The 276,913-nt window shown below is 39.2% G+C and overlaps 1 protein-coding gene across 5 annotated transcripts; it reads right to left on the reverse strand.

The window, feature by feature from the left end:
• Window positions 1-19,996: 19,996 nt before the first annotated feature.
• GRIN2A (glutamate ionotropic receptor NMDA type subunit 2A) lies at window positions 19,997-239,648 on the reverse strand. Of its 5 annotated transcripts, none has more exons than XM_080386783.1 (14): window positions 235,045-239,648; window positions 232,000-232,422; window positions 130,053-130,645; window positions 117,542-117,656; window positions 104,598-104,803; window positions 102,990-103,158; window positions 102,712-102,865; window positions 97,964-98,089; window positions 95,624-95,853; window positions 88,996-89,156; window positions 71,606-71,793; window positions 57,015-57,253; window positions 53,756-55,416; window positions 19,997-50,503 (listed from the first exon to the last, which is right to left on the reverse strand). In XM_080386783.1, exons 1-14 carry the CDS (start codon window positions 235,060-235,062, stop codon window positions 50,488-50,490), a joined length of 4,299 nt encoding a protein of 1,432 aa, XP_080242909.1. In that variant the 5' UTR covers window positions 235,063-239,648; the 3' UTR covers window positions 19,997-50,487. The 5 variants fall into 5 exon arrangements, with proteins under 5 accessions (XP_080242909.1, XP_080242907.1, XP_080242906.1 ...); XM_080386781.1 differs by lacking the exon at window positions 19,997-50,503 and adding an exon at window positions 234,005-234,230 and having other exon boundaries at window positions 53,089-55,416; XM_080386780.1 differs by lacking the exon at window positions 19,997-50,503 and having other exon boundaries at window positions 53,089-55,416.
• Window positions 239,649-276,913: the final 37,265 nt, after the last annotated feature.

Genomic DNA, 276,913 nt, shown 5'->3' on the forward strand with positions numbered 1-276,913 from the left:
CAGCAAACCTAACCAATAACCACATGTAACTTTGAACTGAAGAATAAAACAAACAAAAAACCACACAAAAAAACCCAAACCACACCTCTACTGGTGTGTGACCACAGCTTCCATAAATAAAACGCCAAAACCAGGCAAGGTAATAAAACTATCATAGCTGGCATTGGGGATTACTAATAAGAAAAAAAAAAAAGACTCAAATGTTAATCTGTTACAGTACTTTGTTAATTATATCTTCAACTTGTAGAGCACAATTTGCAAGAAATACTGTGCAGTTATGTACAGTAATTTACACAAAGACTGCCTGTCATTATCCATTTGTTTGGCTCATAATTTTCTTCTCTGCTTTGTCTTATTCACCCATTAACTGTTATAATAATTTCCAGGCATGCATTTACTCTAGCTTTCAAACAGTATTTGCACACCTTGAGGTACACAGACATAGTACTGCAAACTGTACTGACTTTACCATATGCCAATGCAAGGGAATAAAGCCTAATCCCAGGCATCCTGAAGCCTGCCATTGAGAACCTTTCCCCAAAAAATAAACAAACAAAACCCAGCAGGCCAGCCATTAAAAGGCAATAAGAAAATTCACATCATCAACTGTCAATAGCATTTATTGTAATCTCCTTTATATAGCTAACTTTGCCAGTGCTCCTTTGCATTTTTAATCCCCATAAAGGCAAGAAACATGCTAGACTCATCCACCAAATCAGCATACTTGTGCCTCTGAAACGCTATGAACTCCACTCCTGATCATGCTCATGTATCTGCAAGCCTAGTAGAACCATCAGTCAAACATGCATTATGCACACTTCCATGCTCCAGCGCTTGTGCCACCTAAAGAGAATGGTGACCAACAACCACACCTAGGGCCCGTGGGTATTTAGCTCGAGCTGTAAATACATACAGCTTCCTTCTCTGGCAAGTGCCATGGCATAGCAATACAATGGCTCTTGTGTTAGGATGTTTCTGGCTATATGCAAAGCTGTAGAGATTCTTTGGCAGAATTAGGAACTCACTTCAGACACTTGTGAATAAAAATTTCAATGAATATGTAGTTTTCAGACATTTTTTGACTCAGGTGTAATAGTAAAATCTGAACCACATTTTAAAGTGTAAGTGAGCCTATTGATAACTGCCTGCACTTCACTGGAAGAATATACTTGTTTGCACAATTCTTTGCTCTACTGCCTCCTTTTGCCGAGTTACTTACCTGTAGATGGGAACAGAGTTCTGGTTTGCGTTTGGATTTGCCTAATTCTGAATCTTCTAGAGAAGTGAAAAGAATGGTATGTTCCAAATGTTGTTTTCTAAAGCACGGGTCCAGACTACGTAATCAAAGCATTCCTTAACACATTTATACAAAACATACCGCAGCTTACAAACAGTCATACAAAGTGAGGATTCTGCATTGCATGCAGCCGTTTCCCTATACCAAGCTGATTTCTCAGTCAATGTGGAGATTTCAGTATTGCAGAAATACCTGTTGCTCCTGTAGCTGTGTGAATTTTCTGTCTCCCCAGTCCAAACAAACCTGTAGCAAGCCTGCAGCTGCCTGGCCTTTCTACCAATGATCCAGTTAACCATCCCCCTGGCCCACCACTCTGCCATTTGGGAACTGACCATCTTGCTAGCCACAAGCATCAGTATATGAATTTGTGTGACAACTGCTCTGACATGGTAATTTGCTTCCTAGCAAAACTACTCCAGACCTTCCCCCCAGATAGTTTCAAACAAGACCTTTCCATCCTCCCCCAGACAGTGGTGGAGCAGCATTTGTTTCCAAGGTGCCACTTCTAGGGCTCTCTGGAGGAGCTATCCTCTGTCAAGCCACAGGTCAGTAGTCTTAAAAAAATTATGGTCTTCCACAGTCATGGACTGGGACACACCACTTGCCATTCTGGGTAAAAAAAACTCAAAGAGGATGATAAGTGCAAAACTGCAGAATTTAATTTCAGAAAAGTGTGATTTCATGAGACTAGATGAAATGAGGGTTTGTTTTTTGATGTATTATGGTGTGGGATGGAGAGGAGAAAAGAGTGGTTTCCTAAAACAAACTATTTGTTCAGCTTTGGATAATCTATCCTCAGATAGCATGTTCCAAGTCTTGAGCAAGTAAAGGCACTTTCAACTTTACTACACTCAGGGTAATTGCTTGACCATAGCTAACAGTTGCCAACAGAGGAATAAGGAATAGAAAACTTTTAGAAAGTTATCAATAAGATGAGTAAAAGAAAGCATCCTTTATTGATCAAGTTCAACTGACTTTTCCAGATTTAAACAGGAATAATTCAAGTTGCAGAAATTTAGTATGCCTTTAGATAGGGATCATTTGCAAGGAGATACTTTCCTTCCTTGCTTATGCATGCCACTTTTCCAACTCATAATGTTATCATCCACGTAATGTCACTGACACCTATAATTCCAATTTTAATCACACAGGACCCCAAAATGTATTGCATGTGGCACTAGAGAGAGTTGAGTGTGTTCCCAATTAAACCCGAAGACTGACAAAGATGTATGTACTGCTTATTACAAAAATACATTACTCATCTAAATCTGTTGTGGAATGATTCATGAGCAATTCGTTTGTAAGCTATGCAAAACCTGTCCCTGTTCAGAGTTCCCTTCTAAATTTAGATTCCACAGCAGTTCACTTTAAAAGAAATATTAAATCAGTGATGAGATGTGGAATATTAAAGAAAAATAAGAGGTTGTATGGGGATTCTAATTAGTTGAATAAGCTATGAATGACTATAACCAACCTTAAATACTACAAATAACTTTACATCCCTGTTCCACTAATTAAGAAATGCCTGTAGTTGTAGCTGAACAGTCCTAGTAACTGTAACTAGCAAGCCTAGGCTAGTTTTGGTGACAACAGACTAGATAAACACAGAACTTTTTTTCTGCCTTGGAAACAGTAAAGATTTAGCTTCACAGCCTTGCCTCCAGCAATGCTTTACATAACTACATTTTATAAAAAATCTTCAGCTCTTTCAGTGCCTGAGGACCTATGGTGAGGGAATGCCATAATTCTATACATGTCACACATATTCTCACTACTTACCAAAATAATAGGAGCATCATTAACTTGATTGATTGCATATGTATCAAGACGGGTTAAACTGTTCTTTCCAAAACTTGATCCCAACACAAAGGTTTAGAGAACAACTTTAATTAGATTCAAATTTCCATATGGACCTCAGGTTTGCCTTTGGATGTATGTTGCAGATTTTGCATAAACTTGCATTTACAATTGAATGTCAAATAATTTTATTGTTCTTTAAAATTAGTGTATGGGCAAACATTTTCTTTCCTTCTGCATACATGGACCCCAATTAAATATTCCAATTCAACAAGGAAATTGGTTAAATTCAGCTCACTTTGTTGGCAAAAGAAGTCTTCAGTTACACTTTACTTGCTAGGTACTGGTACACTCCTAAGTGATAAGATTCCTAAGGACGACCCTGACACCACCGGGGTTTATGGAACAGATGATCAGAAATTTGATGATGACACTAGATCTCACCAAGCAGTCCTACCATAAGACTGCAGACATTCAGCATAAAACTGTTTCTGTCCTAAGCTTCTAGGTTTCCAGTTGTAGAACAAGAGCCTTGGCAGTCTTGGAAGACACAGCTCAAAATAGAGCTCTCAGTACTTTTCCCTTTTTTATTTTTAAGTTTAGTTTGGATGCCCTTGCTGAGTACAGGATATAGCAGATTCCAAAACATCTGATTTAGTCCCTTTAAAATAGATAGTTTTCTGCTGGGAGAGGCATTACTTAACATTTTTGGAAGCTAGTTTTATTATAACATTCTTAAGTACTTTGCATGAATTTAAACATAAGTGCAAACTGAAGCAAAGTTTTCAGTAAAAATTGGTATTTTGTGAAAATTATGTAATGGTTAACTATTAGTTGTTGTACTCTGATAATACTGTTAAGAAGGCCATGTAGGTAAACAGAGATATTATGATTCCATAATGCCAACAGAGTGCAGAGGAAAAAAGAGAAAACAGGGAAATTAGATCTGAGAAAGGGGCCAGAAAAGCATATTTATGTGGCCTTTCATCTCTGGCAGAAAACACGGTGATGTGGGAATTCACCTTAGCAATCTTATCATTAGCTCACAGTCTGCCTAAAATACACAGCAGACAGTGGAAAAAGAATGCATACAGCTTGCAGAGAAAAACAACATCTTGTTTCACTAAGATCTATGTATTGCCAAAGGACAGTGACATTAAAAAACAGGAAGATGGCCAACCGCAGCCCCTATAGCAAGTTTATAGTAAGAGCTTGAAGGTGTATGAGCAGTAGAGAAATTCAGCAAGTAGCATCTGTTTCTTTGATTTTGTATTACGCATTTTCTAGTAACAACCCAAATTAATCTGAAAGCCAATGCAAATCATATCAACTCCATGTTTTTTCTCATGGAAAAAAGAAAGTTGTACCAGGTCAGATCTCAACCAAATGAGAATGAAATTGAGAACTATGCCAGGGAATTAAAAAAAAACCAAACAAACAAAAAACCAAACCCAAATAACTCTGATCATGAATAATCCTCTTCAAATGCAGTTCATAAAGCACATCTGCAGTCTTCTATCCAGACTGCTTCCCAAGGCAAGGTGCCTCATGAGTCCAAGATAAATGAGCACAAAGAGCTGTTTATTCTCTAATTATTTTTTTTTCTTGCTTTTGTCATGTAATAGAAAGGATCACACTGGTACACCAGGAGACCCAGAATGTTGCTTTCTTTAAACTTTTTTATCTGTGAAGCTATATATCCACTTATGAGTCAAAAGTAGCAGTTATTGCCTTTCACCTCACAGAGGGCAGGTGAAATCCTCTCCTGTCTCACAGCTCAAACTCATTCAAAAATTGTGCCTGAAAAAACTCCAATTTCTTTCACACTCAGCATTACCCCTAGAGCACACAAGACCCAAGATACTGGAAAAAAACCCCAACATATTAGTGATACAGGCATCAAATATTATAAGCATTTCTTAAGGCCAGAAGGAGGAACACCTGGTGAGTGAGCATGCTGCTATTGTGCATTTCCCAAGGGCTGAAAGACTGATCACAGAGAACACTTAGTGAGACTTGGTGGTGGAACCTGCATGAGCAAAGAAATCTGCACAAAGGCCAAATGGCCTTCAGCTACTCAGCTCAGCCAGCCACTCCTGCCAATATCATTTGGTTTCAAAACTCTATAAAAAAAATATACACTCAAAAAAACTTTTAAAAAAGGGAGCAGGGAGGGGAGGGAATAAACAGTCCAAGCTTATAATATACATAAATTGCCAGAGTCTAATGTCTTTAAGACGCAACAAAAATGAAAAAAGCTTAAACTAAGAGAACCCAAATGAACTAAAATTAGAACATGCCAGAGGAGAATATGTCCATTGCCAAAGGCAAAGAAAGAGTTGATGAATAATGCAACTGCAGCAGCCAAAATATAAAAACCTATTCCCCATTTGAAATGTTTAACAGATAAATTAGTCATGTCATCAAAAGCAGAGATACCTGTGCTTCCATACTGGCTGATCCACAGGGATGAGAGCAAGTGATGTTAGACAGGACTGAGCAGGATTCAAAATATCAGGTTGTGTAGAGTCATCAGGAAACAGATGTGTTACTGCTCGTTCTGCTTTTGGTACTACGAAATCCTCAGGATTTACCATTGCCTACTGACCCTTGCAATGGGTCCTGAGCAACTTTTGTCCCTAAATTATGCCTCCATTTCTCTTTTATTCTTTTCATTCTCTCTTTTGCTAGCTTGAGTATCACAAGACGAGAACAAAACTTTTTCATATTTATCTTTTCTAAACCCTATGAACCAAATGCAGGCACTAAACAATTGTTACATGAAACAATAGGCTGCCACTTTCAGTTTCAGCCTTTCCTGCAAACAACATACTCCCCAATAGAAGTTAACCTGCCCTTAAAGAGTAGCCTTTTTCATGTAAAAGAGGCAGGTGTAAATTTATATAGCACTGGATTTCAGTTCTTGATGCCAGCGGGTCTGAACCAACCTTGCTAGAAATGACAGCCTGAAGGCTTGATCTCAAATTAACTGAAAATTGGTAGCAAAACTTCCATTACTTTAAGGAACACAGCCCTCTGACTTGCTCAGTCCATCTATCCATACCCACGTCACTCCCTTCTTTCTTTGTTTTAGGAGGAACTTTTTAGATAGGCTACTCTGTTCCTTTCAATATAATAGTGAAACGTGTAGTATAGCCTGTCTTATCCAACTGAAAGATTTGCTTAACCTGAAATTTATTTCTCAAGACAACATTATCCAAAGGAGAGCTTATTATTTTAATTGAGAAAGATAAAAGAGAACATAGGTGTGTTTCTAATGTCTCCTATATGCCCCAAAAGACAAAATGTTACATCTAGATTAAGTGGGTTATAGCTTCCAGGCTTCATTTATCTAATGTGCTATTGAAGATAATTCCCCATTCTCTGAATTGTTGTGCAGGAGTATAAAATTGGTTTTCATAAAAATTCACTGATTGCTAAAGCCATTCAAATAGTCTATGATATCAATGCTACTAATCACATTTCCCCTCATGTCCCTCCCTCTCTTTTTCCCTCTAAAATCCAAAAAGATGCTTCTATATCAACATTAAATGAATTTGTTTGCTGCCCAGAAGCCAAATTAAATGTGTTCTTTTATACTCAGCACCCACAGAATAAGGAGAAATAAGAATAAATGAAAGCCATTAATTAAATCTCACAGGGAACCACATTGATGCAAATGGAAAAGAAAACCTATTTTTCCCTTAACTACTATTTTATGCTAAATGCATCATAATTGCTATTCAAGACCTGATTAAGAGTTTGTTTTTCCAGCAGGCACTTTCTTTTTATTTGTGATCAGACTGCAGACTGTGCCTGACTCTTTGCATTCAAACTTCAACATGAGTTTTCTGAGTTGTGGGTATGTCTGTCGTGCAAGTGTAAGCGCAGAGACCCAAGCAATGAGGCTAAGCAGTGTGGTGCCAAATGAACCTCCCAGCACAGGTTATCATATAGGATACTGTTGATGATGTCATTCTGTGCTCCTAATAAGCCTTTCTGCATGCTTTGCCCCGTGATCCCCTACCCAAGTTAAGGAGGGTACAGTCTCTATGGGTCTATAACCTGCAACTGGAGTACAGTTGAATCCTGTGCTTTGTATGCCTTTTGGCACAGGGCTTCATAAAGAGAGTCTAAACCAAGAGGTCTGCAAGCCTTGAAGTCTTTTCTAGGTCTGGCCTTAGAAAGACCCTTTCCTTGCCAAAAGTTCTTCAAGTTTAAATACGTTTTTAATTTACCTAATTGCAAGGCTTCCCATTTCTAAGAAGTTATGTTGCAGCACAAACAAACCAGCAGGCTGCAACAAGGCTTTACCATAGGTCAGATCCTACTGTCCCTGCTGTTTCTCCTTCCTCCACAGGTCAGACCACACCACTCCTCATCCACCCTCCCACCCCCCCACACACGTCAGTCAACTCACTGCCCTCGTGGCAAGGCCACAGCTGCATGTTATTAATGCTGATCAATCCTCTGCCTTCATTCCTGTACAAAGTTACAGAGGCAAACTTTGTTGAAATACCAAAAATGTCAGGTTTGTTCATTTAGTTATCTGTCCCAGTGCACTTTCCCAACCTCTGAACTGATCAGAGAGATCATCCCAAATATCATACCTTGTATGAAAGAGTTTGTCTGGGTTTTTATTTAAATTAAGAGATAAATCCATAATGTTCCAAGCTCATCTTCCTGCATTTTATTACATTACACATATGTGAAAGCCTTTCTAAGCTTGAAACACTTTTATGATATAAATTACAGCAGGCCATATAAAACCAAACATAAGATACCCTGGAAAGCACCAGGAATCATGGATTCTGAAACCACAGCCTATGCTTAGAGCTAAACAGACATTTCTCAGCTCTGCTTTTGGGCAGTGGAACCACTCCTGCTCCCTGTGCTGGTTAATATTTTATAATCAAACCGCCATCAAACTGACATCACTGTGACCCCTCCATTCATCAAACAGAAACTATAGCTCTCTGCAACCTGGAACATCCTTGCCTGCATCACACAGGGATTACTAAGAGACAGCAGTTGAAGACAGTATTTTCCCCCCGGGCGTGCTCAGCCCTTTTAATACTCCTAATCCCCGAGAGGCTCAAGTCAAGTTCAAATCAAGTAAAAAAGGATCTTTATCAAAGGGAGGAGCCAAGATCTCCATTCTCAAATTTGACTACAGGAAGCCAGCAGAGGGAATACAATCCTTATGTTTGTAATCACAGAGAAGACCTGACAGTGCCTGTGAAGGTCCCAACAATGGCACAGATGCTATTTCTAAATTGTACTTCCCATCTGAGCAAGCAGTTAAACAGTATGATCCTGTCCTCCAAAGTAAGTATGTTTCAAAGCCAAGTTCCAACAGATTACAGCCTAAACGAGATGAAAGAAAACCTTCCACTGAATAAGCAGCAGAAAGAAACCTTGTAGTTTTACAGTGTCGATAACTGACAGGTACAAAACAGTCTATAGCCTCTGGAAAATAATACCCAGTAATGTGTGATAGCAAAGCAAAGATACTAGATATGTGTGTATGCCCCCAGCAATACCCATCTACAGAGAGAACTCTCTTTCTGTACACAGGCACATGAAAAATAGAAAATCCTATCATGTAGTCTAACATTGTGCATATATGTGCATACTCATGTATGAATGCTATACCAAATATAAAATTGTTTTCACCACAACTAAAATTATTTCTCTGTCCTCACAAACTCACAGTACAAACTTCCCTGTTTTCTATTGCCTTAGGGGCTTCTACCCAGAGCTTGCTTCTAAACCTTATTCAACAGCCCCCAATGTTCTTACCCCCCATTAATTTCTCTATTCCACTGTATGTCCATATATATTTGACTTCACAGCTCTTTACATGTGGTTCTGTAATTTACACTTTGCTTTACATGAAGAAATACTTTCTCTGATTTAAACCTTGTGCTGTCTTGTTCTCCAGTTAGTCACCATTCTTGGTTTTAGAGGCAACTATAATTTACACAGTCCTTTCAAAGCTCAGTTATTCTATTCAGTATAACTTTATTTTACCCACATAAGGAAGCCACTCCACATCTCTCATCCCGGATGTCCCTCCCCTTTTTTCTACTGTTTTGTGCAGTGATGAGAATAAGAATAATGTGCTATATTCTGTGTCTGAAGCTACATGTCTCTGCACTCTCCAAACTATCAAGCTGCAATGAGGTCTTTTACCAGCACATTCTTCATGCCAGTCCCTCTGCTGCCTTCTCCTCATCTTGCCTCATCCAAGGCATGTCTCGTCTCCCTTCTCTCTGCTTCTTCCTCCTCTACTTCTTACTCAGCTGCTCTCTCTTCATTGGCTCTCAACCACTTAACCAGCCACAGCTGCACCTCATTTAAATCAGCCAACCCCCTGCCCCTGAAGCCAGCCCACAGCTGTATGTTATCAATGCTAATTAACCCAGCTTCATTCCACTACAGGTACATGTGTGTGAACGTGAATGATTCCTAAAGAAACAGAATGTGACTTTTTGTGTTGTTCAACTCTTCACATAATAATTTCTAGGACTATATTTAGATTTTAACTACCAAGAAGCTCAGTACTGATGTTTTCAGAGAATTTCCAATAATTCAAGATCTTTCTCCCTGTGTGCGTACCTCATCATTTTGTGGGCATTGATGCATTGTTATTTTTTTACCCTGCATTAAGTCTGCATTTAGCCCAAGGTTTTATAAACCAGTAACTCAGTATTGTGAGATTTACATTATAATTAGAAAATTTGTAATACAATTAGTGACAAAGGGCCATTGATTATCTTAAATAACCGTTCTCTTCTTACAATTACTCTGGAATAAGGAAAGAGCTGACCATGACACAGAAGAACAAACAACCTTCCACAGCCATCTTCCCTACAGGTCCTTAAAGTAACCTTTAAAGTCTGGCGAAGTAGCAGTTTACATGACAACATCAATTCTGTCAATACTTAACTGGCCAAAAAGAAAATCACTGCAGTCAATCACAGCTTGAAAAAATACAATACTATATTCCCTGAGCTTTCTTTTAACCAAATTATACCAATATTTAATTAATATTCTCCAGCCTTTAAGTGCTGTACAATTTAACAAAATACTGGAACTTCTCAATAGGTTGATATAATTGTGTTCAATAATACAGAAAAAGAGGGAATATACTCAACCAAAGAATTACATAGGATAGTTCTGTGGGATTTTTTTCTTTTGGTTTGGTTTTTTCCATGTTCAGAAAGAACATTCTCTGTCAAATGAAAATCAAAGTCACTCCTAACCAACTTACTGACCTCAGGGTAATTCCACTGAACACTGTGTGTTTGTTACCTGTAAGGTGATTCCAAGGGACTGGGGTTTTTTTTACACCAACTCTTCTCATAAGTAACAAAGCACAAAAAATTGGATTTATCAGACAGTAATCCACACATTCTCAAACATCACCAAAAGATCATAGAAAATGATATTGTAATGCGTTCACATCTCCTCAGGGAAATTACCTTTTAAGCAGTAGTTTTATTTTTGGTTTTCTTATAAAGCAGGATTGATAGCACATTGCAGTGCAGCTCTTGCGTCAGTAGCTATGCCCTGGATCATGCATACTGCACTAACCTAACCCTAAAGCAGTTTTACTATTGGTTTGTGTTGAAGTAGCATTTTACTACCAGTTTGAATGGGAGTTGCATTAGGTCAAGGGTACGTCAGGTAAAATTAAGAAATACAAGCTAGCTGCATCTGAGCACAGGAGTGCTGAAAACAGTATGAATGCAGAGCCATAAGGTCTAATTAAAGTTTTAAGTACTTAAAGTCTGATTTACTTTACTAGAATTATTTCATTCTCTATAAATTCTCTGCATTTCTTTTATTCTTATTGCATTTAATTATAGCTTAAATATTTTTCCAAGCCAAGAAAACTGCCACTTGCATGTTGAAAATGTTGAAATGAGATGCTCTCAGCAGTTGAAATCTGTTTCTTAAAGCTTTTTCCACAGAAAAAATGGATCAAATCAGCCCTTTCCCACACAATTCCGGTTTTGACAAATTGGCATTTCTAGATGAAGTATGTTCTTCTAAAACATCCTGTTCAGTTCTATTTAAATACATAAAAAATGTGAGCAGTGAAACTATGTGATGAAGTACATTTTATCTGGGGCTCAAATCATGAAATATTGAACATGGCTACAGGAACCCTTTCAATAACAGCTCCAATGAAACAAACCAGACCGAATTGGTTTTTAGAGTTGTGAGGAAAGATTACTCAGAGAAAATACCTGTGTTGCAAACAAAATCATTTTCATGTTGTTACTTCTCTTGCAGAGGTGTTCAGAATATCCAACTGCTATTTCAAGTGAAAGGGGATTAAAATATTGTGCTTTTAAACCGGATAGTGTGAAGCTCACTGTCACCCAAATACAGCCCATTTAGGATGGTGTTACTTACAGCTGAGACAATATGAATAATAATATTCACTTTTTATAGCTAATTCAGATCTTATTACACGTTGCACAAAAAAACATTTACAACTAGCATGAGACTAGTTATTGTATCTTAATTGTTTGGATGTGAATTCTTTCTCCAACATCCTGTACTGAAGACTGCCATAAGCTAATCACATCCATGAGGATTCACTAGACTAATCAGTGAACACTGAATAAGCTGGAACTTTAATTCTCAAACATTTTTTCCCAGAAATGCACAATAGAGAGCATAATTAAGTTTTGTAGATCTTCATAATTTTCTACCATTCACTTAATTTAATAATGATGTTATGAATTTGTTTTACAGATTTACTTAATTTTATGCTTATTGCCAAATGATATGATTAAAAAATTGTACCAGATCTCTGTACATTGATGAAAAGATGTAAAAATAAATAAAGCAAGGAGACAACAAGGAAGACAGAGCTTAAAATGTACAATTAAAACATTAATTTAAAGTCTTAATAATGTAGGTGACCTATTACGTGACTAAAACAATGGGAAATAGATAAAAATATTCACTAAAAAGTTTAAATCCAGTAACTAAGATTCTCAACCAAATCTCAGGTACTAGACAATAAGCAGCCTTCAACACAATCACTACAGAAATCAATTTTAAAGAAAGTTCTGGTAAAAATTTGAGCTTAAGACAAGTTTGCAACAATTTGAAACTGATAATTTTTTTCTTAAGATTTTGGAAGATTAAAAGAAAAAACAGCAATCAACAGAAAAAACTCAAGCCCAACACTGTAGCCACGGTAGTATTATAACAGGCTAAAATCAAGGAATAAATATCCAAGAACAAATTCACAACCCTCTTAAATTAACATTGAATAACAGGCTTCAGCACACCTGTTCATCTTCTCTGTATTCAAATTGCTAAACTTCGGTCCAGCTGTTATATACCAAATCAATGCACATTCAAAACCAATCCGTATCCAACCCAGAAAATGCATCTCCTGTCCCTAGAAGACTGCCCAGAATGAAGGAGAACTAGGGAGAATCAACAGTGTAAAGACAATAGATAGGAACTCTGGGCACAGAAATAGTTGGGGAGGGAAAAACCATAGAGCATTATCACAACAAAACTAAATTAAATACTTCTTGGTTGCTTCTCCCTGGTTGCTGAGCACCACCCACAACTGATCTGCCCTGATGTCTCTCAGACTACTTTTCCTCCATTTTTCTCAGAGTTTAGACAAATAGGAATAAATCCTGCACATATGGGGAAGAACTTCCACATGTCTGAAAAGTGCTATTGATTTGCAATTGCAAGCAATTGATTGACGATTTGCTGCAAAGGTCACAGCAATAAAATGAGATAAGGAGTACTGATATGTTGTATTAGCCCCCTATCGCAAGGATGAACTCGGGAAGGGGTTAGGTACAAGCAGATAATTAGCGTTAAGAGAATTCAGGTAATCCAGCCTGCTTGTGACAATGACAAAAGGACAAAAATGTTACTGTGCTCCCCTGCCCAAAAATCACAAGATGTTTTTGCCTCTGTTTTGGAAACTATAACATCCCTGCTCTGATTGACAAATGGGCTTCCTTCATGCATTTGCAAATATCCCGTATAAGTGCATGTATTCCCTATATACCTGTGTATAATTGTATTTTTCTAGCACATGCAAAGCAGGGTCTGACAGCATAATGTAGCCAGAACAGACCGTGTCTCTACTAAACAGAGCATCAGGAGGCAGTCTGCATTGCCTTCTAACCTGATATAAAAATCAGGACGCTCATTTTCATATTTGCTGTTCATTATAGTGCAAATGATTCAATTCTCCATTTTAATTCCTCAAGCAGTGTTGCCTGTGTGATTGGTCAGAGAAGTTGCATGGTATAATTTCAATCCACTTATTGCAGCAGTTAACTACCACACACACACACCCCGCCCTCCCCTCCACACACACACAATGTGTGATAAGGATTTCAGGCTGTGGTAGTAAAATTATTAATATTATGATTGTGAGTTCTGGCTAAGAAATTATCTTTACTAAGGGAAGATTCCCTTCACCTAAAAGTTAATGGTCTGTGATTGTTTCCAGCTCCCCACTTCTAAACTAAAGTAATGCTGGGTGTGCTGCTCTAGGCTCCACCAACAGTCATCTCTTCATATCACGTTATTTACTGTTTGATTCCTCAGAGTGGTGGCACTTAAAGGTACTCAGAGTCCAGTCCCCTCGGGGACGGATACCTGGCTTTGTTAACATTGAAATTACTGGGTTTTCTCACCTCTTTCTTCTTTCTCTGATGCAGTATATAAGGTGGGTCTGCAATCACTTGGCAGAGAACATGGCAGCAGGGGGAGATGCTGTCCGACTGTTCTCTCACAATGATTGTACTTAATAAAGCTGCCGTTGGACCTGTCCTAAATTGTGCTTGTTTTATTACACAGCTGGAGTCCCCAGATTCTCTGACAAGATGTAATCACTGTTTAGGAATGGTAATGCATGCAATGTTGAAATTCATATATAAATTATTTATACCACAACTGATTGGGAAATTCACTAGATAAACTACTCATGATTATTATTCTGTTGGCTCTGATTTTTTTGTGAATTATGTACCTCTGAGAACAAATTGCTTGTACTTGGGAAAAAGATCACTGAACCAGTATAATCTTTACTTGACATGTCAAGAAATCGCAAGAAGTTTATTCCAATTATTCTATGATATAGGAGCGTATATCAGAGGACCTGTGTTTAATATTGCCATTAATAAATATTCTGTAAAGTGCTTACAGGCCAAGATGAATGAATGCACATTGCAGTCTATGAGAAATCCAGAAGTGGAAAACAGGTTATAAAACATAACAGTGAAAACAATGATGTTCATGAGTGGAAATATCTGTCTGCATATGCAATTTCCTGATTTTATTAGTTTCCATATACTTGTAAAATAAGTTTGACCTTGTTCTAGCCCTCACGTTATAGTAGCTTGTGTTTGATCAATCATCCTTTTTATATGAACAATTTAGTTCGAGTAATAGCATATTACTCTGAAAAATATAACTGCAGAGATGTCTCTCTGTACTTAAGTACCACAATAACTAATGTTACAAAACAAGCTTACTTTCATCTGTTAATGTTTTCAGAATTAGCAAAAGATAGCAATATATCTAAATTCAGATTTTTTTTCCAAAATATTTTCATATTAAGGGCAAAAATATCTAAGCTTCAAGGAATTTTTTTAAAAAGACTTACATAGGTAAATATTCCATCGCAGAGGTGAAAATCTGGGTGAATCAGCAATATTCTAGTTTGCTGGACAGACAGAAAACAATAAAACAGAAAAAAAAAATGTGTTGGATCAACTCAATTCAAACAGCACTTGAGCCAGAGTAAAACAGTAAGTTGCATCCCATCAGTTTCCTTCAACATTTAATTAAGAAAGGAAACCAAAATACATAAAAACTAAGAATCAAAATACTTTGGAGACTTTTGTCATTAAAAGGAAAAATCAATATGGCAAGGAATATCATCTTTCTCTTAAGATTCTCTAAAAAACAGAACACTTCTGTTTGCTTATGCTTCCTCACACTGTTCCATCAATACTGCCAGAGACCAAAAAAACAGTGTGATGTTTCAGTGGCCTTTGCATGAATTTATTCCTCATCCACCCACCTGGTCTTCATTTCTAAGGGACCACCTCATCCATTGCTTCGGAACCCTTGTCCTGTCACTCAGCAAACTACTCGAGCCTAACCTCAGCCACTCTGTGCTAACATGTTCAAGTGTGCCTGAAAGATGTAGCTGTGGCTCAGCACAAACCAAGCATTCTGCCCTTTACAGCTTTGGTCTAATAGAATCCCAGACTATTTAGCACTGCACTGAAAAGGAACAGAGATATCTATCTATCACACATCCATTTATACCCAGCCACAGGAACGTCACCGTGGTTTAAAGTCAGCTCAGGATCCTTAGTACCTTTAAAGCAGAGGTTAGTCATCTGCAGAGCTCAGACTGTGACAGCAGAGAGTGAGGTGGAGAATGAATATGAATAAATGCTTCAGATTAAAAAAAAAAAAAAGAAAAAGAAAAGGAATGAAACAAGTAGTGTAATGGTAAATACACAAAGAACCTGCAGTGCTTCATCTAGCCTCTGCAAAGGACAACAGATTCTTTAAATGAATTGTTGTATCTAATTGGCACAGCCTGCAGACACTGCGGGAAAAACACTTCTAAATATATTCACCATTGATCATACTGGGAAAAAATAAGAGATCCAGTAAAGCAAAACATTTATTCATGAGTTTGGTTTTCCAGAAAAAAAAGCCAGGGTTTTTAATGTGCTTCTAACACTGCATTACCAATAACCTCGCACAACCCCGCAGAAGTATTCCTTTTACCTGTGACTGGAAACACGACTACCAAATTGTTTGGGGACTGGAAGAACAAACCTCAGGCCAGCCAGGCTCTCCTCGCCCCTGCCCCGCAGGCTGGCCACCAGGCTGGCACCGCCTGGGCCCGGTGTGCATGGGTGCTGCTCCCCCGTACCTCCCCCTGCCCGCTGCTCCCGCCACCTGGCCACAGCAACACACGGTCACACAAGCTGACTTGCCAGCTCTTAGTTACTCCAGTGATGCTTTGTGCATTTGTGCATGTACACTTGATACGGCCTCTTTCTGCCCTGTTTTATCATTCCAGAGGTTTTCCCTGCTCCTATCATCCTGCACCACTCGCTTCAGTCCTGTCCACCGCTCCCTCACTTCACCGTGGCCTGTAACCTCCCTCCCAGTGCTCCTAGTTCCAAGCTCTCCTCAGCAGGCTGGCAGCCAGCTAGCAAAGCTGCCCTTTCCCCCTTTCCAGGCGGATCCCACCAGAAGGAGAGCCCACCTTGTCCTCTTCCCAGGCCCCCCTAGGCCTGCCATTGACACTCATGGGGACAAACAGCAGGGGTAACAGCCCCCGAGCTGGACAGACCCTGGCAGCCTCGTCACAGCATCCGGGTCAGGGCCCCTGCGCTCCTGCCCCTCACTGAGGCAGCTGGCTCCCAGCCCTGCGGGACAGACTGCACCCTCAGCGGCTGCCAGGGCACCCGGCCTCTGCCACTGCCCTGCCAGAGAAGGAGCAGCCTTTCCCCCCAGCCAAGCCTCCTCCATTTCGGCACACTCCATACCAAGCATGGCCGCACGCCTTCCTGCGTGGGGGCAGGGGTTCAGGCACTCCCTCCCCAGGGTTTTCATGAAGACCCTGCCAGTCCTCACCCTCCCCGCTGCCGCTCAGCTGCTCCCCCGGCCGATGGCTCTCAGGTGGCACTGGCGGTGCAGGCAAGGTGGTACCAGGGCCCACCTCAGCCCCTCTGCACACACCGGCCAAAGCTCTGCACGTGCCCGGGTGCTGCTGGACCGCTCCCAGGGAAGCGTGAGGAAAGGCCCCTTCTTGTGCCCACCAACTTCAGCGATGCCACACTAGACTTGGAGGAGCCATGGATTCAGGCAGGAGCTGGGGTATCAAACACCTTGCAAGATCAGCCTCTTTCACTGTAGAACTGTTTGGAAGAGTTCCTGACATTCTCCAACTTCTAATTTGCTGAAATAGTTTCAGCGAGTTGGCGCGCATCGCATGACTGCAGTTACGAGCCATCCTCAACTCAGGACTACCCAGACAGATCTTTATCACCAGCTGCACAAGCCAACAATATATTGGTCCAGAGATTTTTATTGATACAAATCGTCCTCCGAGGTAATTTGTCTGGATCAAACTTTGCCATGTCAATTTGTAAACTTAATTAACTGTGGTCTCAATAAAAGCCAAGATTAGGAACATAATGATTAATTAGATCCTTTTAGGTAATGCAATGGTTGAATTAGCTAAATAAAAATAGTGGAGAAGCTGGCAAGAGAACGCTCCGCTGATGGATGTAGGTTTGTCTCACAAAAGCAAATGCAAGAAGCATTACGCATTAGCACAATAGAAATAACTACAACTTAATCATTGAAAGTTATACACCATTACTTTTTTTGTAAAAGCATAGCTATCGTAATGATATCTTACCCCAGAAAAAAGGGAAGCTTCAGCCTCTCCATATGACATCAGAATTTAAGAATTACCTTTAACCTCAGATAAGGAAGCAGGGACCGGTCCTACTAACCTATATTTTTGAGATGAGATAATACAGAGACAAAGATAATTCACAATTTCTTTTCCCCCCCTTACTTATGTGGGAGTAGTAGGCCTTTAATTAACCAGCATTGCCCATCAACACCAATTATTATTACAGCATTTTAAAGCTGTTCTGAGTTCTTTTTTCTGAATCCTGGATTACCCTTTATTTATTTATTTTTATAACATGTTCATATATGAATATGCACAAGATAGCAATTCCAAACATTCTGGTCACTGGTGAGAGCTCTGGGAATAGCACAAATGCTAACTGTTACAGCAGAAACCCTAGCAGGTCCTTCCTTTCAGGAGTTTAGAATAGTACCAGTGTAGATTTCTGTGATCTGAGACACTTTTCTCCCATGTTCCTTTTTAAGTTCAAGCTCTTTCCTCTATCTTTTGCAAACTTTACTTTAAAAAAAATTGATTCTATCCTCTGCATGGAAAGCATTTTAAAAGCACAGGATGTGTTATGTAGTTAACAGAAGGGTTGCTACGCAATGGCCAGAATATCACATGTGCATTAGGACTCCGGTTTACAGAGGTCAGGAAGAAACTTGTAAAGCTTAAATACTTTTGGAGAATTTAATAAAGCCATTGTATATTTTAGCATTTATAAACCAGGCTACCTTGGCAAATTGGATGCAGAACATATCTTTAGGTCTGCAAATAAATGGTAGCAACCAAATGGATTTAGCAATGGTCCCAATAGTCTGTTCTAGTCCTGCAAAGAACTTGCAGGCATTATTATTCGTTTGTCTTTTCCTTTCCACCTTTTCTTTTCTCAACATAGATTGTTAGCTTGGACTAAAAGCCTTTTTGGTATGGGTACAATTAAACTAAGTGTTTGACTCCTGGCAAAATAAGACTTCAGCCTAATTTAAGTTTTCTTAATAGTAAGTATAATACAAACCAGAAGATAAAAATGACTGATTACTTTCTACGTGCAGGTAAGACAAATTTAATCCCCTGCATATTTCCTTATTTTCCATCACCATTCTTTAGACTAAAAATATTTAGAGGGCAGATATTTCTCATGAGATTGATCTACAGTGGTATCTACTTTGTTGAAGGAAGTTCTAGTACTTAGTTTTGTTCTAACTCAACAATAACATCATGTGAGCTACAGTGGGATTAAGCTGGTTCCAGATGCTGGGGCTACTCATTGTCACAGGCACTGTTCTTTTTACTAGCCAGCACTGAAAACTACTGGCATTACTATTGTAGCATACCTATGCCAATAAGTTCAGTTGTGCTTATTGTTTCCCATATGCATTTAAGTCTGGAATAGCTGTGGTAACAGCTAATAAATTGTGAGGCTGAATTTCGTAGGTAAATTCTAAAATTATTGCAGTCAAAGGCACGTGAAATGGATTAACAAAAAACCACCCCACAAATATTTAAATATTCAAAATTGCAGAGATTTTTAGGAAAAAAAAAAAAGTAAACTATGTGCTACATGTTTTCCTTTATTCTCTCTACAAAAAGAGAACTGCAGCTGAGTAGCTAACTCAATCATTTGCAATGAGTCACAATTAAACAGAGGCTGCCAGACTCAATTAACGTATCAGTTTAGTACAGATATCATTCTGTCAAACCGAAGGAAGAACTGTTTTTTTCAGGTCCCAGTAGTTTATTGCTTCTTGCTTGTGAAAAAAACCCATACTTAATTCTAAAATTTCTAACCACTGCCTAACAGAACAGAAATAAAAGCCTAAGAACTGCAGCCTGTTCCTGGCTTGTATCTGTAACACTGCGGCCAGCAGGACCAGGGGAGCAATCGTCCTCCTGTACTCTTACAGGGGAGCATCTGGGTGGATTTTATGTCTAGCAAGCATTGAACTAAGAGTCAAATGCACTCTGCAGGCAACCATAGGGTTTTCATCCTCCACCCAGACACATTTCAACAAAACTTAACATCCTCTACTAACTGTGGTTCAAAGTGGCCGGTAGTTTGAACTTGCAGTGAGACAAAGGGCCACTGGGCAGGCAGAACAGAAGCCCTTAATCCTCCTTCCATTAAAGCACCACGCTATAGCATAACAGGGAAGGGGATCAAAAAGCAGGTGAGGCAACAGGAGTCAGAAGATACCACAGCAATAGTTATGACACTTTCTTTCATTCAAAGGCACAAGACTGTTTTTCAAGTTTCCAGACCAGTCCATCCAGGCAGCGGCCCCGCTCTTTTCAAAACAGCGTTGAAACCTATCTGTTGTCTGCAGCTACAAAATGCCCTACTTCCATTTTCATACATCACTTTAAAATCTCCGTGTTTGAGAATACTTGTTCTTCTGAACTGTCGGGGGGGGGGGGGGGGGGGGGGGTTGGAAATCCCTCACTTTCCTAGCCTCTTTTTTATTAAAGATGTTTTACAGAAGCTCAAGAATACCACATAGAGAGGATCTGCCAAGCAATCAAGTCCTAGCATACTGAGAAGACAAACTTACACTCATAACTCACCCCATCAAGCACTTGGTTCCACGTTCAGCCAATTTTGTGTCAAAGATAAGAGAAAAATAAAGAAGAGAGCATTATCTTCTGTCCCAGGAAGGGGTGTAGCAGAACTCTAAGGGAGCAGCAAACCCAGCTGCTGCCAATAAAAAAAACAGCTGAACTCCCTTTAAGACAGCCACACACCTGTAATAAGGAAAGTTGATAATTTAGCCACTTAGTACCACAATTTCAGTAAACCTGACACAATCCCTACTCCTGAAGTGCAATGACTACTGCTAGAAACTTCAGAAGAAAGCTTCCTCAACAAATGATTATAGATTTTTTGGGTTTTTTTTTTACATTTATTTAATTGTTTTTGGGTTTATTTACTTTTAACTGGAAAAGGGATGACTGCTGTAGTGGATGGCATTATTCTGTTTACCCCCTTTGGCAAAGAAGACACTAGCATTTCAGTGCCACTTACTCTGTCGCTTTTCATTCTTGTTCCTCCCAGCCATACAGACTCCCACTGCTTTCTGCTTGCCTTGTAAATAAGTATTGTGACTCTCTCTAAATAAGTATTGTGTCTCCCAGCTAATGGTCAGGCTCCAAAGTTGACAGCCAATTAACCATCTTTTGGCGGCTCTTGAAGCGTGTGCCTTCTGCCAACATTTGAACCCAATCCATTAAAATCAGCTTTTGCTAAGCACAGATGTTTTCCTGATTGCTTTGTGCAGACACAAGAGGACAATGAACCTAGCTGCCTGCATGTGAGTACGTTTCCCAAATGTGCACTGGCCTTTCTATGTGAACATGCATTTCATATGGGAACAGACATGATTCCAAAGGTGCAGTGTACTTGTATTCATTATACAAAGAAAATCAGAACACCCCCCCCAAAAAAAAACACATTTAAAAACCTCTTTAAAATCATCCTACATTGCTAGTTTTTAATTTATTAAAAACAAGAAAAACTTTCAGCACATGGACCACAAACACATTAGCCCTAGGCAATCTCTTAATATCTATAATTACTTATTTCTCATTAAGAAACAGATAAACAATTCAGAACATTTTGTTATTACCCTGTCACAGCTAGGAAAAGGTTTTTACATTAACTATTTAAATTTTATGGTACTGTATGCAATACTTTCTTCTTTGTTACAGCAACAGAAGTAAAGGACAAAGGAAAAATTATTCTTTCCAGCAGAACTGAATTCTAGACCACACTTTAAGTCTCAAATGTTATGCACTCATGAAAGGATAATAAAAATCTTTAATAACTCCATGGAAGTATGCCCCAAAGGAATGAAACTTAGAAGACATGAATAGGTCATCTAAGGGAATTTCTTCATGTTTGAGACTAGAGAAATGTTGACAGCTACAAAGCAGTAGTGACTATGCACATTATCCAATGATGTATTCACACAGAATACTTGGACAGCCCTGGGAACCAGGGCAGAAGCTGGGAATAAGCAGCCTCAAGATGCACCTTCTCATTTTCTAACACTCTTCCTTTACCAAGTTAACCTACCATTCTCAGCTGTGTGGCCTCAAATGTACCCTCATCTTACTGGCCTTGCACCTAGGGTTAGCAAACTCCTTTAGACGTTTTCTAAGTCCTACCTAAGCTGCATGATGTTTGCAAAACAACTAAGTGCTAAGTTGCATGTTGCTCAGATAATATGGGAACACTGATATACATTCACATTTTTTTTAATGTTATTTTCTTTTGTCTCCCCTGGGAGCACAGCTTCATTGTGTTTTCCCTTTTATTTTGAAAACATACTTAGAAAATGGGAAAGAAAAACCTTTTTCTCTGTAAAATAATGTCATAACACTAGCTACTGGTAAAGGATTGAGCTAAGACCCTGCATACAACATACAAGCACACAAGTGGGCACACACAGAAGCACTGTAGGAATGACTGGGAAGGTGAGCAGCACATTTTTTTTTTCTCCTGCTGTGTTTACTCACGTACAGTGATTCACTGCCATGTTTTTACATAATGACTATAACCAGAATCAATTAGTTTTCCACTTTTTCCTCGGATCTCCTATAACTCCTATAAGTGGTTATATTCATATAACCACTAGGCAACACCATCAGGAACCAAACACACTGCATGTGCTCCACACACACTAAAGCTTTTTTCAGGTTTACAGAAATCTAGTAAAGATGCCCACCTGAGAAGACCACCTAACTGAAGGACACCAAGTCTTTTAAGCAAGCCACACAGTCAAAACTAAGAGACACGTGAGGATATTGCACTAGTTCAGATGAAGGCCCCACTGAGGTCAGTCTCCTGTCCTCAGCAGTGGTCACAAACAGACCTCAATGCACTTGCTGCTTCAAGTGCTTCATTCACTTTAATAAAGCCGTGACACATTAGACAGTTTATAAGAATTCAGTCTATTTTCTGGGCCTGACCACAATTTGGGGGATGCTTTATAAGACAGAAATGTGCAGCAGTTGGCAGGGCATACATCAGCTTCAGTCATACTCAATCTCTCTAAGGCCTTGGCGAGGGTACAAGAGCCCCAGCACAAGTATCTTACGTGCAACTCAGTTGTGGTGTAGGACACTTCTGCTCTTACTGCAGGCCTCAACAGTCACAAGTACTGGTGCCAAGGAAACCCACTCCATTTAATTTAATTTGCCAGAAAAAATGGCTATTTATGAGAAGTTTCTCTTACTACAATAAAGGAAATTTATTATAGGAATGAAGGCCAAATCCAATAAGACCTTGATATTCAGATCTTCTATCATGGTTCAATGTACCATGGAATAATTGGTAGCATTTCCATTTTGCAGGATTGTATACATGAATTAATAAAAAGTTCTACTTCTTGTCAGAGAGCAAACAAACAAGATATCAGTCTAGAAAATGATTCAAAGGAAGTTTAAACTTTAAACAATACCTGTTTTATTGCTGAATCTTTTGGTGGGAAGCCCTAAGAGATATGAGTAATTCTTGGTGTATAGTGAATTCCATATCAAGTTTATAGTTTGAAATTATTTTTCCTGGCACCTATTTGTAATAGAGATTCCAACAGCTTCCTAGTTAAAAAGTAATTTAAGTATTACTCATATTTAAACACTAGCACTACTAATTTTGGATGCACATATTGATAACTATCTGTAAATGAATGACTACTGCAGAGGAGCTGATAGTGCAGCATTAAGAACAGGTGTGCTCGTTCAAAAGAGTTCTCAGTGTAAAAACCAAAAGTTTCAACCAAAAAGAAAAGGCATGTTTTTGAAGTGCAGAACACTACTACATGTGAGGTTCATAAGGGAGTCTAATGAACAGATACAGCTTATTGAATCAATAGAGTCTACAGTGAATTTGCCAGAGTATATTCCCACATATCATTAAAAGGCATTTGTAAATGTATCCAACAAAGCAAAAAGTTACTTGCTTTTTCACTAATTTTTCAGATTTGTCCTGCCAGATTTGGCAAATAATAAAATTCAAACAAAGGCCTGTGTTCACATACCATATTCATTTACATTCACATTTGGCCAGGGTGCCATAAAAATCGGGTTATGATGTTAATCAGATAGGTACCTGAGCATTTAGAACAATTAGAATTTTATCATCATAGACTTCACTTTTAACTTGAAATCAGTTCCATTTTTCAGTGGCAAACTGGGAATTTTGTGTTCAAATGGAAGCACTTCAAACTAATCTCTTTTAAAGTGTATAAACATGGCATACAACCAAACATACATTATTCAATTTACAACAGGCTTGGTGCCAAGCCTTACTGACGGGTATATGGACAGTTGTCTCTTTTCGGCCAGAAGGTTATTAGAAGTTAGAAACAAAGAGAAAACTGGAATTAGTAGCAGGGAGAAAAAGCAGACTAGAACTGTGGTGTACTTGGAAAACTGCATGCATACAGGGAAGCCAGAGGCTGTGAGAGGATGCAGAATGTTCTGGAAAGAAAAATGCACAGACCTATGCAGGCAAAGGCTCCCTGGAGGTGTCAGACATGTAGAAGTCAATAGAGACTCTTACAGGGGTAAAGCCCAAATGAACCGTAATGTAGAGCTTTCCTTCATTTCACCCGGTGACTTTTAAAATCTTTAACATTTCTGGAGAAGGAAATTCAAATCTGAGTGCAACATCAGATTTCCCTTGAAGACAACTCTCTTTCTCCTCCTTCTAACATCTCTATAGCCAAATATAACAGGAAAAAAAGACACTGAAAAGCCTGGTAAAGTGATTAAGCACAGTCAATCTGTATTACTACCAATGGGTAGAATTTATTATCAGAAATAGTCACTTTCCTTCTAATCTTCACTTATTCCTAAGGCTTTTCTACGTGGTCACATCAAACAGTATCAACACTTAAAGACATTTGTATGATAATATTAATTCACACACAATTCGCACCATCTTTTGATCGGGATTACTTTGATTATTATAGACAAAATGGTTTATATTAGATTTTTCATACCCTCAACACCACACTGTGGAATTGTTTGCTCACCTAATTGCCGTGAAAAATCACATCAGCTGGAAATAGTACTGGTAAAAAGATCTTAAATCTGATTTAAAAAAAAAAATAATAATCACTCTTCCTACAAAGAAGGACTGAAAATAGATAGGGCAAGATAAAACAAGAACATTCTTAAACAATTCCAGTGACGACACCAATGACATAAAATGCTGTGGGCTTCTCCTAGAATGTGCCAAGCTGTTAGGTTACAGTGAACGGTCTAGAGACACTACAACCTCCTAAAACGCTATTCTTACAAGCTAGACCTTCACCATATTTTTAGGATATTAGTCAGCATATCTTTAAGATATGCTTCATTGTATGTTTTGTGTGCAGGTGAAGCACTGCAGCCTAGTGACCACAACATAGGACCAGGACTTAAATTCTGCTCTTTGATGCATTTGATATGTGACCTTATGAAAAGTCTTTACAATCAGTTTGCAACATGAGGACAGCTATGCTACCTCTGTTATAAATGACTTTGAGATCGACTGACTGAGAAGTGCTCAAAAATTACCATTGTGAGAGAAATGTGGCATCAGCCATGGGCACACTTTGTAGTGCCAGGACGGCATGCTGTCAAGGTACAGCATGACAGTGTGACCTTCTGGCTAGAGGAAGACTGGGAATGGAGAGTCTCTTGTCCTGTCTCTTTCACAAGATGCTGTAACTTTGCTTGTAGGATCTCCACAGAAAATCTAAGCAAGAATAAAGCACTCTTCCAATTTATAAATGTACCTTTTTTCCTACTTTGCACACACAGGTTCTCATATTCTGGAGGCGTAGGGAAAACAGCCTGAAGAAAAAGCTTTTGGCTTCTGGGTGTTCACTTTCCTGCATGCTGACCTCTGAGATTCATGGACTTGGAAGGCTCAGGCTCCGGCCACTTGCTCTGCAGACCTGGCTCTCAGCCAGCGCTGGCTGCAGACGCCACTGGCCCCAGCCAGGCCTGTAAAAGATTGCCTGTCCACAGGCTAGCTCCCATTCATCTTGGGAGATGGGCAACACCTCTCCTACGATGCCACAGCCAGCTGGCATCTGAGGGCACCCTCCAAAGCCACCATCTTCTGTGAGAAGCAAAGCCAGAGTTACTACGGTGTACTCATGCCAGTGCAAAATCCTTTTGAACTGAACCTGTGCAATACAACTCAACCTCACAGATTTCAAGTCTTACCTCAATAGAAAGCATAAGGGCAGATGCAATCTCAGATCCACTTTCACATGCCCACATTAAAAGCACCAGTAACACCCAGCAGCTTCACCAGTTACAGCGCATTAAACAAAGGATTGCAAACAGGGTTTTTTTGTTCCTTTTCAAAGGAAAAGCAAACAGCTGGCAGATGGTCCACCTTGAGGCCTTGCTCCGAATCAGAGACAGTGCATCATCAGGACATAGCTTCATTTGCTGTGGCAAGCACTCAGCACCTCTGAAAACAACATAAGCAATTTTATAAAGAGAGCCAACGAGAGATTGTATCAGAACAGATCACACAATGCTCATGAGCACTTCTCAAAGAGCTGGAGCACATAGCATCCCACAGCAAAGGGGACACCCATCCTGTCACCTCCCAGCACCACGTGCCAACAGCTACCTGTCTCTGCAGCCTGATGCAATCTGTGGAAGTTCTCCAGAGGCAGAATGGACTCATTGTTGTTATTAAACAAATTAGGGAAAAGATATATTTTAGACTTTTCTTTAATTTTTCGTCTGAAAATCCGTAATAATACGGATAATATAATAAAAGGATTAAGATTTGGTGATTAGCACCTGAATAATAAAAAGTAATTATTTTTGAGCCAAACAAGGGAAGAGTATCCTGGGCAATTTATACTGGGTAATTAAGGTAATGAATACTTGAAAGTCTACCAAATAAATAGTCCCTAAAAGTGTCGTTTCAACAAGGACATGATTGGAGGCAGCACTAAAGAGGACTGAAACAGATACAACATACCTGTTTCAGACATATTTAAAAAAGGCATAAATCTCAACATGTAGCTGTCATCTAAATTCGTCATTGAATAGGGACTGTTCTAAGTTTGTTTACAGGGGCAAATCTACCATCAAATTAACTGGCATAATTGTACCAATATCACCAGTATCACACTTACTTTAGATGCTTTTTTGTTTGGCCTGTCTTGCACCAGTGGTATCATTGGACGAAAAATGGACTCCTACAGTGTTTCCACCCATGGACAGGCAAGCAGATGGAGGGATCCCAGCATAAGAGTTCATCTAATATGCTCTCCCCATTGGGACGCAAAGGCAATATTCCACCTTTCAGTACAGCAACAGGAAAAGAGTGCAAAGCATGGACTAATGTTTCCAATACCACGGCTCAGCAGGAAAATAGAACAGGTAAAGGCTATTTAAAAAGTGTGTCCTGCCACAGAGCTGTTGTGTACTGAATCTAGTACTAAATCAACCCAGTTGTATTTCCTATGTCCTCCAGATCAGCAGGAGTTGCTTAAGCAGCACTCTTTAATGCTCTAACACCCAGCGTGGGCAGTGACTCATCCTTCTGAATCCATTCGGGTGCCTTGGCCAGAGAAATGAAATTGCAGTTGCAAGCTTCAGCAAGCCCAAACATCGTTATATTTTATAGCTCCCCTCAGTCAAATTACGACCATTTCTTAGCACAACTTGAAAAGGGAGTGACTCTTCCTCAACACAGAATGAAGGGAAAATACAGCTACAGAGGAATAAGGAGTCAACTTGCATGGCCAGGATCCATCCTTGCACCTGGCTCAAAGACAGGAACATCCCCACATCACTATAGCCTGGGAACAGCGTAGGTCACATAACCTCGCTCAGTGAAATAAAAACAGTGATGTGGGCTTAGCAAAGATGCAATATGTCTCCCTGTGAAAGGACTGTATTTGTAAGTTTGAAGTTGATAATATTTGGAGGTGGAAAGTTGTTGGATTTCATATATTCCTCCTTCTAAAACATAAAGTTGAAAGGACAGACTGCATTGAAATTTCCTTAATTAAAAGCTAACTGCTTATAATGTAACCTGCTTTACCAGGAGAGTCTTATCTCCTGATTAATGAGAAAGCATTCATCTCATTGGTTTTCACAGCTAAGATGAATCTTTATTATATAATGAGATGTCTAACAAACATTAGAAGAAAATTCTAAGAAGCAACAGAATATTCACTTGCACATTTGAATGCTTGTATCTACTGGCCAGCTAACCAGTTTGGGTAGGTTGCCCCATGCTAAGAACAGCCTTACAAGATGGGGGAGAAGAGGCTTGAATTGCTTAGAAGCCAGTTTTTGGATTAGCTGCAGTTTTGTTTCAGTTCTTCATTCATCTTCGAGCCTCAGTTTTATATGACTTCTTGGTATGGTGTCCAGTTTGGAGTCTGGTCATGACTGATGGTTTGGAATGTTTCATACATGGACTTCCATCTTTGCTTTAATAAAATGCTGAATTTGATGGAAAATAATTCACTAAGCCTCTTCCACCTTTCCTCATCCTTCCTTTATTCCATTTTGTTGATTGATCAGAAAATTGATGCTCCTCACAAAACTTGTCCCTACATTTGCACACTCCTGTGATTGTAAGGATCTGGTTAAAAATTCTGCATGCCTGTTTGAAAGCATAATGAAGTCTATGATTATGTATTTTTGTCCCAGCAGTTCACAAGTGTTGATGAATCGTCATTAATACTTTCCGTAGAAATACAGGAGAAAATAATCCTGCTATTTCAGAAAATACCTTGGGTTTTTTTTCTCACATAAGCACAGGCTATAATACTTCAAGTAATTTATTTCTGTGAAAAAAAATCATATGCTAGGAAAATAATTTAATAAGCTAAACAATTAATCACTACCTAAATTCTTTTCTAACTGGCAGTTAATATATTGCTGAACATTTTTCAATTTGTTTCTGGAAACAGTCCTGCAGGCTCCACTATTTGCAGGCAGTAACAGCACTCACCTTCAAGTATTCATCTTGACACAACCAGTGGAAATGTGCTTTCTGGTCTCTTCACCTCCTTGCTGTGCACTACACTCTGCAGCACTCACCATTCCATTCGCTGTGAGTTGATTCCCAGCAGTTTCTCATCAGGTACTAAATCAAAGATAAAACTGGCAAACATAAGCCATCTTAAGAAAAAAATGATGGTATTTTATCTTCCTCTTAAAGGCAAGTATAAAGTACCCTACAGTAGGAAATAGTCCTATAATCTGATGTTATGCTTTACATAAAGTAACTGTAATTTTGGCACAAAAATAAGATAAAATGAACCGTACATAGAAGTTCCACTTAGGTTAAATGGCTGTGATCCAATAGGAGCAAGAAGAAACCGGCAGATTGCATTTGGGAAAGAAAGCATGAGGATTTATCTGACAGTGATATTTCAACAACTTCATCATGAACTGTCCCAGTGTTAAATGTTAGCTGTTTTTGCAACAAAGTGGGGAAAGTGTTCCTTAGTTAAACAGCAGATTTTTTTTCTTTCTTCATTTAATAACAAATAAATTAGGAGGAAGCTTTTGTTTTTCATCAACTTGACAATTATATCATTGTTTTTCTGGAAATAAGAGCAGGTGGCATTTTCTTCGTGCCAGCATATGCATGTGTGAGTTGAATTGTCTCTGAACTACAAGCAATAACAAGTTACTCCTTGTGCCAGAAAGCAATTAATTACTGCACTGCAGCCAGGTTAACCTCGTGGGTGGAAGCCCCTATCACACAACACATGGCAGCCGCAGCTTCTGCACTGAAGAAAGTCATCTCTGGGGTAACTGCTTAGACACTTCAAGGAGTAGACCTGACCTCTTAGAAATAAACCACCTAATTTTGTTAAAAAGAACTGTCTTTCTAACCATCTGGAAAAAAAAACCCATAGAAATATAGGGTGCAATCAGAACACTGTAAATGGATTATTTGATTTTAGTAACGTTCAAGAGGATTTAAGAGCTAAGGCAACTTACCACTCTCATACAAATGACTTTTTGGCAGCAGCTTCTCTCTATTAGAAACTCCAAAATCTGCTTTGAATTGGAATTTACAAGATCGGCACAAAACTAACTTTTCCTAGAAGAGCAAAACCTACTGAGGGACCAGAGAAAACCATTGCAAACACTCTCAGTGGTGAGGTAGGAAACTCCAAGTCCCGTAGGAAACATCGCTCCCTCAAAGCAGCAAGCATAGTGAGGGGGGCAGTGGAAGCCTTAAAAAAACACTTCTGTTTTCACTAACAGAGTACCAAATGTTGATAAACTGTCCAATTAACTACAAGGATGAAAGCGTTTTTTGGGGTTTTTTTAAGCCTGCTAGCCAGAAGTCCTCCATAACTGCACCCAAATGTACAACTATCATCTTCTCCTACCTCTTTAGCAATGTCATTCTGGTTACATAAACATGCTGTGCACACTGAATTTCACATCACTGATGTTGTTTGAAGCATGCCATAACATTTTCCAGCCAAATATAAATACCACTTCAACTAATATGCATATACATATATCTTCAGTATGCAGTTAAAGAGATGCAATTATTCACAGCTGATAAGACTCTTGTTCTAAAACCCTCTACATGAAAGCAAGAACAATTTGCGTTGCAGGGAGACTTCTCCCTTTCATCAGTACTGTCAATTATAATTCCAACATTATGTAAGAAACAGGAGAAATTGGCTCTGATCTGGCTAAAGGTTAATAAATGCAGTGGTTCAGGGAACTAGAGCAGAAGAATACTAATGGATCCTGCACCTGGAACGCAGCTTCCCTCTTCATTCTAATTAGCTTCTCCCACGTCAGTGCATTTACAGTGCATTTGTGTCCAATGCATTTATGAAATAATGCAGGTCTTTGGCTTCAATAAGTCAAGATCAAGTCAACCAGAACAGAGTGTTAACAAAAGACTGACCCTGTTATCACTACTTAGATCACATAAAATAATATTGACAGCTCTTCTGCTCCTCCATCCCCAATGTAAAAAAAAAAAAAAAAGCAGCATTTTTCTCAGGACTACTTCACAAATACATCTTTTTTATTTTCCTATGTTAATATTTTTAGATTTCGCTGTAAATCTTCTTATCCACCAACAGGTAACAAAAAAAATCGCAGCAATGCTGCATTTCTTGTGAAACCATATTCTCAACAAAACCTGTCATAAAACTAAACTCAATCAAAATGCTATAGCAAGAGATTTCCTGGCATTGGAGTGGTCAGGAATACACACCATACATTAAATTAAATGTATGAGGGCAAAGGCAAGGGAGAGACTTGAGGAGTGATGAACTGCTCATCTCTCATAGTGCCATCAGCAAGTGCAACACATTACATGCAAGACACGCACAGGATGGAATGTGGCTCCTTCTCCCTGTCCAAGTGTCCTCCCCGGCAGGAGCCTGGGGTCACTGTCACGCAGCATCACAGAACTAGCAGTTGGCTCTTGCAACCCTTGCAGCCATGACATGAATATTCTCTCCCAGACTCTGCTCACCAAATTACACTTAATCAAGCACCTGCTTTTTGTCGTTACTACCTCATCAGAAAGTGTCAAAGTGAACTGGTCAGAGAAGTTCAGACAACATTTTTGTCATGAGGTGTGCCACATCATTTCCTAGTTCTCATTTTAGGTCTTTAGCTCTATAAATAACGACTCCCCAGAGAAGGAGTGCAAATCCAGCTCTCCTGGCTGACCACTGGTGTTTGGAGACATGGCCTCCACCACCAGGTGAACATTTTATGATTCATGGATCATGTTCAGGGGGAGAGACACCACTGGTATAACCAAAAGTGGTTAAGGTTATAGGCACATTAAATTAGGTATCAAAGGGAAAGTCAGTGGAGAGAGTCTGGGTTTGATAAACTGCTTGCCTACCAGCACTGTCAGAGTGCGTGACATGGTGCCCTTCAAATCAGGCAACCCTGGGAGGCAGCAGACCTCCCTCCCTGCTTGCTGAGGCTGCCTCACACCAGGCAGTGACCTAACAACAGTGGGGCTATGGCCAAAGCTGAGGCATCACCCTCCAGCCCTCTAAAACCCCAGAAAAATGCATGTATTAGAGGCAGGACTGTTTTCTTGATCTGCTTTCTTCTTCCAGGACAGAGAATCCATTTATTCAGTAATGGGAAGGGGATGATTTTTGCAGACAAGATGCAGAGAGCATCAACCATTGCCAAAGCGAAATTGAATGGAGAAAACCCACAGCAGCAGCAGCTAGTGCAGCTGCCAGCATCCGCTGTCTGCTCACCTCTCAGACCATAGTCTCTCTTTTCAGGATTGAGGAGCTGCCTCCTTTTGCGAGGATGGCTTCTGCCAGCATAGCAAGCCGATTCCAGATACAGAGGTACATAAAGCAGCAATTCAGTGAGTCCCAGGCATATTTGCTCTCTCGAACAGTAGGGCAGGGTGTCTGAAAATGGGATAGTAAACAGGATCACAGCTGAGGGAAATGCAGACCTTCAGCCGGTTCCCAGGCATGGGCATGAACCTACTGAGCAAATAAATACTTACTTCTACAGTAATTCCTTCCATGTGGCAGTTAGATATATAAACCAGCAGCTTTGGGTAGGGGCTGCTTCAGGAGGAACTTCTGACTGTTGTGAGCATGTAATAGGTATTCTTGCCCTCCAAATGGTTGTGTTAAACCTCTGGAAAGGTTTTTTTGGTAAAGTGTGAGATATAAAGCTTTAGCTCTATATACCTGGTGTTCCTAAGGCATTTGACCAGGTATTTTCAAAAGGGTTGCAAGCTAGTGGCCAGTGCTATGTAGAACCAAGCTTTACCAGTGTGTTAGATCACAGCCTAAACCAATGGCAAACCATCAGTAGCATGCAGAAGTATTTCAAACATGCATTAAAAATGTTTTGCTTTACCTCTTGACAAATAAAAAAAAAACCAAACAAAAAACAAAAACAAGACATCTCCTGCCCATATTTACCTGATGATGTCAGCTTGTGACCTGCCCCATCCAGCAGCTGGTTTCTGTCATCTCTGTACTTGGGGTCCTCAGTTGTTCCTCTGTACCTTCTTCCAGGCATGTGGTGAGATACAATCACACACAAAAGTTCACTCTTTGCTATGAAATTAGTCACTGCTGCCATTGACACAGATACTTCCTTGCATCATAATGTTTAATACTAAGGAAAGATTAATTAAATTTTGTGGAACTCTGGCTCAGGTGGCTCATTAGAGACTTGTTTGCTTCTTTTTATTTAAATTGTCATTAGTTTGCATTGTTACATTACAAGTTGTAGCCACTTTCCCCTTCTTGCACTCAGCAGATCAACTTAGATGCTTCCAGTGTTGTAAACAATGCAAGTTAATTAGCCCAAGTAACACTTGCTCCCTCCAGAAGTGACTTTTTCTGTGGTGTACTTCCTGCCAAAGGAAACCAAAAGCCTCATAAGCTTCGAGGAGGAGGGATGGGCTGTGAAATTCCACTTGGAGGCACATATTCACTCTACAGAGTCAGTACAACATGCATCCCTCTGAGTGAGAAATCCCACTTCTCCCATTGTGGGAGGTGGTGAAAATTTCACATAACACAACTTACATGTTTTAGAAGCCACAAACTCTGGAGACACTTTCACGCAGCTGGATGCAGTCACCAGTGCTGAGAAAAAGTGAGGACCCTGTGCTTATGGCTATGCCTCCCCCACGGCCACTTGCTGGGGACACCCATCACTGTGGCCAGAATCGCCCTTGTCCGACCCACTGCTTGGGCTGCTCTGGCACGCACATGTGTGCTGCTGAGCAGTGACCTGAGCAAACATAACTGACTGGGCTGCGAAACAGCTGAGGAAAAAGGTAGTGTCAAGAAATATTTCCTTTTTAATCTGAGTACAGCCCATCTGGTTCATGCCAGAGTGCTTCTGCACATGGGCAGGTCAAACAGAAAATTTCCTCAGTCAAAACATGGCAAAAATACAGTTGTTCAGTCATGAGTGTGACAGACCCGCTATGTCGCTCTTACAAACTCGATCAAATGTCTCACAGTCCTTTGGGCTTATCCCACAACTCGAGGCCTGGATGGCAGACGCATTTTCCATACGATGGCCCAGATGACGGGCCACAGCCCCAGAGATGGCCCATTGCACAGACAGCTCTCCACTTCACAGGGGACGGCGAGCCAGGGCAGGGAAGCCCACGTTGCTGCTCCCCAGCCTAGCCACACATCAGCTTTCCTAGCTTCTCTGAACGCTATCCTGCCAGTTTCTCCCGTATCTTCTGGTTTGGATGTGATGAGCTACTACAGGGGTATAGGACCCCTTCCCTCTTCAGATACTTCATCTGTCTCTTCCCATGTGCTCAGGCCAGCCTCCCCAAGATGCTCCTATCAGTTCTTGTCACAGCCCACTGGACAACTTCAAAGATGCCCTTTGAGTCGCAGCACTGTCTGCAAGGTTTCAGCTGAGCAGGCCTGGCCGCAGGGCGAGTGTTGGAAGGAAGGGTCAAAGTAAGGGCTTCAGTTAAGCAGGAATTTCTATCAGCTTGCATTTTGGTGGATGGGTTTATGTTACCTAAAATAACTGAGCAGACAGGTTTTGATATGAGAAATCCATCAAAATTGCCCTGATGATATGCATGGAGGACAGATGAATGAGAGCAGGAAACGTTATTTAGAAAAGCAAGACATGAGTCCATAATGGCAGAGAACAAAGGAGGAATGCATTTCCAGGATGGGGTGTTACTGGAGAGTTGCTATGAAATATGATTAAAAGCTGGTAGAAAATACAGGCTGTGCAAAACTGATGTTATCAGGTTCAATTTCATTTCAGTCATTCAAGGTACTGAATTTGAGTTTTTATAACAACCAGTCAGTGGTCTCAACAGTTTTCCCTAGCTGAACGTTTATTATCAGGTTTTTCAGATTAAGGCAAGAATAGTGAGCAGCTCATGTTAAAATACAAAGTTATGAGCACATTTTTCATAAGTTATAAAAACTGTATTTTCCAAGCTTCAAGTTGTCACATTGCAAGGAAAGGAAATTAGAGTGTAAATCCATTTGCAGCTGCACTTTATTCCAAAAGTAATCATGTGGGAAAACACAAGGAGTTTAAAACATCTACTACATAGTACACTCAACAGGTAAGACATCCATGCCAGAGAAAACATTTTCAAAGTTTTCCAGCCTGACACAGAAGTCAGTGGAGTCAATGACATCCTGGGTACCTGCCCGTGCGATACACACACTTTAGCTTTTCTCCTACACTGCAGACACCATCCGACATAAAATCTGACAAGGCCTTTCATACCCACTGCTTACAACCTGCCCTGGCACTGTCTGAACTGAAAGGTTTTTCCCTGCGCAACCTGTCCTATTTTTTTTTTTTTCAGGATCTGAATTTAGCGTTAGAAGAAAGAAAGTAGTTCATTGTTCGCAGCCTAACTGATGTATTTCTGCACCAGCACCTGCGTAGACAGCTTCTCTCATAGGTATGAAAGGACATTACATCAAGGATGGCTGAACAGAAACCAGTCCCTCTGATGCTCCACCACAACTAGGACAAACCTGATGCCAACAGGACACCCGCAGGTAAAAGCATGTGTTCCCTTGCATGAGGCTGAAAATTAGTGGCACATCACCTGTGGACAAACCCCAAGGCAGTCCTGCCACTCCCACCCGGTGGTTTTCACTAGGTCCTCAATTTGTTGGTTGTTGTTGTTGATGTAAAACAGAAGAAATATGTATTTGCAAATGGGTGCCAACGTTCCCAAATCATTTAAAGGGCCATGATGTATCTGAAGACACCATTGCCAGAGTCCACTGTGTATGTGCGGTTCCTAAAAACTTATGATGCTGCCTCTGTCTGTCAGGAGACACCACAGTGCATATTCCCAGGAGGAAGTAAGGCATCACAGGAGAAGGAGTACTGGGGAAAATAAAAACAAAAAAGAACTGGAAGAAAAATTACGTATTGTTTATTCTAAAAACTTGGTTCTTTGAAAGAAAACCATTTAATTTTATTGAGACCTAAATGTCTTGCCAGCTAAGAAATTTTGCACGAGTCTTTTTTTTCCCCTCTTTACATCTGATTACAGCAGGGTGCCACATGTTGAACCAACCTGCTCAGGCTTCATCATATTTTACTTGAAATTATCTTCCACAGAGCTGGAAAGTTGAAGCGAATTTCCAAATGAGTTAGGCTGCAGTGAATCAGCTTCATTAATGTAATAAAGCTTCAAAGTAGAGAATTTATTCCAGCTGTAGCAATCAAAATGTAAATAAGTACAAAAACTCAAATAAATCATCCAAATATTTGGGGGCATTATATCACTTTTGGGAGGTGTAACACTTACACCAGCACATCAGGGAATGGAAAACTGGCTCACTCACACTCAGGAGATTCATCTGAATCAGATAGCAATGCTATTGAATTAGATGGTGCACAGCAGGATGGCACTAGACCTCCCAGTATCCAGACCCTAAACCAATAGTGCTGTTACATAACGTTCTGCATCATCTGTTATTCAAAATACAGTAATTTTATTCAGCAGTTGGAAGCATTTATCAGTGTAAGGAGGGCTTTCTTCTGCTAGCTGTATGGCCCGAATACTGACTATTTTCCTTATTTAACGGGGAAATTTGAGTGGAGTGCTGCTAGGTTAGACACTACACTAGTAGCAACTGCCATGTAGCTGTTCCATCCTGTCCCCAACACTGTCACACTGATAGCTCCTCTTTCTGCACCAGGAGACAAGTCTCAGTAGCAAATAGAACTTCTTACTCACAGTTTCAGTACTCATGAATCCAAATTTTTTTTTCCTTTAAAACAGCTATTTGATGCTTTATTTTCTGCCAGTGGATGGTCAGCTTGTGTGAACCTGTTGAATCACCTTCCTCCTGCTCCTCCCTCTCATCTGCCAGTTCAACAGAGGGCTCCATGAAGAGATGCATTGGGCTTTTTGGCACAGGCTGTGCAGGGAAGGCAATTAAAAGACATCACAATATTAAAATAGAAATGTCACTGTCTCACATCCACAAAGATATCTTTCGTTTGATTGGTGGACCATTAAAATACAGGCCCTTAATGGAGATATAACTGGCACAAAGATCATTTTTGGAATATGAATCCACTCTTCTGATTAAATCTCCAAAACCATTATTACAGGGCTTTTCTTTTTATAACCTATCTCATTAAAAAAATATTTGGATCCCTCTTGTTATAGTTAGTTCAAATTCTCTCATTAAGTCCTCTTTTACGATCATTTTTCTCATGCTGAAGTTCTTAAGGGGAAACAAAGCTATTTTCTCCAAGGGGCTTTTCCTTTGTGCCCCTCGTAAAGAGGACAGAGCAGTGATGTTCAGGACAGCTGCTCTGCACTGTACACAACCAAACAGCCAGAAAAAGCAGTGAAAAATGAAGCCCCCAAAGGAAACACATTCATATTGATGGGTCCCTGAGGATGCTTCAATGATTTCACAGGGGTTTAATGAATAGCAGGTGTCACAAGTGTGGTACACTGAAAATATCACGTGGAACAGTCTTTAAACAAAAGTGATCTAACAACATAGCTTATACAAGGTTAAAAGAAAATGAAGTTTCTGTGTAAGATCATGACAAACCATCCAACAAAAGTCAAAAGGACTAGCATTCTCCATGTATTGCTGCCAATTTCAGGTCCACAGTTTTCAAAGTGGTAATTCCTTCAGGTGCTCACACTTCAAATCCAGCTCCTCAGTATGAAGAACAACATGGTATCAGTCCTGTCAAGGATTTGTATTTGTCTTGTTGTGGAATGAGACCAGTTTGGAGGCTTATCTTTGTTGTTGTATTTCATCCTAAATGTTGGTGGCTCCAGAGATGTGGCCTGCTTTATTACACCTCTCTGTGCATTAAGCTTCTGATGACAAATGGTCAGATATGGTGAAGTTATGCCAATAGCCTTCAAGGTAGGAGAAAAACTGGAAATTAAGTATTTTTAACTATTTTATTGTTGCAAAGCCAATTGGCCTCTGCCAAGGCTTTAGTGTCTGTTCCATATGAGAAAATGTCAAAAGACATTAACTCCAGCAAAGACCTTACAAACCGAAGAGGAGCTGGAAGGAAACCAAAGAGGTGAAGTGATGCACAAGATTCCATGACATGGTAATGCCAGGGAAACCAGTCTTTGAGATTCCCAGTCTGGCAATCTGTTTTGCTCCCAACAAAAAATGAAGCAGGACTTTCATAAAATCCTACTGTCAGGGAGGCAAAAGATTTTTGTCTTCACCTAGAATATACTAGCAGCGTACAAATGGACCAGGTAACCCTGGTGCCTACTGCTGTCAGGGTCTGTTCAGCACACACAGGCAATTCCTCTGGCCTTACCAACCACAGAGCCATCTCTCCCCCTAAAAATCATTCACATGGTTGCTGCTAAAAACAGCAAATAAGGGTCTATATTGGAAGCATTGCATTCACCTTAGAAAGGATTTGAGAAGCTGTTTCTTTAAAATATGCGCACACACACAGAGTCACTAAAATATTGGCAGCTTTGGCTTAGTCTCAATAACAGTCACATTTCTAGACTGCTCAAGCCCTGCAGTGCCTGGTAAAAACTAAGAATCCAGGACCAAGTTTTCCCCAGGATACACCAGTATGAAGAAGCCAGTGGGAACACTTCACAATTAGGAGGATCGAAGCATTCCCGGGTTGTAATTGGTCTTTGTGCACATCAGTGCAGCTGTTCATGCACGGGCTGCCGAGCCACAGTTACTCTGCATGCTCACCGGGGTAACAGACTGCAGCTCACTGAGCTAATTTGTATTTAAGCCATCGAGGGTTGCCCTTCTGTAAATAACTAAATTTCAACTTCCTATCTAAAATCATGAGATTTTGTTGTTACAGCATTGAGGCAAATATGGTACAGCTTTTCAATCTGAAGCAGTAGCCCATAGACAGCAAGACAAGCATCACTCTGCAGATAACCTCTCATCCTACTTTCCCTCTCAGCCTCAGGAAGAAGAAATGTTTCCACGGAAGTATGCAGAGCCAGCTGGGGAATACACTGGTGTGAGCAATGAGCTGGCAGCTCTGGTTCACATACACTCCAATCTACCCACCCACAGCACTGAAATATGTAAAAATACCACGATCAAATAAGGCTACTTTTGCCATTGACTCAATTGCTTCCTGTGAGACCGGTTCTGTTACCTGCATAGAGCTTCCCAAAGAAGTACACTTGTGATTTTTTTTTAAAACTGCAGTGTAAAAGAATTGAAGACGTGTGCCATTTTCTCAAGGCATCAATATTTAATACCTTTCTTGATAACCTAAACTGCAGGTTTCTCATTCTCCAACTTCAAAGCATTTAGTGGTCTAACCTAGTACATCACATTACATAATTAAGCCTTTTTTTTTTATGCTGAACATTAACTCTGAATGTCTTCTGCACATGGAATGCAATACCACAACACGTAGGCATCCAGGCCACAGAAGTATGTAAATCTGTTCAGCATCCCTTAAAACACACAGCTCCTAGGCCTAGCCCTGCTCTGTAGATGACCTGTCATTTCTTTGCTCTTCCCAGCCAGATTGATTTGAAGATCTAAAATGACCTATCATACTCAAATATTAAGGAAAAAATACGTTAGTGTTCAGAAACGCCAGAAAATAAATACACACAAGGAGAAATAATTTAAGCTATCCAAATGTTTTGAGTGCAAAAATAACATCTGAAAAAAAAGGTTACGGATGTCGTTATGCTCTGAATACTGAAATCATCTTCTCATTGCAGAGTGGCAGTGCAGAAATAAATAAAATGTTGGTTTTTACAGGGTTTTTTTGACAGAAATAGAAAATAACATGGAGACACAATGCTTTTAACTAACACACTGAAATGTGCTGACCATGCAGGTCTGGTTCAAGGTGCAGCTCACACTTCCATGATGTTCTAGCAGGGACAGAAGTCACAAAAACTCTTAGGAGTAGATGGAGGGAATGGGAAATAAGAAAGAAGATGATAATATCAGAGCTGTTTACTTCAGAGAAGAGATACGTGAAAGCAAACAGAAGTACAAATATAGTTAAGGTCACACTGGGTGCTCTGTTTGCTAAGATGCATCTGTTAAGGTGCATCTATGGGCAGGAACAGCAGTGGATTTAAAACTGAACAAAACAGGACCCGATTATCATTGCAGCATTTCTATTTTGGGTAAAAATCTAAATGGAGTAACAGTTTGAGATTTGAATTTTCATTAAAAACCAATTATTTTCTTGGTTGGTTAAGACCTACTGTGAACTCTTCTGGCAGGTGAGAGGCATAGTCAAAGAGATAGCTACCATTTTTTGCAGGGTGCTTAGAGCTGTCTAGTCCTATTTGAAAGTTTCTCCTATAGCAAAAACCCTCAGCATCATCCCCACTCCTATTTTTAAACATAAGCTTTTCACACACATTTACATATGAAATAAAAAGGGTAACAGGAGCTAACATGCACTGCAGTTTTCAAATCCCATATTAGGAAACACTCACTGTGGCCAAATCAATGCAATAGCAGTTTTGTTCCTAGAGAAAAATCAAAGTTATTCCAGTCATCCTAATTCCTACTACTTTTATCCTCTCCAAGGTACCCAAATGGTTCTTCTTTTATAACTGCAGTAAAGGAACTTGGAGGCATGTCAGCTACCAGAAGAATAATACAATTTGCCATATTTCTCTTGCTGGGAAGGAGAGTAAAATCAGCATTGTGATATTGCGGTACCACTGCAGAAGCTTTTTCTTCATTTGGCAGACCTTCCAACTGATAAAACTATACCTGCTCAGAAACTGGGAGCAAAACCTGGCCAAGGGTTCTGTTCTCCCTTGAGCATAAATCCATGCCTGTTATGGTTCCTACTTGATTTGCTTTTCCCTGTGCAGGACAGAGGGAGAGCTGCTCATAACCAAGCCTCTGAAGTGCCAAACATCATCAGTCTCCAAAGTAATCAGTGGAACTACACACTTCAATAATGAGAGGGTCTTAAGACTTTCAAATCTGGTTAATATTATATTTTCCTTCTCTACAGTCCTGTGCTCAGGTTTTCTGCTCTTTGTATTTTTCATAGCTCTTTACCTACATTGTGCAATGTTACCAGCCTGACCGCCAGTATGCAGCATATGTGGTCTTTGAAAAGGTTCAGTGATCTCACTAGACGTGTCACGCCCAACTAGCAGGCTAAGGTCCACTCTAAAAAGAGAGAACGAAACCACCAGACCTTGTGCTTTTGCAGCACAAAGGGTTTTTTAAGGATTATTGCTGCTAAATTACACCTGGAGCTGCATGGAAGACACTGGAAAATGTCTTTGACCTTACACTAACCTTGTGTAAACAATGTTAATCATGATTATCTTCTGTGTTACAGTCCCCTATTGCCTATTGCATTGCTAAGAAACTTCAGTGCATTATAATTATTGCCATAGTTAAAGAACAATAATCACTTACATTATAAACATAGATTATTTTTAACAAGTAAGATTTAGGCATGCTGATTTAAACAGAATGCAGTCAACCTCTGTTATGATCATTCTGTGTAAGCTAACCAGTAGCAAATAATAGATAAATAAATAGTCAATAAATTATCCCCACAGAAATCCCTTGGGGGAACCTCTAGACAGAAATGGGGAAATCAATGCAGAGACCTTCAGTGTATGGAACTGCCTTTCTTCAGTGGAAAGAAGGACCGAGTTCCAGCTGTGCTGTACGTGGGGGATGCCTGCTGAAGCGACTGCCAAGTGGGAGGAGAATAGCAGTGGCAGAGGATCACACGGTAGATTAATAATGCAATTTGTGGAAGCCATGGTTTGAGCTTTGTACTGCAACAAATCTGCGAGGGGAAGCTAATGCTGCCTGTAACCTGTTGGAAGAAGTAGAGCCAAGTGGCTTCTGTGATCAACGGGAAAAGTCAGCCCAATGAGTAGGGTGGATGGTATTTCTGTGTATATAACAATGAGCAGACTTCAGCTGTTGGCCTTAAAACAGGGTGGTTTGTGTCCAGATTACAGGAAGACACTTGTGGTCACACCAGGTGAGTTGCTCCGGTCGCTATGAATGCTGCTGGCAGTGCTATGCACAATATTAAGGACTTAAAAAGCTTCCATCACCCAGTCACCACTTAAATTATTATTTATTTTTTTTTAGTAAACAAAGTCTTAGAGGGCTGATAGTTGCCATAGACACATCAGCAAAGACTCAAAAGAACGATCTGGGAGAATACGACAGTCTTTGAACCAGATCCCAAAGGGAATCATAAGCCGAAGCGGAGATGACTCATAGATGCACAGAGAGGAACCAGCTACGCGGGCAGGTGGAGCTGGGAGGACAGCCCGGGTACAAAACCAGCCCAGCTCTCCAGCCAGAAGGCAGGAGTCACAACGGTGTTTCCAGATCGAGTCGCACGGGCTGTCCCCTGCACCACCCAGTCCCTATAGACTCCTGTTTCTTTCACGTGACTGATAGACTTGAACTGGGCCTTTGATGGAACACCACTGCAGCCACCCAAAGCTGTTCAGATCGCCCTGCGTTACTGTGCAGAACAGCTTAGCCTGTCCATTGCATAAAAATGAAGATTCAAGTTCAGATCAAGATTCAGTAGCCTGGGCACACTTCCTTTTGTTTCATGAAAAGGGTCTGTTTAGACAAAAATAGGGGAGGGTCCCTTTAAAATGGCTTTCTAGCAGAGGACAATAAGCCCAGCAGTCTTTACTCATTAAAAACCTCATTAAGAAAATAATTCCAATTTTATGTCTCTCATATTATCTGTGCAGTCATGTTTATCTTGGGAACAAATAGATGGGACTGTTCTGCTGTGAGACATCTGCAGGCAACCTTTCACCTCCTTTCTGTTATTTTTATATTCAACATGAAGCACATTTATCCAAACAATGCTTTGGATTTATATATTGACTTCATCCCACTGCCTCAAAGAACATTATTCTGATTGCCAGGGGTTTGTTTATGCCCATTTTGTGTAATAAAGGAACACTTTCATTAGCTGATGAGAAATCCTGGAAAATGGGGTTCTGCAGAACCCCTTAGGAGCACCGTATGAACCTTGCTCCTTTAGCCCCCCTGGCCAGGCAAATGCTTATATCCCAGAAAATATTTTAATTGCTCCACTAAACCCTCAATTTTGTTTTAAGTCTTGGTTAACCAGAACATTAAACAAGCTTGCAGATACCAAAGTCATAGGAGATGTGAGACATTTCTGCCATTTTCTCCCCCGCTGGTTTGCTCTCCTCCATCCTTACCTGATCAACCTCCAAGAGTGCTGCCACACCAGGAGCACTCCACACCTCCAGCTTTCCCCAGGGATGGCATCGTTCTTGCAGGACTACCTCCTCCTCCTCGGGCTGGATGCCGCCTCCACAATCCCCCAAAGAGCTGCTGCATTTCTGCAGCCGGGACCACCTCCTCCTGCAGGCCCACCAAGATTCCTGCACTGGTGTCTCTCAGAAGACAGTGAAGCTGCAGGTTGGCGGGGCAGCCTCAGCTCGGCTCCCGCGGCTCCTCTGCTCAGGGAGCCTCATTCAAAGCAGACTTCTCGCACTGAAAGAATTTTTCATAATTGTCATTTCCATGAGTTAAATTAAACTGGGAACATCAAGCACATACTGTCAGCTTTAGCTTCAGGTACCTTCGCCTTTAGGTAATCCCTAACAGCAGAGGATGGCCCAAAGCAGGCGGCCGTTAACACCTTTCAAATCAAACCAACGGCGAACAAAAACCCACAGGTAAGCCTTATTCATGGATGACGCTTCATCTCACACCATTTAACAAGGAAGACACACAAGAATGATACTATTGTTCATTTTCATATCAATTGGCAGAAATTATCTTTATTAGAAAAATGAATTTTTCATCTATTTACAATTTTTACATCATTTTATACTTGGCACGTGTGTTTTCCCCAAATAGTTATATACATTTCGGTACACACAGACATTCAAGTCCCCCATTCCCTTAATGTTTTTCTACATCTTTAATAAAAATTAAGAACACAATACAATTTGTAAGACAACCATAATTGTATATTTCTCTATCATAAAAAGTTTGAAGCAAACATGTATTTTTTTTAGATATGTTTCAAAATATTTATACAGTATTAGCACTCAGTCATGCACTGGGTTAAAACACGGTGGTGGGGGTGAAGTGCTGTGAGACGGTGTGCCTGACGTGGAGGGGAGCGTGCCCCCAGCTCCTCCAGGCTGCGCAGTGTGCCGCTGGGGAGAGCCCCCCACTGGGGAGAGTCCCCCGCCGGGATCCCCACGGCGAGGCAGAGGGTGCAGGGGCAGCCCTGGCTCTGTAACACGGCACTTACAGCCACGTGTGTACAGACACTTGCGTGTTAAAATCCCTTTCAGTTTGCTAAATCTCTCCAATAAACCATGTAGTGACTGGAATGTCAAAACTAGATTTTAATGATTCTCTTTTTCCCCAAACTCTTTCTTTTGAAGAACTCATTAGACTATGAATTTTATAATGAAACTCTGGATTTTCTTAAAAATTGATTATTTGATGCTTGATTCTATTTCACTGATATTCCTTTATTTCTACTCTAACATCCTGATTTATTTCCCCAGGTGTTAAGAGGTCTTCAAACCTCTACTGTTCTTTGCTAGCAATTGGAAATTTATGACTTACCCTTTGGTTTGAAATATTTCACTCTTGAGAGTGTTACAGTAAATGGCACTAGTGAATAACAGAAGCGATACGCTTTTTAATCTACTGTGTACAAAATCAACTGGTTCCAAGATTTCTGGTAAGATGTTATTTATGGAATGCAAATTTCTTCTATTGCAATGTAGATTAGTGCTCCATGTAACTAGTACAAATTAGTACACTCGGAGTTTTTTCCTCCATCAGAACAAGGATACTTTTCCAACTGTACTAATTTTCTTTCCGAGAAAAAACTTAAATTAATATTGTGAATACTTATTTTTTCAAGATAAAATGAAAATAAACTGATCTTAGGATGATGGCTGAAGATCCAATATTAATTTTCAGCTACATCCTTTTTTTCAGAGTTGAACTGCAAAAAACTTCTAATCAAACTGATAATAGCAACGCATTACCTGAAACTGTTAATGAATGGTTGTAGAATCATTGTCACTATGCTGAATTTTTGTCTTGCCCCTCATTCTCCCCCAAAACTTTATACATATACATATATATAAAGCTTATATATAGCTTATATATATACATGTATGTATACAAACACTAATCACGACAACACACGAAATTTACATTATTCAAGTAAACAGGTAAAAATGTTTTTAAAAGGGTAATTTGAGATTTGAAAACATTTCTGGTGGTTTTTGTTTAGCAGCACAGAAATATTAGTATTTCATCTAAGCCAGCAAAAAACATTAAGCAGGATGAAAGAAAGCACAAAATGCCCTTCAGGTTTAGCGTAAATTTGAATCTGATGAACTAAAAATTGACATTATTAACTCACAGGTGAAGTGCTTCTGAGAGAACCTGAAAAGTATGGATGCAAGTTGTGCATAAAAATAGCATACTTAGTTAAGAATCAAGTAGGAGTTTGCCTAACACATTAATGAATTCTGGTGGTACCTTCTGGTTTCAACAGGGAAGACACAAGCTATACTGTGCATGTGCACGTGGGCGTGAGGTGTGAAGACAGAGAGATCAAGCTGTTCTTCATCAGTGCAAAATGGACGTGCTGAAATGAATAAGACTATTTCAAAATATTATAGCTGATATCAAGTATAAACTGTAAACAGTTCTTATTAAAAATTGCACTAGTGTCCTTCCTAGCTTCACATCATACATGACACAACTTCCATACCTTTGCAACATGAGGTTTGGTACTCTTTTTTTTAATTCTGAGCCTGATCTGCACTGAGGATCTGCTCGCCCATTGCTCGCTCACACATCCCTATTTAAGTCAAAAGGTGTTTTGCTAAGTTTTGAATCCAGACCTAGGCCAGGCAAAAAGGAGCTAACCAAAATTTTTCTTCTTGCAGATGAAGGACTTGGAACCAAGTTCTTTTCCAAGACACACTCATGATGAACTGCAGACAAAACTTGACCATACAGAATTTTTGGTTTCTCAGTCAAGGTTGAAAAATTAATAACTATCCAACACTCCCTTTGGAAAAAAGCTCAGGAATTACGTCAAACAAATGATTCCAAGGTATTTTTTTGTCATAAGGTTTAGTTAGAGCACTGTAAATTTAGAAAAGAAGCTGAATACCACAACCACCTCTTGGTTAAAATCTCCACACCGTCAGTAACAACGAGCTCAAACACCTGTGTGTTGAGAAAAGTGACCACCAAGCACCAGGGCCGGCCACCGCCGCTGTGCACCCCGGGGTTGCGAACCGCCCAGTCTGCAGGGCAGAACCTGGGGCACACACCAGCTGGTCTTCCCTGGGAACTTCCATTTTACACACCCTTCCTCAGCTACATTAAGTACCATGTTTAACGACCAGCTGTGGATCGCGTAGGCTAACACGGGATGTTAAAGTCAGTCACCGGGCCAATAGCTCCTCTCTGGCCATGAATTTTCAGGCCAGGATGAGGAGCCATCCTTTGCCTAGGGCTTTGCTATTTATAGCGAATACCGGCAGGAACTCTCCTCCGATGTGTTTGCAGATGTCCTAGCACAATGCAAGCCTGATCCCAGCAAGTTCTTTAGCCTCTTTTGTAATTGGTATCAAAAACTGCAATAAACGCTTCTAGAGGATTTGTGGATTTAGGAGGTTTGGAAAAGAAATAAGGGAATGACTTAAAGCGCTGCTGAATGTGTCCCACGGCTTTGGGAGATTACTCACACATGGCTAGGTTGGAAAGTGTATGCACGCACGCGTGCGTATACTGTATATATATTTAGGTTAACAAGTTTAAAATATTAATAAACAGCTTCTTATGGTATTTGGTAATTACAATATCAGGCTTGTATCATTCAAAATAGTGCAACCTACATAGCAATATACAGGAAAATTACACACATTGTTCCTATTACCATTAATATGCTTGTGCATATCAAGATGACAGGATACCCTTTTCCATAGGATTAACCTTTTGCATATTTAATTGTATTCTTTGGCCCATTATCCTGTGAAACCTCGTATGACAACATAAAGACTTTGGCTTTAAAAAAAAAGAAAATTCCTGTTTTTTTCAGTGACTTTCAGAAACTTAAGTAGAATTCAAATCACTTTAAAAATTATCATTTCCTCCAGAAACCACACACCCTGCAGCCCACCACAGACCACCCACTGGTGTGGATATCTGTGAACCTCCAACTATTTTTTTTTCCTCTTTTGAAGATTATTTACACTTCAAATGTTGCACAACACATTCTCCAAATTTTTTCTCGAAAAAAAAAAATTCTAATCTGGTCCCAACAGTGAAAAAGAAAGGTCTCCCTCCCCAGTAGCAGGGGAAGGCGCAGCAACCTCATGAGGGCCTTCAACTGCATACTATGAGTCCAAATGCAGGTTTGCAATGTGAAACAGAAGCCAAAGCATATTTCCAAAAGGTTTTTGCCATTAAACACCATTACTAAACGGGCTCAATAAAAATTATAAGACTAAAGAATCCTGTAGTAGTGATGTAACACAAATCTCTTCAAAACTGCTATTATGTACTGCAATGCACAAAACAAATAAAAACAGTATTCTCATAATGCATTTGCTGAGAAAAACATCATTTCTTATAATAGTACTAGAAGTGCAAAACAAGACATTCTCCATTAAAATTTCATGTCACTGTAAATATTACCATTTGTCCACATTAAAGCTTAGTACCATTTATGAGAAGTGAGGAAACCTTCATCAATTCCCAAGCAAAGTATCATCTCACTTGGAACTTTACAGTGCACTGAATAAGTATCACAATATTTATTGGTATTTATTTTCACAGTTTTCTAACGTGCACATAGAAATATAATTTGTGAAATATATTAGTGAAAACATACTAATACAAAAGGGAAAGGACAAAACATCTAGAGTATAACTGCTTATCACCACTACTTTTTAAGAGTTGGAAAGTCAAAACCATCTCGCTTTTAAATATGTAATATTATATTTAGTGTGGTTATCTACTAATAAAGGTATTGCATGACAGTGTTACAGCATGTTTATATTCTCTACTAATTTAGCATTGTTTTCAACACAGGTAAAGAATTACGCAAAAGGAGTAAAAAGTGTCATTTAAGCACAAAACAACAAAAAACCTGGTAAATGGTGAGGTAACTGAATTTTCTTATATTATTTCTGGTTCTTAAATTATAGATATGACAAAATTATCACAAAATCAACAGTGAATTCTTACAGCTGTAAGAATGGCATCCATTTAAAAAAATGTTTCAACCACAGCAGATATATTCTGCAGTATGCAACAAAAAAGCTCATGAACCTGCAAGAAAGACTAAATGCATTTTCACTGCATTGCAGGGCAATGCACACTTGTAATCCTGACTTCCAAACTGCAGGACATTGGAAGAGCACATGTTTCTAGAGAGCATACTCTGTACACAGGTCGAGAGAAGCAGGGAAAAAGAAAAAAAAAAAGCTTGACTGTGGTGAAATAAATGAGGAGCTTATTTACAAAGAGTGCAGCAACCCTCCCCAGCAGAGCAGAGAGGAGCAAGGCAGGATTTCTGCTCCTGTATAACAGGACAACAGACACTAGAGAGCACAAACAGCCACCTCTCCATCCCACAAACAGTGCTGCGACACTATAATGAGGGTGAACATGGGATTAAGTCCACAATGAAAGCTGAGCATCGACAAGAAGTTTACACTATGTACAATACGTGCACACCAGACAGAAAAGTCTGCATGATCAATGTAGGAGACGTGACGGGCTTGAGGCTACTCCATTTAACCACAGCTTCACAGGTGACTCCAGCCAGAGCAGGTTGAGCCTTTCTTCTACCACACCTTACCCCTGTCTGTACCTGCACTTATGTCCACAAATAAACACACAGCTGTGATTAAACTGTGCTCCCTCCTAGGGATAGTAATACCGTCCCTCCTAGGGACAATAATACATTGCTAATACATTTAAATAAGACAACACAGGCGAGTTTGGGCAGGGAAATGGCTCATATCATAAGTCATACTTGAAAAGGCCTTTAAGTTCTTTCAGAAGTTCCTTCAGCACTGTTATACTTTGAAGGCTCAGCTCTCAATGGAAGGAAGTTCAGATCAAAAAAAATATCATTACTAAAATAAACAATTTAAGTGTATCACTGGAAAACAATTTTTATGTTGCAAAACAGACTGCCCTATACAGGAAAGATACCTACTTTAAAGGGACTTTCGAGCTAAGATAGGGCTACAGCTGGGAAAGGGAAAGTTTAGCAAGAGTGTGTATGACACTCCACCTTGAAAGAAGCACGTTGTGTGATGATTAACACTTAACACAATCTAGCCAAACCACAGGATAGTTAGTGTTCTATATTAACTAAGAGAGGATTTTGCCATAAAAGATCTGCTTTCACTAAGTTTTTTATATGAAACACCTTAAATGCAATGTAAAACAACAAAAAGTTTCACCCCTTGAATTCTTCCTACATGCAAGCTGACTTTTAGACCCTCAGATTCATACCACAATTCCTGTTCTACATTGATGAACCCAGCAAGGGAAGGAGCAGTTCCAAACTCTTCCCCATCACTAAGATACATATGCTAACACTGCAGAAATATGAAAATAGCAAGTTATTCTACAAGGAATAGTTTCTGTCACTTCTATTTCATGCTCAGTAGTCACGTGGTATAAAGAAAACAATGACACCGACTAGGCTGGGAGTACTGCAAAACCCACGAACAACAGGTGCTACCTTAGTAACTAGTCGCATAAGCACAGGAACCTATATGCACCTGCGAGGTTTAACTTGGTGCTCACTTGCAGATTTAACTAGCGGATTTTTGAGGCTGGGGTTACATAGATCATCACTTTTCTAAGCCCACCTAACTGAGACACCTAAGTTAGGAGCCTATACTTTCTAAAAGGTCAAAAGAGAGAGGTAAAATCTTTCAGGACACTTCACACACACACCAGCTCCTAAGCCTTCAGTGCTCTGAACTACCTTCCCCGGGGAGCTTTCTCTCCCTCTCCTCACTGGCAACAGAAAGACCTTAGCCTTCCAGCACAGAAACCCAAAGCTACACACAGCTCTAGTTTTTGCTTCCTTTAAAAGATTTCCTCTAAAAAGATATATTTTCACCAAGAAAAAAACACCCCTGATTTTCCTTGTGAGCCTTATTTCACCTCCTAAGTATTCCTGAAAGATCAGAGAGAGACATGTATTTATGAGATGCTGCCAAAACACAGTGAGCTGGTGGTGGTTTGGTTTCTGTTTGTCCACAGCACTCTTTCTCCTAATTGAGCTTCTTAGATAGCAGAATAAGGAATTCTCAGCAAAAGCTGCAAAAACATTAAAATAAATTTTCCAGAAATACAAAACCTCTTAATTTTCCTTAATTTTATCTTATATATTAAAATATCTTATTTCCATGCGTTTAAGTTAGTGGGTGGCTACGCTGCTCTAAGAAACACAAGCAGAACACAAAATCCATTTGAAAGGAAAAAGGAAAATTTGCTGCGGTGAGAAGGGAAAGACAAAAGCATGAAGAAATTCTACAATGTCTTTAAAAGAGAAAAAAAGCAAGAGGCAGGTACGTCTATGTAGCTGGTTTTACCTCCATGTACCTACTCCATTCCTCAGCAATTCAATATCCTGCCTCCATAAAAGTTGTCGTCCAGGAGCAGTGTAACACTACAGGACATGCTACCAAGAATGGCCCATATCATTTACAGCCTGATTCAGTTCCAGCTGGAGTCACGGGAAATCTTGGTGAAAGGAATGACCAACAAACTGCTAGAGCTGTAATCAGGAAAATGTAACAAGTCACCAGCACCATCCAGAAAGGTACAGAAAGGATGGCCACTTATGCAGGAAGATTCTTTTCTCCTCTTCAAGAATAGCAGCAGCTAGAGTGAGAGAGAGGGAAATACAGAAAGTCTTGATCTCAGTTTAATTGAAAGTCAGTGCAAATATATCAACAAAGCTCAGGCAATATTCAGAATTCCACACGCTCTATGGCTGAGTCTCACAAGCTGTGGCTTGTGGCTCTACTGTTGAAGATTTTTCTTCAACTTCTTGGCTGCTTCTTCTTTACAGGTATAAATCTGCAACCATACCAGCTACTCGCCTACAGCCCTACCCTGTAGCCTTTTCTTCCCCCTTTATTCGCTCGTATTATATGCCAAGATCAAAACAACAAATGCATGCAGATTCTTATTCCCTCTACTTTCAGAATCTGGGGGTGGGGTTTTTCTCCTTTAAGGCAGCACCTTTTATTTCCATGTGAACAACTGCTGTGCAACATTATCAAGTTTTCCCTCTGTCTCTTTAATTTGCTTTGGTTTAGGGGAGGTGGTGGTATCATATATTTGCGACTAGTAACAATAAAACTCTACAGTCACCAGAAATCTGCTCAAATCAGAAAAGGCAAACACTGCAATAATGTATTTCTTTCCAGCTAATTTGCTTGTACCTTTTACAGAAGGATAAATCCACCTGGATTTAGGATGGTTACATTTGGATCTCAAGAGTTTACTTAGAAATGTTGTAAATGGGAATTTTTCTTTCCCACAATCTCACATACAGTACTTGTATATATTGAATTATGCGTGCCTAGTTTGATAGAGATGATGATACTAAAGACTTGGAGCAATCAGCAAATATTTTGAGAGCTTTAAGATGATGCGAAAAACAAGAGCCACCACTGAGTTTTAGGATTCACTTCATAAAATTCTCAGTGATCTGCACGGCAGGTTTTGGTATGATATCGACAAATACCATATCTGCTGAAACACACCAGATAAAATCTTAAGTATTTTGAGCTATTTAATATACTATGATTTGAACTGGAAATTAAAATTTGTCTGAAATATTTTTATTAAACTCATTACAACAATATTTATGTCTTCAGTGCATTTGCCTTCCTGTAGACCTAAGAACAATTGTATCCCCGTGTCTCTGGGAAAAAGTTTTGGTTCATGAAAAGTAGTGCTGATCCCATAAACACCCTCACCTGGCTTGGCTCATACAACTGTTCCTACAAAAGGTGACTCTCTCTAAAGGCAGGTAAGGATCTTCTGTTTTCAGAAACTGGATCCAGTGAGGAACCAGAAAGCATACCATGTGGATCAGGGCCAGTAATTGTGACCAAATGTCAAATAAAGAATACTCAAAACACATTTGTTCTGGAGACTGTACAGATACCCATAAATATGCTTTCTGAACATACTTATAAAAATGTATACTAAGATTTTTGGAAGCTGGAAAGGGACTAGGAAGCCCAAATCTCACCATGCTTCATTCAGGTCAGAGAAAAGTTAGGGTAATGCTCACATTTCCGCATTCACAACGGTTTCCCTGCTCGCTGCTCCTCAGTGAAATGAGGGAATAAGGTTTGAATAGTCTCAGCTGCCTCTACACAAAAAACCCTACAGCAATTCTCAGAGTAGCAGGAGAACTGGAGAGCACCACCTGTGGAATGCTGTCAGTAGTTAAATGTATCAGCAGTTACATTTACTTCAGTTTAAACATAATTACAACTGTAGACTGTTCTCATGAAAGGCTTCCTCTCCTCCCTTCCACCCTCCCTTATGGTCAAAATCTAGTGGTTTTGTGTTTCCCCAGGGGGTAAGGAGGGGTGTGTAGCAGATATTTTATTTGTGAAATAATCTGATTGATCTTTACTAGAAGTAAAAGTAATACAACATTGCATCCCTGTTATGTGAATAACTTTGCATACCAGTAAGTGATAATAAAGATACTGTTCCTTAATTATGTGTGCATATATTCAATTTATATAACAGACTTCATTGGAGAGGTTAAAAAAAATGGTCTGATGTTCAACAAATATGCACAATATTCTGGAAGGAAGAAGTCCCTCAAAAGGTGTTAATCCTTCACTGCGTATGCAAATAAATGGTATTGTGCTCCTCGCTGATTACACTGAACATATGTCTGTCGGTGTTTGATACTGCATTAACAGCTTAAATACTATTAACACACAATTAATTAGATGTCACTACTACACTATGAACAAAGAACTACAGTGGGTTGGGATTTGGTTTAGGAATTGAAGGAATAAAAGAAATACTATACAACCCTGAGTAATCACCAGTAAGGGGCAAATGCAAACTTACATACATATTAGGCCTCAAGGTTACTAATAAAATCCACAGCTCCATAGTAAGTGCCGTATAGTGATATCTAAAAATATATACTCTGGATTAGGCAGCTGTGAAATTTCTGACAAGATGACTGCAGACTTTCCAGTGAGCTTAGTTTGCAATGGCAAGTGCATGTGGAATGTAAGAAAAGCATTTGTACATTAACATTAACCAATATCCATGGGGCTTCCTGGTGGTACACAGCAGTTCACATGGCTGGGCCTACAGCCTTCCCATTTCTTTTCTGTATTCTAGAATGAACATCCTAATTTTGTGCTAACACACTGTATTTTATTAATTAAGGTCCAGGGGCGTGTTTTTTTTAAAAAAATTATTATTTGGCTTTGAAAATGATTATGAAGCTAAAATATATTTTTGAAAGTCTAGCTTTCTGTTCTTAAGGGTCTTACTTTTGAATCTGTGCAAATGCATTCCTAATTCTTTTTGTCTGTGTCATACTACATGCATACCATATTGCTTATCCAGTACTAGAAAATCATTAAACATTTCTAATGACAAAAGTACATTGAATGATACTTAGCAACATAAATTAGAATGACCAAAATAGTAAAATAATTAGATACAAAACAGCATAGTTGCCAACATATACTGGAGCTATTTCAGTACAGCTTGCCATTTATATATAAAGCATACATAAATGGCTATTTTTTATCCTTTTCAACAAGACATTTTAAAAGGATGGTTGAGAGCATACTACTAGTTTGCCTATTCAGGTACAAAAGTACATTGGGGAAGGGAGAGGTTTCTGTATCATTTACCATAGCAAGATACTGTTAAAGGATAAATTCTCCCTCTAAGATGGTGGCAACTATTTTTTCCCTATAGATAAAGTGTTCATGGAAAATTTAAACATCTGATTCAATACTAGGCATTTTCTTACACACACGTCTATTGCTACAGGAATTTAAAACCCTTGGAGTTGAGTACAAGCTATTCCTATTTGCAACGTAAGGCAAAACATGCTCTGAAATGTACATGTCATTATGGATCCGACCATCCCTGGAACAGTATGATGCTGTAGACTTTATGGATGACCTTAAATAATTATCATTTCTTCCTCTTGTTGGTAATGAATGTTTATAAAGATCAGCTGGACTTCGCCTAAGAGACAAGTGCTGCTCATCACGATACGAGTGCTGAAAGGGATTGTCATCTGAGTGAACAGGATACAGCGACTTGCTCCGCTTACTGTCCTCTAGAGCATGAGTTAAGAGTGAGGCCTTGTTGCTCAACAGTTTGCTTGAGGGAACACTAAACATGCTTGCATATGGACTACTTTGTAGAAATTTCTCTCTTTCTTTCAAGCTTATACTACGAGAAGGTCTTCCAATATCAATTTCCCTGGATTTATCAGCGATATTATCAAAAGAATGTTGCCTGCTAATCCTCAACTTATTTTTTTTATGATATTGTGGAGCATTGTTATGTGACCAACTATGCTCATAGATTTCTTCAGGAAGTGATAAGTTCGTTGTGTCCTGCAGCATCTGATCTTCTTCAATATCATAGAGGTTCCCCATCCGCAAGCATGCGTCGCATTTATAGGGGGATCTGCTCGAATAGTGTCCCGCATAAGTGGGCAAATTGGAAAGACAGCTCCTGCAGTGGGTGGAATTCTGTCTGTATCTATCGTTCATGTCAACTAGGGAAGCATTTTTATCTTTTAAAGTGTGGTGCTTTGCATAAAGTTTATACTGGTCATTATTTGGAAGACTCTCTTCATTATGCGAGGGAGTCCTGTTAGCATGTTCTGCTTTCCTGTAGTTGTCATTATGATCTTGATAAACATCAGGAAACTCTATAGTTTCTGGAAGGACAATGTTTTCGATGTACTGAGGTGTGTCCAAGCGGAATCCTGGCTCCTTGTCAGCATCAATCGTGTAGATTTTATCCCGTGGAGAGCTCTGTTTGGTTTTCAGATATGTCAGTTCCACTTCACTACAGTCTTTTGGGTATTTTGATGCTACTGTCCTTTTTTTAAAATTGTCCTTGGTTTTGTGGTGCTTGTTGTTGTTTTCAGGTTCCATATGGCAAGTAGCTCGGCTTGATGTCTCTGATACATCGGAATGGACTATCTCTTCAGGAAGGTATCTTTGGCTTTTCAGTGAAAGCTGCCTATTTTCATCTGACCCATTGTCTCTCTGGGAACCTTGGCTCTGACGTACAGATTCTTGACGTAAAGATTCAACAGATTTCCTCCAAAGTTGCCTGGGTCTGGAGTTCACTTTTGTTTCTGCTGTTACCGCAACCTCTACTGTGTTTGGATTGGATTCATTCAGTGTGAGAGGATGCTGACCTTGGAAAACATAGTTGTTAAGATTGTCCTTGTGTCGATTGCTAGGAAGTGTTTGCAGTTCACTCATGTTGTCACTAAAAAAGTTGTCCTTTGTCTGAAAGGATCTGTTATCAGAAAATATCAAGTTTCCCTTATCCATGACCATGTCCATAATCAAGGAACCTCTTTGAATAAAATCAGCTGTTCTTTTGGGGGAGTTAATTCTTGAAGGATTGATATTGGTCATATTTTTTGCTGTTCGCAGTAGTTTTAACATGTTGGTTTGGGAATTGGTCAAAGTAAAGTCAGGAGACTTCTTTTTCTCTTCAATGTGTACTCCATGAATGCAGCTGTAAATACCCTGTAATATGAGTAATATAAAACATATTAAATCACTAGGTGCAAATTTTAAATACTTCCATTCTATTTTTAATTAGCAATAAAGAAAAATTAAGCATTGCTTATCTAATGACTGGAAAGACTAAAAGCACATATCTACCCTTTCAGCATTTCCTTACAGTGATATGGAAAAATAACTTCCGCTTTATCTGATGGAACTGTAAAGGAGGAAAATTGCCAGTATTTTACAAACCAGTGGTCCATGTTGGCCTCTCCTGCTTATTCCAGAAAACAAGGTTAAAAGGGCGCCCAAAAGGTCCCCAAGTTACAGAATGTAGGTAACCTTCAGTAATGGAAACCCTTTATTTAAACCAATGATCAAGTTACCCCTCTAGATAAGCCTGCAGACAGCCTATTTTCTTGGAAGTTAAGGCACCCTTCACTTTCACTGAAATAAAAATGCTTCTAGTCATCAAATTTTAGCTTTTCTGTTTCCTGTCTTAGTATGTATGAAAAAAATCCCAGCTCTTTCTAAAGCCTGAATTTGAGTTAATTTTGAGCAAAAAGCTGAAGTCCATCTTTTAACTCCAACTTCTTCAGTCTCGCCTGTGAGCTCAATTGACATTTCTGACCCTGTGAACTTGTAATTCTCAGAAATTTGCCTTTGAAATAAGTACTTCCTTTCCTTGCATTGGTTAGGAGAATTTTACATGTAAAAGGCCAGATGTACAAAGTTCAAATGTAAAATGTGGAGGTTAAAGTGTATACACTATTCTAGACAACCCCCAACAGGGTAGGGCACAGTGTTTGTAAAGCAGTTCTAATACAATCCCATTTACTCAACAGGGTAATTTCAGCACCTTTTAAAGGAATTGAGCATTTTAGTATCATTTTCAGTTCTCCTCAGCTGTGTAAAAAATCCAGCAAAAATTGATTACCTAATGAAAGTACTATGTGTTTGAAAAAAACCAAAAACCCACAAACAAAAAGAAACCCTAAACCCAAACTAATTTGTCTAAAGTATAAGAACAAGCACATACTTCCTTTATTTTTCAAGTATCAGTTTCTTGGATACATACATCTGCTTGCGGTTTGGTAAAGTTATCATTAAAACCTGTTAGTGTCTAATCAAACATAAATGATGCTTGTGTTGACCTTTTCTTATAAGATTTATTCAAGAATACTATCAAGAAAAGCTTATAAAAATATTTCTTGTGTTTTATCACTTAAAATCTACTTGTTCAATAAATACACAAAACTTAGAGCTAATATCTGTCATCAGTTTAGTATTTATTTTGTTTGGATTTTTTTGTGGAAATTAATCTATTTCCTGCATATGAGCAGCTCTACCATTTCGTCAAAATTTTCCCTAACTGTATTTTTTTTCAGCATTTGATTACTCATTATCCTGGCATATGATAATCCGTGCCCTAGAATAATCCAACTGACAAAAGTACATGGAGTGTAAGCCCATCCTAAACCTATTGACCAATCTAGAGCATCACGTTGATGTTCTAACATGTATGTCAAGTGTCCAAGTGGGAATAAAAGGAAAGATAATATTTTAGGGAGGTAGTGTTTGTCTGTTGCCTGAAGGGGGAAAATTAATATCATACTGACCCTGCTGATTGAGAACAACAATCCCGGCCTATCTGAGCAGACTCCAGTGAAGCAGAATCTAAGTTTCCAGTAAAATAAGTGCTCCCACACAAAGGTTATTAAACTGAGCGCCATGGCTGCTGCAAGCATGTAAAACACTCCTGCCATGTTGTCAATGTCCAGCTGGCTGCTCATTACTTCATTCTTCTCATTGTGGCAAATACCAGTCAGCCACAGGGTTTCTAACTCTTCCATTTCTCCTGGGGGGAGAACACAGTCAAACCGGTTAGAATGCAATTACTGCTCACAGTATTCAAACGTCTTCGCAAGTTTAAAAATACAGCACCATTTAATGTTTCATTTGTGAAGCACTTTAGTCTTATCTACTTTGGATTTGCAAATATAGCAGATTTCAACTCACAGCACCCTTTCAGTTTCAGATGTCCTCAGATTTCATAAATTACGTGGGAAGCTGGCTGCTCTAGGATCTGCAATTTGGATAAAACTTTCTTCTGCTTGCTGTAACCAGTATCACTTGTTACAGAGAGTGGAACTGGAGGGTTCCCGTCCCAGGGGGCTCCTCTGCCCCATCCATGGGAGCTGCACGTGGTGCACACTCACAGCCAGGAAGCTCCTCCCATCCCAGTCCCAGTCCCAGTCCCAGTCCCAGTCCCAGTCCCAGTCCCAGTCCCGCGGGTCCCCCCAGCGCTGCTCCTGTCGGCAGGTCCAGCTGCAGACAGCCCACCCGTGTGCTGCAGGGGCGCTGACGCACCCAGACCCTGGCAGCCAGCGGTACACGAGCAGCACCCACACACACAGGGATGGCCTGATCCTCCTCTCCTGCCAGCTGATGAGGACTGAAGTTTGCTAGCAAGACGTGCACACGCCGTCACTCGTGTGATTCACAAACACAAGTATCTGCAGAGCCCTCACACACTGTGCACACCCGTGCCCAGACCCTGCATGCCCCTTATCTGGCTTGCACCTCGGGTCTTTCCAGAAGTCCCAAATGGAAAGCAAGACCACATCAAAGCCAGCTAGGAACTGAGTCGAGTAGCAAGATGGGACAGGCCATAGCGATCAGCCACAGGGCTCGGTCAGACACGCACCCTGACACACAACCAGACCCTTTTATGCTCCCTCCTCTCCGTTTTCCTGTATTTGTTCCTCCCTAATTCATTCTGACCCCTCCCTCTGGCCCTCCCCCTAAACGCTGCCGGTTACATTTCACATGTTCTCACAATCCTTGTAAAACATGCCATAAGAAGTTTGTTCTTTCCTGTAAGAGACACCCACAATAACCGTATTTACCCTTTTCATATAAGTTGCAATGGTGTGGCTGAACCTCTCCTGACATGTCTGGTCTCTGCTATCACCTCTGGTATCTCTTGTTCCCTAGGGTATGAGTGTCTGAGGATTTGATTTATTAGTGTTCCTGTCTCTTGTTTAATTTTTTATATTGAATGGCCACTAACCAGATAACCTTACAATCCAGCTGTCTACATATGCTTTGCATCCAAATATTCCTTCCATATTTTTCTCCAGCCTCCCAGCCCAAGAAGATTTTTTTTTTTAATGTTAAAAGACAGACCATCCAAACAATAAAGATTAAATGGTAAGTTTAAAAATTCAGCAGGAGCAACCAGGTCCAACAGCTGGCTGCACCGGGCCACCACTGCAGTCGTCGTTAGTCACATTTCCTCTCATGGCTGCATTTCAGTGGTAGGTGAACTGATTCAGGGATGCAGTTTTAAACCACCGTCTGATCTACAAGCACTTTAGAAAGAAAAGAAATTTATCAAAACCTTCTGGTTTTCTTCCCCATAATACTTTTATTTATGGCAAAGCAATGGCAGCCACCAGCACTGGATGTAAAATCACCTAAAGCATTGTGTCTGAAGGTTGTAGTGATGTTACACTGGAAATTGAAAGCTTGGCTAGCTTTACCCATGCAACACATGCAGCAAGTGAGGGAAAATGGTTGCATATGATACAGCATTAACAAAGTCTGTTGTGTTTCATACACCACCTGCTTTTCTATAGAACAGTCACTTAATGCCTGGAATTGCAAGAATACAGTCCGCCCCTTTTCCTCTTCAAGTTTCCTTTTTAAGAATTTTATTGTAACTAGCAGTACCTTTCAAATATGATTCTCCTCCCGGCTTTCTGTCTCTCTTCATTTTCCATTTCCCCCTAGAGACCTGGGCGATGCAGTAACTTCAATCCCTTCCCACGTCATGTACCCCAAGCCTTCTCCCTCGTCGTGCCCTGTGCACCTCCCTCTGCTCCCCCCTGCCCTCTGCTCCCCCCAGCCTTTCTCCTCTGGCCTGTTGCTGTGCCCTGCCTGCCTCCTGGGCAGCAGCAGGAAAATAAACATCTCGTGCTTGAAACAGAGCATTCCTAGTTTCTGGTTTGGCTATGCCACATGCTTATAGCCATTAAAACTCTTCATTTACTTAAAGCTAAGGAAGCAGATCCACACTCCCCCTCTGTTGCATATTCTAAGACTTAGAATCTGTATTTCACTGAGGAGGTTTGGCCTCAGATGAAGGACACTTAGCAGTGCTTGCCCCTGCCAGCGTGGACAGGGGTGTGCAAGAAACTCTAACTGTTCCAGCCAAGACTGGATTTTATATTGCACGGTATATTCATTTTCAGACATTTAGAGTTGTTCTTACCAAGGCATTGCATGTGCATACATACCTTTTTACTCTCTTGGGGATATAGTCAGCTGACAAATTCTATTATTATTTTTAATGACATAAACGTCACTGTTTCTAGAAAATACAGCAGACAATACAGAGGGCCAGAAAGTACAGTATTAGCTGGCTTGGTACATTTCCCAGTTTAGGATATGGCTTCATTTTCAGGGAAGAATTGCCATGCTACAGAGCCTTAATTCTTATCCAGTAACTAAGGAATACATTTTCAGTATTAGAATCCATACATCATTGGAGTAAAGATCAGGAAAAAATGGCTAGAAGCTATACTGACATTTCAGCTACCCTCAAGCTAGATGAGATCAATGACCTGCTGTGCAGGAGCATTTTGCAGGACAGAGTGTCAGGGCAGTAGGAAAGCTGCAGCCCACAGATAATTTGGATGTGTGAGCCGGAAGTGGAACACAAGACTGTGATGGAGAAATTGTTTCTCATAGAACATGAAGGAAAAATTGAAGTAGAAAGGACAAGTACTGAGGCACTTTAGCAAGGGCCTTTCACAGATTTGTGAGAAAGATTATTCGGTTCCTAGTTCTGTGCTTGAGGCATGGGTAAAACATTTACATCTGGAAAAGGCAGTGTATCTTCTCCCAAATTACAGTGTTCAATCTTCAAAATACCTAAAAGCATCCCAAAGAAGAAAGTCAATCCTATTAAATCTTTAGAAGTCTTCTAATGCAGGACAGAAGGACAATATATTAGTAATTGTAACAGTGTAGCTATTGCACACTGCCACTACATAGATAATTGGGGTTCATTATTGCATTTCCATACCCTAGAACATTTGGATTTCTTTGGTTCTGCTAAACCTCAGTGGACTGTTCCCCTTGTCTCTCTTTCAAGTCCTCCCCAAGGTCTATGAATAAAATTCACAGAGGCTATAGAGGAGAAAATAACCCAAGTCCAAAGAGAGAGCAATATTTCTGGTTTGTGCATTAGTAGCTACAGCTCTGACAATCAGCCCTCATTACTTCCCACAGGAAAATTCGTATCTCCCATGATTGTCAAACATCAATTTGATTTGACTGCTCTGCCCTTTTACGATTCATAACAAAATCCACAAAGGAATTTAAACCTTTTTTTTTTTTATTACTGTTTCCTCCGCGTTTCTTTCCCTTTGGCATGTACATCTAAAGTATCTATTGATAATCCACTAACCTTTCCAAAAACATCACTACGGAAACCAACTAAGCTTGTTTTGAGTTGAGATAAATGACAGTGCCCTGGCAAGCTATGGCGAACAAAGCATCCCAGTTTCTTGCATATCCTGCTGTTGTGATACCGCTTCCATTATATCTGATAATTACAGAAATCACTGTTAATTAACACCCAAAAGTAATCCACAATTTTATAGACTGCAAAGCACTGTGAACCATTGGATTGCCATATTTACGAAATGATATTACCTGGGAATGGACAGATTAGGCTGGTAATTCTGGTCTCTATATAGAAATTAGTTACCATTTACAGCATGTATTTATACACACGTGTTGTGTACGCACACAGAAACACAGACAAAGCAGTTACTAATTACCTTGTAATAACAATTCACCAATGCTGACCCTATAAAACTGGCAAAAATCCCCAATCTATTTATTGCTCTTCCTTCCCATTACATTTTCCCCAAGATATTTACAGAAGGCATTACATTTTTATTACAAAATCCTCAGGTATGAGGATATTTTTAACTGGGATGTTGATTCATTCCTTATAAAAATCAGCCACTTCCAAACTTTGCCTGGAGTTGGAATTCAAAACATTGAACTTCGAGGCTAGTTAAACTTCGATTCAGCAAAAAATATTTAAAAGAATCAAGTCTTTTTGGAGGAATCTTGTTGTCTTCAAAATCCTTTTGGGTGGTCTAACTCTTGAGGTCAACGTATAGGGTGAAGACCCCTATAGCAATATACTCTTTTGGCAACTGAAAGGCCAGTGATTTGTGATCACCAGGCATTGGACAGTTCGGTCATTTCCATTTATGCATAATTCTAATTAGCAAGTAAAAGCTCCAAATATTGTGTAAGGCAGACCTTGGAAATCTGTCAGTAAGCTCAATATATACAAACGCCAGGCCTCAGTGAACCAGGTGTTAATGGAGTTCAAGTCTGCAGCTAATAGAGGGGGGGTCAATTACTTATAAATATTAATCAGACTTATCTTAAGGCTTTTTGTTTTCACTTCAGGTACTTACTAGAAGGATTGTAATGCCACTATCATTTTCTACCTCCATCCATATGTGGACTAGATTAACAATTAAATGAATAGTTGCAGATTTCAGCAACCATGTATGCCATGACAATAGTACAAGATTAGAAAATTAAGAGCTCCAGTATATTTGGGGGAAAAAAAGGTGTCATTTTCTGTTTAATATGTTCACAGTATATTTAACTTGCAAAATTCACAAATAACTGCATGATGCCTACATGAAGATATTTTTAAAATTTCTATAGCACTGTATCATAAAAAGTCTGCCTCATTTATAGTGTAAGAGTCAGCATAAGCAAGCATTTTAAAGATCCATATTTCAAGCAATGTCAAGCCTCTGCACTATTGACTCAAAACACAGTATGGTCTTCTCTAATAAACTGCAAAATTCTAGCGCTCTCAGTGGTAATTCAAGACTATTTACAATGTTTTTAGGTTACAGCGCGAAGAGTACTGGGATCCATTTGTATTTCTCCTGGGTTTGCTCCTGTGGCTGCGGTGCTCTCTGCCCTGACTGCTATTTGCACACAAACGTGCCAGTTGGTCATCGACTGAACATCCCCAAAGTGCCTTTCGTCTGCATTTTAGTGCAGCTCCTTTAGTGTATTTCATACTTCATCTGGGAAGGAGTGATAAATTGTCCAGTGTGTCCCCTGAGCAATCTCTTCAAAATAAAAACTTCATTATCCAGACACAGAAAAGATCAAAGGGTAGAATCACATGCTTTTCCTCATCATAGCCCTTGGCAGTTTTTGCAGGCTGTGGTGTCATCTGAACCTGCCACCATCCTCTTGGAGCTGAAAACCACGCTGCCCTTATGCCGCCCTTTTGCAGTCTCTGTGGCTGCCTCTTGGAGACGTGTCAGCTCGCAGGGTTTCTTTTAGGGGGGGTTATGGGTATCCGCAGATTCCCTTCATTTCCTAGGCCCAGCATCTTGTAAGGCTCTGGCATCCTCCCTTGGTTGCCAGCTTTGCTCATTAAACCACCTTCCCAAAAGAGGCAGCGCCTGCCCCAGGAACGGGCCAGCCAGGCGATACTGGCGGTTAAAGCTGTCAGACTTGGGGTCATTTCACTGATCTCATTTTGTTTTCCTCTACATACATGTGTCCAGGAAGATGAGTGCATACTGAAAATCATGTTATTTATAAAAAAGAGAAGCCTCAAACCCACATGATCCATCATTCTCCACATATATATAGAGAAAAGCAGTTTGGGGTAAGGTTTTTTGGTTTTGGTTTTGATAGACAACAACAAGTATGTATGTCCCTAGCTACAAACTTGCCAGCAATAAGCAAGCACAAAGTCTTATAATTATATCCAAAAGGAGAACAAAATAGACTAGAGTAACCTTCTTTGCTGCTTATTTAGAAAGCAGATAATAAAATCAACTTGCTGCTGCATTCCAGGAAAGAAAGCAAGACCTCTGAAGCTTGAGTGGCACCTGAGCATCTTCTCCCCCGCTCCCTGAGGATACAAACGTGGGAAAAAGTGACAGAGACAGACACTCTAACCATGCATCCTCCTGATGGCAAAACTCAGAGTGCACATTGATAGCCAGTAAGTAGCAAACATCAGAAGTGCTGCATGGCTGGCAGTGCCTCCACCCACCTCTCCAAGCCCACAGTCACAGGGCTTTTACCCCTCTCTTCCCCACAGCCCCATCCAGTGCAGCTGTGGGTCCAGCTTCATCCTGGTACAAAAATACCCCCAAAATCAAGCAAAACCTGATTTGCCTCCTTTGATCCTCACTTTTGGGAAGTAAGCCAAGCCTGGGCTGGGTTTCAGTGTGACTTGGGAATACAGCTCGATTAAGCACAGCCTCACGACAGTCCAAAATAGCAGTCAGAAGCCTGAGACACCATTTGGTTTTAAAAGGTGTGCTGCGCCCCGCCAGCCCCCAGGAGAAATACCGCCAGCAGAAGTTTGGATGGAGTGCTTGATGAAGGGAAATTGAAGAAATAATAACAGAGATATGACTTTGGAATTAGCGCTACTACATGAGAAATGCTTGTCAAGAAGCTATTAAATAGAAGTTATGTGAGGGAAGAGCAAGCAGCAAAATATAAACAGTGATGACAGCCAAAGCACTGACCGAGTGGAAAAGGAAACAGAAATGGTCCTCATAAAGAATTTATTATTTACTTGTGTTTCACCTATCTACGTTCTCTGCAAGAACAGTTATCCTATCAGATGAGTAATTACATTAATTTTACAAGATTTGTAATTGGAAAAACAAGTTTTAATTTTTATTTGCTTATTATCCTCCAAATGTTCAAATTAAACTGCTAAATAATTTGGTTTAGTATTTTTATAATCACTAAAGTCTGTAATTCACTGAGTTCTTGTTTTTCTTCTTTAAAAGACAGATGGGTTTGCTCCTCTTTAACCATGTAGGTTAAAGCCACAGCTTCCTGGAGATAACCACTGATGCTTCACAGGCTGCCACAACTACTTCCTTAGGTAGTCTGGAGGTGTATTTTCATCAAGTTCTTACCTTAATTTTAACCTATTTACTTATTCTCACACATAAAAGGAGGAGAAATCTATTTTCTATGTCCCTTCTGGATCAAATAAAAAAGATTTTTAACGCTTCACATGCTGTTCACAAATGACAATTTCAGGGTGGTTCAGGGTGCCAAGCTGTACCTGTACCTCATTGCAAACCACAGCCTGGCACTGAGGTGCCAACAGAACATGAGAGAAACAGCAAACCTGAAACAAACTGAGGCAAAAATCATCTAATGGGGGTTTCTCTGAGAGTGGCATTTCTAAAATGCACTGCTGCTCTCTCCAGCATGGGTGAGAGGCTGGGTTAACGCAGTGCGATCCATGGCACAAAGGCACTTGGACCACTCCAGCTGTGGAAACCCCAGTGTGGGATACACCTGCCTCAACGCCGGGTCCAGCAGCAGGCATATAGGCAATTTCAGCTGCATGGCAAGCCACCCTCCTGAGTCCAAAACCCATCGCCTGGCATGAATGAGAGTTGTCTGGAAAAATGAATGCTCTCCTATATTGTGTTGCTTCACACACTGCACCCTACCCTCGGAAATGTAGTCTGCATTTTCCGCAGCAGCACACCTAGGGCGAGTGAGGGAAGGATGCTCTGTCCAAGTGGAGAAAGCCAAGCTGCCGCCGGACGTCTTTGTTGTTTTATTGGTTAAGTGCAACAGACCTCTCGTGTCAGCACGTCCCCCGGACCTGTGTAACGTGCAGGGCAGAAGGAGGCCACCCCAGCAGGAGATCACAGTGCAGGTGACAGAGCAGAAGGTGCAAAAAGAAACCGGCTGGTATTGACGGTACAAGGGGTGGTGGCTCTTGTGCAAAGTGATAACCTGGGGTTCAGCCTGAGAAGCCAGCATGCAAGTAAAGAAAACTGGCAGATACGAACTACAGATCTTGAATAAAAGGGTTAAATATGTACTTTCAGATTGGTCAGATGTAGGGCATCATCTTCAAGAGATTGTGGCTGAACTGGTAGAATCATCTGATTATTCAGACTGGACAAATGGTATTTTTAAAATTTAGGTTCATCCTGTTTCACATTTACTCTGGTGAGAAGTCTCACTAAGTGCTGGAGCAGAAAGGTAGCACCCCATCACTTAGAGACCCTAACACAGGAGGGTCTTTGCCATGCATAGATGAGGCAGAAGGCAAATGGGTTGATGTGCATTTGGTTCAATAAGCTCATCAATTTCAGTGTGACCTGGTTATATGATTCGTGCAGCATGTTTCATAGAAGAGATTATGTAAAAGCACAGAAACTTTTTGAATTCAGTCTAGATCCCCCAAAACAATCTCTCTTATTTTCTGAGTTACTCCCTACTGTAAAAATAGCAAGAGGAACACAGATGACTGACAGCAATAAACTTATTGTGAGCTAATGACGGCACTCTGCATGTCCCCATTATTTAAGGATGAATTAACAGAACTGCTAAGCACGACTTTCAATATTACAATCCCTCTAACTCTTGTTCAGCTACACAAACACCCTCCACTTATACACTCACACTCTCCAGTCACATTTGTTCCACCCACTGCTTAAGGAGGACACTAAATATATAAACAGAAAATCACTGGGATTGTGGGTGTATTCTGCCTGTGCAGCACGTATTGAAAATATGTCCTTATAATCACATACATATTTCCTTCTTGGTCTTTAAAAGCCAGTGTGAGTCACACTGCTACACTTCCTTAAAATCTAGACAGCAACTTGGAAGGTTTATGCTAAAAAACGAAAAAAAAAAAAAAAGAAAAAAAAAAGCAGAGAGCTTTCCTTTTCCAGATGTAAGGGGGCAAATCTCATTTCCACAGTTACCTATTATCCCTAAGGAGTGGGAAGTAATTATCCACCCAGGAAAATAATTCTTTGCGTACTAAGCTGTCCTAAAAGCACATAAAGATTAACCAGAACTGAAAATTATTAGGAAGGGGATAACTAATTCTCTGTGGATACGCAAACCAAACCCAGTTTTCTTCTTTATATCTCTGTGTCTCTAATTGCTTTAAAGGTTGCAGCTTTAAGGGTTTAACAGAGCTATATCATCTGTCCCTCTTTTCCTGGAGATCTTTTCCCAGACCGTTGTTTAAACTGACCTTGTAACCTGCAGGTAGCACAATGCATTACAAATACCTCACGTGAGCAGATGCTTAACCTGGCCATCTGGCTGATATTCTCCTACTTCTCCCCAATCTTGCCCTCTTTACCCAGCGTTTTTCTGTTCCTCCTTTCCATCCATGTGTCTTTATCCCTCTATTTCTGCTGCATACCCCATAGCTAGAGGCTTCTTGCTGTCTTTCTCTCCATCCCATGCACACTCTGAAGCCCTTTTGCTCTCTTAATCCCAAAGCAGTTTTGTAACTTGCAGTTCAATAATCTCATTTGCTCCCAAATAAATATATAAAAAACCAAAAAAGAAGAGAAAGGCAGAGAGAGAGAATGAAAAAGAAATTCTCCTCACCTACTAGGCACCAGTGATTCTGCTCCAGATCCCAAAGACATGATGCTATAGGTTTCAGAAGGAATGTCTTTCAAACTACTTGACAGGATATCCTTAGGAAGGTGCCACTCGCTCGAAATGGCAGCACGCAGCCCAAGGCAGAGCAGTGTCAGCAGCACTCGGGCCTTCAGACAGCTAGCCAGGGGTTCCTGCTGCTGAAGGCTGGAAGAAGATGGTGCCCTTCCCAAAGTGCAGTCCAGCAGCTACAGCCTTGCTCCACCACGCAGGCTGTGTGTGCCTGAGCCTTTACTGCACTTACCAAGTGACAAGCTAGAGCAAAAAAGTGGTTGACAGCTGCTAGGGTAACATGCTGGATTCTGGGTATGTCAGCTTGCCCAGCTGCTCTTTACAGAGGTGTATAAAAGAAATCAAAGCATGTATCATGCGATTCTTCAGTGCACAACATTGCTGTTCTGACAAATTCCTGCGGCTGTGGGTGGAAGATCCAAACAAAATGATGGTGTTGCTTCTTAGCAGCCATATCATTTTAGCTGCTTTTGAACTCCAGGGTGCTTCTATTTGTCAACAGAAGACTGAGAAAAAGTCTTCTGTGTCTCGGTAGAAATATTTTTATATCTCTGTTAAAAAACAATGAAAATCTTGTCTTGTGACCACAGCAAGCCAAGAAAAAGCACAACCACCACTGTGCTTTAGAGAATTACCCTGATGATCAACTGTTTTAAACAAAGCTGCAGATGCTAATTGTCAGCTGGAAGTTCTTACGGATAATGAGATGTGATGTACAGATAGTAAATTTAAGAAGGCAAAACCTCACTAGTAATATGCTTCATTCGTATCCTTTATACAAGAAAAAGCAGCTCCTAACTCTATGTTAAAAAGATTCAGTGTCCAAAGCAATTAATCTTATACTTAACAAATGCATATTCATCTCAGCTTCCTATGAACTGGGCTGTGTGCATGAACCTGCATAGACCAAGTGAAGAAACATTTTGGGGATAATTCTATTTTTGAGACAACTGAGTAGCTATTCTTTAAATTCCTCAGCAACTCCTTCCCATCCCTCCTGCCTTCTGTCTCTCTTCCTCTCTGTTAAAGCAACAAACTTGGCATCCAGTAGCCTGCTTCCTTCCACTGAGACTTCAGAGTCGCTTTCACACTGTAGTTGTTATTTGTCAGTATAATTTGTCCACCCAGTAGAACTGTCCTCAGGATTAGAGATGTAGATACATTTCTAAGCTTAAAGTAATCCCTAACACAAATCTATATCCCTCTATATTTACCTTAATTTTATTCCAGTGGCAACAAGATACGAGAGACTTCAAAGCCATTGACTTCAATGCAGAAAAGGCATCGTGCTTTGGAAAGTATGAAAAGATGCTCCTGCATGAACAAGTCATTCACATTTCAGTTGGCTGGTTTACATCAGCAAGGAAGAGGGAAAACATTCCTAACCACTATGCAAAAAATTCACTTTAATGTGTGAGTGAACTGGCTTGAGTAGGAGAAATATTCAAAAGAAGCAAGCTGAAATGAAGTGAGAAAAATCACAGGAGAAAGATGCAGGCAGAGGAAATTGAAAGCTCTGAAACACATTTCAAAAGGCTGTCTCAGTACTGTATAAATGTGAAAGGGAGATGAGATCATAGGTTTTTGCAGGTACAATCAGATATACTTTTAAACAAATTACTTGGTCTTATCCAAATATCTAATATCATCCAAAAGATTCTCTCTTCTTATTAGCATAGCATTCATATCAAGAAATTGTGTTTGTTCAACTCATTAGGATTTTTTTCTTACAGTTATGAAACTCATTAGATTTATAATCATTCATTGAAATTATTCCATACTGTGATGAATGTTCTGTTACGTACACTGAATAATAATTCAATACTACTAGGCACTCTGCTGTTTTATAGGCTTAGTCTTAAAGAATAATAAATTCTGCAGATATTATACATGTAAAAGAAGTATTTCTGCCTTCATTTGTGTTTGCTTGTTTACTTAAACAACCTCATTCAGACTCCAGTGAAGCTTTCTCAGGTGTATCATCTTAAGATGAAACTTCGCCACGAACCATGCTTTTAGTCAAAAATTGAAAAAAAAAATTCAAAGACATTTTTAGTGATACAGCAAAGTGATGTTGGTCTGAACTCTGGGTTGACCCCTTCTAATTCACCAAAACAGAGTTATGTAAGTTCGTAGCTAAAAAGATTACTCATCGAACTACTGAAGTTAGACAGATTACAAAATCAGGTCATGCTAGTTCCAAGCAAACATTCTTTACATTTAATTTCTTGGTGTTTTGTTCCAGTTTAGCCGTAACATACTTTGTAAATCAGTGAAAGAAATTGCAGCTACTTGCAGGGTGGAGGTGGGGGGAGTTGTTTGGTTTTGGGGTTTTTTTTTTAGTTTTTCCCCCCATTTGATTGTTTGTTTTTTTCCTGAAAATTATCATCTAGACCTCTGACACAATGAAGTGAGACAAGGTAGAAAACATTTCTGAGACTAAAGGAAACATACCTACAATAATTCCTACACATCACATATGTCCAGCTGCTATTCTCTTTAATTGTGGCCACACCATTTTCTGAACAAATCTAGGGATCCTTTATAAGAGAAAATGAACACTTTAGCATTCGTTGGTTGTTCAGAGCACCTTCTAAAGGTACTGAAAAATACCACTGAAAAGATGCCATAAACACATTCACAATCACCACGGTCTGTGCATGCAAAACCTTTGCTTATCTTCTGATGTAATATCTGAGCAAGATAAACATGGCAGCAGACATTCATGGCAAGGTTTCATTTATTTGGGTGCCATCTGTATCTATTGCAATTCTATAAATTATTCATATGGAAGTTTTAATGCTGAGTTTTGCAGACAATTGGTTTGTATCATTTCCAGCTACCAAAAATGGGTTAAAGATAAAAGCATTCATATACTATGTAAATCCACAGGTCAAAAAGTAAATACATAACAATATATTTTTCTTTCTTTCCTCCCATTAATTTTGTTTTCTCTCTGATATTCAAAGTGATGCATAAAAATGCAGTACCTTTTGACAAACTTTTTCAGTAATAGCTCCAAATACTTTCCCTTCCATTTCATTTACTTTCTTACCCTGTGATTTAATTTCTTTTTCTTGGATGAGAAGTATCAAAAATGATGAAAGATTATGCACGAAGAAAATGCAAGGTGAAAAGGATGAGAACCTCAGCAATGCTCTGGCAACATCTCAAGGGGTTAGCCCACAACTGAGAAAGACGACTCAGATCCTCCTTCAGGCTACAGAATCATTTCCTACTTTAGTATGGGACAAATAATTCAACTTCTTTGATTCAACTTCCCCATTGTAAAGTGGGTCAGAATTATAATACTTCTTAAAAGTATTATACAAATAGAAAAATATTCTATCCACAAAATATTCACAAATAGAAAAATAAAGCAAAGATTTTAGCCTATTAATTGCAACTGTTTGAAACAAGAACATGTAATTTCTTGAAATCTAGCTATTATGTGTCATATACTCATCCCTTAGGAGAAGCAAGCAATGTTTCTTCCACAAGCTTCTCTAAATCTAACAGATCAATAACGACAACACTAGTATCCCTATATGTACACCAGACAAAATTCATCAGTCATGATGATTACATCTCTCCCAATCATTTAGTATTATAACAGGAATAAAATCCATGTGCTGCAAGATGAACACACTCACTGTCTCCAGTATGAAAATTAACATCTTAGTTTTTATGGAACAGGAGGCTGCTACACTATGGCCCTGCACTTTGCCACTTAAACTGTCCTATTATACCAAAATTTACCATTCTTAGTCTCAATGGCATGCTTCTGTTGATATTAAGTGCATATTTTTTTTTTCAATAAAGACCTCTTTTTCACTGACAGAGAAATGCAAAGTTAACACATGTATCTATGAAAAAAACTAATAATCAAAATGCTTATCTAACGCCATATGCCAGTCTGATGGAGAATTTTAGTCAGTCATAACACAGAAAAATTTTTAACCGCCGCATTTTTGTTTGCAGTCACATGCAAAAGGCTTGAAGTTTCACTGTGGCAAAGAAACATTTATACAATCAAAATGTAGTTCAAGCCCTGTGCAGAGAACGAGTCATTACTGTCTGCAATATATCAAATCTGTGCGGTTCCTTTGCAGGGCAGAAGTGCCAAAAGGCCCTACAATTCTTCTATTTTTGTGTTAGAATGAAAAACAGCTGTTTGAAATCCAATAAAGCCAGTCACCGTACTTCAATTCCACAAATAAGCTTTTACCAGAAGTTTAAATTAATCCTTCCTAGATTAGGGATCACTCAACACCAGTTTAGAACTGAGCTAAACACTTTTAAATAGCAAAACTGTTGTGCCAAAAGATAACTCTTCTACCAAGTAAAAACTTCTCAGGAATTAGTCAAAGAAAAAAAATAACAAAATTTAAAAAAACTATCTCTAACATTGAGGCCAGCGTTACTTTATGAGAACACTTTCTGAAAAGAGATGCAGGCGTTCTTGGTGGTGAGGTGAGTTAGAACAGAGTGGAAGAGAATTCCTGTCTCAGCAAGAAATAATTTTACTCATTTCTTCTGCATTTGTTTTGGTTTTTGAAAGACTGTAAGGGAACAGTAGTAAGAGGCTCAGAGATACTAAAACTGAATTCACTGTGCATACACAGAGAGAGAAAAGAAGGGAAAACAGATTGGTCCCTACCGTCTCCGACAAACTGAAGGAGGGCCAGATCGATCTGTCTCTTCCAAGGTGATCCCTTCTGAAGCGCTATTCCATAGCCCGTAGTGGCAAAGATGTATCCACTCCCTATTGTGACAAGTTTGCAGCCTTCATCTCTTCCAGCCTTGTAATTCAGCACTGCTGCATCATAGATGAAAGCATCCAACTTCCTGAAATAAAAGAAAACATTTTACAAGCCAAATCATTAGGGACAGCTGTTGTCAGACTTCTTTTGTCCTTGATGTTAGGACCCTGTTGAATATCATATGGATTCTTTGATATCATTAATTATATATCCTGCTGTGCTGTATCTAAAATTAACAAAAGGCATCTATTTTAGTGAGGGGAAAGTAGGACACAGTTTTGCATTTCTATTTTAAGGGATGCTGTTAAAAAATACTGAGCAGGAGAAACCAAGCTATAAAATATCTTGCCCTGTTATCTTTGTATCTTTGCTCTCAAAATGGACAATAAATTGAGATGCAAAATTTCCTTCAAAAACAGCACAAATGACAATAGAGAATTTAGAACTCAAACAACAATAACCAATTAGCTTGTTTAGAACACTGGATGAGACTGAAAACCTGACTTCACTGGTTTTACACACACTTATTTTATGTCTCCGAAAATAAAAAAATGAAAGTGGAGGTTAAGTCCTTGCTAAGGCAGAGGAAGGTATTGGAGCATATTTGATATAGCTAAATCCTGTCTAAAAATTATAGAAGATATTTCTTTATGATTTGCAGTTGCAAACATATTATTTGTGTACCTGCAGCACTGCAGGAATAAAGGAACTTGCAGAAAAGTTCAAGCCTGTGAGCCCATCTACCTAAAAATGTAAGAATGGGATAATCTCATTCTCGAGGGTATACAGGGAACACAACAAAACGGAGGAAAACAAAATCAGTAAGGAAAGGAAAAGAGGCAGTGTCCTTCAGGGACAATTTTTAAGAAGCACTGTAAAGCAAGAGTTAGAAGAGACAGGTGGATGGCTATTTCACAAACAAAGCGAGTAAAATTGCGTATACAAGAAGAGGTGGCCATTTGGAAGGACAATCGCTTGCCAGCAGGAGATGTCAATCAAAGACATTCTTATACCCACAGAAATACATAAGTAATCTTTAAAAGGAAAAAGATAAAACTTAAGTTGGTTTTGTATTGCTGCCCTCATCTGCAGCAAACCCCCTCAATTTAAGATTTCCACCACTTGCACAAGAGTAGCAGAACACCAAGGCAATAGGAAAAAACCATCATCTCAGCCCACCTAAATGACCCACTCAAACCAAGTTATTACACCCCCCCAGTAACACACTCTGCCTTTTCAACATCTTTGCCCGTCCCATAGGAGTCAGAGGAACGGGGAGGACACAGCTTCACAATCGGCTTCAGGAGTTCCTGCAGGAAAGACCCGACACCATCCTCCTCGGCCACGCTGCGGCTCCCAGGCGCTGCCAGCACTGCCTGCCGTGCCTTTGAAGAGCCACAATGCATTACTGTGGAGAGCTGCTAAAGTTTCCTGGTGGGATGCAAATGACAGAGGCTGGCAAAACACCGGTTATAAACAGTTGGGACCTATCTTCATGGAAAGGGAATTATAAAAATAAATTAACTGTGGCACAAACAAGTAGAAGAGCATCAACTTCAATTGCATTACATCAGCATGTATCAGTTGTGAATTCTGTTACTGTAGAAGTTTTGGAACCACACTTGCCACTAGCTTAAAAGAGTTTCCATTGATAAAGCTTTTCATTTATATCCACAGAACAGAGCAAGACCTAGGCATATCAGATCTTGACTAGTGACAGAAAAATGAAATACTTTCACACACGAAGTAATTCAGTGTTTGTTGTTAAAAAAAAAAATAAAAAATCAATTAACAGATTCATACAGAACCCTATTTTGCAGAACTTCAGATCAGTTAGCAAAAGTATGGCACTAAAAAATACCCCTGTCCATCTCACATTAAACCAGGAGAAATACCAGGAGAGAGTGAGGATGCTGGATTTTGTCTGCTGTCGTGAAAAAGTGAAGACTGAAGTTTCAGTCACTACTTACTGTACTTTATTGCTTCCCTTCAAGGGTACTTACCCCAACAGTCACCATACAAGTCATCAAACTGGCATTTAATGAAGTAGTTAATTGAGAGAAAGTACAGGTGGCTCATGCAGTTATTACAAGCAATAGCTGGGCCACCATTTCCTTCAGTTTTCTGCTCTTCCCTAAAACTCAGTGGGTGCAATCCTCATCTTAAAAGTCAACTTAGGTCCAACAGTGCTAAAAGTCTCACTCTCTCCTTTTCCTTTAAAATGGTAATTTAACACGAGGAAAACAATTGCTAGAGATCTGTTGGGTGATACGTCACAAATTCCATCCAGAAGTAAGATACGGGTGGCTTCCCAGCACTGTGGGTAATGGAACTGGAAAGAGCCAGGAGGGTGCTGGGGTCCTGCCAGAGCCTGTAGTCTTCAGCACAAGACCAGTTTGCTAAGTGACATGTTTTGATTCAGCACTTCGGAGACAAGTTGTGGTTTGTGCAGAGGGAAAGAACAGAAATCCACGTCCTTTCGGAAGGCACACAAGGGGAAAAAAGAAAACTGCTTGCTGCACCCCCAAGACACTTGTGACATTTCTGGTCTGCAGCAGACCATTACCATAATCAATGCAATCCAGTCCCATGGTTTTCCGAGCCTGGCAGTCAGCTGTGGGGAAGGAAGGAAGGATAGATCCCCTCCCCGTGGCTGCCTTTGGCTCAGGCAGGGGACTGGGAGGTGATGCCCCTCTCTGTGGATACAGACACTGCCGCAGCCAGCTGACCTAAGGTAAAACACACTCGAGAATGTTTCATCTGTTTATTCTGGGATTTATAGTTCTGAAATGTAAGCATATAAAACACATGCTGGTAAACACAGAGAAAATACAGAGTCAGCTATTCTTCTGTCAAAACAGACTCAGAAGTACAGAGGAGAAAGATCTCTTTGCTAAAGACTCCAGGGCAAAGCCTTGTGCTACCTCAGAAACTGCACTCTTCATACACAGCTTGCTCCTTAGTTACTGAGCAGTGTAATAAAACCTTGGGACAGAAAGACAAGGCACAGTCAGTTTCACCCACTCGCTATGGACCCATCTCCTGAGCTTCCCAGAGCCTGGCATCAGCTGCAGCGGGTACACACAAGGAAAGCAGATTCTGAAGATGCAGAAGGCTTTGCTTCTGAGGGTTTTCTCTATGCTACTTCTATAAGGTCACAATAAATCTCATTACACAAATCAATTTAAAAACATGAGGTACTCTGACAGATGCTGAGTGCTGGAAGGTTCTGCTATCAGTTGCTGCCCAATGTGTGAACGGTAAATCAAAAAGTTGATTGCCCTGAAAAAGTCTTGCTATCTACAAACACAAACTCATATTCAGAATATATTATCTCCATTTCCAACATAAATCTTATAACCTCTCAAGGCTTAATTATCTCTTCATCCTGTGCTGATTGCAGAAGTACTACCCCTTGCAAAGCAAAGCTTCAGAACACGACACAGCCCTGCAGCGTGGGCAGGGCGTGACAAGCCACCACTGACTCTCTTGGGTGGTAGGGCACCAACTCCGCCATCGCCGGGAGGTGAACCCCCTGACATTCTGAATTTTTATGAACTTTCAGGCAACTTTAAGCATTCCTCAATAAGAGTTTCCAAAGACTGGGACAGCAAATCCTGGGCAAGTCTCAAAACTCGACCCCTTCCGAGTGGTTTGTGAAGGCGGCAGTGAGCAGGAGCTGTGGCAGAAGGCAGAGCGGGTATTTGCACAGGCAGCAGGCTGCTGGGCGCCCGGAGGGCCTGCCTGCCTGCCGTGGGCGCCCGGAGGGCCTGCCTGCCTGCCATGGGTGGCCGGAGGGCCTGCCTGCCGTGGGTGCCCAGAGGGCCTGCCTGCCGTGGGCGCCCGGAGGGCCTGCCTGCCTGCCGTGGGTGGCCGGAGGGCCTGCCTGCCGTGGGTGGCCAGAGGGCCTGCCTGCCGTGGGCGCCCGGAGGGCCTGCCTGCCTGCCGTGGGTGCCCGGAGGGCCTGCCTGCCGTGGGTGCCCAGAGGGCCTGCCTGCCGTGGGCGCCCGGAGGGCCTGCCTGCCTGCCGTGGGTGGCCGGAGGGCCTGCCTGCCGTGGGCGCCTGGAGGGCCTGCCTGCCGTGGGCGCCCGGAGGGCCTGCCTGCCTGCCGTGGGTGCCCGGAGGGCCTGCCTGCCTGCCGTGGGTGCCCGGAGGGCCTGCCTGCCGTGGGCAGGCAGGGGAAGCCACGGCTGCTGTTCTGCTTGGCACTGGCAGGAGAGCCAGGCTGCGAGCGCGGCAGCTGTTTTGTCAGCTTGTTTTGTCACTCTTGAGGCAGGACGGGCAAGGCTGGATCTGTACTCCAGCTCACCCTTTTCTTCTTTCTCTTCTTTTTCTACAGATGGACTGGCAAGCTCCAGGGTCTTTGTTCTTGTGGCAGCAAAATTCAGCTGCACTACACAGCTAAGCAGATTTGCATTGCTCCGAGTGCTGACCACTCTGCTCTTTAAGTTATATATTCACTGTAAAACAGCTTACCCGCACCGAGTACAGCACCCCACATCCAAAAAGTCTCAAAGCCTCTTGCAAACCTTAGTCATATAAAAATGAATCAATTAACTTGTCATTTCAGTGCAGTCACTTCAGGGGGAGAAAAAGCTTTGTCACATTGTGTAGGTTTAAATAAACTGCTAAGAGTTATTAGAAAGATGAAAGAGAACTACAGAAACTGGAATGCAGCAAGAAACAAGATTCATAAATGCCATGTGAAGTAGCCAAACACACCAGGCATCTCCAGCTAATGCAGAGGAACATGACTAGAGTGTTATGACTCATCTAAGCAACTGGCAGGTTTGTAAACTTCTGCAGAACTACCTAAATAATCCTGGGTAGGAGAGAAAATAAACATTTTGGAATATTTATATAACACTACAAAGGCAAATGTCCTTCACTGCCTAGCAAGCACAAAGAGGAAAGGGGGTGGGCAGAATTTCAGCTCACGCAGCATAGAAGACAGCAGGTGTTATACAATTATGAGCTGCATTAGTTCTACAAAAACCCAAAAGGGTATTAGTGAATGTAATAATTTGAAGCAGGAGCTCTGTGAAAAATAAACGTGGTCAGTCCTGTACCTAAACTCGAGTCACCAGGAAATGTAAGAGTTGTAAGATAAGAATAGCTATTACAAAAACCCATTCTCTAAAGTATTGCTGTACACATTCAAAAGTATCTGTGTAAAGAAAAATAGAGGAAAAGGTACAGAAAAGTAGTTGCAGCAAAGCTGAAAACACTTCCCTATAATTTTCCCCATCTTTTTTATTGGCACATACTTTTCATTAAATTCCTGCAATGAAAATTGAAAAGCAGGATTAAGAAAATGCTCCTTTATTAGTCATAGCTTATTCCTCAACAACAGAAATATAACTCACTTGGAAAATGTTACTTTGCTTCCTTAACTGCATGGCCCTTCAGCAATTTCGTTTTCTTGAGGGAACAGGAGGGAAATATCTGAAATGGGAATCTGCTCAGCAGCCCTGGAGACACAAACAGTAAGCCCAGCCCACTAGAAATCCACCCCTCAGCTGCTTTGTGTTCTGCTGCGACCTGTGGCACAGTATTCGGAAAATAAGGGGGGTGCTTCAATGCAGTCCTATTTATCCACATTCTTCTACTTTACTGTCAGACACTGGAGTCTATGGAACAAATAATACTGTGTTCGCATTGAGGATCAGAGAAACCCGAGCATGATTGAAGTCACTTTCCAGTTTTCAACTACTGCAGTAAATTCAAACATACAATATCTACAGCAGAATTTATTTCTTGCTAAAGTAGGTACTGTTCGGTGCAGTGTTCATCTGTCAGATCCAGGACATTAACTTAAACTCATTTCTTTATGTTCTCTAACACCCCAACTACGCTCTTTTCATGGGCAGACCAAAGCTGTGCATTATTACTAACACAGATTGACTTACACAAAACCAGAATGCAGGTAATCTATGAAGTATACCATCACAGCAATTTGCTTGCACTGCATTTTGCTGTGAACAGCTTTATTGCAATAACTTTCTGCATTGTTTTTATGAAGAGTACTTTTTAACTCAAACATGCACCTTCTGGGGCTTGTTCTGAAAAATTAAAGGTCGATCACATATTTAAGAATAATTATTCATTATAATTTATATACATTTTATTCTGAGGAAAGACAGTTAATGAAATCAGATCTATTTTTAAAATTTGCCTAGGTGGCTTAAAAATCCAAAATACATTATTCCTCAAATCTGGTTGTAAATAAATGCAAAAAAGACTACAAAGATTAATACATAGCAAGTGTCATACCTGTTTACTAAGGCTCCTGTAAAGGTTACTAAGCTGTGTTTCCTGAAAGCACAATATTTGAAATTTCTGTTTTATTACAAATATCAGACTGCGAGTCAGTGAATCCTCAAACTGCACTGTTAACACCACCTTTGCCCTGTCACCTCTTCCCCCCCCCCCATCACCAAGAACTTTTACTTCTTAAAGCTTTGTGCCCTAAACAAAAACACTTTTACTTATTAAAGCTTGTGTCTGGAGAGATGCAGCTCATTTTCAAAACATTCTGTAAAACCCCACTACTTTTCAGCTTTTTTTCTTTTAAAAATAAATTGCATAGTCTGCAGAATAGATGCTTTACATGACCCTTAAAGTAGCATTTATAATTTGAAATTGGGCAAAAAACTGGTATCCACTTCAGGCTGGATTAAACATAAGCATATATTTTAGAGATCATCAATACCATTGCTGGAAAGGCAGCAAGTGCAAAAGCACTAGCTTTAAAATATGATGGATTTACATTACAGATTTATAGATATACTACAAATTCAATAGTTTACATTTTATCCCTTCTTTATCTCTACACAAGCAATAGAAGAATTTATGACAAGAGTGCATAAGACAAACCACCTCATTTGCACATCTCTAAAATGGGGAATCAGGGGATCTAATGCCGAAAGGTCACTATGGAATGAGGTAGCGATCAAAGAAAAAGGCGGCTGCTGTGAAGACAAGGCTGCAATGAAAGTGCTCTAAAGTGACACTTTGTAATTGCTGGAGCAAGAGAAGCGTATATTTAACCTTTAGCATGAAGGACTGATGATTTCTTTTACCCAGTTTCAGGGTATCTGATGGCACTTCATCACCAACAGTGTGACTTTACCTTTTAGCACATATTCAGATAGCTCCACGCAGATCTTCAGTTCACATACACTAGATGGATTTCTTGACATCTTGACACTGGCAATTCATTAGAGGACAATTGAACAACCACCCCCTTGCAACAACACAGGGTAGCAAAGCTTAACCCAGTTAAATGGTGAACTCATTAGCAGGGAATGAGCTTTCAAATTTTCTCCCAGCTCAAACTGTCCTCGCTTCATTCTTCAGACAGAAAATGTACACACAAATCCAAAAGAGCAAGCTCTGACAGACATTAACATCATCGTGGGAGATTGTGGAGGCTTCACCTCACCTGTCAGGGCAATCTCAGGTTGCCAGAAAAGCTGCTGTGAACATTTCTGCACCACTTGGCTGTACTTACCTGAATGGGCATATTTACCCCTCTCACTTGCCAGAGCTCCCATTCACCACCGTTTTGTCCGCCCACCTTCCCAGTGCCTAGAACATTTCCCTTAGCAACAAAATAATGGAAAATTTAGTGCATCTTTATGATTAATTTATATGGTGGAAGTGTCCCACTTCAAGTCTCAGAAGCCAAGCAATGAAGTACTTGCAAAGCGTCAGTTTATCAAAACACAAAATTTGAAAAAGTTGAGTAGGGGAAATATATTTTTAGATTAAAGGTTTTGTCCTAGTTACAATAGCATAATGAAGGATAAATTCAGCACAGTTCACCAAGCACCTGATCTCACCCCCAAATCAAATGAACACTGAAACTTAGAATAGCTTCTTCTTGAAAGAAGAGCAGTTAGGTGGATGTAGTGACTTTCACCTGCTCATTTTATGTCCAGGTACTTTGTAATATTTAAAGACATTAGATAGGTAACTGTATTACCTAAAAAATGGTAACACAGACACAGGAGACAACCTTTTTTTCCAAAAAACAGAAGAGCACTCAGGTAGTAAAGGATTTAGAAATAAATTATTCTAAATAATTTTATTTCCTAGAGGCAAGTTGCTATGGATCAGCTGAACAGGAGACACAGGCTTTTTTCCCTTAACAAAAAAAAACCAAAAAAACCAACCTAAACAAACAAACAAAAAAAAGAAAACAAAAAAAAAGTGCGGTGCATTTATCTTATGCTTATGGCCATGAGAAATTCCTAAAAATGTGACCTAGCTTGAAAGGACATGATGATGTCTGCTTCTGTTTATAGGTAAGTTGCAATTACTGAGGTATGAGCTTCCCCAGACATTTCAACGAGTGCTGCCTTAGATCCCAATAACCCTCTAAATGCCATATTATTATTTTCCTGTTCTTCAAATCCTGTAAGAACCAGCCTCCCCCAAAAAGTCCCCTGGAACAGCACCCAGTTCATTACTTATTTAGACTTTTTAACATGTAGGGAAGCAATACAAGAATGTGAGAATAACTGCATTTTCTGAAAGGATGGCAAGTGGCAGGGAAACAGGGATCAGCCATCAGAAAAACTGGTGCCAGAAAATCCTGCCGCAAATGGAGATGCCCTAGGAAGCCTTTACCTCTGTGCCGCCAGCTCGGTGGCACTTTGCAGTCCAACCCTGCACCCTGCTCACTTCAGCAGTAATGCCAGCAGTAAAGGCAGGAACGCTAAGCTGATTCAGGTACACATCTCTTCTAAGCTATTAGACTTCAAAACTGGTATTTTAGTGAACAGATCCTCTGAAAAATACGCCTAAATGGAGCAGCGAATTTAGCTATTTTCATACCTATGCAGTCTTTTGGCACAAATAGCAGCTGCCCAGTTGCAAACCAGCTTCCCGATTCCCAGATTGGGTGACTACACTTGTAACGTCAATTGAAAATCATTCCCTTCAAAGTGCAACGCCAAAACGAATATTAGAATGAAAACGGAAACAAATATTAGATTGAAGTCCAAAAGATATTATAATAATGTAATTTGAAATTAGTTAGCCCAGCCATCTGATGCCAAACTAAATGAAGCTATTGACTGCAGAAGTTGCCTGAACCCGGTCAACCAGGAGTGAAAATACTGAATGGGCCAGACTGTTTAGGAGAGTTTTCTTTTTTACAGTGTCAGGAAGGAAATCATTACTCAGATTACTGGCCTCTTAGATGGTTTTAAGGAAGGCATATTTCTATTTGTACAATAATTTAGGAGTTACTGTCAAAATTGACAGGGATAAATAGACATTCCGGAGCATGGCAGACTTGCTCCCCTAGACAGTTTTGGGTCTCTGATCAGTGCTGTTTGACTTAGCAGTTTCCCCCAAGGTACAGGCGGGCAGGAATGCCCATACACCAGCAGCAGGTCCTCCCTGGCTTAGCCTTAGGTCCTGATAATCTATGGCACTAGCAAACAACAGATGCTTAAGGAAAAATAAAAGAAACAAGGCATGTACAGATGCTGTTGTCCCTGAACGTATCTTCTTGGCTTCAGATGAATGGATATTTCATGCGCTACAGGCTGTATTAAGCCCCATCATGCTTAACAGTGCCAAATTATTCACCTTCCACCAATTCCTTCAGTTTCTTTCTGAGCTATATTTTAAATTTGATATTTGCAACACCTGATCACCAGAATGTAACTATGCCAATTTAACTCCACAGATGCAATATTCTGCCGATCACTATGGAACTTTACAAAGGTCTAGTGCCAAACAGGGAAAAGATGGAGAGAGAGAGAGAGAGAGAGAGACTATGAGAGAATGGAGAGAGCAAAGAGGAGAAACCAGGTGATGCTCACTTTTACTTAAACAAAAAAACAGTCTGAAGCGTTCTGTGGTTGTGATTATTTTGACATGTCAGCATTAAGGAGTATTACAGAACAACAATTTCTAAAAGTATTTTACGTCTCTATTTCCACTCCAGCTACAAGGCAGAAAGTATGCAGGCATAAAATAGGATACTCCATACATGATTTATGGCAAAAGTTGCCTGAACTCATCAGTGCTTCCGATGTGGTCTGGCCTGGTTTCAGATTTCTTTTGACTAAGAACATTAAAGCTCAGTTCAGCTTTTTTCTAAGGAGTTCCCATGGTCCTGTCTCACAGCTCTATTGAATTTTTTATTTTGTATTTCAGACCAGCTGCAGAAATGGACATTTCTAAGCATCAGCCTCCAAAAATGTCTAAAAGTTATATCCAGAAAAAAGTGTTAGTGAATGTCTTTGTATGCAAGTAGAGCAATCCAGAAGCTAGTTAAAATTAGTCCTATAAGCTATTTTATATTCCTGATCATTAGTTATAAGTGCCATTGACAGTGAATTATCTGAAATATTAATTTCTCATCTTATGTCACACATTCACATTTTGGGTTTATCACTCCCTTAAAGGAATGATCACCTGGCACAATAATTTGCCCTTTCAAGGTCTGACAAAAATATTTTAAATTAATATCCTATAGATCTCATGAAAATATGGACAGTAATTTTCTTAAATATTTCTCCTTAACAAAACAACATTTAGACATGCAAATTGGATTAATCACTGAGTGCTTTCCTAAAAAAAAAACAACAACAACAACAATAAAAAAAACCCCAGGCTAATTCCTATCTTAGATTACAAGTTTTGCTGTAGTAACAGCAGATGCAGGCTAAGGAAAATATTTTTCCAATCACATGAGGATAAAAAAGTTTCAGATTCAGTAGTTTGAACCGGTGAGTTTTGAGTGTCCCAAAAGATCTCTAAGGCTTTCATACCTTGAAAGACACTTTGGAAAAGGAGAATAACACTCCCTCTTCATTAAAATCCAAACATCAGCTACAGGCTGCTGTTTCAATGACATCTTAAAATGTGACTGGAGCAAGGATGACCCATCTAAAAACCAGTGATTTCAGTTGCTGTATTTTATTTTTTCAGTCCTGTTTTTGAAGCTTGTGAAACCCACAGAACCGAAGCAGGCTCAGAACAGAGTGCTCTGACAAGTAGGCCATGAGAAATCCGGAAAATACCATGTTGTTAGAATGATAGCTGCACATTAAGGGTTTGATACATTATTTTGAAACCCAGTTGCATAAAGCAGTGCTTGTGCTAAAGCTGTCTCCAGCGGTTTATCTCTTCATGTATCATAGCAGGCACCCAGGAGGGCTGCAAGCAATAAATTAATTCAGACTACAGATATATCATGCCGCCCACTGACCTTTCCCTTTCTCTCTCACACTTCAGTCAACCATCTCTGGCAATTTCTTAGGAGTTTGGTAAAAGAATTGCTATATGTACTGAAACATTAAAAGTCTAAGAAAAGAGTGAATATTCTCAATTACAAATACTGTAAGGTGTTGTCAATCAGAAACTGTCAAAAAATATTGAGCCACTAGATGAAAAGTTTAAAAATGTATGTCTGCTGAACATTTCTTTGAGTTCCAGTTGCAAGCTGTTATTATCTGCCCACAAAGAATGATGAAGGACTTGTGCTTTTTACGGAAAATTAAAATGCATAGTTTTTCTCTCAAACAGGTGATTTTTCTCCTAGCTTCCTTCCTCTCTTTACATGAAAAGGTATGAAGCACAGAAAGAATAAAAACTAGAAAGTTTTGCCTTTGATGAAAATGTTGATGACAATTTTTCTGTAAAAATAAATTGAAAATACTGCAAAAAATACTGAAATTGTGTTTGCATCCCAGTGGAGATGTCAGCTGGCTGCCTAAAAGACAAGTTTGTTTTGTTTTTCACTTTAGGCACACCACCACTTTAATTGACAGACCTAATTAACAGAAGGACCTGCCGGGCACAATCTGCATCATGCTCCCGCTGACAGAAGAGGAGCTCCCTGCCTCCTGGCCGTGCCTGCGCCAGGCTGCACTGCTCAGCACACAGCGTCCGCAAGGCTGACGACTGCAGACCCCTTATAGGCACTGGAAGCACAACAAAAATCCAATGCAGGCCAACAAATGCAGAGACTGAGGGTTAAAAGGGCATCAGAGCCTTCTAGGGTTTTCCTTTGCACACTCTGCTTAGTACCATTGGATTGTAAAAATATTAATAATGACACTTGTTCTCACATGGGAGTGTGCTTGTGGGGAGGAACCGGCTTCTTGTGCCATTCACACTGTGAGGTTAGATAGTTTCAGGTGTTTCTTCTACCATTATCATTGGTCGTTAAAAAGCGCCAAGGAATTAAATCATCCCGTGTTCCTGCCCAGCAGCGAGCAGCCGAGGACGAGCCTGCAGGCCGGCAGCAGCCCCTCAGGGACAGCCCGATGCCACAGCCTGCTGTATCACAGGCCATGCCGGCACGGCTGCGGCGCTGCAGCGATGCTCTCACCGCAATGTTCTTCCCACGTGGCTCTGTGTCATCGCCAGTACACCACGACGAGTAGGGAATAAGGCATTCGGTTTGATGTGTATAAACTACCAAGCATAGCAAGCTTTAAAAGGAAGGCAGATGAAGTCCCAAGTAAACTTCAGCATCAAATCCCTGAATACACAGTCACAGCTGTGGCTGTAAATAAAAACAAACCCACTCACGACGGAGAGGGGTCTGCAGCTGTACAACAAGGGGCTGCTTGCCTGTGGAACATAAGGGAGTCATTACTGCAGTTTCCTTGAAAAAAGTTATATTCTCCGCTTTTTGTGATGAAACAGGAATAAAGTCCTCACATCAGTATGCGGCCGTAACACAGCATCAGTTAGACCATCTCCTTCCTTGAAACAAGATACATATTGCATGATACTCAGCTGCAGGCCTCATATCCAGAAAAATTAAGAAAGTGAAGAAAAAAATTAGATGGATTCAGTGACGGGGAATAGGGAAGTGAAAGTTACCCATTTTACCTACAGTCAGAATAGACTCTGCCAATTAAATATTCTAATTTTAGCCATTAGTAGTTAAATCCCAGACAATATTCCAGTGAAGATGTACTGGTGCAAAGGTGAGAACATGAAATGCATTTCTAATTTATCGCCATTGCATTTTCCTCTTTTGACAGTTTTACAGCATTCGCTGTATGAACATTCACTCATACACAGAGAAAGACCACGTGCAAACTCAACAGCTATGAGCTGATGCAACCCACACCAAAGAATTACAACAGGTAAGGTTGTTAGACTTGCAAAAAGATACCATTCTTTAACTGTAACCTGTTCTGGAAAAATAAAGCAAGACAAACAGAAGCAAACAAACCCAAGCAGCAACAGTAAACATAACACAATAACTAAACTACTTCCTCTTTGAAGACTTATTCTCTCTTCAAGTGGCAAAATCAATAGGATTTGTCTCTCTGGTACAGAGGTTGTAGAAATGCAGATTAATTAATGCAGCATAGACGGAAATGCTTGTGATGCATTTTTAGAATTTTATTTGATCAATAAACGTCTAAAGAACACAGAGAAGCCACCAAGGCCATAACAGAACTGGACTGCACCCACCAAGAATATATTAGCTAATGTCTTACAGACTACACTCTTCTGAATAATGCTCAGGAAGATAACTGCCATTTCTGTATTCATTAAGGAAAAGGAACAAAAAACCCTGGAGAATTCCTGAGCTGCTAGTTCCTGCCTAAAGAGCAATCTGATGCTCTGCAGGTAGCACAGCACATGTGGCTCAGCTGGTCCCTTACATGCATGAAATTTAGGGAAAAACACCGGTACATTTTTTGACAAGCTTGTAAGACCGACTACTTCCAGTACTGAATTGCATCGAAGGAGGGACAACATTTTGCCATTTTGAAAAATACTAAGCAGTACTTCAATAACAAAGTGCATGAGTTTTTCTGCCTTTTAATAGTCCTGGTTGCAAACTGATACCTTAAAGTGATAAATACAGAAAGTTCTCCTGTTGTTCAAATGGTGTTTCAGCAGCTTTCTGAGACCGTATCTGTGCATCTCAGAAATAAGAACGCTATTGACAAGAGCCAGATATTACTGAGACTATATATTTTTTTCAATATTTTCAGAAGCAAAGGTTGATTTCTTATCAAACAAAGGGGAAAAGCCCATACAGCTGATAAATTTGCCTTCACCATCGATAGCTACAAGCCTTCATGAGTAAGCTGCAATGAATCCCCCCCGGGAAGTCACCTGGAGGAGCAGGTACAACGTCAATGTCTGTCTAAAGCAAAAATCTAATTTCCCTGTTGATTTGTAGCATTTCCCTGTTGATTTCCTTCTAGAATGATCTTAAACATTTTTGATGCTATTTTAACAAGACAGGTCCAAGCCTACTGCCCATGTAGCAAAGTTGTTTGTTGTGATTGAAAAAAACCGAAACAACAAAGGCAGATGCTTTCCTTGTAAGTTAATTTCTGAAACACTCCTAGCTTCACCTCCCGAAGACGGAACCACTTATACATATTTCTATCCTTATTTCTGCTCTTGAGGTTTTTCCTGGCCACATTAGTGACTGGGGTGAAAAAGCTGATTTTTCACTTCTTGTAAAGAAGATAGAAACCCCAGTTTGCTTTCCAGTTTCTTTTCAGAATAAGGAAAGGGACATGAGCATGTCTGCAGCAAAAAAGACACCTTAAAGATATCTGTGCATCTGAATCTTTGTCTCCTTCCAGTTCAACCCAATAGCATGTATTAAACACAACAGTCTCAAAGATCAGGATATTCCCAATACATCTCAAAAGGCTAACACTAATCAAAGCTGATCAAAAGGCCTAAGAGTTTGAGATACAACAAAACCAGAATGACCTGTGACGAGACTACCTGATAGTTTGATTCGATTTAGATCAGATGCCACATGTATAGCATTAGTCAGTCATTAGATATTGCCTGATTGCTGGCATTTTTTGCACCATCTTAAAACTACAATCAGACACTATATATAAGGAATAAAACTTATGTCTTCAATTAATCAAAAGTAGTTTAAAAAGTGATATTGGAAATACATACAGTTTACACAAACATTATTCAGGAATAACACAGGTACTATTTATTTTGATTCACAGCAGCAGTTATGAACCAGACAATCCTTGCAAGTCCTTCCCAGGTCTGTAGTTTATGACTATAATTACCAGGTATCCACCATCACACAGCTGTGCAGAAGCAGCAGGCTTTACCATATGTACTAAAAATTGCTTGTTGTATGCTACCAATGATGAGCATGAAAAAAGAAAAAGAAGAAAACTACAGGAAGAGCTTTGACAAGAGAGAAAGGTGAAACAGACAAAATATCTGTAATAAGGTAATCAGAATACATACATACTGAAGAGGAAAATAGAAATCACATATATTTGCTTAAGAGCAGAAGCAGTTTGAGAAAGGAAAGACAGGTCATCCTCAAAAGAGTGACAGCAACGTAGGCTCCATGGGGTAAGATGTATTAAAAATCATGGGATTAATCACAGTAGGGAAGGTGAAAGCTTGATCAAGTCCAGATAAGGATGAAAGGGCAAACTTTATATGGAAGAGAGCAAATATCTGGTGAAATAATTCATGAGGGAGAAAGAAAGAAGATACAGCATCGGTATACATAAAATGAGAAAACAGTTATGAATACTGAGGAACAGAACAGAAAATTTGGTAGAAAAAGTGAAAAATTATGTTTTTGAAGAATACGAGTCTGAAAGCAGCTGGTGGCATGCTGTTTAATCCTTCTGTAGGTGCCGTCAGACAAAATATGAAGAGGCGCAGCTGTATGTAGCAGTTATTTATATTGATCTGAAAAACACTGCACATGGCAGCTTATTTGCACCATCTGCTACAGAAATGTCAGTCAAGGGGAGCAAGGCAGACACCTGGGGGTGTCCACACTGAGAAATCACTTAGAAGAGGAAAGAAACTCCAGCCGGGGGAAAAAAAATAATCTATAAAAAATGAGTAGCTTATGCTGTCAAAAGGACTAAAGCTTTTGAGGAAGAGCAGCAGCTGGCACAGGAGCAGCCAGCCTGAGTTTTAGTGGATGTCTTGAACTTGCCTGAAATGAGATAGCCCCTGCATTTTCATGCTTAACTGTCAGACAGGTGCCCTGATTTTAAAGCTAACTGCAGTTTTTCAGGGCTTTCAGTAGTACAAATGGCTGGTGAAAAGTACAAGGAATATACGCCACCTAAATAAACTGTCCATCCAACTGAATAAGCCCTAGCAAAGGCTGAAATTAAGGATAGCAGCTTTCAAAATTCACAGCAGGAATGGTAGCATTCAGCAGACTATCTATAATGCACAATGTAGCAGTCACCCATGAAATACAACCTGCACAGGCTTGGCTGGAGAAGGCGACCTGCGTCCACTTTGGAAGACCTTGGGCAAGGTTCATCTCACATTATGTTACATGACTATCTTAGGGTGGGACAAACCATGCCTGATAAATGCCATCTGAGAATGCCTTCAGAAAGAGCAACAGAGGGAGTCCAGGCAGCAACACAGAGACAGCAGAGAAGGAAACAGTATTAAAAGAAGGGAACCTGCATTCTAAGTAAAGATCTGGGGACTTCAGGGATTTTTCGTAAGAAATACGTTACAATCCCCTACATGTTTGGCAGATAGAAAGTAAAAATTAAAAGGACAAGCAGTTCCCAAAAAAGGAGCAAAAGTAACAGCTTAATTTAGTATAGGAACAAATGTGTCCTGTGTTCTCCATAAATAATAGCAGGTGAGATGGGCCTAATATTTGCTAGAATATTTACCAGGTTTTCCAGAAGCAGGATTAGATAGTACATTTGAGACTATCTGTTCTCAACAGGTTTCATGAAGATCGAAGTCCATACTTCAGATGTAACAGTAAATGTACAGGGCCATGCTGATTAGAGGAGGGAAGAAAATGTAAGAGTGGACCTAAAAGCACACCAAAGGGATGGGATGTTGAAGAGAAATAACAAATAGCTGCACACTGGCCAGACAAACAAGCTTTGTCAGAAATTCACCCTGCAAAAGCACATTCCTGAGAGTGAGTTCTGCAAAGATAATGAGGGATTGTACAAAACACCATGTTCTGTGTTGAGCCCCCACCCAAATCCGTGTCCATCTGTACCATCTCCCTTTAAATTTGAGAAATGCTAATTCTGCCTTTGAATCTGCTTTATATAGGACATTGAAGCTTCCATGCAATTTTAAAATAGTCATACAAATCGCAGGCAATCATTTTCCTTTCTGGTATCTGTGCAGTGCAGTTAAAAAAACACAAAAGAGCCATGTAGTACATAGCATGCCTGACACCAGTCTGTTCAGTATCACAGTAAGTACAGATCAATATTTCTCAGTTTCTGCAAAGTCTACAGTATTCTTTAAAATCCATGAAAAAAAGCTTACCCAGTTTTCAAGCTGACTAAGGCGTCTTCAACTCCTTTCTGATTATACTTTGTCATGTAAAGGTGCATATCAGGGTAGTTGTTTCTGATATTCCTCTCTGTGCTTCCATTTGGGACAGTTCCAAATCGGAAAGGAGGCGAATAATCATATGGCCTTTGGAACTAGAGAGAAAAGGGAAAAGCAAAGCATTTCAGGCATTCAAAATGTGAAGGAGGGCAATTCCAGGTTGCAGAAACCAGAAGCTGTATAAACTGCCTCAAATTTCTTCTAGGCACATGCTGTGGGTTAATTCATCTCTATTATACCAGAAATCATGACTTTGCACTGATGGAACTTAACAGAAACATCTATATCCAAAGTAAAAGCAGATTAGTTTCGCCACTCTAATGTGACTTTCTCCCATGCATTTTAATATGGGAGGACAGCAGAAACGGGAGCGGAGATGCTGGAAGGTGTTCCCCAAACTACAAGCCGACGCACTGGCAAACTGCGATCAAAAGGAAACTGTTTAGTTGATAGTCATTTAACGGTCCCACCTCGGCTGAGACGTGGCGGGTCTCCATCCCAGGAAGGGGAAAGGGCCACCTGCCCTGCTGCACAGGGAGCCCGAGGCACTGCCCAGCCCGGGGTGCCTGCAGGGAACCCGTGTGCAGGGCCAGGGCTAGGGCCAGGGCCGGCCTCCCTTCCACCGCTGTGCCTCAAGGGGAATACACCCCTTTGCATCGTCCCCCAGGGCTCCGCAGCTATGGCACTTGACATGAAGAGGGCTTCTGGAGCTCTCGCACCTGTAGTCCTAGTCCCTACTTCTTCCTATGAGTGACAACTACAGACCACTTGCTTGAGGGCCGGCAGGTTTGTTCTACAACTTCGCCCTCTCGATGGCTATTGCATCAGCACAGACAAGCCGGGGGGTATCTGCAAAGGGGTAACACCAGCTCAGGGCACACCCAGGTTTCAGTTTGGAAATCATTCAGATAATCTCAGATAAACTTTTGCTAACAGACCTGAACATTTTATATGTGCCCTTTCAATATCTCCCTGTCACCAAGTGACTAGGATTAAGTTAAAATGATTCTTTAAGAAATACATTAAAAAGGTCACTCAAATCAGAGGAACTATTGGCTAATGTGGAAATTCAATTGAGCATCGATAAAAGTAGTCACCCATGAATTCCATGGTAAAATGAACTCTGTTTTTACTGTTAAAGTTTGAAAAGAAATCTATACACCCTGTGTTGCAGGAGATGGCTAATATTCATATAGACGCTGCTTTCTTTGGGCTACCTATGTAATACTTCTCTTTTTAAACTCTAGTCTCCGTGCATCAAGAACTCCCAGGATCCAGTGCCAATTTGCCAAGAGAATACAAATAGGCTTACACAAAACCTGGGAGCATTTTCAATTCCGTCAAACCTTGACTGTGAAATTATTGCTGCAACAATATTTTCATGTTACAGAACTACAATTAAATGTTTCATTTTAATTAAGCATATTTTGACAAAGCATAAAGGAATGAACTCTATTTTTCTCTATTCGTTTAGCTAACAGATGTCTTACTTTTCTCATTTTCCCTTTTCACAGCTTTACTGTTTAAATTATTACTTTGCTACTACTTTACACATACTAATTGACCCATGCACTAAAATTACACTGTGTTCTAGTCATGGTTCTTAGTCTATATTTGCTGTCTCCTTTTTTGAGTTTATTATGCAGCAACTGAAACAAACCCTGCTCTTAAATATATGTCCAGAGATTCTACTGATATAGATGTGGCCTGCTATTAACTTTATTTTAATCTACAGGCAATGAATCCCTGAAGTTGTGAGGTGGCTCCAGTATGTCCTAATATCCCTATCAGATTTGCCAGTCAATACAACTGGAAAAAATAATTTAAAAAAACAACTTTGATTTCAAGACCTGTGGAAACTGTTGCTGCTCGTACAGCTGACATTTTTTTGAAATTCAGCTGTGGTTAACATTCCGCAAGCTCAGTTCCTAATCCTGGAGTATGGCAGGTGAATTAGGGGAACAAGGAGATTATGGTGGAGTATCCAGGTAATTTGGAAATGGAGTTTGGTTGTAAATATTCTCACTTTCCAAGACCATTCATTATACGTTTAAGATGCTGGGAGGCGTCTCCTCCCATAGGAACAGGTAATGAATTGAGGTATCTATCCCAAACTGAACATTCATGGAATACAAAGATACTTCTGCAGGTGAGCAGAGATTAATAAAAAGTACTAATTCATCCAAAGATCACAAGGATAACAAACAGATGAGTAGTTCCAAACACCATCCACAGACTGAAATTTCTTGGCACAAGACACCCAACCAACACATTTTAACAGTCACAAGGATATAATAATTTTGAAACGATTGTCTGCTACTACTGCCTGCTCACAGACTATTTGTAAAGAAGAAAGGGTTTACAATCTGTTTACTAGCACTGCACCCAAAACTAGAAGTGTATGAAGTTCTCACCAATAATTTTAAACTTATGTTGCCTGAACTGGCGTGTCCTGGAGAAGCACACAGGCTCTGGGACTGCAGCAAAGATCTATGCAGCAGGCACGAGACAAGAAAGAGAAAAGGACCAGGTCTCTACATGTACTTATTGTCCTTGAATCTCCACGATAGGAAATAAAATACATCATGTCTGTTAGGAAGTAATTTTCTTCTTAGACATTTTCTGAAATGCTGATTTTTTTGAATCATTAATAAAACCCTTAAATTGACTGCACAAGCCCCCTGCTTGAATCGCAGTTGTGGAGAGATCTGCTGTTACTCAGAAGACTCAGCACTTCATTCTTGTTTCTCCATGCTCTGCCAGCTACCAGAACTGTGGCACTGGACAACAAAGCTCCAGTCTTGTGCTTCTGCTTTACCTATATGCCTCGATAAAACTGACAATTCTGTTAAGTCAGTAACATGATCTTTCACAAACATTAAATACTGACAATCTGAAGATCTGCATGCTTGCATGAAAAGGCTGGCATTCAGGGCAGTTGTTTGTTATTGTTCTGGAGTATTTTAAGGTGCTGTGGAAAACATTACTAAAATACTAGAAAATAGTAAATATTCTCCGTGGGATAACACAGATATTAAAAGGAAATATGGCTGGTTTGAAGTGATAGAAAAACACATATATTTGAACTTTCTGCTTTCTTGTTTTGCCAGATGGAAACCACTGACAATCTGATTTCTGATCTTTGAAAAATATAGCTATTAGTAAGGCTATTATAATCATCTGTCTGCATACCGAAATGCAGTTGATAACCCTCATAAAGCACTGTAAAGGTCTAATGTTGAAGTGGAGAGATGGATTGGGATACGAGGGTCACCCTAACTATCCCATTATCCATGCTGCCTTTGGACCTCAGCCTGTTCTGCGTTCACACATACATATCTCTGAGTAACTATAGAACTTGTGACATCTTATTGAACAAAGGTACAAAGCCAAAATTACAAGAATACTGTAAATCTTGCAAAAATAAGGAACCTGTAAATGGCATAATTAAGGCTTCCTACTAAGGTTGAAGAGAACCCCTTAGACCACGCGCACCTGGGGCATTTCTTAAATGCAACTGTGTGGACGAATCACAGCAGATAAAAGCTTTGCAAGACAGTTCTGTCCACTGGCATGTACTTTCCCTTAGTAATCTTGTCTCTATTTCATTACATGAAAAAGGCGCAGTCTCAAAAGTAACAAGTGCTATGAACACCAGCTTTGCTGGATACTTTTGGACTAATTTTCTGTACCTTTTTATGAACACAAAGCTTTTGAAAGTCTTTTACATACACAGGAATGTCAAAATATAATTTTCTTCTCATTTTCTGAGTCACTGGAGTTTAACACCCACCCCTAGTAACTCCAGTACATGCTGTGCCATGTATTTCTGGGTGACACATAGATGACATGGCATTCAGAAATTCACTAGCAACATTATGAAGGTTGAGGAGACAATCAAGAGGTCTTCAACCAAAGGGTAAATAGCACATTACCATGCGTTCCACAAACCTGGTGAAACACACTAGTGTAACACATTTCCTGAATGGGAAGATACTGAATGCTGAAGGCGAGAGATGACTGCTCAGACAGAGAAAGCTCTTCTCCTGTAGTTTATCTATCTGTGCATTCTTTCCTCTGTAGTCTGTCACATACGGAGCTGGATCGAGAAACCCCAGTACCTCTTACTGGGAATACTTTGACAAAAAAGCTTGACTCTTCAGTTGTGGCGGTAGGCAAAAAGGGCAAGGGCAAGAACAGTACACTGATTTACCAACAACAGAAGTTTTTTCAGAAACTTATTAGACTTCTAGACACTACTTAAAATTAATTTTACCCATACTTCTGTCCTTTCTTACTGGCCTTTCCCTGTTACGGCTTTGCTCTTGCAGCAAGGGTCAGCATTCCCTATTGAGCAATAAAACTGTTGCAAGTTCCAGAACTATTCTCCTGCTAACAACCTCACAGCAACAAGGCAGAGAGGGATGATAAATAATTTAACATGAATCAGACCATATTCCCTTAAATTATCCTTAATTATTTGGATTTTTAACATCCAAGAAACCTCATGGTTGTGGAGGAGGCAAAACCTGTGTAGGACAAGAAGAATGTTTTTAAATAGATCACTGCTTTTATGGACCTCTAGCTTGTTTAAATTAATTGGGAAAGTCATGGTTCCCCTGATTTGTCTTTATATGCTTCAGGCAAAATCTGAAGAACTGTAAAATAAAACGAAAGGTGGCAAATCAAACAAATGATCAGCAGACCACACAAAAACAGATGGTATTTTCTGATTCAAGTATTTTTCTATTTTTATTTGATTTTTGTGGAAATAAAATCCTACTTAGAAGAGAGAATGGAAAAATGACAAAAGTAAGGAAGTTATTACCCAAAAGCTACAGAACAAACACTGACATTTTCCCAGCCCGTAGGTGAGAGTGGCGAACAGCCAGCAAGGAGAGGAAGATAAGGGTGCACTGGCAGACCCAATGCTAGTGCTGTGCCAGCTGCAGGCCAAATCCTGCCAAAGCCAAGACTTCCCAAGAAAACACTCTGTACTTTCTCACAAACAGGAGAAAGGCATTTCTCAAATGCTTTTTTTTATCCCCAAGGGAAGAACACCTTTTATCTGTCTTATACTAAGAATATTATCCTAAAACAGAGTATATTTAACAGTCTTTATACTCTTTCAAAGGTTTTGTGACAACACAACTTAATGAAAACAAAATTACTATCATTTCTTGTTTCTTTTTATCTGTCTTTCCTCTAGCCATGTTTGCAATTCATGCTTTGATACTTCAGGTGATCAATCAAAGGCTGGTCATAAAAAGTGGTTAAAACAAAAAACAGACACAAGGCTATCAGAGCTGTCACTTTTGAATAACAATTTTCTTTTTTTCTGTCCTTTGGGAAAAGTCTCTGGTGAAGTTCTCCCCTGTGCTATACTTTATTTAATTATTACTTCCCAATGACAATATTTAGTTTCATTTTAAAACAACTGAGCACAAACAGCATGCCCTTCATGTATGTTGTGCATATCCATCACAACAATAATTTTGCAAATGGACTGCAATCCCTCTATGCAATACAGCTATGAAAAAGCAGTCACACAAATGAATTTTTTTTAAAAAAAAACAAAACCAAACAAAAAAAAAACCAACAAAACAAAACAACAAACACCGAGCCTGCTAGCTTTTTGATTTATAAAGCTATTGATTAAAATTCACAAGTACAAAGATCTGGGAATTGTACTTGCAGCAGAAGAAAATTCAGTCAAGCTAGAACTTGAATATGAAAAATAAGTATATTTATTATTTGTCAGTTTCAGTGAAACTCCAGTAGGGTTTAAGCAAACTGTCAGTCTGCTGCTCAACGTGAAATTCTCACCAAAGTTCTTGAATTAGGAAAGCATCTTCCACAAACACATCAAAATATCCTCCAATATATAAAATCCTCCATAATGTACATCTCACTTCAGTGTGATAACACAACCCCCCAAATTTTATCTGTTTATTTTTCCTATTTACTGTTGTCATTTTATACAAGTAAAATAATCAAACATTCACAGACCATATGGCTCACTTTTTATCATTTCTCTTTGTTCATTTCTGCTAGTACCACTTTAAACAAACTCTTTCTATAACTTCCTTGCACACTACATAAAAAATAAAAAGACATTTATTCAGGAGCATTATCTGGCTTCCAATAATTACTGGATAGTTGCTGATTTTATGAATTTTTTGTCAATTAATATATTATGAATATTTCACACAGAGATGTTCAAATAATTTTAAATATGCCTTCCCTGCATTCTAACCAGCTTTTTCATTTTTCAGGCTTTTGTGTATTGGGGAAGTATTCCTTTTAATTAAACATAATTTTAATCACAACATAAAGGTACTTTTCAATTAATGCAGTTACTTTTGAAAAGGCAACTCAAAGACTTTGAAAACTATCTCATATTTTCATGCTTTGGGTGTTAAGTTTGCTAGTAAAGGGTTACACTCAAATGAAACTCTTCAGTTTTAGCTTATTGTCTTGCTCAGAGTATTTTTTAGCACAAAGTACAAATTTGTAGGATTGTGAAGAATGGACATTGACCTCTTTTGAGCTGAAGACCTACCTTTTTATCACTCAGTCCAGTCACTTGATCAACAAATTCCTCTTGGATCATAAATGCAGCTAAGTTGGCAGTGTAACTAGCCAGGAAAATGACAGCAAAGAAAGCCCAAACTGACACCATGATTTTACTTGTCGTCCCTTTGGGGTTTTGCACAGGCACGGAGTTGTTGAATACCAAGCCCCAGAGCAACCACACAGCCTTTCCAATGGTAAAGGATGGTCCGTGGGGATCTGTCATTGCAAAAAGCAGTTATCCGAGTTGCAGTTAAATTAAACCTTGGCAAGATACCCTACGTAACAACAACAAATTATTCACAAAGACATGGTTAAAAAATATTTCAATGCATATTTAATGTACTCTCAATGGAATCACGGGATTTACCATAGGTACTCTTTATTGTAATGACATTAATTTCCATATTTGTAAAAAATAATTCAATATTTTTCTATGCCTCATTTAGTTCAAAAGTTTTAAAATGAAAATGGAAAGCAGAGTTTTGGAGAAGCAAACTGGTACATCTCTTGCAGTAAGGTACGCCCCACAGTGCTGCTTCTTCCAGTGTTCTGTGCCAGCAGACGTGCAAAATGGAAAACTGGGTTTAAGTCTTAATGATTCAGTTCTAGTACTTTTCTCACCCAGATTATTTTTTATTATCTCCAGTCTTCCAACATCATGCTTTTTGAAGTTTATGTAAGCGTATTTAAGATCAAAATGTGTGCATGTGTCACCTACTTTTAAGCAACTTTGGACTCAGGATACATCAGTAAGTCGACACAAAGGAGCTACCTGTATAGATACGTAACTTAGAGCAAACCAGCCTCTGGCTACCTCACAAGATCAGAGCCAGTTCCATGGTTAATTCAGGCTAATCCTGTCCCTGCTAATTCATTCTGGGTTTTTGTTATTCCTGTTTTCAGTTAGCTTTTTATTCATCCCAAAGCAAGAAGCGGTCAGCACAATGCCCTCATGCCCACATAGTGGCAGAAATGTATTACAAACTCTGATTCAGTTATTAATTTAATTATAATTTATTTTAATAATAATATAATTATTATTAAAGGAATAAAACCTGAAGTGGGTATACTCAGTGCATGTTCTCATTTCAGCAGAAATCCACTCTAATACAGTGCAAATTTTTCACAATGCAATCAAGCACATCTTAGTTATCCTCTTTCCATTCTGCAGCAGTGCTAAGAAGATAGAGTGCAGTAAAACAAACACAATGGAGCTGACTTTTGGTTTATGAAAGTACCTTCTAGAGCCATTTAAGACTTAGCTGATACAGGGATAATATGCATTTTCTGAGCAACAATGATAAGGAAAATATATGCCAAGAATGCAGTCTAAAGTTCTTTTTAAGATACTGGAGATTTTATCACCATGGAGCTTCATTCTGCCAAGAATGCCTAGGGAAAGGAGCAATCTACATAAAGATTGCCATTTATTTTAAGCTTCCCATGTTTCAAATGAACAGCAGCTGGACTTGTGGCCAGTCTCTAGAGCTAAGTTAGGATGGGCTAGTGGCATCATATGCTTTTGTAGCTGTAAGTACACTAAATGATCAGTTATTACCGTTAGCTTGTAATAGTCTCCAGAACTGTGTTCCCCAAGCTGGAAGATCTCTTTTTATAAAATAAGGCAAGTAGGATTTAGAAATTAAAAACAGGCTGCACTCTCAACTGTAAGTAAAGAAAGGGAAGGATGAGGGCACCACAGTACATGGAATCCTCATTCTCAGGTCAAAGTGCTAATAATATACAACTGCAGCTTTCACTGAGAAAGGCAAGCTCTGTATTAAATTTGCTGTGCTGGTATATTTTGAAAATGAAGTTTCTATAACCATGGATGCTACACGAAAAGAAGTGATGCCCTTCTGCCACTGGCCTCATTTCAAGGCTGAGTTCACCAGACTTTTTGTAGGAACTATATAAAAGTATATCTAACGTAACTGCTATTTTCCATGTTATCCACCAAACCATACCAGTTTCATAATTTTTTCTGAACTAACTGAATTCATAAGTGTCAGCAGTCTGTAGAACATATTCTAATACTTGTTTAAGCTGACACTATAACTGATACAGTATACTAACCAAACACTGCCCGAATATGACTTTCTGATATCACTTACCCTTCTATATGTCTTTATTCCACCGAATTAGAATACAAACATGAGTGTATAAGCCCTCAAGAAATCATATTTTAAATGAAGAGAAAACATAGTTTCGTAGCTGCTTTTAGTGTTTCATTCTGACTTTATGTTTATTTTAAAAGATGGTGGGCAAGGGATGGGAAATACATTTTTTTTTATAGTTCTAGAGTTATGTAAAATGCAAAGCTTACCTCTCCCTTGTGCTAAGTTCCTGTTATATCCTACAGGACTAAAGTACTCAAATATAAAGACAGCCATGGCAGACACAATGAGAAGCATCACAAACATCATCACCCAGACAGAAGCACTAAAAGGCTCTGCAGCAAAACAGACAAAAGAAACAGAAACACAGTTCATTAAACCAGCAGCAGAAGGATTCTAATGTCTTTGGCTAGGCAAGCCCAGCAGCTTTCTTTAAATCTGCTTTTACCAACCAAAATGCTAGCAAGTAACTAAATAGCAATATATAAAGAACTGCTGTTTGTGTATACACACAAGATTCATAAAGTCAAAATCTTAAAAGTAAGTTTCAATTCAAGACCAAAGGCTGCACACTTCTCTTCGACAAAGCCTTCACGGACGCTGAGTGGCAAATGCTTGATTTGACCTGCTGTTTATTCAGTCTCCAATCAGGTAGCCCATTACTACCTGTCCTATCTTACATGCATTTATCAACAGAATGGTCCAACCATTACCACTGTGTTTCTGCAGAGCAAAAGCAATTGAGCATATGTTTAATACATTTGGTAATTCAGTGAAGTAGACTTCTCTCTCGTTTTCTATTCAACAAAAAATGTTAGGGAAAAAAGGCTAAATACTTGCTTTCAAACTATTTTTTTGTTTGTTTCAGAATTTTTTCTCTCTCTCTCTGTTCACTTTCATCTACCTGCAATGAAGATGTTTTTACCAATTTGCAAAGACATCCTTTCGAAAGTCTCATTCTCGTCTGGAAGCAAATTTCTGAAATCAAAAGGTTTTTTTATGGAAAACAATATCAGTTTGAAAGACAGACAAACCATGATTAAGTAAAAGAAATACCTTGGAACAGAAAACTGAAAGCAGTTCTAATTACCAGGCTAAGCACCAATGGATATGGTAATAGCATGCAGTAACACAAAGTTCGTAAGTATCGTCTTGCCCCATCACAAATTTCAGGAGTCCTTGTGGTAGCTGCCATGGTATAGTGATAGATGTAAAAAAAGGTTTTGCATGGCAAACTAGTATCTCTTTATTAGGTCAGCTTATTTGGGTGCATTTTATATCCTAATTTTGGTAGCTAACGCAAGTGAGAACATGCTCTGACATGTGAGGAAAAAAACCCTTAGTATACTATTTCAGATTAGGACAGAATCAAGAAGCACTCAAAATTACACAAAATTAGTGTGTTCCAATGCTTCGCCTGTTTTTGAAAGCCCAAGAGGCTCCTCCATCATAACTTCTTCATTCTTTGAATTTAAATTAAGACTTGCACCACGGAAAATTCTTCCTTCATCGCAGGAAATGATTATGAGTGAGAGCTGAGGTGTGCTAAGACCAACAGCCCCATCTGAACCTCGTCCGTTAGCACGAGTGATTCACCCAGAACAAGAACAAAGTGTAATAATTTGGGCCCAGGCATGGAAAACTCATGAGATCATTTGCCTTTGCTACAATTTCTTCAAATATTTGGAACCAAGAACAAATTCCAAATAGCCCCACTGGTGATTTTGGATGTGAACTGAAAAGGCAAAGCAGGGAAATTTTAAGCCAAACTGTTAGTTTTTTGTTTCAGAATAGAAGTTAAGGAACAGTTTTGAGGGGGTTGTTTTATTATTTTATTTTTCAGAGAGGTTATAAAGTTTTGTCAATTACTACAATTATTTGTTTGGAAGAGAGTAGTAAGTTAGCAGAGTAATAGAATTCTTAAAAGGCAGAGAAGATCCACTCATGCAGACAGGTAAAGGACACTGTTTATATACAGTTAGTAACAAATATTGTATGAATTCACATATTACCTGGATTAAATTGGAATTCACATAAAACTATCATACAATTTTGACAGAATTCTCACAGAAGAAAGTAAGGCTGATAAAAATTGATAAAAGCAACAGTGTAGAAACGGTGATGGTAATTTTTCAAAATCTAAATAAGGCAAAGGGCAAAACAAGCTGATGTGAAAAAGTGAGCTATAAACAGTTTAAGCAGAACACTAATAATTTAAGCAGTCTGGTAATAAGGTGGAGGATTAGAAGAAGCAATAGGAAAATAAAAGCTATTTAAAATAGCAAGCAGTAAGATTGAAAAAGTACAAAATCAATTGAATAACAACGTTGATCTTCCTGTCATATTAGAGATGAAATTACAAATTCAGCACTGTTTTTTGATTCTCAAAGGACAGAAAGAGAACTTCCCTCAGGCAAGCAGCAGTTTTTATAAGATTTTTCAGTAAAGGTATAATAAGGCAGAAAAATACTAATATATGACTTGCCAGTACGCTTCAAATGATTGGTGCAGGAGAATATCAAGCAACGGAAGAGATGTCTTACTCCACTAATGTCAAGTTTTACCTCTCACCCACAAAACCAATACTCAAACAATTAAAAATAGGGGCATAGGCTTCCTATTCTACCAATGCCTCCAAACAAGAAAACTGACCTCACCTATGAACTCTTCCCCTTTTAAAAACACAGCCATATGGATTTGAGCTTTCTTTTATTTTGTTTGGTTTTTTAAACAAAGTTGAATCAAGCCACCACAAAATCTTTAAAAAAATTATTTGTGCATCTAATATATATGAGTTTTAGTACAATATGAAAATGTTTCAATGTGGATAAAACTCTCATTTGATGAAGACACCCACGTCAGAATCAGAACACAGTAGCTAACGAGGAAAAGGCTGGCCCCATCAGTTGCTTAGACCTACTGGACACAATTGCTGAGCGGAATATCTAGGTCAGACAAAATCCTGTACTTCTCTGCATTTGTAGTAACAAATCAGAAGACCAGATATTTCATGAACTGTAATCAAGTGCTATTTAAAAATATATATATACTGGTTTTGGACAGATATTAAATATTTTTTTTAAACAATTATGTCAGATGATGCTATTCTTAGACATTCACTTAACTGAAACAAAATCAGTCTGTGAATAAACTCAGTTATTTGCCTGATAGTATTTTGCATGGCAAAGCATCTTACTACTATGCACACATTGAAATACATAGTCAGTTCCAGTAAAGTGGCAGGTCCATCTATGTCTAGAAAATCAGAACATGCTTCTGAGAGCACAGACTTGATTTACTAGTGCAGTATATCAGATTTCTTCAAAAGTAATGCTATTCTATAGAGATTTACAAGAAGGGGTTATTTTTACTTTTTGAATTATATGTACGTCCAGCTATACTAATAACATTAAATGCATTTCAGAAATCTAGTTACTGTTGTGCGAAATGCAAAAGCAGCCTCTCCTTTGATGGTAGCTGTAAGTGGGTTTTTTAAGAGGTAAGCAGAATCCACAGTAAAAATCAACTGCACTTGCAGTACCTGTTTCAGCACTTATATTTCAAATGATCATTTCAACATGCTGCAACTGCAATTTAAAACATCAACTTTACAAGTCAATGACTTATAGAAATGAAGAGACACTATCTGAACATTGTCATTAAAAGTACAACCTCCCATAATTTCATTACAAAGTCTTCCATTCATTAAACAAAAAATATTAACCAACCACAAAATCTCTTTATGTATCACTGCATTTGGGAAGCTATTTGATTACTCACTGTGTTATACTTATTTGCATCACCTCTGTAACGTTCCTTTATGGAACAGGTATGAAGAATAAGCTCTGTGGCTAAATGATGATTCTTCTGCAAGAAAACCCAATTATTTGCCCATGTGTAGTTGATACTACACCAATAATCTGCTCCTTGATGGCTATAAGTGATTTCAGTGAAAGTGAAGAACTTACACTTAGCAATCTATAAAGCAACCATACAATCTGTGATGTAAAAATGGCATCACTGCTGACCCAATGGACTTGAACATATTAAACTGTTCCATAAGATATCTGGAAAATAACGATTATTATTTTTTTCCCACTTGAACTATTTTAGTGTCACTAGCACTGTTTTCCTGTGCAAAATATCTTTAAAAATACTGGGACCAAACACACTATGAGGAAAATAACAGCATTCTGAGTACTTTTGATCCATCTCATGGCTCATTCTCTTTTCAGCTGCAGGTAAATTCAGGCTAACCACCAAATACAGAAGTAAACAACAAGCACTGAAAGAGAAGGAGAGGGAAATAATGAAAGGAGAAATAAACAACTGAAAAAAGAAGCAAACAAGGAAAGATGACCAAAGTCTTTATTTTTTTATATCCCACCTCCTTTCTGCCCAGCCTTTCATTTATTTGCTATATCTCCATCGTTAAACTGTTTGATCACAACTCCACTGTTCAATCACCTTGACAGAGAAAGCACCCAGCAGCTCTCCAGGGCAGCAGAGTGGTGTTCAGAAGCCAGGGGTAACCGTTACCAAATTAGCTGTCAGATCTCTCCTAACCATAAGGAATTATCTTTTTCTTAGCTCTTCTACAAGAGGTTTTGAAAATATTTTGCGAATGTGAATGTTAAAAAGATGAAACCATTTATAACAGGCTAAACAAGTATAAATTACTTTGCAAAGCAGCAGTTTTTGAGGAAGTGATTTTCCCAACTGAAGATTTTGGGGGACTCTTTCATACTGAAATCATTCTTATTGGTTTTTACTTACTGCATCTGAAACCAACAGCACTATCTTCCCTGTTAATCAGCACGTCAACACGGTACAAACTTCCCAATGTAACAACCAAAACCTCACAGAAACATGTCAATGCACTATATAACTTAATGAACACTGAAACCGACTCTATAAAAATGCAATTACAAGATCTGGATGGGTTGAAGAGTCATACCTAGAAAAGCAGATGGTGAAACTGTGCCATTGCTCCGTGACACCATGACGCTAATCCCAGTCTCAACAAATGGCACTGAAAAGTCAACCACTTCAGAGCGCTCTTCATTAATAGTGAGAGACCCCACAGCCATAACAGCACGATGATATACCACCTGATCCACAAAGAGAAGACACCACCACCATTACTCAGTAGAGAATATCTCATTTCTCCAAAAGAATTAGAAACAAACATCGCTAAGTTCTTACTTAAGAGCTCTTTTACCTAACAGAACTTACTTCACCAATCATTCCATTCCACACATTATTGACTTTTTTGCCATGTTTCCCATTAGTCACCAAATATAGGTCATATGTGAACTTGACAGTTTTAGACAACTTCTTCAAGATATCAATGCAGAACCCTTTGCAGCACTTCTTTACATTAGTTCCCTCATTCGTTGAGTTGCTGTCAACAGAGGAGAGAGAGACATAAACATTTCTACTGCCAAAACCAAAGAATCACAACAGCAAGATTCAGCATGCTGTGAAACAACATTTTGTCATACTTGTGAGTGACCATGTTTTTCTGAATCGATGGAGAAATAATCCATACGGCGCTTTATATGGTGTTTGTAGCTCTTACTAATCCTAATGCACTTGCTTGACAAGGGATGAATAGAAGATAATGTAGACCCAGCATGACATGCTTTTTACTCCAGTATCCAGCCTGGTGCACATCACTTCTCTACCAAGACATACAGTCTCATTTTGCTAATCTCTCTCTTAGGCTTAGATTAAACATTTATTATTTTTACTCTCAAGATGTAAGACCACATGTCATCTAGTAATTAGAAAACCTCCCAACATGTAAGTTATATAAAGGCACAGTGGTTCATTGTACCGAAAACAGATGCTGCACCTTTTTCTGTGCTTCGAGAAGGTGAATTTCAGGCTGCTGTTGAGTACGAAGACGAGGGCTTCCTCATATTTATTTTTTTTCTGAAATGTTTATTTCATGAGCCCTAGAACTTTTTAGTATAAGCATCTTCAGAAGCCAAGACAATGTTTTACAGCCTTTGAAAGAATTAAAAATTAAAATAAAATTAGTTTATAACTTGACTAAGTACAGTTATGTAAAAAAAAAAAAAAAAAATTGGTTCTCTGGATTTCAGGAAGCATGTGCACAACCACTTAGCAGTCTCTGGAAATCTTCAGAAAAATGCATTATACTCCCTAACATCTGCTCAGTAAAAAAATGTTGTTATATTTAGTTCATAAATAGGTAGACCGAAGCACAGAACGGGTGAAACACCACTGACAAATGCACAATGAGAAATTTTCTACCGATTTCTAATGACTGCTCCAAAGTCACAGAACAATCAAAGCAGGGGAATTTTCTGTAGATGGTATGTCACAGTGGTATTTTATGCTCCTCTACCAGATTTCAGCATAAACATACATTTGCAATAGGAGACATTCTCTAAATTGTTGAAGACTAATTAAAGCAGGCATATTTCAACATAACTGGAAACAATTCAGAGAGGACTCATTAAAACAATTCTATTTTAGAACACAATCTTCTTTCATGTGACTGAAAAGGGCTGATTCTAGTTGACTTCGAATTTACTATAAACTTACTATCTTGTTGTTAATTCAATTTGACTTACATGTATATAACTAGAACCTTTCAACTTAATAAAAAGAAAAATGTGCAAACAAGAGCATGCCATGTGGGAAAGGGAAAACAAACGAGGAAATGAAATACTGAAAGAAAAGCAAAGATAAAAAGCAAGAGGAAAAGTATCAGAAAACAATTACACAAAGAAAGAAGCAAAGGAAAGAATTAATGATAATATATTTTGCATCAGAATTAAAAAAAAAAAGGAATGCTGTGTATTTACTTACTTAATTTTGACAAATTTACGACATGGCACAGTGTTTTTCTGGCAACTTTCCATCAAAGGATCCACATCCTCAACAACAACAAAGGGAGCCTCCTCCAGGGTGACAATGCTCAAATGGTTATCATCTGGATCGCTGTCTGCAAAAGAGCTGTACCTTGGCCAGACAGAGTACTTCAGGCTCAGTGAATTGTTTTCCCATTTCCCCACCTGAAACACCAAGATACACAAGCTGCTGATACCTGCTTGCCCAGTTTTGACAAATGAGATCCAATATTAAATGTGCTGCGATACAGGTACAGAAAATTACAAAGACAGATATGTTTTTTGTTACACATTACTTTAGAACTTTTTAGTATGAAGTAAGAAAATGCATTGTGATAAGACAAATAAGGAAATGTTATTTTAAGAGATAACAGCTTTATAAAGACTGGATGACATCAGTTAACACTATCTACCACCTGGCTATAGCTGCACTGAGGTCTGACATGCATCATTCCCATTTGAGCCAGAACAGCAACCAGATACTCCATTAGTAATCAGGACTGATTTGCAGTAATAAGAAAATGGATCTCAAAAATAAGAAAAAGAAAACTAACCACACCCACCCCCCCAGTAGGATAACCAAGGTATCATAATATTATTTCTGTATCTTCATAAAAGAGAAGAATTTTCTATTCTTATAATTTGAAAAAACATTGGGAAAGCCTGTACCTAGGCTTCCATCGCACCTGAGCCACGCCAAACACATTTTTAGTAAACACAATTTAATTGTGCAAGATTTAGTTCTTATTATAAATAATGTATTTTATTCTGCTTTATTTAGTGCCAGCTGTTGAGGGAGTTTAAGAAAGTATACCCCACTTTACATTAAAATTGTCTATTTATTTACTATTATAAATTGCCCCTTCAAAACTAACACACACCTCTTGCCACTTCCAGAACACCAGAAAGAGGCGTAGGATTTAAATAAATTGAAAACTCTTAGCATTTTCTTCCTCAGATTGTGTTTAACTACTTTGTAATCATAAATCTAATTGCATGTTTTATGCAAGTAGCAATGACAGATAATATAAATAAGCTAGCAATCCACAAAATTTATAACCTAATCCATTTTAATAATTCTTCAGTTGCTTAAGCTAAACAAATAACATAATCATGAAACTGGTAAGATATTTCTTTTGCAAGGAAAATGGTGGGAATTAAGAGTACAATGACAGATTTGGGTCCTAAAAAACTGCTCAAAAAGTCACCTACCCTATGTCTTCTAAAGACTTTAAAACAAATCACAAAAATTCCTAAAGAACATGATCTATATTCATTCCTATTTAGGGAAGCATATAAGCACATGCCCTTTGCAGTTTCCTTTCCATCCTGTTTATAAGTCAAGACGTTTTGCTGAACTTTAATGTAGGAGGCAGAAATACCAAATCTCTAGACACTTAAATTGGGTGATTCAGAATATCATAAGGGAATTAGGAATTCACGGCTAAATCAATGGGAACTGGGCACAGGATTTACACATACAGGTCTTCTATGAAATTTAACCAAAACACGGTGGATGCAGTCTTTGTGAGAAAAACTAGTTCGTACACAGGGAAAAACATCTATACCTCTGTATGAGGCAGTTATATTGCAAAAACAGTTTAATCATCAAGTTAAGAGTATATAATCACATTCACAGCTGAGTGTGTGCTGGTTTGAATTAGCTTACACAGTGCCATGTATATCTATACCCCAAGTACGATATGAAGTTGGCCATCTGGGATGGGGAGATTTCCACCCAGCTCAGGACTTCAGGCAGGCAGGGAATGTGCCAAGTAACACGATGAATTTCAGAAGTGGAAAATGTGCCCGGCTGCCTATTCCAACCAGCAAGAAGAAAAAAAAAACGTGCCTGAGGCTCAGCTGCGTTTCTGTGTTAGGACTGTAGCTGTGATAGCACCTGCTTTTCCAAATCACTCCGTACAGAATTCGGGAAGCGTTGGACCGTCCTGATCCTGAGGCACTTCCCTCGGCAAGCCACCCCCTGCACCTGCATCACTGTCACATGGACCAACAGCAGTATGAATTCATTGGATCCTATAAAAAATATAACTGTTCTGATGCTTTTAAAAGAGAAATCATGAAACTCTTTCATATACAGCTGGAGTAACTGCCACGTTATTGTTCTGAGGAAGATATAATCAGTCATATTTTTAGATGAATTTAGGGAAATGCTAATTTCTTTTGGTAATTGTATCTGTATGGAAGCATAATGTGTTTTTTGAATCTCTACAGTTAGGTCCAAAATCTTTCATCTGTTGCCTTCAGTGGATTCATGTCAACATTCACTCCTTGTAGCCTTATTTAAAAAAAAAAAAAATTAAAAATCAAGCTCTTGTTTCGGGTCTTAGGGGCATCCCTACCTCTCTGTCCGAAAAGGAATACTAGTGCAGTCCCAGGGTGTCACAGGGACTTCATCTGCACTTTGTGGTGCACAAATTGCAAGTGCATTGCAGGTCACCGCTGCTACCACCAGTACAATGAGTAACGCACAGTGTCAGAAAGCACAGTGAAAAAAAGTACAAGAGGAAGGTATCAATTTCCTGAAGAATGGTAGAAAAGCAAAAGGCAGAAAAAGCTCTGAAAAATCCTCCCTGGTGGGCTAAGAAAGGTGAATGAGGAAGGGTAGTAATTAGAAAGAACCTGTAGGTCACCCCTTTTGTTTGGGAAATGTTTCTGTTGGATTTGTTAGAATTAATGAATGGTTAGCACAGTCATTGGATTTTCTCTGATGCTGGACTCAAAAGCGAACAGTTTCCATGTTTATTTGGCATTTTTATTTTATAATAGCTATACTGTCGGAGATGACATGTTATACTTCTATCATTCTGATACAGTGTTGAATGATCAAAACACTTTTTTCTTTTAAGTGGAGGGTAAGAATTTACTTGTATACAATTAAAGCATGTAGTCAAAATATGGGAGGATTTTAATATTTGTATTTAAAGCCTTTTAGCTTTGCTATTAAGAATAGGAATGGTGTTAATTATTTACACATTTTTTTTATATCTTCATATATTATCTAGTTCTTTCAACATCCTTGTGCAATTGATCGTATCCCTTGTTTACAGGGTGAAGGGCTGAAATGACTCAGAAAAGGTGCAGGTTAAGGAAAATTAAAACACGAGTAGGTTCCCATCGTAATAAAAAGAATTTATGCAATTGCATCCGTATGTAGGTGTCCTGCAGAATCAGCATTTATGTCACTTATGGAAGTCAGATCTAGTACTAGGTCCAGTCAATATCTCTTTTGAATGCCTTCAAAAGCTCCAAATGCTTAGGGGAAAAAACAACAAATTATAACAACTACAAGTACTCATTTTATTTCAGAACATTACAAAGAGGTCTGCTTATGAAGTGTAAGATTTGCGTGCAAACCCAAATGTTAAGTCCCTGTGCAACACTGTTAGAGCAGCTTACCTATGACAACAAAGCAAAATATCTGAGTTAAAAAAAGCGTGCTGAGTCCTGGTTTTGCCTGTGAAGGTCATTACACATGCTGTAGAATATGAAAAAGTTCACATGTAAAATATGAAAAGTAGAATACGAAAAGTTCAGTTGCTGCTCTTGGTAGGAGATACCAGTAACATTTGAAAAAACCATTTTACGGTGAAGTAGTTTACCAGTCTGGACAGTTTCAAAATTCAATTGCCTCCAGTGTTTTGCAGCACTCATTTTCAGTGTGCTACTTTGTGATTGCTGCAGCTACTGATGAACTGAAGTGAACATGGCATCCTCCCACCAAGCCTAAGCACCTAGATCTGAGGTAGAAGAGATTTGTGTTTACATTGCAGGCTTACCTACTAATATTGGTATCCCTGATGCAGATATTCTTAATGCAACATTTTATAATTTTAATGACAAATGATTTGAACACTAGAACACACTGATTTGCAGGTGAAACTACAAACCTGCAATACAAAACCCTAGTGAACTGTGACTCTGCATACCCATCAGAGACCAGAAACAATTTCCAAAGCCAGTCTTCCGAAAACTAACAAGTCCACAAAAATAAAATAGTGGTAAACTCCCATGTAGCATAGAAACACATTGCCTCTACTGTGGAAATGTTATCACTACAGCAAGGAATATTATTTTTTCCATCTGTGGCCTAAAACTTCCTACCTGTACTTGATCAGTCTCAAGGGAACTCATTGCCATTCAGAAGCTTTTTAGTATCTGCTCAGTCTTCAAGCCACCACTGCTTGAAAAAGGGTAGCCAGAGGACAACAGGGAGTTAACATACTGCACAGGCCTGCCAGCCAGGATGCCAAAATTACATTTTGATAGGGTGGGAGATGGGCAGAAGAGAACTTTTCTAAAGACAATTTCCATTATCCTAATTACTTGAAGGAAAACAGTTCAGAAAGTGGGCTTTTTACTGCTTAAGACATAAAAGCCCTGTTTGAAGTAGCTTGCAAACATAAATAAATTTGTTTTCATCAAGACATTTCTTGATGTGCTATCTAGAAATACATGTTAATTTAACAGAATATGTAGAGATAAATTTGAGGTGAATTTCAACTACTCCGATGTATTATTTTGTTTGGTTTAGATACTGATTCGTGGAGAAAAAGATGTTAAAATTTGAAATTCTGAAACACAATGGAAGCTTTTAAGATTTAAAAATTTTGTGTGGGTCAGGGTAACCATTCCCCCAGCTCCTGGAAGCAGGACCACTGCCCCAGAGACCTTGCTGAAAGCACAGCGCATCCACCGCAGGCAGGCAGAGGCATCCCAACTGCGTCACGAGGAGTCTCAGGTCTGAGTTGGTGTGGCAGGCCCAGTGGCCTGGTTTCACCTGGGACAGAGTTAATTTTCCTCTTAGTAGCTGGTGCAGTGCTGTGGTTTGGATTTGGTGTGAGAATAACACTGGCAACAGAAGTTTGTTTCTAAGTGAAGGACTTTCCAGTTCCTCAAGCCCTGCCAGCAAGCAGGCTGGAGGGGCACAACAAACTGGGAGGTGACACAGCCAGGATGGATGAAGGGAGCTGGCCAAAGCGCTATTCCATACCATATGACATCAGGCTCAGTATATAAACTGAGGGGAGCTGGCCAGGGCCTGCCGATCGCTGGGCATTGGTCAGCGGGTGGTGGGCAGCTGCACTGTGCATCGCTTGTTTTCTGCCACCCTTCCCTTAGGATTTTGTTCCTCTCCCCCTTCTCCCTCCTTTTCAATACAATTATCATTATTATTATTATTGGTTTCTTTTTTTTACTATTTAATTTTATATTAATGATTAAGTTGTTCTTATGTCAACCCTCGAGTTTTGTCTTGCTCACAATTCTCCTCCCCATCCTTCAGGGGGTTGGGGCGGGTGAAGTGAGCAAGCAGCTGCATGGTACTTAGTTACTAGCTGGGGCTAACCATGACACCCAGTGATGCTGAATTTAAGATAAAGCCAATATAAGATAAAACATTTATACTTGGTGTAGTCACTCCCTAATGACGGGAAATTTAGCTGTAGGTGAATCAGGGCAGTCTGCTCAGTCTTACCTGCACCCCTTTCCTGATCTATTCCTTTCCTCTTTCCTTGAAGATAAAGAATATTTAAGTTTCCCACCAATCCCCATTTTGATGTAACACAAAGTTGTCTTCACCTGCAACCATTTGCTCTTTCAAAATCTCATGTGCTGAGGAATCATTTCTTCAGTACCTCTAGGCACACATAGAACACAGGAAAAATATAGCTATTTTTGTAAAATGTGTTCTGTAAAATCTCTTTTTCATTTAGGTAACATGACTTTTTTAGAACGACAGCCATTTAATAGAGCATTAAATAAAGTAGAGGAGGAACATTTGGACTTCTGGATTACACAACTTGAAAGCTGAAACTACTGAACAGTTCAAAGACAGGTCTGAAAATTTGATTTATGCTCCAACCTTAAACCCAATTAACTACATTTAGTTACAGTCTATAGCAAGTTGAGGAATGGAGAAGAGAATAGCATGCTTAGAGTGCAAAGAGCACAAAAGTATCTCTATAAAGAGAGGTCTCCTGCTTAGACCTCCTAAGAACCCAATTAATATTACTAGGGAAATTAAAAGTGAAAATGAGCTTATTCTCAGCAGATACAATGGAATATCTGCATTGATAGATTCAAAAATGGAGGGGAAGGTAAAACTGCATCGAGAAAGATGTTAACATAATAAACACAGTACTGTGTATTTGTAAAACAAACACTTTTAAAAAAGAAAAGTTCAAGCTGAGGATAATGCTCAGAAAAAGCAGACATGCTTCATTATGGAACTGTGAAAAACTGCATGCAAATACTTCAACTGTACTGTGTGGAAATGCCACACACACACACACACACAGAAAAAGGAATTTATGATCAATTTCTGTCATTCCTAGTTAGACAGATAATGATGTGGCCTTGATCCCAGAGAAAAACAGAAGATGGCCCTCACTTGAAAAAAGGGCAATAAAATAGTTTTTGGGAAGCATCCTAGCCCAAATTATAGAAATCCTTATTTATGGCCAAAAGACCGGGACTCTCAGAAAAAAATACAGTTTCAATACTGAATCAAGCCCTTGATTCACTATTGTAGGTGCAAAACTCAACTTCAAGTATGGACTTGCAATGATACATATACCTTTGTATTTCTTTTGAACTTGTACATTCTTTCCTATTTTCTCCATCTCCATATGCACTCTGGAATATTCCCTTTGGTTTAATCTCTACAGGATACAGGAAGGAAATCAGAAAATAGCTGAGAGCACAAAGAGCTTGTTTGATGTCGGACTGCATTAGCAATCATAGGATCCTCAACTTATCCACCACTATCTAAAGCACCTTACAAACTCACTGTGTCACATCCATGGGTTGGCCAGCTCACCCATGCCTTTTTATCTTTTGAAGATTGCAGGCAAGGAGAGTGATAATGAAGTATTAGCTGTGTTTCTGTGTAACAGCCAGATAATTACAGCCAGCCTAAGAAAGACAGACGACTTTGTCTTTACACGTGGTTGTACCTCAGGGAGACCCCTCTCCCACTGCACCCTAAAGCAGGTTTTAAATAACACAACGATGATTGACACAATCCTAATCACACACCCTCACAGAGACCATCGAATCAGAGAAAAAGGGCAAGGCCAGATCCTGAGCAGAGAGAGAAAAGAGCAGAGTATGTTCTCCCTTGCATGCCAATGCTGGCACGAAAAGGAAGTCTGTCACATTGGCATATCTCACAGAAAACAAACAAATAACTTGGTCCTATCACCCTCTTCCCAGCAGATGGGAACCGTACGCAATACACAGCCATCATCTTTTTGTAAGAAAAAATGTTACATTACAACACAGCTACTAAATGCACTCCCAGGACTAGCCAATTGAACCTTTGAAAAGAGAAAAATTTTCAGGGGTATTATTTCTACATTAAACACACACACGTATTGCAAACATACTTTTTGAGCTGTCTCACTTCTGTAAAGAAAACAATGCTAAGCAAACACAAAATCTAACTCATCTTGCTTTATAGGAAAAAATATTTTTTACTTTTATTTCATCATATTATTCCACTTACAAGGAAGAGCTACTCTGGCAAGTTTTAAAGTCAATAACTGGAAAGCATAAATTGAGTTTGTCGGGTTAGCAATAAAAGGCAGCTGCAGAACAAAGCACAAGAGCAAAATCCTTCCTCCAGAAACAGTGCCTGTTGCACACGTTCTGCTGCAGACCTGCGTGTCAACTCGTGTTTCCCAAGGCCCTTATTTCACAATGGCACTCTGAATTTCAATGACAAAATATGATGTGAGCACTTTCATGTCTTATTAATAGGGAGTGGTTTACAGTCCAGCGTGGTTTGAAGACATTGATTTAAAGACTTTGAAGTTTTCAAAATTTGCTGCAAACTCTCATATGGTGTATGCGAATGTCCCGCTCTTCCCTGGTGGCAGCTCCTTACGCTGACGGGAAGGCACCAGTGCTGTGACCAGCAGGGCTCAGAGGAAAACACACTACCCGGGGATATCGTAAACAAACAGGGGAAGAAAGAAAAGCAGCCACCTCCTGTAGCCTCATTTTCCAATACAGAATTAGTAATCAGCACTCTCCAAATCCTCAGTGGCTGGTATAGTCTTGGTACTGGGAGATGTCCCAAATAACTCTATGCAGTGCAAGAGTTCAAACTTGTGCCAAAGCAGCCCTTCTACGAGTTGTGTCATTAGGAAGGAAAGGAGCTAATCAAATTGACAGCACCTTCCTCCACCTCCCAGGGAGGGAAGACTTTTTGTCACCTCTGCACTCAGTGAAGATCTCACAGCTTTCCAGAAACATCCAGATAGCCATACCTTTACCTCCAGAGAGGAAGAGCTGCTCTGAAAGTCTCCCTACTCTTTAATCTCCTCTCTAATATTAGCTGTAAAGAACAGGAGGAAAGCACACTTTACCACCGCTTGCTATGGTAGCTGCAAATCCTTTACAATAGCAGAGAGAAAGGAATCATCCTCCCCGGGAATACATGATTTAAGAAATGCTGCACAATAATTGGTGCAATTCAAACAAGTCAGTACAGTAAAGGTCAAAGGAAATGCCTTTAGGCTAACTGAAAGCTCACTGATATAGAAACAATATGCAATTTTCACTCGACAGCAAGTGTCAGGATAGGCATATTTACAGGGAGACTAAACACACTAAGCAACAAGGATGGAACAAAGGAAATGACAACCCAACAGATGTTAAAGAGCATGCTGTTTCTGCTGTGGGCACAGATAATACATCTTGTTAGGCCACAGAGCTACTGACAAAAGGGATATGAGCAAGTGGATGATTAGATCATGCAGTTTCATCTGTACTAGTTAAAATACACGCATTTCTTCACAACTTTTACGGAATGTCTATCATGACCCATCAAGGTCCTTCAGCTGTCTTGACCCCTGCTCTGAAATCAATTGAGATTTCTCAAGAAACTACGCTGTACCATCCCAGTGACTTTTTGTTATCACAGAACTCGGACAAAAAGCTCTGTCAGAAATCTGACCAAGTCTTAGCTTTTTGCCCAGTGCCGTTTCAGCTGTACCATTAGATATGCTAGCTGTCTTTTCTCAGCTACATGACGGTGGATGTTAGTAGCCAGATGGAGCTCTCTGTGAAGACCTTGGTTCATTTATTCCAGGCAGGAATCACGTACCCTCTGCCCACTCATTCCTACTTAGATACAAATGTGTACAACCTCACACAGAGCTCGTAGATCTGGCATATGCTACTTAAATCAGAGCAAAATCAAGTTCTACATTAAATCCTGAATTAATAGAAAGTTAAAAATGCTCGGTTATGTTTAGAATAAATCTGGAAGTAACAGTTCTTCCAGTGGCATTTAGCTAGCAACTGTGCCATGTAGCACCTGTTACTCTTGCTTCCTGTAAAAATTCATTGCCTACAACAATGTAGGACACATGTCTCACAAATTGACCCAGAATACTGACCACCATGGTAATTTCATCTGTATGTATCTAGAAAACTAGTAAAAACAATTTTTACCATGGAACTCATCTTTAAATGCTATACAGTCCTCCCTACCTTACTTAACATGTATGATATGCACAGATAATTAAACCACCTAATTTTGCCACTGGTAATTATATTCTAGTATATGGTTTTAATATTGGATTTATTGGTTTTATTTCCACACAGACAGACAGACAAACAGGCTGTGAAACTTGCAACTCAGTGAAGTTAATGGGCTGCGGGAGACACCCAGGTCACATCTCACTGCGATAAGATTAATGGCAGGGGGGTGGTGGGGGTGGTGGTGGGGGGGGGGTTGCAGCTGGTACTGCTGGACTCTGAGGACTTTTTAGCACAGCATGGTGTTCCTGCAGTGCTTTGGTGATATTCGGGAAACACTATTAACTCTGGCAAATTTATCAAGTTTCACTGAAACAAGCACGCTAAGCTTGTCTTCTTAAAAATCTCTTGCCTGAGAACAGCAGCCCCTTTGCCTGTCAAGATTAGCAGCAAGGATATGAATGTTGATGTCAGAAGTTTGAGTAGCTGCTTTAGAATCTGTCAAAATGTCTTGCTGGATGCCTGCTGAACATGCCCAAATGTGATTTTCAGTCTTCAAATTATTATCATCCAACCAGCTTTTTTCAGAACCTGATATGGGACAAATCCCTCAGTCAGCCCATTTACATGTGAAGTTACCACTTCAAAGTTTTGATACTGAGTCATTTGTAAATGAAAAGGAACTTCTTTTCCTAGGGGTAAGATGTATGCTCTTCAACTATGGTTGAACGGATTTTCCATAACCTCAAGCTTCAAGTCAAGTATATCAATTTTGAGACCAAGAAAAAGTTGTTTTTAAGTAAAATCATATTATTATACTAAAACCAAAGAAAGTTGAGTTTTAATATTAAATCTTGTATTTTCAGGAGAATACTGGGTAAAGAAATCTTCACATAAACCACAATTACTTTCTTACATAAAGTAGCTACTAGCAATTTCTGTGTAGTTACATTACAAGGATTAGCAGAGTGTTGCATTGTCAGTTTTTCACATGAGTAAATAATTTAATTAGAAACTAGGACTCTATGTTTTCCATATAGGATTGAGGATATTTAGTAATACTTCAATAAAACAATGCTGTGATATTCATTGCAATACTGTAATTGGAAGTAAAAGCATGCGCCTGACTGGAAGCTCAGAGCAGGAAGCGTTAGATCTCAGATGAGTAACTTTGACAGTTTTGAAATTGGGCAAAACAGACAAGGAGAAAGGAACAAGGAGGAAGAAACTGGCTAGGAGATACAAAGGAGTGAGAAATGCAACTTGGAAAGAATGTCGAGATGACACTAGAGAGATGTTTAAACAAACCAGGGGGTGGGCAAGGGCCTTCTCATGTCTCTGAGTCAGAAGAACTGTCCCATTATTTCTGAAGTGCACAGTGATGCTCTGCCGGTATAAATGTGGGGTGCTCTGAGATAGCCGAGAGCTACATCCAGCTTGCCAGGATAATTGATTAGTCAGTTTATTTGTCTTCATCCAGAGAGGCAGAGATCAGCTTGTGGTCATAAGAATAATTCTGGTGGTGACAGCCCATTCTTGGCAGCCTTTCACTTCTCCCCTCTGACATAATTAAACCTGGACCCCTTCCCATAGTCCTACGACAGAGAAGCAGAGGCGAAAGCTGCAGCTAGGGGCAGGCGGTCTCCAACGAAGGAACTTGCCTGGCCTGCCCAGAATGGCTCTAAAGCCAAAGGGCAGCTAGAAGCAGATGCATGATTTTTTTTTTCTGGGTAGGAGCCTCCTTTCAGTCACTCTTTTTTCCTCCTAGAAGCCCCTCAAATGTGACAATGAGCAGAAGAGGATCAGCCAGATGGAAAACTGTGCCCAGACAATGTAAGCACCAGCCTAAGAACTGTGTAGCCCAGTGCAGCAGGTGAAGTGGGCGCTGCCACCGTACAACAGTGTGCACAGTCAGATACAGCAAAGCACGCCCCAAATCTTCTATTCCCTGATAGAGGAGTCACTTGAAGGTTAAAACTGGCTCAAGTTATTTCTTGCAAATACTGTTGGTTTATATATCCAGCATTTCTTTGCTGCTGTTAGCTCATTTTTCAGAAACATCAAACCTATCTCCCCTTGTCCTTTGAATGGTCTCTTTAGAGAAGTTTTAAGGTAGAAAGAGTATGAATTTATTATACCATAAGAATTGTTGGCTGCCTCTCTAACCATTTTCTCCTTTTGGTGCTTCATACTAATATTACCTAAGTAGTACAATATTTTTTTCCAGAACATTATATACAATATGCAGACCGTTGAAGAATTTTAAAATAGGGTAAGAAATTTTCATAATGGTTATTGAGCGAAAGATTCCTCCAAAGATTCAGATTGACACATTTGGATAGAATTGAATTTATCCAGAGAATTAAATTTACATCAAATGAACATAAAGAAATACATAGCATAATCTAGGACTACTCTCTGTGGTTTTGCATGACTACGTATTTAGTGACATGTCCTTCAGTAATTCTTATTTTGTCATTATTATTCAACAGCATGAGGAGTCTTACAGTCTTACAAACTGGAGTTTTAAGTTGATTTTATGGGATCCTAAAACTGTAAGAAAAGGGGTTCAGAGTTTTCAGCAGGAATTTAGATAATGCAGGATCATGCTTAATGAATTTAAAATAAAATCGTGGGATGATAAAAATTTATTTTTCCCTACAGTATCATGTTGCAAACAGTTTCTAAGGCCTCCTGTTTTTAAAACACAGGACCACAGATAACATGTAAAACTCAAAGTCAAAACAATCATGAGCTGAGGTGGGAGTCTTAAAGAAAAAACACTCATGAGAAATTTTTTATTTTATTACTCGCATATATGATTCATTCTGATATTAAGACGCTTTTCCTTCTAGGCTATATAGAGGTTTATGGATCTCTTGCCTACCAGTAGAACACAAGTCTGATTTTTTTAGGCAAATTTTATAGGGATTATCCTCCAATTCAACAGGAATTGTACAGTTAAAAAAAAAAAAGGTAGTGTATTTTTACTCTAAAATATGTCAAAGAATATAAAACCAAGCAAACAAAAGACTGGAGTTGTCAAGGTATACAAATCCATCCAAACTTAGGTAGTTAACACCCAAGTTCCTGGAGATTTTTTAGTCATACATTTTATTTTGCTAAACTAGGAAGAAACGTAAGGTGTGTTTCACAGGGATCTTCTGAAACCCACATGGCTTATCTTCACTGATATGTTGCTTTCCCTGTTAAAGCTCCTTAGACATACTCAGAATAAGGTAAAATTATCTTTTCTGAACTGTTGTGACAAACCTGCTACAGCAGAACATCATCATTGACATCCATGACGTTAATCTGTCTACTTGTCATTAACAGGGTTCTACCGTGTCTCTCCTGTCTCCTCGCACGCTTTTCCCTGGAGGTAACGCTCACCTTTTCCCATTCGCGATCGTTGTTCAGTACGATCACCACCAGCCTGGGGTGTGCCTGGTAACCATCTGCTGTGAAGGACAAATCTTTACCTTCCCAAGTCACATTCATCATGAACCTAGAAGGCAAGGAAAAAATTTCATTGAAAAATTAATGAGCTGTCCAGCAGTTAATGAGCAAGCTAGTTCAGTCATCAGAACCACTGATGAAATACATGCACCGAATCCTGTTGATGCTGTGAAAAGCCTACGTTCGCAGCATGGGGATTCTAAGCATGCCAAGGCAGTGCATAATAGAAGACAAACCAAAATGCTCTTTACTATGATTTCTAATGCAGACAAAATTCTTAAAGCAGCTTCCACATTATATATGTCCTGTACGCTCCATGAATGTACTTTGCACAACCTCACCAGTTTTTGAGGACCATTTTAAACATGTCTACATCAGCTCTGCATGTAACATTATACTATTGTCTCACTAGAGTAATACCCAGAGGTGAGTGCAACTCCTCTGGCTACACCTGCTCAGATCTCCAAGAGTCCTGTCAGCCCTTCCCAACGCTGTAGCTATACACAGGGTCTTTGTGACATTTGGATAAGTTCCACTAATGCCTTCAGCCAAAACCAGACATGAAAACTTTGAAGGGCTTGGTAGTATTTCAGCTCAGTAATTTAAAAAAGAAAAAAAGACATATATTTTAAACTTTTTTTTTTTAATTTAGGTTAATTTTCAGTGGTTTTCAAAAGATGCATAAACTAATTAGCACTTTGAACAGCAAAAAAAAATAGAGGGACTCAGAATAAATTGTACAGCAAGAAGGATTTGTAAAATTTTGTTGAAAATGTCAGTTCAGTCCCAACTTTTCTACCTTTAGACATACCTGTTTGGGCACTGAATCAACAAAACTGTTCATTTACCACAGGAACTTTGTTCAGCTAGAAAGGAGAGACTTATTCAACTGAAAATGTTGTATGAATTCATGTCAACAGAAGGAAATGACTCAGTGACACACCAGGAGGTACGTCTCCTAAGGCAAGCCATAGTACTGTTGTTTGCTTTCTCGGTTCTCCTGTATTGACGTGCTAGCCTGCATGTTTTAAGGACAGAATGGTACTTATCAGCAATCCTGTCATTAGCAAAGTCTACATCATCGCTGCTGCGTCATTGCTCTGACCTGGACTGTGCCATAGAGGGACACTGATGAACTCGGGTGAATAACGCTGCAGGTGACTTCACGAACATCAGCCTTGGCCAGAGGCGCTCAGCACCAGCCCCTGCAGTGGCCCTGATCTGCCCTGCGGTAGGCGTTTCAGTACTCTGCTCATCACCTCAGAGACATCCTTCAGCTCTACAGAGTCCTATAGCTTTTCTAGCCATAGACTTGCCCCTGAAGGACTTAAATTCCTTGTTGACTTTCTACCAATTCTAATATACTCTACCTAATTTTTCCATTCCCTGATTAATACGTGTAGTTTCTAATTTCTAATTGTTGCCTTCCATTCATCATTGAACCATGTACCCTCTTTTCCAAAGCACTGTCCTTTCATTGTTTCAGAAATGCTGGCATTCTGGCTATCTAACAAACTTGACTTTCCTCAAAAATAATTTTCTGTTGAAATTTTCCACAGGTTTATAACATAAATCCACATTAATATTTGTTCCATTTCCATGTAGCTTCAGTGTTTCTCAGTGAGAACAGATTGTTTCCACTGCTCCAGGGTCAGAAAGACTGATGAGAAATTGCAGTTTTTATTTAAAGCACAAATACAGAGAACTTATTGCCAAGAGTCTGAACTACCACAGTACACAGGTCAAGTTCTCCAGACTGTGATATTGAAAAAAATCTATCATTTTATACATTACCTGAAATTCCATCACCTCAGAAAATCAGGAAAGAAAAGGAAGAGAGTTAAAGGTATTGGTGCTCTTTGGTCATGTTGAAAAAAATCAAAACTCCAGAATGTCTGTGTGAGCCTGACAGGGCTATGCTGCGGGTGAGAGGTAATACTGCAACTCAAAATCTTGGAGATCCCAGGGCACTTCCAGAAGTTAATGCTCCCTCCACCCCATATGCATGGTCTGGAGCTAAGTGCATTGAATGGCACTGAGTTATCACTGTATTTTATTGAATGAAATTCAGTCCAAGTTTTCACCCAGGTGCTCCCCTTCCGGAATTCAACTCAACACCAATATCATTCCATCTTGCAGAGAGATGTGTTTTGAAGGGTATTAAAGTTACTTTAACTACCCATATATCTCTCTGTAAAGCTTTACCTACAAGAAATTGATACTGGTTTACATGTATGTTTGTTTTTGTGGCAGTAGTAATAGCATGGTCTCCTGGTGAACCTAACACAGACAAAATTATTCACCTCCATATCCAAAGAAGGCGGCTTTGTATTGACACACCTGCCTGAAAATCCCAAGAGCAGGATCACACTAAATAAAAGTATATAGACCCAGAAGAAATAGCGGCCTTGTATCATAACAGTTAATAATTAAATGTGCGCTGCCCTAAACAGCCATATTAACATCATTCTGCACTAGTTTGACAGCAATTTGTAAATTCACCAGTTGTAATAACTCATATTTTGTGAGAGACTTTCAGCGTGAAAATTTTCCCCTTGGCAGAACTTTGCTTTTCAGTTGAACTAATTTCCCGTATATTACATTTTTCATCCAGCGCTGAAAGAGCTTGCTTGGTAATAAAAAGCTTGTTTGCCACCTTGAGAGGAAGTGGCAAACCACCAAACAGAATTTTCTTGTGCATACATGTAAGGAACCAGCACAACGTTCATTCACTGCTGCAAATCAAATGCATCGTGGCGCGAGGAACAAAATGCCCAGGAAGTCGCCACGAGGGGAAAACAAGGACACACTGTGGAAGCATGCACTGCCTGCGTTCGTCCTTCTGGACCCTCCCACACACGTCCCCTCCCGAGTCACACACATGAAACAACACCCCCCAACAATGAACACATCATTCTACAGGCCAGGCAGAAATCACCTCATCTTAGTAAAACAGGGCTAGACCACAAACATGCACACTGTACTACAACAGGTTTTTGTGTCTAGTTGAGTTTTTAATTACATAGGCATCAGTGATTGGACTTGAGTGGAACCCTTCTTTTACGTAGTTTGATGGGATCACTACCCCAGATTTCAACCACCACTCATCATATTTTGGAATTAATATGCAAATGCCCTAGCCTAAAAGCTAGTCAAGGGCCATCACAAGATGCAGTGCTGCAATGCTGTAGTTGCGGTGATGCCAAAGTGCTAAAAATAACCAAAAACCAAACAAAAAACCAACCAAACAAAAAAAAAACAACCAAGGCAAAAGATTAACCACAAATCTAAACTGAAAAACTGAAATTAGCATGTATTTTTAAACTGTGTGAGTTTACTGGCCATTTAGTAGTGAAACACACTTTTTGCAAGTTGAAAAAAAAAAAAAAAGTCCCTAATCTGGAAGCCTCTTAAAATTGTATTGTTTGAGTCATATACAAGGTATCAGTGAGTGACACAGCCTGAGCTACACCTGTTTCTCCAATTGCGGCAATAAAAAAGAACTTCAAAGAGATTCTTGTTTTCCCAAGCACACTCTTCTGTATTAAATTCATCAGCTGCCTGTGTCCTTCAGAATCCAATGACTACAATCTATATTCCCTTTGGAATTGTCATTTCTCCTCCACAAAGGACAGAAGTCCTGCTCTGTTTTTACTGGCCAAGATCCTAAGTCACTTGTCTCTGTGAAAAACAACCACGCGCTTTTCTGTTTGTGGTTAGGAAGAGTGAGGAAAAGAAAGTATTTATATTACATGTTATTTGCATGGGGTTTTAAGTTTGCCCATAATTAAACCTGTGCAGATCTCTTTGGCTTCTGATATGGTCAAAATATATTTCTGATGCAGATCTGGAATTGCATATTCCTGTTCTTAACTAAATGAGGTGCTTGATTATTTGAACTTATTGCTTTAAGGGGGCAATTTAGCATACAGCTTGGATGAGTAGTTGATCTGCTTTCATACCGTATTAATGCTATAACCTTTGCAAAGACATGATAGCAGGAGGTCTTGTGATGGTATTAGGACACTGAAGTCTTAATTAACTTCTGCAAACTGAATTATGTAAGTAAGATTCCCCAGGTGATACCTGTGTGAAAAATGGGATTTTGGGGGGCAGAAGTTAAGCTGCTCTCACACTGAACCCCAAACAGTTTTTTATCGTATGAAGAACCAAGACTGTATTATAGATTCCAAAAGACTTTTAAACATTTATACAAAATTTTTGTCACCTTTTCCAACAAAACTGAAAAGTGTTGAAGCACCATAGCAGAACACTCTTCCCATTGTATTTACAGCAAGCCTTTGAAGCACCAAGTTACAAACTGCTCACAAGGTTTCCACTCAATTTTTATACTCTGAAAGATTAAGTAATTCAGATAAAGCTTCAGATTGCCAGAACTGTGCAATATTTATCCACGTCAAAATTCTGACTCTATCCAGAAAGACAGAACACACTTGAATAACGTGGGGTTTCCTACTCTGTAAATATTTTATCACAATTTTATTGACTCCAATTTCCATTAACAAATGGAGGAAGACTGCCAAAAAGATCAGACCTCAACTTTTTAGTAGACCATTTACTAGGGTACAATATTGCTGGAACAGAAACCAGCATTTATCACTTTTTAGTTAATGGATCTTTTAAATAAATGCATATAGTGTACTTGTGATAATTATTCTACATATGAAAAAAAATGCTCTCACCAAAACTAATACAGTAAAAAAATGCCCTCTTCTCCCCTCCAAACTTTTTTGATGTTTTCTCCATTTTTCTCTATTTCATGTTTATTTTCTTTTCTTCTATCCACTGAAATATGAATGTGAAACTGTCTGTGCTAGGATCAAGTTGTGTAACTGAATGCAATCAGTAATAACAGCTGCTTTTCCTACAGAAAGGATCCTTTGGGTTCTTCCCTGCCAAGGGGCTTCTTTAAGCCTTCTTGTTCACTAACCTCATTTCGTAACACTACAGCATCTAGCAATAATTAAACTGCTAGACTGATGGCTGGGGGGTGGGGGGAAATGTTGAATTAAAGGGTTACCTTTAAAACCTTCACTCTGGCAGGTGCGAGTGCGAGTGCGATTGCGGGGGAAACTGCTCCAAGGTCCGTCCCCTCAAAGTACCCAGGGGCACCGGGAGGGGCAGTGAGGCTCAGGGCAGGAGCTGGCCAGCTGGCTGCAGGACAGAGGGGCTCCACACATCAGACAGGAATTATGTCTTTAGGAATCAAGAGGGTCATGCAAACACCCTCAGCAAACATCCCATGGTTTTAGAAGCAAGTTCAGAGATGGGAAGCACAGACTGTCTCAGATGCCCTTTCTTTTGGTTTTGCCACTTCTTCCTTTTTTGTTTTATAATGATAATTTTATACAGATTCAGACTTTTAAAAGTAGAAATTCAAGACTCATCAGGTTCAGGAGCAGAGCCAGCTCTGCGATAAGAGGCTGGTTTATAATTAGTGTGAAATCCACCTCGTATCCAGCTCCCCAAAAGATTGCTGGCTGGGAAAAATATGATGGGTAAGGCAGAGGCATTAAGGAAAACTTATTGTTCCTAAGCTACCTTCAGAGAAAGGAACTTAGTTACTGGACCTGTAAAATAAAGGACGCAGCCTGATAGCTTCAGGGAGTGGAAAGCCCATGGGACTCCTCACTGCCACAAGTTCAGACCCATCTTTGCTGCCCTCACCCTGCAACCCAGATCAGATAATAAATCTTGATAAATTCCTCAGGTGCCATCACTGGGACTATAACTTTTTATTTAGAGCCTTCTTCACCATGGGGCTCCGTTTCAAATCTGTGACAACCACAGGCTATGTAGAGAAACAGGAGAGACTTAGGGAAATCCAGGCTTCGTAGAAGAAACTCCCCCTCCTCTCCCAAAGAAGGAATTTCCAAACAGATTTAAAACAAATGAAATGCCCCACAACCAACGTGTCATCTGGTGATATTTCTCTTTCCTTTAAATAGCATGAACCAACTATTTTAATAATCTAGATAGCCAGTCTGTCTGAGCTTGGCATTCACTCAACATCATACCTAAAAAAACAGGAGTGAATCCAAATTTTGTCTTTTCTTCTTTATCTTGTTGAGGCTCTGAACTGCTGAACTTCCGTACTATGATTCTACTGTGGAATTTGAAAAAGACTCATTGATAAGAATCCCAAGATAAATTATTTACCATTAAGAAACAGATTTCCTAAAAAAATCTATAAAGTTAAATCAAGAAACTCTGAATGCAGAATATATAATGCATGGTCTGAAGTACATATAGAAGTAGGTCTGAAATAGATCACCATTAAACTAAGTATCGATGCATTTTTCAAACAGCGGATTTTTTTTAAAGAAAAAAATTGTATCTTAGGCTACGTAGGGGTTTTTTTTTTTAAAATTCAAATTCTTTGCAGTGATACAAAGAGCCTCTTCTTCCTCTTCATGTGCCCCCCTCCTCTTCCTTCACTTCCCTCAGCCCTCGGTCTCCAGAATATAACTCCTCAGTGATACCCTGCTTTGGAGCTACAGTCACTAGGCCTTGCGCCAGCATGGATGAGTAAAATTTTGGGAACAATATGCTCAGTGACTGTGAAAAAGGAATAGCATGCCAACTACTTGTACCTTCTGCCAGCTGTTCCTTAAAGCGTTAGTTACCACTAGGTCTGGAACGGTCATTTTGCCCCAATTCTGCCAGACCAGTGACAAAACGCTTGGGAAGCCTTTCCCAAAACGGCGAAAGGGGAGGGGGCGAGGTTAGAAAGGGCCCAGCTCCCTGGGATGGTGCCGCAGATCAGTGTAATGGAACACCAGAAGCTTCAGTGAGTTAATATTATTAGCAGTAACATTTCATAAAAACTAATGCGGTTATATTTTGCTGCACCACCTCAGAAGCATCCCAAGCTCTTCCCTGTGGAGCTGCTTGGCTTCCTGCAGGAAGATGGTGTCTGCAGCAGCTCCATCTCCAGGAACCTTCACTTACAGTGAATTTCAAGGCCTGTGGCCCTGAAGGCTGGTGCTGCTCACCCCCAGAACAGAGGCCATGCTTGCTCTTGTTTAAAATGTTAATGATCACAAAAGGGAGGAAAGGTTCCTAAAAGCCCCTGATCTTGTTTGAACTGTTTGGTACCTTCTGCTTCTTAAACTGACCTAACCTGGGATAAAATTCTGTTACAGATTTTCTATAATTTCTTTAATCATTTCGTCAGTAAACAAGCACCACATCAGGATCTCCTGGATGGAGTGTTTTCCTCCACAACTCCTCTTTTGTTGTCAGCAAAGTTTAATTTTACTTTCAGAGGAACATGACAACAGTTCCACCAATTCAATTCCTACTCTTTAAATGGAACTATATGGAAAATACTCTCATACTATAGAAAAGGGCAATTATAGCACATGAATTAAAAGAAGTGCAAAGATCTAGCCATTACTGTTTAAAATCTGTTCATTGGCAGTAAGTTAGTCTTTGTGTATCTCTATGTACCAACCCAATTACTACAATACTCTACTACCGAGTCTCCCGATCAGAAAGCATCCCTGCACAAATTAATGAGGCTAACTGGGATCCTGCCACCGACAATATTTTTTCTTGTCTTGAGCATCTTTTCTCATTTATTTTTTTCATGCTGACAATAATAATTTCTTGTAATCCACAACATCTGAAATTAGTTGTTAACATTAAAACTAGGACTGGCAGCTTGGTTCTTATTTGGAGATGCTTGCCTAGATATGCTGACCTGCCCTGAAATCTGCTGCTCCCCACATCCCCCTGGCCTTGCAGCTTTGTTCACGCCTTCAGCCATTTAAGTGCATCATCCTCATTCGGATTTGCTCCCGCAGAGCAGCGTTCACAGTAGCGAAGAAGAATACACAAATCTAGCAGCATGCAAAACCTGAACCTTCTTCAAGCTTTACAGTTACCAGAAACGAAGTACTAAATTGAAAATATACTCAAATTAGCTGTTTCCTTCCACAACACGTAAGCAACGTATGTGACTACTGAAACTTGGGTTAGAGCCTCCGATCATCACCCTGCATGCAATGCACTCCTGTGAGCATGCAGTGGCTCCAGGAAAACTGCAGCAGGGTCACAAAATAGGAGACAAACAAAATGTCCTGGAGAGTCTTAGGTGAAAATAAATAACATTATTTTTTTCTCTGCACAGCAAGCATGCTACTAGTGAAAAAGCATTTTGCTTCATATATATATAAAGATACATATTCAATCGTACAATAGAGCAGATGATACTTATTTTTCTCAAGCCTTTTGACAGAAGTTAAATGAACAAATCCTCTGTAAATTGGCTGTTGATCTTTACGCAGCAAAAGATTAAACAAGAGTTTCTGGATTATTCATCAAACCATTGTGTCCCATTTAATCCCTGATTTTGCTCAAAAGAGGAAAATTTATCCATCATTGCTGAAAGCTGGAATCCAAATATTAAATTTGACGAAGAAGTGTCAGGACTAGACAGCCAGCATACCCTTGCTCTCTGAAGGAGGACACTGCCTCGTAGCTGGGCCGTAAACTAGCAGCAGCACAACAGCACCGACAAGAAAATGAACCACCCATGGAAAGGCAGCAACATTGGGTAGCAGATTTCAAAATGCTGTTCCCATCGAGTCCCCAGGTTTTTAAAGCAGGGTGACTCCGGGGAGTATCAACTAATGTCTTTGTACCTGGCCCTTTGGATGTCGCATTGCTCCTGCTCCCTGGCTTAGTGAATGACAGATAAAGGAACCCCCACTTGGGAAGGCTCTGAAATGCCAGCCTGCCCAGAGCAGTCAGGACAGCTGGCTGGCTCTACACCTTCACTGTCGAAAGTAAGATGAGTCTCTAAATCCTGCATATTATTTGGTTATACTTGGAAACTGAACTAGCTAAATGTAAACACCACATGGTAAATGCCTGGCTATCTATGGACAGACACATCTTTTTGCTTTACGGGACAATGACAGCAAAGCAACAGCTTTGTCATCTCCACCCATCCCTGTATGGATCGGAGTGGCTGGAAATGTTGTGAAATGTATCTCCCAGGGTTATCACTTTTATGCACAACACTAGTACTCTTCTAGAGACAGCAGAAGCATTTCTATTCACAAAGCAGCGGCATTTTCCATGACAGCTGGCAGACTTATTTTGGTTTGCTGTTTGTCTCCTTACATGTTTTCATTTTTTGAGACACAGCAAGCATTTGTTCAACCAACATTGTATTAATGAGCTGCTAATTCTATTTATCCTGCTGTGCTAGTGACAGTATTTCACACAATAGTATTTTCCTTCCTTGGGAGAAAATGGGACTTACATAGATAGGAAAAGATGATCTGAATCAATACATATATATATATATGGGGTTTAATGCATTGAAAATTATCCCTATATTTTCTTTTAAATCCATTATTCATAGGGAAAAACTGATTTTCCCATGTGTACCAGGAATGAACATTGATCAAATAATTTCAAAAACTAAAGCAAACCTGACTTTTTTCTAGGTCTAGAAAGCAAATAAAAGCACCTTAGAATTGCAGTGACAGGGGAAGGATAAACTGTGTGCTTCAAAACATATATATCTTCAAACCAATTTAATACTCAAAGGATTTGAGAAAGAGGGAGGAGGAGCTTTCACCTCATGGCTTTCTTTACATAGAATTTCTTCATAAATGGAGATGAAAATCGTTATCTAGATGCAGGAAGTTGCACATAAACCATTAACAATTTCCATTTACAAGCAAATTAGCTATTATAGCATAGCCTTAGAATACTATACCGGGTTTAAAGCTTTATTAGACTGTCATTATAATAGAGTCTACAAATCCTGGGGGTTTGCTCCATTCCTGAGCTTGCTGCTGCTCAAGCATCACCTTACAGAGCCTCTTCCCTGCTTTCCACTGAGTTCCCTGCTCCTGAACTTGCAAGCAGTGTCCCTTCATGCAACATTACTTCCCCAGCACTGATCTCCAGCCCCAACAGGGAGGCAGGCTCCCAGGTCCAGACTTACTTTAGCCTTTGTGATGATGCTCCAAAATCCTTTGTTCAAGATAGCTCCTTAATACAACATCATATACATTTAGCTTGTAGCTTAAAATACAAAGCTGCACTGTGACCTGAAACTGTGTTACATTTCAGAACAAAACCCCTTTTTAGGGATTGATTTGTCATGTAAGGAAGAAACCTACAATTTAGTGATGAGGATGAAAAAGTACGATGAATTTATGTAATTCACCTTGGCATGGAGAGACTGGTCAGCTCCCAGAGATTACTTAGCAAGGCTAAATGCTTGTATATATATACTCACAGATTATATGTGACAAGAATAGTCTTGGGGAGTTATTACATAAGAAGGACTATTTTAAGTTTATTCATTTTAGTGTAATTCTGACATTCTTAAATTAAAAACAGTCTGCTTCTTGCTGCTTGATGATCAAAGAATCTCTGGTACGGAAAATATATTCTCACTTCATAGCTCAGTGTTTTACATTGGGAAGTGACTTTATTAACTACAGTGCATTGTATTACAACTTCTTCTATTAATAATTTCTATGTGTATCACACACTGCACATTGCCGAATCTCCTGAAGTCTAATCTCAATGCCCTAACACTTACAAGCCCTATTCCTGTAGTTGTACAGAATTAAAGAAAAAAAAGTTTGAAGAAAGACAACTTATGCTGAACACTGAATACCTAATTCAAGTCTACCCTAGCATATTAGCAAAACAAAGGGGTAGGAGTCCTTTTCAAAACAGGTTCAAGTTTTGTACCCTTTCCAACTAAACCACACTTAAACACTTTAAACACCAACACTTCTGATGACAGAACACAATTTAATTTTCACAGAAACTGGAGTTCAGATATTAATACTGGACAGCTTTGTACAGATCTCACTGTTAAGGCACAGAATCTGGTTAACGGGATGCCATTAGCTTTTGCTTTTATCTGGCATTAGCAGCACATATATTAAGAAGAACCGCATGAGGATCACATACTGGGTGCAGGTAGGACAGTCATCCTGGCTGCTCTGGCCTGACCTGAGTGACTGTCTTACAGCTTTCCCAGAGCCATGCTGGACCAGATTGCCACCCCAATGCTGCCTCGTGTCACTCCCCAAGGACAACTGGGACAGCAGGAAAAGAATCACAGATATTCTGCAATGCCTCCGGTGAATTTGTACAGTTACAGAGGCAGAGGCTTAGAAATAGGAAAGGGAAGACCAAAAAAACCTGGGAGTGTCATACTAAAGGCAAGTCCTCTCTAAGGAGAACTGTACAAGTTTTTGAACTTTGGTCACAGTTTATAAAATAAATGTAGAGAATGTTAAAATCCATTTACGTGTCAGCATTAGGCTTTTAAGAGCGCTCCTGAAGAATGCAGTGCACAAAGATACCATTTTCATGGAAAACAACTGTTCCAAGATATCAATGGCGATCAACTCCTAGTCTAAATATGCACATACATCCCAGAAGATTAAAAATGTTCTGCAACCTCCTAGATGAAATCAGCACTGCTTTTCCTTCTTGTGCCAATTCCATCCCACTTTTCTGTGGAAAGTGCTTCATTTGCAATATTTGGTCAGAACAAATTTCATAAATACTGCTTAGTAACTTCCATATGAGATATTGTAAAGAGCTATTTAAAATACACAAGATTCCCTTTACTTCCTTTCACAAAGCAGATAAAGAAATATATTACTATGTGACATATTACGGAACAATTTAGATAGAAGTAATCAGGAGTACCACATCTAAAAGGGATAATAGAAAGGAAAAATAAAAAAACAACAAAAACCAGCAAAGAATCCTGATTTAAACCTTGGCAGTTCCCATATGACAATCTGTTTTGAGAAAATATCAACTTGGATTAATACCCATTAATTTTTACAGTTATTCTTGTACAAGTGACAAAAATTAAACCCTCATGACCAGAAGTGACAAATTTCAGTTATTAGGTGATAAAAGCTGCCCAACTAATCTAACACTTATATAATTTCCAGGGTCACCTCTTTATTGCTGCATATCTCTTGTCTTCTAAAATATTTCCAGCATCCTGATGATGCAGATTATTCAGGTATAGCCTCCAGAGTATTTTAGCAATTTTACCTCATAGTTGAAGTGCATAACAGCACAATTTTATTAACTCAGCTTCATACCCATGACCAATTTCTGTCATTATCTATATCTGATCCAGAACAGTATTTATTCTCCACAGCACATAACATCATTTCCATGTGTACAGTTATCAGTGCAGCAAGTTCTCTTGCATAGAATCATTTAGGTTGGAAAAGACCTTTAAGATCATCAAGTCCAACCACTCCCTTGGAACATCTGAAAATCATTGCTTAAAAAGGGCATGATGGGATTAACAAAAAACAATACTCTCCTGCAAGAAACACTTAATGGCAACAGGATGGAAAATTACCAAGGTTATGTAGGGGAAAAAACCCAAACCAATAAGCCTTACTTGTGCAAGGTGTGAGATGGCTGGTCGCTTTTCTCCAGTTGTCCATAGCAGCTAGTTTTTGCCTCAGGAATGAAGGAGTATTTTTCCAGCATGGCTGATGCAGCAGTGGCAATAATCCCAAGGCCATCCCGTACCCGAGCTTCTAAACTGTAGTCCCATTCATCATAAGATGCTGAAATGAGTCCTGAAGGAAACTCCTTGGGAGTAATTTCTGTGTTACCACTAACCAGACTGGGAACTATCCAAAAGAAATCATAGCCAGTAAGGCCCAGGGAACGAGCCTCATCCAATATGTAGACAGCTTCATCCTTGGAACAATATAGCAGGATGACGGAGGAATGAATTTTCTTCAGCTGAATTTGGGTCTTGGCATCTCCAAAGGCAGTATCAAGTATGATGACATTCTGCATGTCCCAGCCCACAAAGCTATTTTCCACTGTGGTCTTAATGACGTTGATGAAGTCTCGATATCCAGGGAAGGTGGTGGTCACCAGAGAGAACACATGCCAGTCATAATCCTGCATGATCTTCAGCATGATGATGGCTTCTTGCTGGATGGATGCCCCAAACTGGAAGAACGTGGACATCACATCCTAGAATACCAAACACAGTGAAAAATTACAATTTTTGTACAATTGTGAAGAGACTATAACCTCTAATTCTTCTGCTTGCTTTCGTCCACCACGGCTACCAAACTTGTGTTGCATTCTAATAACTTTCTTTGTCTTATCGCGTTCATGTCATTAATAAGCAACACTGATCATAAGTAAGCACCGCAGATAATTAAAATATTTGTCAAAAAGTGACAAACATTTATGTAGGAAATTTCTGAGTGCTTGATCACTTGAAGACAACAAATCTAACACTGCTTGCTGAGGAAGCTCCCTAGGGACAGCCACCCACTAACGAATGACTCGTCTCCAGCAGGTGCTTTAGATTCATCAAACTTATTAGGAATGTGACCCAATAAATTCGTACCAGCTTTTATTACAGTGAAAATAAATTGCAATGCACATGCTGTACATATATGAAGAACCTCTGTACCTCCAGACCTAATGTCTGAGGGATACTTCATTCCCACAGGTTCATTGGACTTGGTGGAAGCTGTCAGAATCTGCAGAAGTAGATATATTATCCCAGGTACGGAGTTCACTGCCTTTCATGGGCTCACTACTGATCATGTGCTGTTTAGAGCACATCGCCTATTGATGTCTGATGTAGAATTAACAGGATGGGACTACAGGGACAACCAGCAATCTGCATCAAAGGACTTGAATAGAAGCAAATTCAAGCAACGGCCCCATAGTCCGTAACAGCTAGTTGCACTGACTGATGCAGCTGTGCTGTCAGTTTGCTAGGAGACTGATTTTGAATATTTGCCTTAGTTTTTTATAGTATTCATAACATTTTATTCAGCATAAGAACAGGTGCCTCTTATTTTAACAACATTATCAGAAACAGCCAACACAATAACATATTTTCTTAGAGCTACATTTATGAACATTTTCATTGGTCTGTTTTTACCAAGTTGCTGTAAGATCTAAATTTATTTTCAAATTTTACATTCTAGATTTATATACATCACAATTATTTCAGTTCCAGAACTGTACACAGGAAGCTGTATGATTTTTTATTTTCATTTTACTTCAGTATTTATTCCTGACCAGGAGCAGAAACTTACGTGCATCATTTTCAGATAAAGAAAGTATGAACCACTGCTGAAAGAAAAGCTTAAGATATAAAAATAAGATATTAACAATTCAAGATTTCTTATGCAGCCTTTATAGGAATGACACACATGGTGCTTTTAGTTTAAAAAGTTTTAGGAATGTGGTTATTGACTTAGATTTCATGGCAAGGTGGTGTTAAACATACAATTATTAGTGAGAAAGGTTAACTCAGATCTGCAAGTTCTGTATTGTATCTACAGAAATCTACTCTGAGCAAACTATTTTTTTTTCATAGAAGATGCGAAGTGTTATTACTTTCCAAGTGTAAAGAACCTGACAGCAGGATTTTATACAGCTTGACAGCAATAAAAGTCTTATGACTTGTATCAGACCATGAAGACTGATATTGAAGGTACAAAACACACACTGCTGGTGGTAATGAAATCATCTGCCACAGCTTCTCTGGTACCTCAGCGTCTGAATGCCAGCGCCAGATCTGAACTGGTTTGGGGTTAGTTACAGATGTTATAAAACCTATTTGGGAGAAGAATTTAATTAGAAAGATGTGATTGCTGAATGCTTACAGGAGCTATTTCCTGGTGACCTGCACTATGTACTTAAAAATAAACAAACAAGCAAACAAGCTTTTTATCTGGCAACACTTACAGCTAAAGAAACCCAGTACACAAAATCTGTTCAAAGTCAGCATTTAATGGTTTAAATATTGATTTACTATTACAAAGTAAATAAGATATCTAGAGACAATGCCATGAATCCAAATTTGCTGTAGCTTCCTAATTGAGCATAAAAAAAAAAAAATTGTAATGCAAAGCTCCAGCTTCTTCTTATCTTCTCCAGCTCTTATCTTATCCTGTTTTTTTACTTGTGATTATGCTACATAACAGTAAAAATAAGTAAAATAATTTACAGTAAATTAAATAGATTATTTCCACCCTATTCTTTCACTGTACCCCATTTCTAGATATGGTTTATAGCTATTAAGGCAGTGGAATAATTCTTTCAAACAAAATACACAACTTGGTCCTTTGTGCATCACAAGAAACTTCTCTAATACAGCAGCAAGAAGCTTTCCAGGGCAACAAACGATGCACATGGCTGTTTAGAAGTGTGACCTTTTTAACTAGTAAATACAGATTTTTAACCTAGAGCAGTCCTTGTCACCTTCCCTGGCAATGAGCAATGGTCTTGCGCACAATGGCCTGTGTCACCCATTACAGAAGCCTGACAACAAGAGAAAAGTAATATAAATAAATCCTTTCCTTCTGTAAAAATTGTGTTAGAAAAATAGTTTATGAAAGGAGTTTTGATTAAACATTTTTGCAAAGTTCACACCCATATTACATGAATCCTTTCCACATAATTGTGAAGGTGAACTTCAGTCAAAATCAGACGATACCAAATTAGTGATCAGAATGGTGAAAAAAAAAAGTAATTATATGGTGAAAACAAGACCGGGTTCAGGAAAAGTGGAGATACAAATATCGCAAGTGAGATTCTCATCTGAAGAAATTCCATGTAGCTCCACTGACTTCATGTAATGCTTTTATAGAGTTGAAGATCTGACAGTACATGTTTACAATGAATTTGAAACAGATGGAAGATTACAAGCAAATTGCAGTCTCAGAAACTTCAGCAGATATTTAAGTGCCTATAAGGAGAATATTCAAGGACATATTATGCATTATATTTAGGGAGAAAAAAAAAAGTTTAGTGAAGAAATAGCAAATAAATAAATAAAACTATAAGGGATTCAACTATTATATGCTGAAACATCTATGGAACTGTTCGTTTGGGGCTTTTTAAAGCTTCACATTCTTCCTGAAAAACATTGTTATTCCTCTGCTTCATACAGACTTAGTATTTCATTACACATCTAGAATTTAAGTTCTACTGTTCTGTATTAAAAGGCAAACCAAAGTGATGCTTGTAAAAAACCAAAATTACTCAGATATTTTCATTTAACTGTCATCTTGTCATCTACCAAGACATCCAAGTTGTTGCTGAAGTAGGAATACATGATGTAATATTGGAGGTGCTTAAATACATATCAGAAACGTTCTGTTTCTTTCCTCAATGGCCCCATCTACTGAAGCTACTGGGGGAGCATGCAAGGAAGCTGTGCCACTCACCCCATACAAGAAGCCTTTATATAAAGGAATTCCACGGATAAATCCCAAAGCATGAAGATCCCAAGATGTTACACTGATATGACCAAAAATTTACTTAAAAGTAGTTGTGGAAATGATTAAGTAATGCTTTATTATCCAGCTTCTTAGCGGGATTCTACCACAGCTATGTAAACAAGCAGCAATTAAAAAAGAAGGAAAAAAACAAATGGAAACTTTTCATTTCTTTTTGTCTTGCACATGAACATACAGTTTATAGCAAAACATCTCCCCATATGTTTCACACCAGAAGGCAGTAATCCTTCAATTGCTTCTTGCTTAACAGTTCTGAATTTTGTATACAATATAAAATTCTGTCGTTACAGGAGAAGGGCACTTCAACATTCTCATGCTTGTCCACAAAACAGAACAGCTCTCTGGTGCTGTCATTTCATAGATTAATATATTAGAGTAAGTTGCTTTTTAATTAGTGTACCGAGTCTATGAATCTGTCACTGTTGTCAGAATTGCAAATTTCACTTCCCCAATTCCAACAAATTACAGGAATATTTATCTTGAAACCTCATCCTCAGCTATTTTCATGACATCTTAGTTTCCTAGCTCCAGCTTTTCCACGAGATCAGCAGGGCATATTCACAGCTGCTCTAACAGCTGAGGTAAGCCCTGACACTAGCTTATGTCTATTAGGGGCAAAGGTGCAACAGTTTGTTAGCTAAGGAAAGAAACATTTGTTATGTAAAACAGTATACATTTTGATAAATGAAAATGAAATGCTAAACAAGACCAAGGTAGGGGTCAACATAAGACCAAACTGATTTTCCACTTGGCAGACTTGTTGAGGACAATTGTTTTGCTGTTAAAACATTAGGACAGGCAGCAAAACCCAATATGAAACATGGTTTAAAACATAATCCAGGAGATGATTTTATTCAGCTAGAAACCAGATTACTACGACAGGACTAGAAGTAGGACTTCAAAGTTATCTTGGTCACTCTGTCTCCTCCACAGAGATCCAGCAAAGATTATTTTTCTCCTACTTTACACCACTGTAACTTAGATATTGCATTTTTTATAACAGATTTAAGGCACGTGGTGCTAGGTCGACATTAAAGTGCAAGCTGTTTCCTGTTTAATGAATTATGGTACTTAATTTGGCATTTTTATGAAGACTGGGAAAACTGACAGCCAGAGATTAGCCATGAATTTAAGCTGAATAATTTAGCATCACGTGAAAAATATGCAGAAAGAAATTATTCGTACCAGTCTTAAATGTAGGTAAGTAAAGTGTGTTAACTTGGTACCATTTTTCTTGGATGACTTGAAACAATGTACTGATCCCCAGGTAAACACGATTCACTTCATGTTTCTTTGTCATGAATATCCAGGTTTCAGCCACGCAGTCTTCCTCTGGGGTACCACAGAGACCCGTGCAAAACTTTCAGTAAATTGAAACCCTGAAGTGGAGGAGCTGAAAGGAAAACCTTTCCTCCCAAGATACCCTGCACATTTCTAAACTCTTAAGTTATTAAATTCCTGCCTCTATTCATTAACGGTACAGAACATGCAATTCCCAACACAAACATCTCACTGAGGTGCCCAGGGAAAAATCTCCCCCGCTATCACCAGGGGAGAAATTTGGGGGAAATTATACAAAATTATGTACTTTCAGGCAAAGCAGAGCAACATGTAAGGCTGGAAATAATCTACTAATTATTACAAACAGCAGAAAAGATTTGATTCCCAAGGACTTGTCACGTCTCTGGCCTCACACATGGAAAAACCATGCATGACTCTCACCTGCAGGTTTCCCTGCCGATACCTGCCTCTCTTCTGGGTGCTGCTTTCCTGCCCTCCCACATGGGCTACAGAGCTGCCCGGGCCCCAGGCATCCCCCACCAGCCACCAGCACTCTGCGCGGCACCCCCAGCTGCCATCCCCCTGAGACAAGCCCAGGGGCAGCAAGGCCCATGCCCAGCCCCGGCAAAGACCAGCTCGCCTCTTGCACTCAACCTGGAGCCAACTCACCCCGATGCAGCGACACCTGGAGCCCCCGCACCAGTCCCCTGGCATGGGCTGAGCTGGCGGGGAGGGGGAGCCCCTCTGTGGGTGAGGGAATGGGCTCCTGCAACCCCCACCCTACAGGTTTTAATTTCTTCAGATCTGCATGTTTCACCCCTTGTCAAGGAGAAGACTAAGGCCTTCTAGCAGAGCTAGAAAAAGGGATGCAAATTTTATTACTTTGTAGTTTAACTGGGGCAAATGCAGAGCCACAAAATGTATAAAGATCAGCAAAAAGGGCTTACCTTTTATTTTAAAAGTTTGGTTGGGGAGAGGAACACTCAAGTTAGAAAAGGGCAGTAGCAAGCAAGGGAGTAGGTCATGGCTTTCCAACATCTGACATGTCCCCTTTTATTATTTCAAGGAATAAATATCAGAGAAACATGATTTTGAAAGGTTAGCACCAGCTTAATCAAGCATGTTTTTTCCCATTTCCAGAAGGAGCCTGCAGGGATTCATTTTGCAGAGGTGTCTGTATTTTCAGGTCATGGTTTTATTCTAAGAACTTTGCTAGATAACAGATAGGTTTTATGGTGATGGGCTTTTTTGTTGCAGTAATGTATCCATTAAATTTTAATCTATCTACTTATCTGGGCTTGATACAAGAGTTGACGTTTGTCACAATTGTTTTTCTATACCAGAACAGCAAATATACAAACACAAAGGATAAAGAACAGGTTTTCTACAGATCATTGCAGAGTCCACTAGTTTTTGATTCTTTACATTCTTTGAATAAGAGTGTCATGTCTAATGAATTAAAGCAACTCAACAATCATTACAGTGAAACAACATAACTTAATTATGGAAGGCAACCAGTTTTGCAGAGAGCTCACGAACCATTCCCTGGCTGGAGGGCACCATCTGTTTTTTAACACACTTGGGCTTTCTTTCATGGATTGTTCAAACAGTGGAAATTGTGGTGTCTCAGTCTGAGCTTCTGTTCAACCAGGACAGTGTTTTCAAAGGCTGAAATGGCATCAACAAACCTGTGACCAAGCTTGTGAAATCCTGAAAAGATTCATGCAAACCATCATGAATTTTTGTGTGGTCATTTCATGAAAGGTTTAGTCACAAGATGTCTCCTTTCTAGATAAATTTCAAATTTTGCAGTTACAGAAATGTCTTACAACATGGACATTTCAATGAGGAAGGGCAAAATGGTATTTCTACGAAAAAGCAGCATGGAGCTGAATGTACTATAGCTATTTAGATGAGTAACAGCTATTGTACAGCTTTTGAGCAAAAGAGAATCCCAACATATAAGAAGTAGAGTACTGATGCCTGCAAGAAGGGAGGGAAAAAAAAGAGTATTTTCAGACAAATCATGTTTGCTTTGTAAGTTCAAACATTTCTTGAATATAGATCAGTCATTCTTTAACGCATACAGGATCATGTGGTGCTGTACATCAGTGTAAAGTGTTAGCATTGTCCTAAAATGTTTTTTATTTATGGACAGGATGAGCTTTGTACAAAAGTTTCTAATTTCCTGTAAGTATTTTACCATGAAAATAAAAATTGAAAAATGTGTGTGACCTGATATATCAATAAGTTAGCAAGGAGGAAAGATTTTATGCCATAGAATATAGCTGAGTATTATTTATGTGCCTTGTCATAACTCAGATAAATGTTTTGCCATCTTTTAAATTTAGATGTCTGGTTTTCTCATGGTTTGTACAAGCAGCATCTTTCTGCTTTATTCATGTCATTAGGGAGCACTAAACTGATGCAAGTAAACAATCCCCTGAAGAGCTAAAAAACTCTCATTTTCCATGGGAAAAATAAATTAGCTATGCAGCACGTCTTTCAGCTCAAGGAATACCTGAATTCACATGGAGAGATCTGGAATCTGTTCTTTCAGTGAAAATTCTTCAAACAGTTGTTATGAATGATGGGAGAGCAATCAGGAAAGTTAATCACTTCTTAAAGACAGAGAAGACAATTGCTGTGAAGATACTCCAGCAATACTGGTGAAAGTAACTGCCTTTCTGCTCTATAAAAACATTAATCTGCCAACAACTCATATCTGATATATCACAACACAGTCATAATGACGTTAGAAGAAACCGGAGCACTGTTCCTGTTCTCCCCCCAGCAATGCAAGGGAGTTTAGAACAAACTGATGATGATCTGTTCTGTATAGGTTACCTAGCTGGATAAGAAAAATAAAAAATTAAATGATGCTATAAAATGTGGTAGAGAGAAACCAAAACCATGATCTTACTGCAAAACTTTCAAAATGTACTTGTTGGAAGAAGGAAAGCCTAGACTTATTCTCAGAAACGAACAAATAATTTTTCAGAACCATAGAAAGCCTTTCACTAGATAACAGAAATTAAAAGCAATAAGAAGGCATCAATAAGCTTGTGAATTAGTCTGGTGAAAGGCCAAGACTCAGGAAATCCAGCAGGAATAGAAGCAGACATCCAAGGAAAGGAAAAGCCGAATAACTTCACCCTCTCCTAGCACTGGTATTTCATTGTAACTCATATAATTTACCTCTGGAAACAAAACACCACAAAAGCATAAGATGGATGAAGGATACCAGCCAAATGAGCCTCACAGGTTCCTGGAAAATAAAGAAAAATCCTGGCATATATACTACCTGTCCCCACTATCCTGCTCTCTTATATTCGTGCTGGGGCATTACTTACCAATGTTCACGTTGTTTCGTATCAGTAGTGAGGTACTACACATTTTATACCAACCAACATGCTGGACTGTGTGAATTTCTCACCTTCCTCTATAGCCACAGGCTGAAACTTGAGAATTATCTGTCAATTCACTTAGTTCATTTCCTTTGAACCACATCTGCTCCCATAAGGCTATCAGAGATGAGCTTCCCTCGATTCATGGGCAGTTTGATGGATATAAAATCAAAGCGTTTCATTTACACTTAGTTACGTTATTTCTTAGAGCAGACAGCTAGTTGTAATCATAAATCTTAACAACGCCCCTACTGTTAATGGCCATGCTTACTGAAAACAGCCGTGTATACGAGGTTTAACTGGTTGCTTTCAAAATGAGTCCCTGACAGCCAGGGTTTGGTGTCAGCAGATGGATCTCTAACACAAAGGAATAATCGAAATCTTTCAAGGAACTCCAGAAAGAGAAACAAATGAAAAACCAGTGTTTTATATTCCTCTTCAATAAAAAGTGAAGCTTGCTAATCTGTATTTGTAAAATTTTCAGTAAATAAGATTTCATTTTAATAGTTTAGCCTTACATATTTTACTGCCCCAAAGGGTTATCTCCTTAGTCTTTAAAAAGCACAATGGCCACATTTTGTCTGATTTTTACAGCACCAGCTTAATTAGGTTTTTTTCCCCCAAAATCAGTCACCCAAATCAATTTTGCTCTACTCCTGCCTTAAGTTAAAACATGCACACAAATTCCTGTGAGCTATCCACAGAATATGCTAGATTATAATGTACTTGACATCTTTTTGGGTACCTGCACAATTAAAATATGTAGATTTGGTAGGATTTTTTCAGTTTAATGGTAGTATTTCAGCTAAGTAAAATTTCATGTGTTTACATTACTATTACTGTGAAATAAAAAAATGTAAGTTGTTTCAACAGCTTATGGAAATTTTCAAGAATCAATGCTATGCAATAATTCATCCCTGGGATAAATTTTCATTCCAGCTATTTGGTGTCTAACACACTAACCATTTCACTTAACTGTAAGATGACATTACAGAGTAATTTAGATAAGTATCATAGACCCCCAACCTACAGGAAAAGTTGTTCAGAACAAGGATTTAGAGTGGTTGAGGACAAGTATCATTCTCTGTTCAATTTTTTTCTTATCTAGTACAAGCATTGCACAAGAAATCCTGCAATAACAAACTGCTTACAATTCCTGCATCAATGAAATTTGCAAAAGGATTTTCATACAGTTTTAGTCATTAGGAGCTTTAAAACCCACACCATCCAAACTCATTAACCCTGCAAACAGAATCAAAACTTTACTTGGCCACAATAACATTTAAATATACTATGGCAAAGAATCCAACATTAAATCCAGCATCAGTAACCATTTATCATTTAATGGCAGCTGAATCAAGTCAAATAGGCTGATTACTTATAGCATGTATTGCTTGTGTGCATAAATGCCATATACTGTATAGAAAGATATGCACAATTAAATATCAATAAAAATACCTTAAGACATCTTTTCCTTCTCTGAAAACATTTGGTCTCAACTGAATGCTAAAATACTTCTCACTTGTACTGATGATGAGGAGCCAGAAAACCATTAACTAAGTCATTTCCACACATCCACACTTAACAAGTAAAAATGAAGGCAACAAACAACCTCCCCCTCCACCCCCTTTCACCAAATGGTGAGCATAAAATATTAAGCAAATAAAATAAATATAAAGCCAATTTAATTTTTTGCTGTGTGCTTGTAACTGTGTGCTTTTTCCTTTATGAGCCAGGGTTCTTGGACTAGCCACCTCTGCGTACCTAGTCTGCTCCAGCGAACTGGACCCAAGAGAGAAATCCAGCAGCCAGAGGCTAGCTGGGGAGGACAGACAGACAGGCGGGAAGGAAATTTAAGAGGAAGGCTGAATGGAGCTCAAGAAGCCATTCAGAGCAGCTTTCCATAGAAACAGAGATTTGTGGGATATGTTGAAATAGCAGAGGAAGATGATGATAAGATGAGAGATTCAAGATTCTTGATCTCTTCAAGACAACACATACATTTTGGTCACCCAGGTAGTCTGGGTGCTAAACAAGAAGAGGTGCAAGCTTGATTCACCTGCCTTTGGAAGGCAAAGTCATAAAAACATCACAACTTATCCAAAGTATTCATGCTGCTTTAAAATTCTTCTAGAAGGAAATGTTTCAAAATACTCAGTATGCTCCTCTGCCCTTAGTACATTCAGCAGATCTGAAGAAGAGAGGGTACTCAAGGGAAATACCGTTTATGCTTATCCTTTATATTCTCCTCTTTAGGCATCACCTTTGGTCCATGGGCAAAGCTACAGCTGCTCTTCTGTTATGCTGATAGAAGTTACATGCTTTCTCCAAGTGAGTGACCAGCCCACCAATCTAGCACTGAGTACCCTTTTCCATTGTACATTTAATAGCAGCAGGTCAGAAGCAAACTGAGTTACAAAATTTCTGATATGCATGATCTATACCTGTACTTACATGTCACCCTAGCTCAAGATGAGAGGGTGACTAACTACACATATCTTAGAATGAACCCTACTGATAAGAACCTAACCCAAACAACACCAACAACGCAATGATATTTCACTAGTATTCATTGCAGAGCCTTTCAATAATCATAGCTGAAATCACAAAAAAAAAAAAAACAACACCAAAAAACAACCCCAAAACCCAACAATATTTGTGTTAAAGTAGTTTCAAAGTCTCCAGCACTCAGAGCTACTGCATCTATACGGGAAGGAACACAGGAAGAACATGGAATGAGGATGAATGCGGAATTCAGCTGTAGGCAGATACACCAGTTTCTCAATGTCAATGTGCTAACCAGATAAGGACACAAGTATTTAACATTGCATTCTGTGATGGATAGTAAGGAAGGTACTGTAACAGAAATATGCAGACAAAAATCTCTGTTGCAACTACTTTTTGAGTCCACATTTTCTTTTTGGCATTCTATTTAAGGATGCATGGGCTTATTTACTTGGAAGAATATTGCACATCAAGAGATTTGCCAAGCATTATTCCCATAAGCAAATAATATTCCAGGCAGAAAAGCTTTACTAACATATATTCAAATTACTGAGATTTTTATACCGGCAGTAAAACTATTTCTTCTACTAAATAGCTTATCTCAAGTTACTATTCCTTATTTAAGTAGAGGAAAAGCATGGTTCTGATTTACAGTAAATATCAGAGGAAAAAATAACTTCAAGAAAGGAAATGTTCAAAATACTAAATTTAGGTCTTTACAAGGCATAGTAATTCTTTTTAGAAATTATTACAGATTTGGCAGTCATACTAGATACAGTAAATACCACAGTGCTACAGCAAACTGAATATCTCATTTCCAGCTATATAAAAAAAGTTTCCTTAACTTCCACAATGTCTTTATACTTTGAAGAAAGAGACATAATAACCCTTGTACTGAGCACAAATAAGTAACAAAATATATTATTTGGGTTGATGTTTTTAGTGCCAGAAATTTTTATTAGTTGTATTTGACAACACTATGCATTTAGCTATTTCCTACATAGTTGCAACACCATGCAAATCAATGACTTCTACAGATTCCTATGAAAATATAAAAATAAAATTCAGAGTTTTCCTAACCTAGGTGGGAAACATGAAAGATTTTTATCTAATCTTAGTATAGACTACAACAGTTAATAGATTTCAAATATCCATAATGCAACTAAATTTTAAGTACCCTCATATCGAAATTCAATAGGAGCTCAGGGTGCCTAATAGCCTCCAAAGGTGGGCGTGCTCATGCAGAATAGAGCATCTGCACAGACAGGAGGGTTCAGCCATGCCCATTTATGCTACTACATGTGTCCTCAGAAAAGCGTTTAAGTACTCAGTTAACTGAAATAGATTGTCTACCAACCAAAGTGGGGGTACTTGCTCATTTTCATTAATAAAACTATGCATCAAAAGGATTTACATGCCAATCCTTTGGGTTCCTTTGAATAATAAAAAAATAATAATATAAAAAAAAAGCCTTTTGTGTAGGAAGGCTAACAAACAAAACACCTGTTCTTACAAGTTGTTAAGTACCTTTGGTTCCACACATAAAAGATGAGTACTCATTTACATTTCAGGGACCTTATGTAACAAAGCTTGTTGAGAAAGTTGCAATTGCAGTTTAGATTTCTGTGTAATAGTCACAAGGGATTGTGCTTTGTCTTAAACTAGTGTATCCTGATTTGTCTCCATTTGTGTACCCTATTGCTATACCCTAGAACAGCAATTTTAAGTTTACAGAGTACAAGATTGCTCATCTTTTGTAGTTTCTTAGAAATAACCCATGGACCTTCAGTATCCAAAATCCAGTCTGAAAAATACTGAGACTTGAAAGCAGCATCCTAGCCACTTCCATCTGCCACTTGCTACTCACAGCAAGTGTAATATTGCACTGTGATTAAACAGCTTATTAACATAAGTATTTTAGGATTGATCCTCTAACTTGCCATGGCTTACTGTGACATTTACTACCAAAAAAGAAAAGAAAAAGTCGTGAACCGATTGTTTGCCACATACTCCACCAAAATTCCTGAAATATGGGTGCAATGTGGATGAACAGAGAAAGATTTCACCACACAGCATTCACTAAGCAATTCTGGCACTACTTTCCATGAATCATAATTCTCTATATAAAAGCCATGTGAGTTTTCCAGATGATGACATTTCATGTTACATTAACAGATAATTAAAAGAAGATGAATAATGAGGCTGAACTGAATCTCACCCTCTTGTGCAACAAAGATGGATCTGTGGAGCAAGCATGGGTTGTCCTGTGTTCAGCGGCAGATACACTCATTTTAGGGAGAAAAGTGTTGATTTTACAAAACCCTACTAAGTAATCCAGACTTCCTGCACAGTATGTATTGAAAATTGCTAAAGAAAAGAAAAACGAGATGTAAAAAATATGCCACGTTACTTGAGGTGCTCCATTCCACAGAAAGTGGAGTTGCTCCCCTACATGAAGCTCTTCAGGAGATGAATACTTGACTATACAGAAGTTTATGTGATCTCTGTGATTAATTCTCAGTGGACAGACATCTGTGGTTACAACTGCAATAGTCTCAGTTCATTAGAAATCTCAGAGAAATAAGTAGAAACAAGCTCATGTAGAGAAAGGCTCTGTTGTGCTCCTCCCTGACTTCTATGGGAGTAAAATCAGTTGCTAAAGATCAGGACAGGAGCAGGTATGAAGAACAAGTGTCACTGTAAAACACACCAAGAACAAATGACCATGTTTCTGTTATCAAACAGACTGCAGAGAATGGTCAGTGTCTCACAACATGCATCTTTTTTCCTCTAGCCAGCTTTTCTTGCATAGGGCAGCCTGGCACTTCAAAACCACTGGCAAGGAATTCAGAATCACCATGCTACACAAAGGAACTTGGATGAAGCAAGGAGCAAAATCCCATCCACTGAAAAGAGAGCAGTTCCTCAGCATAAGCCTGGACAGACAGGGTAGATCTCGGGGAAAGCACACCGAGAGAGAAGTCGTGCACACAAGTACCTACTGACGCATGGGCTGAGCTTCCCGCTCCTGATGGACACTTTGCTAGGCACCCCACAAGTAAAAATTTAATCTACTTTTTTATCTTTAATTTTATTTATATATATATATATTAAATATTTATATAAAAATAATACAATTACTTTACATCTACTAAAAAAGCACTGCCTATGAATGTTCAGCTATTTCCAACACATCCTCTACCAGTTCTGCTCTTCATAGCTGACACCGAGCCAGAGACAAACATACAGCATGTCGGAGACACCATTAGAAATACATGAATAGTGTGAAACAAATTAACTCCCTCATGAGTAACCACAGATATTTTCTTTTGCTGTTTGTACATCATGTATTATTAATAAATATTTGGAAAACAACTGGTTCTTGATAAAAGTATTAAGGTTTTATCCAATTTCAAATGGAGCACCTTCATTGGAAAACAGAAGCAGAGGATCCTCTGTCACTTGAATTTGTACCCTCTCGCAGAAAATATTAAAAGAGCATAGAGCAAAAGTAATACGGTGTGACAGGTGACTGGACACAAATCAGAGAGTTAAGGAATGCCATTTACAAAAGCCCATGTTCTTTATCATCCTTATTATTATACAAATACTAAGAGTAACATGATTTTTAAAGAAATCAGTGAGGGCCAGTAAAAGTCTAAGTCATTAAATTACAGCAGTAATTATCCATTATCTTAGTAATGTAGCTTAGCCAGCAATAACCTGTCACTTCAGACTGTAGCTGCACAATGACTGTATCAAAAAGGCATTTTCACAAAAGCTGCAATTCAACAGCTATCAGTTTTCAAAGATATAACTGGTTTTCTTTGTAATAAGAACAGCCTTAGAATAGCAAGTATAATGCATTTCCTTACATTATGCATATCACTGGGGATATGCAGAATAATTTAGCACAAGTCATATTACAATGCCACACCTCATGAAATGTCTTGGAACCATCCATAGAGAAGAGTTTCTAGTCTCCTCTTTCGAGTGAGCGTAAATCTGGTCCAAAGGTGGTTTTAGTGCCACATATCAATGATAACGTGGTTGCTACACATACCCATAACACAGGACATAACTTTACTAATTTTATCTTGGTGTATCAAATGATAACACATCATCTGATCACAGAATAAAAATTAAAGCTGAAAAAATTGTAACTTCTACTGCGGTCTGATAAAAAATTCAAACCTGTAAAATATACTGTGTATAGAATTGTGTACTCTTAAGGACTTCCATCCACTGAATGCTTCATTCCTCTCCAGGAGATTAAGAAGGACATTTTCCTTTGGGTTTTTTTGCCCAGTCAATCTCAAAGAAGTTAAATTTATTATTATACATCATCCATATAATCTGTATACACTGAGCAGAAGAATTTGAGAAGACAGTACTAAAAATTATTCATTTCTTCAGCAAACAAGCAGAACAGATACAAACAGGGCCTGACTGCTAACACCACTATCTGGGAAGACTTTGTCACCTCTTCAGTTTCCTTCAGAGAACTAATTAAACGTACACAGGTGAATTATGAAACCCACAGCTAGGTGCATATTGCTACTTATGAATATGAGGTAATTTTCCAAACTGTTTAAACGTTTTCAAATTCTCTTAGCATGTTTAACACAGACCTCTTCCCACCCCCACCAAGCAGCGTGAAGAACGTGTAAAAACAGGAGCTCCTTTAGTTACTGCAAAGCTTAGCTGAATTCCTGCCCACCACAGAGAGATGGGGCCCATGCACTCAGACTCCTTAGGATCTCCAGACAGTCTCAGGATATTTGATGAGTAAGAGGAGCAAAAGTTTAGCTCTCAAACATGATGCAGTTGGCATTATACTCATAAACCAGTTTCATTTATTCCCTTAACGACACAAATCAGAGAAGTCAACCTCTTTTATGTTCATCACCTGATTTCCAGAGCTCTGTCTCTACACAGAAACTAGTATGTGGCCCCATACATACCAACAACTTAATGTACATGTTTTTGAAAGTGTGTGTTGTCCTATTTCTATGTACTGGAGTACTATGAAACAGGGGGTGGGCAGGTGGGTAGGGGTGGGCAGATGACAATCATTAAAAGTAAGCCCTGATCTTTAAATAACTTTGTGGGAAGGGACAGCAGTCACACCATTACCAGTTTATAGATAACTAGGACAACCAGAACAAGTCAGCCAGAGCAGCTGTGTCCAAGGCCAGGCTGGACGGGGCTGGGAGCCACCTGGGCTGGTGGGGGGTGTCCCTGCCCGTGGCAGGGGGCTGGGACTGGGTGATCTTTAAGGTCCCTCCCCACATAAACCATTTGGATTCTATGACCTTGGCTGAATGTAACTTTCTGCAAATTACATTAGTCTTTGTGTTATTATTTGAACTACCGTTACTTTCTTGGCAAGGTGTGGGTTTCAACCACTAGACCTTCCAGTACTTGTTCTAATCTAGCTTCTAATCAAAGTTTAGGAGAGCACACTGCCCCAGGACCTTCTCATTAATGTGTTTTGTCATTGCACAAGTCCTGTACTCCAAGACCTACAGACTGGAAAATCTTGTAAATCATGAGAATATGATTTTGTTTGCTTGGCAGACTGCTCAGATTTCTCAGGCCAATGAATGATAATAAATATTAAAGCCAGATGTGTTTTAAATTATTTAACAGATGTGCCCCATCCACCCAGCTTTTTATTGACCTCTAATGTGTTACCTCCCATTGACAGCAATTGCCTTTGTGGTGCAGCTGGAAGAGATTCATATGAATACTCCTTGGTTGCTTCAGTGCAAAATCAGTCAGGTTGTCTCAAACAGCCTCTTGTGTCTCATTCATCTTAAAAACGGCCAGCTCCACTCTGAAGATGATGAAGAGTGTGCAGTGATTTTCAGTGCTGCCAGAGCAGTAACTTCAAAGGAGAGGGATGATACTGAACACTGCAGGGACTGGAGCAAGGAATGTAGACTGAAATAACTTATTTCTGAAATTATTATCTGATCATAGATTTAGTCTGCTATTATTGAAGTTTATTAAACTAATTACACATCTAAAGTTTAGGTTAGTTTCAGAGATGGTATTGACATTAAAAATTTCACTGTTGATTTGAATTTCACTGATAGTTGTAATGATATAAATTACTAATTGCAAAGCAAAGTAAGAATTATACCGCATTCCAATTAAAAAAAAAATCAGATCAGGCAGACTATCTCAAATCACATGTCTGCCCATTTAAACTAATATTCAGGATTTATATTTTCTATCTCTGAACTGTAGCATCAAGGGACTATTTGGAAATACTAAGCGTATGTTAACACTACAAATTTAAGCAAGCTTTGCATTTAGTTAATGCATTTTTTTGCAGGTAATGTATTACACATCTGTTGTTCAGTTTCATTCTGCTTTGCACTCTTTATTAAGACCTTGAAATTAAAAAATAATTATTTCATTTTTGTTTTTTCTGCCCAGCACATAGATATGACTTCCCTTTTTCATACTCTGAACAAATAGTCCAGCTGATGCTGTTACTCCAGAAGACAACACAGGTCTCTGACTGTCCTTTGTTATTTCTAATTTGGCCATGCAAACCAGCGTAAGAAGTGATTTTTGTGGTTTGGGGTTCTTTTGTTTGGTTGGGTTTTTTTAATATATTTGCAGAAAGATGTGAAAACCTGAGTATTTGAGAACAAATACTAATGATGCAACCAATTAATCAATGTAACATGCAGGGTAAACTACATAAAGCGAATAAGCCAAAAGAACAACAAATGCAATTCCCATCAAAACAGATCACAGCTATGACATAAGGTCACGATAGTTCATTAGGCATGATTACCATCCCTCCCTCTTGCATAACAGCAAGCTCACCAATATCCAATTTGAGGGTTATGAGTAAGTGACACCAGCTGACTGAAATTACAGGATAAAAGTAAAGACTACAGCTACAAGAACCTCTGGAATTTGTTCCTCAGCCAAGTTCTTCCTTCTATATGGTCATAAAGCTGTTCAGTTCCCTGCAGGATACTCTCAGTCTTTTCCAAGTCATATCATTATACATACCTAGGTACCACAACATCCTTGGAGGTGTTTGTAGGCCATGTGATAAAAATCTGTTTCACAACAAAGTTGTGGACTCTATTTGTTACATAATATAAGTACTGCATATAAAAATATTAACAGTAACACTTATAATATATACAATGCACATAATCCCTATATATCCCCAAACATACCCGTACGTTTATATATGCACAGCAACAACATATTCCTCCTGTCATAGTGACTCCATCACACTAAGTGGTGCCTTAATAGTCAATGAGTCATTTGAAGAAACTATGAAACCACTGCAGAACCAAAGATGTTTACTATTTTAGTCATTAAAAGCTTAAAGTATCAGACTTTATTTTAATCAAGTGAGTTTTATAATGCCAAAATTATTTCAGTTTTTTTCCAGTAGAAGGCAAGAACAGCGATTTCTAGTTCACTTGCTAACAGAAGAACACTACCTATAATTTATCCATCAGCCAAATAAAGCACTAGACTAGCAAAAATAATCTAAACAGATGTTTTGGAGACTTGGGGCAAAGGTAAGCAGGGATAAAGCATTTTGTTGCTTGCTTGCTTGCTTGCTTGGGTTTTTTCAGAACCCAGGTCATGTTCTGAGCTCTGCATTCCTTCTTCAGCTTGGGCTACAAATAAATCCTCTTCATATCCCAATTCCCTTTCCACAGTCCTCCAGCCTTCCAAGTTTCTTTCCATATTACACCTAAGACTTGCCAAGGTCATTTAAAGTTAATGAAAGTGGACTGGCTGAATTTTTCTTCAGGCTACAATTCTTGCACAGTGCTTTGACCCCCCTCTCCCATGTCAGTAATATTCTATGAACTGACAGAAATTTAACTTAGCTTTACTATACTTGCACATAGGCAGACTGATGAAATAATGAAAAAAAGGAGTAGCAAATTTCATAACACATCACACAGATCAAGCATACAAATACACACACAGGATTACAGGGATATCCTTCCCTTTAGCACTGGTAATATATTAAAGACTACATCAATTTCCAGAATAATATTTCTAGCAGTTTTCCAGAAGTAAAATCCTAAAACAGTCAAGGTCTGATCCAGTATCTCGAATAGCCCTACAGCTGGTCAGCATCCATGGCTGTAAAGCCTGCGCTTCTAATAATAAAAATAAAGCAAATACCCATCTTACTATCTGTTACAAACTGTGCAAACCTTTTCCATAATATGTTAACCAAAATTATTTTTTAATTTCTAGATCTGTGAGGGAGCCCAGTAGAGTTGTTATCATGTTAGAAGCGTGTTCCTCCAAAAGACAGAGGTCTCTTTCTTACGATCAATATACCACATTCATCTCTACTAACCATCTCAGAAGTGTTCAACTATTCAAATTTGTCTCAGGAAAAAATGATCCACAAGACCAGATAGTGTCATCAGCAGAAGATGGGGGTGGGGATTATTGGAGTTTAATGGCAGAATTATCCCAGATTCATAATAACTTCCCAACATAATCCAAACATGTTCTAAAGTTTCTTGACCAGGAAATGCCATATTGTGATGCATTTATTGAATTAAAACAACCTGGGTTTTTTTGGTTTGGGCTGTTTTCAGATTTTACAAACATGAAAACTTGCAAACTGATATATATATATATATATATATATATATATACACAAATATTAAGTGGAAAAAAAACCCCACTTGTTCTTCATCTGTGCAGATCTGGCATGCCATGTTTTTTACATGACAAACCCCAGATTAGAAAAATCTGACATTCCGAATTTCAGTTTAAAGCCTCCCAATACCTGAGTGCTTAGCTGGTTAACACCTAGGAATAGAAAGTATTCACTTTTGCTAAAGGAAAACAAGTATCTGTCTCTTTGTAACAAAAAAGATGCAAACCTCTTCCATAAGAATTTTTAAAAGGTGAATCCTTAATTTCCAGATCTGTGAGGGACCTCTTTAAAATCTCCTGGCATGATGTTTGCTGGGGTGAGGAACCTTGCTGTTTCGTGGAAGGCATTTTATTCTGTCATTAAAAGGCTATGATAGAAATCACTTTTGGGCTTTTTACAAATAATGAAGTGAAAATTAAATTTCTCCTCTTTTAAATGAGTTGTTTTAATTAGAAGTGGAAGAGAGACATAGCTCTCAAGTGACCCATAGTGCATGGATTCTCATTTGAGACAAACAAAAATGTCATTTGCAGCAAGAAAAGCCTGTCTGTGGGTGTTGAACCCCATGTGTGCTGAGCCATAATGATGATTGCTGGAGTGCTCACAGCTAATTTACAGACTTTCCATAAACATAGCATTATAGTGTTTGAATGATTCCTAAACATAGAGGAGTTTATCCCAACACGTCTGTCTGTAATTATCCTGCTGAAGGAAAGCAGAGTAATCACGTCTTAGAAATGTGATTCCTGGGAAAATAGCGTATAAACCTTTCCTATTTCTGTCCTCTCTTCAAAAGTTATTTTAAATTTTTTGTTAATTAATACTTTTTTTAAAACCCCTACTTATTACAATAAACCCTTGCTTTAAATTTAAAACCATTTGAGTTTTTTGGGGGAAGCTCACTGCATAGGGAAAGGTCTAGCTAAGCACATCTGCTTTAATGATCAGCTTGAACCAGAATCGACAGCACACCAAGTTCTGCGATCACTTTTTACTTGACCAAAATACGAAAATACGGCACATGCAAAGTTATCTGTTTCTTGTAGGTTAAAATGTCTGACCGGAATTGCTAAATTTCTTAGCAAACAGGAAACCTTCAATTTTAAATCAGAAAAGCAGCACTGATTAGATGGCAGTGATTATAAAGTGGCTCAGCCTGAGATGCAGTGTTTGTGCAGATATATGGAAAACTCATCTCAAAACTTACTACAGGAGGCTGTCTGGATCAGCCTGCTCCCAGGCTTGCCAGGCTGTCTAATGGATCCAGAAAAAGACAAAGCAAGTTCACAATTAAAGATGAGAAAGTACTAACCAGGTATTTAAATCCAGAATGTATGTCTAAGCAGTACAAGGCAGCGCTTTGACTGAAAGGCAGGTACTAGAGAGAATATGAAGGACACCAGGACCCCAGCAGCTGCTGCCCAGCCTGCCTCCCCCCCTTGACAGCAGGACTTACTGATGTGGCACATTATCTCTTATCTTCCAAGATAATCCAGTCCTGCTCACGATCACAGTGATCAGTGATCCTGCTCAGCATCAGGCTTGGTATACCTCCAGTGAAGATAGTTCAGAGAAGTGCTGCCCAGGTTTTTGGTTTTTCTTCTGTTTGGGGGATTTTTTTTTTATTAAACATACATGTTGGCAGATCTAAATCTTATACTGAAAACCTCGACTAAGTTTTTACAGAAACAAGAGTAGATAGCAAGGTTTCAACTCCAGGTCCTACTTAAATTCAAGAAAAAATTCTCAGCAGCTTCAGTGTCAGTCAGATTTGCCACTAGTGTACCAAGGAAAATATATACTTTTTCCATGAACGTGCAGTTTTAAAATACATTCTTTACTATTTATTTTTATATTATTTAGTATTTAACTATAGTACTAAATAAAAAATAAATAATGTATTGTTTATTATCAAAATACTACTATTAATAGAACCAATTAGTGTGATTTACTACTTTTGCTATACACTGAGTTTTAACTATAGCTGTACTGTGTCATCACTATCGTCACACCTTTGATTTGGCTGCCCAATAATTCAATGTAACACCAGTCCAAGCTGGCAATTCAAGCCAAAAGAAACACATGCTCTATGCTTAAGAAATCACCAGTTCTGCAGGCAGAATAGAAGGGATCTCTTCCTAAGGAAAGCTTGCAACTCTGTTCTGTTGCTGGCATCCTACTCTTTGGTCATTACCCTCTTTAGTTCCCTGCTGCTTTCCATTGCAATGGAAAAGGTATAAGTAGGGGGAAAAAAGTCAATTTTCAGGGTTTGTTGGTTGTTCTTGTGTTTGGGGCTTCCCCCCCCCCCCCCCCCCTCCAGTTTTCTATGTACTTGTATATGGTTATCCAAGTAATAAGCAAATGGTGCCACTTAGCAAAGTGCATTCAACAAAGCAAACATGATTTTAAGAATGTAACTGTCTTTTCAAAACTGTAAACAACAAACTGTTCTCCCCATTTAACATTCAAGATTCTTCACATCAGCTTGAAAAATGAAGTGGAAACAGGCACGCAAACACAACTAGGTTGCATCAAACTTTCATTATGAGAGCATATATAGATGCATCTTTATTCAAACCCAGTTGGAGAGTTATTGATTTGCCGTGCTTTCACCTGTGGGAAAAAGCTATTCCTTAATACTCTGCATTTCTCCTTCAGGGTCTCAGTCAGGGTACTCAACCATGGATTTTTCTAATAGTCTACCAGCAAAACCTGCTTACTTCAAAACATGCATTCTGTACTTACATACGTAATTCTTCCCTGTACACACTGCATTCTTTGTAAGAAAAATTCTAATGACAGAGGATAGATTTTTAAAAACAAGTAGAAAGTGTCCCTTTATTAACCCTAAAATCTTCAATGATAGTCCTAATGAATAGTGCCTCTGGAAACCTTTTTTTATGATTGGATAAATTAATTTGGTAAGGTCTGTAAAACAGCCTAAAAATCAATCTCTCAATTTCAGAAGACATCTGCATATTTATCTGTGCTTTTACAAAATGCTACATCAATGCTGAACAGCGCAAGAATTTAATATGATATTATTTTAACCTAGCATTTCTTCAATCAATAAATAAAATTAGAATAATTTACTCTCCCATGACTAAATGCTGAATGTAGCAGTTTTTCCAGATACACAGCCAGATGAGACCAAAGATTTAATTTCATTAGGAGTGCTTTTTGCTGTGCTCTTCCAAAATTAAATCTAACTTTTCCATGAATAAATGCAGCCATTAAAACTGCTTTGTAATTTTAGAGAGCAGTGTTAGAGCCAAACTATCCATCAGAATCAGGTTAACAATAACCAGATCATATTCACTTTTTGTTTCACAGAATACCATTCAAAATCATAAACATGAAAATAAATAACTCAAAGCATTATCTACATAAGTGTTAAGGAAAATGTCGCATTGACCCCACTTGGTTATGACGGCCTTGAATGAATCCTACTGCCTTAGGATCCACAATACTTTAAATTGCCATCAGCATGAATCGTCACCAGGATCAGCCGTGGTTTGGATCAGGCCAAATGAAAGAATCCCTGTGGCACCCTTTCCGGCATGGAAAGCTTTCCTCTAAAACAAGATGTTTGCTGTCACTTCACACAGCAGGGAGACAAAACTGTTGAAGCGACTACCTATCCTTAGCTTTTTCCTTTGATAACTCTGTGCTTTGCCCTGCTAAAGGCTTTAAATTCTTTCTCGTTTAGGAAAAAAAAAAAGGATGTTTTACAAGAATAAAACATTATTTGGTTTAATTCACTCAACAGGAGAGAAGTTCTTTTGAAAGCTAAATGGTCTTCCCAAGGCTACATACACTGCAGGAGTAAAATGTCTTATGCACTCCAGGCTCACATTCTTGAAGATATTCAGGTAGGTGCCCAGTTTGGTTAAGTTCAAAGGGATATTGGAGCCCAAATTCCGTTGGGATCGAGGCCTTGGTATATTCCTAACATGTATGGTATTTTCAGAAAGAGCTCTATGTTTAATAACTGTCAGCATTCCTCCGAGAGAAATATCACAGTTATTTATCATCTCTGTGTATAATTTCAACACAGCCAACAAAATACAGTAACTGTGAAAGCTTGTATATCTTATGGATTACATTGCAGCATCCAGGGAATTAAGTGTGTAAAGGCTACAGATCTTAGACAAACTCCACAGCTCCTGCTTTTGTAGTGGAGACTGCATTTCTGAAAGTTGCCAAATGGCATCTGCAGAGCCTTAAGGTCCTTAGAAACTGCAGAGGAGGGACTGATACAAGCAAAACCACAACCTGTAGACTTTGCCTTGGAAACCTCCCACTATTCTTTACTGTCACCCTCTGACAAGCATAGCTTCACAGATCATGACATCCCTATGAGTGCCAACTGATAGCACATGTTGCCATTTACCTTGTACTGGGCATATGCTAGTTGTTTGACATGATTAATTATAGATGGTTTTGTATTGCCCCAAGGAGTTTTCAAAACAGTTTTGAATATGACAGAGCAGAGCTAGAAGATATGGATGCATAAGCTTCAGAATTACAGAAATCATAAGCTCACAAAATTAGCATGTATAGAGAGCAAACAATGTTCATATGTTGTGCAGGTATCTCCAAAGACCACCAAAAAGTGGATCATCATAGTTCACTATTGCCAGCTTGGGTGAAAGTCAGACCACTTGCAGAGAGGGATGGATGTAAATACAAACCGACAACGGAGGTACCAAGGCCTCCTACCTCCAACCAAGGAGAATGATAGAATGGTCTTTTGATGTCAAGACTGAATTCATATTCAACACTTCATTATTAAAACAAGTGGAAAATAGCATTTGTTGTTCTTATGGGAACACTGTAAGCATAAGAACCATTCACAAGGAGAAATGTTTCAGCAGAAGGTTGGAATTAAGCCAGAGGCAGGGCATAGTCTCTTCCCAGCAGTCAGCAAACCTCCTACTGAATAAAAGGTTGAGTCACGGCTGCACTGGCCAAATCCCTATCACTTCCTCGTACTAAAGGACTGAAGAGTGAGGGAGTGGAAATCCAGCATTCCCCATATTATGCAAGGAGTCTCACCTAATCCTTTAATTCCATTGTAGTCATCATTTTAAACAGTGAAAATTTATCTTCATCTTTGCAAGAACCGTCTTGGTCAGCAAATGTTGTGCAAAAGTGAATCCTCACAGAAGAATTTTTCTAACCAGCACGTGAGCCTCCCGGTATGAAAGTCAGGAGTCTTTCCTGGACAAGGCTCTCTTCTGAGTTAAACACTTTGAAGCCCAGGACTGTTGCATGCAAACTTCTCATAAACAAGAGTTAGTAGTTGCCAAGGAACTTTCAAAAGACTATCATTAAAATTGTTTAGAAAAATAACCGCTAATGTGTACACAAAGCACAGCAGTTTGTCGTGGAGTAGAAGACAAAGGAAGAGAGAGACGGGACACCAGGAACTCCAGGTTTTTGAGCTTACCTTAAGTTTCTGCTGTCACTAAATGCAGTTCCGTAAGCAACAGCTTCACACCCATCTAAACACTTGGAAAATTTGCCAACAAACAGGAATCACAAGTTTCTGAACTCTAACAGCAGTTGATGTTTTTGGAAAACAGTTGCTTAGTCTCCTCAGCTGCCACTGTTGCAGATCTGTCTCTTAAGCACACATTGAGATACCTCTCACAGTCTATCCCACCAATAGTCCTCAACACCTATATTTATAGCCTCATCCTCCTTCCCCCACCCTCTGCGCTGACTAAACTCTAAGACCTGGAATAAACCTAAACAAAGTTCAGAAATGGCTAACTACAACACCTTCTTTTAGAGGTTTCTACACTCCTCTTGCAGTTACTCAGGTTTGAGTTAGGCACATAGGCACTTGTCACCCTCAGCCAAATCCGCCGCTTACTGCCCTGTGGCCTCAGCACCACTGCCACTAAGGGGAAAAATTTAAGTACACTGTGATGCACAGCCTGTTCATTGGTGTGCTAAAACAGCTTTAGAATGAAAGACACAGTTTTGTAAGACAAGGCAAAGGAAAATGGGCTTCAAAATATTAGACTGAATGCTAAGAATCTTACTAATAATCATTCCAAATAAAACCCAGTCATTTCTCTTGCAAGAAAATTTAAAAAAACGTTTTCCAGTTCAAAGAAAAAGAAATGCTTGAAACATCAATTAAAAGCTGAATTTTAAGATGGAAAGGTTACCTTTCAAAGGTGAATCAAGACACCAGATACACACATATCTGAGCATGTGCAAAGACACATTGGAAGACAGAAAATATACGTTACTGACTAAATAGCTAGGACCACAGAGCAGACCTTTAAATTATACCCTTTCCAGCCAGACAAAGAAAGTCCTCTGGAAGCAATATAAACAACTTTCATTCCCTCATCCGATCCCCTGCAGCCTCAAAGAGAAAAGAGATACTAAAGGGTGTATCCACTCTGGGTCCTGTTTCTTGGATTTTCTGATTCTTTTTGCTAGGCACATTTTGAAACAAGAGACCATAACACACAAAACTAATGCACTTCTAACACTGCGGAGGTATATATCCTCACTCCCACTTGTCACCATTAAAGAAGCATATGGTTGAGGTGGAAATTACTTTGAACCTCCCACTTAAGGACTCCTGCCCTAAGCAGGGGATAATATGTGCCCAAGAGCAGTCAGAGTGCTTGAGAGCAGCATGGTGTGAACAAACTTTAGAGTCACAGTCACCTCATCTCTGCTTAACTTTTGTTAATGCTGAAATTCAACGCGTTCTGAGGTTATATGGTCACATTAATCTAGATAATTTGTATTTTCACAAGAAGGCACACAAGGAGGTTAGTACTTCATGATACTTCTGGGAAGAACAAAGGATACAATCTCAGACCTCTAGGTCCTTGGGGCTGCAACGTGTACAAAGAGGAGATCCTGCATTCCCAGCAGAAACTGGAGAACTTAAATCAAACAGCATGAATCAAATACAGTCCAGTACCAAATCTTATCTTGTCCATGGCAAGAACTGAAGAATCCAGGCAGTACCTTACCAGCTACCGAGGTCTAAAAGGCTGTGCTGGCTGCCAACACGTCTTGGCCTGTTTCTTCATAAATTGCCAGAAAAGGAGAGAAAGTACGATGCATCTGATTTACTGGCATGCAGGTTACAAATGTTTGCTGACTGCACAAGGTATAAATTCTTCATATATGTTTCAAGATGTTTAAATTTAATTATCCTCAGTAAGATAAATTGGTCATAAACAGAACATTTGTGATTATAAATAGTCTTAAATTGACCATTTTGCAGTGGAATAAAAAGCTGGTATTACAAGTTTCACAAAATCAATCTCATTTGCCCAGTGTCTGTCTTTCTAACAGCTGGATGCTTAGAGCAGAAGCATTTGTCCTGCTTTTTCTGCTAAACCTTAAGCAAACAATGTAGCCTCTAGACATTTCATAAACTAGATGTTCTAGTTTACGAAAGAATGAAAACTGTCACAATACTGAGAACATTATAGCCACAGCTACAGACAGATTGTAGGGAATCAGATCTTTAAAGGGAAGTATCTAGATGGAGAAGATCAAAGAGAACCCGATAAAACAGTAAAGCCAACTAAGTCTGCAAGCCACCTGATCTCCAAAGTCAGCCTTGCTTTGAGCAGGGGATCAGACCAGATCATACCCAAAGGCCCTTTTGAAGCTGAATTTTCTTTGATTGTTCAATCTACATATAAACCTCCCCAAAGACTAAGGAACCCTTTGTGATTAACAGAATTTTGTTAAACTTGGATTTATCTAAACTAAAATATATCCAAACATCTTGAGCCATCACAAATACTACAATATTTCAAAATATTACAGTACTGCCCTACTTTGACACCTGCTGCATTTTTGCATTTATATCATTGAAGAGTGGTAGCTAATTGCAGTGTGCTTACACAAAACCATTCAGAGGATGGCACAAGAAAAATCAGTTCTTAATCAGCTTCAGAAATACTTCCTAGGCCGTTATTCTTTTACATCAGAATTTCAAATTATTTTAACAAAGGGAGTGTATATCAACAAGATATGGTGCATCATCCATAACTCCTATGGGTTGAGCTAGTTCATCAAATATGTGGAAGCCTTTTCAGCTCATGGGAGTTTAAATTAAAATTATAGCAATATGCAAGCTGTCTGCAGAAAGCTCTTGTCACTGAGGTGACATAGGAGCCTTCACAACTAAAAAGATTGGTGCTCCTGTCTCATTTCACAGTGATACAGCAACCATCCGCAATGCCAGCACAGAGCAAAGCCCCAGAGGTGATTAGTCCCTATAAACTAAAGCTTTTATATTTGGCTGAAGTCCTCATGCAGTTTTTACAGCTCTGCGCCTCCATGGCTTCCAAAGCTCTCTATTCTTCCAGCCTTGGTCCCAGATAGTTTTCAGGGATGATCAGGAGAATTACTTAAAAATTCTAGCAATTATGATAAAAATGGTTGCTGAAAGCCCCAGGACAGCAGTGAAATGCATAGATACTTCCTAAGTAGAATGATATTGAGCCCACAGTATTCCACCTATCAGCAGATGATATAAATGGCCTAACACCCATCCAAAAATCCCTGGAAGGAAGAATACAATTGTACCTGAGATGGGTGCCATTAGACAAAACAGAAGAAAAAAAACACCTTAGCTGAGAATGCACAATGGATCAAAATACTGGTCTTAGACCTACAAAGATAGCCCATAACTACTGCATATATTGTATCAATATCAAAAATCATGCTCAAAAGTACTTTTTGTTAAATTATTCATACAGACACAGAGGCACAGAAATACAGGCATAGATCAAAACTGCAAAAAATCTGATGCATTTGGGATCCTCTCTCACAGGATTTTACCCACGTGAGTTGCACATGAGTGAACACTTCAGTGGCAGGTCCTTAAAACTAGGCTCACCCCTTCCAGCTCGGAAGATTAAACAGTTCTAGTCCAGCAAACCCGGACAGCCAACAGGCTGGCCACCGGCTGTTTCTTGGACTGGTGTCAACTCAAAATCAGCAATGAAAACAGAAATCTCCAACTGCTGCATTTTCACTCTTCCTGGTGAGGGGCAGAGCCGTGCAGACACCCAGAAGCAAGCATTGCCTGGCTGATCTCACAGTCTGTGCGCGTCTTTTTGGAGTGTAGAAGGAATCTGTTCAGTAACGATCTGCAAGGGAGCAATGCTTTAACAGCATTGAGGGGAGCCAGTAGGGAGGGAAACACTATTTTTAAACCAAGTACATTGTGGACTACATCAAAAGCACAGTAAATTTGACTTGTGATGGTATCTATCAGCCCGCTGCAAAAAACCAAATGTAGCATTCAGACATCAGCCCCCTCAGGACTGCTGGATCTTACCAGGCATGGTAAAGAGAAAATCACCATTAGCAATGTAGCATTATTTTTAATTGACCCAAAAAGCCAGCTGTCAAAGTGCTTTCATTCTGCCAAATGAGTTTTTAGGTGTGTGGGAGAACACCTAAGGACTTTAATACGTTTCTTATGAAGAAAAAATTCAATTATAGTGGAAAAAGGAGTGAAAACTGAATCAAACAGATGAGAAAGTAAGGGAAAGCCTCCAGCATATTCTGATAAATTAAGAGTTATATCAACCAGAGTATTATGCTGTGTCTATGATCAATTTCCATATTATCTATATATTAAAAAATAAACAAGAAAACCCAAAGGAACCCCATGCCTGTGCCATACCCCATACAAAGGTACTCAAACCAAGAACCTCCAACTATTACTGTCTGCAACATCCTCAGCTATGAAACTTTGATTGATTGAGGAGTTGGGGGGAGGGTCAAAATTCACCAATATACTCAAAGATCTAAAATTAAACTATTTCCTGTACAGAAAATTTAGGAACTGTCAGTACCCTGTGACATCAGTGGGTTTTGGCATCGCAGAGTTTTGTGAACATCTATTTTTGTGAGCATAAAATGTTCCAAGAAATTTTCTCAAAATGATGGGGTCATCCCCACTGTTCACAGCTCAAAATCATCTAGCCTCTTTTAGTAAGTGAACGAATTCATTGACAGTTGCATCCTCATCCAATGTTAACCAATTCTCCCAGCAAGTCAGAGGCAGAGATTCTGAAATGCTTCTGGAAGAGAAGAACCTGTGCTTTCATTTTGATCATGAAACAAGTTCATGCCAGTCACAGGAAATACCTATATGGCACATTTTCCCACAGTCACTGCCTTTTGAAATTCATTCACATTTTGGAAAGAGGCCAAATACCATACAGTCTTTACAAGGTTGTTTTAAAAGCTAGATCAGTTTCCTGATCTGGTTCACGGCACAGCCGTACAAACATTGTGCTGGCACAACAGATGTCTGGGGGAAGGTGAGGAAACAGGCATGCTTCATGTTGTATTGCAATCAAAAACCACTTACCACGAAGCCATAGCCTCCGTACACAGATAATATACAAAGAAAGCCAAGATGAAGTAATCTGGAAAATCTACAACACACACCCTACAGACACAAAGAAGCAAAACAAAAGTTCTCTAATATCTTCCATTTTCTGTAAATTCTTTACCGTTCACAGACAGTAAACTGACAACAATTAAGAAGATTCTAAATATTAGCTTAAATGAAAAGAAGCTACACTACAATAAAAAAGGGGGGAATCCAAACGCTATCCTATCATTACAGTCAAAAGTAAAAGCACTGCCCTAGGCATGATACCAAAAAATTTGACAACACTGCACATAAGAAGTGATTTCAATACAAATCAATTACATAACACTGATACTAAGCAGAGCTCCTTCTAGCCTAAGACTGGACCAAAGAATGTGCTATTTTTGTTTTGTAAAAGACATGTCTATCTGAAGCCCAGAGAAAGGTCACTGGTACCTAGAAGGTTTTCTCTGGCAGACATAGGCCTTCCTTGAATTTATTCCTGCTGAGACGACATTACATACTTTGGAAGGAGACAAACTTGGATTCTCACATTTTCAGTGAAGGAGTACCCATCTTAGTCCATCCATCACATTAGTAAAATCTTCCAATAATTAATCACTCTGAGTTAAAAACTTTACCGTATTCTGTAAATTTAAGCTCAAATACCTTTCATCCCAAATCTTTGTTACTCAGCTGAAGAAAAGGCTTTGTTGTCCATTTAATTACACACTGTTGTCAAGGCACCAGATCACTTTATCTTGGCAAATAAAATAATGTCTTTTAATTTCTTGCTGAAGCAATGTTTCCAATGTTCGTAAGTCTCCTTATGGTTCTTGTGGGAGAGAAAGGTGTTGGCTGGTTGCTTTTCCCCCGCAATAGATTTCCTCCTTCCTATCACCAGAACTGGAGTCAATTGTTATAGCAGTAACCCCTGGCCAGGAACATCATCACTATTCCTACCCAGAACTCCCCCAGCCAGTAAAAAGACTGTATTTGCTCTTTCACCTGTAACATTGGATTTTCTGGTGGATAATTGGCAAACGTCAACTATCTTAAGAGTCAAAGAGTCACGGTTACAAACGTGTCCATAATTTTGTTCTAGATGTCCAATCTAACGTTTAGCCCCGCATCTGCTAGAAGTACACCTACTGAACACTGGTTTCCATTTGGAATTATATCTTGTCACAGATGTCTGTACGATATGAATGTTGTTAATCAACAATGTGTTACTGCTGGATGCTGTGTAACTTTTTACAAAAACTCATCAAGCATAACCAAATTTAAGGTCTTGCAGAAATATATTTCATCAATACTACAATTTTTAATCTCATTGCAAATTAAAAATAGCTTATTTTTCATTTAAATTGACACTAACTAGATTAGCTCCCTGATTTTCTATTGATCAAGTCACGTATCAGCTGTTCCACTATTTTACCTGGAACTGAAGTAAGACTGAGGGAAGAATTATCCAAGTTATTCTCTTTGCCTCTCTGGTATATATTTAGTGCTCCAAAAATTTTTAGCAACAACAACAAAAAAATATCCCTCAGCTTTAACACTATTGAGAACTCCTTGCCAAATTCTTGGGGATCAGTATGTGGAGCTACTGATTTTAAAATGTCTTAGTAGTCACTGTCATGTAACTTACGAATAGCTGTTGGTAAGTATCTCACTATCATTACATGAAGGAGTTCACCTGATTATTTTTCAAAATCAGAGCAAGAATTTCTGAATACTTCTGCCATTTCTCATTAAGTCTGCATATCCCAAGTTTCAGACAAAGTGACCCTAAAATACTACGATTGCGCTCATAATCTAATTCTTTTGATTACGCTGAAATTGATTTATATAGGCAATGCATTTTTATCAGTCTTCTGTGCAATTACTCAAAACATAGGGCTAACCACAATGTATAATCATCTCAAATACAAGTTTCTGTGGATAAAAGCTATGGAAAACACCTATCTTCTTGCTGTCAACATGCCACAGTTCACAGGGTGCAGGAGCACCTGTGGATTTTTCCACCTTCAAAACACATTGCTGGCATAGTCCATTCCTTCAAAAGTATGTAAGTATAATGGTAAAGATACTGTTAATCCACTATGGCTTAAAACTGCTTTTTACTGATACACAGACTTCTGACTAGAAGAAAGAAAAAATATTCTAGAGGGGAACAAAGAAACAGCCCACTTAGCCAGCCTGCCTACAATGACAAGCTAAATTGAAAGGAAAAAAATCCTCTACAGATGCATCAGCTCAAGCAGAAGGTTCAGTATAAATTACTTGCTCCTTTAACCTAAAGCATGAAGTGTTGTACTTTTATCTTCATTTCTGGAATGTTTAAATAGCCAGACTTGAAATAGAGAAATGAAATACACATGAATCTTTTGGAAGCAAAGTCCGCCAAGTGATCTCCTTTATCTGGAAGCAACTGATTGTACCCAATACATTCACCGGTCACAAGAAAAACTAAGGATTTTCACTTATAGAACCTAGATGTACTTCATATACACTAAAAACACCCTCATGACTAGGGTCCTCAGGTGAATATGGCACAGGAGTTTTGCACTGTCAAATGGCAGGAAGCTTTCATTGCTCTGCTTTGTTTCAGGGGCTAGTTTTATATAATTGGACCTTTGATACATTCAGACAGTGAAAGCACTTTTCAGTTATCAAACTTCATGCCCTTATTTAATTATTCTGCACCTTCAAGCATAAAATGCATTATTTACACAAAGTGCTTTTTATTCTCTATTGATGATTTCCTGATTGTACTGAATACAACTTTACACCATGAAAGCTTCTCTTTTTAACCTATCCATTTTCTGCAAAATAGACGTAAATTATAAGTAGCCACTAAGAGGATAAACATCTCTTGAAATCCATGTGTTTGATTCTTAATGATAGAAGACTCTAAAAATATTCCATACTTTCTTACCTGTAATTACTACAGCAGCAAGGGTAAAATCAAAATCAGCTACAGAAGGCAGGGGAAATAAACACAGAGTCCTTACCTGGAAGACATTATCAAGGAGGGGCAGAAAAGCTTTTGAAGTAGTTTTACTCACCTGACCCTCACAGTAGTAAGGGTTTCTCTTCGTGGTATGGCATTGCACTACACGCAGACCACCCAGAAAATACCCGGTCGTAGGATAACAGATACTGAAAACAAACAGATGGGTGGGAAACTCTTTTCCTATCCCATCAAAAACTTGAGGGGAAGAATTTAAATTAGGAAGAAAAACTAATCTCAAGATTGTAGAGCACCCCAACTGAATCATTACCACATTTAAACAGAAGAGCTCTATTTTCATAGTTGTGAGACAATCCATTTTTACATTCATGTAACTAATATTTATAAAAGTTATTTAAACTGAATATTTATATAGAAAGTGCTTAAATGGTCTGTCTAGGTATTTCTAAACTTTCATAATTGCCTCAGGAAATCTGTGGAAACAAAGCCCTGTCCACTACACAAGCTTACGGCATTTCCACACCATTGGCACAGAGATCACCTTTGCCATTTTCTGTGTGATTCTTGGAGGATGGAAGGTAGGGAGAAACTCCTATTAGTTCCCTTATTTATATGGCTTTTTGTAATGTCTACCCACACCTGCCATACTACGTTTGTTACTGCTTTATCGTCTTTATGACAGTTTCCTCTGAAGCACAAATAACTTCTTTATTTTGCCCAACTAAATACTCACTTTGGAGCCAGTACCTAACCAGGAGCGGGAAGTCTCCCACTTCTTCAGAAAATGTCTTGAATTTCAGTCCTGTGTTTCTCTTCCTCCTATCCTTCCAGCACCTTTGTCCATTAATAAAGCCTTTATACAATACATGAAGTATTTAATCTTTCATGATTTCAGAAGTTGCAAGTGATTCATTCAGACTTGACCTGAGGATTCTTGCTTGTACTGTGCGGTGCTCCAGCAATATAAATCCATTATTGTGGTGTTTGGGTTTTCCACCCTCAGTTACTGCTACTCACTTACAGCTAAAATTCCCCAAAGGCAAAGCAGTGCTTTTTTTTTTTTTTTTTTTTTTTTTTTTTTCCTAATAAATAAAACACACCAAAATCCCTAATCTTAACAAGTCATGTTAGTCCAGAGTACTGCACGGTTCTCGTATGGCAGCCTGTAAGCCAAATTCTGCTAGTTATACATTTAATTGTCTCCAGAGAGACTGATAGGAATTTGTTCACAAAAAAAAAAAAAAAAAAAAAAAAAGCTGGCTGCATACTGTAATAAAAGATGTCTGAAAGTACAACTGTAATTAAAAAGTCTCAGAGAGACTGAAAAGATCATATTGGGGCAAACATTTAGTATACAACAAACAGACACCGACTCCTTAATATAGAAAAGAGTAATGGGACAGAGAGAAATTGCATCCAAACTCATTCAAGCCTGAAATGGAAAAAAGAGCCCAAAACCAAACAACCTCCCCTCCTTTACTCACCTTGAAAACTACGAACAAGTTCTCACAAAACACTCCAACAGTCTGAGAAGCCACCTGCTCTGGCTACACGTACAGACGAAGCCCAGACATTACTACTTTGGCAAATTATCAGAACAAGCCCTTTATGTTCATCTTGCACTTTCCTCCTTTCTGCCATGCAGGTTTTGCACCGCGGCATGCCCCCCCGCAGCCACCGGGTTGTCGCCTGAGGGCAGCTGGTGGCACCTGACCAGGGCTAGGCAGGACACAGCAGCTGACGGTCTTCATGCTCCGCTCAGATGTTTGATTCAGCAGGAAACATTCCGAACCATGCCTGGGTGAAAACAGGCGATTAAAACAGATTTCCTTCCTTGCCACTCAGTGTATTTAGTTACCAAATAATGTTCACTTAATTCAAATTTGATAAGAATATTTCTGAGCACTCGTTATCCTTATTTGTTACTTGTCGCTCTCTACCAGCAAACGCCATCTTATTTATACTGAGACTTTGATAAAATCTGCGCAACGCCTGTCATGTTGGAGTCTTCCCCAACTTCATCTGAGCAGAAGAGTCTGATGTGACTCAATATTGTACAAATTTCACTTTCTACTCATCTACCAAAAACTGCCATGAAAATTAGAGAATTGCCCAGCCAACAACCAAGGCTGCTTCCAAACGGTAGCTCCCTGAAGAGCCATGTTTTTTAACCATTCTGTGCTCCATGCTGGACAGCTCTTACAGCAGTTGCCTTCAGATCTGACGGCAGCAGTGGGACCCCCCTCCTGGTTAACAAAGCTTGGTGTTTGGGACCCCATCCCCAGCACAAGCATACCAGGCTGCAGTACGCCAGCCTGGTTGTACACACCGTTGCCACACCACTAACTTTATTTATAGTATCTATGTTTTATCTGCAGACTTCCAAATATTCAAGAGCTTTACAGAAACACAAGTAATGCCCTTTAGACAGTTTTAATAAAATTACTCTATTGCACTTTTCAGCAGAGAATGAAATAAAGGAAGCAAAGCCATGAACTTACGAGAATTTCTTTCAGCATTGCACATAAAAACATAAATGAAATAAAGACAACTCATAAGAGTTAGGAAGGAAAAGTCAGCATTAATCTGAAGAACAGAGGGTTTAAATAAAGACTAATATGACCTTACAAAACTTCATACTACAATCAGTAACAGGAGCCCAGCACTGCTCATTTTCCACATGCTGCTCTGACTCCTTGAGAAAGAATCTACTTTGCAATATTAACATTATTTGTAAAACTCAGGGTTTCTTTTTCCTAAGCTCATGAGTTTTCTGCTCATATACCTGCTCCCCAGGAGAAATTATAATATAGAGAGTGGATTTCAAACAAATGAAACAGTATGCTATGAAAATAAGATTATGAGACAAGGGAGTTATGAATAAAAAAAAGAGAAAAAAAGAGAAAGCCACTTCAATGACTGCTGCATGGGCCTGGGACCCAGAAGATCTGATTCTCCTGGTTTCCCATCCCATAACTTTAACAATTGCAAATTAACAGCTTCTACGTAAGTTGCTTCAAGACCCAGGTTACCTGATTCTTTCCTGCTGAGATCTCCACCTAGAAACGCACCAGATGCCAGTGATGATACAGCACCATGAGCAACCGGCACCTGCGGCAGCTGCCAGGCCAACAGGTACCAGGGGAACCTGACGGCACCATCGTCACCTGGCGTGTGCCATTTTCTGAAAACCAAAGAGACTTCATGAAATTTTGTACAGTTTAGCTCTTGCGAAACAGACATCTTTTTCAGGCATTTTCAGAAGCACGGGTGGAAAGTTCAAACTGAACAGCAACAGGCAATGATTCCAGCTGCTTTTTTCTCCAGGATTCCTGCAATGTAAGAGTTTTGATCAGCAGCATCAATGCTTGTATAAATTATAACTTTAGACTGCTGAATAGCAGGGTGGACTCCTCTAAGACTTTTAGAGTGGGGTTTTTAATTAGTATTATTTCTTTTCCTTAAAGGAGGCAATGCCAAGATCTTTGTTTTATTATAGTCAGTTATCAGTATGGTCACGTGAGGTGTCAGTTCTCATTTTCACCAGGCGATTCTGTCACAGGCCTAAACTAAGAGACATGCCAATCCAAACAAAAATACCTACTGAGCATAAATGGCCTAAATTACTTTGTCAGTGCTACAAAACCATTCCTGGGTATTTAATACAGCTTTTTAGAAAAAAGGCACCCTAAGACCAATGTCTTTTAATTCAAAATTCATGAGCTCTATTAATTTATCAAGTTTGTATTTTTATTGAATCTTACATGGCTCCCTCAAGCCAAGGACATCCCAAAGCTAATTAAATAGAAACTATCACATTAACTGTACTCAGTGATCAGGCTCCATGCTTAGTTATTGAGCCTTTTCCATTAACACAATACCAAACTTTTTCAAATTACCTGAAAATACACAAACTTATATGAATTAACAAATCAGCATGACCAGTATTGAAGCTGCCTTTTTACTAGTACCTATATAAAAGCCTAAAAAACACAACTTGTGTATAAAAGATACGAAATAGCAATTGGCCATTATGCATGGAGAATATAGAAATAGATATGTATTATTTTATAGATGAGGATGAGGGAACTTCCATTTTTTAATAGACACAGCTGGAACTCAAGTTAGTTTCTTCTTTTCAATTAGGCAATGTGAGACAATGTATCAGTATATAGTTTCAGACAGCAGGCTCACATGATAGGATATAGACATTATTTTCCTAGCTTCATTCTACGTGATCACACGTGGCTGAGCAGGTGCTCTATGTTGCAGTGATGATTTTGCTCAGGCCAAACAATGCTACTTTAAAGTTGACAGAACAGCCACCCAAGCACTTAGTAATTTATTTGCTTTAAAACCCTTCACCATGTAGTTTTCAACCAGTTTAAGTGTTTAAGCTTCTCTTGTGCTATTAATATTTAAGGCACTTCACATTTTTTCAGTAGGTAACTATCTTAAGTCCTAGTGTCAACCCCAAGATGTCCACCACCTTTATATAAGAATGAAGATATGCAAAAAAAAAAAAGCATATACAGCAATTAAAGCTATATTGAACTCACATAGCTAAAAGCACAGAAAACGTGGAACAAAGCCAGCATTAGTTCAGCTGCTTCGCAAACAGTTCCATATAACTTATTTCTAGATTAAACATATGTAAACACATTAGTGTTTTTTGACAATTTCACAGAGATTTTTCACTTAGATTATAAACAATGGACTATTTTGCTACAGATCACAGGGCTGGCAAGCAAAATACCCAATGAGCAAAAATTCTGCCTGTGTGAAATAGTCCTCGCAATCACAGAATGGTCAGGGGTGGATGGGACCTTGGGAGATCATCCAGTCCAGCCCCCCGCTAGAGCAGGGTCTCCTACCGCAGGTTGCACAGAGTCATGTCCAGGTAGGTTTGAACGTCTCCAGAGAAGGAGACCCCGCAGCCTCCTGGGCAGCCTGTGCCAGTGCTCTGTCACCTGCAAGGTGAAGCAGCTCTTCCTCGTATTCAGATGGAACTCCTTGTGTTGCAGTTTGTGCCTCTTGCCCCTTGTCCTGTCACTGGGCACCGCTGAAAGGAGCCTGGCCCCATCCTCTTGACACTCACCCTTAAGATATTTGTAGATACTGATAAGATCCCCCTCAGTCTTCTCCAGGCTAAACAGGCCCAGGTGTCTCAGCCTCTCCCCACAAGGGAGATGCTCCAGTCCCTCATCATCTTTGTAGCCCTTCGTGGCCCCTCTCCAGTATTTCCCAGTCTCTCCTGACCTAGGGAGCCCAGCACTGGATACAGCACTCCAGACGCGGCCGCACCCGGGCAGAGCAGAGGGGGAGGATCACCTCCCTCACCCTGCTGGCCACGTTCCTCCTCATGCACCCCAGGACACCACTGGCCTTCTGGGCCACACAGGCACACTGCTGGCCCATGGGCAACTTGCTGCCCACCAGCACACCCAGTTCCTTCTCTGCAGAGCTGCCTCCCAGCAGGTCAGCCCCAGCCTGCACTGGTGTGTGCGGTTGTTCCTCCCCAGGGGCAGGTGCCTTTGTTGAACTTCATGAGGTTCACATAATCAACCTAAATCTGAAGTCAGTCCTACTACTTCCAGAAACCCATTGGCTCACTCAAAGGAAAAGTCACAGCTCCCCAGCATATATTATAGGTGAGACAAAAGCACTGAACAGCTTACTAAGCAGCATCAGGCTAATTAACATCATATCGGCTCTAATTGAAAGCAATCTGGAAGTCTCAGCTTTTTAGTAGAACTCTTTGAGTACACAGTGATGTGAAAAGCTAATGCTGACACCAAGAAGTATGTAGTTACCTAGCTCTCAAATCCCAGAAGACAGCTGGATAGTAATTGTTCACTGGAGTGTAGTCTGGAGCCACCAGTAAGAGATAATCCAGCCACTGTGTTGCTATTTCCTTCATGTTACTTTAATCAGACATGCTGTTGCTAGCACGCAGAACTACATGGGTTGGCTAATTTATCTCAGTGTTACTCAAGAAGTCCAGAACAGGAACAAGATCAGAACCTCAGCTCCTTCATCACCTAGAGGTCCCCTGTTCTTTCCAAGTTACTTCATGAAATCTGCAGTCCAAGACACCTATCAATTCAACTGTCCATTTCTTACAGAATAATACCTGTCACAATTTTAATTTTCTTAATGAAGATGTAATTAATGCTTGCATTTGTCAGGTCATGCAAACCCTGACCTACTTCTTTGCACTGCTATGAGTAGCGAGAAACTTATCAATTTGACAAACTAATTAAAGATAAGTTCTGATAAGAGACTTTAACTTGAGTGTGGGCATCAAGGACGTAGCCAAAATAAGCCAAGAAAAATGAGAGCCCTTTAAAACCAAATGAACTTCAGCAACCTCTTACTGCATATTTTCTCCACATTACTGCTGTCCAGGTAAATAGAAAGGTATAATGAAAACTAAGAATCTAAAATGGTCACCATGATCAACTCACTAGATTACCCCTTCCTTGCTACCAGATCCAATTTTTAGAGGATTTGTTCTAAAGGATACATGAAAGACCAAGACTTTCACATAAACCCACACAAAATTCTTCAAGCTACACTGCTATGGTATAAACATGGCAATGCTTACCTTCCTAAACTAGCGGTGCAAATAGAAGAGTATTCCAGGGTTTTCTTTTCCCCCACAGGTGCCAATGGGTCGTGCTCGGGAACACTATTAAGCAGGATGTAAAACAACTTTTAAACCCAAACCAGCTTCTAAACTCAAGAGTCAGTGTGTTAAGGCATGTACTTAAAAGTGAACTTACCCTGCGCCTCTTTCATCCCACAGAAGTAGTCCTTAATATATTTAAAAAATTGTTCCAGAAGAGAAGGTCCAGAAGCAGTAATGGAAGCCTGAGCTGTTTCACAAAAAGATTTCTTGCATAGAAAGAGTACAGCACTATAAAAATGAGCTTCAAGGATGCATTTCAAATTTAAATAGAGTCTATTATCAAGATATAACATTTTCGTGCATCATTTTATATTGAGAAAAGCTGTGTAGCCTGAGAAGTGGAAGTGTCTAGCTCTTTCTGGCATAAAAGTCCTCCTCTGTTCTGTGACAGAAGTGTCATATGAGCCACGGATGAAAATTTAGGTTCTCTTATACTTACCTCCCTATCAAGTGTAAGTTCCGTAATTTTCCAATTTATTTCAGAGACAGCAACGAACAGATGACAAAACGTTTGCTTGTGTCATGGTATTCCCATGCCCTGTGACAGCCTAGCCCTCCACGGGGTCAACAGCAGCCCTTCGCTGTCACAATTACCCAGGGGAAACGCATTACACTGAGTGACACCACCACAAAGCCCCAGTCTCCTTTTTCTTCCGTCTCCATCATTCCACAGGGGCCTTAAATATCTTCATTAACTGTCTCATTCCCTATTTAATAGCTATTTTAAGCTGTATTTCAAGATGAAGCAGTGACTCAAAAGACTGAGTATTGAGGTAAAAAATTAGATCTAAATTCTAATGCTCTGTCACTTAGAGTAATGCCTCTTGGTCCTGATCTCTACTGCAGTCCATTAAATCACTATGATGGTAAAATATCTGAAGTAACAAGGAAGCATATGATGTAAAACATGGTCAGAGTAGAAAGATTAGAAAGGAAATATGAAAAAAGAAATAATGCAAGTCCATCTCAGGAGGAGCAAACTGTGGAACTGTGAAAGCCAGACTGCCCCACAGAACCCATAATTCACGGCTGCTGCACCTTCCTCGTACCGCAAAGGGTAAGTGTCACCACAGTGAAAAGCTTTTCATTTCCATGTTTATGCTGACATAGCACTGAGGAAACAATGGCAGAAAGCTGTTGGTGCCTAAATAACCAACCTAGTATCAATCACGCAGAAATCATTTGCCATTTTAGGAAATCCCATCCTAATTGATCTAAGTAATTGGCTCTGCTAATATTAGAGGGTTCTTCTTTTGCCTTAAAATCATGCAAGGTATGTTGAGGGAGCATCACATACTTTAACAGGGACAGTGCTCCCTCTAGAATCATTCTGAGATTCTCTTTCTCTTCCCTGTTGCTCTTCTTCTATGACCTTACTTAAAATACTTCAGCCACATTATAAAAACTCTTATTGGACAAAAAAAATAAAACATTTTTGACGATGACCAGTTAAACCAGAACTTTACACTGCAAAAAAATTGAGGGTCTCAGTGCACTTCCAAGCACCTAAACTCTTGGGCTGAACACCTCTTGCCTGGAGATACAAGGTCCAAAATTTAATGACCTCAGAGGTACTATTATCTCAGTAAGTTTAGAAAAGGGCCCTGAGGGTCAGAGTTCAGGAGAGTACACACAGTAGGATGAGAAAATATGGCCTGTTAATGCTGCTTCTGTGTCTGTACAGCACCCCAAGTGGACTTCCATATGCAGAGTGCATGATGCTAGATCATTTTTAAGCTGACAAATTCAGATCCCAACTTACGTTCCAAAACTCACTCAGGGTAACACACAGTCTCAGGGGAAAAGGCCAGGAGCACAAATGTCCTCCACCAATGTACATGCGATCACCTTTAATCCTTTGTTCTCCAAACCATGAAGCCTTACACAAACTAAAATACACACAACAAACTAACAAAAAAAATAGGGCTTATTATGATGAATAAAACACTTCAGATTTTAGCATGTAAAATTAAAAAGTTAACGTGACAATAGGCAACTGAAGCTCATTTATTTTTGGATTGTGCATTTGTGTCACTTCAACTGTATATAAAAGGTTCTTCCCTAATTCATATGGCTTTTTAGTAGTTTGCATAATGCAGAAACTAACAGCAGAAACTAAGCAGAGTCTGTAATATGACTTCATTGCAGTTGATAGAAATGGAACAGCAAATGAAGTATCCAATATCTGCTCTGAACTGGAAGATATTATGACTTACCAAATTATGTTAGATCTAATTTGGCAAAAAGAAAGTCACTGTAAGTTAAATCTTTCCTCAAAATTGCTGTCAGGAAGTCCATGCAGGCATCAAAGCAGTACTAGGATGAAATCCTAAGTCCTGTTTTATTATTAATACAATTTCATTAACACCTTTTGTAGTAGTGATTTCTACATATCTGCAGAAGAGGCTTTTCAGTTTTAATCTCTATATATCACCACTACTCAGTCTATTGTGTGATGCTGTGGCAGAGCAGCTGCTGCTGTATTGATTATACCTTCATATCTATATTTTGTCTCATTGATTAAAAGTCATCAAAACTTGTTTATACTTATTTGAAGGTAATATCTAGGCTGCCTCACTTGTAAATGAAGGTATAAGCAGGCTGTTTAGCATGTTAATACGTTAGCAAGCCAACAACATTCCTGCTTCATTCTGATGGAGTCTCACACTCTAAGCATTTTCACCAGGAATTAAAGTATTAAGCTTATATTGCAACAACAATTAATGCTTTTTATTTTCCTGACAGTCTTCTGACTCTTCAGTCTAGGGTTTCAAAGCAATTTATTGGTACAAATAAATTATTTCTCAACAGTCTGCAAGGTAAGAAGTACCTTTGTTTCTCAAGGGGCAAAAGCAATGTACTGAGGAGCATGCAGTCATGTTCAAACTGGTCTAACAACCAGCCTGCAGAGCCAGAGAAATGACACAAGACTTCCAGCTATGGTTTAGGCTTTGCATACAGTCCACACTTCTGACTATCAAGACCTATATCTCACAATTCATGCACTGAAAATCAGAAACAATTCAGGAAAACAATCAAATTAATCAGAAATGCATGTAAGATTTTACAGCCAAGTGACAATTTTTTAATCATAAAATTGACCACTTTCCTACCTCTAACTCCATTAAGTGTTATTTCATCTACATTCTCAACTCTGATACTTTAGAGCAAATATAACTCCCAATGCATAATGAAGATTCTTCTTTGAAAAGAAAATTGTGTGAATATAATTGGTTGCAAATTTTGAAGCTTGAAACCAGGGAAAAATTATTAGCTTCATCTCTTCAGCATTTGAATTTTCCCCAACACACACTTAAAGGTACAACTTCTGGGGGTTATAAGAATCAAAAAGTACAGGAACAGCTATAGTTTTTTATAACCTTGCTAAGTTTAGAAATAATATTGAGAACACAGTAGTGTTCAGATGACCCAGACCATGGTTCCCTAACTTACAGACAGAAACAGATGACAGCAAGCAAGAATATAACTGTTTCTTGCAAGAGATGACCAGAAAACTGACTGATTTCAGTCTGCTGTTCATCATTGCCACCACAAAATGACAGATGCCCCGCTGACGTTATGGCAATGCAGGGTCCCGAGTGTAGATTTCAAGACAAATGAAAAGGCTAATATGATTGATTGGAAGAAGACATCTCACAGTGTCATACAACTTCAAGTGTCATGGACCTTTTAAAAAAATGTATTTAATTAGTCAACATATTTTAAGCAACAGCAATTACTTCCTTTAAAACCTCACTTTGCTTGTGCCCTTAAAAATCCTGTGGCTGCTTCATGAAAGACCAGCATAGATAGAAGCTAAAGTTCAATGCAGACAAGGAGCAAGCAAACTAGAATTACTGCAAGGACCCCTAATTTCAGTGTACATGACCTGTGGCTTCTGAGTTGGTATGCTATGTTACTATAATAAGTTCTCTCTCTTTTCCCAATAAAGCTTATTTGATCCATAGCAAGAAAAAAGTCTTAATCAAGGCAGAGGAAACACCACCTTCAAGATCTAGACTTTTAGAATTACTTTCACTATGGCTCACCAAAAAACAGGATGTGTGAATGCCTGAAAAAACTAGGTATAGAAAAATTCAGCAGGAGTACAAAGAACAATAATGATGCCTGAGGTCATGCAATATAGAGCTATTTACAAAGTTTAAGCCAGAAAAGCCTTCATAATATATTTGACCAAATAAGAGGTCCAATAACTGATCTAGTTAATGTCTGCCTCCTGTCTCAAAAATAAAAATGATCATGTACAGTTTGAAAAAAATGTCCCGCTAAAAGTGGAAGTTGCAAATTATCAAAAAACTTCTACCTACACAAGCTATAGCATCAAAATGAACCTTAAGTCACTGGACTATGAAACTTCTTCACTTCATTAGGTAAGGAAAACACCAAGTGCTACTTCTATATTTGTATTTAAAAAGCTACTAATAAAATGCTTTCAGTTAAACATTCTTGTTGCTTTTCTTTTAAGTAAAAGCAAGAAAGGCCTCATCAATGCTGCCATCTACAGAGCACTTCTCCATATCAAAATATTTATTTTTTTTTTTAAATTAAGGCCGTGAGATTTTGCATTGCCTGATAATAAACTGCTTGGAAACCAAACGTACACCACCTCAGTTTCTACTTGCAGTAGTCCCAAACAGAGTTATATTCTATGCCTTTTTTTCATGGGGGGAAAAGGGGGAAGAGCCACAGGATAACCATGATTTCCAAACAATTTCAGAGACAGTCACATCCACTCAGTGCTGTGGCTGTCACCTGCAGTAGTAATGCACCACTCACTTCAGCAGTTTACAGGGAATATAAAAATCAAGGAAGAACAGTGAAAGAATTGCGCATAAATAGCTGAACTAAAGGTAAAAAAGCCTTCAGTATAGCCAGGAACATTTTCACCTTTCTTTTGCTTTTCCACAAAAACAAACCAAACCAAGTAACCTAGATGAGTAAAATAATTAGTTCTGATAAATACATTCTATCTCAAAATATAACATTTCTTATTTCATAAACCACTGTAACTGCTTCGTCACGATTTCCAAGTTTCAGAAGGTACAAGCAAATTTCTACATAGAAAAAGCTAAGTGAAAAGTATGACAAAAAATATAAATACAAATGAAAGTAGATAAAACGATCTCTATAGCAACATTTTGTCTTGCTTTACAATAGGGACAATAACTATATAATTTGAAAGGGTGTTTTGAATTATATAATACCGCAAACTCAGGCAGCTTGCTTTAACATAGATAAAGCTTGTTCTAGAAGGTACAATTATGATGATAACTCTGCTTTGCCTTGTCTTCAGTCAGCTCTTCTGTAAACAGCAGGTTTTGCTGTGTAAGACCATGTTTCAGCCCCAAATACACTAAATCCCATGGGGTGTGCTCTCTTCTATAACCACAGAATGCACTCCAGTTGGGGAATGAAGTCATATTGGTTCATGCATTTCCAATGCTAAACCTTTAGCTCAATACACAGAGCCAGGTGAGCTCCACAGCCCAGGAAACAGTGCTTGTTCTGACAGAGAAAGCTGGCCCTGCTCCAGCAGCTTGCCAGTCCCTTACAGACATGGTCATCTTCTGTCCGCGAGATTCCTGATCGAGTGTACTTGACTATTCAAGCTGCACACATTGCCAGCACAGGTGAAAACTAGGAAAGAAAATGAAGCTTTTGCCATAAAACATTTCTGTATGCTGCTGTGAGAGCACAACCCTCAGAGCTTGGTGTTGCCAGAGCTGTTTCCACAGCTCCTGCTCCCCCTGCAGCACAACCAACCCTGTCCTCTCCCACTGACAGCTCCTCCTGCCCAGGATCCCTTCACAAAAATGGTCCTGCCTTTTCCCAAGCCTTTGCCCTGTTCACAGCCCTTCCCAGACCAACCACCCCCTGCTCCTACACCAGGAGGAATACTTGTATTCAAGATCTAACACGAATGTCCTGGTGTCTGTTCACAGGATTGTACAGGATCTGCCAAAAATTTCAGCTGAATCCTGGGCACCATGCCTGCTCCTCAGCCATACTGTATCTAATTCCAGCAAGTTCATATTCTCCTGCTGACTGGCATTTTAAGCAGACGATCTGACAGTTAGTAGTTACCATCACTCGTAAGTGTACCTACAGAATTCATTGCATGCGTGGTAAATCCCCTGATTTTTCGCACAAAGCGCCAATCCATTCCAAGAAGTGAGTCAGCAGGGACCTGCCATAAGCACTTGTACCTTAGAAACTAAAAAAAGTTTATAGAAATGTTAGCAAAGCATCTACAATATGTTATATAAGTGAATCCAGCATGCAGGTTGGCGATCTCTGCAGTGGGTTTCACAGGCACACGTATGCCTTTTTACAGTGGCCAGCATTTCCAGTAAATGACATTCAAAAGCAGAACTTGTCAATAAAAAGGGTGGCATTAAACAGCTGTACACTTTCAAAGCTCATACTCAGTAATTCACAAAATCCAGCCTCTGGGCAGTAATGTTCCAGTCACTTTTGTACAGCAACGAGACCCGAGACTATCAGAGACCTGAGGTACACGCACACGTGAAAATATGATGCAGCTATCACATATGCTGAGCCACTGGACATCGATATCTTCCTGCTGTTTGCAGCAAATATAAACCTTACAATGTCTACCAGGTGAATTTCTCTAGCATTTGGCTGTAACACCACATACCTGAGGCTGTGCAAAAGCTGCTTCTGCAGAGCATGGCGCAGGTACAAATAAACACCTACTCAGCTGACTTGCAGGGTTGTGTTTCCACTTTACCACAACACTGAACAGGCTCTAAACAGATTTTACTAACTTCTCCATTCTACAGAAAACTTGAAGGAAGAAAACCAAGATACTGAAGGCCCTTCCCTTTCAACCTCTATTTCTAGCTCGTTCCCCTGCGTTCATGATATAACATGCGATGGAAGGAGGTAACAACATAAGCAACAGTGCAGCACAGACCATGTCCTCCTTTAAGCACATCAGGCACCATGCAGAAAACATGTCAGCAAGCTCAAACGAGCAAACACGCATTTGCTTTAATTTCATTTATAAAGTTATGTACAAATCATAGTTTGGAGAGAAGTTGTTTCTCTTCTAACTTCATAGGAATTTCAACTACTTAGTTTTATTTTTAACACAACAATTCTCTAGAAGCCAAAGATTCAGGCAGCCTATCTTAAGCCTGAAGATACAAGATCAGTTGAAAGCAAAACTGGCTAGGCCAGCTCTGAAGTTACCAGCACAGAGGATACCCTTTATTAAGGAGGTTTTCACCAGCAGGTTCTTGTAGACACTAAGTACCTACCTAAAAAAAAAAATATGTAAGAAGAAAAGCTGCCAAACCTTTTCAACGGACATGCAGATATCACATGGATGAAAGGGGCAAATGTATTGAAAAGGTCATGGCAAATAAGTTTGCTGCTAATTCTGTAACCAGCACAGTTACATATGAAACAGACATTGCTAGAAGAAATCTCTAGGTAAACATTCACTCCACCTATTTTTATTTGCCTTCATACAACTTTTCCTTGTGTTTTTACATACTTGCTTCCCTGCACAAACATTAAAAATTAAGAATGTCTAACGAAAGCCATTCAGGCACTATTTCATGCATTCAGCCCAATGAGAAGCAACTTTTCCCTTTTCTTTTTATTCTCCAGCTACAATGGAACAACAAAATGATAAATGTAACTATACAAACCACTGGTAAAAGTATGTCAGCCCTTATCATATCCATTTGTTCAATCTTACTGCAAAGGATGCCCTTTGGCTGTTCATTCCTCAGAGCAAACATCAACTCCTCCACAGGTACATGTGCAATCTTCTTTAACCTTTAAAAGGCTTTGAGCACAGAAATTTTAAGAGTTACCAACAGCATTACAACACAAAGTCAGATCATCTTGCTTTATCTATGATTTGCCAGACTATAATTGTGCAGAAAGCTGCAAAAGCGGATCTTTTTGCTGAAAGTCTGGAACAGAAGAACCTCCCAACAGTTACAGATATCTGTGTCTGGACTGAACGTTACTTCTGATCCACTTGCTGAGCATTAGTTTCACTCCCAATGACATTTTGGGTTCACTAGTCAACGTGTGATCCAGGAGCAGAACACATTCTAAAATGTAATTAAAATGCATTATTAAACCTTTCCAAAATCCCAAACCTATATGGAATACATAAATACACCATCAAACAGCCTACTATATCTCAAGCAGGTAGCAAAAATCTGCATAAAATTCTTTTTGAGAATAAATTTAAATGCTTGTTTTTCCAGGAAACTAAGTATCAGCACGAAGTAATGAGTGAATTCTCTGACACTGCTGAATTACCATCTGCCTGCAGAGATAAAGTCTACACAGAAGTGACTAATGCACCAACGCACAATGAGATGAGCATCCAACGCTACAAGACGCTCCATCCCCTTGGCATGCATGGGGTGCCAGGTGCAGAATAGCCTATGTATCATCCTGGGTAACATCATGACTGGTTTAGTGGGAAGCTAGCTGCTTACCACCCCTTGAGGCTGACTGCTGGATTCAGTGTGACATCCAGCGTAAAACTTCTGTAATTGCTCAGTCATAACCAAATATATGCAACAGCATCATTGCACTATGACAACTACTTTCCCTCTCACATCTGGTACTCACTAAAACTTTTCCTTGGAGGTGGACGTATCTCAGTCCTCTTTCTGACTGTGGGATCACTGCCCACCATTCAGTAAGACCGAAGCCACCTCACTTGTTTGTGAAGTCTTTCAAGGTCTCCACACATATAGGCACCTAAGCTAAGACTTGCTTTAGGGTCACTGTCCACACGGAAAGAAGCAGAACCATTTGGTTCACTGCGGTGAACAAACAGCCTTTGCATCCTTGAGATCTATCAAACTAATAGTTGCATCTCACAGTCTGATCCCACTAGCAGTCACTGAACCATCACTTCTCCAAGTAATTCTCACATTCATGTTGCCCAATTACCCCAAGAATGTAAAAATACACTTGCCAGTATCCAGCCATGTTTCAACATTTTTTTTTCGTGTTAGGTGGCATTAATACACTAGCCTTTTATTTATTTAAATATTTTTCTAATCAGAAAATAGTTTGAGGGGGTTTATGTGAAACATTAACCAAAAAATTACTATTTGATATAGTCTGCAACTCCTTAAATATTAATGAGAATTCATTTTAAGAGATAAAGGAAATCAAATGTGACATCTTCTATAACCAACTTTTTAATCTTTTGCCTTATAAAGTGATCCTTGTATGCTGTTACGAGCTAACAAAAGCTCAGACTAGTGACCAGTCCTTACCTGTTTTCATTTGCCAGAGCAACAAAACTCAGTTATCTTCATTGTATATATTTGCATCTTTGTGCTATAATAAAAATCCATTTGATTTCATGTAGAATGAGTATGTTCTGGCAAGCTCAGCAACGAATCATAGTCTGCATCTAGCATAATGTTTAAGTATTTTTGCACAAAGCTGTACCTACGGAAGACTTAGAGACTTTTAAGTTTGGGACATGCCTTGCCTCTGCCTCTTGGGTGTCTTTACTTCCACAAGGTTGCACTTCATTGCAGGGTCGACTGAGCAAAGGCTTGTGAAGTTGTCCCTTGGGTGCTCCCTCATCTCTGATCATGCCTGTCTAATCATTTATTTTTTCTGAGATAACCATGTTCTCCATCTTTCTGTCATAAGGAGGGGAAAAAAACACAAAAAACAAACCCCATATTTTTCAAGGTTATTAGAAGTGCTTTATGATTAGTAACTATGGGTATTCTCCTCAACATTTGCTTGCCTGATAAAAATTCACACTCATTTTTTGTGTTGACTTTTAAGAAACCTCAAACATTTATCTTTGTGTGAATTTGTTGAAAATAAGAGATGTAATGGTAAATTTCTTTATATAATGGTAATACACCATACAGTTATATAGCACATTTAGTTTGTATAACAGCTTTTCTGCATTTTGCTCAAACAGATCTTTACTGTATCTCAGAAAAAGTGAGAATGAACTGAAAGCAGGCAGAAAAAACAACTCCTGCACAACCCTAGCTTCAAAATGAGAGACACCATCATCTCCCAGTTCAGCAAAAAGAGATAATAATATCCACTGACCTTTTCACAGTGTTTTTTCAACATAGAGACCATATTATTTTCAGAATTTCCAAAACTTGCACATGCTTTATACAGGTTACCCATCTGGACAGGAAACCTAATGTATCAGAATATGATTAATTTACTGTATAGGAACAGGTCATCTGCACAATTCAGTGGATATATCAAGCATTTCCAGGTGACCTGGGCAAAGATCCCAGATGATCCTACTCTAGCAAAAGATTTATTCAGACAGTGAAACCCTCTATGCATGTGCGTGTACAGTAGTCCTAATTACGGGTGTTTTTTAAAAAGTCTATTAAAGCACATTTTTTTCTAATATTAAATGTTTAATAATTAATTCATTCCTGTTACAAACTTACCAGTTTGTTTTACAAATGTACCATGGATTTTTGGGGGAGAAGATCTATAAATTCCTCTTACTGCTTTAATTATTTCAATGTACTTTGATCTTTAGCAATAATATTTTTGTTTCATATCAGATTCATATTTCCAATTCCAATCTAATAATCCAAAAATCTATATCCCGCATTTTCAGCTTTATAACCCATTTTTAAAGCCAACAGACAAGCACCCCCTGATAGATTAAGCTCTCTTGAACCAGTTGGACCTTGTTGATATGTGGCACAGAAGCTCACAATCCACAATACTGCTCTGTGAGAAGTGGACACTAAATGAAGCAGACTCCTTTCAGCCTTCCTGGCTCGGAATGATTACTGAACAGATGTGGCAAGTAATGATATGCTGCACAAGCTGGGAATGACTTGGACTCCTACAGCTGTGGTTAGACACTGCAGCTAAGCAATTTGCTCATGTTCACACAGGAGGAAAACTCCAACCAGCAGAGCTCTAGTTTCAGTCAGTGGATGTTCTGTCCCTTCCCTCCCTGCCTTCCTTGACCTCATCCCCTTCGTTTCCCCCAAGACACACAAGCTGATACATCAATAGAAAGGTCTCTCTCACCTCTACAGGTGACAAAATTGAGCACAGACCTTGATGTCTTGTCTGAAGACATGACTTTAAAGATCTGGAGTCATAACCCAAAACACAGTCATAACTACAGATATATCAGATATATAATAGCCACCTATTTTTTGTAAAGTAAGAAATAATACAGTAACAACTCTGCCGCTACCTTTGCAGTGAATCAAACACAGCATAACTAGTTTTGGTCTTCTAATAGACGTCACACCAGCAAATTACATTAAAAAACCAACAGCACCACTTCCACTAGTGATAGGTCGTATCATTACCTTGAACAGGAAAACTTTGCTACATGGAAACCTACATTTCAGAACAGAAACTCTTTCCAAGAGGAAAGCAGCAATATAAACGATCAGCTGCTTAAATAATTCTTTATTGAATCAAATATTATATTTTGCCACAGGTAGATTTGTCAGACTACAAATGGCCCTGGGATAACTGTATTTGAAGATTTATTTTCTTTTTTAATGACTGATATGTATTTAACAAAGCCATAAGACTTGGGACAGTACATGGTGACATTGAAAACTAGCTCATGTTATTAAATTCCTATAAAGATTCCATCTGTTCAGCTTTATTCAAGTCTTTTAAAATAAATAAAGCTTAACTCCTGATAGTAAGATGTAAACATAATGACTACGGTGACTTCAGACCAGCAATCTCTTGATTATTACTCTTACAGTGGATTCTAAATGTATGACCAGCAGATTCAGTACCAGTATTTTAGTGAAATACTCACAGGTTTATCCAGAGGATTCATTCTTGTTCAACCGCTTTTGTATTATTTTTGCAACACTTTGCATGGCCCTCCATGCAGATCTCATCTCTTTGTATAAGACAAGTACACTTCAGCTATTGAATAATTCAGTCCTACTATTATTTTGGTACAGAAGACATTAATACAGACCAAAACAACCAACCTTAAAGAGAATTCAAAAAGACAGAGCTGGTGAGGTCGGTAAAGTTTACATTGAAGAAGCATCTGCCTGTGGTCAAATCTGCTGATGAAAAGGTTGCGTGTATCCCCTCAGAACTATTCATGATGCCAGCAGAAGCACAATTCTCATTCAAGGTCAAGAAACAGGGACCTACAGGTGAGTAAAGCTGCAACTAACACACAGGGTGAGTGGCCATGCCTGGACAAATGAGAAAAGCCAGTTCTTAGCAGGTCAGTCAGACAACCGCATGCTTTCGCTGAAGTTAGGACAACCAAAAGCAATGTGCAGAGGGCTCCGGGGGTGCTGGCTGGCAATAGGCTCGCTGTGAGTCAGCAGTGTGCCCTGGCAGCCAAGAGAGCAAACTGCAGCCCGGAGCGCAGCAAACAGCATAGCCAGCCAGTCAAAAGGGTGACTATCCTGCTGCGTTCTGGATGGGTGCAGCCTCACCTTGAGTGCTGGGTGCCGTTCTGGGCCCCACAATTTAAGACTGAATGCATCCAGAGGGCAACAAAGCTGATGAAAGGGCTGAAGGCATGTCGTGTGAGAAGTGGCTAGGGACTTTGAGTTTGTCTGGTTTGGAGAAAAAGCGTCTGAGGAGTGACCTCATTGCTCTCTACAGCTTCCTGAGGAGGGGAAGGCAGAGGTGCTGATCTCTTCTCCCTGGGATCCAGCAACAGGACATGTGGGAATGGTTCAAAGCTGTGCCAGGAGAGGTTTAGACTGGACATTAGGAAGCATTTATTTACCAATAGGGTGGTAAAATATTGGAACAGGCTTCTTACAGAGGTGGTTGATGCCCCAAGCCCTTAATAACATGCCTTAATTTAGCCAGCCCTGAATTGGTCAAGCAGTTGCACTAGATGATCATTCTAGGTCCCTTCCAACTGAAATAGTCTATTGTAAATTGGGCACAGCCTGACCAATGCAACAGTCCAGGGGTTTATGCTCTGTGCACATACACAGCAGAAAATAAAACAGAAGTCTAGTTTCTGGATTTAAATTTATGCCATCTCTTGCCCTATATTTGAGTATGGAAACATTCTTAGAGTTACAAAATAAATGGTACTCCAGCTGAACTGCAGGAAGATATTCTTTTCCCTGTGACTAGGAACAGTGATGGAAACCTCAAGCCACCCCACAACGGCACTCAGTGCAGGTGAAGACTGTGCTTGGCAGGATTCAAAGTCATGACTCAAAAATTAATTCCATATTCCATGACTCAAAAATTAATTCCATATTCACCTTCCCCTGAATCAAGTCCCTTTTCTTTGTACCAGAAGCAAATATTCTAAAAAATAAAAAACATCCATAAAAGAAGTCATTTTATATGGCTCTGATCACTCACAGAAGGCTTAGCAGTACTTCTCAGAAATGCAAAAATGCGCTATTTCCTATGTATTTCCTCTGCAAAAGAAGGAATTATGCCGTCTGCATGGAAACAGACTTTTATCATATCTAATTTTACTAGACTCCGACATCTTAAGTAATTGCAAAATTTTCATACTAGCTCTGCCTTTCTAGCTGCAGGATTCACAAGGGGACTTGCTGCAACAAATAAGATTTGCAGTGCACTTGGCAGAAAACTGACCTGGTTATTGATAAATGTTACATGGCATTCTAGATGCTGTGAATGTTTGTTCAGGGTACTTGATTGCTCTCCTGCTACCCATCATTCATTCACAGGATTCATTTAGTTAACTGCAGCTCAAACGTGGTCCTTATTTGAACATTTCAAGAATCTCTATATAATCCCTGCATTCTAGTATATCAGCATTACTTGAGCATACATACTTCAATTTCATGTTGAATTCAGAAACCTCAGACCAACATTACACAAAGAACAACCCAGATAGTTTGGAAAGACTTTGTTCATACTTCTTGTGGCAAGAAAACTGTATACCGCTTGTATATGTGATACGAGTTCAGCAAGGCATGCTTTGCTATAAAAGCAGACACTTAACTGAGTTATCTGTTTTATAAACATAAGGGATTTTATTGTTTTAGTGACTTATTTCACTTATTGATAATGTTTAGATGTCTTCTCTTTCTTGTTGCAGTGAAGGATAGCACAAGACAAGGGATGCTTGTAAAAATATTTTGGCCAGTTATGCGCCCAAACAAATGTCCTCAATTGCCTATGGCACATACATGTAATTAGACACTATATTTCTTCTAAGGCATAAGGCTCCTTAAAGACATGGTTGAATAAGCACATCAAAATATGGAGTTTCTCAAGAGCTGAGCTGGAAAGGTCAGGAGAAAACTATTAAAACCTGTAACTTCTTTCTCTTTGGAGAAAAGAGAACAGCAAACCACGGAGAAAGGCAAACAAGGAAAAGGAGATGAAGAAAGTTGTTATAAAAACATTCATTTGGCAGAAGAAGAAGCTGAACATTTCTAAACTATATTACAGATTCAATCATTAGTATTAATTTATCCTCCACCTGTCAGGCTTCTGTGTGCACCATCATGATTTTGCAGCCCCTTCTTCTCCTGCGTGTCTGGTTGCGGGCACTCAGGGCCACCTGATAGAGCACAGCTGTGTAACATCAGGTCTGGTGGGAAAAGATGAGAGAAAGAGCTGAAAGAAGCCTTCTTGGGGACTCACATGGAGTTGTGTTGAAGTTCAGGCTCTTGGCCTTTGTATGAGCTGTGTTCCAAGTGTCTGTGCAAACCACCTACCTTATTGATCCAGACCCGACACCAACTGCAGATTGACTTCCCAGCTTGACCAACCTGCCTGGTCATCATGGATTTATCTTTAAATGGCTGTGACTAAACCTGGCTATTATAGCCGAACCTGTTCCGCTCTTGTTGTGTGGCTAGTGTGGGACAGCATACTTGGCAAGGACACTGTCTTGCTCTCACTCTAGGCCCACCTTCTGACCCAGAGAAACCTGTCCTCACTGCATGCTAACATCAGGACCCAAGTAAAACAACTGGTCATCTTTGGTTTAGTTTTCTATTAGTTGTTGATAATCTTCTGTGGCTAGTATAGATTCTGTCACCAAAATATTGACATGAGAGTAGTTTCTTGAGTTCAGTGAAGTCTTTGGAGAAGAGATTGATTGTGTTCATATACTTGTTTCTGTAATTAGGACTTGGACTGAGTAGATTATGGTAAAGCCTAGTTGCAGTTGGAATAAAATGATCCTATCCTGGATTTGTGTACAGCAAAAGATTTCATGTACATCAAATCATGCAAAGAATATGACTAATAGAAACCATATTTATGGATAGATGAGATACCCAGAAGACTAGTAATCAAGCACACATGAAAGCTGTTAACTAAACAAAATCCATGTTCAGGTCTGCACATTTGAATAGGCTGAAGATGTCTAAAGAACTATGGAGCAAGTGCACTGCTGTGGAAAAGCTTGTTCCACATTTACATAATCTTAATTTCATTATTCTACAAACTAGAAGATTTGGTTTAGTAAATTCCTTGCATACAATTGTTATTTGCATAGACAAAGCACGGGCAACATTTCCTAACTGTTAAACAGAAAGTTCTTTTAAACCTGGGTAGCTGCTTTTATTTTCTGCCTAATAATATTCATTTCTGCTTCTTTAAGATACACATAAAGGTCCTTCTAGAAAAGCCACATTCTCATATTCCGTATCGTATTCCAGAGTAGCCGGTGTGCCACAATGTCCATCCCTCTGCTACCATGGAGGGAAGCGAACTGAACCTCTGCACAGCCAGGGACTAGCACATCTGTGATTACAAGCTTGAGGTCAGAAGATGAGATTCAGAAACAAATAGCAGGTCAAATGCACAGGATGGTACACTGCTTGGTGGACTGCATAAACACCTCTTGAAATACTGGATATAGTAAAGAAACTGTGCTATTCAATGATCATCTTGAGAATACTTATTAGCAAATACGATTACAAAAGTAAAATCAGGAGAGAGAAGACCAGTGGGAATCATTAACAATTCCACTTAAACCTAAGAGAGGAATTGTGTAGAAGGTTTGTTGCTTAGGTAGGTAAACACATATCATTGAATATTTTGTATTCTGCTAAGATGCTCCAGTCCCTTAAGACATTTCTCTTTGCCAGTCACTTCTATTTCAGATCACCAGTCTATAAAAAGAAACCACTAATATATACTAGCATACATGCAGCAAGAGCTAGTATCTATATAAATATCCCTCAGAAGATAGTTGCCCACTCCCTATCATCTCATGTAAAGACACAAAAGGAAAGCTAGGAGTTTGCAAGAAATCCTCTTTAATACAAAATTCTTGAAATCCTTTTGAAGTAGGTTGGAGAGCAGGGGTACAAATATAAGAGAAAGTCCCTAGATCTCCACCCAACACTTTCACATCTTTGAATTACTGAAGTAGCATGCCACAGAGCACCCACTTCACAAGTCCAACACAATACTCATAGCTAACAGATTTAGTTCAAAAAAGAGCAGTAAACCAGTTAAACCAAGTCATCATGGAAGCAGTGTTGAAAATAACACAATTGTCTTGAACTGAAGTCATTTGCATGGCTGCATTTTTTGGTGTTCCCAGTTTTCCCCACAGTGAAAGATTTTTCCTGGGGCACAGACTGGTCTTTTCCTCAAGAACGCTTGATCAAGCCAGTTCAATAGTGCTGACAGCCACGTGGACTGTCAAGCTAAGCCAACAAGAAAGATCTCACCGCACTATAGAATCAGACATAAAGATAAATTTTGCTTTAAAAGCCTTGTTTCCTTGCAGAATTTAAACCCCAGTCCATATACTTAATTCTTTTTAAGTATCCTGCTTTTGGAAGCTAAATTAAATTAAATTAAACCTGAAAATAAAAAAAAAAGCAAACACTACCAATCAAAACTGCAAACAAAAGACAATCTTTAGATTCCAGACCATGAAGTAGAGAAGTAACCATATCCCTGGACTGAGGCTATCTTCTAGAAAGATATTTTCTATAACATCCTGAATGCTTTCCAATGGTGTTTATGAATTCCCCCACTACTGAAATGGATGAGTACACTGCAAAGAGCTAACTATAAAAACTGTAAAACAGAGAGCTCATTTTTCTCCAGTTGTGAGTTCCAAACAACAGTATCATTAAACATACCTCTTGCCCAGCCAAGATATTATTTTATTGCATGCAGTAAACTCTGTCCTGTCACATCAAGAGCCTTCTTAAATGACTGACTTGTCTAACTGTCTAACTGCTAACCTCTGTGGGCTTTTCACCCAACTTGTGTGAGAAGGGTGGTTTTTTGGAGACTGCTGAAAAACAGAGGGAGCTTTACTAATAGCTATAATTACATGCTCGGGGTAATTTAGTTGAAAATGAGCTGCACAGTGTTTTCATGTGGCTCTAATATTGCTATGTCTCACAGTTAGGGGAGAAGCAGGAAGTCACAGAGAACCTACAAATTAGATAAATTGGATCAAAGCTAAGAAAACCATCTGCAGATTTACCTGTGACAACCTGTTTGCTCAACAACACAGGCAGTGATGAAGCAAACAAGCAAAGCACTAGCATATGCTGCTCAACAGACAGCAGTAAACCACAGTAGAAAGCAAATTTTATTGCTAGGTCCTATTCCTAAGTAACATGAAAATGTTTTCATATTTCATCACTGAGAGCATGCCCTGCATATTAACACAGTGGAAGAGTCACAAGTTAGCACTGTCAATGCAGCTTAATCATCCACCTCTGCTGCCCAGGCGAGCAACAGGTTCAGAATAATATGAGGACACATCTGTTCCTACTGTTCTATCTTAAAAAACGAAAATTATATCACTGAATTCCTCAACCAGGTCAAAGATCTGCAAAATTCTTCAGGTCTTAAACACCTCCTTTGTCCTGTACTACTCAAATGCTCAGCCTTTGATTCCTGATTACTTAGAAATCCAACTGTGCTGGACCCTCAAAGGCGTGAGGGACACAGGTGAAGGGAGCAGTGTCAATACAAAAGAAAAGTCAAACCAGAAAGCAGCAAAGGTCTCCCCGAGAAAGCTTATCCATATGCAATGGTGGCTGCCTGCTGTCTTGCATGACTTGAAAGAAGAAAAAAAATCCTGCTCGCTTCTTTTCACTCCATAGAGGCTTCATTTGTTTTTCAGAGAGGAATGGTGCAGCAGGTATTGCTACAATAGCCTGTGACAGAGAACATTTCCCCCAGACCCCTTGCAAGCCCCACAACCTCGCAACTGTCCAGCACACGGGTCATAAGGTTGACATGACAGAAGCCTTTCATGGCTGATGTTTCCTTTTCTCAATCAGCACTCAAGGGTTTTGCAAATGCCCTTCTGCCCCAAGAGTTTTTGTATGGATTACCTCACAGCATATCTCTTATCACCTTGGGTTTATAAACAGTGTTATTAAGAGCCACCAATGTGTCTGAAAAGATGCATTCTGCAATAGAAAGCACATTCACATCCAGCCAGAAAGGATCACTGGATGTTTCCCACGCCTTTCTCACCATGGATTACACCTATCTCACCCAGTTTCTTGTGTGCTGTAGGCAGACATCAGACTACAGACCATAGATCTTCCAGCTCAAATACATGTTGGAATTGATTCCATTTCATATGTCACATTTCATTTCTCATTATTTGAAGTATTATTGAATTTCCTTGGAGCTGCAAATATCTCGAACCAGACTCTCCCTTGTCAAGAGACACTGCAGCAATATCTTTCTATGGATAGGTCAGACATTTCTCCAAAATCTATGATGAAACGTGTGAGGTTTTCTTCAACCTCTCACTGGGTACGCTCAGTATGCCTCAATCCGTGCCAGGTGCTCTAGGCACACAGCAGATATTGTACTCATATTTGACATGTAAATTGGCACGGCTTGCCCAGGTACCATAAAAATAGACAGCACTTAAAAAAATAAATATCAGTGAGTACATTTGGAAGACGGAAATCTTTCCTACCAGAATTCTCTTAGGGAAGAATAAACCTCTCAACAGAGAAAATGATGAAAAAGTGAAAAGCTATCAAAAGAAAAGGGTGGTGAGAAAACTGCATCCCCTTCAGAATAAATCATATCGTTTTCCATATCTTTAAAGGACACTGCTAAACATAATGACTAATATTTGTGAACAATTAGGCAAATCTCTACTGAGTTTGCTCCACATGAAAGCAGCTTTAGAGGTTAAACGTTTTTATTCCAAAAGAAAGCTTAAAGATTAAGCAAAATCGCATTGTGGAGTGCTTTGGTTAATGGCATCTTCATAAACAGAGACTATACCTCGACATAACTGGCTGTATGTGCACATACATGTGTGCTCGTGTATGTGTGCCGATTGTCCTTTCTGTAACAGAAAAACTCTACATTTAGAATTTTCTCCCAAATCTTAATATAAATATTGGCAGCTGTTGTTACCTTTGTTGCAGAGAGATTGGTCCTTGGCAGGTCACAGACTTGGAAGTTAAATAAGAACACTGCAGAATCACAGGAATACCAGCACTGGGAAACAGGTTTACATAAATTCTCTAAAGTGAATGCAAACTTTTTTGACAGCTGATCGAGTTCTCATGCCGGACAACATCCTGGAAGACCATCTAGAGATCTGGCTTCTGCCAGCTTTGGTTTTACATCAGCCAGTATTTCTGCAGTTGGTGACAAAAGCAAATCCTACTCTACACCCAAAATGATCATACAAATATGTTTTGCCACTACTAGAAAAGCTCTTTACACTACTCTTAATGGAAGAAATAAAGTCACATTTTTACAGTGTGTTGAGTGTACTTAGGAGTCTCAGCATTTGAGGTTTTGTTTATGTATTTTGAGGACTACGAGGTGAACTTTTAAGGACTGAGCTTTTTTTCACACTTCACCTCAGACCAAAGACCTTCTGATGCATTTCCAACCACAAAAGTTTCAACATAACCCTTGGGCTATGTTGAAAAAGCAGCCTTTTATAAGCAAAGCTTTGTTCAGGGATAAGCCATTGAAATGTTCCTATGGACTTCATTATATTTTTTGGTCAACACAACACAGAAAAATCTACAGAATGGACAATGAGATAGGTAAAACAGTTCTATAGCAAGAATAGATGTGCCTTTTGTTTAAGGCCTAGGATCCCAACGATCATGTTGGTTAGTATTCAAACAGCCCTGCACTGAACCACTTGCTCTCAGCACTATCCAAAGATTAAACAACTTGGGCTCTTTGGACACGGGAGTATTTCAGTAGCCATCTAACACTAGACCCAGACGAGCAGCATAGTCTCAAGCCTTGCCGTTGCTTGTAGTAATAGAACAGTAGGTTAGACAACAGCCACAGAGCAATCCAGCCAACTGCCAATGATGACAGTGAGATTAAAACAGGAAATTTGGAATAATCCAACAGGCAACAGAGAACAAGATACTGAACTTGGATTGTCATAGTAAGAAGCTGTAAGCCATTTTGAATGGTGGCCCATCAGAAAACTATCACTGTGTCACAAAATGAATTATCTGAATATTAATGACAGTCAACGAGAAGTTCTCGCTTAAACATCTTTCTATTTTTCAACGAGCTATAAAAGAATGTACCAAAAGTAGGAGAATGCCATTATCATTTTGTGCCACTTTTATAGGCATGCACAAATCAAGGCAATCTCTGTGAGGCACTGCTAAGATTTCACCTATAAAACTGCCTGCCGTTTTAAAACCCCGTGGCAGAAGTGTCAGACAAAAGGACACGTAAAGAACAGAAAATTACTTAAATAGCTAAAGAAATTGAATTATGAGGAATACATTAAAGAAACACATTTATAATTCTGTAGTTAATAAAAAGGCTAAGGAGGAACTAAAATTTGATTAACTGCTTTTCAGATTTCTGTGTGCTTCATGTATTACATTACAGAATTAGATGTAGCTTCTCTGAATATGTTCTGATCGTTATCAATACTACAAAATCACATCCTTATGTCAAGAAAAACAATCCTGGCTAGCCAGAGAATAATTATTTTAAGCAGTATATTCCCCAATGAAAAGGGAAAAAAAAAAAAAAAAACAAAACATTTATATAATAAACAGAGAAATTAAGATAATAGAAATCCTCCACTATTGATTTCATTTAAATCATATTAAAACTAGCAGACAATAAAACTTCACAATACTGAATTAGAGTCTTGTAGATTATTAGATTGTCTTTGTGCTTCAATTATCAAGTACACTCACGCACACTTCAATCACTATTATACTCTGCATTTCTTTCAAAAATTTAGAAGTGTGTTTCGGATTTGGATTATTTATACATTTACCCCTTCACACATTCCAAATTATTAAACACCTATTAGGAATATCCAGAATACATGGATTTTTGCAGTTTAGGAAACTTCTACATCACCTTGCACATGAGGACAGAGAAAAAGGAGGAAAGTTTAGAATCTATATTGGAGCAATTTTGTTATTGTACTAAAAACAGTTTTTAAGGTCTTTAAAGAGGCAGAGGAAGCAGTATTTTATTTAATGTTTCTGTTAAAAGGTACTCACACATATGCAGACTATCTTTACTCAAAATACCCTGCAAAGCCTGCTGGAGTAGTGAATTGATCTGAATGGAATTTGATGATCCAAGCTATTTTTTCAAAAGCTGCCACTATATTTTTTTTTTCCAGATATTATATCTTATATCTGGAAGTATAAGTGCCAGACCTTTTATTTTCTAGCACTTCTACGATTACCATATAAAAATATACTTAGATTAAGTTATTAGTAAAATATCAGATTTGGGGGATAGTACTGCACTTTTTCTCAGCCTTTTTAATTTCATGCTCTAGAGCCTAAACTTTAAAGCTATGAGCTCATCCCCTGTGGCATTGCAGTTCTCCACTTTTTGGCACAGAATATGCAAATGAGACCCAGTCCATACAGTTCTATAAATCAGTTACATCTAACTTTCTCTTTTGGAAACTGAGTTTAAAAAAAGTTTTCCAGCTAATTTAAGGTTCTCCAGAATTCAAATAGAAAAAGCGTATAGAAACCCACTCAAAATTAAATAAATAAGCAAATATCCCCAGGACTTATACATTTCTTTTTCAAAGTCACCTGCAGTCTACTGTATTTTCATTCTTATTCTATATAAAACCATTTTTAAAAACTTATGCTTGAAAGACCAAGGGAGGAAAGACTTGGTTCAGGCAACAGTAGCAAGTGAGTGCAGATGCCTCGTTCCAGGCATGGGGGATTCATTTCTTGGTTAATACTGCATTCAGTTGCATGATTTTTCATCTATGTAAATAGATTTGCAACATTCACCATATTTCAATGTTCTCTTTGTTTCACTGCCTTTCATTGAAAGCGCACCATCCTTGAAAACACTTGGACAAGAAAACTAGGACAACTGTAACACTTGATCATTCCGGTATCATAATCTCAATATAAACAGAACAGTGAAAAGATAAAAATACATTCAGTGCTTATGTTAAATTCTAAAGAGGGTGTTGCCATCTGTATGCATCAAATACCAAATACTAAGATAAAACCAAATAAAGACCTCAAAGGCAGGCAATTTTTATGTCACTTGAAATGCTGAAAACTTTTTTTTCCCACACCAATTCCAGATTAGCAACATCTGAGCTTCTCTTCTCCTTCCATTTTTATTTCCAATAATCTCTCATTAATTTTTCTAATTGTTTCTTATTAATGCATATAAATACCTGAAGGAAAGGTGTAAAGGAGATGGAGCCAAGCTCCTTTTAGTGGTGCCCAGTGACAGGACCAGAGGAGGTGGGCACAAAGTGGAACATAGGAGGTTCCCTCCAAACATCAGGAAACACGTTTTCCCTGTGTGGGTGCCTGAGCACTGGCACAGGCTGCCTGGGGAGGCTGCGGAGTCGCCATCCCTGGGGATATTCAAAAGCTGTCTGGGCATGGACCCGGGCAACCTGCTCTAGGTGGCCCTGCTGGAGAAGTAGGGTCAGACCAGGTGACGTCCAGAGGTTCCTTCCAGCCTCAACCAGTCTGTGATTTTTTTGTCACTGATGGAGCAGATCCTTAAAATACCCATGCACATCTCCATGAATGCTCTGCGGTTAACGGTGCAGTATCAGAATAATGAAACTATGACTGATAAAAGCCATGTTATGAGAACAGAATGAGGAATCATCAGTCCTCTGTACAGCAATCTCAGCCCGTGGGCAACTTATTATTAGGGCAAATTAGGCTAAGAGCCAAACTGCAGAAAACACTGATTTATACAGGGCAGTTAGTCTGTCAATAATATGGTAAACTACATTTGTTCTGAGGTGTATGTGTCAGATGCTATTTGCTCAAAGTATCTAATGAATAAAAGGGTAGGACAGTGCTGTCATTTCAACTTGGATCAAAACTCACATTTTATATACCTTACAGGATTCTTTATAAATGTAAGCAACAACAGCATTTTATTATCTAATAAATTAGGTCTCTTCATTAACTTAACCAAACAGTGCAGAGTTCTAAAGAAAAAGCTAGTACGTTGATAGATGGGATATTCTTTTCCAAAAGTATATTTTATATGCTGATGGCCATACTCCTGCAATGTGAGAAACTATGCAAATGAGCATGCCATAAACTAATTTCTTTATTTGACATCTAAGTCAGCTCTGAATGAATCAGAACCACCAAAGTATTTTCATAACAAGAGTGACCACAGAATAAATACAGAATAATTTTTTTTCAATGGTAGTAAGCAAGCTGCAGCCATGAGAGAAGACTGATGCAATACACCAGGAGTGCTTCTCATTTACACACCTGAATTATAAAGAAATGTTCTACATTCCCCCTTGGGGAAGAGGTGAAATATGCTCCACTGAGCCGGAAACTCACTGCTCTTGATTTTTCTGCCTTAGGTTGACTTGGATATTCCCTCTGTAAAGCTGGCAGAGTCATAGTGGGAAATTCCAAAGGAAACAGTCAAATTTCTTGATGTCATGTCATGAAGTCATGCTTTTCTGTTTTGGTTTGGTTTTTTTTTCTGTGTGTGTGCATACATACATCTATATATACATTTTTACACAACACTCTCCAGGAACACTTCATCCTGCCTTGCTCCCTGTTCCCCTGTAAGGAGGTTCAGCCCACGGCCGGTGGTGCAGCATGCCTGGCATTCAGCACCCACACACAGGTCAGCCTGCAGCAGGTGGAGAGCAGAAGCTCCTCACAACCACTTCCCCCCCCATGCTGTACACAGCACGGCTTGCACTCCAGCCCCACACTGCCCCATTCATCACAGCTGTTCGAGTTGTTTCTCCACCAAAACAGCTTTGCCTAGATCCTTTTACAGAGACCAGTTTTTCACTCTTTTGTTCTTGGATCTCTCTCATGCTTCAGTAATGCTGATTGAGATGCAGACCTGCACAATAGATATGTCACAGGCCAAGAAGCAAAATATTCCAGGACTTGTTCCAGGTTACACCAAAGTCCTTAAATGGTTTGGCCTTGTTCCGTACTTTTCCACTTTGCTTTGACACATACGCTAGACTCCAAAAAGTCATCACTATTCAGCATCACATGTCCATGCAAACAGATGTAACCTATATTGTCACCAGTACTGTCTAGAGAAAAGAACAAATGGTGCCAAGCTCTTTCTTCTACTACTTCAAGACATTCTTCAACTTGTGAACAAGAGCTCACCGAAGCCGTGCACAAATTCAAGTTTCTAAATTGGTGATTTATTTTTTCAGGAAAATTCTACATTCTTAGGACCTGATTTTCCTTGTGACTTCGGTTTTTATTGCTTCTAGATTAGACTACAGTACCTCTATGCTAAGAAGGGGGTTTTGTAATATTCTAGAGGATAAAACTCAGTGAAGGTTCCGTATACAGAAGAACAATTCACCATGTAAAATCTTGATCAGAGAAGACACAAAATTAACAGTATCATACAGTGTTGCAAGAGAAAATCCATTTTAAAAGTTATCCTTTTCAGTATGTTTTACAGATAGGAAATTTAAGCATAAATTATCACATATAAAAATCCAGCATGGTATTGTTACTACTAGAACTAATGCATGTAACCTACTCTTCCTGTGCAGCTGTAAAATATTTCCTCTAAACCTATTACCTCTTCTTCAACTAGACTAACAAAATACTATTCTTTTATCCCTCCACTGAAAAGGAAAAAAAAAACCCAAAGTTAAAATATAAATCTTGCATCTGAAAGCTTAAAAGTGATAGCACAGTCTTCCCACCCCAAGGTCTTGCTATTCTCTCTAAATCACTTTGTATTCTAGAGAGTCTGGCTACATTGCCAACACATAAATTATACTTTGCATGGTTTGATTGTTAGATTTATTAAATTCAATATAATTAAGTGTGAAACTTTCAGTCTGGAACCCATATGCTGTAAGTACAGGAACAAGTGTGTCTGAAACTTTTGAAAGTTAACCATTAGTAAAACAAATGTATTATTTTAGATCTATAAAACAGTTATACAAAGTAGGCTACATTTAACCTTATGGGAGCACAATGGGCCATGAAGTACAGAGCAAAGATCAGTCTTCCATAAAGTTATAGATGAGGCTAAAACACAGACAGACATACTGACTCCTGGAAGATCCAAATTTAGTCCATTACAAATCTTGAGTAGACTAGAATAGTAACTCATTTTTCTGCTAGAAATAGCTAATTACAGATTCAGAACAAAGTTCAGCAAGCTGTGCAATTACCAAAATACAGACAAATTGAATGACAGGTATAATTTCAGTTGTTATGCAACTGGCAGATTGCAGGAAAGACCAAGGAACGCTGGTCTTGGCACTTGCAGAACAGTTCTATGATAGTCCCATTCTTAGTAAACAGTCATTAGTAGCATTTTGACTGCCAATGAGAGATTTTGACCAAAAGAGATACTTATAAAGGTTAATTTGGTGTTAAAGACTGTTTAATTTCACAGGCCTTGTCTCCACCAAAATATGAATGCTAACTCATTAAAGCAGCTATATTGATTTTTTATTTCTTCCTTGTAACCTTTACACTGCTCTTCAGATTTTTTTTTTCTTTAATCTCAAGATTTCTCCAGGAAATCTTGCAAAAAAAATAAATTATTATATTGAAAATTCATAAAATTCATCGCAGCAGTGTGGTGGTTGTAATCTGTGCTGTCACCATTGTGCTTTTAATGTAATTCACATTTCACCCCTTTCATTAGCTACCATTTTTGTGTCAATATTTCAGAACCAAGATGGTCAGCGTGATTCCCTTTTAATCAATTAGATTTATTTACTTTATCAGTAAGCATAAGACATGAAAACTGATAAAGTTTCAATTATTTTTAAATCACTTGAGAAGTAGTGAACTGTTTCCCTAATGAACAAAACAGTCCATTCTTTTTAATAAATCTTATCTAGTTTTTTTAATAATATAAACGTACATCTCAGTCTAGAAAAGGGAGGACAGAAACAATACTGCTTAAATTTATTGCCCTGAGCAACACCCCCTGCACAAGCCCACAGATCTTATGGAAAAAACTGTCCCAGAAATTTCTCAGAAGTTATAATGAGAAACAGATAAAACTTAAATTGCTCTTAAACCATTTACTGCTTTTAAATCGCTGTCTTATTCTAGCTGTTCAGCTAGAACCATGAAGGTACCATGAAGTTACAATATTTTAATTGGGGAAAACATGCTGCCTTTATCTTAAACACCAAGTCTTCTGGATACCACTCTAAATTCACTGAAACCTGTTGTGTTGGGTTTTTCAAATTAAGGATGGGAACTGTGTTGTAAACACAAAGAAAAAGTAGGACAAACTGAAGCAGAACCAGGCTCGCGCCTTGCTCCCTGCAATAAAAGTAATCAGTCTCTTACAATAAGTACTCTCCTGTAGAACATGTTGAATTCAGAGAAGAACTTTACATTCATCACTACCGAACCCTGAAAAAATTCACACTTTTTAAGCGGTAAAAAAGCTACTCTTGATAAATAATCTTTATTGCAGAAATGTATATTTGTCTTCGAAGGCAAGGCAAACAACATTAAGATACCTCACATTCATATCACTGGGACAGCATGCTATTTTATCATCAAAACGTATAGCCTAGCATGAATTATATTAATCACTGATCATTATGTAACTTGGTTCTGAGGAAGAAAAGTTCATCCCGGGATGCATCAGCCAGTGTCTGCAGCACAGCTACAGAAATACTAGTGGTAGTTGACAAAGCACTGGTGAACAAACATCCGAAATACTATTTTGTACAACTCTTGTTACCCACATTCAGAAAAGATACCTGAAACTGTACAAGTATAGAGAAAGGCTACAGGAGTAACAGGGTAAATCAAGAACTGTCACACAGGCTGGTTTAGCCTAGCAAAGTGAAGGCTGACAGGGACACTCCTGTCTGTTGTGTGAACGGGATGAAACAGGAGCATTAGAAAAGTGCAAGAGCTGTCTAAATTTAAAAACACTGCTTATACAGTCACACCGTATATGAGGTAACCCTGAATAAATTTACGTTCAAAAATAAAGGTGTCTAACCATGAAAATAAAGAGCCTATCAAACTTCATCCTTTTAGAAGAAATATTGAGTGCACCAAGCAATTTTTAATGTAGTATTTTCACAGTTTGTAAGAGGGGTTTTGTTAGGCAGTTCTTGAGATGGAAGCCCTGTGGAGTTTTTGAACAGAACAGGAAATTTCCTAATAAAAACTAGCAAGGCTGAAATACAAAGAGCTAATTTTGCAAAGAGGTTCTTTGACTGTAAGGCACAGCCCACTTGGAAACAAGCTCATAGTTGACCATGAGTGTATGGACACAGCGCAAAGGTTTTCCAGACCAGCCAAAGCATTCCTTTCTCATCTGAAGAGCAAGAGTGAAAGATGCTGTCAGCTTCTCTGAACATTCAGCAGCAGGCAGAATTACAGGACAGCTAGTCTGGCACTATGCTGTGCTATTATATTTAGATTTCAAACCAGATGGATACCACCTGATACTTCAATATTAGCATTTTCTACTTGAATTTTAAATAAAGCATCCTAGTTCTGACTGAATCTTAGACAAGTGGTGGCAGTGAAACTAGAATTTACAGAAAAGCAAACCAAAAATGGATTAGAAGTTCAATGAGAGGAAGACATACTAAACACAAGGCTGAAGTCTTCAAAAACTCACACCAAAAGGCAAAGGCAGAGAGCTTTCACCCAAAGACAATATTTCACTATGTTTAGGCAAGTTTTTGTCAAAAGCAAAATTGAGAAATAAGCTGGACAGAAACAGGTGATGAAATAAGATCTTATTCTGTTCTGCTCCACTAGAAGACAGCAGATAGAACTGTGGAGAAAAATCAAGATACAAACATTTTGCTTGTACCTTAAGGCTTTCAAGTTTCCTTCCTTCCTTCTCCAGAGTAAACTACCCTTAAGCTGAAACCATGCACAGATATATTGCAAATTGTTAGTTGCATACAGAATTCTGTCCAAGGTCAAGTTTGGCAGAAGCCTGATACTTCCCATTTCTAAAAATTGGTATTTTCCAAATGGCTTTCATTTTCAGCAGCGAGGACATCTGCGTCTACAAAATAACTCAACCAGCACACTTTTGCAAGCATCTTTTCTCAGATAGTTTTACTGGTTTTCTTTACATTTAACTTCATGTTAAGAAACATAAGAATTTTTCTAGATTTGTTAAGCACATTTAAAGGAGTGTATATTTCATTAAGACAGCATAATAAGCCAGCACTAACATCACTCAGTTTTCCCCAGTAATTTCTGACATGCTAGAAAATACACTACAAGTAGCTAAACACTGTACTCTAACAAGTACTGGTATATACGGCCACTGCTTGGACATTCAGTGTGTGCCCTAACAGAAATGTAAGGGAAGCAGTAATCAAAAGCAGCTTACTAAGCTTCCTTATAATAATCAACCACAATAATTCCTTATACTATCGCATTGCCTCATGTCAATTGTAGCTCTACTGGCAAAGAGTCTTACTGACATGCCAAAATCAATAGCTAAACTAGTTCTTCAATGATCAAAAGCTCTCTGCCCTCCAACAAGTAGCAGATACAGTATTGACTTTTAACTCACATTTCTGCAATCTAGATTAGTGCTATGGCAAAACTGGAAATGCAGCTAGTCTCAGACATTGCCGGAAATATCCTTTAACATTTACAAAAGAAATTTTAAACTTAACCAAATTCGTTCAGCCTCTCCTAAAGTGATTATGCAACACACTACAAATTTGAGCAGTACCATCTGGTAGGAAGATGTACAATGCGCATGCATCCTTTATTCGCACATTTTCACACTGTACCAAGCCTCTGGGGGAATATATTTTACCATGATATCTGAATTGGAAAAACATCAGTTAAGGACTCAAATTTGAAAGGAAATGGTTTGCATTTAAATGCAGTTAGAGAATTAAAAGCTAAACTCATAATACAAAGTAGAAATGATATGCACATTTTCTGGCAAAATGAGTCAGGAAAGAAGGGTATTTACATCACCATTTTAAACATCTAGCTTAAGTAGCTACATTTCCTACATGAACACTGCACAGTCTGACAGGTCCATGCTGCTCTGACCTGCTACTCTTCATTATCTCTTTGGGGAACCTGAATTCTTAACTTAAGCACAAACAAGATAACTAAAGGAATTGATAATATTATATATTAGATCCTCAGTTCATAGTACCGAAGGCTTACTTGATTTCAAGATCTTTTTCCTTCACTGTACAGATACGCAAATTAGCGAGTACAAAGCCAGTCTAGGGCATAAGGACTAGAAGAGATTACAAACATGCATTGCAAGATAGAAGGAAAATAAAGGTTTCTGAGAAGCCTGAAAATATTCTTTCTGCATATGGGTTTTATCAGAACTATGGCTGGTATGGTAAACACGAAAATGCTGGGCAATTCTATTTCTCTGGATACAGCCATCTTCCTTAGAACAAAATGGGACAAGTGAGACTTATCGACCACAATTCCAAACGCATTTGTATCCACACATACAGGATGCAACAAATTTCAGTCTGAACGTAGCATCTCTATTTAGCTGGCTAAACCATGTTCTACAGATGCATGCCCTGGCTTTGGCTGGGGTAGAGTTAATTTTCTTCTTAGTAGCTGGTAGCAGCGTGTTTCAGATTCAGTATGAGAATAATGTTGATAACACATGTTTTAGTTGTTGCTAAGTAGTGCTTATACTAAGTCCAGAACTTATCAGTTTCCCATGCCATGCCAGTGAGCAGGTGCACAAGAAGCCAGGAGGGAGCAGGGCCAGGTCAGCCGACCCGAACTAGCCAGAGGGTTATTCCATACCGTAGAACGTCATGCTCAGTATATGAACTGGGGGCAGTTGGTCAGGAACCACTGCTGATCACTGCTCGGGGACTGGCTGGGCATCAGTCAGTGGGTGGTGAGCAATTGCATTGTGCATCACTTGGTCTTTTTCCTTGGGTTTTATTCCTCTCTCTATCATCTCCTTTTTCATTACAATTATTAGTATTATTATATTTTACTTTATTTCAATTATTAAACTGTTCCTACCTCAACCCACAAGTTTTACCTTTTTCTGATTCTCCTCCCCATCACACTGCAGAACAGGTGTGAGGGAGCAGCTGCGTGGTACTGAGTTGCTGGCTGGCGTTAAACCATGATAATGCAAGTAAGTATCACTGATGACGTTTGTATATCGGAAGATAAATCCTTTTCCTTGCACCACTCAAATTATCCCCCCATTCTTTTACCTTCAGAACTCAGCGCAGAAGCGGATTAATGATTAACTCACATCTCATTCAAAAGTAAAGAGCAGGGGGCAGGAACAAACCAAACTTCATTGGAAAAATCCAGTTTCTATTAACAGGCAAGATCTAAACTAATTTTCTAGATAGACTATCGTACGCTTCTTTGCCACAAAGATAGGAGCTTTTTATTGAGAGAAATCCTTTTTCCTTGCTCATTGCACAAGCACAGTAGTTCAGCACTCTCTTCAAAGGATCACGTTGAAATTCTGCACTGGAAACAAAAATATGAGGAATTTGGGTTCAGGTAAAAATTATGTGGCTTATTTTCCTGTCTGTTTTTAGACTGCAGTTCATAAAAAAACAAGCTATCCAGGGAACTTCATAAAAAAATTATATACTACATATTTACATCTATTTCCTATCCAGCTAATTGTCTCAAAAAGTTTGGAATTAAAATCAATTTAAAATGTCCCTTCAAATAATGGATAGAGCTTTTCCTCCCTGACCAACTAGTATCCAGTTTATACTGCAGAGTCCTACAAACAACTGTAAAGGCTTAAGGGACAAATAATCAAAATAGCCATGGGTTCAATACCTATTATAGCAGCCTCAAGGCTATCAGTTTCTATAACTTTTTTCCTATCTACATTAAGAAACTAGGCAGTACCAGGTGGCAATTTTGATGGATGTTAAAATAGCACTTTGCTATATTTATAAAGTTGCTTGTGTATTTCATCTACAAGCAACCATTACTTAAAATCAAAATGCATAGCTTGCATTTATTAAAATAGGCATCAGATGGGAGTTCCTGTTGTAGAGTCATGAAAATTTAGAAGATTGAGAACTTGTCAAGGAACATCTAGTGACTCTAGCCTATTTCTCTACAGAAGGCTGCTTCACACTTCTTTAAAGAAAACACTATGAGAAAGCTCAAACTCATCTGTTCAAGGTGTAAAATACATTATAGAAGTGTGAGAAGAACCAGTAAGAGAATTGTTGGGGTTTTCTCACTGGGTGCATTTACTGGAATGTCAGCAACTTTAATCTAGATCACTCATCATACAACAGGACCCTACATGTAGTGATACTACTGGAGAGGGACCTTTTCAACCTGTTTGTGTTTCTTCTCTTAGTTCTCAAAGCTTGCAGAGCAAACCGTCTTTATAAAACTCAGGAGTAACTTGCACAAATTAATGAGTTTTATCATTAAACACCCTTTAAAAGTATCACTCAGTGTCATGGCTATGACATGAAATGTTTATCTATAATGTACATTTTGTTTGCATAAGCATATTTGTCAGGTAATATTGCTCACAGTGCAGTGAACTTCCTTCATCAGCTCAGGTTTAATTGCTTCCCAACACACAATTTCCCTATTAATGCTTTTTGACAAATTCACTGAACATTAATTTTCATTACTTGTTCTCTCATGCAAAATAGGCCATTATTTCTCAATCCAAGTAAGTTTTCAAAATTAACTAGTTTCTAGTTCAGATGGGTGCAGGTATTTCCAGTATAGCATTTGGGATATTACCTGATTATAGCTGATACAAGTTTGTCAAGCACAGCTGAAGTCAGAGTAGGAAGCAAAACAGGTTGTCTTCCTTACCATGACATTATTTGAGAAAATACTACATACTGTTGTTAAAAGTAACAGAGAAGATCAAGAGGGTTTTTTTCACAGACAAGACTATTTTGAGCCATCCAAACGGAACAGAAGAGGCTTGGAGGACTATTACTGCATAACTCTTCAGTGACAGAGAAAACACATCTGATTGTAGAAATAACCTAGTGAAACAGTTGACCACAAAAGGTGATATATTGAAGCCTTTCTCTTGCTGTTTCTTCAACTCGGGTGGAATTCCTGGAATTAGACATGCTCTCTCTGTCCTACCAGGATACTCTTCCTACTTGATCCTAGACGAGGCCTTCCATCTACCACTCAAGGCTTTTTCTCTCCAGGAAGGCTCCACCTTTCCAGTCAAGGAGTATTTATACAAAGCAGAATAGCTCTAGAGAGACCTCTCCAAGTCCACCCACTCCTGCCCCTCACCTGGAGTTGATGCTCATTTCTGAAACACAAGTTAGCTCCCAATTCACTTGCCTGCATGCCAGGTGAGTATCACAGGCCTCTGCTTGCTCATCACAAGTCACTGATATTTAACAGAAGAGTACTCTGAGAATCTTTTAGGAAATGGCAGGAAAGCTTTGTAAGAGGAAGATAACTGAAGGGAGGTGACTTCTCCTGCACAAGATGTGATACTGGTTTGGAGTTTGTAAAACTTGAAAATTTCATGAGAAATTGCATAGTCAGCCCTTTACAACTAGGGACCTTCTTCACCTGCAATCTAAATTATACATGAAAAGCACAACTGTAGTAATGGAATACCTACCTATACATTCATGTGGCCAGATAGAATGGTTAAGAACTGGGGTCCCGGGCAAGGAAAATGAGTTTGTGCTGGTTCAAATCTCTCAGCAAAAGCAACAGTTACTGAGAGGTTCTTAAAAGTATCACTCTTAATTTAAGCTGCAAAATAAAACCACTTCAGTGATCCTTCATGAACAGCTCGTTTGAATTGATTCGGACTTGCTCTGCTTGGATTCTGGTCCAGAAATATGGCAGCAATGAATCTTTCAATGAGGTACTTAGGAAAAAACAATAATAATTTACACTCAAAACAATGGGTAACATTTTTTTATATAGCTGACTATAAAGTGCAATTTTTCCTCTTCTGGAAACTTCAGGTTGTTATATATAGTATTAAAATATCAAAAAAGTAATTAAAAAGAAGTTTTGCTTTTCAAGGACCTTTTTTCAGCCATTTTAACAGGCTGACTTAAAAATCAAACTTTTCTATGAAAAATGAAAACCTGCTTCTAAAGGAAAATGCTAGGTCTAAGTCAATCTGCTCTCAAGAGTTACTCTAACATTAATACTAATTCTTGGATAGTCTTCGTTTCATCATATTAAAGCAGAAGTCAACCCTTGAGATACCTACAGAGCCTATAGGTAATTGTTTATGTTCTCTCAACTGCAAATTAAGTTTTTTTATACATATGAAAGCTCACTCTAAGGTAACAGATGGGAGCTTCTGTGGGAAATATGCACATAAATTTTAGGTTTCATGTGAGCTTTAGATGAAAACAAGCATACTGCCTCAGACTGAAATCTCCCAGCTGTATTGATTTTTCAGAATGGAACATGACTAGAAGTTATTCACAGATGCTCTCCCGCAGCAGCAAGCTGCTCTCTCTCCTCTCATGGGAAAAGGGGCACTGAGGAGAAGAGCTACTGATGGAGCTGGGGGAAAAAAAGATTCCAGGCATAAGCTGCAATGGATCTGAATGAAGAAAAGAGAAGGAGGACAGAAGAAAAGCATTTTCAGTAGTCCAGGAACTTTATATAAAAAAACAATTTCACTCCTTTTCTCCTTACTCCTGTAATTCTGTCCATCATACGTATATGTTGAAGCACAAGCAAACTAGTAGGCTGCAACAAGGCTTTACCGTCGGTCAGATCCTACTGTCCCTGCTGTTTCTCCTCATCCACCACACACACACACACACACACACACACACACGCGTCAGTCAACTCACTGCCTTCGTGGCAAGGCCACAGCTGCATGTTATCAATGCTGATCAGCCCTCTGCCTTCACTCCTGTACACGCATACATATAACTTCCCTGTGTGGCCTGTCTCAAACAGCTCTGCTCTCATCATACATAGTGATGCTAACCATCTCCTCCATCTCTCCCCCACCTCAAAAGCAGTCAGTCCCAACTATCAGCAGACATTTCTTTCATCCTTTTCCTTGCCTAGCTCCCTGCAACCTTCCCAAAAGCCTTGCCACAAGGCTTTCTCCTCCCTATCCCAGTCTCAGCGTCCATCACAAGCTCACTGCAGCTGTCACAGTGCATTCCCTACCTGAGCTCGCTGCTACCCAGGGCAGAGGGAAACAGAGGACATGGGGCTGTCCCCAGGCAGGCTGTCAGTCCACACCAAAGCATCTTACAAGATAAACCCAATCCAAAATCCCTGCAGCTCTCTTCAGGTTCTCGTCTCCCACCTTCACAAAGTAAAATGTTATGCCCCTTGCATGGTTGCCATAGAACTTTTAAGAAGAGACTGTGCAGCCAAGCATGTGTGATAGGAAACATTGAAATAATACTGAAGAATCACAGGCACTCCAGTTTGCAAGGCTTACGGAAAAAGAATCCAGCTTAGATTCATGGTACTGGTGATTTACACTGGGATGGAGACAGCTGACCTTTTCCTTTTTTTAGATCCATGACCTCAACTGGCAAGCATCCCAGCAACTAAACAAGTAGGAATGCACACTCAGTTAACCCCTTCACAGCAAAAACCCTGTACCTTCAGGCATCATTCCGTAACATTATTACTCAGTGACGCTGTCAGTGGGATGTCCACATGTACTCTGCACTAAACAGCATGCTGTAACAGTCTGTAGGAATTGCATTCATTATATTAGGACAAAAGGATATTCCTCAGCAACAAATTCTGAGCAGAAACATTTGATACAGTCACGACACTCTGCCAAGGAAGATTTACTTCTTTAGCGAGGCACAAAATTGCAACTTCTGAAATTCTGTCTCCTGGGCATTTGAAGTCTACAGCACCTCCACAAACTCTAAGTTTACTCAACTAGAAAAACTAAAAATAAACCCAAGCAATGATGTGGTAGACTGACATTCATAGATGCTGAAATCCAATGCACATCAATGCTGACCTAGAACAACCAATGCTACAAGGGAGCTTGCTGTCATTTCACAACCCATAGCTTGCCCTATATAACAGAGGGGCACCTTACCGACCACACGTTGCAAAGAAAGCCAGCAGTTCCAACTGTTGGCGTGATTACAACTCCTTTTTCTCTTACTGCATTCCTCATAACAGACAGAAATTAAAGCCCTCTGCAATTCTTCCCAAGGTTATTCTGTACACTCCCTCAGATGAAAATTCCTAATCCTGTGGGTATGGATCTGATGAAGTTATGAATGACAAAATTTTAGAAACAGCCAAGAGACCTTCAGGTGTCAGTGTACACAGTTGATACAGACACCAATCAGCAACAATTTCCCCTTCAACTGCTGTAAGGGACAGAGTCTGTATCCCAGTGCACAATCCTGGGCTATTATCATTAAGGCTCCGATGGAGGAACCAGTCCATTCAGCCCTGAAGCCTGGTGTCCATGCCCAGTATCAGGACACGTCCCACACCTTAACACAACTGTTCTGGTGTTATTTATACACATGGGCATGAGACCCACATACCAGATCAGCTGCACAGAAACACTACACAGTGAGCGGCTCCTAAGTGCAGAGAGGTTGCAGTAGGAACAACTTCTTACAGACAGAGTGATTCAGATGTTCCTACTAGATAGTACTTTAGTTTTTCCATAAGACAAGCAGTTCTGATTCAGTTCCTGGAGTTTGTACCTGAAAGCCTCACAGAGACAACAAATGAAGCTACAGCAGAGAAATTATGGTTGCTAAGTCATCATCTTTACAAACAGGAACCACAGATGTAGCACTCCCATGGCATCATGTTCAGACACCTGCAAGCTCTCAAGCAATTTGTGAAAGAACTAAGCCATGTAAGATAGGTGCTCACTGTAATAAACCAGGGAATTCTTTTTGTTGACCTTCAGTGTACAAAGGGATGCAAAACAGACAGTGCAAAGGGAACTCTTCTGCACAAAAATTTCATCTTCTGCAAAATATTGAACCCAAGTCCCAGATTTCAATTTTTGTAAGAAGTTTTATGCCTAGCACCATACCAATGAAACCATCCTTGAATACATCAAGCAGATGTAAAATGATATAGTCATATTCTCCTGAATATTCAGAAGATCAATTAATCAAAACTGCTCATCTCAGAGGGGTCATTAGGAAGCGCAGTTCTCATTTCTAAATTGTAACTTCCAATCACTACTGATCATTCTAGCAAATATACCCAACTATAATGCTTATCGCACAGCTTAAGTCATCTCCCAGAAGACTGTTGCAGCCTCGAGTTTCACTTATTATTTCTTCGGTGGTGCAGTTATGTATGAACATAAATAACTAAGGCACAAGTTATGAAAAAATCAAATAAATGGGATTTATTTATATCAAAATAGTTTATATGAGGTAAGACATGGACTTATGATATTAAGTATAAAGCCATATCCATTTTCAATTTTAAACCCCCTATTTTAAAATAAACCTAAAATTGATCCATAATGTTTTGTTATTCCTAACATTAGTTTTCCACAGCCTCAATTTCCATTTCAATCATTTAAGCATACAGGATGCACTTTAAATTTGACCCAAAAAAATCCTTATTAAATCAAAAGTACTTCCTATGAACTAAAGCATTAGTTACTTTCTTGCAAAAATCCACTCTCTCCCCTTGTATCCAAACCCTGGTACAGCTTGACACACTGCCCAAAACCTTGTACCTGTCTGTAAAGGAATTTGCATACTTTATAAAAAAACTCCTTCTGTTCAGCCACCCTTGACTGCACACGATGAGATGCTTACTTTATACTAGCACTTAAACTGTGGAAAGAGATAATAGTGGAGAAAACAGGCCTGTTACCACACAATGGAGCTAGGAAAATTTATAGGGTAGACGGGGGGGGGGGGGGGGGGGGGGGCGGAGGGGAAAGCAAGCTCTATTTTTACCTGAGCTCTTATTTCACATTAAAATTAAAAGTGAAACACTACACCTACCACAGAATAAGTCTGTCTAATTTTCAGGGTAGCTGCATATGAAAAAAGGAAGGTTCATTTACATATCTTAACAGAAAAACAGAGTGCCCAGAGAAACTGTCCCACATATCATAGATAAGTTGCTCCAAAATGAGCTTCTGGAATAAAAAAGGAAGTTTAAATTCCCAAGAAATAGGAACCAGGAAAATCTACAGTCAAAAGTTGTACTTTCCTGATGCTTGCATGTCTTTCCTTTATCAGCCATTATTTAAAACACTTAAATACAACATGCTTAAAGTGATCTCATTCAGTAATCTCTAGCAGTGATCTGAAGGATGCAAGAGGTTTTTTACAAAAACTGTCTTCAAGACATTAGCTAAATACTCTGCAATCCATGGGTAACTGCCCAGAATGAAACAGCATGCTATATTCTGGATTGGGGAGCACAAAGCTTTAACCAATTATTCACAGTCATGAAGATTAGCTTGAAATTTGGAGATGTTGCTGCAAAGGGTCTACGGCTGAGAGAACTGTCATTGCAAACTGCTGGAAGAGGGTAAAAACCCAGTGTTGTGAGAGTCAAGTGCAGGAGACTTGGAGAGGAGATAATGAACTGGAATCACTCGCCCAAATAACCTCCTCAGGTGTAGTCCTATGGTGCTACTGGGAGGTAGGGTACAACCACAGCTGACAGTGAACAAAAGTATTGGAGTGAGAGGTAAAGGTGGAATCTAACCATAAGGAAACAATATCTGAATTTTCACGGCTTTGAAGCACCTTGCCAGAGGAATCTAGTGAAGTGCAGAGCCCTGAGGCTCTCCATGTTGCAGAGGAAATGAAACCTTCTAATGCTGCAACAAGAAATGCAGAAGAAGCATTTTAAGGAAAGTCACCCTAACACAACAGAGTCATCCCAAATTTTCATGCCCTGTTCCATACATCCTATCTGAAAAGCTACCTCCCACACACAAAATAAGAGAAGAATGGTCTCACATATTATATTTTACAAGTTAAATTAGGAATGTACTAAACCTCACTTTTTTGTTACATATTTTAAATAATTATGCAATGGAAGTTGCTCATCTTCCAGATGCCCACCCCAAGTATAAGGCAGCAGTTTGTGCACATCTATGCCCTCAAGGCAAGTCCTGAGCAGAGCAGCCCTGTGTGTGTTCTCTGTTAAAAGCCGGCAATCACGCTGAAGGAACTGTCACCATTAATGTCACTGCAACATGCACATTTGACATCTCACCAGTTTGAATCACCAGAAAGGAAAGTTAAAGAAATCAGATTTCACTGTGTTTACAGAAGAACACTAACACCTTTGAAACAAAATAACCACTGGCCAGTTGTTATTTTGTTCCTAGTCACGTCTATTCAGGGAAGCATTCAAGTAGCTGTGCCACTAACGGTTCCATTCCCTGCAATGAGCTATGGGTGTACAAGTGCAAATGTTAAGTGCTTCTACTTTTTTCAACTTAGACAAAGCATATGAGTCATCACGCTATCACACGCATGCAATGCCAAAGCCAAATAGAATTATTGCTTCAAATCTCTCCCTAAAACTTCTTTTAAATAAATCATTCTGGAAGACTTTCCAAAGATTTAGCCACATCTCCGCTGTCTCCCCTTGACATATACCTTTTACAGATTGTGAACAATAAAGTATCTGAAGTTCTGCCCCATCTCAGAGACTGTACATGTCGTCTAATTGTCAAGCATGTTCAGTCTTGCTTGTCAATACATAAGCTATAAATCAAAACATGTTGTAGTGAGAGTCACATGTCACCTGCACTAACCGGCAAAGGCTTGAAAGTTGCTGTCCAGGAGCTACCACGCCTGGGTAGCAGGTTCTCACTCTCTATTTATACTTTGACTGACAGTCATGCCAAGAGGGAATCCTTTTCACTAAACCTAATTGTTTTACTGAAACGCTGCCAGACACCTCCATTACACCCCTAATGTGCCAGGGGGAATTATAGCTTTTATTTGCACTTTCCTGAAAATAGCACAGTAGTGCATGCCAAGATGGAGATCCTGACATTATTCACCAATTGAAGGAGGCAAGCTATCAGTTATCTTTAAACAAAGCACTGTTCCTCTTTCTTTTAAGAGGAAATTTATTCCATATTCCAAGAAAGGAACAGTTAATTGTAACTACCACTTCAAGGGCATTCCAGACAAGAACAATCTTTTGTAAAGCCCTAAATTACCTGCCACAAGCACACAAACAGGAGGGATCAGTTGAGATCCCTGTTTAGAAACTTCCTTGTCAAGTAGTAGTTGATTGCTCATTTATGCAGATGCAGTCTATTGTCACCTTTTTTAATATGACAGAGGAAAACACCTTTAAAACGGGAAGTACTGCTTATGTTATAATGCATTTGAAGTATATATATATATATATATATAAAACACACTGTGCAGCTACATTAAATAATGGATGTCATAGCATGAACTATATAAAATACATTTATCTTAGTAGTTATAACACCTGTTCATGTGATAAGCAGAAAATGCATTTACGCATATGACAACGCCTGTGGCTTTTCTCTCTCTACAGCAGTACCTCAAATACCCATTTTTTTTCTCCCGTAACCAAATATTTTCCCCATAGACTCACAAATACTACCATTTTAGCTTTGATGTGATAGGGTGAACTAATATTAATTATCATGGATAATGTCTTTGAAGCTTAAGGGAAAAGTATAACTCGGACAATAAAAAGAGGCAACAAGATACCTATTTTTGGACTAAAACCATTTCATTCAGTAGTACACTAGTTGCAGGACTTATTTTGCACACTGCCACACTGAAAAAATTCTCAGTTTTGTCTGTCTTCTACAGACACGCTGGTATTATTCATAGATGGGACACAAATTGTCTCTCCTTGAGATACATCACCACCACATAAACAGCTCTGCTTGCTTCTGAATTTTGCACACATCTGCTGTCATAAGCCAACTTCAGTCTGTTAGGCCTTCTTTCAAGGCTGTTTGCTTCATTTCAGATTTCAGAGCAAAGCAATCTTTCTTAATACTGTGTTTTGCCCCGTGGTTCTCCTGTGCTGTGATTACCCTTCTCAAAAAGTGAAGATACAAAGGGATGCCATGATATAATGCAAAACCTGATTGTTGTGGTACGGTGTTGGAGCTTGTATGGTATAACATGTAAAGTTTTCTGATTTATGTTTGCTAGTGTCACACATGATGTTACGAACTTGCCCTGAACAATTCAGTAAATTATTTGTTTACACAATAATAATAGAAATTGAAGATCAGGGATGGAATTTATTTTTAGTCTTTCATAGGCCAGTGGTACAGAGGCAAATACTCTTACAAATATAGAAGCAATATACTTTAAACGGAAAAGTATCATTCAAGACTCCAGGTACTAGTTTGCTTTTACTATATGACATCCATATCCACCATTTAACTTGCAGTGGACTAATGCAGCCTCCCATCAAGAGTATTTCCACAGAAAAGCATGCTCACACTGGCTTAATAGATTACAGTATCTATACTGGTATAGTACTTCAATATGTTTCAGCATATATCTCTAGCTCAATTAAGCTACTCTAGTAAGGTATGCCTCAGTGGAAAAAATAAGCTTTCTAGGTTTCTTCTCAATGCAAATGCAACTGTGTAAATGCTAAGTTAAGCTAGGGAGAAAGAAACAGTAGTTTAGTTTGTTTTGTCTTCTCCAATGAAACATTATAGAAGGGGAGCATTTAATTACCTATACATTACTTCATAGCTATTTGTTGCCATACTGATTATTCAGACATGAAAATCAGGTTACTTGAACAGCTAGTGGATTACATGTCTACTAGGAACACTTGGTAATTCAAAATTAATATTCAGACCCAGTATCCTATTAGGGCACTTGTTCTCAGTTGGGATTTCCAGTTTATTCACCTAATGGTCTTTTTGTAGTGGTAGGCAGTTCTTAGTTCATCACTCAAAACTTCATCAAGGCAGTTCCCCAAGAGAAACAGCAGGATATTAGTCAACATGGCAGGTATTCTAAATGCCAGAGGAAAATACAGATTTTTATATACCTGGTGGGGTCAATAGGAGAACGTGCTTACTGGACAACTTGGAGAAAATGGGAAAAGTTAGAACAGTAAATGCCAGAGTGGGAAAGTATGATGGGTTATTGATTCTATCCCGCAACATTCCCCCCCCCCCCCCCGCCTACACCCACCCACCCCCCAAAAAAACAATCAAACAAAAAAAGACTAAGATCATGCAATTGGCAGAAACTACTTTTCTGACAGCATGAATGATAGGATCCTCGGCTTCATTCTGTCATCATGCTTTGGCTAGTGACTCTCCTTAGTCTGCTAATGTCTGTGTCTGCTAATGTCTACTGCTTCAACCCTAAGATATTACAAATACACACAAAAGTTGTCTATGAGCAGAGAGTACGTGGAATAAGCTAACACTGTATCACAGTTCAACAATCCAAGTCTGAAATAGCGATGAAGCAAAAATTGCTGCTATTCCCAAACCACAGATTAAGTTTGGGAAAGCAGATTTACCATCCCCCAAAGTGCCAGCCTGAACTTCAGAGCTCTTGGTACCTAAATGAGCAAAGGAACCTGACCCACATACCCTCCTCTACTCTGCAGCCTTTCAAATTCCTCCCTCTTCATAGCAATACCTCTTCACTAGCAGCACTACTTTTGGAGAAAATTTATTACTTGCTAGGACTAATCAATCACCTCTTAGGGAAAAGCAACACAAAATAAACACATCACTAGAAGATGACACCACAGAAGGCAATTCATGTCTCAGTTGTTCATTTGTGAGCAACGATTACTTACATACTAGTATCTACCTTTTTATTGCACTTAAGTCCTTTGAGGATTAAAAATTTTCATGCATTTCCTGTTCAGGCACTTAGGTACTTACAAACTTAAATGCTTATCTGGGAACAGTCAAATTTGAAACTCAGGGTCTAATTTTGAGTGCATGTTTTACTTTGACTAAAATAAGAAACTATGAATGCAAGTGGATGGTTGGTGGGTTGTTTTTTTCCCAAAAATTGTCATTGAACAAAAGAGACTAGACTGTTCATTTGCTGACTTGTTAGATGTTTCTTATTGTTTTGCTCTCTGCAGCATGTTGATCTTCACTTTGGAAAACACACATGGTGAATTCTGCAGATTTTCTATCAAAACAGCACACAAAGCACAGCTGCCATTCCAAGGTATTTCCAATGAAACTGAGGCAGGAGGCCAACTCTCACTTTTATCAGAGGCAGACCATAGGCAACTCAGCTGGCACCCTGAGGGCTTCTGTGTGCCAGCCAGACTAGACCAGATGCAGCAAAGGAGCAAAGGAATGTAAAAGACAAACTCAAAATACCTTTCCAAAGCTCTCCATGTATCTGCAGCAGGAGTGGGTCTAAAACACAAAGACAATGGTAGCACAGAGGAAGAAGAGGGGAATCAAGACACAACTGATATGAAGAACATGAAATTGAAAGCAGATAGTGGTCCTCTCAAAATCAAAAACCTAAACCTGAACTGATTAAAGGAAACAAGGGGAGAAAAAAAGAAGAAAATCCAAAATGGTGAAGGAATTCCCAATAGCATGTTTGTAAGAATCAGGGGAACCATAATATTATAGAAGTAATTATTACCATGTCATTAGAACGACTTTTATGAGGAAAATCACATGTGGGCTCAAGATCATGTGGAGAGGTAGAACTCTTATAACAAAAACACCCCAAGCAGAAATATACCAACTGCCCTGCAGATTCATTCTGGGAATAAATTTGTGAGTACTGAGAGGAACTGGCTTTGCTGGTGCACATGGAACAGAGGCAGTTCCAAGTTTTGGCTCTTGGAAAGAAACACAACTTTCTTTCATGACTCTGCACACACTCTTCTGTTAGGTAAGTCAGGGAAAATGGAAACGCTATAGTGATATTTGGTTTGCTAACTCAGAAATTAAGCCAAGTACTTCAAAATTAAATGCATGAACTTGTGCCTGGACAAGGAATTCACAAAACTACACTAACTTCCTCCAGCACTTCATACGGCTTTATTTAATGACGTCAGTACAAATGGAGCATGCATGTGTGTTCTTTTTCCAAGCGAGATGTATCCTTTTTACCTCACTCCCACTGCAAGAATGCAAGGACCATCACACAAACACAAAACACTAAAACCAAGGATTCTTCTCTGACTTTCTTCTTATTTTCTCCCAAAAGCACAACTAGGAGTGTCTTACGAGTTTCTGAAGCTCTTTTTTTTTACACCTGCACTGTCCTTTCCACATGGCCACATATTTTCTATTAATAAGCACTTTATCACAAAATAATTGGCTTCTGCAGGTCCCTGAAAATGAAACAGCTGTAAGAGGTAAACAGATTATGATAATTCCAGTATTAATGAAGTCTGGAAGAAGTCTGAATTGCTTGAGGGAAGAAACAGGCTTTGTCACTTTGAAAGAGAATTTTATCTGATTTGCTGTTCAGCCTTTTTTGGTGAAAAAAAATATTTATAAACAGTACTAACCATGCATTGCAGACCATATGTAGCATTCATTAGCACATCACTTTAACCTTCCTCTCCAGTCACTCTCCAGTAAATTACCAGTAAACACTTTGGCCATTTCATTAAAGTATTTTAGGAAGAGTATTCCATTCCTGCAAGGACACCCTTTAAGTTCTTTAAACACAGCCACACAGAATGGCATAAAAATAATGCAGCATAACTAATGTTTTTACAGTCTTCCTTTGCTAATGTTCTGCTGTATATGTATATCATGTCGTGCACTTGGAGCAAAGCCTCTCTCGGGTACAGAGAATACATCCTTAGCCAGCTTGAACCTGCACAAAAATTATGGAGTCTGAAATGCATTACCTTCTGTAGCTTTTTTCAAGAGTTATTCAATAGTAAAATCAAATTCTCAGCGATAGTAACACTCATTTCCAATTGCTCAACAAGGCCAGACAAAGTATGCTCTCTCTGAGGAACCCTTCACAGCTGCAGACTGTGTAAGCTCTGTGAGCAGACACCTGAAATCATCAGTTCCTCAGGTCAGTTGTGTAGAAAAACACAGTAGCCTAGGGGAAACGGCCAAACAGAAAGATTTTCCAAGTTTAAAAGGATATTTATCAATATCTCTAGGTCTCATTCTCTGTCTCACAGAGCCTTTGAAACTCTTTCTCTCAGCTTAAGTCAGCCCCAGACAGAAGTGGCACCATCTGCATTACTGCTGCTCTTGAGCACAGGGCAAACACTGGCCCCCAGGTCCCGGGCTGTGCTCTCCTTGTGCCAGTGGGAGCAGATCCACTTCACACACATCTGCAAGCAGTGCACCCTCGAGCAACCTCTCCTACCTCTCATGCTCAGGTTTCTGCCTGGAGGGAAATGGTTTGCTCCAGATGTCAGGAGTGAAGTAACACCAACAAAGTGGGGCTGGACAAGGGATTGGGGCCAGTACCCTGAAAAGAAATGCAAAGTGCCTAAAATCCAGAAAAATACTTATCTGTACACTTATTGAGATTGCTTTTAAAAAAATTTTTCCTTCTCCAGATATGAAGAAATGCAGTTCTCCTACATCTGTTCAGACATGGTTCCACCAGTTTTTCTCCCTCACTTAAAATAAATCATTGTACTTCTACAAGAATTTCTACTTCCTTGACCTGGCTACCTACAATAATCACACTGTCATTACTTCTCTACATTCACTATGCACATATTAGCTCAAGGCACATGACCTATTCGCTGCTTGTCATGGCACTCACTAGAAACCCTTTTCCTAGAGCACAAGAAAGAACTAGCAGATTTTGCTCTATGAACCAAACTTTTGAATGAGAGCCAGCATATTCAGAAGTCAATTCTCAGTGCCAAAGGCGGTTGGTTGGTCTAGAACTCCTGATTATTTACAGAGACTGAAATACCTCCACAGACTTGAGCCCAAAAACACTTATTTGAACATATTAAGCCCTCTTGGGATTTGGAGGTCATAGACTTAAAATCTTTGGAAGAAATTATCACAGTAACTGATAATAGCCAGAAGCAATTGGACAGGAGTGAGGAACTTGTTGAATCCGGTAATCTGCAGGAACATGAAAAACGTGAACCATTTATGATTGGCTTCTACATGCCTATGTAACACAAACTAAATAGAACAATATCAAAAGCATCCTGTGGAATGTATTCATGCAAACAGGCTACTAATGGCTTGGTTTTCCAAAGAAAAACAATGCCACTCAGCTACTGGAAAAAACACAGTGGGGATGTGATTTTTACATAATTATGTAGATTTTTCCATCAATCAAATCAATCAAAAAAAAAATCATATTTTCTCATGTCAGTCCCACCTTTGTCTTCAATCCACAGAATAGCAATGAATGTCCAGCACAGCCATTAAAAGCTTTTGGGTGTCCAGCTGCAACTGCGACCCAGACTCCCCACATATTTATGTAATGTAAACCACTCCATAACATGTCTGATGTGCAAGCAACGTCATGAGCAGACTATGGTGAGACTAGGCACCAGAACCCACAAGACTTTCACCATTATGAATACTGTAACCTCTCAACCATGCAGCTCATGGCTGTTAAGAGGTTCTCTTTTTCCCTAATAAAACGGGATGACATGCAGAAAACAGCACTGTTTTTCCAAGTCAAGAGTATGTCTTCATCACATCTTTCTTGAGAATTCCGATGCCGCCTGAAGCACAAGAGAGTAGTATAAAAAAAAAGGCAGAAATACCCAAAGAATAGTCATAAATTCTCCTATTTAAAATAAAAAGGTAAAATTAACATTTCCCCAGGAAATAAGTATATCCTTGTCTCGGAGCTGAGACCTTAGAAATTCTCAGAACATAGTTTGCTATATTCTTACAAGGATCCCAAGGCCAGTCTGTCTTTCCAAGGCTGAGAAGCACAGTCCTTGACTTTCTGATCAGCTCTACATCTGGATTCTATCCATCCCACTTCATCTGTGTCTAGCATCTAGCATTTATATAAGCCTGGCTAGATTTGGAGACAATCTTATTATGGTATTGTATGGTTATCTCAAGCTTTTCATAAATGCAAATAAGACTGTAGGATTAGGAAGAACTTCATGCTGCAAGTCCTCATCTTTCTTCATTCATTGGCCAGTTTCCATAACACTAGCTGGCTTCTTGCCACTCTTAACTTACTAATTTTCCTTCTAAATACTATTCACTACCTTCAACTTCCCACCCAAATGGTGCTCACATTAGTTTCATCCCCCCTATCAACTCATTTTATTTTGTTTAATCAACTTTTCTTCATCCTGTATCCAGCTACCATACTCCCCTCTCAGGCTGGTTTTTACTAGATGAAGGAAAACCAACTCACCTCATCTGCAGGTGAGACTTTCCATTCCCCAGTCACTGAAGTAACTGATTTCTAAACCCACTACAAGATTAACCAGGGATTTTTAGAATGTGGGAGACTAAGAGCAGACAATATTCCAGAAGTTACTCCATTTCCTGCATAGTGGAGTGAAACTCTCTAATAGCAACAGTAACAGAACAAATATAGGAACACCCTCCCAGCTTCTGGCCCAGAAAAATTTGTTGCATGCAACCAGTTCTTAGCAAGATGTTACACTTTGGTCCTATTAAACTTATCGCATTCTTGTTTCACCCTTCTGTTTTTTTCCAAAATATCTATTTTTACAGTGTCTCAAAGATGATAAATTTATTACTACTGCAAACCACAAAATTAACCTAGAATATGCTAAACTATATATAGCGGTCCTGTTCAGTTTTTTTTAAATGGAAATACAATGCAATCCAGTGAATTCAACATACTGTCCTTTAGCTGTACTCTTATTCTCAGAAAACTTCCAGTCTCGGTCAACAGACATAACCAATATTCAAAAACTGGAATAAAGAGCCACAATGAGCAGCACAGATATTTTAATCCTATCCACCCAGTCATGGAGAGAACTACTAAAATCTGGGTTAATCCTTCCAATCCTTCGTCAGAAATGAAAGTCTGCAGCTGAAATAGTATGCCAGAATTAGATTTGCTTGTGGTAAGGATTCAATTAAGCCAAAAATTAAGATCTGAAATAGCTTCAGTTAAAATCAAAGCAGTGCATTTCTACTGACAGATATTATAATCCAGAAGAGTCATTGTACTGAGACCAAATTCATAGCCCTTCTCTCCACAGGAAATTAATTTGGGACAAGGCCCAGACACACTGATTTTCAGACAAGAGTTTTGTCAAAAAAAAAAAGAGAAGAAAAAAAATCAGCATTTCTCCAAACAATAATGATAACTGCTGGGCTGGAATGTTATGACTAAGGCACAACCTCCAGTTAGGAAGACCACAGAAGAAAAGACAATTACTTCCATTGCAGTTTTCTGAAGCAGATTTTCACAAACACCCTAGTGGCAATTTTAACTGTATTTGTTACTGTACTCAAAAATGTGACATACCCATTAGATATAAAATATTTACCTCATTTATTTATCTGTATTGGGCAAGGGATTGCTTTTATTTTCAGCAAGCTGAGAGATTACACATGTCAACATAGAAAATTTTAAAAATTAAGAAGGGAAGATACCACTCTCCTATGAGCCAGTTCCACTGAAGCTTCTTCATCATTTGATTAAAGCCTGCACAAATCAGGTTGGATTAAATCTAAAATACAACAAATACCCTGTATTTGCTGCTGCAAGTCTTCAGACTTGCCTATAGGAAATTTATGCCAAGCCTGAAGTTTATGGCTGTTTTCTTGGTGAAGTTACATGTGAGACCACCTCATGACCCAGAAAGCCAGTGCTCCCCTTGAGCCTACAAATGTCATGTCCATGCACTCGTGCAACACATCACACTGCACACAATTACCGGGGGAGGCAAAAGCAAAGTGGCAGTAAAACTTTCAGTTACAAACATTTAAGGTCTACAGTAACAGAACAATAGAGGTAAATATTCAGCTGTAGCCTCCACACCAAGAGTGCCAGAAGTTTCAAGCTGTTGCATAAGTGTATTTCTGTAATCTTCGTTGCTCCAAAGCAGCGAGCTTTTACTCAGGCAAGGCTCTTTGAAGTTACTTTGGGAACTGGCTTTCTGCAGATGGAAAAACAAATGATTAAACCAGCTCAATAGGGAGTCAGACTTATTGTACATATGTGGTTTTAAAAAAAGCTAAGGGAGGGAGAATGTTGTTTGCTTTTCGTTGGTGGGCGTTTTTATATATATATACGACACTAGAATGCTTGATAAGAAGGAAAATATACCACCATCTGAGCTGAATCAGAAAAGCTGTTTAAATAACAGAGATTTTAACTGGGTCAAACATGTAAATGAAGCCTTAAAGTGACCTGGTAAGACAAAAATCTGATTACCAAAATGAAGTTTAAATAGAATATCAAGTTTAACTTAAGTAAAACCATGTAGCACGTCACCAAGATGTTTCACCAGCAGCCCAGCAAATCATTTGAAAGAGAGCACCTCAAGTACCATTATAGCCCTTAACATACCAAATCATTCCTTTAACTAGAGGTTGCTCTTTTAAGTAGAATATGCCTTAATGTGTTGCTTGGACTTTCCACCTCAGATATTAAGAGGCTACATCTGCATCTTCATGCATTTTATATAAAGAACATAGTAAGCCCCTTATAGAAAAGCAAAAACCCCTCCAAGTTCTCATTACATTGCAACATTCAAATCTTCAGGAAAAGCATTAAAGTAGGCATTAAAGAACTAAGTATTTCAAGTATTTGCTTACTTTGAACTTGCTCCTTGTCCTTTACTTCACAATGAAATTAATCATGCTGCAGCCAGGATCCCACAAGCTGGATTTCTGCTTTCCGTGGGGGACTCGTACATGAGCTGAATGCTGTAAGCCTGGAAGCTATCTTTTCCTAGTTCAAGTACACTCCTCAGCATTTAGAAGTTCCTTTGTTTATCTAGAGAATTGTTTTCTGCACAAGTTATTTAAAACTAAGTTTTGTGTTTCTATAACTTGATTAATAGACAGAAAAAAAAAAAAAAAGAAGAAAAAAAAAGCAGTAAAGGGTGGGAAATAAGCAACATTCATTCCTATTTTGGCTTAAGTCTTCCACTGCTTTCAGACAGTGTCCACTGAGGTGTCCCCTGCAACTTAACAAATCAATGGGACTTACAGTGGAATAAGGATAACTGAGCTGGGCTGTTACATTTTATTATTGGATTAAATAACTCACTGGTTTAAGATCTCCACCACATACGGTGAGAAAGGTAAATCACAAAACAGCTGCTTTCAAGCCAGTCATCTCATACAAGGAAACACACTTAAACAGAAAGAAAACAACTTAAGCAAGCACACAAAAAAGATTGGTAAGGATTTCAATGACCATTAAAGGCACACATGCTGCAGGTGACAGCTGGCTCCCCCATAAACTTCCCACATGTTTATTTAAATTTTAATTCAGAGACCATGGGATGTGTTTTCTATGAGAAATTGGGAATCTGAAAATATTTGTATATACTGAGAAGCTAGTGAGCAGCTGTTCAGAATACTTTAAATGTGAAGATTATTTTATCATTTACACCTGTCTTAAGTCAGCTGTTTAGTATCATTTCACTTATTCACTGATCATTTGAAATCATGCAGTAACTTTTACACTATAAAATGGTGATGGATAGTAAAGAACAAAAGGAAAGTAAAAGAGATTGTAGCCAGAAGCCTGTGTCCTGGAAAAGGTTAGAAAAGGAAAACATGTGACAACTTTAAAAACTGTTAAACCTGGAAAAATGACAGAATGAGTATATCTGGAAATAGCTACCATTTGTTGCCTTTAGCAAACCTGAAGAGGGGGGAGCAGAAATCTTGTAAACTTGTATTTTTCCTTCCACAAGTGAGCTTACCCTGCAGAGAGCCAAAACTACCCTTGTCTGACACTTTCGTATGCTCTGGTCTCTGAAGACATTGCTCATGATACAACCAGTCATTTAGACAACGTCAGCATTTATGTATTTCACAATATGTAACTTTGTTCTGTGCATATAACTACAATTTAAGTTATAAGTGCCAGTTAACATGAGTCTCAGAATGATATTTTTAAAGCAAGAGTGAAACACATTCACATACAGGGAAGACTGCAGAATCAGCGAGCCACCCAACACTGTGGAAAGCAATTTATTTTCATACATGCTGTCAGTCTGTCCTGTCCCCAAGTATTCTGAAGCCCTTAACAGGAGATCAGAAATTCAGATTAATGGAATTGAAAATCAATTATAAAAGGGAATCATAAATATACTTTCAAATGCCAGTTCCTAGAAATCCAAGGCAGTAGGCACCCCCACAAAACACCTGAACAGAGTGAACAAACACACATACAAAAAATTATGTCTATTACTACAAATCAGAGAATTATTAAAAAATATTTTCACTTTATGTAGAAATGGAGGTTTTCATAGCAGGACATCAGTGCTGCACACATTAGCCAGCCAAGTGCATAGCGAATTAACGGGAGGGTTGTATATTTAGGAAAGCCTATAGACTGGCCCTGTCCCAGAGATTATACTATAGGGCAAAAATAAAAGCAGCAGGGAAATTTTAAATTACATTAGAAGAGAAACATGCAGATCCAATACACCAGTTTTCAGATACTTAACTACATCCTGGACTCCCTACATTGCACCAGGAAAAGCAAATGTCTCCTATATGAGTATGTAAAGCTGGTCAATGAATATAGAAGAAATCCATTAGGGCAGGAGAAGAATTGCCCAAAATTCCAAGGCCAGAGAACCTGAAGAGATACTGAGATGAAAACTGTTCGATGTTTTGAATATTTTTGGTTTTCTTATACTCCTTTCTTCACAAGTAGACCACTTTCATCAACAATTTCTATTGCTGGTTTATTACCACCTCAGCTCTCCACCAATATTACCTTAGCTCACCTGGTTTAGTTTCTCATTCTTTCTCTATTTTCTGCTTATTAAATAAAATAAGTTTAAATTCGTAACAGTTTTTACTTTCTTGGGATTCCAAAGAATTTTTATTTTCTTCGATTAATCTTATTTTAGCACAACTATCATCTGTGCTCTGTGTACACTGAAAGAGTCCCAGTACATTAAGGGACACACAATTTTAAGCTGAGAGGTACATTCTCTCTTAGCCAACCTTGCTTCTGCCAGAAGTGAACTAAAGCAACAAATGGGAAAAAACAAAAACACGGGGAAAACAAACAAACAAACAAAAAAAAAAAAACAAACAAACAAACGAACCACAAAAAAAAAACAACCCTGCCCTACCTCTAACACTAGGGTGACAGCCAAGTGTAAATTAGCACAGCAAATAGATGGGATGCAAATGAAGACAGCATAACAGGAGGGTGTTTGGAAGCAGCTCTTTGGTGGAAGGAGATTTGCATACAGAACGGACTGGATAAGAAAAATGCAGTCTAAGAGCAAGCAATGGAAGTAAATGCTTCTTTTCACAACTTCTGTACCACTTTGCTGTTACACAGTTAAGTAACAGGGCTTAATGTTTTCCACTCTAAGCTTTGGAGTCATCCACATTTTTCACTACAAACCAGATTACACAACAGGAAATTTCAGCCTTTCTGCAGATAACAAGAGTTAAAATGCAGATGGAGAAAGGAGACAGAAAGGGATGGCAAACAGATCAAAACAAAACAAAACAAAACAAAACAAAGGACAGACCTAGCTTATTTATTACAAAGATAATGTGACTATTGAAAATAAACCAGTCCATCCTAAACGGTACTTGAACAGAGCACACTTTCTAGAGTTTTTGCATCTGTTTTCTTATGATGAATTTAGAATAGAACACACTTTCTAAAGTCTTTGCATCTGTCTTCTCATGATGAATTCAAGCCTTATCTCATCCCAATTATGTACTTCATATAGCTCTGATGCCTCTGCCACAATTTACCCTTGGCCTCACACACAAAAAATAACATGTAATTTGTCTGGTAATTATGTGTTTCTGTAACTCCTAAAAGCAACTCATTACAGGAATGTCACTCACTTAGAACAGATTACCTTAATTCTATTTTCTGTTTATTCTAACTGTTGTTCCTAATTGTGTTGTAAATTGTGTTGAGCTGAAGATGGCTATAAAATCCCTGCTCTCCTCTCTTTCATAGTGGTTCTGCATATGCAGTGTGTTTCCACTAGACACAAAATCAATGTAGTGAAAACAAATAGTCCCATTGTTAACTCTAGTCACATGGAGAGGTAAACTGGTCAGCACAATTGGACAGAACTTTGTATTAGCAAAAACGCAAGCAGAAACCTTGAACCAGAAGTTAGGACACAAAAAAAAAAAAAAAAGCCATTCACTGTCAAGAAAAGGAAATGAAAGGAACAGGTAAGCAGCTTCCCACCCAGCAATCCCTTGAAACATATTTCTACCGTGCTCTGAGATGCACAAAAGGCAGGCTATAGTAGTTACATACACAGAGCAGAGGCCATGGAGCAAGACCAGCACTGGTGCTCTGTCATGCTGCAGCAGGTAACTTGTGACAAGGAAACAGTCCAGCCTGTCTTCATTAAAGGCTAAAAAGAAATTACTTTCACCAAACTATAATGGAGGTAGAAAGCCTAAAACAGTGGCTGAAGAGTCATCTGGTAACGAAGCACCTCCCCATGACAGCTTACTCAAAACTCAGATTAAGGGATACATTATTTTAAAGTTGAAAGGTGTATGGTCTCAATCTGAAAAACACTACTACATGCAGTCTACTCAAAATGGGTGTATGTGCTTCTACTGGGAAATTATACTATCACCAGCCAATCCAGTACACCAAACTACTATTATGTGTAGGGTCCATCCTAAGGAGTAGGTAAATCAATGTACTTGAAGAAAAATATTAAAAGCATGAAGATGACAACCTGTTATTATCTCACTCTTCCTCTCCATCTTCAGCAAGGGAATCTTGAAGCAAACAGGAAGAAGAATCTGCATGTATACTAAAAAAGAAAAATCACACCAGACCTAGCTTTCTCAGACCTGATCATGCCTAAATATGAAACAAAACATGACTTCCAAAAGAAATGGAAGTCATTTTGGAGCTGTATGCAGATTACAGTGTTTTAATAAAATCTCATCCAGAGCCCTCCAATGTGCTTCTTGGTGTATAAAAGCCAAAAAGGGCTGTACTTTTGCTTTGAATTTGCCCCTGTCCAAATACAGGTTAACCTTGCTAAGCATTCTCTGTCCTATAAATGTACAGTGAAATGGAGACATTTCATTGTTGCCCCTGCTCTAGAAGTTTAGGATCAGTTTATGACCTCAGATCTGTTGCTGGATTTCCTAGGTCAGTTTTAGTTCGGTCTCTGGCTCCTGAGGAGAAGAGGCGAGTAGAAATGGATTGCACAAACTGTCTTGATGTATACATTTATGAATGATTTCTTTAATCTGCATGTGAAGTTTAAAGAGTCAGTATTCAAACAAAGCCTTAGTCACAAATTCAGACTGGAAACTTGCTTTTTCGAAAGATTTGACTCAGTCACAGAGGTTGATCAAGGAACCCTGTGTACTCTTCAGTCCACCCCAGTAGGCAACAATGGAACCCTAATGCCTGAGTCGCAGAAGGCACAGACATTTCTTCAGAGGAATTTTACTGTTCCCTAAATAAGACAGGACTTGTACATCTCAGCCCTCCTTCTCCTTCCAAATACTCAGGCTTTTTGATCACTAAAGCTTCATGTGTATGGAAAGTAGAGGGTGAAAGGTGAGAAATTAACTGCAGGCCACAAACTTGCAGCTGCCAAACACCAAGTAACTTCCAACTGCAACTTGGAATATCACATCTGCATATCAGGAAATAAGCTCGGTTTCCTGTTGGTGATAGTAGTTTTACATTACATTTCTTCTACACACTTTAATTTCTGCTGAAATATTCCTCCTTCTATACCAATCTTATTTCCAGGTCCAGTCTCACATAGAGCCTGTGAGTCTCCACTTTTCCCTGACCCAAAATACCCACTCCCAGATTACAGGATCATGCATCACCGTGGGCCTTCCAGCACAGCTTCTTTGAGTGCAAATACAAAGAAAAGAAATGCTCGCTATCTGCCATGCATTTACACAAAAGCATAAAACCTTTTCCTAGAGATAATGGGGACACCCGAGCATAATCCATGAGCAGCACTGTCTCTCTGAGGCCACGAGACTCCCAGCTAAGTCTCCATCTTGAGGAGCCAGAGGGGCCCTTGGTTGGAGTGTGAATGTGCAGCGTAACTGGAACTCTGCACTGGAAGAATTAAACCATGTCCATTTTTATAAGCTGTGCATCTCAGTAATGCACCTCAAATGCAAGCACAGTTTTTTTGTCCTAAGGACATTAAGTCTAAATCTAATATAAATAGTCAATGATGCTACTACAGTTTTATTTATTTATTTCAGTAAAGTATAAAAGAAAACATCTCAAGGATTTAAACAAACAGTATGGTGACAGATGGTGTAGGGACAATCCAGGCTGGGGTCCCTCAGTAAAATCCACACAGCTTAATACCTCCAGGAAAGAGATGAGGCAGAGGAAGAAGAGGAAGGGGGAAGAGGGAAGAGGGGAAGGAAAAAGTACATGCAAAGCTAGCCCAGATGACCACAGATTTCTAACAAATAGAAATAGTTCTGGACTTCAAAGTTTCTCTGTTCATCTGTACAAAGCTCTTTGTACCATCACTGATGAATGCAGATCTACCCCACATATCTTCCAAGTAAGTCCAAAAAAATTATAAAGAAATTTGACACATTAAATTGTTAGCTCAAGTAAGTGACAAATTAAACACACTATTAAACTGTCTATTCAAATAATCTAAGCATTCTCTCAAAAATAATTAATAGATGAAACATGAAAAATGTGTTTGACATGATATCAAGGTCCTCTGCATTCTATTCACTGCATAATTTTATTAGGATGAATATTTTCAGGTATGTTCTCCAGGTATATTCTGATCACCAGAAATGTATTACGTGCTTTATAATAGTCTATTATTATTTTGTAGCTTAAAGAGAGTAATTTTGGATTTTATATTTGAGAATGTCCTTGGGGAAAAAAATTCCAAAGGTGCCACCAGGAATGTCTGCAAGCAGAAAATTATGCTGAAGGTCTGGTGTCCTACTTTTACAGCTCAGGAGTCTGCTATAATTACCTATAGGCAGGCAATAGTTTGGAAAGATTATGTGGATGATCTACAACAGTGACTTACTAGCAGTTTTTAAATGTTGTTACTCAAAACAAAGACACTTATAGATTTCTATTGTCAAGACTGTAAGAAAAGACAGTGTGGAGAAAAATGAAACAGTACCGTTGAGATTAAAACATATTGATCTTACTGCAAATGACTACATCCAAGTGAAGCCAAACATTCCTCTCCTAAATAACAGCATTTTATGGGATCCCACCCTGCACCCTGGGCTCAGCTGCAACTGTGTCAACTCAGGCAAGTTAAAAAAAATACAAACTTACCCACACCTGAGCTATGTCAAAAATAAAGTAAACTCTGGAAGATTTCAGTTTCCTACAATCTGCTTACTAGTTACAGAAATTCCCAATCTCTTCAAAACTATCTTCCTTCTACTTTGGAAAATTAAACCAAATACCCATCCCTTCAACTCCACAGGAATGACAGTTCAAGTCTACTCTCACAGTATTCTAGAAAAATCCTCTCTGGTTTCCTTTGCTAAATTTAAAGGGAAATTTTTTGTGCAGGCAAGAGAATGAGGAATAATATAATCACCTCAGAAATACCCAGGAAAATCCTTTAGAAAAGAAGCGAGCAAGCTCATGTTATTAACATAATGCTCCTCCGAGTTCTGAGACACAGCTGAAAGCAGCAAACACTGCAGCTCTCGCTACTAAAGCTTTACTTTCTCATAGCAATAACAGTACAAGAATAGTAATGTGAACTGCCGTGCTGCATCATGACCACCTCGCGCTCCCAGAGCACTGGCTCCTGTTGGAAAAAAGCACAACATACTGTATCCACTCGCTTCAGTCACCTCAGCAAGAAAATTTCAAACATGTTTTTAACCATCTAATAATAGTGATTATGGCACGTGTGCGTGGAAGGTACAACCACAGATTACGAGCCTGGTTCTAAAAATCTTGTGGATGTGTAAAGGCAACTTTCTTTTTAAAAAGATACATATAGATTGACTTTTATGGATAGAGTGAAGTAAACAGATTTGCAAAAGGAGGTCAGTCCTACATTTTTGTTGCAGTTCAAAACAAAAATGAGACTATCTGAAAGTTTTGCTTCCCATAGCAACATTGGTACAGCTAGGACAGAAAGTCAAATTCAACTGCTTCTTAAAAGAGCCAGAAGCTGGAAGTATTGTGTGCAATGGAATCGCACAACCTACTGTATCTAGACCCAAAACACCAGTTACATGAATACAGGTACTTTTGCACTAAAGCATTTATTAAATTAGTTGAATCTTCTAGTCTGTTGCAGTACCAGCCAAAGCCAACGTTAATATCATGCTCAGGAGTATAGTATCATACACTTGTTAGCATCAGTTATCAGTAAGGGCAGGACGGAAAAGTTACAAAATCTACATTTAGATTTTCTGTAAAAATACAGGACTGCTTTTACAGGCCAGCTAGATGAGCTGGACAGAAATCTGCATAATGCATATGGAAAATGTGCAAATTGATGAGCGCACTCTACAAAGTATGATTTCTAGACAGGACTCTACAATAAAAAACAAACCCAAACCCTTCCCCCATTCATCATAATGATTTTTAAAGCATACGGCAAATGGGAAGTGTGGGGTTTGAACTTTTGGGCTTTTTAACTTGTTTTCATATGATCACTGTGCTATGAGGACACAGGGCCAAGAAGTTGTAAGATGTGTCAAGGAACCTTAAGAGCAGCGTACAAAGTTGTATACGGGTAAGGGAGTAAATTCTCAGTACCAGAGCTGCGAGTCTGGGTGTGCTCTCATCATAATTACAAGGCCGGGCTGAGCTCTGGTTTGCACAAGTGTGGTATGGTTTTTATATCTCAGGGATGAGGAAAAACAGAGCAATTCCAGCTATGTCTATAGTGAGCTGAAAATGACAGGTAATGCAAACATCAGCAAGTGTTTCAGTAAAATACCTGAAAAATATGCACCAAAAGATTGGACAATATTTAAAAGTACAATTTCACTCACTACTTGTAGTCTGATGTCTTAACAAATATCCCAGCAGCACTGTAGGATACAGAGGGGGCTGGCAGGCGAGTTGAACATGTGTCAGCAGTGCACCCTTCCAGGGATAAAGCCTAGCCAGGCTGCACAAGCAAGAGCACAGTTAGAGGCTTGAGGGGAGGGATTGTTCCTCTCTTTGGTACCTATGAGTCCTCGCCTGCAGTCCTCTGTCCAGATTTGGGTTCGCCTATACAGGACCTGAGCGAGTCCAAAGGACTGGAGCGCACGAGGTGCAAGAAAAGGCCGAGGGAACTCTTTGCCCCGGAGAAGGGGCTGGTGTAATTGCAACCTACAACTACACAGAGACAGAGCTGGACTCAAGAGAAAAGTCGGACTCAAGCAAAAGATCAAGAGCCTGTGGTCACGGTACAGAGGGAAATTATAATGAGGTATAACAAAAATATTTGCACGGTGAGAAAGTTTAAGTACTGGAACAGACTGTCCAGAGAAGCTGTGGTATCTGCATCCATGAGGATACTCAAAACTTGACTGGACAATCTGATCTAACTTTAAGGTTACCTTATCATTGAGCTGGGGTTGGGTTAGACAACTTCCAGTGATCCCTTCTAACTTCAATTGCTCTGTAATTCTATATTTACAATTTTGGAGGAGGACGGGTGTAAAAAAAGAAATCCGAAAGTGATGGTATATGCCAAAAGGATTTTATACTAAACAATTAAAAGTGTTTATTGGCAAAATTATCAGCAGAAAGAATAATGAAGAATTGTAATTTAACTGTATAAGTACTTACCTTTTGGAAAAGCAAAGATTGATTTTGCATAACATTTCCAAAGCTGTTTCAAGAAGGATCACTTCTCAATAGCCCTTCTGGAAAACTGCCCTCACCTTTAATGCTATTTGGCTATGTATTATAACAGTCCATACTTCCACAACAATAAAATGCTTCAAGTTATGTCTTTCAGAAATATTTCTAATGAGAAGATAAAAAAGCCTTAGTTTTTCAATATGCAAAAGCCATATCGTTCAAAGATGCAAAGTATTCCTGTATATATTCATAATACATAGGGGCTTTTTCCCCATTTCTGAAGGAAATTTGTTGTTTTATTGTTGTCACAGAACTAACCATGATGTTCCATTTTAGAAAAGTATCGCAAATATTATCATTATAATGATAGCATGTGGTGAAACAAACACAGCTAAGTTTTAAACCAAATGCTCAAGTCAGGAAACAGTTCCCAAGTAATGTTTGGTTTGAGATCACTCAAATGTCAACAGATACAAGATGAATAAACAGCCAGTCTGTTTTCAGCATCCTCCAAGGGATGCTGATACACAGCAGGTTGGCACAGATGCCCCAGACAATTCTCATCTTGTTTCAGTAGACTATCCCACATCTGAATATGTTTTTAAAGCAGAATTGGCGATCAAAGCCACAGAGCATTTATTGGCATAAGAATTCCTGCCAACAGCAGGTGATAAACTCAGCTGGAGACAGAGCACGTGGCACTGTCCAAAGGGTATCTCTACAGAGGAGTCAGGATCAGGGAAGGTAGGTACCATCCATCCTGAAGTGTCACATTGGTTTATTGGTAGGGTTTTGACAGCAGATGCCAGGTGAAGGCAGATCAGCCAGGTTCAGAAAAGATTCCAGTTTTGTTGGCTTCACATGTCTGTCAATATTCATAGTCTATATCAGGCAACATATCTCCTCAGCTGGTGCAGGCAAGCTTTAACCAAGCTGAAGTAGAGTGCAGCCAGCTGGGCCAACGGAGGAGGCAGTCTAAACTACATACCATTCACAGCAGATGTTTGCATGGGGACTCAGCACTTCAAAAGCTGTATGTCCTGCATTATTCACTGCATGCTCCAAATGTGGGCATATCTCATATTTAGAAACCTAAACCAATTTGTTTTTTAAAGAGGTGGCTCTTTTGTGTGGTTCACATCACCATAGTATTTATTAGCCATAAAAAATATGGCAAACTTATCTACTCCGAGTCATTCCAGTAAATTCTTCAGCAGTACAGAGCATTATAGATGACTTCAGTTTCTGTGCTTTCAGTTAAGTTCATGTTCAGGACAGTTAAGTACCATATAACAACCACCTGGCACCTTCACTGAACTGTTGTGCCACCTTTGTGTCAGCCGTGCTTGGTAGACTACAAACAAACAGGTACTACACACACACACATTTTGAAGTACAAGTCGTCTAAAACATGGTGCCAGCATAATGCCACAAAGCAGGAAAATATCTCTTAGAGCCACATGATAAGGACATAAATGAAACTGCTACATCCACAAGCAGGAGTGGGACCAAGCACCTTCTTTGCACATCCAGCCATCTCAATGTATGAGACAAAACAGAAGACTTCAAACACTGAACAACTTCACAATGTAGCCAACACCCATGTGTTTCAGCTAAAATCTGACACTGACTTGGAAGACAGATTTTACATTTGCACTCCTGCTCCCTCAGACTTCATCTCATCTGCCTTTATGACAGCACTGTGAATTTCACCTTCAACTCCCAGGAATTCATTCCTAAATGAATGGTTAATTGAGTGACACATTGAAGTCTCATTACTGCAATGTTCCAAACCCAGTTGCAAGACATTGCACATTGCAAAAGCCAAGTTAAAAATCAAGGCAATTTCAGTTATAGGCACAAACAATTCCTTCAGCCAATTCAAGCTACTGGAGACAGCTCTGTTAGATTGTCTTAACACACAAAAGAACAATTTTGATTTCCCAAGTGGAAATCTTAGAAGCCAAATTTCAACATCAAAATGTTTTATTAGCAAACTGATAATCCCTGGAATCAAAGATGGTGATCTAACAATGTCAATATTACCATATAATAAAAATAGTATTAACTTACTGAGACAAGAAAAATACAGTCTAACTTTCTAGAGGCTCCTACATAGAAGTAAAAAATAGATCTATAGATCTGTGTCAGCAACATCCTGTATCTGCTACCGAGCATGAAGTCAGTTCGGTAAGGATTTCTGCCAGTGTTTCATCACTCAGCACTGGCTGGGATCTTCAGATATTCTTATACTGGCATAGCAACTTGAGTGAAATACGTATCAAAAGTTGAGTGAAATACGTATCAAATAAAATCCCTAAATATATATAAAGCCAACTTTATGAAGATGGGTAAATCTTTACAGTAATTTAAAAGCACATGAAATAACTGCCTCTAACTTGGTCACTGCAATTACATTTGAGATAGTAGCATTGACTGTAATGATCTTTCCATATAAATCAAGATGTCAAAGCCATTGTTATAGAATCTCTGCTATAAGTCAGCACTCACTGTCCTCCCCTTGTATGACACACATTTTAAAGGAAGACCATTTAAAATACTGAGACACAGAGCACTTAGCCCATTGGAAAAAGTCTTTCCTAGAGGTAAAAAGTTCCAAAAGTTCAAAGCCAATTCTGACATTGTAACTAAACACTGCATCTTCTCTGCTTCTGTTTCCCCTCAAGTTACGAAACAACAACGTATCTGGACCATTGCATTTTTAGATGGATTCTAAAAATGGATTCTTCACTATTCAAGTACTATTCAAAAGCCACTTAAAAGGAATAACATTATTTAATGACTAAGAAATCCTAAAGGGCACAAATATCAGGGAAAAAAAAAAAAAGATAAAATTAACATTTAAAAGCCTTGTGTGCTGGAAAATCAGTAAGTGACTTCATACACCTAACTCCCTCTTCAGCTATCCTCTTTCATAGCACGGTGGGAGCTTCCCTTGGACTTTGAGGCCAAGGAGCACCCCATGCCAGAGAGCAGAGACCTGTGTGGTGCTAAGCACCTAGTTCAGAAACAGCAGTGATCCCTTTATGAGATCAACGCTGCAGTGCTAGCAAGGTATTTTTTTTAAAATGTTGTAATGTTAAGGCACATGAGCTGGGTACATGACACACTTCTGACATTCCACAGTCTCACAACAGATTACACAGAGATGTTTTCCAACAAAACGATTTGTCATTATCTCCAGAGTTCAGACAACCCGATTGTGGATTCTCATTAACTATAGCAGGAAATTGGAAGGAACTAGTTAACAAAAATCTAAATTAATACATACAGTGAATACAAGAGCTGGTTCAAGTTTGCCAGACTACTTAATTTATAGACTGTAGTAGATCACAAAAGTCCAGCTTAATATGATTGTCCTATTACTACTATTGTCCTCAAATATATTCATGTCTATTGCTTGCTATTGCTTATAAGCACTGCAGAACTTCTGCTTATAATTTTACATCTTATTCCTAAAATCATTTTATGGGCCTACTATTTTGAGATTGTTTTTACAGCCATATGTCATTTGCTAGTAAAATTTCTAAACTGACCAGCATTCAGTGTGCTGGAGAGTAAAATTTCCTTAGGACTGCTTTTACAATGGACAGAAAGTCGAGCTTCAGGCATGAACCCTGAAATATTTTAGAATATTTGATAAGTGATCAACAAGGGCACTGCTCCATGTATTTTTTTTTTTCTAAAGTACAGAGAGACAATTAGAAGCATCCTTTTTGAACTGCTTGTAGTGATTATTCAAAACAGATACCAATACAGTGAAATACACTAGACTAGTAAAAGCTTTTAATAAATTTTCCTACCTTATCTGCCATTATCATGGAGGCCCCACCATGAATTCCAAGAATTGGAATGGAAGTCTGAGATGAAATAAAATCCAATATCTGAGCTACTGCCTCCTGATCAGTATCATCTCCAAAAACCACTCCATGGATCTTGGTGCCTGACATCAAGTCACAAACATGTGTTATGATGCTCTTGGGGTCAGTCTGGTTCACCAGAAGGGTCACTACATTGACATCAACAGTCAGGTCTGTTGACATTTCCCTGGTCCAGAGAGCTCTGATATCTCTCTCTGTGATATCCTTGGTCCTTCCCAGAATCACTGCAATGTTCAGGATGGGATAACTTTTCTCTGCTCCACAAACAAGATCCAAAGGCGCCAGAAGAGCTTGGAGTACCAGGAGAGCGCAGCCAATTTTCCTCATCTTTGCCAGCTTTATCCCCTGCAAAAGTGATCACATTGGTTGAAAAAAAAAAAAAAAAAAAAAAACAAAGAGAAAAAAAATACACCATATATCTCCAATGACGTTTTAAAACAGAATGCTTCTGGACACAATGCAAACTTTAGCAGCTTTCTATAATACTTTCTTCACCTTAGTTTCAATTCCAGCCTCTCATATCCCCTTAAAAAGTCGGCTTGCCAATGACAATATTACAACTGGTCTTCCACAAGCAAGACAAAAAATGCAGCACAAGTTCAGAGGAAAAACCATTAAAATAATTCCTGGGTGGCCAACAAATTTAAAATGACTAGCATAAATAAAAAAAGACATTATCAACCTCCTCTTTAACCTTGCTGTCCTAAAACAGGCAAAGCACAAAAAACTATTTTCCTTTGTCCTGCATGTCTATTTAAAATTTAGTCACAACCTAACCAGAAGACATGCTTTAGCACAAAAAACTATTTTCCTTTGTCCTGCATGTCTATTTAAAATTTAGTCACAACCTAACCAGAAGAGATGCTTTAGCTCAAAATGAGAGAAATGAGCCAGAGGTCTGCTGGAAAGCCCGATCCATACACTCCATACATCTCACATCATCCCAGAACCATGCTGGTTTATTTCTGAAGATCTCTCCTAGACAGCTGCTGCTCAAGCACAGTCTACTGCATTTCTGGAACAGATTCAGAAGCACGATATTCTATCTTAATTCTTCTCCCTCCTCTTACGCAGCATTCACTTGAGCATCTCAGAACTGCTGATCTCGGACGGAAAGTTGTCACTGGCGTTGAAGGGGAGGGTGTTCCATAAATGAGCATCGCTGCATTGGTTTACTTCATGTCTTCACTGAATCTCTGTAGGGGGCTGAATATAGACAGAGTAGGACGGGGAGAGACATGAGCCATAGAGTGATCTGAACTATCTGAAGGAGGGAGAGGAGGGAGAGCAGGTCTGACTCCGCAAGATCTCCCCGTTTGTGTGCCCCGGGGGATTTCCACCCCCATAACTGGCTCTCTGCTAGCTGCAAGAAGGGACTCCCTGTGCCACATAAGCCAAGCTTGCTGCAAAGCAGCATGCAGAGAACACTAGCTGGGCTGTCCAGCCAGGGGCGGCATTTTTCAGATCTCCCCTCTCACCCTACCAGCCCTATCTCCATCATCAATCGGAATCATCTGCTGCTGAAACAGACACCAAGACAAGGGATTGCTGTATCACCACCTCCCTTCGGGGCAGACAAGGAGATGAGCACTCGAGAGACCGTTTAACTACAAATCAGTGCCCCCGAGCTTCCGAGGTCATTGCACTGCGGGCCAGGCTCCCACCGCTGCAGCATCAGAGGTAGCCCGCAAAGCGGTAGGAATAAACAAACCTAAATGCCCGCAGAGACGAAGCCACTTCAGCGTCCCCCAGAGCCCGCGAAATAACCGTTATTACAGTTACGCACAACGCGCAGAACGCGGGCCGCAGCCAGCACGGCGCGGCTCCCGTAACCCGCGGCGCCGCACCGGGAGCGCCCCCGGCATCCCGAGCCGCGGCGGGCGGCGCGATGGTGCCCCCTAGCGGCCGCAGGCGCCATCTCACGTACCCAGCGCCTCAGGAGACGGAGCGGCGGCGGGTGCCGGTGCTGCCGGTGCCGGTGCCGGTGCTGGTGCTGGGCATGCCGCGGCCGCGGGCATGTCGCGCCCCTCGGTGCCCGGGCTCAGGGGCGGCCTCCGCGCCGCTGGCCGCACTCGTGGTCCCCGCCGCAGCCTGCGAGCGACATCGCGTCCCGGGAGGGCAGCTACGCTGGCAGGGAGACAGGCAAGGGGGGGCTGGACACGGGGCGGGGGGGGGGCAGGGGGAGCGGGGGGGACAACGGGGGAGAGAAGAGGAGACGGTGAGAAGCCGTTAGTCAGGTTGCAGGTTTGTCAGGAGAAAAAAATGTTTCCATCTCCTGTGGTGTGTGAACCGAAATAAAGTGCCTAGACCCAAAAGTCGTCGTCGTCGTCGTCCCCGCCCCCTGCATTCACTTAGAAATAAATTTAAGCTCTTTCTTAACAGCATCCCTGAGCCCGCAGCCGTCCGGGAAACGTCCCTCATCCTATCCAGGTCAGGAAAATCCCGGGCTCCCAACTGCCCGTTTGCTTCCTGGAGAAATGCACGGGCTGGGCTCTAAGGGAAGAGACACCCAGCCTGGGAAGAGCAGCCAGGAGCAAACTAATTCACATGGCCAAGGGCAGGAGTTCGCTTGACAGGTTCAAAACACGCATAATCTGTAAAACTGCTAAATGGCCGCGGGATAAAGCTCTTCTTGATCTTGGAACGGAACGGATCCATTCTCAATTTACCATAAGCAAGCCAGGGAGACGCACTCTAGCAGCTCCCTCCACGAAAAGCTCGCATCGCTTTAATTTTCCATTCACCGTTTCCGAGCAGTATGCATGAAGACAGTACTTCAGGCGCCCCCGTTAGCCGTAGGACGCCGGCGGCCCAGGCAGGCAGCGGCATCCCCTGCCCGCTCCCGGGGCCGGCGGGCGCCCAGCGCCAAGCACGGAGCCGCTGGGGCCGCAGCCCCGCACCCCGCACCCAGCCCCGGTACCCGGGCGCGCAGCAGCGCTCGCCAGGAAGGCGACGGGCAATACTTACTGCATGCTCCCTCCACATAGTTCCAGCTTAAAGATCCTCAAAGTCATCTCAGTAGATTCCTTTGCAAACAACGAAGTGGAAAATAGGTCCCTTAACGCCTGGATTTCATCCTGCAACTTGTTCCCACCGCAGTAAATGCAAGCCCAGCAGCTCCCTATCGCTTGAAATCCCGCATGATCAAGTTTTAGCAGAGCCATTGCAACTGAGATTTGCTCTTTACTTTTGGCAGGAGGCGTTTAAGCGTCTTCATCTTTTTTTTTCCTTTTCCTCACCCCTCTCTTTTTTTTTTTTGTGTGTGTGTGTGTGTGTGTGTGTGTGTGTGTGCGTGGTATTTAAAGTGCAATTGCAATATTGCTGCAGCAGTTCCCCCGGCCGGCAGCCTCGCAGCCCCCGCGCTCCTCTCAGCTGCTTGGAAGCGGCGGGGACTGGCGGCGCCGGCCCCCGGAGGTGCAGCGGGATCCACCCGGCGCCGCCGCGCGGGGGCCGCCTGCGCACCGCTGCGGGCTGCGCTCCGCTCCGCGCTCGGTTCCGCGCTGCTCCGCTCCCGGCACCGCCGCCCCCCGCTCCGCTCCGCCGCCCCGGCACCGCCACCCCCGCAGGGGCGAAGCTCACGGGCGCCTCGTCAAACCGAGACCAGTGGCGGCCTCTTTGAACCACCGCCCCCCCACCCTCCCCGTTCTGCTTCCACAGGCACCATGCATGAGTCAGACCCAGGCAGCCGGGGGAGGGGGTGTCAGAGCCGGGGGAACAGTGACAGCACCGGGTGTGGGGCAGCAGGGCGGCGGGGCTGAGCACTCCTCGCACGGTAGCGGCCCCAGGCGAAGGCTGCAGCCCGGGGGACCCCGCAGTGCTCTTTCCCTTGGCGGGAGGCTGTCAACCAGAAATCCCGGCCGTGGGGCTCAGGGGGAGAAATGTGGAGCAGCAGCTTCCACACTAAAAGCAGACCTAAAAGCTCCAGACCGCAGCCAAATCTCACAAAAACGCTCTGTAGACCTTGGCTCCACTGGGCATCCCTGCCGCTCCATCCCCCATTCTACATGCCCCATTTCAAAGCCTTGTGCCCATTTCTGTCTTCCATTCATCCAGCACGGCCCTGGTGTCAGACCCACCTTGCTGTTGAGCAGTTTTTTCCTCCTTTCCCACACCACACCACCACGACCTTCCACCAGCACACACTACCGCACCTCCTCCCGCACTCTACTGCTCTTCAGCTTTCCCCTTTCCACCATCCTGCTCCAGCTGCCACGACTTAACTTGTTTTTGCACGAATGACTATACATAGGTGATGCTCTCTTTTGTGCTCCATTCTGTACAGTCCTACATATTTCTATGCTGAACACTTCCATGTAAGGCTAAAGCACACATTTTGGCAGACCCACTCAATGAGGCACCTATGCCAGAGGAAACCTTTGGGTTCAAATAGGATAATGCCAACTGTCCACTCACTGAAGTTTGCTTTTCACCACATGAAGACACAGAATGCTAAGAACTCACTCCCAAAGACATTTAACAATGCATCAGCTTTACTGCCTTTGACAGACTTTTCATAAAATTCCCCAATAAATCTATGCCTTTTTTCCCTCCTTTAAAAGATTTCATCTCCTTAACTTATTCAGAGATTACTTTCTTAGACATTTGTTTTGCCTAGAAAGACTAACGCATTAAGCAGCTGCAACTGTGCTTTAAAAAAAAAAAAAAGTTTGACAGTTTAATGCATCTTTGCATTTCACCCTTGATGCACACTTTTCTCCTGTAAATATTACAGCAATGCTTGTTGTGGTTACTGGAGATGAGGTTGCATTTCCATCCTTGTGTAAGGGTTATTTCAGTGTTATCATTCAGTAGATTTATTGAAATGGCAGCAAACCCAGGGACTTGAGATCCTCAAATGCAAGAGAAATTCACAATGCTGAAAACCAATATGGCTCTAACATTATCATATATTTAAAATATTAGAAGTGACATGGCATCTTTGGTGAACACTTAGTCTGCAACATGCTGTGTACAATATATTGACTGAATTTAATGGTTTGAAAGACCAATACAAGAAATAGCTAAGTTTTCTAACTTCAGAGTTATATGATTTTCATTAACCTCAATTTAGACATACTTTAGTATTATTCAGATTTTTCCCCCAATTACTCTTATAAAATTTTGTGAAATATCATGTTAATACTTAGTCCAAATTAATTTGCAAATTAGAATTAAAATAAAACATATTAAGTTTGGCCCTAACGGGTTTTTTTGGCAATCTTCACAGTACATATGCAGTCTTCCCAAAAGCCTCACCAAATTCAAGCAGATTACTGCCTACAGAGTTGAGTAAATGCTGCAAAATTAGACTGCTATTTTAATAGGTATCCGTAGTCCATTTCTAGTTATATTTGCACAGTTTAATTTAAGATTAAAGAGAAGAGCTGCAAACATGGTAAGAAATCAACTTCACTCAGCAGAAACAAGAAAACAAAATTTACATTTAAGTGTCTTCAACTTACCCTTGTAATTTGTGTGTAAAAAGGGAACACTTGCTTCAAAAGCAGTGTAGCAAACATTAACATCCCTGCACTTGGGAGATTAAGTTACAAATTTAGTATTTTCATGGAGAACATTTATTCTGAAAGGCAGATGGATTGATACATAAGTGATTGCCTTTTCCACACAGACAGCTGTGTACTTATCTAAAAGAAGCTGCAACATAACTTCAAGAAGTTTAGAATCCTTTCCTTCTGAGGATATTTTCCAGCTGGGGTTTCCCTACCTCCTGCCTGCTACATAAAGCCATATTTAAAGGTCAGAAACTCTCTTCTCACTCAGTCCCTTCCAAAGTGACATTAAATTACAAAAAGGTTTCCCTTTTCTGAAAATTACCTGTTGCAGAGTACAGTTGTCAACAGAACCAAGCAGCCAAATTATCGGGTACAAGAAATGTTTCCAAATGAGGAAAGAGAGGCAGTGGGGTCTCACGGTCTGGCAGGAGGCAGATTTCTGTCTGTTGCTGACTCATTAGTGACACTGCCTGTTACCTTCTCTCCATTTGCTTTACTTTACCAGCTGTAAAATGCTTACCTCAGACATGTTAGACAGCTAAATTAAGTCAGATTTAACCCCCAGACTGAAGAAAGCAACTCTATCTTCCTCTTGCTCTTAGAAAGAGCGGTGTTAAGTAAGGTAAGTACAATCACCCTTTTTAAAAATAATTTGTTCTCATGCAATGACACCAAAGTTAGCCAAGAAAAATACTTCAACAAGTTAAATATCAAATTATTGCCACTCTGTTTTCAACAGAGGTAGTCTTTGTTGCAAAAGTTTAAGCCACGATTCAAGAGACCTCTAAACCCAATTGCAGATCTGCTCAGTAATCCTTGCTACATGGAAACACCATTACACAAGACTTCATATGTTCTGTGAAACAAAATGGTAATGAGTGATTACAGAAAACTGGCTAGGTTAAGGGAGAGAGCCTTACTTAGATTTCACTCCAATTTAAAAATGTTTCTAGTGCCAGCAATAAACTTTTCTTATGTTTATGCAACATGGCTGTGACCAATAACAATGTATTTGCATGCATCTTATCTGCCACAAATATCTGTATTTCATCTACCCTGAGAAAGCTCTCCAGCAAGAATCAAAAGTGACATTGTTGAAAAGCCATTTTTCAGTACCACACAAGATCAAGTTTGAAATGAAACCACTCGATTCAGGAACCTAATGCATAGCAAACAGGGATACAGTGACATAAACATGCTCTTGGGGGGGGCAGCAAAGTTACACACGTGCTAAATGAACTCAAAGTAAAAATGGGAAAGAACTCAATTGCTTTCAAACTTACTGAAACAGTTGGTCACAGATGGCCCTCTTATTGAAAACTGGCTTAGCTCCTCATTTGGCAGTGTTCTTTCTTGCACAATTTACCAAGTCATGCGTGAAATGATGGCCTTAAGCTACTCTCAGTTTTGCAAAGGACATGAGCTGGCTGCCACGGAAAAAAAGGAGGCAACATCACTGAACAGAGCTGGAGGCTATTACAGCACTTCAGCCTCTCTGCAAACAACCCCCAGCAGGGCAGGAACACCCCAGGGATAGTTCAGCCAGAGTTCCTCCTTCCTGCCTCACTTCCAATCACCAGAGTTATTTGAGATTCGCCAGGATTGTGTCTTTGCCTCTTTTGTAATCAATTTCCCATATCAAGTTAATCTTTAGCTTTATTTCCAAACTCTGCTATGCAGTTCCCAAGAGGAATTATCTTTCTCTGGAAAATCACCGAAATAGTAAAATCTAACTGAGGGTCAAGACAGAATTTCATCATGAACTCTGTACTTTTTAATTAAAGCTGCTCTATTAACAAAGAAATGTCTGTCCCAGCAGTGCGGTCCTGTGAAGACTGTCGGTAGCAATCCCATTGCACATCCAGCTGCTTGCGCAAGGTCTGGGCTTTGGGGAGTTGAATCAGGTGTGAATACCTAGTTTAAGAATGCTTCTCTGCTTCTCTTCTTCCCTTCCTGCTCTCCCCCAGTTAGAAATTGTGAAATATCAAAATACCAGTATATTTCTAATAAAACCTTCTAGGAACACCCAAGAAAACACCTGTATTATATTTTTTATATATATATATATATATATATATATATCTCCTGTATTGTTTGTTCATTAATACTCAGAACTGTAGAGGAGCAGTCAAAAATTTCCATTATTTATTTAGGGCCAAAGTATGATCTCGTAATCCTCCCTGAATTCAGCAAAAGTGACAAGCCTTTATGAATCAGAATTTTAAAAAATACTGTTTCAAGTCATCTTTCCTCTCACACCCTGGACCATGTAAAACTGTCTCTTCTGTATCTATTTCTGGACAGCATGATAGGCTCCCTAGCCAAATAGTTACTAACTTCTATTAGTCTACCTAAAGAACACTCAGATTCTTGAAGTGTATAATGGCAGCAGTGGTTTTGCTCTCCCCTCACACGGAACATTCTCTGTGTCTCCACATTTGAGATGGTCTACATTTATACAGCCTTATACCTTAAAAAGCCCCTATGCATTTAGCTGATACACATTTCCAAAAGTTTTACCAAAAAATTCTTTTAAGTCAGAGACTGCTATCGTTCTGATCTTTTGAGGGAACAAAATCCAAAGCCTAGTCCTTGGACAAGTACAGGCATATTAGGTATTAAGGGGGCTGGACAGACTTGTTAAGATTGAAAATACTACTCAGAAGAATACCTTATGAATCTTGAAGACAGGCGAGCTACTAGTCTTACCAATATTGGTATTAATTGCAAAACAAACTTTCATGGAATATTCTGAAGTCATTTCACTTAAGTCGAATTAAACAAAGAAAATTACTACTTATGACTGATATGAGACAGCAGCGACCTCTCACACATTGTTCATTGGTGGCACTTGTTTGCTAAAAAGAAAGCTGTACTGAGTGGGAAGCATCAAGATGCCTACACTGCATCTGCTTCTCAGTGCTTCACTAAGCAAATTTTTGCTTAGGGAGTTGAGACTTTTCTAAATCCAGAAAATCAAATTTAGTAAAGGTCAGTGGAAGCTTCTTGTCAACATAAAGTTACCTCAGCTCTAGCTGAAAGATATTTTTAAGATGAGTAGTATTTTGCTCCTTGTATCCAACCCATTTCTTGATTGTAGGCACTAGCTCTATTAAAACTAGGTGCTAAAGGCTTATGAGACATCTGAGCCAGCAGGAATAGATCCAAGATAGAAAAATCCCCCTTGAACTTCAATTACAGTTCCACATGATGAGTCAGAGCCTTCTGTTACCTATTTCTGCCATACATGTTACGTGCCTTTTGTTCCTATACAAGAATGCTGTCAAGCTACTTAAGTATTACTTTTCTCTAAAGTGCAATTGTCATGGTTCTTCTAGGTTTGGCATTTACTCTGGTCTTGCTCCAGTCTAAGTAACCCCATTCCTTGCTTCCTATAGAAACAAAGCCTCTTGCTTTTCCCTGACCAAGGAGAATTCTAGGCTGCAGTGCTCTCTAGCCCAACTTTGATTATTAGTAGATCTAATTAGTTTCATTCTATTGCATTTTCAAACCTTGCATGGCTTAATCTCACAGGTGGGAACAATGAGTAAGACAAAGGGGTTTTAAATAGAATAACATATTAAAACACATTTGTCTCCTACCTAAAATGCAGGCTTAGCTTAGCCAGATAACCACATTTCTAGGAGCTGATACCCAAATCAGTTATTACTATAGTTCTGGAGTCTCCCCCCAAGAAAAGCAAATGGTATTTCACCTACCTCTAAACTTTTGTCTGACTGACAGTAGCTCTTAAGCCTGAAAGAACTGCCTTCTGCTTCTTACGGCAGGGGAGGTCAAGTTGGATGGAAGAAGGAAGAATTCAAGGGATTTTTTCCACATTGCTAGGCATACAGGAATTGTCTGCTTTCTTGCCTATGTGCAAGGTAATTCGTATGGAATGAACACTTAAGAGGAGACACGGCTTTTACTTGTGGTGGTTTCTGTACCATCAGAAGTTATAGGTTTAAGCAGGCCTTTTTCCAGAAAAGTTACTATTCTTTCCTCCTCTCCCACACTAAGGGAACAAAAGGGAATAATTCATTCCTGTATGAATTCTGCAAAGACAGGTCAAGGACTGTACAGGCTCATTTCAAGCCTTTATACATCATTACTTCTAAACCTCAAAGGTCACACTATTGCTTTAAACACTTGACTGGAGATGGGAAGCTCCTAGTTCTCCAGGTGTCACACAGTACAGTTCTAAGCTGCTTTGAAAAGAGAATTCAGAGGTTGAGATTTATATGAATCCTATACTTGGGAGCCTCAGTTACACCAGGGAGGATACCGCTGACCACGGACTTTGCTTGCAATATTGCTATGATCTGATCTTTCCAAGCTGGTTCAGTGTTCAAGACAGCTCCTTTCACATTCAGTGGCATAATCGCTTGCACAAAGATTTGTGTTGTTTTCTTGTTTTCATATTTGAACATAGATGCCTAAATGCATTTTATATTTAAAATACACATAGATTACCCTCTCTGATGAACTTTATTATACAGAAACTGAAAGTAAAACAATATTTTTTTCCAAATAAGGAGCCTTCTATAATTTACTGGAATTACTTCATTATCATGACCTCATTATAACAACTTAAATGGATACAAATGAAATCTGTGCTTACATTACTGACATGCTTTAAATTGAGCTCAACTACTCTTTGAAATACCATCTGCTAAATAGCATTGATATATCAACACAAGTATTAAACTTCTTTTTAAACTCATAAGAGAGACCCCAGTACACGCTCAAGTATATGTTTTGAACTATAAATATCCTCAGGGGGGGTTTATCTGACCATCTATATAATATGCACACACTCAGTGACATTAACACACATGCAGGGTTGGGTTGGGTTTTTTTAGGTGGCAATTACATATGTGGAATCATTTAGACAAATACAAACACCTGTACAAACACCTGAAAGTATTTCATCAACCACTGAAAAAATTGGTCCCAGACCCATTTTCTGGAATGAATACACAATTCCTTAATTTTTATAAGCCAATTAACTGGAATCTCACTTGGCAGACAGTTGCATGCTATCTACTCTCACACAACTATTTCTGTTCCCACCAGTCCTTTCTATAACAGATTCCAAAATAACTGTGATATATGTAGGAACAAGCATATTTTTCTAGTTTTAGTCTGCCAGATCTTATCTTTCATCTGCAAAAAATCAGACAGATTTTTGCTTTCTTGATTTTAGCCAGAAAGCTAAAGTACTGGAAGATGATAAGCAAAAAGCTAAGACTTTCTTCTTCGACCTAAGTGTGGAACAACGTGCTCTTCCAAGTACAGAACACCGGGCGAGGTTTCATGAGCTACTCCATCTTTATTTACCCTGTATTGTGTTTATCTTTACATACTTGATTGACTCCCATATCAAAATATACAGAATGTGAGTATTTGCAGGAGAAAAAAAACACGTGCTTCTGCAGTATCTCACGTTAAAGATACTTAATATAAAACAGCTATATTCTTTAAGATATTTCAAAATACATTGTGTTTATATTCACTCCTATGCAAGTATTAAAGTAATAACTGCTTAACCTCACTGACCTCACTGTTGTCCTAGTCCATTACAGATTTATTTCATGGTTCCACGTTCTCCTTGATGCAAGTCTGAAAAAATTTAAACATCATTTTAATCAATTGACTTTTCATTTTTGCTGTTACCAACATTCATCCTTGAATGCAGGTATAAGTGCTGTTCATCCTGCACAAACACTTCAAGGTTCAAAACCAAAATGAAAAACAGACCATGTTTAGCCTTTGCAGACTTTCCAGCCTTCATTTTTATACCAGTTGAACAAAACTATCTTTTTAATAACACTAATTCCTAGACCAGCTATTTACTCCAGGAGTGAATTATAAAGTTGATAGGGGGGAATTTTTCCTCAATAACCCCGTTTGGGGGATCGGACAGGGACATCTTAATGGTCTGAAGTTGAAATTAGCTCAGTTTTTAAATAGGAGGCATGGAGTGGCGTTTAAGCAATTCATTTTAACCCTTCATTATTTTGAAAATGTTTTCCTGCCATTTACAAGAACTTCTTTGGTTCTTTTACCTTCTTTAAACTTTTATCAGCTCCACTAGTCATCATGTATACATGCACAAGGAGAGATTTACAGATGTCCACCTTAGCTCATCTAGAACATCTGTTTCACTCACTCAGGTTGCTTTGTTCTTGCTAACTTTATGCATTTGAAACATGCTCACGGTTGACATAATTCCCTGATGTTGACAACCCTGAGAGCTTTGATGTTTGGCATAGCCAGTTCTTCCAGATTTAGTGTCATTAAAACATTATCACCATCAACTACACAGGCACTCACAAACTTAAGATAGTACTTACAAGAGCAGTGTTATTGAAGAGAGTACAGGAGGACAAACAGGAAGATTTCCAGAATAAAAGTTTTTAATATCAGGACAAGATCAAGTTCAAAGGTAACAAGGAGGAGAGTGTTTCAATATGCTTTCTAACGTAAACCAAGCATCCTGGTTTTTCCACTTACTACTTTTCCAAGAGATACACTTTCACCCTTCCCTCCATCACCAGCTGCCTCACTCAATTTCATTTTATTTAGATTATGCCAAACAAATACAGAAATGTCATAAACATTCTCACTAACATCTTGCACTGTAACTTCAAAACACTGTCACTTCTTACCACACTGAAGTGATGCCTCAATCCTGCAATTTCTTTCTAGTTTCTCGTTCTTCAGAGGATTATTATCTCTTATATCTTAACTACTCTACAACAAAGTGAATATTATCATCTGTGTATCTGTAGAAGGATAATCAAGTGTAGCCTCATATTTTAAAAATTACAGCCTTCCACTCATTCTTCCACACACCTTACTAACAAGTACGTTAATTAAGAGATGTGATGAAAACCTGAAGACCATCTGACTATCTTTGCGCAAGAAGTCACCTTTCCAGAGCAAAGTAAGAGATAGATTTGCCTCCTATTACATCTCTCTTTTTAAAATCTGGGGTTAGTTTAAAAATCATAAAACAGAGTAATATGGAATCCTAACAATTACCATACAATTGAATAAGGAATTACCCAATAAAACTTTTTTTTTTCTCTTTTCATGAACAATGTACGATCTTGAACCAAAAAAGATGCCCTCCAAGAACCTTAGTGGGGCAAATTCTGTAGAAAAAAAAACAACTCAGCTATCCTCTTAATGACAGAGATTGTTTCTTAAGAGATCACCTAAATAATCCATATACAAAACTGCTACACATCTGTTACTTCAGAATATGTCTTTTCATGCACACAGTACAACATATATACTGAAAATACATCGTGCAAGATTGCTGAATAACTTTGACAACTGTTCTTTTCTCCAACCAATCGTAACAGGTCCACAAAGGTTTGGCACTTTCAACGCATGTTAAGCTTTTGTATTTCTTTCTTCTTATAAGCTTTAAGATAATCTCCTTCTTACCTTGATCTAAGCATATGTTTTGTCTGTGGATTGTTAACACAGTGGAGCAGTGGCAGGTCCAATGCTTTCCCAGGTACAATAGCACTTTTGTAAACAAAAGTGTATTTTGCTTCCTGAAGTTCAATTAACTGCTGAGTTAAACCTCATCTCAAGATGATCAATTAAGGCACATAGACTGTTAAGAGAGGAGAGCATGGGGCAGGAATAAAGCCTAATTTCTAGGGACAAGTAAAGAGCATTTTCTCATTCAGACTCTTTAACAAATAATTTTACAAATATGAAGAATCAACATGCACTTGATCTAACAAATCAGCATGGTTCCAAAACCTTTGATTTCATATATAGATCCATAAAAGACACTAGCTTATGATAGGAGGGAGCGTTAAGTCAAAATTCTAACTGAACTTACAAACATTGTAGTATGAAGCAACTAGTTTCTGAAAGAAAAACTAAAAAGGTAATCAATAATTTCTCCTCTAAAGGGTGAGTGATTAATCTTCTATAAACCCAGTACATATTTTACTGAGAAACTGCACCAAGGGGATTGCTGCAGAAAGAAATCGTTTCCCTTAGGTTTCTTATATTCAAATTATTTTGTGTGTGTTTCTGTAGAAGAGGGCCATAATAACCTGATTTATCATTTAAAATAAGGTCTGACTTGATAGTTGTTCACTTATGCCAAGGTGCAGGCTCAACCTGTATAGCCATATCTCAACAAACCATGCCCTGCTGCAGCTAAATAAACACACTAAGAAGTGTCACACAAAGACACGTTCTAGTGACTACAGCGAGTGCTGAGAGCCCACCACATGTCATCTTCAAGAAGCACATGCAGACTGAAACAGATTGTATATGTGTCACCTTCAGAGCATGCAATTGTTAATCTAAGTACATGATATCATGTCTAATTTTAGTATCAAGTACATCACTGTATAAAATGCTCTTCTTGAAGTGCCAAATGCCTAGAATGATTTTCTTCATTCACAAGGGCTTCCGAATAGTTAAAGCTCTGGCTAAATCCCAAAATTCCACTATGACCACTCTTGTCAAGCTGAACAGCACCTCAGTGTTCAACCTCCCTCTAAGAAAAGGAAAGGGAACAAAAGGGAACATTTCCCTAAAATGTGTGGAAAGATGGTCTAAATGTCAAAGGACATTAGAACTACTCAAGGGGACAAAAAGCAACTCCATACATTGTCTTGAATGGCAATTACCTAATAAATGCTGCATGTCACCAGAGTACAGCAGTCTTGCATAAGCACAAAGTAACTGCATGCACATTGTTTTATAGGAAAGGTAAACTTAGAACATGAAAACAGCTATTTCAGCAGTTACCATGCCTTCCAACTGCAGTAGAAGAATGACTAAGCTTGTTAAAACTGTGCACTGTACAGGCTGCTTGTAGAGTCATTGGTACTAACTCCATCCAGTGAGAACTTCTCTGTTCCTATGTGGTGTGAATGCCAGTCTTCAAGTTTCTTACAATTTCACAGACAGCAGTGAAATGATGTATTGGAAGCTTAAATTCTGCTCAAACCAAATGCTTCAAATTGTCTCAGACTAGGTTTACAGTCCAGGCCTGCAATTGTACTGCAGTTTTCTGAGCTGAATCTAGAAGACTCTGGTCCATAAAGCTTCCTGGTTGGACACTTCATTATACTTCCTATTGCACTAGCTAAAGAAAAACTTCTCTGTGGTTCTGCCCAATTGTCCAAAAGTCAAGTCCAGAATGATACCAAACTTATGATTGAGGCATATTTGCTCTCAGAGAAAAATTCTAGCCACTGTGTAGAAGAATTCCCCCAGTCTGTACTAATATTTGCAGAGTATCAGCTGGACAGAACACCAAGTAAAATAGTTGCTTCTAGTAAACTCCATTGTTTTGCAAAATAATGTCTATCCTGCATGAAATGGTCCAAAGTTAATGTTCAGCATAAGCAAGTTATTTTAGTTTTTTTCTGCATGGAAACTACATTGAAAACTGGGTTGAAGATTTCCAGTGCACAGCTATATTTATATTGTTTACACAAAAACTGTTTGAGAAGCTATCCACATACTGTCCACATCAAATTACCTTGTCAAGGTATGATCTGTAACTATTCTTGAGTCATTAGCATGCAGCCCTGATTACTTAGTAGGTATCTAACCACAAGAAAGGAAAACAAATCATATAACCTCATGCCGATTTAAAAATTGTTACCGGTGTAATGTGATGTAAACTGACAATGCATTGCAGTTCCAGCACTGCATTGCATCAGCGGTGAAACAAGCAGGCAAAGAAACAGATAGAGCTAAGAATAGTACATATAACTCTTCAAAGATGGTCACAACAAATAGCCAAAGCAAACATAAATTAGCCAGAGCATAGCTAGCACTGAAGAAATCCCCTTATTTAGGTATTCACCAGACTAATCTGCTTGGGGCATGGGAACATCTATAGGACCTAATAAGCATGCAGTCACAGCATGTGTGCACATGACCTGCCTTCAAGTACTCTGGAGTGTACACACAAGCCAAACAAATTACAGCTGACGCTTCCCTTCTTCCCTGACCCTGGTAAAAAACAAGTCTCAAAATCTTTCTGAAGAGAGACTAACATTTCAGTTCACTGCCTGGAGATTTAAGGGTTTTTTTCTCACTTTGTCAAATGCAGAGCTGGGATTGCTTTATTTCTCCTGATGCTCTTCTAATCCATTTGTGAATACTGTGGGCCTATACTCAGCCCCTGGTCATCTCTTTAAGAGCATGCCAAGTTTATATGTGGAACCGTAGCTTCTTTCCCTTTAAAAGTTTACAGCTACATCACTGCCATAACCTGCCTGGAAATGCCTGGAGGGGAAAAAACAAAGGACAAAAAGCAACCACTTTCTTTGTATCCCTTTTCCCTCCACACACACACAGAGCTCAGATCAGATTGCTCAGGTTTTGGCTACAATTCCCAACTCCTAAACAGAGTTCATACTTTCATTTCACTATGTAAGTTTTAAATATAAAGTTTTAAAATATTTTTAAGATTCTGAAGAAAGAATTGAAAGGGTACCTAAAGTATAGCCAAAGCAGCCTGGGTCTCAGTGAAGCATGGGCTTCAGCTGTTTCATAACTTGTGACATGTTAGTACTGTCACTCACGAAGAACCACCTCTGTCTGCTTTGTATGCCAGGACAAACACAAGAATCCTGTACCAACCACTGTTACCCCAACATTCCTCCCACTGCTTCAGAATGGGTCTGAGTTTGTACCTCAGTCCTGACTATTCCCATCACACTAAATAGGTGAAAAGGCACTCAGTGGAAGGGAAAGCTGCTACAGCACAGTCAGGAAACACCTGCCTACAGATACTAACTCTACATCAAATCCTTCTCTTCACAGGATATTAAATATTAAGCTTTTCTGTATGTATAACCATTGTGAACCAAATGTATATGTCTGCTGCAAAAACTTTAAAAATCTATGGCTGAAAGCTAAGTGATCTCAGCATAGAAGTCAGGATGGGAGAGAAAAATGTAACAAGGGGGACTTTTTCTAACTAGAGATATGTCCTTCACTTGTATTTCAACATCTCACATCATCACAACCAAATACGGTTATCCACAGGGCTTTGTGATGGAGAAAAGGGGCAACTGTTTTTCCATCAGCTTTGTGATGAGTCATTGAGTCTCTTTTTTCCTCAGTTTCTTTATCTTTACATAATATTGCATAACAACATAGAAGTGTTCTGTTTCCCATCAAGGAATATCTCACATGTTTTTTAAACCCTTTAAAGCAGATTTACTTTGAAGTTTTGAATTGTTTGTAGCTTCCCCCAACAGAAGCATCACAAATATTGCTATGTGAATGAAGGATATTTTCAGTTCACTGGTTAGTCCAAGATAGGAAAACAATTTTGTTCACTTTAAATAAAAGCTTTACTTTGAAGAAAATGCTTGGATATTAACATTTTAAATTAATATCTAAGCAAGATAATATTCTTTCAAAAATATCAGGCCAAAATTATTTCTGTAACAACTGGACAGATTCAATAGGATTACATAGCAATATGATACCTTTGGCTGACCCAAATCTGTATTTTCTACTGAATAAGTGGTCAGAAAAATATGGCCTGGTTCTACCCATAAGTAGAACACATTAGCAGCTTTTCATTTGGTGTTCCCCTTTATCTGTCCTGACTCCTCAAAAGCACTTCTGGTCCTGTAGGACCCCTGCCTCCCTCCAGTGAAGGCTCCTCTGCCTTCCTTATCAAGTATTTTGAGCAGATCAGAGAGGATTAATTGCTGTTAACCACTAGAACTACACCACAGTACCCACCTTATAGCGTTATTCCTTGGGAGGGCAACCTTCTTATGCACTATTAAATGTCTTTCTCCATCAAGGCATTTTGGGGAATGTTAAACCATAATATGCACTACGAACACTGCCTCTGATATCAGAGAGAATAAACAAATTTGCACGTTGTAAAAGGAACTTACACATTAAATTATAAAAATATGCCCCAGTGATTTCAGTTCAAGTTAATATGACAGATCCCATGTCCCATGGAAGGAATGCATAATTTGTACAAAATTTCAATAGAAGACAAGCTCTACATTATAAACATAGAGTAACAGAAGCAACATCACTGTTCCAAGTTCAAATTTTTTAAACAAGTATGGAAAGTGAAAAAAAATTCTTCAACATTTTATATTACCCAGAATAGCTACACTTTAAATACAGACCTGATAATATTAGCAATTCCAAGATGTAATAATCTCATCATTACCGAGGGGGCGCAGGACTTTATTTATAACATCATCATGGATAGTAGCAACAAATTTTAAAATATTTAACTGTTCTAATGTATAATCACCAGAAATTAATCTACCAATGAGCAATTTTCACTGTTTATAGTGTAGACTGTTGTACATTAAAGGAGATCAGATAGTTTCTCATTGCCAACTTCATTTCTGCTGTTTGAAAGCTACAGCAATATTTGTAGATGTCGCTATTCTGCACAAATTGAAAGGGAAAGACGAAGCAGCAAGGAACTAACAATGGTTAAAGAAAACCGCTTGAGTGGGTCAGTGCAGCTTCATTTGGCAAAAAGCAGTAATTTATTCTCTCAGTTGATAAGGTGCTGGCTATTTTGTTTGCAATGGATTATTCCCCTTTCTCTGCACTTGAAAAGCTGCATTTATTTATTTATTTTTGTTTTGCCCTAGTTTCGTTATTATAAATTATTACGTTGAATTGGCTTCTGACCTAGATCTTAAGAAACAGAATATTTCTAAGCTAGAATTCAGAGCTTACATATTCTCAGTGACAGCCACAATTCTGGGACACAAGCTTAGATTCATGCAGGGAAGAGGGGGAAGTATTGGGAAGTGGGTATTCGCATTTCTTTCAGCTAGGTGTCTGAAACTGAAAGGGGCAACAAGCAAACAGAAAACACTAGTTAATGAAGAAATAATAATGAATAATAATACTGAAGAAATAATGAAGAAATGGGTGAAATCAGCTCGTAAAATAATCATACTAAATACCTACAATCTAGAATGTTGCATTCAAGGCCAGACAGAAGAAATGTCTCTGCTCAGCAGGAATGAGAAAAGGTTAGAGCCTTTTTTTGTTTTCAACAAGAGCCTTTTTGTGTTTTCAAAACCTAAATGATATATAACAAATTTCCAGGGTTAACAGGATAGCAGAAACAAAAAGTCAGCCATATAATGGTTTGTTCAGAATCCCAAATTTCATCAGCTAAAAAGAGTCAGTTTCCACACAATCAGTTACAATACCCAGCAGATAAAACAGATGGGTAACTGGCCATTCACAGCCCATTTCCACGATATGCATTCCTGTGGTCTATAAATAACCAAGTAGAGACACCTGCTTCTTGGCAATGCAGTAGAAATGCCTCTATTCTCTTCTACTTTCATCTTGTTCATTATGGATAAGGATAAAAAGGGATAAACCACAATTAAATAATAAAACTTTTCCCTTGCCAAGACAACACATACTCTGCCACTGCAACCTCAGCACAACTGGCAAACAGGAGGTGTCATCCATTCACTTGACTGAAAACCACTCACCATCTCCCAAATTTCCTCCCATCTGAGGAAATTCATGTTGGGTTTTGTTCATTTTGTTTATTTTATTTTTATTTTACAGATTTGCCTTCTGGTAATTGCACTGAAATTACTACTAAACTGCTACTTACCCTTCAAGTATGCATGTTTATTGTACTAAATGCTTCTTGTTTTGCTTTTTTTGAATCTGTTAAAGTTAGAAAATGTCATGCTGGAAAAAATTTGGAGTTACTCTGGCCAATTCATTCATTCCTTCCCAATAAAAACCCATAGGAGTCATCCTCTAGGGTATGAAGATGGATAATTTCTGGTGGACCTGCCAACGGCAACTGTGGCCTTCTGTTGTGGACACAAGCAAGCTGGTAATGCAACCTGCTCTCTCAGGAGTCATTAGGATTTCATCATTTATTCAGTTCCAACCAAGTCGCTCATGTCTTTGTGAAATGTATGAACATTAAGTAAAAGAGCACCTGAAATCTCTGAGCACAGGCAATTGGAGGAGAGGAAGAGATTTCTGCCACTGAACACAGATGCAATTAAAGAGGCTGTTTCAGCTGTGCAGGTCCCACAGTTGCGTTGTCCAAAAGCAAAAGCCAAGAGGCAATATCCTTTCACAATGCAGAAAAAGAGCCAGCACTATCTGCCAAGAACCCTTTCTATGTTTTTTGTATTTCTTTTATTCCAACCACTTGCACCTTCTTTGCAGATCTGGATGAAATAACTCCTTCCTCTCAAGATTTGTAACTTTATAACCCATGAGTGCAGCTTCTTCAGATAGTTTCTCTCCCACTTGAACATTGACTTTTTGATATGTTTACCTTAGATGCATTTCTTTCAAACTCCCTACCACCACTTTCCTCTATTTGTTTTCATTATGAGCTAATCAAAATTCCATTTCTAGTTTGTTTTCCTCTCCTAGGTATTCTCAGTATCTACCTACCCCTCTTACTTCATAACAGAGAGAACATATCCAAAATTTCTCAACAGGCTGCTCTTCTAGAAAATAAATGTTTCCATAGGGAGAACCAGAACCAATTAAAAACCAAGAAAACAACAAAACACCACGAATTTCCAGTCAGAACTAGAAACTGGCCCAGAAAAGAAAACAGTTTACTGGTACTGGCCTAGAATACAAAACCCCTGACTCAAAGTCTTCATTTATGTAATGCTGAAGAAGAGACTGGCTCCCAGTTTAAAAGCTTTGGAAGAAGTTGATTTATCTCTATGCAGAACAGGAAAAATTAAGTAACAAGGTTGGAAACCAACTTATGCAAAACAAGAAAAGCTTCTGTCTTGCTGTAACTGTCATTCAAAAAGAAATGAGAAAAGGAGAACCTGGGCATGGAGAATAATCAAAATCCACATTCTTCACAACCAGAATAGTCATGAAGAATGACTCACATGAATATCCCTATAATCCCACTCTTGCCTGCTTTGTTCTCCTACTGTTCTATGCACTGTGTCTATTCATTCTATGTATTTTAAGAATTTTCCCAGGTAGAAACCTATTTTCTAGCACACATCTATAACATTAATACACAAATATAAGCATATATATTAAACACACTGCAGACTACAATTTCCATGTTTGCTTCCCAACTCTAGCATTTTGCATCAGAAGCAGCCCTCAGATAAATCTGTCACATATTGCTGTCATCACTTGAGCTGCCAGCCCAATTTCATGCAAAATTAAATTACATGCAACTAAACCCTTTAAAGACTAACTAAGTTTAAAAATAGCCAGCACACATTCATTCACACCACCAACAATGACATTAGATCAATAAACTCAGATTCACAGACTAATGCTCTTCAACAAGCTAGGAATCCTGGCCAAATCTGGATCTGAGATCAATGGTAATACCCTATATTGTAAAACACGAGCTTGATTTTTCTGTTTAATTGTTTGAAAAAAGACCAAAATATTTTACTTTCAACAGTTTCTTGTAAGAAATGAAAAAAATTACTCTTACAAAAAAAAAAAATCATCTTGTCTCTCCACATTAATTATTATATTGAAAATTTAAATGCTCAGATTTTCAGAACTCTAGCCATGAATGTCAAGGTTAGAAGTCAGTTCAGATAACTGTGAGTGCTTTAAACATTCCTGATCAGGTACTGGTTCCATAGCACTATAGAAACATTTATTTACCACTAAAGCAGTTATGAATCAGCTATAGTAAACCATTTTAATTAACACTTATTCATCACTACAAGGTAGATAAAGCATTTTCAAGTGTTTATTTTCCAGCTCTGTATAAGCTCATTTTTAATTATTTCTTTAGCTTTTCTATAATTCATTTGAAAGGTAATTTCCAACCTATATTCAATATCCTGTCCTTATGGTCATAGCTGAAATAATGTTTTAAAATAAAAGATGGATAGTGACCCTCATTGAATGATGGTGATAAGCTTTAGAGTTGTGCATGATTCATATCACAGACCACACTCCAGCTGAATTTACATTGCTTCCTTGAGATGCTAGGGACACACGTAGTAAACTGCCACTGACTAATGGGCAGTTTCTCTATTTTATTTGCAGGACAAGTAATAAAGTGAAGTGAATTAATTTGCATTGCCCAAGGATTTTAGTCCCTAAGTAATTCTCCCTCTCACTTGGCTACAGTTACCTATATAGTGAGGTACCAATAAAGAAAGCTCACTGAAAAAGGTTAATGAATTTTATACAGCTTCCACAGTCAAGCTGTTCTGCAGTAACCAATAAAGCAAGGCACACCTGAGCACACATCTCAGCCCCATACCCATCCAGAAAAAATTATGGTAGGAACTGTACTTAGCAGAGTTTTTATTTTTTTGTTACGTACAATTTGAGGCAGTAGAACTCAACACCTCAAATCAGAGCTTCTTCTAATTCAACATAAATTTCACTTGAACAAGTAACACTTGAAACATGACACCTTTACATTTCTATACACCCTTTCTAGGAAACACAAATTGTATTTTCACTAGATCAGATTGTATGTATTTTCCAGCCCATACGTTACTTGGCTCGTTATTAGATTTGTGATTGGTTTGGGGTTTTTTTTTTGGCCTGGGGTGCGGTTAGATGTGGTTCGGGTTTGAGTTTTGACCTTCACCTATTCCAATATGGGGAACAGTGAAGATATCTACCACTGTATATTCAAGACTTAACAAAGTTTGAACTCACAACCAGTTAAGAACTCTGATAGTCAAGAGACCCTGATTATATACCCATGCAAAGTCAAAGGAATTAAGTAATAATTCATATTTGTGGCTAGGCTCTCAAATTTGAGGGCTGATCTAAGTTTAGTCATTTGTCTCATTCTACTGTGCATTATTTTTTCCACATGCTTCATTCTGTTGCAAGTTACAGCTTAGCTATTTTCAACATTTAAGTATTAATTATAAATCGGTATTCTTCCAAATGTTGTAACAAGACCTTGAAGAAGCATGGCAGAAATGACTGCCTTATCTAAAGCATTCATGAGATTTATACAAGATGTAAAAGGAATGGAACCCTGTATACCAGAGTTAATCAGATGCTCTATATTAGTATGAAAAGGACATAATTTAGGATGCATTAAGAAAAATATTTAATGAATTGCTCTGAAATTCAGTTGTTTTTACTAAAGGGTCAAAATTGACACTTCTCACAAACCTCTTCCTCTTGTCCCTGTGCCCACAAATGCACAGTTTCAAGGAACTGTTTAGGGTCTTGTGTAAATAACATAAAAGCAGCTCTCTTATGTGGGAAAAAAGGTGCACTGCACAGACTTTGGAGATTAGATTTCCTTTACTTGGATAGGGTAAATTTCCCTGGCACTTTGTGTCTTTTAAAAAAAGTGGAAGAATGCCTAAAAAACCCAGATGCTTCAAAGTAAGCGTCCAACAGCTGATGCTGCATAGTGCAGCCAGAGTTAGAAAGCCTCAGTGGTGTCCACATGACATGCTACAGCAACTTCAGGAATCTGGTATACCAAATCCTCAACAAAACATCACAGGTTGTGCAACAGTAAATTCTCAATGCTTATTTAATCTCAAAAGCACTTCTATTAAAATGGTTCACTCCACAACAACTGCCAATAACATTTACATCTTTATAGCAAAATCAGAACTCAGGCAAAGGACAGAGCCAGGCGGGGGGCGGGGGGGGGGGGTGGGGTGGGGGGGGGGAATGGGAAACAGCCAAAAGCTGAACCCTCAATGCCTTCAACAATTTACAAGTGTAAAAAAAGACACTGGAGATTGATGTCTGAATGCTTTGAACCGCTCTTCTCAGAAAAGAAGATAGATGGAAGATTTCATTGATAAATCAAATAATCCCTATTGCTCCCATGCTCTGAAGTATATAATCGCGACCAACCCCATATGAAGCACACTCAAGTCCAAGGAGCCACTGGTTCCTCTAGAACTATGGAAACATGAACTTGTGATTCCTGATACATGACAATTCTCTATTCATACCACAAAACTTTAGCCTAACCTCCCATCACTTTAAATCTGAGCAGCAAGTTAATCTATAAATGAACTGCTTTATGTTAATTCTGAGGCATTAAGATGAGTCAAGGAGGTTGGCAGGCAGCCAGTTTCTCACTGGCCCATAAGCACAACTGGAATTTTAATATATACTTCACTCAAGTGACCCAATCCTCAACAGCACATTTACTAATCACAGCTTTAAATCCTATAAAGAAGTTTATCTTTTATAATAATAGCTGATTACAAACACCAAGCTGTAGTATTGAACATTTCTGGGAGACTGCCTCACTACTAGTTTTTCAGACAGTATCTGCATTTCATCATAAACATTAAAGCATTGTTTGCCTCTTACAGCATATTAAGAAAGCATATAATCAACTTTGTATCAAAAGCACAGTCAAGATCTTCAAAAGTGGTTAGCATTTTTGTAATGAGACGAAAAATAAAATATTCAGCATTTTTCCCAAAATTGAGATCCCTTTTAGTGCATCTCCAAACAGGCTCTAAAGAAATGAAAGACACTGAACAATCACAATTGTTTTTCAAAAAGCTCATAGCACACCCAGGTTAAGTTAGCAGAGAGATCAGAACAGAGATGTCAAGAAAACCAAAAGCATGAACAAGATCATGTAAAAATTATTTATGGACTGTGTCTTACCTGTAAAGAAAAAGGTTCTTTTATTGTCTCCTGTATTTCACGTTAGAGAACGTAACTATCCTCGCACACTCCATACTGAGTCTCAGTTCTGAGGGGGGGAGGGTGTCCCTGTTATTGACATATGCACCAAAACTGAAATCAACCTCTTTAAATCTAGTTGCTTTCTCTTCAACCACCCCCAGTCAGGTAAGAAAAACACTCCACCAGAGCAGTCAGCCAGAAAACAGCAGCTGGGAAGATGAAGCCTACATCTCTTACTTGCTATGAGAGCACCTCTGTACCAAGCTGTAGGCTGGTCTTATCTCAAAACAACATTCAGAAAGATTCTGTAGGCCTGTAGCAAAAGCAACACACTATTGCCATTGCTAGTTATGGGTCACAGGCTTTGCATTAACTCATCCTTGCAAACCTCAGGAACTGTCAGTCTTTGAACTTGTCTTGCTCTGAATGGAGATAAAACAGGAGGTGGCTATTGCTCACCTTGTCTTAATTTCAGCTTAGCCTTGTGCAATCGTATGTTGTAAGATTTACTGTTACAGTAATTGTGAGATATTTCTGCGATTAATGTAGCACAATAACAAGTAGTTATACTGTGTAGAATAAACCATTTATGACTAGAATAAAACTGTAGTGTAGAGTAGTTCAGGCACAGGATGACAAAGGGCTTGAAAGTACAAGAACAGGAAAGTAAGAGGGATCTCAGCTACGTGCGACTCGTGAATAGTTGATTAATGGTTATTAAATGTATGCAAATTTGGAAACTGGATAAACCCAGATATAATAGAGAACAAAGAATATGCATCCAATATACATAGGTATACAGTATTATTTTACATTTGGGAAATTCAGCTGTAAGGTGGAATTCCAGACACCCGAATAAACAGTAAGTTGTAAGCATGCACTAGGAAGCAATAGCCCCAAGTGGGCTCCAGAAGAAAAAAACGTCAACATCAGGGCCTTCCTTGTGAAAATTTGCCAGGCTTTAACCCCCTCCCCATTCCCTGCTGAAGAAGGCTGCGACTGTTGACTTTAGGGCACAGAAGGGTAGGACATGGGTGGATTGAATACCAGAGGAAAAAGAGGGGTAGATACCAGAGTGAATGTGAATAAAAATTTTCACTGTATTATGACTGAGAGCTTTTCTACAACAGTACTCTTTCTTCCCCTGAAATAATTATTACTATACTAATAATAACTCTTTGATTAGACTGTTAAGACTTTAATTAGGATAACAATAAACTCCTGGCTTTGCCTTTGCATATGAAGTGTTTCTTCAGCCCACAAGCTGCAGTGCAACTATTCATGCAGAGGGAGAGTACACCAGAAAGAACAATTTCAAAAAGGGAAATCCTGAGTGCCAGGTCCTATATTAAAGCCTGCTCATAAATTTCAAAATAAGTAGTCATCAATAAAAAAAGAGATAACTTTGTTAACAGTTGTATTGCTGATAATGTTTTAATTTAAAGGTTTTTCTGCATATGAATTAGGTATCAAAAAGTGGTTGAGATCACATATAAAAAGTTGTGGTTTTATTACTTAAGAACAAGTACTAAACTGCTTATTAACACGAAAATTAAACTGACTTAACACTTAGTTATCTCTAAATGAAAAAAAGAAATCTGATCCCAGCTGTGCAGTCCAGAAGTGAAGACACTTTATAAAAAAACAAAGTTAATTTACTTCCCCAGCCTATATATGTCTATAAAGTATATATTCCCTGGCCTATACATGTCTATAAAGTACTCGCTTTGGAGATACACTTACATATCTCTTGATTTTCTTATTCACCCAAAAAGTTATCAGAAAACCAGGGACTTAATGATATCTGAAAAGTGGATGATGATTAGAAACACTATCATTGAAACAATACATGGGGCTTTTGTGGAAATACCTAGCAAAATTGTTTCGTCTTCTGTCTTTGAGTAAGCATTCCTACTGTTTGAGATACAATAGTTAAGCAATCAGTATATATATATGAGTTTGTGCTGACATGAGCATTTATACTACCAAAAATACAAGAACGATGAGCAACATTTTTGTATTTACCTTATACTGTGTAAGTATCAATAACAAACACTACCTGAATGACATAGAGATTAGTCAAAATAGTTTTCAGGTTGGTGTGGGTTTTTAGGTTTGGGGTGGGGCTTTTTTGCACACTGGTAAAGTTACTGGGCTTCTGTTTGCACAGGCACATCCATTTTCTCTACAAGTAAATTCTGTTCAAGCATCTCACAGTTTCTGTTTATCCAGTTACTCAGCTACTTAAATACCGCTTCAGGTCAAATAACACTGCACATAGAAAGTAGCTTCAAAATGATTGCCAGAGGTTAAGATACATGAAGATGTGCAGAGTATGGGCAGTAGGACAGTATAACGCATACACAGTAAGATCAGCATTTTCATTAGCTCCACAGCAATGCAGACATGGCTTGAAAGCAGCATACATGGGCACTACATAGTGCTTCTGTATATATTTCAATAATAGAACCATTAACAAAATAAGATATCCATGTATGTAAGGAGACCAACTTAGGAAAGTCAATTATGTTTGGAAAATTTTGAACAGTAATACTGAAAACTATATTTGCTGATATATGCCTTCCTTTATACATGCACATCTGTGGTAGACTTCTGTTGTGGTCTTTCTCCCTCTTAAGAGTATTCCCTTTTCAGAGCGAGACCTAGTCACCCATAGAACACTGGGTCCGTAAGTTCTGGCTACCAAAAGGTTGGGACCCACTTACGAGCATAATCCTGTGAAGACTTCAGTTTTGCTGCATTTTAAAAACCGCTTCTGAAATGAAGGTGTTTTAAAGTACAACTTTCACACACAAAAAATACGGTTTTTATTGGTTTGGATTAAAGTAGGATGAAGGCACAATTCCAGTAGTTTCATTACTACAGACATGAACCTTCAATTTACCTGATACTTGTTTCCTATGTACCCCTAGCATGCCCAAAGTTGAAGCTTCAGTGCATCTTATGCATGAGGGGCATCTTGTGTACAATGTAGTCTTTCAATTTCTGCAGAAAAACAAGGTCTCTTTTTAAAGTCTCACAAGACCATATCAGAGAAAAACAGGAAAAAAAACTATACAGATTTAACTAAAACAGTAACCACTGCCAAATGCAAGAAGGATATAGTTCTTAGAAGCTTCTGGCAGAGTCAAGACACTCCCTACCCCAAAATCACCGAGATTTAAAAATTCAGATAGAAGAACTGGATGGCCATAGCAGGTATCCTAGTATTCAGGACTCTGGTTTAAATAGCGTTAAGAAAATGATTATAAAGAAAATTAATTTTCACTGAATTTGCCCCTACCAAAAAAAACAATAAAAATTTTAAAAATACCTATATATGATGCTAAATAATTGACTCTATTTTAAGTTCTCTTTTCTGCATAAAGTCATTGAATAGTCAGTAACAACTGAACTCCTGCTCTACTCATCCTCTACTCACATCATTAAAACCTCACTTCAGACCAATTCAATCACATCTACTAGTTAATACATTCTTAGCTGTGAAATGAAAGGGAGAGATAGGACTGAAAACATACAAAACCCTAATGATTTCCTTAATTCCCTTGTCACCATATAAAGCAGTGAAATGCAGCACAAAGATACCCTCCTTACCACACTCCCTGCCCAGCTGCAGTTGTAAAATTGCTATATTACCTTTTGATCAGAGATTTCTAGATTATCTTGGGATTCTGCAAAATTCAAAGGCATCCTGAACCTCCCCAGACACTGCAATCCACAGAACAAAACATGGTTGGATGGTCTACAGTGGGAACCCTGCAGTTCAGGATTCCTGATCAGAGACAGTAGAGAACCCTTACCCTACCTACTCTGTTTACAAACTACAAGTGTTCTGCAATGATTCTTTTTCTGGAAACCTTACTATCCAAGACTTGATCAAAACGAAGTAAGGAAGAGGGGGAAGCCACAGGAGGGTAGAAAAAAGTTATATAAAGAAAGTTCAAATTAATTTAATCTAGTTTGTTATGGGGTTTTTATTTTCAACTCTGAATTGTACTAGAATTTAAATATCACTGTTAATGAATGTCCTAAGTAGTGGAGATTCCAGTAGTCAGTGTACACGATGTTTCCTTATCTCAAAAATGAATCCTTATATTTATTTCTGTTGACTGAATTTTTTGAGCACCTGCCACAATCCTGGTTCACAACTTCACTGCCTGCAGGCAGGACGCTGTTCAAGCAAGATACAGACCCAATTATACTTCAGGAAATCTTATCCCTTATAATACTTTATTAAAGTCCAGAGAGAGATTCTGAATTAAAAGAACAAATGTTATTAGTACAATAAGTACAGAAGGATTTTCTTGTTACAGTGCTACTGCAGTGTAGATCATAAACACCTAAGGTACAGCAATAGTAGGCAAGCATTAATCCACTGTCATGATGCTATGAGATAATTTGACTAGAAACAGAGGGGAAAAAAAAAATCACCTGAAGCCTTAAGAACATTATGACACATCCCATAGCTCTGTAACCACTCTACAGAGAAAAGCATTTTTTTTGCCTAGAACAATAAGTTCTAGGCATAAGTGTATGTAACTGTAAGGATCTGAAAGTAGGATGAGAAGGCAATCACCTTTAATTTCCCCTGACACAGATTAATACTCAAACCTGGTGAAAGACACAGCAAACAAGTGCAAATACAGCCCAAAGATGAATGATGAACTGCACAGTGCTGTCTTACACAACACAGGAGCTGCCACACAACCTGAGGTATTGATAAAGGAAGGAGCACTCTGCCCTCTTCGCCCACAGCCATTAAACCCAAATTTAGCACAGGCTGAAATATTTTGACAGAAGAGTGCCATGCTAATCTTATATGTTGTATATTACAGAGGGATTCATAAATCTTTGCTTGAGACAACTGCATTATTTATATAAAGAACTAAATTACTCTGTGCTGTCTCGTATATTCATGGAAAGGAGGGCTGTGACAAATCCATACTAATGGAATTTTATTAACCCTTTTTATTTTAACTGTCATCATAAAGGAAGTCAACCTGTCTAGCACACCCAAAATCTTCAATGTCTGTAAATACATTTCATCTATTAAACTACATAAGATGCAGTAATAAAGAATCTGTTAAACTTTATAATTTGCAGTTAACAGAGTAACTGCTAAGTTTCACTTGAACCTCTGGAAACCACTGCTCACTCTCCAAAAGCTACAGCCATTAAGCATGAGAGGCAAACTGTATTTTTAGTGACAACTTACACACAATGTTCTACAACCAAAGCTCTGGAAACAAGAATGATAAGTAAAAAAGGGAGAGTAATAAAAGAAAACTCTATTAATAGGAAAAAAGACCAGGAAGGACAATATTGAAGAATGATTAACAAACACAGGAAGATATGGACCAAAAAACCAACAAAATAAACAAAAAAAACCCAACAAAAAAAACGAAACCACAACCAAAACATGGCTGCTAAAACCTGGGGGGAAAGGACAGAATTAGAGGACAATATCCACGTATCAGTGCCAGAAGCTGGGGCTTCCATCTTTTTGAGGGGGCTGCTGTTTCTCACTTCCTGTTCCCCCTGAATTCCAAGCTTCACAATACAGAGGAACTGCGAGCCACCATTCCTTACAAAGGAGATGCTGCCCAGTAGCTGATCAGCAATGTAACATCCCACAGCTGGCCAAGGCAGCAGCTCTTGGCTCATATTGATTTCAGGAATAAGCAAAAACAATTAAATGCCTACTTTGAAGATAAAACTAGTTTTGCTCACTGCCTTTGAAGTTGCCAGCCTCCATACTTTTGGATTCTCACTCCAAGTAACACCACACCAATCTTGATTAAGACTTTTTTATAAATTAGGAAAACTGTAATAGTCAACAAAAGCAAGCCATCCAAATATTCTTTGCAACAGCAGATCATATAAGGACTCTGGAGACTGATGATTAAACTAACCTCATCAGAACCAAAAGTAAATGGTCCCAGCTCCTCTTGTTTCTGGTCCCAAGACTCCGCTGTATTGATGCAACTCCCTACCCCAGGAAAAATATTTCACTTCTTGACTGTGTGGCTCATTTAGCTGAATTGGCTCAGCGAAGGGTCTGACAGCACAGTGCTGAAGAGCAAGGAACTGCATACCTGGAAGAGGTGGTGGATAGAGGGGGAATATCCTTTTGTCAGAGACATTGAGATTTTAGATCAGCTGTTGTGATAACAGAATACTTTACCCTTTGAGATCTACAAGAAAATTACAAACGTGAATTATTCCATTGCTCTGTGGAGAACAGTCACAGTATAAAGGTGACATGATTAAATGAGGGAAGAAAAGAACGTTGAAAATATTATTGAGATATCTATTTCACTATTATATACTTTCAATAATTCATGAACAAGTTAATTTAAATATTTTAGAGATGTTATAATAAGCTAACTGTTCAGTGGCAAGTCACTACATCCCTGCAATCAAGTAGCTTTTATTTATCAGCAGATGATATGTAATGAACTAACACTACAAGTTTTTAAGCTACATTATCAATGCTATGACATTTCAGTAAAATTGGGACCTGGTTTTCAGTCTTTCCTATGCTGCCTCTCATGTGAAGACACATGGTAGGTTTGTGGTTTGTTTGTTTTTTTACAGTAATCTCAGTGTGGTTATGTCTCCATTGCAACTGACCAAAGACCTAGTTTCCAAAATATCTTCAATCCTTTAAACCACATGGATCTTCTTTAGGATGTGTTTATTCTAGAGAGCAACTGTGCTTTCTAGATGAGACACAAGCCTTTCAGTTCAGGCTTTTATCTTAAAGAAGTCATCCACTGCTATTTCCCAAGCCAGAAGCTCCAAGTTTTAAATGGCTGTCAGATACCATTGCCAGAGGAAGCAAGTCAATGACTAAAAGACTAGAAAACACAGAGGAAACAACTACAGCAGTAAATCAAAGATATGAAAACTTGAGAAAATCATGAAAAGGTCAGAAGAAGTTCTTCAGCCTGGAGTATAGTCCTAGGCTTCCCCAAGGAAGTCAGCTATAAAAACCTAAGACAGACCATGAGACTCAAATTCCCACCATGACCATGGTAAGCCAAAAAAACTTGAAGACTCTCTAGGACCTTGAAAGCTAGTGCCTTCACCCTAGTCTGCCAACATTCTCATAAACCAACATGTTCAAGCAAGACACTGGGCAGGTGGGTTTGACAAACAGTGTCAAGTCCTTGCCTTAATAAAGCTGCCACATCCCAGTGGTTTTTTCTTACTTCTACTGCATGAAGATAGCATACCTAGCCTCCAATTGAAGGTGGGAAAAAAACCCCAAACTTCATAATTTAAAAGATTTTTAATGATTATACGAGGACTAGGTGGAAAAGGTATAATTACTTTGAAATTTATGCACCTGAGTAGCATGTGTCTTTATCACAACTTAATTGCAAAATGAAGGCAAACATACTCTCTCTCATTTGCTTCTATCACAACACTAACAGATGTTGCAAGACGACAAGACAAATGAACAAAACATATGGAAAAGCTTGGAAGCTGGTCCCTAGAAGAATGACAGATCTGTAGAGACAAGTATACCTTGGAGTATGCCAGCATCCACTACTGGTGTAACAACAGCTCCCAGGGCTTCCATTTGGGAAGATGTAAGAAAAGTGAGATAAGTGCACTTACACAGATGAGGAAAATAACTTTTCATATTATAGGCTAGGAGTGCCCAAATAGAACATGAAGAAGACAAAATTGTACAGAAAGAATAAAAGTTTTTTTTTTCAAATTGACATAATAGCATCATGAGGTATCTGTACCATTTTTCATTAGTATCCTCCATAGTCATTCAGTCTTAGCACAGTGCAGTTCATTACTGCAGTTCAAGAAAGGACACATGGCCAACAAAAACAGCACAATGAACTCTCAGTTATTTTTATACTGAGATCTCAAGTTTGTGATCCAGACAGCACTGATTTTAAGGTGCAGTTAATTCTGGCTGCGCAAAAATGCAGTTCCAAAGTCCACCTTCAATAAAGTTTTGATCCTTGACATTGAAAGCAAACATGCATATTTGCCGGAATAGGTCAGAAAAGGTATTTTTATTTGTCTCTCATAAGTACAAGACAATGAAAATATGTTTGCAGTATCTTGTAATGCAGGAACCCAGTATAATGCCTTTTGTTCAGGAAAATGTGGCCTATTAATCTGATTTTAGATGTCACGAAGATGTTACTCACTTCACAAGAAAATACTAGGCTTTAGGGATTACACGAATTTTGTTTGTGCCATCCTATGTGCATTTAAGTATAAAATAGGCTGAACAGTTATAATTTGTATGAAATTTTGCCTAACTTGTTTCCTTCCTCAAGTACATATACTTGAGCTGTAACTTTTTCGAATTTGGGAGTCCCTGGATGAAGGAAATATGGGGATTTTTTCCCCTAAGATAAAGGTAATTGTCAAATACTATGCTTAATTAATGAACTGGTCTCTTTTTTTTTTTTTTTTTTTTTTTGGAATAGCAGTGGAATCCAGAGTCACTCAGCATTTAAAGTACAGTGTAATTTTACTGTAATAACTGCTGATGTTTTAGTTAGTTCTGACTGCTATCTGCAGCTAGCATGGGGAAAAATAAGCATATTAATACAACAGTTAGAGAGTATATCCAAGTTTTCACATGAGAACTGTTACTGCCTGAAGTACGTTTCCTGTAAGAAGTTCATATTTTAGCATGGTAATGGCACACTTAATATTCATGACAAGAAGGATAACAAATATCAAGTCATTAAAGACTTTAATGGGCCAAACCAGATAATATGTACCACAGAACAACTAAAGAATATGCTGGAGAGCTCCATGAATTATTTACATTCACTTTTAAAATGTTCTTGAAAAAGCATTGGAAGCTCCAGATTATTTCCAGAAGGAAAGTGGAGGAAAGTTTAGTGTTGTGTTTTTATGAAAGGCAATAAATGGGGCTTTCTAGGAAACCATAAGTCATTTGGCCTGGAAGTGCTGCTAAAACAAGTCATGAAATTATGGAAGGTAATCAAGAAACACAAAAATAAAAGTATTAAGCAAATTTATGCCACTTAGCACATTCAAGAAAGGTGACTTAATATGACCATGACCTTTCCGATGCAATAAGTTTTCAAAAGTTTTGAAATAAATATCCATACACTACAAACCTATGTAGGCCATTTAATTATTAAAAGTAAGTATTTTCACTTTCTAATCTGGGTAATCAATATAGTTTTTTCAATTAGCTCTCCCCTAGATCTCTTTGCACTATTCCAGACCTGTATTAAGAATTTAGACAAAAAAGTTAGGAGTTGATAGGTAACAGTTAAATTGTCAACACTGCCACCACCTCTTAACTCAGGTCCCTTTCATTTCCCATCTCTCAGCTGACTGTATGACACTTACTGCTTGTTAAAAACTGTCCTGGTTTTGGCTGGAACAGAGTTAATTTTCTTCATAGTAGCTGGTACAATGCTGGGGTTTGGATTTAGTACAAGAATAATGTTGATAACACACTGATGGTTTTAGTTGTTGCTAAGTAGTGTTGATACTAACTCAAGGACTTTTCAGCTTCTCAGGCCCTGCCAGCGAGGAGGCTGGGTGTGCACAAGAAGCCGGGAGGGGACACAGCCGGGACAGCTGACCCCAGCTGACCAAAGGAATATCCCGTACTGTACGATGTCGTGCCCAGCATATAAAGCTGGGGGAAGGAGAAGGGAAAGGGGGGACATTTGGAGTGATGGCACTTGTCTCCAAGTAACTGTCACATGCGATGGAGCCCCGACTTCCTGGAGCTGGCTGAACACCTGCCAGCGGATGGGAAGTGGTGAATGAATTCCTTGCTTTGCTTTGCTTGCGTGCACAGCTTTTGCTCTGCCTATTAAACTGCCTTTACCTCAACCCACATGTTTTTTCACTTTTACTCTTCCAATTCTCTCCCCCACCTCAACAGGAGGGAGTGAGCAAATAGCTGTGTGGGGCTTTGCTGCTGACTGGAGTTAAGCCACAACAAGCAAAATCATTATGTAAAGATCTGTACTGGGCTACAATTCAAGTTCTACTTCTCTACTTATCATTTAAAGTTTACTTTATTTTTCCAACTTCCTCTCCACAAGAGGTAGGGAGGAAAAAACAACAACGTTTTCTTATCAAAGATTCACATTAAACTGAACTGGACTTTTGCAGTTAGTGTAATTTGTTACAGTTAAGAACTGCTGGATATTTCCTTTTTAGTAATACTTTCAAAGTCTCCTCATTTTAGAACAAGACTATATTCCCAAATAAATCTTCATATTCATATATCTGTTAGCTCTTTATCTGGAAAGTCTATTTTTACAGTTTGGGTAAATTCACAATTATTAGTCATAATCAAGCATCCACTTTTGCTCTGACATATAGATGCTGGCAGCCATATAGACTCTTCCTACCAACACTATATACTGAAGTGCTAAAAAATACAAGCCATAAGTGGAAGCGGTCAGTCTCATTTCAGTCTCATCCACACTTGTGCAGTTCATGTGGTAGTGCTCAGAATCAATGGCTGATCGACCTCTCTACTACTATACCAAACTCTTCACTTCATAACAGTTAAAAGCAGAAGTGTGTGTCATACCCTCTCGTAGAGATGTGGACTTGAGGGGAAGAAGGGTTCTCAGATTTTCTGCATGAAAGGCTTTTATTTTCCACTGGTTCTTTATTGCCCTATGCTGTTGGGAAGCAAGTTCTTTCCTAGCTCTTAGGAATAATTTACTTAGTTCTGTGGGGTTTTAAGTCTTTTGGACAATGACAAACTTTAGCATAACGTACCTCTGAGAAACTCTTAAGGATAATTTTGAAAAAAAGTCTCTCATGATACTAGGCTATTTTATATATCCTTTTGAGTGTCTTTTTAAAATAAAAGCTACACAAAATTATAACTTCTGTACAAAACTATTCCTTTATCATTTTATCCCTTTCCTCCCACACAAGAAAATACCTCAGTCCTTTTAATTTCAGCACAAGAATAGGGAAAAGTAAGATGCAAAGGTGCATCTGAGTTATTGTATTTCTTCCAGGATGCTGAATGCTGTCTTCAGTCCTGACACAGAGAGTACTTACTAGTACTTCCAATCTTTGGGCAATTCTGCTAGTTCATTCTTCACTGTTAAGATCACCTTTTGCTGCAAATATTGTTTCAGAACTAGCACTCCCGATAGAAGAGATTAAATTTATTTTATTTGTTGCAGGGTGGCATTTCTTTTGAGCAGTTTCTCAGTAAGATGACTGCATTTACTCCCTGCTCCCAGCCTCTGAACAAAACAGCCCATGCAGCAATTGCACCACCTGATGGAGCTATTAGTGGAATCTCAATTATCCTGCAGATTTTTCCCAACAGCAGGTCAGAACTTACGTCCAGTTATTAGCCGAGCTAACATGGTTTCAGATCATTTTTGAGCTAAACTCAATTTAAGAATAGAAGTGTACGTACAGAATAGCATGTATTAGATATGGCTTATATTCTTCATGTCCTGCTTGTCATTACAGCTGGTAATCAATTAACATGAATTTTAAGCACAGCACATATGCTCTGCCACATGAAAAGATGCAGTATGGAAGCTCTCTGTATTAAGGCATACACAATACAAGACAAAACAAGACAATACCATGATCTGCATGTAAAAAGCAGAAATCAAGAACACACGTTTAATATCCTATTTATGAATAAGTTCATGTGATTTTAAGCCAATTTTTCCAGATCTATGTGTTCATCAAACTGTTCATCTGCTCTTCCCTCGTGCAAACCAAGTCTGTTTCTGATATCAAAGACAAAGAACAAAAAGCCATATAACTGAAGTCACAGCAGACAAGCACTCCTGGCTAGCTGTATTGTTCTGTTAAAAACAAGCATTAACATTTTGAAGTACTATGGACCCAGACATATCTTGCTTATCTATTTCCTCAGTAAATTAAGCAAAATTAAATTAGATCCTTGGACTGTAACCTCACCACTAACTAAGAATTAAATCAACTATCCAATGTTAGCAGTATGGCGAGCGATCTCCTGAATCTGAAACAACTTACACCAAAATCCAAAATCTAGGACGGGGCAGGATAAAAATTGCTATTTTCTGACAAAAGCAAAGAACTTAATCCAAAGGTGACTGTACCACAGCCAGCATTAGTCACACAGAATGGTCAGGAGTGCACGGGACCTCTAGAGATCATCCAGTCCAACCCCCTCCTAGAGCAGTTTCTCCTACATCAGGTTGCACGGTCGCATCCAGGCAGGTTTTGAATGTTTCCAGAGGAGACTCCACAGCCTCTCTGGGCAGCCTGTGCCAGGGTCTGTCACACCCAAAGTAAAGCAGCTTTGCCTTGTATTCAGAAGGAACTTCTTGTTTCTCAGTTTGTGCCTGTTACCCCTTGTCCTGTCACTGGGGTAAAAGAGCCTGGTCCCATGCTCCTGACAATCACCCTTAAGATATTTCTAACATTGATAAGAACCCCTCTCAGTCTTCTCTTCTCCAGGCTAACACATTACAGGACAGCCACATTTGCAAGATTCAGTTAAAATAAAATGTATTTACATCAGAAACTTCAGTTATTTTACCTAAGTCATTTAGGATCCTTCCATAACTAGCTGTTATCAGTTGCCATTCAGATTCACTGCCAGACACCACAATTGTCAAAGACTGGGAGCAAGTATCCAATTCTTTCCTTCTACCTAAATCTGTTTGTTCTGTAGGCAACTTGCAAGTGCTTTTCTGGATGAAAAATTACTGAATATGACCTTGAGTACTACTTCATATTTTTAATACTGATTTGTAAAATGTTGAGAACTACCTGTGACTACTGTTGTAAAATTAATTTTCTTGCTTCAGGATGTTTTTTTTCCAGCATAGGTGAACTACAGTAGCATTCAGGAACCACATTCAACTTTATTTAAAATGTTCTTTCCATCAAATTCATGTACTAAGAATTGACCTTGTTATTGTTTCTATTTTTCCCTATAGAGAAGGGCAGACCACTATAAAAGTGTCAGAATTCTGGAATGAACTGCTGGTGCTGGAGCCTCTGAGGATCAGCTTAACTTCATAAAAATTACTTTCAATCCTGAATTTAGGACCTAAGTTTGAAGGTCAGAGCTGGAATTTTAACTACAAAACCTCTGGGATTTGGTCCCTGAAGCTACAGAGAGTGGTAACCCTGACTCATTAATTGATAGTCCACATCTGCATTTTTAATTATGCTTATTTTTTCTTTATATCATTCTTCCTCTTTCACATTTTGTGACTGGTTGAACTGGCTGGAAACTGAAAAAAACATCTGCTTTCTTACTAATGAAAATTCAGAACTTACTGGCACTTTTTTAAAACCTTGCGATCACTAAACCACTTGGCTAGAAGGATCATATAAAGGAAAAAAACTCCCATTGCTATTTTTAAAGACCTCTCTAAAAAACTGAGCAAACAAACAAATAAAAAAATAGTTTGGCTAATGAAGATCAAAAAAACACTTATAGCAGGAAAGGAGCCAAGACAATGTGCATGACTGGTAAACAAACTTCTCTGTAGAAACCCTCTAAGAACATGTTCAATAGGACTTACCATTTTTAGATAAACAGAGAAGCTGAGACATTCTAAGCCTGTTAAATGTCACCTCTTCTCCAGAAGATGGAGCATCATGCTAAAATACCAAGTGAACTTCAGAAAGTATAGCATTATCCTGTAGATTTGCCTGTTCCACTTCTGCAGAAGTGAACAAGGCCTAAGGGGCAAACACACCACCTCAGTGTGCTGGGAGAAAAGTCAAGGGCCTGGCAGTGCTCATGCTGGTCTGAGCCTGCTGTCACACCTTGTCCTCCCGGTCAGCTTCTGACACTGTGGAATGGCAGAGTTCTGGGCCAAACTTCCTTCTTCTCTGGGTCTTCCCTGAGCTGCCCCAGCAGCTGCTGCCTAGACACACGGATATGATCACTCTAGAGTGTAATGAAGCATCTCCAGTGAGAACTTCAACTACTCTTATCATCTCTGCAGAGCTGCTGTGGTCAGATTCAGAACCTAATGGTCTCATCAGGCTTCAAAATTCATTTGGAGCTGAGCTTCTGGTTTTCTTTACTTTGAAAGGAATCTAATTTATACATGCAAACTACCTCCAGAACTGAACCAACACGAACTAAATTGAAATAATCAGGGTATTCCCTTCAAAATTGCACTACTGCTCTGAACTTAATTGCTAATGCGGACACAAGCCAAAGCCTAAGTCAAAGAAGGTACACTGAGGAGACACAAGTACTCTCACTTCCCTCCAGAGGACAGAGAAGAAGAAATGACTGCATAACAGAGTAAGATGAGAAGCCAATGCAACTCAACTGGTATGTGCTTACAAAACTTCTAATTTAAAACAAAATCTTCAAAACAGCCACTCAAACAATGTATTCAATGTAATACAGTGAATTACACAAGTTTATCATGCATTGGGCACAACACAAATGTAATACAGCATATGAGGTTGCTAGTATACAAGCTTGTATACTTAGTATACTTAGAAAGAAACAAGTTCCGAAAGCAGCAACTTGAATATTCCTCCCTGTTCTATTTAAATTTGTAAATCAAAATAGCAAGTAAGTTTTAGTTCAGTCTGGAGGGAAAAAAACAACATAGGCTGTGCCTTGCAGAACAAATTTTAGCAAGATGAAGTTTATTTTGCAAGACTAGTAGTAATATTAAAAACTGGCAGGTGTTCAAAGCCCAGACTTTGATTTCCTAGTTAGCCTATCATATACCTAAACTGAACAAGTCCCAATACTAGCTTGTCATCTTAGCAGGCAGAGTTACTTTTCCACTGCTTACAAATCCTTTCTAAAGACATTTTCTTCTTAGGTAGAGTTAAAACAGCTCTATTTGGTCTATTCCAGTGTTCATTCCCCGTTTGCTAAAAATGCCAACCTCTCAGCTTCCCTTCACATAGAAAAGTTGTAAATCATGTCAAGAATTATTAGGCTGAATTGGTTTAGGTTTCATGGATACAGCTTTTTTGTTTTTATTTGTAGATTCCAGCAATGTTAATCACATAGCAATTTTTGAACAAAGCACATTTACTTCTAACAAAAGTTATATGCCGAAAAAAAAAATCAAGTACACCTATATGGTCTTAGTCCACAGAAACACACTTTGGTATATGAGCCTGAAAAGGCTCAAGACCATATGTAAAAATGCTGATATTAACTGTTTGCTGTATAATCCTAGTAAGAAACAGTCATTGCATGAAAAGAACAAGACTATTTAATTGTTTTACTTATTTTATATTGAGCCTGAATGTAAAACCTAGTGTCTAAATTCTAACAACTTGATGAAGAAGGAAGGGAATATAGGAACACAAAGAAACTGTGGGATGGGTACTAAATATATTCTAAGCTAAAATCCAGACAGCCTGAAAATAATTTCTCTTATTATCTGGAGATATCATGACATCCCAGATATACGTAGTTCTCTAATCATTTGCTCATCCAGCTGACTGATAACCTATTTGTCTAAGGAACTTCTAGACCTTTACTATACCTAACAGAGGAGAAACAATGCACTTTTTTGTAGTTATTTTTATTTTATAACTATTTTTTTATACAGGAATAGCCAAGCTAAAGTCACATGGGTTTCTCTGTATGTGGGGATTTTGTTTAATAGTCACTGAGGAAAAATATGTGATATTTTATGCTCTAAAGGCAGTTCCCTGGGAAATAAGAATTGCCCTGTAATATTGTAGTCTGAACAATGACAGAGCAACTAAAGAAACTGGAAACATAATAAATCATTTTGATTAATGAAAATCACACATGTTAATAGACCTTTCAGAGAAAAATAAAAATAAACCCCAACCTCCTCTGTACTTCTAACTGTGAGTTTGTGACTAAACCCAGCAAGACAAAAGATTGTAACTTAACAAAGGTCATCCATCATTCCTCTGTGCTGTTACTTTTCACCTAAGGATAAAAGAAAAAAAAAACCTGAAACACCACCTCTGAATGCGAAATATTACACTCTTAAGTGTCCAAACAGCCTTTCATCCCAGCTGTATTCATCAATGCTACTTACAGCAGACTGCATTTGAGATTCTCAAATCATACCCAGTGCTAGGTACTGGGGCCAGCCCTGTTTAATATCTTTATCAACAATCTGAACAAGGAGATCAAGTGCCCGCTTAGTCAGTCTGCAGATGACCCCCAGCTGGGGGATGTTGATCTGCTGGAGGCAGGAGGCTCTGCAGGGGGTCTGGGCAGGCCGGGCCGAGCGGCCGAGGCCACTGAGTGAGGTTCAACAGGGCTCAGCGCCGGGCCCTGCCCGTGGGTCACACCAGCCCCGGCAGCGCCGCAGGCTGGGGCAGGGGGCTGGGAAGGTGCCCGGTGGGAAAGGGCCTGGGGGGGCTGCTCAGCATCCGGCTGGGCGTGAGCCCCCAGTGTGCCCAGGTGGCCAAGGCAGCCAGCAGCGCCCTGGCTTGTACCCGGAACAGCGTGGCCAGCAGGGCCGGGGCAGTGCCCGTCCCCCTGCGCTGGGCACTGGTGAGGCTGCACCTCGGACCCTGGGGTCAGTGTCGGGCCCCTCACGGCAGGAGGGACGCAGAGGGGCTGGAGCGTGTCCAGAGCCGGGCAGGGGGCTGGGGAAGGGGCTGGGGCACCAGCCTGGTGGGGGGCGGCTGGGGGAACTGGGGGGGTGGCCTGGAGAGGAGGGGGCTCGGGGGGACCTTATTGCTCCCTGCAGCTGCCTGGCAGGGGGTGTCGGTGGGGGGTCGGTCTCTTCTCCCAGATAACGAATGAGACCACAAGAGGAAACGGCCTCACGCTGCACCAGGGGGGGTTTAGATTGGATATTGGGGAAAATTTCTCCATGGAAAGGGCGGGGAAGCATTGGAACAGGCTTCCCGGGGAGGTGGCAGAGTCACTATCCCTGGAGGTGTTTAAAAAGCACATAGATGCGGTGTTTAGTGACATGGTTTAGAATGGACTTGGCAGTGCTGGGTTAACAGTTGGACTTGATGATCTCAAAAGTCTTTTCCAACCTAAAAGATTCTATGAGTCTATGATTTTCCTTCCAAAAAAGCTTCACAAGTTGCTTGTGAGCTAACGAAATGCTATGAATAGTTATGAATGAAAGACAAGTATGTCTCCAGGCTTACGTAGTCTCTAAATTAGCATTCATTGATAACTTTATATACATAAATATATATATGAAAATATGCATAAAATTAATGTTGCTATTGAAAATTAATTACATCATTTTAGAAAATGAAACATTCTTCAGATTTTAAAACAGCAACAGAATCTTAACCCTTAACATTCAAAAGACAGCATCAAGTGACACGTTCTTCTGAAACTTAACCCCTTCCCCTCCTTCTCCCTGCAAAAAAATATAAGAGCAGATACTAGCTTGTAAAAGTACATTTCTCAAAGTTCTGCTTCTCATAGAGTTCTAAGGAAAATGAGCCAGACCTCCTGAGCTTGGTTCTCCCAATTCCTCTCCAATACTGTCAACATAAAATCATTCAAATTAAAAGTGACAATACACCAACATCAAAATAGCTCGATGCTAGCAGAAACTCCTCTAAATTTAGTCATGCTTTTCCTCATCTTTGGAACCAGAATGATCAGGATGAACAACTTTAACAAACCAACACTTAGGTTTGCAACGTGAATTCCAGTGTGTTCAGTTCTTGTTTGGCTGCACAACTGAAGATTATCATGATCAAAAAGAAATCTACCATCCACCATAAAAAGATTAAGTATCAATTAGAGTGAAAATGCTGTTTTTCTAGATCTTTTCTATTTCTGGGTGAGCCTCTTGTCTTTAAGCAGCATTTTAGAGGTTAGAGCTAATGCTTTTACTTACTCTCAACTCCTCACACACAGTTATACAAAGGGGCATCCTCTGAAGCCTGAACAAAATCAGGGCAGAATCTTTTCTTATACGTAGGTAAAAACAATAGTACCCTTTGTTAATGCAGGTTTGAACACGGCCATCATCCCTGTTTTTTATGAAGGCTGACTGCACAGAGGACACCATCTGAAAAACTGCCATAGGGGTAAAAAATGCGCTCAAATTATTCTGCTTTCCAAATCAATTATGGCACTAACAGATTAGTTTTATGCTTTAATGCACACCATTAAAAAAATATGTCAGTATTCACGGTTTTAGACTATGTTATGCAAGTAACAAATAAACTAAAACTAGGTATCTCAGGAGCCTGTTTTCTTACTCCAATAGCAAATGCTTCAATGTAAGCAATAAATCATAAAATATTCACTGGGTTTAACACAGCAACAAAAATTCTTATAATAATTGCTAGATATCCTTTAGCTATTAGTCACCATTATTACCCTAATTTATTAAATTTAATACCTATTATATTGCAGAAATCAATGATACAGTAACATTTAACCCTCATTTCATCTATTGATAATGCTAAAATTCTAACTTTAAGAGTGGAAGCTAAAATGATTGTTATAAAAAAAAGCAGCAGAGGATGATATGTGATAGCCTGATCAGATTAGTCTGGTTACTTTTAGAAAAGACAGCCCAAAGGAAAGGCTGAAGAAGCAGCCCTTGCTCCACCTCAAATGTTTGTTGTCATTGACAAGAAAACTAAAATTGAACTTCATTGTTATAAGAAAAACAAACTGATGGTGTTTATATTGAATGGACAAGGACTAATATAGGGAAGAGACCCCTGCTTTTCTATTTCTTCAGAGCTGGCCTACAATATTAATCATACTTCCTTCAGTCACTAAATTTTACCTCAGGAAAAAACTAAGAACCCTGAGCTCTAGATTCCTTTCACAGATGGTCTTTCTGTTCAGTACCAGGAGGTCCCTGATTTTTCCTGTCTTCCAAATGGGAAAAGCTTGATGCTATACCCTGAGGAACACCCAACTGGCATACAACAGCACTGCTGCTGAAAAAAACAGTTCAGTATGACCTGTTATCCATGGAAACAAATACCAACAATACTAGGAGGAAACAAATGGGTTTATATATTTAAACATTGACAAAGCAACCTTCAGACTTTAAAATTCAGCTTTTATGAAAAAAATAAATGTTTATATTTTCATATTTTAAAATACATTTCATAGTATTTTTCGCTTGTTGAATACATCTTCATGTAATGAAGGTAGGAGCAGGTTGCAGAGATGTGTTCTTTTACCTTGGTATTTCACACAGCAGAATTTTCCACACCTGGAACCAGCTTAAGACAGCTGGACCTTTGCCACAGCAATTCACCTTCTCCTGAGAGAAGCACCCTGAGTCTGACATCCCAGAGTCTGCACTCACTCAAGCAGACAACAAGGGGCTACAGTCTGTGAAAACTTCCAGGAGTTTCTCTTCCCTGAAGCCAATCAGCAAATTCTTTCAGCCTGCACCCGTGGGGACTTCCAAGTATCTTCCAAGACGCTGAACAAATCCTTCCCAAAACTCCCTCCTCTGCACCCCTTTTAACATGGTCTGGCTTGCAATTTCTCAAAAGGTGGAAGCAAAAATCAGAGAGGCATGAAACTACTTGAGCTGGAAGGAACCTCTGTTCAAGTGGGAACTCCCACTCAAAGTGGGTCCAGCAAGATCAGGTTGTTCAGGGCTGTGTCAAACAAACCCATTTTCCTCAGCCTCTCCTTGTACATCATATGCTCCAGCCCCATAATCATCTTGGCAGCCCTTTGCAGGACTCGTCAATCTCTTTCTTGCACTGGGAAGCCCAAACTGGGCATAGTACTCCAGATGCAGTACAAAGTGCCAAAGAGAAGACAGGAATCACTAGCGTCCATCCACTGGCTACGTTCTTGCTAACACAGCCCAACATGTGATAAACCTCCTTTGCTGTATGGGCACACTGCTGACTTGTGTTCAACTTACCCAGCATGACCCCAATTTCTGCAAAATTTCTAAGCCTAGGAAGTCAGCATATCTTTGCACAACTCTGGACTCCTCACTGAGATAAACATATTGAATAGTAGGTGAAGTCCAAACCTTGAAAGCTGATGTGTACTGCCACTTAAAAGAACAGCAAATACATCAAAGCTAATATGAAGTATCTCTGCATATTAAGGGAAAGGCTGAAGCAATGAGAAGATCAGGCAGTCTTAATTTACCAGGTAAGGGGTGGAGTAAGTGTCTTAAAAACAAGACTCTCCTGCATACAAGGAAAGAGATGTATTTACCACAGTGAGCTGCACAGGACAAACGTTAGGCCTGTCTTGGTCACAGGAGTTTGTTCATGGGGTAGGATTTGCCAATTTGCTGTGCTGGAATAAAGAAATGCCCAACTTGAACTGAAAATCAGTATACAAAAATTGCATATATTCATTTCTATGGAGCAATAAACATTATTTCAGAAAGGAAGCATAGAAAGTATATAAAAAATGTATTTTGATTTGTCATAGACAGCAAGAAAAACACACTCCTTCGCGTCCACTTCAGCTTTCCAGTAATCTCATTTCTAGTAAGACAATGACCAGGGAAGGAAATCACTCCCACCGCTGCGGTTTGTCATGAGCGATATCCCCCAGCTCCACCGTAGTGCCGAGTGCCTCGGAGAGCTCCCCTCACGGCGGGAGCCGGCCCGGCCGCCGCTGCCACCCCCGGCCGGCGGAGCTCGGGGTGCCCGCTGGGGACGGGCCCCGGGGCACACGCACCCCGCCGGGCACTCGCACCCCGCCGCCC

Source organism: Falco punctatus, assembly GCF_963210335.1.
Source record: "Falco punctatus genome assembly, chromosome: 4".
In the NCBI taxonomy this organism is placed as follows: domain Eukaryota; kingdom Metazoa; phylum Chordata; class Aves; order Falconiformes; family Falconidae; genus Falco; species Falco punctatus.

Bases quoted from the DNA above. Each gene is read 5' to 3' on its own strand.
- GRIN2A (XM_080386780.1), bottom strand. The intron at 117,657-130,052 runs GTAAGGCTTATT...CTTGCCTTCTAG, and splicing joins CCATCTCACACCTTGCACAA to GTTCATGATGAATGTGACTT. The intron at 89,157-95,623 runs GTAGGTCTTCAG...TTTTCTCTCTAG, and splicing joins CTGGACTGAGTGATAAAAAG to TTCCAAAGGCCATATGATTA.